Source organism: Salvia splendens, chromosome 7 (genome assembly GCF_004379255.2).
Source record: "Salvia splendens isolate huo1 chromosome 7, SspV2, whole genome shotgun sequence".
NCBI classification, from domain to species: Eukaryota; Viridiplantae; Streptophyta; class Magnoliopsida; order Lamiales; family Lamiaceae; genus Salvia; species Salvia splendens.
In genome coordinates this window covers 211231-486993 of record NC_056038.1, presented here as the reverse complement: position 1 = coordinate 486993, position 275763 = coordinate 211231, and the positions used below count along the sequence as shown (strand labels likewise).

The 275763-nt window shown below is 38.0% G+C and overlaps 38 protein-coding genes, 3 long non-coding RNA genes, 1 other non-coding gene and 1 pseudogene across 63 annotated transcripts; 19 read left to right on the top strand and 24 right to left on the bottom strand.

The window, feature by feature from the left end:
- Positions 1-1480: 1480 nt before the first annotated feature.
- Positions 1481-7113, bottom strand: LOC121741859 (nuclear pore complex protein NUP85-like). Its single transcript, XM_042134787.1, has 18 exons — positions 6685-7113; positions 5548-5650; positions 5349-5459; positions 5174-5257; positions 4795-4866; positions 4649-4705; positions 4386-4505; positions 4114-4314; positions 3865-3975; positions 3744-3781; positions 3346-3502; positions 3094-3186; positions 2921-2977; positions 2618-2764; positions 2391-2461; positions 2205-2292; positions 1981-2037; positions 1481-1886 (listed from the first exon to the last, which is right to left on the bottom strand). Exons 1-18 carry the CDS (start codon positions 7032-7034, stop codon positions 1692-1694), a joined length of 2112 nt encoding a protein of 703 aa, XP_041990721.1. The 5' UTR covers positions 7035-7113; the 3' UTR covers positions 1481-1691.
- A 13778-nt stretch (positions 7114-20891) lies between these two features.
- On the top strand, positions 20892-22981 carry LOC121742260 (small nuclear ribonucleoprotein-associated protein B-like). Of its 2 annotated transcripts, none has more exons than XM_042135352.1 (2): positions 20892-21819; positions 22746-22981. In XM_042135352.1, the coding sequence occupies exon 1, from the start codon at positions 20978-20980 to the stop codon at positions 21809-21811; it is 834 nt and encodes a 277-aa protein (XP_041991286.1). In that variant the 5' UTR covers positions 20892-20977; the 3' UTR covers positions 21812-21819; positions 22746-22981. The 2 variants fall into 2 exon arrangements, with proteins under 2 accessions (XP_041991286.1, XP_041991287.1); XM_042135353.1 differs by having other exon boundaries at positions 22718-22981.
- Positions 22982-23871: 890 nt separating this feature from the next.
- LOC121811373 (protein NONRESPONDING TO OXYLIPINS 2, mitochondrial-like) lies at positions 23872-25922 on the top strand. Its single transcript, XM_042212218.1, has 3 exons — positions 23872-24111; positions 24400-24518; positions 25671-25922. Exons 1-3 carry the CDS (start codon positions 23984-23986, stop codon positions 25694-25696), a joined length of 273 nt encoding a protein of 90 aa, XP_042068152.1. The 5' UTR covers positions 23872-23983; the 3' UTR covers positions 25697-25922.
- A 1577-nt stretch (positions 25923-27499) lies between these two features.
- Positions 27500-29206, bottom strand: LOC121741199 (GATA transcription factor 9-like). Its single transcript, XM_042133897.1, has 2 exons — positions 28916-29206; positions 27500-28228 (listed from the first exon to the last, which is right to left on the bottom strand). The coding sequence occupies exons 1-2, from the start codon at positions 29204-29206 to the stop codon at positions 27500-27502; spliced, it is 1020 nt and encodes a 339-aa protein (XP_041989831.1).
- A 5705-nt stretch (positions 29207-34911) lies between these two features.
- LOC121741765 (casein kinase 1-like protein HD16) lies at positions 34912-40882 on the bottom strand. Its single transcript, XM_042134650.1, has 16 exons — positions 40196-40882; positions 39490-39621; positions 39335-39408; positions 39189-39258; positions 39041-39096; positions 38884-38955; positions 38019-38113; positions 37854-37920; positions 37645-37774; positions 37350-37568; positions 37111-37253; positions 36854-37028; positions 36602-36692; positions 35788-35945; positions 35497-35685; positions 34912-35412 (listed from the first exon to the last, which is right to left on the bottom strand). The coding sequence occupies exons 1-16, from the start codon at positions 40598-40600 to the stop codon at positions 35353-35355; spliced, it is 2136 nt and encodes a 711-aa protein (XP_041990584.1). The 5' UTR covers positions 40601-40882; the 3' UTR covers positions 34912-35352.
- Positions 40883-41609: 727 nt separating this feature from the next.
- LOC121811172 (mediator of RNA polymerase II transcription subunit 17-like) lies at positions 41610-45610 on the top strand. Its single transcript, XM_042211972.1, has 8 exons — positions 41610-41838; positions 41918-42137; positions 42763-42876; positions 43078-43163; positions 43287-43680; positions 43789-44253; positions 44433-44750; positions 45111-45610. Exons 1-8 carry the CDS (start codon positions 41750-41752, stop codon positions 45423-45425), a joined length of 2001 nt encoding a protein of 666 aa, XP_042067906.1. The 5' UTR covers positions 41610-41749; the 3' UTR covers positions 45426-45610.
- Positions 45611-46230: 620 nt separating this feature from the next.
- On the top strand, positions 46231-49465 carry LOC121742245. Of its 3 annotated transcripts, XM_042135334.1 has the most exons (5): positions 46231-46456; positions 47150-47218; positions 47576-47806; positions 47882-47986; positions 48440-49465. In XM_042135334.1, the coding sequence occupies exons 3-5, from the start codon at positions 47587-47589 to the stop codon at positions 49171-49173; spliced, it is 1059 nt and encodes a 352-aa protein (XP_041991268.1). In that variant the 5' UTR covers positions 46231-46456; positions 47150-47218; positions 47576-47586; the 3' UTR covers positions 49174-49465. The 3 variants fall into 3 exon arrangements, with proteins under 3 accessions (XP_041991268.1, XP_041991267.1, XP_041991266.1); XM_042135333.1 differs by lacking the exon at positions 47150-47218 and having other exon boundaries at positions 47573-47806; XM_042135332.1 differs by lacking the exon at positions 47150-47218 and having other exon boundaries at positions 46235-46456.
- A 552-nt stretch (positions 49466-50017) lies between these two features.
- Positions 50018-52502, bottom strand: LOC121742444 (pentatricopeptide repeat-containing protein At4g17616-like). Its single transcript, XM_042135579.1, has one exon. It carries the CDS (start codon positions 52115-52117, stop codon positions 50144-50146), a length of 1974 nt encoding a protein of 657 aa, XP_041991513.1. The 5' UTR covers positions 52118-52502; the 3' UTR covers positions 50018-50143.
- A 2027-nt stretch (positions 52503-54529) lies between these two features.
- On the top strand, positions 54530-58181 carry LOC121742743 (cell division control protein 2 homolog A). Of its 2 annotated transcripts, none has more exons than XM_042135986.1 (9): positions 54530-54599; positions 55228-55267; positions 55349-55533; positions 56007-56127; positions 56535-56708; positions 56978-57141; positions 57360-57447; positions 57545-57598; positions 57721-58181. In XM_042135986.1, exons 2-9 carry the CDS (start codon positions 55259-55261, stop codon positions 57808-57810), a joined length of 885 nt encoding a protein of 294 aa, XP_041991920.1. In that variant the 5' UTR covers positions 54530-54599; positions 55228-55258; the 3' UTR covers positions 57811-58181. The 2 variants fall into 2 exon arrangements, with proteins under 2 accessions (XP_041991920.1, XP_041991919.1); XM_042135985.1 differs by having other exon boundaries at positions 57536-57598.
- A 435-nt stretch (positions 58182-58616) lies between these two features.
- LOC121810989 (tryptophan--tRNA ligase, chloroplastic/mitochondrial-like) lies at positions 58617-63980 on the bottom strand. 2 transcript variants are annotated; one of them, XM_042211739.1, is made up of 15 exons: positions 63910-63980; positions 63665-63814; positions 63112-63199; positions 62467-62508; positions 62117-62206; positions 61888-62010; positions 61322-61393; positions 60975-61087; positions 60795-60816; positions 60631-60696; positions 60443-60499; positions 59921-59967; positions 59671-59752; positions 59498-59587; positions 58617-59003 (listed from the first exon to the last, which is right to left on the bottom strand). In XM_042211739.1, the coding sequence occupies exons 1-15, from the start codon at positions 63975-63977 to the stop codon at positions 58869-58871; spliced, it is 1245 nt and encodes a 414-aa protein (XP_042067673.1). In that variant the 5' UTR covers positions 63978-63980; the 3' UTR covers positions 58617-58868. The 2 variants fall into 2 exon arrangements, with proteins under 2 accessions (XP_042067673.1, XP_042067674.1); XM_042211740.1 differs by lacking the exons at positions 63665-63814; positions 63910-63980 and adding an exon at positions 63396-63655.
- Positions 63981-64876: 896 nt separating this feature from the next.
- LOC121741773 lies at positions 64877-69788 on the top strand. Its single transcript, XM_042134662.1, has 10 exons — positions 64877-65087; positions 65697-65779; positions 65889-65966; positions 66313-66425; positions 66516-66581; positions 67566-67667; positions 67751-68282; positions 68525-68730; positions 68822-68985; positions 69381-69788. Exons 1-10 carry the CDS (start codon positions 64936-64938, stop codon positions 69514-69516), a joined length of 1632 nt encoding a protein of 543 aa, XP_041990596.1. The 5' UTR covers positions 64877-64935; the 3' UTR covers positions 69517-69788.
- A 1642-nt stretch (positions 69789-71430) lies between these two features.
- Positions 71431-76443, top strand: LOC121742266 (ATP-dependent 6-phosphofructokinase 6-like). Its single transcript, XM_042135358.1, has 14 exons — positions 71431-71896; positions 72672-72718; positions 72819-72858; positions 73258-73320; positions 73414-73551; positions 73938-74096; positions 74199-74252; positions 74355-74423; positions 74807-74936; positions 75211-75464; positions 75604-75652; positions 75723-75877; positions 76028-76145; positions 76281-76443. The coding sequence occupies exons 1-14, from the start codon at positions 71795-71797 to the stop codon at positions 76340-76342; spliced, it is 1440 nt and encodes a 479-aa protein (XP_041991292.1). The 5' UTR covers positions 71431-71794; the 3' UTR covers positions 76343-76443.
- A 440-nt stretch (positions 76444-76883) lies between these two features.
- LOC121811383 (serine/threonine-protein kinase Aurora-1) lies at positions 76884-79496 on the bottom strand. Its single transcript, XM_042212233.1, has 9 exons — positions 79346-79496; positions 78685-78801; positions 78307-78453; positions 78129-78224; positions 77897-77992; positions 77719-77815; positions 77447-77564; positions 77287-77359; positions 76884-77188 (listed from the first exon to the last, which is right to left on the bottom strand). Exons 1-9 carry the CDS (start codon positions 79379-79381, stop codon positions 77087-77089), a joined length of 882 nt encoding a protein of 293 aa, XP_042068167.1. The 5' UTR covers positions 79382-79496; the 3' UTR covers positions 76884-77086.
- A 974-nt stretch (positions 79497-80470) lies between these two features.
- Positions 80471-84061, top strand: LOC121741063 (glutamyl-tRNA(Gln) amidotransferase subunit C, chloroplastic/mitochondrial-like). 2 transcript variants are annotated; one of them, XR_006037764.1, is made up of 7 exons: positions 80471-80695; positions 80810-80850; positions 82116-82171; positions 82331-82382; positions 82457-82571; positions 83863-83914; positions 83989-84061. XR_006037764.1 is itself a non-coding variant. In XM_042133758.1 (6 exons), the coding sequence occupies exons 1-5, from the start codon at positions 80516-80518 to the stop codon at positions 82533-82535; spliced, it is 408 nt and encodes a 135-aa protein (XP_041989692.1). In that variant the 5' UTR covers positions 80471-80515; the 3' UTR covers positions 82536-82571; positions 83863-84061. The 2 variants fall into 2 exon arrangements, 1 of the variants encoding a protein (XP_041989692.1); XM_042133758.1 differs by having other exon boundaries at positions 83863-84061.
- A 526-nt stretch (positions 84062-84587) lies between these two features.
- LOC121741062 lies at positions 84588-96553 on the bottom strand. The gene is made up of 22 exons (XM_042133757.1): positions 95449-96553; positions 94132-94247; positions 93634-93839; positions 93321-93437; positions 92930-93058; positions 92728-92853; positions 92357-92412; positions 92138-92237; positions 91874-91991; positions 91440-91649; positions 90930-91263; positions 90537-90630; positions 89996-90104; positions 89489-89760; positions 89238-89365; positions 88826-89060; positions 86978-87166; positions 86556-86842; positions 85807-85999; positions 85451-85693; positions 85078-85157; positions 84588-84979 (listed from the first exon to the last, which is right to left on the bottom strand). Exons 1-22 carry the CDS (start codon positions 96273-96275, stop codon positions 84832-84834), a joined length of 4317 nt encoding a protein of 1438 aa, XP_041989691.1. The 5' UTR covers positions 96276-96553; the 3' UTR covers positions 84588-84831.
- An 11998-nt stretch (positions 96554-108551) lies between these two features.
- Positions 108552-110008, top strand: LOC121742089 (zinc finger CCCH domain-containing protein 23-like). The gene has a single exon (XM_042135123.1). The coding sequence runs from the start codon at positions 108633-108635 to the stop codon at positions 109647-109649; it is 1017 nt and encodes a 338-aa protein (XP_041991057.1). The 5' UTR covers positions 108552-108632; the 3' UTR covers positions 109650-110008.
- A 2610-nt stretch (positions 110009-112618) lies between these two features.
- LOC121741081 (vacuolar protein sorting-associated protein 32 homolog 2-like) lies at positions 112619-116438 on the bottom strand. Of its 3 annotated transcripts, none has more exons than XM_042133775.1 (8): positions 116278-116438; positions 116003-116100; positions 114803-114902; positions 114209-114294; positions 114016-114107; positions 113278-113392; positions 113021-113204; positions 112619-112798 (listed from the first exon to the last, which is right to left on the bottom strand). In XM_042133775.1, exons 2-7 carry the CDS (start codon positions 116072-116074, stop codon positions 113025-113027), a joined length of 645 nt encoding a protein of 214 aa, XP_041989709.1. In that variant the 5' UTR covers positions 116075-116100; positions 116278-116438; the 3' UTR covers positions 112619-112798; positions 113021-113024. The 3 variants fall into 3 exon arrangements, with proteins under 3 accessions (XP_041989709.1, XP_041989710.1, XP_041989711.1); XM_042133776.1 differs by having other exon boundaries at positions 116003-116143; positions 116278-116432; XM_042133777.1 differs by having other exon boundaries at positions 116297-116427.
- Positions 116439-116909: 471 nt separating this feature from the next.
- Positions 116910-121031, bottom strand: LOC121741080 (protein EARLY FLOWERING 3-like). 2 transcript variants are annotated; one of them, XM_042133774.1, is made up of 5 exons: positions 120677-121031; positions 120309-120555; positions 118438-119210; positions 118200-118251; positions 116910-118100 (listed from the first exon to the last, which is right to left on the bottom strand). In XM_042133774.1, the coding sequence occupies exons 2-5, from the start codon at positions 120483-120485 to the stop codon at positions 117057-117059; spliced, it is 2046 nt and encodes a 681-aa protein (XP_041989708.1). In that variant the 5' UTR covers positions 120486-120555; positions 120677-121031; the 3' UTR covers positions 116910-117056. The 2 variants fall into 2 exon arrangements, with proteins under 2 accessions (XP_041989708.1, XP_041989706.1); XM_042133772.1 differs by having other exon boundaries at positions 120309-121031.
- A 1060-nt stretch (positions 121032-122091) lies between these two features.
- On the bottom strand, positions 122092-124848 carry LOC121740788. Of its 2 annotated transcripts, XM_042133417.1 has the most exons (7): positions 124601-124848; positions 124382-124468; positions 124071-124301; positions 123848-124009; positions 123706-123759; positions 123123-123269; positions 122092-122527 (listed from the first exon to the last, which is right to left on the bottom strand). In XM_042133417.1, exons 1-7 carry the CDS (start codon positions 124721-124723, stop codon positions 122150-122152), a joined length of 1182 nt encoding a protein of 393 aa, XP_041989351.1. In that variant the 5' UTR covers positions 124724-124848; the 3' UTR covers positions 122092-122149. The 2 variants fall into 2 exon arrangements, with proteins under 2 accessions (XP_041989351.1, XP_041989352.1); XM_042133418.1 differs by lacking the exon at positions 124601-124848 and having other exon boundaries at positions 124372-124441.
- A 4754-nt stretch (positions 124849-129602) lies between these two features.
- LOC121741573 (glycosyltransferase-like protein gnt13) lies at positions 129603-134651 on the bottom strand. Of its 4 annotated transcripts, none has more exons than XM_042134404.1 (8): positions 134514-134651; positions 134264-134390; positions 133977-134192; positions 133815-133900; positions 132957-133313; positions 131612-131999; positions 129867-129944; positions 129603-129761 (listed from the first exon to the last, which is right to left on the bottom strand). In XM_042134404.1, the coding sequence occupies exons 5-8, from the start codon at positions 133301-133303 to the stop codon at positions 129708-129710; spliced, it is 867 nt and encodes a 288-aa protein (XP_041990338.1). In that variant the 5' UTR covers positions 133304-133313; positions 133815-133900; positions 133977-134192; positions 134264-134390; positions 134514-134651; the 3' UTR covers positions 129603-129707. The 4 variants fall into 4 exon arrangements, with proteins under 4 accessions (XP_041990338.1, XP_041990339.1, XP_041990340.1 ...); XM_042134405.1 differs by having other exon boundaries at positions 132957-133307; XM_042134406.1 differs by having other exon boundaries at positions 134274-134390.
- A 2215-nt stretch (positions 134652-136866) lies between these two features.
- Positions 136867-136958, bottom strand: LOC121742821. Its single transcript, XR_006038157.1, has one exon. It is a non-coding gene; the product is annotated as a small nucleolar RNA R24 (small nucleolar RNA).
- Positions 136959-138535: 1577 nt separating this feature from the next.
- On the top strand, positions 138536-142114 carry LOC121811063 (ferrochelatase-2, chloroplastic-like). Its single transcript, XM_042211837.1, has 9 exons — positions 138536-138767; positions 139300-139591; positions 139675-139818; positions 139911-140012; positions 140280-140383; positions 140475-140601; positions 140710-140862; positions 140971-141071; positions 141536-142114. The coding sequence occupies exons 1-9, from the start codon at positions 138706-138708 to the stop codon at positions 141837-141839; spliced, it is 1389 nt and encodes a 462-aa protein (XP_042067771.1). The 5' UTR covers positions 138536-138705; the 3' UTR covers positions 141840-142114.
- Positions 142115-142309: 195 nt separating this feature from the next.
- LOC121741452 (far upstream element-binding protein 2-like) lies at positions 142310-146917 on the bottom strand. Its single transcript, XM_042134213.1, has 6 exons — positions 146570-146917; positions 145921-146207; positions 145637-145729; positions 145489-145560; positions 145239-145355; positions 142310-143638 (listed from the first exon to the last, which is right to left on the bottom strand). The coding sequence occupies exons 1-6, from the start codon at positions 146832-146834 to the stop codon at positions 142508-142510; spliced, it is 1965 nt and encodes a 654-aa protein (XP_041990147.1). The 5' UTR covers positions 146835-146917; the 3' UTR covers positions 142310-142507.
- A 3337-nt stretch (positions 146918-150254) lies between these two features.
- Positions 150255-152872, top strand: LOC121811284 (NADH dehydrogenase [ubiquinone] iron-sulfur protein 7, mitochondrial-like). Its single transcript, XM_042212111.1, has 2 exons — positions 150255-150721; positions 152289-152872. The coding sequence occupies exons 1-2, from the start codon at positions 150306-150308 to the stop codon at positions 152521-152523; spliced, it is 651 nt and encodes a 216-aa protein (XP_042068045.1). The 5' UTR covers positions 150255-150305; the 3' UTR covers positions 152524-152872.
- A 2103-nt stretch (positions 152873-154975) lies between these two features.
- On the top strand, positions 154976-158716 carry LOC121741541 (protein NDL2-like). The gene is made up of 11 exons (XM_042134356.1): positions 154976-155191; positions 156136-156235; positions 156568-156665; positions 156794-156882; positions 157104-157164; positions 157242-157328; positions 157492-157569; positions 157655-157711; positions 157808-157863; positions 157971-158106; positions 158182-158716. Exons 1-11 carry the CDS (start codon positions 155120-155122, stop codon positions 158401-158403), a joined length of 1056 nt encoding a protein of 351 aa, XP_041990290.1. The 5' UTR covers positions 154976-155119; the 3' UTR covers positions 158404-158716.
- A 232-nt stretch (positions 158717-158948) lies between these two features.
- Positions 158949-162604, bottom strand: LOC121741540 (homeobox protein ATH1-like). Of its 3 annotated transcripts, none has more exons than XM_042134354.1 (5): positions 162328-162604; positions 160034-161003; positions 159595-159947; positions 159453-159513; positions 158949-159284 (listed from the first exon to the last, which is right to left on the bottom strand). In XM_042134354.1, the coding sequence occupies exons 1-5, from the start codon at positions 162342-162344 to the stop codon at positions 159120-159122; spliced, it is 1566 nt and encodes a 521-aa protein (XP_041990288.1). In that variant the 5' UTR covers positions 162345-162604; the 3' UTR covers positions 158949-159119. The 3 variants fall into 3 exon arrangements, with proteins under 3 accessions (XP_041990288.1, XP_041990289.1, XP_041990287.1); XM_042134355.1 differs by having other exon boundaries at positions 161523-162603; XM_042134353.1 differs by having other exon boundaries at positions 160034-162603.
- A 10713-nt stretch (positions 162605-173317) lies between these two features.
- Positions 173318-174879, top strand: LOC121741116 (transcription factor KUA1-like). Of its 2 annotated transcripts, none has more exons than XM_042133812.1 (3): positions 173318-173612; positions 173979-174175; positions 174377-174879. In XM_042133812.1, the coding sequence occupies exons 1-3, from the start codon at positions 173357-173359 to the stop codon at positions 174554-174556; spliced, it is 633 nt and encodes a 210-aa protein (XP_041989746.1). In that variant the 5' UTR covers positions 173318-173356; the 3' UTR covers positions 174557-174879. The 2 variants fall into 2 exon arrangements, with proteins under 2 accessions (XP_041989746.1, XP_041989744.1); XM_042133810.1 differs by having other exon boundaries at positions 174374-174879.
- A 1506-nt stretch (positions 174880-176385) lies between these two features.
- On the top strand, positions 176386-180042 carry LOC121811293. Its single transcript, XR_006052522.1, has 3 exons — positions 176386-179096; positions 179679-179846; positions 179922-180042. It is a non-coding gene; the product is annotated as an uncharacterized LOC121811293 (long non-coding RNA).
- A 177-nt stretch (positions 180043-180219) lies between these two features.
- On the bottom strand, positions 180220-182944 carry LOC121811292 (protein REVERSION-TO-ETHYLENE SENSITIVITY1-like). Of its 2 annotated transcripts, XM_042212120.1 has the most exons (3): positions 182757-182944; positions 180919-181280; positions 180220-180711 (listed from the first exon to the last, which is right to left on the bottom strand). In XM_042212120.1, exons 2-3 carry the CDS (start codon positions 181264-181266, stop codon positions 180289-180291), a joined length of 771 nt encoding a protein of 256 aa, XP_042068054.1. In that variant the 5' UTR covers positions 181267-181280; positions 182757-182944; the 3' UTR covers positions 180220-180288. The 2 variants fall into 2 exon arrangements, with proteins under 2 accessions (XP_042068054.1, XP_042068055.1); XM_042212121.1 differs by lacking the exon at positions 182757-182944 and having other exon boundaries at positions 180919-182747.
- Positions 182945-183529: 585 nt separating this feature from the next.
- Positions 183530-184814, bottom strand: LOC121741625 (uncharacterized mitochondrial protein AtMg00810-like). Its single transcript, XM_042134476.1, has 2 exons — positions 184646-184814; positions 183530-184506 (listed from the first exon to the last, which is right to left on the bottom strand). Exons 1-2 carry the CDS (start codon positions 184812-184814, stop codon positions 183530-183532), a joined length of 1146 nt encoding a protein of 381 aa, XP_041990410.1.
- A 396-nt stretch (positions 184815-185210) lies between these two features.
- LOC121742171 (probable serine/threonine-protein kinase SIS8) lies at positions 185211-190802 on the bottom strand. Its single transcript, XM_042135227.1, has 13 exons — positions 190211-190802; positions 189259-189699; positions 189011-189114; positions 187758-188332; positions 187409-187449; positions 187061-187129; positions 186861-186961; positions 186706-186784; positions 186525-186623; positions 186366-186434; positions 186198-186247; positions 185933-186109; positions 185211-185856 (listed from the first exon to the last, which is right to left on the bottom strand). The coding sequence occupies exons 1-13, from the start codon at positions 190568-190570 to the stop codon at positions 185754-185756; spliced, it is 2268 nt and encodes a 755-aa protein (XP_041991161.1). The 5' UTR covers positions 190571-190802; the 3' UTR covers positions 185211-185753.
- Positions 190803-192131: 1329 nt separating this feature from the next.
- On the bottom strand, positions 192132-197413 carry LOC121742170 (glycine dehydrogenase (decarboxylating), mitochondrial). Its single transcript, XM_042135226.1, has 15 exons — positions 195957-197413; positions 195313-195558; positions 195158-195235; positions 194970-195070; positions 194690-194885; positions 194491-194616; positions 194124-194309; positions 193937-194050; positions 193705-193857; positions 193411-193599; positions 193219-193296; positions 193008-193133; positions 192817-192915; positions 192614-192731; positions 192132-192400 (listed from the first exon to the last, which is right to left on the bottom strand). The coding sequence occupies exons 1-15, from the start codon at positions 197166-197168 to the stop codon at positions 192306-192308; spliced, it is 3117 nt and encodes a 1038-aa protein (XP_041991160.1). The 5' UTR covers positions 197169-197413; the 3' UTR covers positions 192132-192305.
- A 1016-nt stretch (positions 197414-198429) lies between these two features.
- Positions 198430-201249, top strand: LOC121741624 (annotated as a pseudogene).
- A 2622-nt stretch (positions 201250-203871) lies between these two features.
- LOC121811341 (probable ADP,ATP carrier protein At5g56450) lies at positions 203872-206642 on the top strand. The gene is made up of 2 exons (XM_042212179.1): positions 203872-204395; positions 205810-206642. The coding sequence occupies exons 1-2, from the start codon at positions 204084-204086 to the stop codon at positions 206437-206439; spliced, it is 942 nt and encodes a 313-aa protein (XP_042068113.1). The 5' UTR covers positions 203872-204083; the 3' UTR covers positions 206440-206642.
- Positions 206643-211114: 4472 nt separating this feature from the next.
- Positions 211115-211849, bottom strand: LOC121740859 (glutaredoxin-C6-like). Its single transcript, XM_042133492.1, has one exon. The coding sequence runs from the start codon at positions 211784-211786 to the stop codon at positions 211424-211426; it is 363 nt and encodes a 120-aa protein (XP_041989426.1). The 5' UTR covers positions 211787-211849; the 3' UTR covers positions 211115-211423.
- A 1644-nt stretch (positions 211850-213493) lies between these two features.
- Positions 213494-215345, top strand: LOC121741554 (heat shock factor protein HSF30-like). The gene is made up of 2 exons (XM_042134384.1): positions 213494-213790; positions 214277-215345. The coding sequence occupies exons 1-2, from the start codon at positions 213494-213496 to the stop codon at positions 215084-215086; spliced, it is 1107 nt and encodes a 368-aa protein (XP_041990318.1). The 3' UTR covers positions 215087-215345.
- Positions 215346-215476: 131 nt separating this feature from the next.
- LOC121741555 (mitochondrial carrier protein CoAc1-like) lies at positions 215477-218958 on the bottom strand. Its single transcript, XM_042134385.1, has 7 exons — positions 218209-218958; positions 217471-217556; positions 217157-217364; positions 216858-216990; positions 216545-216729; positions 216136-216264; positions 215477-215754 (listed from the first exon to the last, which is right to left on the bottom strand). Exons 1-7 carry the CDS (start codon positions 218401-218403, stop codon positions 215653-215655), a joined length of 1038 nt encoding a protein of 345 aa, XP_041990319.1. The 5' UTR covers positions 218404-218958; the 3' UTR covers positions 215477-215652.
- A 5873-nt stretch (positions 218959-224831) lies between these two features.
- Positions 224832-227084, bottom strand: LOC121742574 (cytokinin riboside 5'-monophosphate phosphoribohydrolase LOG8-like). 2 transcript variants are annotated; one of them, XM_042135756.1, is made up of 7 exons: positions 226646-227084; positions 226284-226381; positions 226155-226185; positions 225706-225805; positions 225552-225622; positions 225334-225477; positions 224832-225138 (listed from the first exon to the last, which is right to left on the bottom strand). In XM_042135756.1, the coding sequence occupies exons 1-7, from the start codon at positions 226760-226762 to the stop codon at positions 225052-225054; spliced, it is 648 nt and encodes a 215-aa protein (XP_041991690.1). In that variant the 5' UTR covers positions 226763-227084; the 3' UTR covers positions 224832-225051. The 2 variants fall into 2 exon arrangements, with proteins under 2 accessions (XP_041991690.1, XP_041991689.1); XM_042135755.1 differs by having other exon boundaries at positions 224832-225141; positions 226646-227077.
- A 6820-nt stretch (positions 227085-233904) lies between these two features.
- On the bottom strand, positions 233905-235101 carry LOC121742375. The gene is made up of 2 exons (XR_006038037.1): positions 234960-235101; positions 233905-234877 (listed from the first exon to the last, which is right to left on the bottom strand). It is a non-coding gene; the product is annotated as an uncharacterized LOC121742375 (long non-coding RNA).
- Positions 235102-238524: 3423 nt separating this feature from the next.
- Positions 238525-241182, bottom strand: LOC121742539 (eukaryotic initiation factor 4A-2-like). The gene is made up of 5 exons (XM_042135701.1): positions 241017-241182; positions 240408-240477; positions 240187-240296; positions 239579-240009; positions 238525-239378 (listed from the first exon to the last, which is right to left on the bottom strand). Exons 2-5 carry the CDS (start codon positions 240473-240475, stop codon positions 238743-238745), a joined length of 1245 nt encoding a protein of 414 aa, XP_041991635.1. The 5' UTR covers positions 240476-240477; positions 241017-241182; the 3' UTR covers positions 238525-238742.
- An 8201-nt stretch (positions 241183-249383) lies between these two features.
- Positions 249384-252437, top strand: LOC121811645. Its single transcript, XR_006052739.1, has 2 exons — positions 249384-252337; positions 252407-252437. It is a non-coding gene; the product is annotated as an uncharacterized LOC121811645 (long non-coding RNA).
- Positions 252438-267438: 15001 nt separating this feature from the next.
- Positions 267439-269440, top strand: LOC121811124 (protein ALP1-like). Its single transcript, XM_042211920.1, has one exon. It carries the CDS (start codon positions 267670-267672, stop codon positions 269182-269184), a length of 1515 nt encoding a protein of 504 aa, XP_042067854.1. The 5' UTR covers positions 267439-267669; the 3' UTR covers positions 269185-269440.
- A 217-nt stretch (positions 269441-269657) lies between these two features.
- LOC121811125 (RNA-binding protein 2-like) lies at positions 269658-273501 on the bottom strand. Of its 4 annotated transcripts, none has more exons than XM_042211923.1 (7): positions 273391-273493; positions 272576-272602; positions 272409-272503; positions 272029-272323; positions 271611-271672; positions 270225-270306; positions 269658-270078 (listed from the first exon to the last, which is right to left on the bottom strand). In XM_042211923.1, the coding sequence occupies exons 1-7, from the start codon at positions 273458-273460 to the stop codon at positions 269924-269926; spliced, it is 786 nt and encodes a 261-aa protein (XP_042067857.1). In that variant the 5' UTR covers positions 273461-273493; the 3' UTR covers positions 269658-269923. The 4 variants fall into 4 exon arrangements, with proteins under 4 accessions (XP_042067857.1, XP_042067856.1, XP_042067855.1 ...); XM_042211922.1 differs by having other exon boundaries at positions 272576-272615; positions 273395-273491; XM_042211921.1 differs by lacking the exon at positions 272576-272602 and having other exon boundaries at positions 272409-272539; positions 273391-273501.
- Between the last annotated feature and the right edge of the window lie 2262 nt (positions 273502-275763).

Below are 275763 nucleotides of genomic sequence, written 5' to 3'. Positions count from 1 at the left end.
GGTTTACTAATCATAAATAAAAAATAGTTGTAGTTATTAAATTTTAATTGGGATTACTAAATGCTGTTGACAATTAGTAAATCCTAATTGTCCTTAAAGTAGAGATAAATGTGTTTCATTTTTTAGCAATTGGTCATCTTGGTTAGGACAAACCAAAAATGAAAGTGAGTCATCTTTAGTGGGATGGAGGGAGCACTATTTTATATTTATTTTTTTATTTTTTATGTTTGCAAATATGTAAATCCTAATTGGCCATAATTGGGATAAAAAAAATTCCCCTATATAAAATTATGAATTCGCCATTAGAATTTATCAATTTCTAGAGTTCTTATAAATCACAATTGCTTATTAATTCCAAACAAATTATACTCCAACATCATTTTTAATTTTGCATATTAAGAGACAGATTTATATTGACAAAATTATGTTTTCAAAACAAATTATACTGCCAAAATCATTTTTACAAATGTGCATATTGATGATAAGACATGATTATATATATTGCCAAAAAAATTTATTAAATTATTTTATCAATAATATTTACGAAATCGAGGTCGACACACTTGGTTGGTATATAGTGAATTATTGCAGAATTACAATTGGAGATTACATATGTACTACTATGTATTCGTAAAATTTTAAAATCGTGATATTGTTACATAAATAATTCGACATACAATGATGTACTCCATGATATTTAGCCTTTCAAAAAATTAATGGAATTCCTGAAGTTTCCCAAGTTTGTAAGCCATCATTGTCAATAGAGAGACAATGTAGTGACATGATTAGTTTTTGCATTGAATAAAACTGCAGCATTGTTCCCAAAACTCTATGATTGGGATTGAAACTAGCCTATTGGAATGGGTGTCACTATACAATGATATTTGAACTAATATCTGAGTTTTATGTTATGTTATATGCACTAATGATTTAATACTAATATTTAGTAGTATGAGATTATATAAGCACTTATGATTACTGAGATGTTGAGTTTTTGTAGTGATCATTGTTAGTTGTAACTTTCAAAATCATTGAACCCGAAAATATTGTGTACACTACCAACTGAGAATAAAATTTATTTTATTTACAGGTTGTTACTTAGATTGTGTACAAAAATCATCTTCCCATATTTTTAAAAATATGTGACCTTTTCATACTAGTCCTATTATTTGGGTATTAAATCCTATTTGACTAATATATCAATGATTCAACAATTATTAAACATTCATTGGGCCTAATAACAATTCAAGGCCCATAATAGTACAGTAGATCGAATTAATGGACCTATAAAGTGAGCTAAGTAAGCCCAAAATCAGTGACTTGACTTCTTATATGGAGTAGTAGAAATTATGGGAAGTCAAGAAAATAAAGCTTAAATCTAACATGGGACAATATATGGAGTACATACGATAAAGACAGAAATAATCAAACAAATGTCAAGATAAAGACAGCAATAAATAAATAATTCAGGATAAAAGAATGAAGCAATGAGATGGTTAAAGATTGAATACATGTGTAATACACTACAATAACATATAAATATTGATAATTAGTAATTACAATAAATTGAAAATCCATATAATCAAACAACACATTCAGTCGATACACAAACCTATGATCAAAGTTGGAAAAGTTCCCACGCAGGTGTGTAACACAAACTAATAACGAGGTCACGCATTGAGGAAGGGCTCTTACTCTTCAAGGATGGCGCGGCCGAGATTGGAGGCAAGGGCCAGTCGGACGGACCTGAAGGCATCTGGTGGCAAGTCAGCATCAACGTAGCCTGGCAGAAGTCGCGCAAGCGACAGCTCTTGCAATTTATTCAACAAAAGGTTGGTTTGAGAAACATTGAACAAGGGACGATCCTTCCAGTTCAGCAATTCCAACTGCACGGGATTAAGGTGTTGAAGAATCATGTAACAAATATTGAATTTCTAGTCAAAGCTCATCTTTGGTTCAGCTAGGGGAAGAGTTCCTTACTGAGTCGTTTAGCAGATGAAGCCAGAATTGTTGAGGTGTAGAAGGGTTTCTCATTAGCTGTACAAATGGATTCAGGGATCATTAATTAGATTGTAGTACGTTGGAGATAACTGTGCATTTTAGCAATAGACGGGTGGAACGAGCCAAGCGTGCAGGTAAACATTCCTGTGGAACTTCAATAAATGTGACTAGTGAAGATATATAACAGTGATACATCAACTTACAGATATGAGGGCTTCTGAAGCTTTTCTAGCATCGTCAGTTGTGATTCCATCCTCAACTTGCTGGAGGGATCGCCGGAAATCCCGGTACCTGAGGATCGTCAACCGAAGGATCAGAGATTCAGAAATCAGTAAAGAGCACGGAGAACTCTGCAACTATCGAAAATCGAAAGCATGAAAATTGCAAACTTTTTCAAAAACTCAAGACCGCCAGCAGTTTTGGACTCAGTTCCCAGCAAATCAATCATTCCTTCCCATTGCTGCACGAAAGAAGGGAGACAATACACTAAGAAAGTTGGTATGTTTATAAACGATGTTTTATCTTTTGATCCTGGTAAACCTAGTCAAGTAGTCACAGTACGAACTAATCATTGTTAAATTTCGTGAGGTAAAATACAATTTCTGTGTAACATTACCTTGAAACTTTCATCAGAAACTGATTTTCCAACAAAATCAAATAAATGCTTCGCAATTCGGTTTAAACGAACTTCATCCTGAGCTTGCTGCAGCCAGTACACAGCGGAACCTTTCTCTCCATGCTTCCAGTAATGAACTCCAGCTATCTGTTTTCATAGACGACATATTGGTACAAGTAAACTTCACAGGCATGTATTCAAAATGAAAAGCACATTAAAAATAGTTTCATCAGTAAGGGATGAGATCCTTGTGGTACATGCAGCACAATCCCAGGAGATAGGTAATCATTGCTTGAAACATACCTTCATCATATGGTGACTAACATAATCTATTCCATTGAGACGGCAGATCTCTATGCTCTGCATAAAGAGAAAAGGTACACTGTCTAAGAACTCCAGGTATTGATGCTGAAGGTTAATGTGAATTCAGGGATTTTGACAGAAACATGCAATAGAATGTTGCAGTCCTTAAGCACCTCCGATAACACTTGTACTGGCTGCTTGTACAGTAAATTCTCCAATAAACCCAAACCTTGCTTCATGCAAGAAGTCAAATATATAGGAGCGATCTAAAGGACCAGAATAAAAATATATCAGAAATAGGGAGTAGTGGAAGAATTTTACAAGTAAAAAACTGAACCTATATCAAATATGTGTGGTCCTCAATGTCAAAAGGCTAGGAGGCATCAAGAGCAATGCCAAAAAACAACTGCTGGTTCACTACTTACATTCCATGTCAAGACATGAGATGATAAAACTTGAGCATAAATCAGTCGATGAAGCTCTTCTATGCAGATTCCTCCAATCTTAGACTGCTCCTCATGCAAAAGAATTTCTGCTTGAGCACTTCCAGCTGTCAGCAGCTCTGCAGCATGGGTTATCATCCTGTTCAAAGATAAAGATAAACCACCACGTGATTTCATTGATTCACTCACCAAATATCAGGGAATGGCATAAGTTACATACACCCACAATGGAAAAAACACTACTGCTTTGCCAATTGTGAACAGTTATCAAAGAGCACCAACAATTATTTGCACAATTTTACAACTGTATCACATAAAAATAGCTGAACTACAGCTTTGTGCACAAACCAAGAAAGGAAGAAGAGAACAGCATCTCTTACCAGGGGCCAAATGATCTTGAGCATTCGGCGAGAACAACCTGAAACATCAATGATCACTCAAAGGCTGGCTGAATGAGGCAAAAAAATATAGGCAATTCTAGGACCAAAAATTAAGACATACCTCTGTATTTTCTTCAAGAATCCCAATTAAGAGTCCCATCAACTTATGTCGATTGGTAATTGGTTTTAAATGCATGCATTTCTGGGCTAGGGTATACATACTTTCTAAACCCTGCAACAGAACAATTATTTATAATACGGATGTTAAATGGATTAATGGAGATCAAAATTACTCTTCAACATCATTTTCCACAATCTGGATAAGCAACTACACCGAGCAAATATGAAACATCAAGCTCATCGAACTTACCACTGTGAAAGGCCTAATGTACAAAAGGTGAGAAATGTAAAGCTCTATCCAGTGATATGTTGCGTTGGAGACAACATTAGCATTTCCCAGCATTATCTGAATCATGTTTTTAAGTCCAACTCTGGTCTGTTTATGATCACACTGAAGCCAGTAAGGATGGCAGTCCAGTTTAGTGATTTGAGTTCTCCACTTCTCCCATGCCTGACAAATGAGATGTATAAAGAATAGAAAAATTTGATGTTCAGGTACTAATTCTCAAGTATATATGTTACTTTCATAAACTCAGGTTTGGTGTTGTAGCATTCTCCTAATTTTTCGTCTGATATATGAGGACGCAATCGTGGCATCTGTGATATAAGAACAGCAACTGCTTCAACGAGTCCACTTTCAATCTGTTTCAGCAACGCGCAAAAGATCCAGATGTTATTCGTATATAAGGTTGGTGAATAAATCAACACATCTGAGCAAAACTTATTATTTTGAATAATTTCCAGATTAGTTTCTTATACAGAATAGAGATTTTAGTCAGACTTACCTCTCGAGTTCCAAGCTGGTCCAACTGGTAAGATCCATGCAACCGCAACATTTTTACCTGCAAATGTTTAGCATGAGAAGCAGCACGCACCTATAAAGTATTCAACTTTTACATGGAAGGGACTTGTTCGATTCATATAGACTCACAACAATGTCTAGCCAGCCAATGCCTAAAGCAGACGACATAATTTCCCAATACTCCGGATCATTCTCAACTTCCTGCAAGAGAAAGTAAATGAAAAGAGTCAAAAGACAAACACTGGACAAATCTAAAATGATCCCATACTGAAGTTAATAGATAGGAATATGTTGTATCTCTATGTGCATATTAACAAATCAAATTCTACCTAACATTCTTCTATGTTATAATAACGGCCAATAAATGATTTACATGTTTTATTCCAAAGCAATGTGAATTCAGATGTTAAACCTAAATTTTTGACACTAGATGGGGTGAGCAGATGCAGTTCAAGAAGAACAAAAAAAGTGAGTGATATATGGTTCTATGAATGTCAAAGATAATGACCTGTATGGTTACAAGTGCTTTCTGGAAAGCCACAAGTTTTGCATGGACAGTTGGCAGAGTTGCAGATAACAAACAATCAAAATCCTGCGAAAAAAGAGGCATTATTATTTGCCATGGACAAAAGATGAGAAGAAGACTGCAAGGTGAAAGAAGATAACAATAGGAAGTCCCATACAGCTAACCAATCAAGGAGGCGTTCAGGGATCCAGGTCTGAGATTGCTTATCAGCATAAAACATTTCCATCAGCTCCCAGGCAGCTTTCAATGAGGTTGGCTCCTCAACATCCTGATTTATATGCAACAGTCAGATAAAGGAATCCTAAAAATCTGATAAGCTGCAAAAAATGCTAACACCTTAGGAAATGAAGAGTTACCTCCAATAATGCCTTCGGGTTTTCAATGGTTGGTGTAATATATGACTTTGAAGTACCAAGGAGAGATTTAATTTCATTGCTGTACTCCATTACATGTACCCACCTGCATATTTGAGAGAAAGTTCATGGGCTTCCAAAGGTCCAAGAATTTGAAAATACCGGGGATTGCTGATAAATAAATGACAGCAAAAGGTGAAAGATACAGAGAAAACAAATTTTCAATTTCCATAAAACTTAAGTGAATGATACATGAAAAGATGATAACTGAATATTAGGGACAGTTGAACTGCCATTTAGGCTTTAGCTCATCCTCGTGAATAAGTAATACAGAGAAGCTCTGTACACAGGCGGAGCCAGGAATATAAATGAAAGGGGGCAAAATTATATGTGAAGGAAATTTAAAAATTTGAGAAGGGGCAAATATAAAGAAATTTAAGTGTTTTTGCAAAATTAGATAATTAAATAGTACTAGCATAGGTTAATATATTTGAGGAGGGGCATTTTCTTTGCCCCACCTTAACATATGCTGGCTTCACCCATGGCTCTGTATAAGCACCCCTACAAGCAATCTATTGGTTGAATTTGCCCATTCATGCCATGCATGATGCATAACTGATTATTCTAAAATCACGGAAACATATCCACAAAGGAGCCTTATCCTGGAAATCGACTCCTAAACCAGTAAGTAATGGGAGAGCAGTTCAGCTTCCATACAAAAAGTAGTATAGGTGTTATAACACATTCTTGTTAAGAAATTCCATGAATACTCTTAGATGGATTTTTAGTGAGTTCCTATCTAAGAGAGTCACCTACAGAATCTTTTTTGATATACGGCTACCACAAGTACTTTTCCCTGATCTTGAACAAGAATTAAGCCCTAAAATAAGACTACTAGACACTAATACCCAATTCACTAAGCATCTATGCTGCCTAACATCTAAACCAATGGTCTTCTAACCAAAACACATAGTTCACAAATTCGATTTTAACTAACAACACAAACAGAAACAATCAGCTATTTCAGTCTCACATATCTAACCCGAACAAATACCTATCTTCCCAACCTCAGCGGATTCAAAATCAGCTCAACTCATTAACAATAACAATCAAACAATTGACTGCACACCAATCAATTACCAGGTTTTGTCATACTGCAACTCGTCCATCTGATTCTTCCGGCTCTGGAGAAGCGCGAAGGGCGTGACCGAGCCGTGCGCGATTCTCTGCCGCTCAGCTTCGGAAATTTCTCCTCCTTCCGCATTGGTGAGATTCACTTCCACGACTTCCCCGTCGGATTCAGCTCCTCCAGGTTGCAGGAGTGAGACGCGGAGCGTGCTTCCACGACCCCAGGAGATCGAGACGCGCCCGAACGGCGGCGCTGTGCGGCTCGTCCGCAGAGGATAGACTCTCGGCGTCTGCGTCTCCAGAGAGTGTGGAACGATGGAGAGCGAGTTGAAATCGCCGGAATCTGAGGCCACTGCCGGCATCCCGCCGGAATATTCTGCTCAGGGTTTTGCAAGGGCTTAGAGAAGATAGAGTGAATGAGTTGAAATTTGGAGCAGTGTCACAGAAAATAGCCCTTTTTATTTTTTGTTATTTTCTGTGTAAATACACATTTAATTACTGTATTATTAAAACGCATTAATCTTAATCTAATTCACAAATTATGTTAATCAATCAATTCAATAATATAATTGTCCCAAAGAATAAATAATACTGGTATAACTCATAAATATTGTTACTTTATGTTGTTAACTTTTTTCAACATAATCACATTGCAGTATTTTAAATGCTTATTAATGCTTATTATTACACAATTTATTAAATATTACTAGTGGTTTATTCATAAACTTTTTGTATATAATAGTATCATGAACTTTGATCACAATGTTAATTTTTCAACGAGTATCACGAACTTAGATCACGGTGGTTCATAAAACAAAAAAACATCATTTTAATTTTTATTCTTTTTAGTTTATTATTGTATTTATAGGGAAATAGTGAGAAATTGCTAAAAATTGTTGTAGACTATCACCAATTGACTGGATGCAATTTTGTTCCTCAATCACCCACTCTTCTCTACACAACCATGATTGTCGAGCAGAATCCTCCCCTTCGAGAAGCCATTTGATTAGTCTGGAATTGAATCGTTGAATGACGATGCAACATGCCGAGTCGAGAATGCTATGGCAGTAATCGCCGGAAGCAGGCAGAACAATAGGAAGCGGAAGCGGAAGCGGAAGTCCGCGGGGGAATTAGTTGCCAACATTTATTGAAAGTATTGTCAAGAATTTTCGACTCGAGGCATACTATCTTGAATTTAGGGTGTAGTGTGATGGGGTACGAACTAAACAACTAAACCCTAATGGCGAGCCCAATAGCAGTGACGGCCCATTAGCCCAAAACCCAAGAAAGAGTATCAGTTCGGCACAACCAAAGAGTTCAGTTCGGTTCGGCACAACCAAAGAGTTCGGTCGCAGCCTACAGCTCGGTAAAAGCCAACCAATCAAGCTCTACTCTCAGATCGGCCAAAGCTGATCGGCAAAGTTCAGCAGTTCGGTCTCAGTATTCGACCGAACAAGGAGATAGTGGACCCATGTAGGACCTCCACGACCTCCACTACACCCACGATCTATTTAGTGGTATGAAGCAGTTGTCAACCTGCAAGCCACGATCTTGGATAGTGGACCCATGCAGGACCTCCACGACCTCCACCACACCCACGATCTATTTAGTGGTATGAAGCAGCTGTCAACCTGGAAGCCACTATCTTGGTTCACATGTATAAATAGAACTTAGATCAGATAGACAAGAAAGCTCTCTAGATATCGAATCTCATATAGCAAGTCAGTGTTGTAAGCTGTAATCCAGATCAAGCAATACAAATTTGCCCTCCTTTCTTCCCGTGGACGTAGATTTACTTCAGTAAATCGAACCACGTAACTTTCTGTGTCGTGATCTATATTTATTACCTGCATTTATTACCATCAAAAATTCGCCCAATCATCACTGGCGCCGTCTGTGGGAACCAGAGAACCAAATCTGTGATAAAAGCGAGTTTTTGATCCTCTTCCACCAAAAAAATGCATACCAGATCACATAATACCCGTGCTTCCGTCCGTGATAACCATGAGGAAGCTAGTCCAGCCCGTAGGTCTGGAAAACAGCCTCGTGAGAAATCTGTCTCCAGTTCTCACGGTGAAGGAACAAGCCACTCCAGAAGTCGTCGCACCGAGTCTTCCCAGCAGCCCGATTTGAACGAGGCTGTCAAGTTGTTTTTGGCCGAGAAGTAGGATGAATTCTTAACATTCCTGCAAACATGCCAAAAGCCGGAGACGAAAACGGCGGATTCTCCCTCTCCATCCAGACATGAAAGTCACTACCGCAGTAGTGTCGCATCTCCCCGGAGAAAGAATCCTCACCACCGACATGTTCCTCTTCCTCCTCGTTACCGGAACCACAGGAGAACTCCATCTCCACCATACCGAAGAGATGTCGGGTTCGCCATGTATGGAGCGCTGAAGACTCCATTCTCGGATGATATCACCCGAACTCCGTTGCCGCAGAATTACCGAACTCCGTCAATGACTTATGACGGGTTAGTGGATCCTCATGATTTCTTGGGACGCTATCAGTATAATATGGCGAACCAAGGTCTCAATGAGGTTCACATGTGTAAGCTGTTTCCCGAGCTGCTCATCGGGAACGCAAGGAGGTGGTTTGATAGCCTTCCTCAAGGCAGCATTAGATCTTACAGAGATCTAATGGATGCTTTTCATAGGAGATTCTTCCAGAAAGCGGAAGCCCGAATCACTTCGGCTCAGCTGCTTTCTATTCGTCAAGGTCGCGATGAAAAAATTAGCGACTTCATGACGAGGTTCCACAAGGAATGCCTACAAGTAGATGATCTCAATGATCTACTTGTCATTTCGGCATTCCAAAATGGAATACTGCCAGGAGCTCTCTACAGGAAGCTCGTTGAATGCAGTCCGCAAACAGCTCAAGAGATGTGGGACATTGCGGACCAGTTTTCTCGTGCCGATGAGGCAGACCGTCGAAAACGGTCTTTAGACAGCTCATCTAGAGGTGACCAAAAGAAGCCCAATCATAGCGATCAGAGGCTTCCTCGCCGAACTCCTTTAGACAGCTCATCTAGAGGTGACCAAAAGAAGCCCAATCATAGCGATCAGAGGCTTCCTCGCCGAACTCCTTTTGAAAGAATTCAAAGGGCACCGGTACAAGGCAGATTGGGACCACGTCTCGATCTTGAGAAACCGCCCGCTCAGTTCGTACCATTGAACAAGTCGAGAGCGGAAATTTTCGAACTGCAATCCGATATGTTCGAAAAGCCAAAGCGGATGACGAAATCGGCCGCGCGCCGAAGTCAGGATAATTATTGCTCCTTCCATCAAGACCACGGTCACGATACCGAGGAGTGCCGACATTTGGCTGCAGGTATTGATGTTCTTGTGAAAGCAGGGACGTTAAAAAAATACCAAAGCAAGCAGCCGAAAAAGAACAAGAAGCAGAGAGGTGCGAACTGCGCTCCTCAGGATCCGAAAAGGCAACAGGATCCCGAAGACGATGACGAGCCGCAATATGATGGAGTAATCCAGACTATTGACGCTCTCCCAGCCGGGAAGACTAAATCGTCCCTGAAGTCAGAGCGCAGAGGCTTCAATCGAGAGGAGCCAACGCATAAAAGGCTGAAGCAGGACGAAGTGATTACATTTTCAGATGCCGATCCCGTCCCGGCCATCTCTCCTCATCAAGACGCCATTGTCATTCAAGCCGGAGTGGCAAACAAACTGATCCACAGAGTGTTCGTGGATACAGGAGCGTCAGTTAGCATTCTTTTTAAAGAATGTTTCGATAAACTGGAAGTGGATCCAGCTCGGCTCAGTCCGGCTCCGCTTCCTCTGAAAAGTTTCGCCCAGGAGGACACCCGCCCTGAAGGTATTATCAGCCTTCCGATTACGGTGGGAAGAGCGCCTACAAGCTCCAGTACGATGATCGAGTTCTTTGTGGTAAAAGCTCGGTCCCCGTACAACATTATACTGGGAAGAGACTGGCTCAACACAGTTCGGGCCATTTGCTCTACTTATCACCTCACCATCAAGATCCCCACTAAAGGAGGGATAGCGGTCATCCGAGGTGATCAAAAGAGAGCAAAAGAGTGTTTGCAGATTGCGCTTAAAAGTGCCGAGCAATCAGATCGGCATCATCAAGCATAGCAATCACAGCAGCCGGAGTCAGAGGCAGGCGAAATGACCGAAGTCACACCGGAGCCGAACTCGATGGAAGTTCGGTTATATGAAGATGATCCATCCAGAACGGTGAAGATCGGTTTCGCGGGAACACCTCTACTCCGGGAAAAGACCATCCAGCTCCTCAAAGAGTACAAAGACGTCTTTGCGTGGTCGCCGTTGGACATGACCGGAGTGCCCCCCGAGGTAATTACACATCTGTTAATTATTGATCCTTCAGTCCGGCCTATAAAACAGAAGCAAAGACTCTTTGCGGCAGAAAGAAGTCAAGTCATCCATGACGAAGTCCGCCAATTACTGAAAGCGGATGTGTTATTTGAAGTGAAATATCCTTCTTGGGTGGCCAACCCTGTGATGATCAAGAAAAAAGAGGGAGGATGGCGGATGTGCATAGATTTTACCGATCTAAACAAGCACTGTCCTAAAGATTGCTATCCCCTTCCGAACATAGATAAAAAAGTAGAAGCTTTGATAGGCTTCGAAATTTTTTGTTTTCTTGATTTATACAAAGGATATCACCAAGTTTTAATGGATGAGAGTGATGCTTCAAAAACGGCTTTCATTACTGACTTCGGCATTTTTGCTTACAAAAAGATGTCATTCGGTTTAAAGAATGCCGGAGCCACATATCAAAGGATGATTGACAAGCTATTTCGGCACCTAATCGGAAAAGAGGTTGAAGTGTATGTTGACGACATAGTCGTTAAAAGCAGAAGCACTTCGGAGTACGAAGACAATCTCAAGTCCACTCTCGACGTGCTCCGAAAAGCCAACCTCAAACTCAATCCCCAAAAATGTACCTTTTTGGTAGATTCGGGAAAGTTTCTAGGTTGTTGGGTTTCAAAGGAAGGACTCGAGGCAAATCCGCTAAAAGTTCGAGTTGTTCAGAACATGGCAACGCCGAAGTCCATACATGATGTGCAAAGGCTAACTGGATGTCTAGCCGCACTGAATAGATTCCTTTCCCAAGCAGCCGAAAAGCAAATGCCGTTCTTCAATGTGTTGAAGAAGGCACCAAAGTTTGAGTGGGGAGTCGAGCAGAAAAAGGCTTTTGACGAGCTCAAAAGTTATTTAGCCGAGCTTCCTATTCTCTCTGCTCCAACAGATGCCGAAGTGATATTCTTATACTTAGCGGCATCAGATCAAACCATTAGCGCGGTGCTTGTACGAGAAGAAGGCCTAAAGCAGCTTCCCATCTACTTTACAAGCCGAGCATTAAGAGGTCCAGAAACAAGGTATCAACCTCTGGAAAAAATTGCTCTGGCATTAGTAAATGCAGCAAGGAGACTGCGGCCATATTTCTATGCTCACAAGGTATGCGTCTTAACCGATCTTCCACTTCGGCAAGTTTTGACTAAGCCTGAATCATCAGGCAGAATTGCCAAGTGGGCCATAGAGCTGGGAGAACACTCAATAGAATATCTACCTCGGAAAGCCATCAAGGGACAAGCCTTGGCAGATTTTCTTGCAGAGGCAAAGTTCGATCAAGCAATCCCTGTTATTGCCGAACAGAAAAATCCTGCCAATGACGAACTAACACAGCCCCAGGAATCCGAAGTAGAACCGCCGGACTGCTGGAGTGGATTCGTAGATGGAGCTTCGAATAAGACGGGAAGTGGAGCTGGTATTCTACTTATCGCCCCCGACGGACACGAGGTAACTTATTCACTTCGGTTCTTATTCCCAACTACTAATAACGAAGCCGAATACGAAGCCCTCCTTGCCGGACTTCAATTAGCGCAAAGTCTATTTGTCAAATCTCTCAAAATCCATTGTGATTCATAAGTCATAGTGAATCACATGCTGGGTACAAGTGAAGCCCGAGATGAGAGGATGAAAAAATACTTGGACAAAGCGCAAAGCATTAGCCGAAGTTTCTCTTATTTTCGGATAATCCGCATTCCCAGAGCGGAAAACAGCCGAGCAGATACTTTAAGTAAGTTGGCCTCATATCCGAGCTCAAAGGTGGAGGAATTACTACACCGAAGCATTGATGAAGCTGAGGTACATTCAGTAACCAGCTCGCCGAACTGGATGACTCCGATCTTACAGTATCTAGATCAAGGACAACTGCCCGAGGATAAGAGAGAAGCTCAGAAAATCACATGCCGAGCACTTCGGTATGAACTTCATGAAGGAGTCCTATACAGAAAGTCCTACCTTCAACCGTTATTGCGATGTGTAGGACCAGAAGAGACGGACTACATCCTTAGAGAAGTTCATGAAGGATCTTGCGGTAGCCACATCGGAGCTAGAGCTTTAGCTAAAAAAGTTCTGAGATGGGGATATTATTGGCCAACTTTGGTACAAGAAGCAGTGCAGCTCGTCAAGACATGTACGAAGTGCCAAATCCATGCAAATATCCCAAGGATGCCGCAGACCGATCTATGTGCTATGCAAAGCCCTTGGCCTTTTATGCAATGGGGCATAGACATAGTAGGACCACTACCACAAGCTCCTCGGCAAATGAAATTCCTTATCGTTGCCGTGGATTACTTCACGAAGTGGGTGGAGGCTGAACCATTAGCTACGATAACGAGCTCGAAGGCATTGGATTTTGTCTGGAAGAACATAGTTTGCCGATTTGGCATACCCCATATCCTCATTTCGGATAATGGGACTCAGTTCACCGACAAGACATTCAAGAATTGGTGCCAAGAGCTGAATATTCAACAGCGGTTCACTTCGGTCTCTCACCCACAAGCAAACGGACAAACGGAAGTAACAAACCGTATTCTGGTGAAAGGGTTAAAAGCTCGGTTAGAACAAGCCAAAGGACAATGGGTAGAAAATCTTCCTCAAGTCCTATGGTCTTACCGAACTACACCAAAAACCTCAAACGGTGAAACTCCGTACAGTCTGGTGTACGGCACTGAAGCCGTGATTCCGGTTGAGATCGGCATACCCAGTCCCCGAACTCTTAATTTCTCAGCAGAACTGAATGAGGACGGACTGAGAGCCGAACTAGATCTTGCCGAAGAAAGAAGAGAATTGGCCTGCATAAAAGCAGCCAAGTACAAGGAGCAAGTAGCCCGATATTATAACCAAAGGGTGAAAAAGCTGCAATTTCAAGTGGGAGATCTCGTCTTGAGAAACAATGAAGTAAGCCGAGCAGAAAAGCTGGGCAAACTCGAACCCACATGGGAAGGTCCATATCGGGTGTCAGAAGTCCTCGCCAAAGGGTCTTATAAATTGACTCACATGTCAGGAGAACAAGTACCCCGAACATGGCACATTTCCAACCTCAAGAAGTTCCATTTGTAAGAGACAGTCCGGTCAGTCAGTCTTGTGTCTAGTTCGGTCCTAGGGGTATGTGCTTTCTTTGTTTTTTACTTGTTTTTCATGCTTGTCGTTTTATAAAAGTTTAAAACCTTTTTCGTCTTTTTTATTTGTCTTTATGTGCGTTGTCTCTCTATGTGCGTGTCGTCTCTTACAAATGTTACTGAGGTATCTTGTTCTTTAAAGGCTGATCCCCTTTTTAGAACATGTATTAAAGACAATTGTGAGTCCAAGCTTCTCAGGAAGATACAAGACTCCACAATTCAGCTTAAGAAACAAGCAGTTCGTCTGAAACGAACTGCAAAAAGGGAAAGTCCGATCCGAGCGATAAAACTCGCCAAATTAGGACAAAGGGAAAGTCCGATCCGAGCGATAAAACTCGCCAAATTAGGACAAAGGGAAAGTCCGATCCGAGCGATAAAACTCGCCAAATTAGGACAAAGGGAAAGTCCGATCCGAGCGATAAAACTCGCCAAATTAGGACAAAGGGAAAGTCCGATCCGAGTGATAAAACTCGCCAAATTAGGACACAAACCAAGTCCGGTCAAAGAAGTTTACTTCATAAGACCAAAGACGAGTCCGGTCAAAGAAGTTTACTTCATAAGACCAAAGACGAGTCCGGTCAAAGAAGTTCACTTCATAAGACCAAAGACGAGTCCGGTCAAAGAAGTTTACTTCATAAGACCGAGGACGAGTCCGGTCAAAGAAGTTTACTTCATAAGACCGAGGACGAGTACAATAAATGAAATAAAAAATCGCTGAACTGTAAGTACGCAGTGATAGAAGCGAAATGAAAAAAATTTTCATTTATTAAGTCTTGTTCGTCATACAACTCCGCTGCCCTACGAGAGGGCGTTACGCTATTACAAAGGACTATTCTACTGTCCACGGTTGCTAAAGTTGAGCCACCTATCCGAAAAATCCTCATGATGCTGAGTTCGGGCGTTCCGAGCAGTTGAAGAATAAGTAGGTGGACGAGCTGCTCTGATCGATCTACCGCCTCTTCCCTGAGTCCGGGAAGTTCTGGCACCTCGGCGGCGAAGAGTCTCTTCACGAAGCATTTGTTGATCTTGCTCACTCATAATCACAGCTCCTCTACGAACTTCAGTCCGTCCTTGTCTTGACGTTTCCGGTTGCTCCTGAGTCCGTTCTCGTCTTGACGTTTCCGGTTGCTCCTGAGTTCGTTGCTGATTTGGAGTAGGATTTTGAGCAAGTGGATCAGAGGTTTGAGCTGGAGTGTGAGCATCTGTTGGTGGGAAATGCCTAAGGAATCTCTCGATTGAAGGACGCCGGGAAAGAATGATGTCGTACCGAGAAGCCCAGCGCCGCAATGATTTCACAACTTGTTGGCAAGCCGAGCTCTCCAGCGCATTGTTCCTCCGGAGTACATGAAGCTCCTCCCACAGTTCATCAACTTGATTATGAACTTCAGATATGCTCATTCCCCCGCGTCCGCAGATGAAATCCTCATATGCAGTCCTCTCAGCGACGACAATATCCAGCTCGGCCTCCAGATCCTTCCTTATGGACTCTAAGTCCTTATTGTCGGACTCCAGCTCCACTGAACGAGCCAAGAGTTCGTCATACTTCATCTGGTCCTCTATGGCTTTTTTCTCAGCTTCGTTTAAAGCCGAAGAGTATAGCCGCTTCCAGTGAAGTACCTCCAGCTCCTTAGAGTTAAAGAATACAAAGCAGCTAGGTCAGTTCGGCATTTCAGCTTACCGAGCAGGCAGTAAACCACAACAGGAGTAAAAGAGATCAAGAAAAGCTATACGAAGACACGAGTGTAGAAAGAAAATTTTTTCATTCATAAGAAAAAAAATTTTTACACAAGGAGGGCTTCAAGGCCATTTTACAAGAAGGAAGAAAGAAACTAAACTAAGAGAAGGGAGACGAAATCATACTCCGCCAGTTTCATCTCCGGCTCCCCTCCGGGTTTCAGCTTCTCCCTCCTTGTCCACCTCGGCTTCAGCCTCAGCCTCCCTACTCCCCCCAGCCTGCTCGGCGCCCCCATAGCCGATCTGCTGCACCTCCTGCTCGGCCTGCCCGTCGCCGGTCTGCCGATCCGGCTGCTCGGTCTCCTTGCCGGCCTCGTTTTCCTGCTCACCCTCTCCTTGGAAAATTGAAGCGGGTGAAACAGGTCCCAAGGAGGCAAAGATGGCCTCCATGTTCTCGTCCCGGTCAGCTCGGCAATTACGGACTCGGTCAGCAGAAAGCAGGACCGAGGAAGACGCGAGCTCGTCAAGGAGCGGCAGACTCTGGAGACGAGCTGCAATTTCTCGGCCATACAGCGGCAGGACGACTTCGGGTCCCTGCTCAGCATTATCGGTCATCAGTTTCAGCAGATCACCGACAAAGGCCGAAAATTGATTGCTCAAAAAGAGTTTCTCCGCGAAAGCACGGAGAGCCTCCCCTTGGGCAACCACGGCAGCAGCCTCCCTCTGTTTCGACTGCTCTCTCTGGATAATGAGCTCGTTTTTTGCCCGCTGTGCCTCATCCTGAGCCGAGATCCTAGCAGCCCTTGCCTTCTCAAAGTCTGCCCTAGCCTGTTCGGCCTGGTGACGAGCAGCAGTCAACTTCCTCTGCATCTCAGCATAGTCGCTGGACGCTTTAGAGAGTTCAACTGCGACGAGCTTGCTGAGCATATCGTTCCTCTGAAAATGGAAAAAGGAAAAAGTCAACCGAGGGGCCACAAAAAATACAGGAAAAAAGCAAGGCCAGAAAATCAAGAAGAGAATTCACCTCGGCGAAGTCCGTGGGCCATAAAAAGGGCTCACAGATATGTTCCGAAGGAGGCGCCAAGACCACGTCTTTCTCTGGCGCTCTTGGGGGCTTCTGAAGCTTCGCCTTCCTATTTGCCGAAGTCGACTCCGGCTTCTTTGGATCCGAAGAGGTCTTTTGCCTCTTCGGATTCTTCTCGGCATCAGACGCCGAGCTGGTGGTTTTCGGCCTCTCCGGTTCCTTAGATTCGGAGGATTTGCGACCGAGCTTGTTTAGCAAGTTCACTGCCAAAAAGCAAGAAAACAAGGTTAGTTTTCGTCGTCAAGGTAGTAATGCATAAAAAAGAAATCCTCACCCTCAGTCTCGTCGTCCGAAGACGAGGAGTCGAACACGAAGTCGCCCTTGACGAGCTCAGACTCCAAGTACTGCGTCCTAATCATAGGAATCTTATTGAGCTCGCCCTCGAGCTCGTTCAACGGTTCTAACCGAGGATGAGGAATTACGGACTTCGGCCCTCTCCAGGGAAAGCCCGGAGCCGCTGTCCTATTGTAAAAAAAGAAGCGATTTTGCCATTTCGGCCATTTGGTTTTACAAAAGGCTCTAAAGGGCTGTAAAGGGATCAAGTAAAACCAAGATCACTTCCTCTTAAACTGGAAGAAATTAAGGATTGCCCTCAGAGACAGATCCTTATCTAGCCTACGCAGTTCGGCAGCAAAGGCCGATAAGTGCCTCCAAGAATTCGGAGTCACCTGACCTAAAGGGAGTTGGAAAAAATCAAGAAGCTCTACAAAAGGTGGGGGAAGAGGGAAACGAAGCCCGCATTCTAAGCAGGCTTCGTAAACGGTGGCATAACCCTCCGGCGGCGAGTTAGCCCTATGATCGTCGTCGGGAATCACCACCTTCCCCCCGGGAAGAAGATATTTTCCGTGTAGGGATATCACAGTGTCCTTACTCAAGATGCTGTGAAAGTATTCTACGGTCTTCTCCCCGGACTCTTTCCGGCTAGAAGATCCCTTACCCCCTTTCCTACCGCTACCTGACTCAGAAGAAGAAGAAGAAGAAGACATGATTCTTACTCTTTGAAAGTCTGAAGAAGTTCTGAAGAAATTCTTGAAGGAGCGGAAGGAAATTTTGCGCAAAAGAGAGAGAATGCAGAAGAAACAATAGCAAAAGTGTTCCAATGATGGAAAATGGTAATATTTATCAGATTCACAGAGGCATTTCAAATCCGTAGCGCCGTTTCAAATTCCCCTTTTTCTGGATTCAACGGCCGGATTCGCTATCGCAATTAATGCAGACACGCGCATGGCACGTCCCCTGACGTCAGCCTCCCCCTTACACTCATCCAAAATGCCGAAGTGATTCACTTCGCTTTTCGGGGGGGGTAGTGATGGGGTACGAACTAAACAACTAAACCCTAATGGCGAGCCCAATAGCAGTGACGGCCCATTAGCCCAAAACCCAAGAAAGAGTATCAGTTCGGCACAACCAAAGAGTTCAGTTCGGTTCGGCACAACCAAAGAGTTCGGTCGCAGCCTACAGCTCGGTAAAAGCCAACCAATCAAGCTCTACTCTCAGATCGGCCAAAGCTGATCGGCAAAGTTCAGCAGTTCGGTCTCAGTATTCGACCGAACAAGGAGATAGTGGACCCATGCAGGACCTCTACGACCTCCACTACACCCACGATCTATTTAGTGGTATGAAGCAGTTGTCAACCTGCAAGCCACGATCTTGGATAGTGGACCCATGCAGGACCTCCACGACCTCCACCACACCCACGATCTATTTAGTGGTATGAAGCAGCTGTCAACCTGGAAGCCACTATCTTGGTTCACATGTATAAATAGAACTTAGATCAGATAGACAAGAAAGCTCTCTAGATATCGAATCTCATATAGCAAGTCAGTGTTGTAAGCTGTAATCCAGATCAAGCAATACAAATTTGCCCTCCTTTCTTCCCGTGGACGTAGATTTACTTCAGTAAATCGAACCACGTAACTTTCTGTGTCGTGATCTATATTTATTACCTGCATTTATTACCATCAAAAATTCGCCCAATCATCATAGTGTTAATTCTTACCAACGAATTAGGCACTCTAAATATAAAAAACGAATTCCGGGACGTCCGCGGGGAATTCCGTCCTGACATCCGCCGTTGCGTGGACTGTCACAGAATTCTGCACGGACGTCTCGTATTGTGCATTAAATGTTTTTTTTTTATTTTCTATAAATACATCCCGTTGAACTTCATTTCATTCGCACCACTTGTTTTAACGAGTATCTCTCTCTAAATACCTTTCTTTTGAATCATCAATGGAGCACCACGATAGCGATTCTTCACCCGCCTCGAGCGATTCACCGACGCCGCATTTTCCCATCGGCAGGAGTACGCAATTGTCCAAGTCGATGTCCCAATTTCCGGGGATGCTGCCACAATCCCAAATGCCATCGGGCATGATTCCGGGGTACTACAACATGTACCCACAGTGGTATGAGATGATGCCCCATATGCCGGGGATGATGATGCCCGGGATGATGCAGGGATCGCCTGGCGCTTCGGGGGTAGTAGGTCGGGTGTCCCCCAATCGCCGGTGGACAACGTCTATCGGCCCTTTATGGATTTACTGTCGACGGACAACCCGGTAGGTACTCCTCTCGAGACTCAGTTCACGGGCGTTGACACGTTCTCGTTGGAGGAGTTGGGGCTTTCACCGATCCGGGAGGATCCGCCGGCGACAGAGAGGAGGGGGAGGCCAAGGCGATGGAGGGGCAGTGGACGGGGCATCCCGGTGTACGTTGCTGACGGGGGAGAGGGATCCAGCGGGACTAAGAGGACCATCTGGAGCTCGGACGAGTGCATCGCGCTGGCGAAGGCGTGGATCAGTGTGGTTGAGGATCCATACGTCGGGGCGAACCAACACATCGACCGGATGTGGTGGCGCATTAGCCAAAGCTACCTCCAGTTCAAACCGGCAACGGGGAAGCCCCACAACTCGGAGCAATGCCGGAAACAGTGGGATCGGTTGAAGAAGCCGCTCAGCCGATTTGTCGGCATTTACACAAACAACCTCCGCTCGGCAACCAGCGGCATGTCGGCCGAGGATGTGAAGCTGCTGTCTCACCAGCAGTTCTCCGACCCCGAAAAGCGCATTGGGGAATTCAAGTATTGGGATGTGTATCTCGCTGTTCATGATTCGCCCAAGTTCACTGCGGGTGTGGAATCCGGCTGGCCGAAGCGGACCAGGATCAGCGCATCCGGAGAGTACAACAGCAGTGCTGGTTCCGCTGAACTCCCCCCGCCGAGGCAGAGTTCCCCACTCCCACATCGTCGGCCCGCCGCCGTCGCCCGATTGGGCAAAGGTCCCGGCTCGTTTGTCGAGGGGAAGTACCAGTCCCAGCGGATCCGCCGAGGCCCAATCGGCAACACCCACCCAAAACGATCCGGATCCCGAGAACCCCTCATATGCAAGTTAAGTGGGATGCAGGAATGGCGCCAAGCGACCGACCCCCACTACAAGCGGAAGCTTACACCGCTCCTCAACAGTATGCGCCGCGACTTGGGGTTCGACGCGATGTCGGATAGCGACGACGAGGGGGGCGGCAAGGGCGGCGAGGGAACCGGCGGCGGAATCTGAGGAGTGAGGAGCCGGTTTTTATTTTAAAAATAATGTACTTGTTTTAGTAATTATGTAATTTTTTTAATAAAGTATGTTTTTTTTAAATAAAGTGGTTGCATTTTCTCCATATTCACGTCAAAATTTTAATACCGTAAATTATTTACTTCCGGAAATTGTTTAATTTGTGAATTTGTGATTTTTTTTAAATGTGGGAATTCCGTCGGGGAAGTCCGCCACTGTACTGTGTGAATTTCGTATGACGTGACAGAGTAGTGGGAAGTCCTTATGACGTGACATGAGGTGTTTTTGAGAAGTTCGCGGGGAATTCCGCCGAGACATCCGCACCCCTGCGGATGCACTAATAGCATTTAGTGTACATTACTAATATTTTTGGGTTAATTAATTTACCTCAAATATTAATTTCTCATATAAAACCCTACGCTCTCCCTCATTTCCGAATTCCATTTCACCACTTCCTCTCTCACACAACACACACTCAAAACCCTAGGTAGGGAGAGAGGCTGCAATTCGCCCCCACCGGCGAAAATGTCGATGTCGAAGAGCTCCAAGATGCTGCAGTACATCAACTACCGGATGCGTGTGACCATCCAGGACGGCCGCCAGCTCATTGGAAAATTCATGGCGTTCGACCGCCACATGAATCTCGTCCTCGGCGATTGCGAGGAGTTCCGCAAGCTGCCTCCGACTAAAGGATCCAAGGAGGAGCGCGAGGACCGCCGCACCCTCGGCCTCGTCCTCCTCCGCGGCGAGGAGGTCATCTCCCTCACCGTCGAGGGCCCCCCTCCCCCCGACGACTCCCGCCTCAAAACCGCATCCGCCACCGCGGTCTCCGGTCCCGGAATAGGCCGCGCAGCCGGCCGCGGCGTCGTCACCGGCCCGCTCTCCCAGGCCCAGCCCGGTCTAGCTGGCCCCGTCCGCGGCGTTGGCGGTCCGGCTCCTGGCATGATGCAACCTCAGATTTCCCGGCCGCCTCAGATTTCAGTTCCACCGATGCCGTATCCTCAGCAGCCGCCGGTGGTTAGGCCTCCGTCTGTCGCGCCTCCGCAGGGAGGGTTCCCGCCGAGGCCAGGGATGCCTATGCCGCCTCCGCCGCAGTTCAGGCCCGGTGGTCCGCCTCCAGCTGGATTTGGTCCTCCTCCGCAGTATGGACAGAGACCGCAGATGATGCCCCCGCCTCAGATGATGAGGGGCCCGCCTCCGCCTGGTGGGCCTCCGAGGCCTGGAATGCCCGGTGGTCCCCCGCCCGGGCAGCAGCCGCCGAGGCCTGGTATGGCCCCTCCGCCACCTCCCGGTGGGCAAGGGCATATGTTTAGGCCGGGAATGCCGCCACCGAATGCCCCTCATAATCAGCAACAGTAATCAACTAGGTTATTTCCTAACTTAGATTATTCAATATTGAGGTGCCATTCATAAAACCTAAGGATGAATAAGCTCTAATTGGAGATTGGTTTGCTTTCTACTAGTTTCTATAAAAATGAAATTATAATTTGCATTATGATTCTCCATTATTATTGTTTATCATTGTGTGGTTCTGGATGTGTGCTGCAGTTGTGTAATGGATTAGAACAACTTGTTCATGAATTTAAACAACACAATCTTAGTTACAAGGAGGAATATACTGCACTTGTTCATGAATTTATCTAATGGCTATAATTTGTATCACTTGTAGGATATGTGTTATGTTTGTGTTGTACTAATGTCAAATTTCAAAACAGGATCGGTCTATTTGTGTGTAATTTAATTTGGATTCAATGTGTTTATGTCGATCTAATACCTAGAAATGCAATATGGAGCAAAATTCATTTTCTATGTTGGATCGTAAATAGAGTTATTGAACATGATCTAGCAAATAGGGTTCTTATTTCAATTATCAAGATGTTTATCAGTTACCAGTTACCACTAAACTAGATTTAGCTGATTCAGTTTGAGATTTTCATTTAGGACCTGTTTTGCTATCCCAGCATCAAGTTTTGCCCTATAATTTTCATTTTGCCTGCTTCACCATGTTCTACAGTCTACACACTTGCCCGTCAGCATATAAGAGAAAAGTATTCAAGTGTGGTTATAATAACAGTACTAGACATTCTAAAGAAGTATTTACACTTATGAGTTCTATCTGCATGCACCTTGTTACTTATTCCAAATTGTTTCTTTGGAGCATGTGTACTATTTTCTTGCATACTAATTTAATTTGATTAGGAAATTTCTGTTAGAAACTGGTGTTTCTATTTCGCTCTCTCAAAATCTTTCTCCATATTGCTGCAGAAGTTCCTCAAAATTGGCTGTTCAACAGGTGTGCAGGTTATATAACAACAAAGCTACCGGTGGATTTGGAGTTCGATCTTTGCAGCTTTTGTAGCCTGTAGTAAAGAGATGTTACTGTAGTAACCCGGCATCCTTATCTTCTGGTAACTAGGATTTGTTTTCTGAGTTTGTTACAAAAGTATGTGATGGTGGTGAATATATATACTGTCTGAATTCTTTAGCCTCTTCGGTTTCTTTAAATATGTAGAGACAATTCTTGCCTTCCCTCCTCGCTCATTACTGTTAACATATTTGATTTGGTTCTTGCTGACTGATTTCCAAATCGTGCTTTATGCATTTTCTCTTCTTTCTCTTTCAGTTGATGTAGTTAATTATTGTTTACTTAGATCAACATATTTAATGGTTTTTATATGAAATGAGTTTCTTGAATTGATTATCTTCATAGAAGGTGGTGATAGTTTATTTTCTTCAATTTTAGTGGAAATTGCATTGCAGTAATAGATGGTTGTCACCATTATTCATGTGCTAGTAGTATGTATCATTACTGTATTTTAATGTCATGTCTTTCTTGTTCTATTGATGCACTTTTGTAAGTATGTATACTTCTTGTGTTATCAATTCATTTCGACCAACGGAAATTAGAGAAAATTTGGTTTTGATCGTGGAAACAAAGGACTATGGTTTCCAATAATTTTATGCAATTTTAAAATTTTCGGTTTGGATGGAATTTCGTACTATGTTTGATTTAGGAATTAGGATTTCTATACAATTTGATTTGATATAGATTCAATTTTCATTAAAATTCGGATTTTTGAATTGGATCATAGTATTAGCAAATATCTGTAGAGAAATTCGAATTCTCAATTATGAGTACACAAATAACTTGGTCGATTCATGTCCAACTCGATTATAAAATGTAAATAATGTGGTTGATCCATGACCAACTCGATAAATGTAAATTACAGATAATGAGGGCGTATCATTTCAAACAGATCATAAACTACAATCAACATGGTTGATAATGATTCATATCCAACTCAAGATGAAAGTAAAAAATAGAAGAAATATTTATGATATGATGTTAAAATTATAAAATTGTGTGTAAGCCAAAAAAAAAAGATTAGGTGAAATATACAAGAACCCGACCCAAATCTTCAAGTACAACATTCGAAGCGCGGAGTACCAACGCACTTGTGCTTCTTCTAAATCTAATACCCTCTCCAAAACCCTCAATTCACCTTTTCTTCCAGCCACCGCTCTTCAACAATGGCGTCTCGATGCAGAACGATCTCAAGGCCAGCAATGAGCTTTCTCAAATCCTCCTTCTCGAAGCCCTCAAGCACACCCATGTTTTCAGCTCAATCGCCGCGCCTCTCTCCATCCCCATTTTATAGGTACATTCCGTTCCGCCCCTTTTCTCTCGAAACGATATGTTCTTAGCGTTGTTGTGCGAATTTTAGGCTGCACTGATCAAATTATGCCTTAATTATGAGAAATGTATGAATTTTAGCTCGAGATTTGGGTTTTTGTTCTACTATTATGTTATTTAAGATGGGCTTCTGTTAATAATCATTGATAGATAGATTTCATTGTTAATGTTTTCAAGATTGATTTTTAGGGCTTAATTTTCAAATTTGTGTTATTTGAGATAGTGTGTATTTGAATTTGGGATTTTTTTTCAGTCCATTGCCTCAAATGGCTATGCTTCAATCTCTGTTACCTCTCCACTCGGCATTGTCGTCCGCTCGGCTAACCTCTTGTCTAGGCATAGACACCAATGGCTGCAGATCTTTGTCTCAGGGTATGCTCTCCAGTGCCAACCCTGGAGTTTGATAGATTTTATAATGTTTCTGTAAGAATACTTCTTTTTATGTTCTTTTTCATGTCATAAAAGAGGATCCTGTAGTTTTTTTTTGTACTATCCTTTCTTCATTCATTGAAAATCCTTTGCCTATTTTGTTCATTGTTTATGTTTTGAATGTGGCATAATTAAGTTAATCGATAGTTTTTAGTGTTTCTATTACAGTTATTTTCATTGATTGAGATGCTTGATCTCACATGTTTTGAGTTAGAACAGTTTGTTGTGGTAAGATTATTTACTAGTAGAAGTATCCCGCTTTTCTTAGAAGCCGGTAAAGGGAAAACTCAGTTTCAAGATGTGGAAAAGAATATCCCAAAGACATTTGTGGACATCGTTTCAAATTCTAAATTCACACGATTTGTTAGGTGCCAGTTTTATATTCTATGCAGGAGAAACAAGATATACTTTCTATCACCTTTTTGTGTGCCATGCCCGTGTCGTCTGGGATAGCCTTGTATGCTTTCAAATGATATATTTATCTGGTATTTTGTTTGTTTTGGGATTGTTGTAACAAAAGTGATGTCCAAATTTTCATATACCTTTCCTTTTTTGTTTGTATTTTTCTCATTCTTTTGTTACAATTGGAGAAGGAATGTGCTGCAACCTGCCTACCACCTGATTAGTTAGGCTTCATGTGTCTACGTTTGCGGCGCTCAAATTTTGAGTAAGAGTTTTCATGTTTTCCTATGTATGGAATATGGGCCACTTACCTTGTGGCATTACTGATGTTTTCCTCTTGGTTCTTTCCATAAGCTTCCTATTGCTTTGAATTGAAATCTTGTCCTTGTTGAATCGTTGATGCATAATTAATGTAGGCTTCGGTGATCACATTTGATTGAAGCTTGTTTGTACAATTTTTATGCAATGTGTCCTTACTGTATAATGTGGAATACTACCAATCCACTCGAAGCTAAAGATTTATCAATTCATTGTTATTAGTTACTCTTTGTGCTTATAGCAATCCGGCCCATATGATTTCGTTCCATTTCTTTGCTTTTTCCTTTGCGTGTTAGTATTTGTCTTTGCATCCCATGATGTACAATGTGTGGCATGCAGCATTACTCCTAATGTACCGTTGCCTTCTTATTTCAGAACTAGGTCTCTCTGTCCCGCGATGAGAGAGGAAATGCAATAAAGGTTGAAGAAAGATACTTCAGTTTGATGGATCATGTCTCCCTTTTAGACAATGTATACTTTCACAATTTACTTACAGAGAGAATCTTTGGCTCATTTTTGTATAAGCAAAAATATCTTCTCTTGCTGAAAATCCTGTGTTTTTAGTGTATTGAATCATTGTACTTGTCTTTCAACATGGTCTCATTGATCAAGTTAGTCATTAGTTTACTTTTGCTGTATACTCCTATATCTTATTATATGTCTTGTGCACATCGAGCCTGAGCCCAGACTTGGGCTCGGGTGTGATGTGTTGAGGGTGGGAAGAAGGGCATACTAGAAGACTTCTTACATTTGGATGTTTTAAGCAATTTTTCACCCAATTCTTGAACTTTGAACTCCTTACATGTCATTTTTCTTCACTACTCACTCGAGATGATTATGATGTGGCGATGATGTGGAAAATGTTGATGGTGTGGCGATACTGAAACTATGCCGGCTGCGCGCCCTATGGTTGTGCAAATCAGGCTGGCTCGATCAAGATTAAACGGTCTAATGATATAGGGTTGATTTGGTTTAAATTGAAGAAGAGTAAAGATAATTGAATTTGGTCTATTAGTCTATTATTCTAATTCTACTGAACAAATCCAAATGAAGCTATTGAACCATACTAACTTCAATAGAAGCTGATCTCCTGATTGAGATAGTTATCTAATTTTTTTATTAAAAAAAAGAAGCATTCATTCAAAGGAGGCAAATGCTCTTTATAGTATAACATGGAAATATCCCTACATGCATGGAAGCCCACTATTTTTTTTCTTGTAGTATGTCAAACGAGCCATTTATTACTTATATTTGTTTAAATAAATATTGAAATAATTTTACGATGCATGAATGAGCACATGAGAAACATAAACCAACACACTAAGTTACGGTGTTAAGTGGTAATGCATTTATGAATTAATGAACTTAATTCATATTTTCATTTTCTTTTCTTCTTTTGACAAAATCTAGAAAAACAAGAAACAATTGAAACACTTTGACAAAGTTTTTTTTTTTTGGGGGGGGGGGGCATGTGACAACGATCAAATGCAGAAATTGGAAATTAGTATATAATCTTTGATTAATGTTAATTAAGCCATTTGCTTCAATAATTATACTGCACCATGCCACATTGCTAGCTACACATTGGGTAATCCTTGCTGCATAATTCTGTACATTGCCTCGGTGTTACTATTATATTTGGTATATAATTAAATCACTACTAAATGTGCAGTGATATTATTTTAATAAATATAAAGATTCCTTCATCTAAGGAAAAAAAATAAATAAATAAAATTTGAAGTAGGCTAAGTCTATGGATTAGGGGATGCCTAGGATCACTCGTTGAGTACTACTAACACCTAATATTCCTCCCTTTATAGTACTACTCCTACTATTTAATTATTTTAATGCAAAGTTTGTATTCCTAGATTATTTGCAAAGCATCAAAGTGTACAAATTAAAGAAAATAGGACAACACAGTCTCCAATAAATATGAGATATATAAAAGTCAATTAAATAACAAAAATTGTTCAATAATTTGCCAATTTTTGGCAAAACAAAAGAGATTAAAAGAGTACTAATAAGGACATTAGAGCCTATTTTCTAATTTTTCGCTCCTTTCAAATCAAAATTCAAGAAACAGAAAAAACGCAAAGTTAGGAATTAATGTCATAATTGAAATAACTATGTGACAAAAAAATAAATTATTTTTTTGCCCAAATCTCACCATATATAAAAACTTTATCATCATTATCAAACTAATCCTAAATCAATTGCCTAAAATCCGGCCCCATGTGTTGATGAATCAAGTAATCATCGCCGTTGGACACATCAAACACCACATTTTGATGCTGGTGGTGGTGCATATACGGCGGCGCCGCTGCTGGCGGCTGCGCCTTCTGCCTCCTCAGCTCCATCACCTTCCTGTGCGAATTCGAGTGCTTCGTCAGCACGAAAGTCGGGCTGGCTGCAGGCCTGTACTCAGGCACCAGCCGGCCCGACTTGTACCTCACTCCGCATGCATTGCATAGTGTCTTGGGGCCCATGGGCCCCGTCCTCCACTGCGGCGTCTTGTCAGTGGCGCAGTGGAGGCACTTCCGCCACTCGCCCCCGTCTTGCCCGTCCCTCTTCTTCGGGCCGGCCGCCTTCCCCACCTTCCGGGCAGCGCCGGCGCCGGAGACGTTAGACTCCGACGAGGAAGACAAGGCGGGGATGGCTGCGGCGGAGGCGGGCACTACGACGAGGCGGGAAGACCAGCTGCCCGGGGCGGAGCGTGAGCGCTTGCTGCGGGCCTTGGCGGGGACCGAGAGTTCGGGCCGCAGCATGGGGCCCGACTTGGGGGTTTCGGGCTGGAACGGGTATTCGAGCGCGGATGAAACGTCGTCGTTTCGGGCTTTCATTCCTTGTATCAGCTGCAGCTTTTGCAAATCCTCGTTTGAAAATGATTCCTCCACAAAATTGGACAGCCATTCTAGCTCAGCCAGTTCATCGTACTGTTCAATAAATTAATCGAAAAACTATTACATTTATATATGAAAGTAAAATTTTATTGTGGTAAGTGGAGAAAGAAATTGAATGTGATGGTAACATATTGCACAGGGTGATTTCAGCTCGTTTTAACTATTATCTTAGTACTATTATCATAAACTATTGAAATTAATTAGTGTAACATACACTACACTCTTTCTTGTATCTTTATCTTTCTTCCTTCAATTTGCAGCCTTCACTTTTTATAATATTATGTACTCCCTCTATAGTAGAGGCGTTACATTTTCAGCCCTTGTTTTAAAAAAATGATAATAAAAAATTAAAATTGAGAAAATGTAAAATAAGAGAAAGAATAATATAGTGAAGACTTTTAACTATATTATTCTCTTTTTTACTTTACTTTCTCTCCACTTTAACTATTCATTATAATTTTTTCAAAATCAGTGCTCAAAATGAAACGACTCTACTACATGGGGCGTAGGGAGTACTTATTTAGTATTTTCTCCCAAGAAAGGAACATGCAAAATTTAATGTCTAATTCGAGTTCAAGTATATTAGTGGAGCATTTCATTTCAATGTCTAGTAACTACCCATACTAAAGTAGTTAGAGAGAGAGAGCTAATTGCATGCAATTCTAGACTCTAATTAAATTGCATGAATAATTAATTACTATAATTAAAAATATTACGCACCGGGACGCAGAGTTCGCCGGAGTAGTGGCCGGCTGTTGCGGAGGGTGCGCGGCCCCCACCAAGGTCGGTGGCCGAGACATGAGGCTCGAGGGTGGCCACGACGGGGGAGGAGTCGGCGGCGTCGTGGCCTGCCTCGGCCTCTCCTGCGACGAGTGTGTCGTCGTTGGGGAGGTCGAGGAGGTCATCGACAATGAAATTGTCGCCGTTCTTGGCGTCGGAGAGGTGCCTCTCCGACGTCAAGACGGCGTCGTAGTAGCCGGCTTCGAAGAATTCGGGGGCGGCTTGTTCCATTTGGGATTCAATTTCTCCACTCAACACCAAATGAAAGTTTGGTGGGCTGAGAGAAAGAGAGAGAGAGGGGGGGAAAGTGTAGAGAAAAATAGCGGAAAAGAGTATGTGTGTGTGTTTTTGGGGAGTGAGAGAGTGAAGTTTTGGTGGAGAGAAGTGAGGAGAGGGGTTTATTTGCGTTAGAAGGGGACAGGTTTGACGACGGAAATTATGGATTACATTATTTTCATTTTTTTTGTTTTAATTCCCCTTTTTTTAATTATGGAAAGGAGGTGGAGTTAAGGAATTGGGTAATTTGTAGTACATGATTTTTAAATCTGGTAATTGTAAAGATCTTAAATTTTATTGGCTAAGTTTGTTGAATTACTATAATGAGGTCGTTATAATTTGATAAGATTTAGACAAGCATACTTATATAGTACTATTGTTAGAAAATGAAATGTGATTTTGTAGTTGCCACGATTTAAGAACTATGTCAAATGGCAAACCCTCATTGCCTCCAATAATATTTCCTCGGTTCCACATTTATTCTTTTGATAAAAATTACTTTTAATCTCCCTTACTATACTCTATTTTTTTTACTTATCGATTTTATTCACTCTTCACTTAACTCATCACTAAACAATATTTTGTAAATTATGTGTCGAAAAGAAATGTCTTGATTAACTTGGGATGGAGAGACAAAGTGTTTGTATTCGGTTGGGGAGAGGGACAAGTGTTTTGTTCCATGAATAATATATGTGCATAACATTCTAGTTATATTCTTTTCCTTTGCATAAATATAAACGTGTATTTTGTCAAAATTCACAAACACATCACCTAAATTTGCAAAGGTAGGTTTGAAAGTTTTGGTGGTGATTGCTATGATTGGTGGACCACTATTGAGGTGTGATGTTGGGGTAAAATGAGAATTAAGTGATGATTACATAACAACAAGCTTATATTTCACTTTTCTATTATATACAATTATTATTATTGTTTTATGGTGCATATGCTTTATTTTTAGTTGAGATTATATGAAAACAGATAAAAAGATGTCACTCGTATTGAATAGTATTAATTTGGGTAGCTTGGGGTGACAATACTTATGTGGTTAGGTTTGTATTAATTAATATTACATCTTTAGATGGTAAAAACTTAATATTATCAGGTGGCACTTAACCAAAATGAATCGATCAATTAAACATGTAAAAAGCATACTAAATCCATGTAATATTCCTTTAAAATTCCTACAAAATATATTAAATTAATGTTGGTTACTAATCTTATCTCCCAAGTGAATTGATCAAACATGTTGTAATATAAAAGACGGTTCAATTTTTTTTTCTTCAGCGGTTACTGTTTACTAAATTTTATCCATCCACTCATGTGTATGTCTTTTTATTTTTAGTTTTTTAGTGCTTTTAAGCCTTTCTAATAAAAAACTTATTTATTTTATTATTATAAACATTGTAGGAGTAGTATTCTTGAAAACCCATGAAAAAAGTAAAAAAAATGTTTAAGCTTAGATAGTTGTAAAATAAACTAATATATCATGATTAACAAGTGGTACAACAATTATAACTTCAAGTACCACTATCAATGCAATAATGCACGGTTTGCTACCACCATTGTTTTTCTTCCTATATTTCTCTTTAATGGATTTTTTTAACTATAACTTAATTAATTACGAAGTAAATGTGTTTTTCATTAACTTATTTTTTAGTTGGTTTTTTATTAGCTCTTGAAATCCTATTTATTATGACTGCATTAGGTTAATGTATCCGATTATTGTTTAATTATAAACTACAAAACGAGTACTTATTTTGTTATACGATATTAGACAAAGCTATACATACCAATACATCATTGAATTTTGGGGACACGTGGCCATACATGATAAGCTATTGGGTGCCACCAATCCCTATGAGTGGATAGTGGTGCTTCATTTCTCATTAATTCATTTGCACCATTTACCTACGGCTACATACAGATGGATATAAATAAATTAAAAGATAAAAACAAATAAGTTAAAAAATTACAAAATAATACTACACCCTTTATCCCATATTTTATTCACCTAATTAAAATTACAATTAATCTATTCAAAAAGGTTAAATTGGGCACGAGTTCCCCACTATGTCTTCATTATGTCATACACTCCATATCCAACTTTAGAAAAAAAAATTATTGTAATATTTTATAAGTCGAGACTCATATTTTAGATAATTGCTACAATTTTCTCAATAAGAAAAATTAATAGTAATAAAAAAAACTCTCAACAATCTCTTATCGACAAAATAACGCAAACCTTGGCGTGGCAATTATCTAAAATACAAAATACAGTATATTTTAGATAAATGCTAGTACAATTTATGTAAATAATGATGAGCTAAGTACGCTTTCTTTGTAAACAAGTGTACGAAATAGGTAAAATAAAAAAAATGCCCAATGAAGAAATAACAAAATATGCATTATTTATGAGAAAATATAATTTTACAACGTACGAAATCTTTTTTACAATTCATTATGTTCTTTATTTTATTTTTTAGAAAGTATACTCTTAGTCATAATTCACTAACTGGGTAGAAAAAAAAACTTATTCATTGCAGTGTAGTAATGATTAAGGCTTCGTTAATTAGTTTAAGATATCCACTTGATTCTTAGCAAGAATGCTCACAAGTATCCAACCACTCTCCTTTTGTTTAATTTACCATACTTAATTAGTATTGTTATCCTGCAAGATCTAATTTAGGCTTTTATTAATATTTAATATCTATTTTTGTATTGCTAGTGAAATAATTTCTATATTTAAGAAAGTTAAATGTCCAAATTGCACGTGACAGAAGGTAAGGGAATTTGTCAGCAACTCATGTGAGTGCCTAAGCTTATGTTCGAAATACCAAAATTGACGGTGATGGTCGCCACGTGTCGAGCATCCAACGACTATTTTTTTCTTACCAATTTAATATTTTTATTTTGCTATTGAGTATCTGTAACGTGCAAACACGTGCCGTCAAGGTCACGTGCGTTTGTGGTGACCCCCACGTGATAACGGGCACTCAATTCTCCTAATTTTTTTTCTTTTTCCTTTCGGCTTTTCGGCATAGCTTTGAACTTAGTTTTGGTTGCAAATTTCCAACCACAAGTAATTTAAGTTGAGGGTAGATGTTGATATAATTAAATTTGTGGTAAATAAGCCAATATATTCAATTTTATTTGAGTGAAGTAAACAGTTAGGAATTTCGACTTCTTGAATAAATCCATAGTATTTACAATAAATTACTACTATACAAAAATGGGCTTCAATTTACTTGGATATAACTTCTTGACAATAATATTGAACTTTATCATTGTAATAATATAAATAGGTGCTATAGTCAAAATTAACATTCGAATCCAATTTTTTTAGGGTGAGAATCTTCATTAGTTCAACAAAAATAAAATAAATACACTAGCTCTACGCACTTGTAGTCAATAAGTTAGAACTCGATATAAGTATCTCTTCAATAAGAGGAATCCTCGTTCAGTTTGCTTGTTTAGGAATGAGTAGAATTATTTCTTGTGAGATTAAATTGGGTAGGGCCCACGTCCTTTTTAATTAATTCTAGTGTTCATGTTCTAAGGTTTGGACTTAGTTTTGACAAAAAATTTCCTTCTGTGGTAATAAATGAAATTGCCATTTTGTAGACTTTGACTAAATTGTCATTTAAATTTTTTAAATGCCCCAAAATCTGCGCCCAATAGAAATAGATGAAGGGGTATATTAGTAAGTTTAGCTTCATTTTTGGGTGTGTCTTTCAAGAACAGAATTAAAAACCACCTTCCATCCAAGAATTCAAAAACACATTTTATAAGAGGAATAGTGCGGGCCGGTTGACAATACTCGGGCCTTCCAGAAATGAGTCTAGTAAACCAAACAGCTGTATTGCCCATAATTAATGCCATTTCTTGGCATATCATGCAAACTGAACGAATATTCATTGATAGAAAAACAAACAGCAAAAATTTAAATTAATGGAGTAGAATTGTAAGAAACTCACCATTGACACCATCACATCCAACATTCAAAGCTCATATTCTACCCATTTCAAGATTTTCCATTTTTGGAATAATCTTTTCAAGTATATTTATAAAATATATACTGATTAAAGGCATTAGATTCTTAAAGCGAAACTGCAAGGCAATCAGATTTATGTCTGATTTCCATTAGTAGTACCGCTTTAGTAGTTTTCTTTCTAATGGATACTATATCATACTTTAGATTTTATTATTCATTGTAAGAGCCTCTCCAAGGGGAGAGGTATTTGAGAAGGTATTATATTTTTTCCCATTTTAAAGATGTATCTTTACCTTTCCATTGATGGAAAGGTAAAATCTTATAACTTCCATATTTACCTTCTTTTCATGAAAAACTATTCTCCAAGGAGAAAGGTATTTGAAAATGTATTACACTTTATATTTTTTAATGCATTTTGTATACTTATTTTATTTTAAAAAAATAATTTACCTTTCTATATAGTATATACCTTTTTCCTTTGGAATATGTTATTTTCTAGAAAGGTATATTTTACTTTTTGTGATGAACAAGAATTGAAAGCAAGAAATCTGAAGAACACAAGATCAAGGAAAGGAAATCTTATTCAATTTTGGGAGAGAGAAAACAGGATTACAGATTGTGTAGAATACAATGAGTCTTCTGTTAGCTAACTCATATCTCAGCTGCTCAACTAAAATCTAACGGCTAAGATTACATCATCTCACTAATCTACATCTAACGGCTCAGATCAGTCCACAGTCCATGCATCGATCCTTCACACCAGCAAACCAATGAGCTCGATTAAGCTCAACAATAGATGCTACAATCAATCACTTAACACTTTTTAAGGAGGTAAATATATGATATACCTTTTCTATATACCTTCCCTCCTTGAAGATGCTCTAAGGGGATAAAAGCACAAGCAAAGTGAAAATATTCAGATAAAAAGGCTATTATGCTAATTGACTGAAAAATTTCCTCTCATACATATACTATTACACATACTTGACAACTCTAAACAAAATTAAGGTGTAATCCCAAAAACCATAACAAAAACATAAATTTCCGTTCATGTCTTCTACCATGAGCATGTCAATGCAGTTGAGCCAATTAAAATAAATAAGGAAACGCAGACTCACAGGCAACGGTAGTTCCTTTCACCATCTGTCTGATCATTCGAAACTTGAAATAGCAGCAGAATGGTGCATCAAAGAGAAAACCGAGAGACAAACTGCAATCCTACTTCAAAGTTTTGATACAATTCTTGCCCTGCTATAAACAGATATGCATCAATATGAACCTGACAATGTATGAATATGGTACAGTGGAGAGTATAATACCTCCAACCATGCATGTTCATGAATCCCGATCCAGCCCTCGAACATAAATGGAGATATCTGCAGGACAAAAAGCACAAAAACAGCAATTCCTATGACCGTTCTCTGCCTAACATCCAACTAAAATGACCAGAAGATAGCAGCACAGATTTATACACCAGAAGAGAGAAAGGAATACCAAACCACCTATACTTAGGAGGACGACATAATCCAGCACGAACAAAAAAACAGCCTAGCAGAGTGACATGTACAAATAGAGAAAGATCAAGATGTATCTTAAACCCAGTTGATATAATAACTAAGTCAAAATAACTTCCTGAGAAAATATTCACAAGTTTGAGTAGAGAAGTATGTTAAAGAAACATGTCAAATGATATGAAATATAGTTACAAATAATGAGGAGACAAGTACATTTAATAGAACATATCCATGGGTTGCAAAACCTGATTTTACATATACAAGCACTGCTAATACAGACACACCTGCTGAATACTGTCATCAAACATTCAATTTCCATCACTATACAAACATTAAGGAATGATCGAATTACACTTGCCGGAGTTCTAACACTTTCCTAAAGCATTTAGACATAATCACAGTCCGGTGCAGAGGTTTTACACAGGCTCCTATATGTCAATGGCAATAGTAAGCACAAATCAGGTCCTTAGAGCGACACGAGTCAGCTTGACCACAGACCAAAGATCTCCCCTTCCTCTGATTACGAAAATAACAATTGAGTTTGATCAGAGAGGACTTCATCTTCCAGTAGCCTCCTCCAACAAAATTACGAGACATCAAGATACAGTTCTCCCATAGCACACCGATGCTATGTAAAGATTTTTTGCCCATTTCTCCTGAAAGTGACAATCAGAAACTGTAAGAATGAAGTATGGAAAACAAGGTAAAATAACATGAAAGGTGATTTAAACAAAATCTACCTTAACATGTGTGCTTGGGAAAGCAGAAGTCCGAAGTGTCTCTTGTGTTTCATCTGAAGGTTTCCGTCGTGGATTGCTAAGAACAAGGGCAGTTTGATCCCATGTTGCTGCAGTGGATGTGATGCGATAGCCAGAATCCCACCTCCTATGAATACCTTCACTTGGATATAGAAAGTCCAACTCGACAACCTGAAAAAGAAACATAAATTGAAGCAAATAGTGCAAATCCTCTATTCCTGTACTTTGGATCAGTACATAACAACAGCCATCACTGAAACTATAAAATTATACCTGATCAGAAAAACCTGCCCCACGAGACATAACAATTGCCCATCTAGTTCCAGCTGTAGCCATGGCAGTAACGTAAAAACCTTCTCTCCATTTCTTGTTGATCCACTTGAATGGAAATGACTCACTAACTTTATATGACTGCTGCAGATATGGGGTACCTGCATCTCGGAAAGCAATCCCATTTCAAAACATTATCTGAAACATGTACTCCCTCCGTTCCACGGTAGTGGAGGCATTTCTTTTCAGCACGAAGAATAAAAAAGGGATGTTTAGTGTGTTAAGTGGGTTTGGTAATAAAGTAGATAAAGTGATAGGATGGTTTTATTTTCAATTTGTTTTTTTAAATGAATGTCTTTTGTTGTATGTAACTATCCAAATTTACATAATATATTAATTTTTTCAGTTTATTAAATTAAATTATCATATTTATTCAATTTTCAAATTTATGTTTGAAAATCGGGTTGGGGATGGAGACACGAGATGGAGGAAGAGAGAAGGGGTGCGATTTCTGGAGGGCAGTCAGAAATTATGGTTTCAGTGGCGACGGTGGAAAGAAAGAGGGGGGTGAGAAATCGTCCTCTAAACTTAATTAAAAGGGTAATAAGAGGGTGCTTAATAAACTTAATCGCCCTTTTTAATTAATAAACTTATGATTAAACTAATAAGGGGGTGCTTAATTAAAATCCCTAATTATTTCTAAAATTAGAAATGACTCCACTACCATGGAAAGTACCAAAATGGCAAAATGAGTCAACTACTGCGGAACAAAGGGAGTACAAAATTAGAACTCCAGCCCTTGAATTGCAACACTAACCCTTAGACATGACTATTAATGAGCTCCCATTATTAGCCCCTGCTATGGCACTTATGTAGTAATTTTTCTCCCATTGTTCCATGATCCATTCCTGCAGTTGATAAAGCAAAAAGTAATAAGATACACTGCCTACACACATCATGCTCTACAAGAGATTAAGCCTCGTTAGAATTTAATCAACTGATATGACACTCAAGTTTCTGGAATGCCATATCAAGACTCACTAAGTATGGCATGCTAGAGATTTGATACCTTATGAAGGAAATGAGGTGAAAGTTCATAGACTTGATCACTAAAACCGGTTCCTGCATCCATAATTAAGGCCCATAGATTTGAACAAGAGGCAACACTGCTAATGTAAAGTTCATCTTCATTTCCTTTCTCAATATGCTGGTCCAATCTTAAATCTGCCACATTGTAATGATATCTACGAGAGAAATGCAGGGTTAACTTGCACCCTTCCTCCAAAAAATCCTAGAAGAAACTCAATAGAGTTACCATGATGATACCTTTGCTTCATTGGTCTTCGAGCATTGTACACACTAATCCACTGTGTAGCAGGCATTCCCATGCGGACTTTCTTCTTTGGCTGCTCATCATCATCGTCGTCCATCATAAGCCTTCCTCTCTTCTGTCCGACTTGATATACAAGCTTCACATTGTAAAAAATATGTTTAATTAAGGAAATTTTCTATGAATGCAGCCAATTTACAGACACAACTTGTAAAATAGTAAAATAATAATATACCTTTCGAGCACCTTCAGTGTTGATTGGCCTGATGTCCGGATTTGGACCAATAATCCCATCAAAAAGGGATATGTATTTTGCATAATTGGGCTCTTCATCAAACTTCAAGTTAACAACGAACTCAACAAACTGTTTAAAAGGCGCAGGACAGAAACAACAAAGGGCTTCTGGAGAAGTTCCCATCTTCTTTTTGCACACCAGAAATCCTTTATTCTCACCCTATATAGGAGATAAAGTAAGCATCAAGAGTGAAATGCTCCTAATGAACACACATGTCACATCCACAATTACTAACCTGATAACCTTGCCAAGGAAGGCGACCTCGAAGAAGAAAAATGAGGGTATAAGCAAGGGATTCCAGGTCATCCCTACGGCTACCGGTCCTTCCCAGATGAGCATGCACACTAGCATACCGCACAGTTCCTCTGCATCAACCAGAAACTCAGGTTACAAGAGAACTAAACCAAAAAGATAATGAAGAACTACAAATGGTCATAACTTTACCTGAATACATCAGGTCGTTGATCATAATCAACATGAAGACCAGTTGAGTTATCACGCCACCGAACAGCTGCAATTTTTAACAGGAAAATGTTGTTAAGAGTAGCTATTGTTATAATCATAAGTATTACTATAAAAGAAATAGAAGAAGCAGAGCATGTATATTACCCAATCCAAGATCAACCAAAAAAAGTTTTTTCTCATCAGCAGTTCCAGGTGTACCAAGCAAAAAGTTTTCTGGCTTTACATCCCCATGCACATATCTGCAGGTATTGAGGCAATTAAAGAAAAGAAAAGGTTTGATAGAGATAGAAAGGAAAAAAAGAAAAACAACAACAACCAGGGACTACAACCAAAATAATTGAACTGAAGGCAAGACGAAAAAAGAAACAATGGCCCAAAACACAGATCTCTTGTATAGATTTCAAAAGGTCAGATCTGACTGAAGTGGAGACACTTAATGTCACATATTCAATTCAATTGACTTCCCACACTAAGGTTCTTGCTAGGGGCATAGTTGAACTGCACCAAACTGAATATCAGAAAGTTTGAGCTACAGTCAATTTTTACAGAGCCAAGTTAGAGTTTAAAATATCTAGCTTGCTGAAAAACATAACCCAAATACAGTCATCTTTGAGTCCCAACAAGATTGACGTCCTTATAGCTCATGAACAGTTTAGCTCATTTACAGCTCTAGCTCTTGTAAGTTATCCAAGAGCCTCAACTTAGGTAATGTGATTCAGTAACAGTTGGTAGGATGCTCAAATGCCAGCAACATAGCATACATACAGCTATAGTTCAACTCAGATTCAGGACTAATCACAAAAACAAACACATGCAAGTAACTTAGTAAGTGTAAGTGATTGAACTGAAGTGTGAATGTGTAGTAGCATCGTTTATACTCCCGATAGAATATAATAGCAGATTCACTAGTCTCCAATCAACTATGCCCATATTAACATTACTGGTAAATCAAATATCTAAGATTGTGCATCAAAGAATTCCACAATTGCAAATATTGTTGAATATTTACCCTCTAGAATGTAACTTTTCCAAAATGGATATGGCTTCAATGGCAATACATGCCACCATTTCAATTGACATTCTGCAAAGTGTCATTTAAATGTTAGGTGAAAGACTGTAAAGTAAACCAGAAAGCAAAAATAACTCTGTTGAAATTGTTGACTCACGTATTTGAATTGTTGTTCCAGACATCCCATAAACTAGGACCTAGCATATCCATTACCTACAAAGTACAAAGAAAATCTTCATACCAGCAAAGAAAAGATATATATGTGTGTGAACAAGTGGAAAAAATTCTGAGTTTCAGGCACATACCATAATATAGTAATCACTCTGACGTCCTTTGTAATGCACACGGGGTATGCCGTGACTACCACCAAGAGCACTATGGAAGAATGCAGAAAACTAAGTTCATATTTTGCAAAATTTAACAGAGACATAGGAACTTATACAAAACTCACCTGTAAACTTGCCATTCATAAGGTGGTCCATAGTTACAGCCTTTGCTGCTACGGTGCTCAAATTTCAGAGCAACCTGAACAGAGATAAAACTGAGAGAGATATTCTTTGCAGAGACTGAGGCCAAAGCTGCCAATAACAGGGAACAAGTATGTACCTCTACAGCTCCTGGGCCATTTCTTTCATTTGGGTTTGGGGGGTTGATTCTCCGGCCTACATAAACTTGGCCGAATCCACCTTTCCCTAGTTTCTTATCAATTCGATAAGCTGGAGAACCACCAACCTGGACCTGTTGCCAAGAGAGAAAATTGAAACCGTAAGCTGAATATGACATGTATAAGCTATATGCCTCTATCAGCTTTCTGTCAGATTCTTAGAGGAAACAAAATTAAATGAGCAAACTTCTTCAGACAGAAGTAACTTCCTTATAGTATATGAGAAAATTTTCATATGTCTATCATTAATTCACTTGAGGTAAACTCCCTAAGAAGCTAAAGAGTAGAAACTTCCTATAATATTTGAAATTTATACTTTTATAGTAGTAGTATTTTTTTTATCTAAAAAATACTTAAAAACAGAAATACAATGTATACGCATTCATGGGTACAACTCAATCAGTTCACACCTTTCAGCTGCTAACCATGTAAGAAGTAAACTAAAACTCAAATCTTTGGTTCACTAATCCACCATACACCAAATCTCTAGCATGCAACCCGAAAATAAACTCCTAATAACATAAAACACAACCACTTAAGACAGCGATTATAAGCATAAAAAACCAACATGCTGTTTTATCTTAATGGAGTACATATTATAGAATCATCAAACATTTGAAAATAAAATTAAGAATGAAATTAACGAACCCTTTCAGGAATAGGAGTAGTGCTTCCTTCATCCTCGGCACCCAACCCCTTACTTCCGTTACCGCCACTATCACCCTCATCCATCTTCTTCTCTCCCACGTCTTCTCCCACCTCCTCTAATTTGTTATTATTATCCTCCCCAACCTTCAACGACGTCGTTTCCTTCACAGCAGCATCAACATGTGCCTCTCCACCACCACCACCACAATCCCTCACCAAAACCTCCTTCTCCTTATCAGCACCACCTGCGGCGGCGGCGTCGACTCTATTCCCTGCAGCTCGTTTCCCAGCAGCTGGCACGGTTTCCTTGTCAGCTCGAGCGGCTTTCCCCTTGTTCCGTTCGGGAGCGGGAGCTGCGACAGCGGGTCGGCGGCCTCTGCGCGCTCCGCTACGCAGTTGAGGCATATCTGTGGCCGTCCATCAACTCCGTCGTGAAATCGGCGACTTCTTCGTCATCAACTCCGAGATCGAACCAGTGAGCTGTGAGCTACGGCGGAAATCGGAGGGATAAGATGAGGAAGGATCGCCTATAGGAAGATCGGCGATCGAGGTGAGCTCGAGTGAGGGTTTGTGGAGTAGTGATATGAAAAAATTAGGGTTGAGCTTGAGCTCGAGCAATTGGATTTGGGGATATGAAAGAGACAGTGGCTGTGGCCTCAAATTGTTGTGTTTATTTCACCGATTATTTCTTCCTACATAGAAATAGTATAACTCATCTAAATTATGCCATACTTTTCTTGCTTTTGCCTATTGGTCATTCGAAAGAAAATAACACAACAAAGTTTGGTAGTAATATAGTACTAATATTCACTTTTTCGCACAATTACCATACTCTATTTCCAATCAATATTTATTTTCTACTTTATTTTGAATATTTTCCTTTATACTTTTTAATTAATTTAATCAATTTATAATTTGTATATTCAAGAGATAATAGAACTTGTATAGCCTTGGTTCGGGACGGCAGTGTAGCCCGAATAGCCCGCCAAATTTATAAGGTTATGGCTGGAAATTTCTAGCTCGATAAAATTAAAACCCGATTAGCCCGCACCAGATTAACCCGCAACCCGTTATGGCCAAACTCTTGGTTATCAATTTTATATTTATAAACTTTAGTATAAAGATACACTAGGACCTAGAATATTTATCTTCTAATATAAGTATCACATTACCACATTGATAGAGTAATTAAAAATATGGAGTAATATTAACTATAAGCAATTACAAATCAATAATCCACTTCACACAATGTTTTAATGACATTCCCACTCTGAAAAACACAACTGTGCATTATTTTAACTCAATTTCAGCCCAATCACCAAAATCCGGCCCAACTAATCATTATAAACCGGCCCAATTTTAAAATTTTAAAAATAATTAATTAAATTAAAATTTAAAATGTGAAGGAAAAAAAAGCCCTATTCGGCATTCCATTCCATCTCCAAGACTCCGGCTAAATCAACGCCCCCTCGTCACCGGCGCCGCCACCTTCTGGCTTCTATTATATGATTCAATTGCGCGGGGGATTATTGATTGGAAATCTAGACAAGAATAATGGACGGGGATCTTGAAATTTCACTAGACAAGCTTCCAATCAAACGGCTGGATGCCATCGAGGAAAATGGCTTCGAACACTTCCCAACGTCAGTTCACTTTTCACACTATGTAAAAAATCTCAATTCAGATGGATTGACGTGATATTGGTGTGTGTGTGTGTGGCAGGGATGTGGGGTATGATGAAAAGAGAGTGAACTTGGTGAGGAGGATAGACTTCGCCTGGGCAGTGGAAAGAGAGGATCCCAGCAAGAAGCGGAAGAGTGAAGGTGCGAGTGCCAAGGATGGTGCAACATCCAGTCAGCAGCAATGGCAATGGCAGAGCTTAGTGGAGAATCTGCAGCTAGCTCACCAAGAGCTCTCCGTCATAATTGATCTCATTAATACGGTAAAGAGTTTTAATCCCTTCCTTTTTATTGCTCGTTTCTATATCTAATGTGTATATGACATGTAATTCTGTGGAGTAGCCTTGTTAGTTATACAGAGGCTCAATTGAAGTTGTTCTTTTATAGAGCATCTCTGCATCTATGTCTTACTTATCTTGAATTTAACTGTGGGAATACATATGCCAAGACTAATGTCTTGCTAATAAAGGTCACTCCTAGAGTTCCAAATCATGATGCTGTCTAGATTTATGGTTGTATGATATGCTGGTGATGATTTATCTTCGTTTTAGCCTGTTCCAGCTGACCTATTAGTTTGATTTTGGCCGGCAGCTTGAGCAGAGGCCTAGGATTTTTGTGTGCTTGCTCAACTAGTTACAGTCTTAGAGATTTATGGTTATATGATGGTGATGAACTACCTGTTTAAACCATCCAAGCCTTCTGGGGGAACCCGAAGTAATAAGTTTCCACCCTATTGCCTTTTCATTCTGCTTAATTTTCGGATGCTTCCTTTTCCTTCACAAACTTCTTTCTTTTCTTGTATTTGAAACAACGCCATTCATACAAGGCATTGGCACAAAGGGCTTAGAACCTATAAAGATTGTAAGAACTCTAATGTGATTTACACAGGTAGAAGCCAATGATGCTGTAACAGTTGCAGGAATGACACGGCCAAAGCCTTTGCCGAATGAACATCTATCTGACCTTGCTGTGTCTACAGCAACCAAGCTACAGTGTTTCCGGGTACTTATGTCTACCTAAGTTGTTGTCTTTGTCATACGACTCATACATGAATTACTTTGCAGGACTTTACTAATGACCTCTAACTTTCATAAATCTTTTTTCTTTCTTGTAAGCTATGTGCATGTTTGTGCTTTGATGCAAATAGTTTTTGCACATTAATGCTATGGTGCAGTATGGTTAAGGTCTTATGTTACACTGCAGGGTCTTGGAAAATATTTAAAGCAATCTGCCAAAGCACTGGAGGAACAAGTAGCAAGAGAGGCTAGATTTTATGGGGCCCTCATTAGGTAATTACTAAATGCTTGAAGAAGCCTATGTTTCTGTTCTCCCAGTGTGTGATTTACATAAAGCTAGTGGAAATCTCTTTTTTCCTCCTCCCTAAAAAAATTGCATTTTCTAATGGATGACAGATTGCAGCAAAATTGGAAAATTAAACGACATCGATTGGTTGCAGCTGCCTCTGGCAATGAAGGCTTCTATATTGATTTATTTGACAGTTCATTATATGATTTGGCTTCTGTATTTCGTCCATCTTCCATGTCTACAATTCCCGTTGAGCATGATGCAGCTGGAATGCTCACCGTGAATGTACCCCGTGAGTCATGCCACTCTCTTCAGTTTCAGTTTCAGTTTCTTGGACTCAATCCTTCTTATAAGTTGACAAGACCTGGTGAGACAAAGACGCAAGAAGAATCAAATGGTTCTTCCCCTATGCCTGTGAAGGAACATGCAACGGATGAAGAACGTGTGAGGGAAATGCATTTAACCTTACGTGAAGTTCATCGAGCAATACATGATGAGCAGGTATATATCCTTTTATGTATATCTCATTATATCGTACTATTAGGCTGTGCTAAAATATAATTCCATCAGTTTTTATATTAATTTTTTTATTAAAATAATGTATTTCAGGTGTTTGATTTGGTAAACCGCGAAGCATGTAATCCTTCATTGCATGTGAACCTGACTGGCATAAAAGAAAATTATTTGCGCCTAAGCATTGGTGAAGGAGCATCTGTTTCCCTTTCACTCGTCTCATCCAGTCAAGATGATCAGCAAATAAGTAGTGCATCGGAAGTAAACACTGTAGAAACTTCAAATGTGGATGTGGAATCATTTGGCGAACAAGATTATGGAAAAGCTATTGATAAAGCAGAGAGATCAAGGGTCCCAAGACAACTTGGTTTTGAGATTTATTTGCGACAATTATTTCATGAGTATGTGTTTGTCAGAGCAAAATCCAAAGCCATGCCTTTACGAAAGAGTCAAGTTCCTGGCCAGCCAGCTAAGGACAATTCTAGCATACTAGGGCATTTCTGCATGTCTCTTGCTCACAGAATATTCTCAAATAAGGTCTTGTGTATGCTGGAAAATCTGGTATGTTCTGCATCTCGTTCTTGACAACTTGACATTATAAATCCCAAATAACATAAATTCTACTCTTAAATTTACTAAAACCGATCATCCATCGACCATCAATAATTATAATTTTTTTTATTTAATCTGGATTAAGTTCTTATGCACAGACTGACTAAGTGTATTTTATGCACTCGAAGGTTCAACGGACACCGTACGTCCAATTATTTTCTCATCCAACCTGGCACTCTCGGACATCTTCATGGACACTTTCAATGAAGATTCCTGAATCCATCATTCATGCTGCTAGCCAAATTCAGAGACCCGGCACTGGCAGCGGGAAGGTCGTAAGATCCCAGTTCTGGACTAAGGTTGTGGTGATTGATGATTCCTTTAGCGTACATGGTGAAGGTGCTCCTAATATTCTAGGTCTTTTCAAAGGAAAATCTGAAGCTGTCAGCTCTATTAATGGATACGACTGTGACTTGGCAGATCTTCCTATAATACTTATTCAGCAGGTATGTGAATGGCATCTGAAAATATTTAGTGCCTACTTTCTGTTATCGTAATATTTTTGCAATGTGTCTCACACAAAGCTAAGGGAAACCTAGAACCGTTTCAACTTGTTTGTTCTTGCACATTGCACAATCTGCTCTGTAGTATAGACTCAAATCATATATGACAATGGTCACTATCCTCTTTTTAACGTGAACTATAGAACATGTTTTTGAGTTGCAAATGGTGCTTTTACGAATTCATACACAAAACTTTCTTCATACGTGACACTGTTCTAGAAGTTATGGCGTGGCAAGTAGATGTACAATAACTCTTATATGGCTATCTATGTATGTTGTAATGTTGGCAAAATCCTTTTATAGGTTGCTAGCCAAATCATCCAGTGGCTGCATGAGGAAGCTCTCGCAGTCGGCATAAAAGCAAACAGAGACTTCTTATCACTGGCGTTCGAGCTGGAGCAGGGCGAAATAGCTCGACTGGTGGCACATGTAGACCCTGATGATACCCAAGGTTGCATCTCTTGGTGGCTCACGATAGACGATGGCCTCACCGAGGAACACAAGCTTCGTTCAGACATGTCCTATTTCGAGTCACAGAGCAGGAAGTTCTTAGGCTATTTGCCTCTTGATCTCTTGCATTCCACATTGTTGGATTTTCTGAACTTATGCAGCTATTGAGAATTTGGTCGTTTACAAACGAATTTTCGATTTATTTAAAATTTGTGTGTTATAGTAAAATGTAAGTAGGAATAGGCATCAGACATGTATCTGTAAAGTACTAAACGTGACAAATGGGTTTAATATTTCCTCATATATTTTTAGCTTTTAGTGAGTGACATGCACTAAACGTGAGAGCATATGGACGTGACAGGCAAACAAAACGGTATAATATGCTTCATTACAGCTTTATTCTTCACTTTTTTATTCAAGTATTACAGTTTGGTGATAATTTATGTATAGTTTGGTCTTCGTCTTTGGTGATACTATGATATTTCTTCGCTTTTTTTCTAAAAATTGTGCATTGGATGAACCCATGCTTCTATTTACTAGAACAAGAACATGGCAATGAAAAATCACAAATAGAATAATTCTAGAAAATGTGTGCTTTGTCTTATCTAAAATAGGCTGTAGTATTATTTATTTCATTTTAACATCACTTTCCCTAGTACAAAAAAATTAATATTATTAAAAAACATTATGAAAATACCGGTAGAAAAGTCCTAGTACTGCCGTAAATAGCATACCCATATACGCATATTAACAAAGCTTTACTTTATTTAATTCTTTGCTTGGTACTCCATTTGAGAATGAGTGGTTTAGCACTTTTTCATGGCTTATTGTTTTTTTTTATGTTTTATATTTTTAAAAGAATCATAATATCAAATTATAATTATTTTATTACAAAAAAAATTACACCACTTTATATTTACTATTTTTAGCTCCGTAATCTGTCCTAAACAGTTACTCTTTACTAGGAGTAGTAAAATAATTAGCACGAGAATTAGGATTTAGAACAATTTACAGTATTTAGAAAAAGCCGCCCTAACTTGTCTCACTTTCCCCATTTCCTCCGACAATCGCTGTGGCACCGCCGTGATTCTACCCACACTCAACCCGGCCACCGACTCCAGCTTGGTCAGAATTTCCACAATTGAGCTGATTGAAATGGCAGCCGTGTGAGACTGGTTGCGAGCTTGGTGAAATCTGTGGTACTTTTTCTCTCTAGCTGCTATGGTTTCGTATTTTCTTATGGTTATATTTTCTGAATTTTTTTCCTATTTTAGCGAATTCTTTTACTTGTCAATTATTTTATTTATTTCGCGGGCTTGCTTCTGTCGGGGGTTATTGATTGCGTTAGTGTATGTATCTCCGTGTATACTAAATTACTAGCTGGATGAGCTCTGAATAGAAGGATGTGATTGAGATTTTTTGAACAATGAAGCAATTATGAGGGCTTTAGAATTATCTGTGGCTAGTTATTTGGTTAATCGGTTTTTCATAAGTATGGACGAATTTCTATACGATAGTCAATACATGATAGTTTCGTAGTTATTCTGTTCTACTCACTACTCGACAGTTAATGCCATCTCGTTGTTTATTCATGGGTTTTTTTTAGCAAAATGTGTCCATGAGTTTGTGATAAGAGCATACAGTGTACAGACCTGAACACAAAAAATAAAATACAGTAGTGGAGTGCGATCTATTGTCTCCCGTGTTTTGAGATTATCTTTAATAGGTTGTTCTGCTGGGAAGCTTCGTGTTTTGTTGTTTTTATAGCTTAGCTAGTCAGTTTTTAGTTATGCAAAATGCAATCAACTAGGTGATTCTGGAATGGAACACTTTTAGTTTGTGTTTTATGGCTAAAGGTCCAACTACTCACAGTTAGTGTTTGTGTGATGTAGCCTAAATGAATTGGGATCTCTTCGATTAGTACAAAGATTTGGAAGAAAAGTCAGAATAGCATATACAAGGTAGGGATTCTACAACAGTTCTTGAGATGAACTGTGCAAACATATTTTTCTGAAAGAAAACAACATTTTAGTAACTAGAGTAAGGATTTGTCCATCAGGATTCTCGGATAGTCAAGTCAGTATATGTGGACTAAAACAAGAGATGCACACACAGAACTTGTTCAATACGAGCTTAATTGACTGCCAATAATTCTATGGACATTCACTTCAGCTTTTTTTGTTGGAGAGCTACATTACATATTTTTATGGATATATTGGAGTGTGCATGGACATTGAAAAAGAACATTCTGATTAACAAATGATAAATTATTTTTTGTCTGTAAAGTAATTGTTTGTATTTTCATGATTCAAAAGCAGAGTTTGTGTGCATGCCAGTGAAGCTTTTGGTCTGCACTTCTATAGCTTTACCAATGAAGCCAAGAGCCACTGAGGCACCCCGGAGGTCGAGAAATGTTCCAGGGGAGGGGCCAAATTGGATTTTTATTGCAGGGAGTGCTCTGATTAGTACTTTGTCAATGCGCCTTGGGTATAAGCTCAAACAGGTCCTTGATGCTAAACAACTGGACAGCAGTAGTCCAAGTTTAAAAGGTGTTGAATGCATGTTCATGCAACTTATTCCAGAAAATTCTATTTATATTATCTGAGTGTTTACTGTAATTGCAGTTAATGGAAAATCTACCGATGGAAAGAAATCGGGAAGCTGCCCAATGCATTCAAATGCCTTTTGCTATCCTCAAGATGAAGATGTTTGCTACAGCCATTATTCAGGTAATCACATCTTAGTCCCAGTCAAAAGCCTTAATAAGATCGTTTCCTCTGATTTGGAGTGTGCTAAGATTTACCTCGAATACGTAAAACATGTACCTGCATATGCATATATGTGCAACCGAACTTGATTTTCCTCAATTTTCTGGTGCCGGAGAAAACTTGTACTGGTGGGTTGAAAATGTGTCTTTTGGGGGCATTGATTCTAGTATTTGGCCTGATGGAAGTAATGATCTAGATCACCATTCACAGTTACTTGCATTATTGATATATGGTCAAGAAAATTGGCATTATTGATAGTTCCTTCCTGATCATGTAATCGAATACTAACATTCATGCTTGCCCCTTCATATATAACTAATAGGTTCCTCTTTAAATTTTCCATAAAATTTAACAGGTGGTCGCTTGAGCTTTCTAACTATCTCTACTTCACTGATCTATGTATTCGTAAAACAGGATCCGGGAATGTGATGGAAATCAAACCACACGCCAATGGTCAGATGATGTCAGAACCTGAAATGGCTCTTCCACTAGTGACTGTTCCCGTTTCAGAGTTCAATAAAAAAAATGGCATGATGTGGTTGTCTTCTCCTGACCGCCTGGAGCTGCCCCAGAAACCTTTCCACCAATCTAACAGCTCCGACTCCCCTTGCGTCTCAGAATCTGGTTCCGACATTTTCAGCAAGCAGGAGGTCATACAAAAGCTGAGACAGCAGCTAAAGAGAAGAGATGACATGATACTAGAAATGCAAGATCAAATTGCAGAAGTGCAAGCCTCTCTTGCCGCACAGGTTTCACATTCTTCGCACTTGCAATCTCTTCTGGATGCTGCAAACAGGGATTTGTTTGAATCAGATCAGGAGGTACAGAGACTACGCAAGGCAATAGCAGATCGCTGTGTCGGACATGTCCACTCAGGTGAGAAACTCCCCACAGTCCCCATTTGGCCAGCTGAGAACAACGGGCATGTGAATGATTACCCAGAAGTCGAAAGCAACATGGATCCTCCAGAGAAAAGGAGAAATGGGGAAAGGATTGAAATGTTGAGGAGGGAAGTGAGTGAGATGAAAGAATTGAATAAAGGAAAAGACTACTTGCTGCAAAGCTACAAGGAGCAGAACACGGAGCTTTCGATCAAGATCAAGGAGTTGCAGCACAGATTGGACTCTCAACTTCCAAATATTTTGTAGGTGAATTTAGCTTTCTTGTGCATTCTGAATGTGGCTTCCTGTTCTCTTTTCATCTATCCAATTTGAAGCTCTCAATTTTGCAAACATTGTTTTCGCATTTTCTTGTTACCCTCTCATTCTTCTTCCTTGTGCATATCTGGAAGGGAGAGTGAGATGTTCATAAGTTTAGAGTTCAATGATGAGTGCCACGATTTTGAGTTTATTTTGGAACACAATGAACTTGCAAATGCTCTTTGCTCTTTGCTATTTGCTCTTTGCAGCACCTTCAATGTGAGTGCTGTTACTGTCTTAACACTTCTTTTGGTTAGAATTGTTTATTCTCTTCTATTTTTATTTCTATTTATATACCTTTGCAATTTTGAAAACTGTATAGTTTGCCTGGCTTATGGAGTATGAGATACATAGAATTATGAAATAAAGTGGGAATCTGTAATATATCAGCATTCTGCAATGTTCCTATAATTCCACTTTGTCTGGGTTACATTGGATATAACGTGGTTACATCTTCGAGACGAGGTGCAAAAGAGAGCCATGTGTAACTCGTCGAAATTCGATGGAAAATGCTTTTAAATTGTAGGACTAGTCATTATATTTGGCTTATAGTATTATTTTTATAGTCATACATATATAAAATTATCTTTATATAGACTATATTCAAAATACCAAATTAACTTGAATAGTGTCCGAAGCTTGGAAATCATGACCAAACACATTTAGTAATACCCACTAATTACCAAGTGTAATAATTACTCAAAAACGTTTCTAATTATACACTCCTAATCTTGATCAATTGGTGATTTTACTACGTGTTCTCATGAGACTCGTATAGTAAAACATGTTAAAATAAGTTAAGAGCACATATAAACCTTAATATACTATGAATAGTCCACTTATAAGTTACTCTATATTGGTAAGTCCACAAAAATTTGTTCCTAGTTACAGATCGCAAACTTACAAACTTCTACTATGTTTAACTTATGCCAGCCCATCTCCGGAACGCTTTCACATGCTCGAGCCTCATGCATTGCGCCTCGTCCTTAGCCTCGGCCAAAGTCAAGGTCCGGTAAAGGTTCCTATGAAACTTCAAGAACTCAGTTTTATAGCCCCACTTATCCAAGAACATATCATTCTCCATCATAAGATGAATAACCTCCATCACCCTCTCAAAATAGCCTCCCTGAATAAAATTCAGCAGCACCAACTCATACAATTCTCTCTTGTATACTGTATTTCGATTCACCGTGCTCCTCTTGATGTCTCCCCACAAGATTGTAATCTCACGAAACATCCCCAAAGAACTGTACCCACATATAAGATAGAAATATGTGGAAGCATTAGGGTGGATCTTCAGCTTCTGCATTTTCCGGTATGTCTCTCTTGCATCTTCGATCATCTTGGCCTTTGCGAAGAAGAAGATGGAGGAATTGAACTGATGCAGTGAGACTCCTCCATCTTCTTCTTCCCTCATTGCTTGGCTGATTGAGCTGGCCAAATTTGATGTGTGTTCATCTTCTGAATCCGAAATCTTTGTGGATGTTTTGATGTCAAAACCGAGTCTTTGGATTTGTCTCACTAGCCCTTCTGCTTCCCTCACCATATCTCTACTGTAATAAGCAGACAAGAGCAATGCATATGAACTTAAACAAACAGAGTGATTTTCATTTTCCATTACCAAATCCTCAAGTATGTCATGAGCTGTTTCGAGCCACCCCAAGTAAACACAAGCATCGATCACCTGAGAACAAGGGCTGCTTTTATCTGGTGAATTGAGCATTTCTTGAATGCTGATCAGAAGCCTTGAGAGCTCATTGATTCGCCCTGCTCTCTTGTACCCTGTGATGAGCTTGGCCAACCCTTTGTTGGTCAGAACAAACTTTCCATTCTTATGCAATAGAAGCTCCTGCCTTTGGCTGAGTTTATACACAAAATCCTTGTGCAGCTGCTGAGGTAGAAACTGCAGCTTCAACCCCTTCTTTATATTGTCCGATCCAATCGAAACAGTCCAGGATCTCTGTTCATTCCGACCCCTAAAATACAACTCAGACAGATCTAACAAAAGTCTGGATGCACTATCAATATCATTGAACATAAAATTCAAGCTCAACAAAGAGTCATAAAAGGGCAGGTAGTAATGAACCAAATTAACAGGAACCATATCCACACAATCTTCCAACTTCTTCAACTCGTCCCTCGCGGCATTCATTTCGTGTACACGTGCAATAATCACAGCGGTATGGGCATCTGCCGCGACTCCCACTACCGGCATCAGCTCCATAATCAGTTGCCCCTTTAAAGAAGCTCCATATCTAACACAAGCAGAAAGAACAAGGTTGAAAACCATAACATCAGGCCTTGTCATTGTTCTGTTTACTCTCCCTTCCTTTAAACTACAGCAAATTTCCCCCAAAACATTTGATGCTAAATAAGTCCCAATTTCTGTCTTCACCAAATGTAGAAAAACCATCTGCAAGATTTCCAAAGGCGGCAAGATCTTCTTCTCCAGCATCACTCTAAAAACCCTTGCAGCTGGAACAAGAATCTGAGCCCGGGCCAAAGAAAGGAGCAGCTTCGTCGTCACCCCAGATTTAAGCAAAACCGGTCTCTCCTTTGAAAGCCTAACAACTAAATGAGAAGCCATACGAAGAGATTTGGAATCAGATGAATACGAAGACTCAGTAATCAGATTAGCCACAAGAGATTGATCGACAAAGCCATAAACACGCACAAAGTTGTTATAAGTTTCCCAAGCCTCATCGATTTTGTGCTCCTTCAACTCTCTCTCTAGCTTTCCTAACAAGCTCCATCGAGAGGGGCATTTTGAACACAGCGTTGAAATTCCTTTTGGAAAGTGACTCACATTGTGACCTAAGGCAAATCCTCCACCCGATAATGATCTTAATAAACCTAAACCTCTTTGCTTCTCTCTTATCAACGATCGAATCATGAATTACGGAATAAATCATCATCGACCACATTCAATGAGAAAGCATCCTGATATAATGCGAAACCATAGCAGCTAGAGTGAGAAAGTGCGACTGATTCCACCAAGCTCGCAAACTGACGAGACGACTCCCATTTCAATCAGCTCAACTGCGGATTTAACCGATTCACTGTGAAATTGACACCAATCTGGAGACGGTGGCCGGATTGAGAGTCGTTAGAAATCACGGCGGCGATGGGAAGGTCGATTGGCGGTCGAAGCTAATGATTAGTAAACTTTTTGAAGAATTAGGCCCATTTTTAAAATATGATGGGCTCTACCACGTACTACTCCTACTACTTTGGGCTTAATGTGGAAGCCCATTAATTGTAGCCATAGCCCTATGTTTTTACATTACGGAGTATAGTTTCTTATTTAAAAATAATGATAAAAATATTAGTGAAGTGTATATTGTTTTGTTTTGAGTAAATTGCCGGAAAATGTCAAAAACATTATCGATTTCTTCTCAATCCCGCAACATACTATTAAAGTAGTCTCTTAATATATCAAAACTTTGATATATTTTTCTCATTATCTCAAAATCGGATAAATTATGCATGATATGACATATGTGGACACAATGTTTGGCTATTTCAACAATGTTATTTAAGAGTATGCCTTACCAATCATGTTTTTAAAATTTATATGTACATGTCACGTCAATAAATTTAAAATGTTCAAATTATAATATCATCAACTATTTTTGTAATTTAAAAGAATGATTAAAAATTGACCAGGGTTTGTGATTTTGCCGGCAATTTATCCTACTTTAATTTGTAACTTCAAAATATATTTGTAATTAATATATTCCTAATTGCCTACTTTGTAACTTCAAAATAGATTTCTAATTAATATATCCCCTAAAACTAAACAATCACTTGTTTCAGCTATAAGGATAAAATAATAAATCTCTTAATATTATTAATAGATTTCTAATTAATATATCCCCTGAAACTAAACAATCACTTGTTTCAGCTATTAGGATAAAATAATATATCTCTGAATATTATTATTTGATTTAAAGGGTTATAATTAGTAAAAAAAAATGAGCTATGCAGTATATTTATATATACTGCATTAATATTGATTGCATCATTGCGTGTCTTTCCACTGTGATAAAAAGAGCGCATTTTAAGACTTCAAAATTGTTATATTTTGCCTTCACAAAAAAAGGCTTAACTAAATGTAACATACGTACATTAATTTTTTTTTGTGTATTTATGTTTTAAATTATTTAAGATAAGTGCACAATAATTAAGTTATGAGTGCGTAAATAATAAGTTCAAACAGTATTGCACGTATGAACAATAAATTAATCTTGAAAACTCCTCGTCAAAGCATATTAAATTATGTATTAATTGTTCACATTATGTGTGGGTCATGAGAATGTGATAATTATGTGCTAATAATAATTTCAAACCTTTTCCGTTGGCAATAAATATTTAGCATATAATGGTACAGTAAATGTTATGTACTGTCAGTCTGTTACTTAAGAATGACATGAAAATCTTGTGTAGACATATCTGTATCACGTAAATATTCATTGAAAAATTAAAAAAAATACTCCTAGTAAATAGTTATGTCATTGTGAGGTAAAATGAGAAAAAGAACATTGCAATAAATAAAAAATCACAGCCAAAGAAAAAGATGAAGCTATCTGTGTATTTAATTTTGGTACTTGATTGGTTAGCGAAGAATGATAAATTTGGTCGCTAACGAAAATAAATTCATTAGTTCATTAGACATTACAAATGATGATATTAAAATTCATGGTAATTATGAGCTTGAAAAATCATCACTATTATTAGCCGTTTTCCAATCAATACGACGAATAATATTGGACTTCTTTTGTCACATCAAATATTAAAGTGCAACCATAATAATTCAATTGATTAACTCGAAATTGTAATATTTTAAATCGCAATGAACCCATTGGAGACATAAACCGTGAATTTATTTATAATTTGCAAGATTAAATAACACAAGAACAGTTTTATCACTATTAAACACCATATATATATACTCATTCATATAGACAAAAGCCACGATTTTAAAATATAATAATAAATCAAAACAAGTACTATTATATAGATTAAAACTAAATACTACTCCGTATAATAGTGTACTACTACATCTTTTGATGATGGTAAACCAATGCATTAATTTTCTATGTCATATTGTGTACTTATGGATGTTAATAATAATTCATTAATACAAAAATAGTGATTAATGTGTTAATATAAAATTAACATTAGTAAAAAAGAAATAAAAAGACAGTAGAAAACTGTGGTCAAAATGTTGAAAAAATAACTGACCAATTTTGAAATAAATTAAAATAAAAAAGAAGCAACCCTATGTGTGAGGAGCTCATATAAATAGAGCCCACACTCTTTTACTCTCTCGCTCTCTTCATTCTCTCTCTCCCTCCACATTTTATCGATCTCTGGTACGTCGTACGCATACCATCTCCACTCATCTGTACTTGTTTTGAGCTTTTTCCCCCTTTTCTGCATAATTTATGTGGATGCGCAGTTACTATGACTGTCTTTGTTTATCCTGGCCACATCTTTTGATTTTTATTTTATTTCTGTATATTTGCGATTATTGTTCAATCGGCGTTAATTTGATTAGTTTATAAGTGCGTTGTGTTAATGCCAGCTGAATCGGTCGATGCTGCAGTTGTTTGTTGGACGGATTAATTAATTCGTGCGATTTTAATTATAGAGTTGTTACTGTTGTTAGTGTGCTCTGTGTGTGTGTTTTGCACTTTGATTTACATTTTAAAAATTGATGTTGGAGAAAGGCGAGCTGATTTTCTGGTGTTTTTGAGCTGACTTTCGTAGTTTTTTATCAAATTTGTTTTGCGAAGTGAATACTAAATATTGGCGAAACCGATTTGCCTATTTTTCCGGCATTGGAAGTGTAATCTGATTTCATCTGAACTGTAGAAGTCTGTTCTGATTATAGCTATATTATCCTTCGAGAAATGTTTACATCCATGCAGCAATAGATAGTCAATGTACATGTTGCTTCGACACTGCCGCCTCACATTTTTTTGGTTCTTCATTGTGTAGCTGATCGTAGATATCGATTATTGTGGACTAGATGGACCAGGTAAAGATAGTTATCCAGCTCTTTCTGTTTGTATTGGTTTGTGGCTGTAATGGTAGGTACATAATCCAATTTTGAGTGCAGTATGAAAAGGTTGAGAAGATCGGTGAGGGGACGTATGGCGTGGTGTACAAGGCCCGGGATCGTGTAACAAATGAGACTATTGCTTTAAAGAAAATCCGGCTAGAGCAGGAAGATGAGGGAGTGCCGAGTACAGCTATCAGAGAGATTTCTCTCTTGAAAGAGATGCAACATGGGAATATTGTAAGGTAGTACTTAATAGTAATAAATTAGTCTAGATACTTACTAATAGTAAGTGAAAAGTATGAGTGTGAATATGTTCTTTATGATGCTTTAGAATGTGCTAGTTCCCATTACTGTTTCATTTGATGTCACTGATAAAAAGTACTCCCCCGTCCCCGAATAGGAGTCGCTAATTTCCATTTTGGGCCGTCCCCCATTAAGAGTCATTCTTCATTTTTACCATAAATGGTAGTAGGCCCCACATTCCACTAACTCACTCCACTCACATTTTATTATAAAACCAATATAAAAATGTGCGTCCCACATTCCACTAACTTTTTCAACCAACTTTTCTCTATATTTCTTAAAACTCGTGCCCGGTCAAAGAATGACTCCTATTAGGGGACGGAGGGAGTAATTGTTTTCTGAGTTTGGGAAGGCTTTTCTAAGGTATAATCTGCAAACCTAGTGAAACCTGAATTCTGATGTTTGGTCACAGGTTACAGGATGTGGTGCACAGCGATAAGAGACTGTACCTGGTATTTGAATATCTGGATTTGGACTTGAAAAAACACATGGATTCTTGCCCAGAATTCTCTAAGGATCCCCGCCTGGTTAAAGTGTGTCTCATTTCTCTGCCAAATGACCTCGATTCTTTGTCATAATTAAAGTTTGTTGTCTGATGAGCACAGTAGAGTACAGGGATTTCATGGCTTCTGCATAGATCAGATACAAATAAACAATTCAGTAACATTATGTGGTTTTCTACACCTTTTCTTTTGAAATGCATCAGTGTAGTTGCTTGATATAATTAGCTGCAGGATACATAGTAGGTCGGGTCAGGATGTTGGGTGGTATTATAGTTTTTAAACTACAAAAAACAAATTGATTGTAAGTTTTGTGGGACCATGCATCTGTATTTCAGCATCCCAAGGATAAGTGAGGCAATAATACTTCATAGATGTGTAGCACCTAAAGCTCTTGCTTGCATATCAATGTTGTAATTGTGCAAGCTCCAATTTCACAGATGTTTCTGTATCAAATACTCCGTGGTATTGCCTATTGTCACTCTCATCGAGTCCTTCATAGAGACCTGAAGCCTCAAAACTTGCTGATTGATCGACGTACCAATGCATTAAAGCTTGCAGATTTTGGATTGGCTAGAGCATTTGGCATTCCTGTCAGGACATTTACACATGAAGTATGTTCTATCACTCGGCAATACATCAGTTTGCAGGCTATTGTATTCTCCTATATGCTTTTGTTCCTCAATTTCCCTTTTGGGATTGTTTGTTTATAATCTTACTGTGCATGGAACCTAACGATTTTTCAAAATGAGTTCACCATGTCTAGAAAATACTCCACTTCAATAGCAGTATATTCTTCACCCCGAATGATCACTATAGAGGAGTTTTCTACTTGATCAGTTACATCGCCTGTTTCCCTTAACCACCAGTGCCTTATTTGCAGGTTGTGACTCTATGGTACAGGGCTCCGGAAATACTACTTGGATCACGCCACTATTCCACTCCTGTGGACATATGGTCGGTTGGTTGTATATTTGCTGAGATGGTAAACCAACGACCATTATTTCCTGGGGACTCTGAGATAGACGAACTCTTCAAAATCTTTAGGTGATGCCTCTGACCTAGTGATGTTTCATTTCGGTTAATTAGAGTCGCAACAAAGCAAAATTCTTGACTAAATTTTTTTCTTGTGCACTATTTAAACAAACTGACCATGCCTTTATCGGTCATTTGTAGACTGAAGATATTCGTAAAATATATTTGAACAACATATCAGCATTTCGAAAACGTAATATCTGCTTCCTGTTTATTCTTTTGTATTGAAGAATCATGGGCACCCCAAATGAAGATACATGGCCCGGAGTGACATCTTTACCTGATTTTAAATCAGCATTTCCGAAATGGCCACCCAAGGTGATTAAAATTGGGATCTATTTTAAAACTCACATTCCCAAATTATTGTTCTAGCCCATTCAGATGTATGATTTTGACTAAAAATCAGTTTCCACAGGATCTCTCGTCTGTGGTTCCAAATCTTGACGCAGGTGGCCTTGACCTCCTCAGTGTAAGTTCATTTGTCTCCATTGACTGAGAGTAGTCTTTTTACACATTTTCCGCTCTCTGTTTACTACATAAATGTGTGAGGAACATCTCTGATGTCCTGTCAACTTATCTGCCGTTTCACAGAAAATGCTCTGCTTAGATCCAAGCAAAAGAATTACTGCCAGAAACGCGCTGGAGCATGAATACTTCAAGGATATCGGGTTTGTCCCCTGATCGATGCCCTTGCTCTTTGTTATATTGTATATTTTTATGCGTGGCATCTGCATTTTATTCCTATCGACAAAAGTGTGATACACGGGTGACGTTATCTTCCCATATCTTCCTTCTCTCCTTCGGTACGATTTGGTTGATACCAAAGTGATTCTGCACACAAGGAAATATGAAGGAAATCTCAGTCGCCCCTGCTTTCACTTGCTCTTATCTTCTCCCCCTTTTGTGTGGTTGTGTCAATTTTTTTCTTTTTTTATATGTTTATTTTTGCCAGTTATGATGTAACATCATGCTATTAGCCAAATGTTACTTTTTGACATTGTTTCGGAGCAAACAGTTGCTTATTATATATCTTATGTACTTTGTTGATTGTATATCTTATTTGATACATATGTTAGAAATCAGTACCTTGATAGTTCTTGATAAAAAAATATGATATTTGCCTATTTGGTATGTTGAGACAGTTCAAATTATTGTATTTTTTCAACCAAAGACCAAATAAATAGTACGATTATCAAAATATAGTTTCTAAGTTCGTGGAAGTTGAAAGAGAGACAATTTTAAAACTACTGAGTAAGACTTCACTTTATTTTTGCAACTTATTTTTCAATCACAGATTCACAGATATTTTTCCTCACTTAGAAAGTTTAGATGAAACTGTAAAATAGTGTTCTGCAGCAATTTAGTTATGCTTTATAATAACAAGCAAGGCGCAAATAATATTACTGTACTATTTTAGTACAAAGGCCTATAAAATCTCATATTCCGCTGAAAAATTAATAGCGTTTTTCCCTTGAAAAGCCAGAAGATTATTGCAACTGCAAATATATGTGATTGAATCAATAAGTTAGATTAGAAATACATGTATATGAAACTTCAAAAAATCAGATATAATAATTGACCAAACAATCCAGCTGCTAGAAACAAATGCACCCACCTCGAACGAGTACTAATAATAAGTAAAAAAATAAATAGCAAAACCTAATCGAGTTTATTCAGTTGTTTGAAGTAGCCACCTGAATGACATTTCCGCACGCATTATCCCAGAGAGTTGATTTTCATCATCTCCGTAAAAATCCCATTGCCTGGTAAACGTTACTGACGGTAGCATCTGCTATGGATGCAGCTTTACTAGCACCGTCAGCCAAAACTCCGTCCAAGTAAGAGGGATCCGATGTTATTTCTGCGTAACGTTCCTGTATAGCAGCTAAACTGTAAGAGACTAATCTTTCTCAATTACCAGCAAGAGTATAAAGGTTGCTGAAAAATGGGGGGAAAAACAAATTGAAACTTCTTCCGTCCCCAAATAAGTGTCCTATTTAGGATGCAGGGACTACAAAGTTAGTGTTCAGTTTTCGTGCAATGATCAAGGATAAAAAGAGTTAGTAAACCACTTTCTAGGTACGCGATCTTTTAAGAGAGGGGTCACGTATTTGAGGACAGAGGGACTAAGTAGTAAGAGATGATTATAGGATTAGAAACAGACTGAACCCCAAACTATCATCTTCGAAGTCCCTAACTTTACACTCATAAATCATGACGACAAGCCTAAAATGTTTTGTTTCGTATTCTTCATCTATGATACTTTTCAGACATGCGTATTTCCAGAAGAAATTAAGGATAATCCAGTCATATTTCCTTTTATTGTATGCATCTGTGAATAATAAAGATACCAAATAGGAAGCGAAACCTGGATTGGATGAAGATGATCAATTAAAGCATCAGTGAGAAGGGGTTTGAATGATCCCCAATTCATATCTTTGCACTCTTCCAGAACCTCCTGCATAATGGAAACAAGTAAAGCTTTATCAGCTCAAAAGGACATTCAAATTGAAACAAGTAACCTCTGTTTCGATCAGGTACCTGTTTGCTCTTGCCGGTAATAAGCTGATATACTGAAAGAAGGTTGTTACATTCAGGCCTCTCGGGATTATCAAATTCCAACCTGAAAAGTTTTCCAACAAGCAGAGACAAGAAGATTTGAGCTTTTGTAACTATCTCATACAAGCACTCTCTCACACACACAAAGAGGAAAAAAGAGAGAAAAGAGTAAAAAAGTGATGCAAACAAGCTTAAATACATGAGCATCAAGATTAAGCAAAATGGATCTAACCAAGTAAATGAGTCCGTCTTGCAACGTTTTATTTTGTTTGCAATTGCCTGCAAATTCATTGAAGAAATTATTTTAGGATAGGGACGATAAAAAAGGCTGTAGCAACTTGCTAGATACCAACATACTTCAACCAGAAACAAATGATCAGAGTCTGAGATATTTTTATTGATATCTATGGTACACTCTATAAAAATGTGAAGCTGATGATCCTGAGAGCAAGTGTCGATTTAGCTTTCCAAATTCTAGCATAATGCTCCCTCCCCTTTTGTTTAAAATAAAGAAAACAAAAAGGAGACATGGATATTTACAGATTGCCACCATATTTCCATATGAGTAATTCCTGCTCTATTTTAGTCTTTTAGCCAATTAAAATCTTTATGAAGTGTTACATGTTTACATTACAAATTACAACTGACTTTACTTGTTTCAACGTAATTCTTTTTTCAAAAAAGAATTAAAAAAGAAAAGAAAAGAAAACTGAAGATACAGAAGGACCAGATAGATAGAAATGTTTATACTCACATCTTTTGAATCAAGCAGATTGATTCGTGATTGATCAGACGGAGCAGATTTTGACATCTACGTACAAAGAACAATGGGTATAAGTAAGTACTACTACAAAAGGAGCAGATTTCTTGTAAGCAACAGTTGTTGTAAACTTGCAATGACTTTATCTAAATAAAGATCCCTAAGTTATGTGAAATCATAACCTTAGAAAGACCATCAGTGAGGGACATTACGCGAGCTCCAGTAGGTGGAATAAGGGCTTCAGGAACCTATATCAATTACATAGTAAAGCATGAGTTAATCCAATCTCCAAATTAACGTGTTTTCCAGAAGTTTATTGCATAACAGGACAATGAACGAAACAAACCTTAAAAATAGCGCCACCTCTCCTGTGGCCAGAGAAAAGTTGATCAGACAAATCATTCAGATTTCCTAGTGCCGCAATACAAAGACACAGTATAACAAGAAAATCTTGGACAGAAGCTCATGACATAAATGAAGCTGAGAGTTTATTGCTAAATTATATTTGAACTATACTAAGTCTTACCCTCCTAGCTTTTTCCACTTCCTCCCTCCATATAGATAATTAACTCGTTCAGCTATTTCTCGTGTCAGCTCAAGGTGTTGTTTCTGATCCTCACCAACTGGAACAAGATCAGACTGCACAAGAATACAATAGTCATAAAAGTGACTCATTAGGCCAATACAATACAGCCACCCATAACAATATGCAAGAATCTTGTTGCAACTATAATCTTCACCATGTAATGTGAAAGACTTGCTACTCTCCCAAGGTCACACAAGTATAGTGCACAAACAAAACTAGGACCCCAAACTAAGAATAGATCTCCAAAATAAAGAAAAAGGACATAATGAAAGAAAAGAAAAGATTACTTGATACAACAGTATATCTGAGGCCATCAGCACTGGATACGTTAGAAGGGCGACCCCAACATTTTCATTCCCCTGTAAGTAATGATTCGATTTAATTATAACAAGAATAAAACTATACTATTCAGAAATAACTTCAAGTACCTTAAACAAAGTATTGCGGAGTAGAGATTTTTTTGTCAAGATAAGCGAGATTCCACTAATAATGATTAAGAACCGTATTTTACCTCTTCTTGTTGCATCTAAGGTGTTTTCCACACGCAGGCAATTACATCTTGTACGAGCAGGAGGTAAGTAATTGTATCAAATTCAAAGTACTAAATCAACATGTATATAGCGGTGATATAGGCTAAAAACCAGCAATCCAGGTTCATAAACAGCTAAGATAATCAGCATCATAACCAATAAATTCCTTTTATTAGATTACTATGGTGTAGTTATTCTGCAAGGAATATATTTAGCCTATGAGATGCACATAAAATCACTATGGTGCATGAGTTGACATGATATGTTAACAAGATAAACATGAGATAAATAATCAGCTAAACAACGAACATCACAAAACTTACCTCCTTCTGTGATTTTTCTTTGAATTGAATCATTCTATTCAGCCAACCAATTGGGGTGGCCGAACTCAGTAACCACATCAGTTCCACATGAGCACGCACATGAGACTGCACAAAGACTGATGCCTGGAATGGGAAGTAAGCCGCAAAGTCATGCAAACAATCTTCAAGTGATAAGCTCATAAGCGGCTATAAAGTTCAATCATAAAGGGGCATAAGTTAACTGTGAGACCTTGGAAGGATCCACACCACATGCTAAATAAAGAGCTGCAGTATCTTTGGTAGCTTTAGATAATTTGTGTGCTTCATATGGCAAAGTTATCTGCAAGAGAAAAGTAAGTTAGTCTAACTTAAGAACTACGAGAAATAATTTAATCAAGATGAGGTTTATTTTGTGAGCGTTAACTCAGTGATATACCTAGTTTAAAGTTAATCCACAAAATTTGAACCTATTTTAAATAACTATATATCATAAGTTTCAAAGCACTGTTTTCTAGTGAGATTATTCAAACAGGGAGCTACAATTCAGATGTAGTGATATGGAACGTGTGATACTCAAATCAAGAAGAAAACTGAGGGTACCGCATGGAGATCCACGATGAAAAAGAGTGTCTCGTACGTATTCTGCAAAAAGCAAATTGGAGGTGAAACAACAGGGAAACAAGAGCAGAGCTCTGACAAAAAAACAAAAGTGACATAAGTGGAATACAATAGTACTCCTATAATAAGAACGTGTCCGTGATGACAATAGTGGAGTATGTAAGAACAGGACTGTGGTAGGCATGTAGCTGAAGAATACTTAAATCAGTTTTACAAAGCATGAGACTCTGACTGAGCTAAGGAAGTCATGCCTGTATTATGCATGTGTACCCCCATTATAGAGCAGCGGGCTCACATTTGTTCATCTGATGAGACTGCTAAGCTACAGAAGTCTACGAGATTATAACATGTCCAACCATATTCTGTTTATACTGATCAATTATTCATGCCCATTTACTACTTGAAAGAACTATGGCAAGCCTGCACATAGGGTGATAAGAACATCATGATAAATGTCCTTATATGTTCACCCTCCCATCTTCCTATCTATGATTGCTATAACATCTAATACTAAGCCTGACTGTTTCTCCATCCAATAGAGTTGTCTTAAACACGGAGCAGGGGCACATAGATATCTAATTCAAATCAAACATTAATAAAGTGCTGCACAAATATCTGAAAGCTAACCTGCAAGTCAATCCAATTTTTTATGGCTCCGAGATAGTTACCAAGATGTATGGATCCTGTGGGCTGAACGCCGGAGACTATTCTCTTCCTATAAATGAGAAATTAATACATAGTCATGGCACATAAATAATTTCACAGCAAGTAAAAGGTAATGCTATATTAACAAAAAATACAAACAATGCCTCACATTTTAGTTGGCCTAACACGCTTCATAAAAATTTAACATCAAACGAGTCTAAACTTAGGCCACATAGACAATAAGCAGCCTCAGCAGAGTTCCTTACAATTCGAAAAACTTCAATATCACCATTCGAACCTCACAGAAGTTACAACCACACACGCCTTAATCAACGTGAGAGAAATGCACCAATGCTCTAGCTCCAAAATACGGGGAACATAAGATCACAATTTAAACACGAACAACTGCAATTTCCATATACAAGGCATCCATTGCTTGGAAAACACATTTACACCAAATCACTCATCAAACAAATCCTCAGAGCTAGAAATACACTCAAATTAGCAGTAAAAAAAAAGTCGTAAGAGCTAATACTTCACTGAGCTAGACGAAGTCTGCGAAGTCGAAGGCTCCGACACTGCGAGGCTGCAGAGGCAGCGCAGACTCTCGCCGATCCTCAGCCGCCGCGGCTCGTAGATTCCACCAGCTCTGCTCAAGCATTTTCCGAGACGAGCACCGCGCGGCCTGCTCGGATTCCAAATAAAAAAGAAATCGAACCATAGTTTTCATGGAGAAATTGAAGCAACAAAATGAGCGGTGAGGGTGAAGGAAAACTTTACAGTGAGCCGATGGAGCGCGGAGGAGTGTTGGAGAGGATTAGGAAGTGAGAGAAAATGGAGCGCCCCATTTCTGCTGCTGCTATTTCCGGTTTCGGATTTGAATAATGATATTTATATATATCCGGATTTTGACCCGGAACCATTCTTCCGACCCATCGGTACTTAACATGGGCCTGGATATATTTGAAGGTCGGCCCATAAATACAACTGTAAAGTAAAAGACCAATGTAATACTCCCTCAGTTCCTTCTTAGTAAAGTGTAAATGCATGAAATAAGAAATAGTAGAAGAGAGTAGAAAGAAAAAAATAAAGAAAAAGATATAAAAATATGACTCACTTATCTTATAACGTCGCAAATAAGAATACGAATCAATTAGCAAAGGATAGAGAAAGTGGTATAGTACTCGTACTAATTAAAGACCATGTAGTAAAGCAAAGTAAAAGAATGATAAATTGCTTGAAATTTTGCTAAGTTTGATTAATTTATGGCCAATTCCATAATTTTAAAAATGACAAACTACATAGTAGTAAAATATTTGAACATGCTGAATTTATTGAGGTGGCATGTATTAAATTCGTTTAAGTTGTGAACATTTTGTCCAATTTTCTGTTTGCAATATCATAGTTACATAATTCTACTCAAATTCAAAAATTATGGGGCTATTGAAAAAATATTTAAATTATAATATAATGGATTATTTTATAAAATTCTGAAATTAATCAATAATTGACTAGAAATTGATTAACTTAGTAAGTTCACGCCAATTTACAATAAACAAAATCAATATTAATGTTGATTACACTAAAGTAGAGTTAATTAGCTTAGTTTATTCTATTTATCCATAGAATTTGTAAAACTAATAAGATATAGTAGGATTTTTTTTATCTTTTATATACCAGAATTAAAGTCAAGATAAGACAAAAAAAATGTTAAGACTTAAGATAAGAGTGATAGACTATGCTGACCAAACGCAAAATTCCCATTTTATTTTATTTTTCCCGCACTATCGCTCCTCAAAAACTAGCATGAACAATCGGAGCTGGATAGAGGCTAATCCGATGGCAAATGACTCGATTTCGGAGAGCGAGAGGCTACAGATCGAGCAGATTATGGAACTCGAATTCGAGGAATTGGAAGTCGAAGAAGTGGAGGATGACGATTCGTCCGACGATGAGTAGTCAGTATTCGATCTATTTCTGTTACGCGAGATTTTTTTTTCTTCATTTTTACTGTTTTTTTTACCGTCGATTTCGTTTCTGGTTGCTTTGCCGTTCGGTTTGGGTGAAATTTGGATGAGAGCTGATTTTTTTGCTCTCTTATTTTGCGCGTTTCTGACGAAGGTTGGAATTGGCGGTGCTGGACTTAGGGTTTTTTAAGCCGATAAACTTTTAATTGTCTGTATGTGTTGTTAATGCATTTACATGCAGCTATGTGAGTGGTCGGAAATAGATGTAATTATGGAGAAGTCGTGTTGCTTGTTGTTGCATGTGTGTATAATCTGTGTGTTTAATGCTTTGGATCTGGAAATTAGCAAGTTGAAAGTTGAAACTTTGAATAATTAGGATTGATATGGCAGTTCTTTAAGTCTAAGCTAATTGGAGAGAATTTTTCAGTTCACGTCGTAGCTGCAGTTTAATAAGCACTTGAGTAATGCTTCGATTTTCTGTTGTTGTAGATGTTGGTATTCTGCAATTGGTAAACAAACGAATTGCAGAACTAATGGTTTATAGTGTGACAATTGATGCTCAACTAACCAATCATCTTTCTTCCCATTGGCCTTTTGTAGTCGTCGTGTTTCTGCAGGAGCTTCTGCATCTACTGAATATACATATGATACCTCCTTAGTTACTTTGCATTCCTATCTTGGTGGTAGGCCACTTTTTGCTCTATTCCTTTTCAATTTTTTCATACAGTGTTATTGAGAAACAAAAAGTGAGATGCTCTATCTCTGACTCACTAACTAATCATTTCATATCAGTCGTTGAAGACACTCACAGTAGGATGGCATTTTTGGATGGTGGTGCTGTGCTGACCCTTCCCCTGTATTATCTTGAAGGTACTTTATCCAATGTAAAGTGAAGTATTGTTACTAGTCACCTGTTTTTTAGTTATCTGCTTTATGAAATATTCAGATGTCAATTTTCTGGTTAAATTGTTCACTTGGATATTATGTACATAACCTTCACTGGCAGATGCTAGCTCACTCTCAATGCTAAAGTTTTCATTTTTTTTTATCAGAAACTGTGTAGTGTGTCTATTTTGTGCATATTAAGGACTTGCTTACATCTCAAAGGGGAGCACATACTTTTTTTGGGTGTATCAACTGTCAAGCCAATATAACTACTTATACACACCTTTATATATTTGACTTCTGAGTTATATTGTTTTACCTCTCTTTACAGGTGTTGTTTTATTTCCTGAGGCAATACTACCCCTTAGAGTAGTCATTCCTAATTTTATAGCTGGTGTTGAGAGAGTAATGGGACAAGCTGATGCTCGTTATACAATTGGTGTGGTACGTGCAATTTATTTCCTCCTGTTGCGTACACAAGTGTTTCATGGACAAAATTTAGTCTTATTATCCTTATGTCGGGTTTGCCTTTAGGTTCGTGTGTACAAGGATCCCAACAGTGGCAGGGTAAAGCTTTCAGCAATTGGCACTACTGCAGAGGTACGGAGTGCAACCCTTTGTTTATTCTTCTATTTGATTGTGATTTCTGAATGATTGATACATATATTCCTATGTGGTCATTTATATCTCATGATGAATACTGCTCCATGTTTGTAATATATTAGTTGGTATTTTTATTAGAAGATACCATATGCAATAAACTAAATAAGATCGAGACTTTAAATTAATAACTAGTTATAATGTACAATGTACATATACTAGTATACATATCACATATGTGGGAAACTCTAGTGAGATTAATAGCTGTTACCTGTTAGTCCATCCATCTACGAGATCTGTAGAACCAAATGTGGGTGATCTCTGGAAGGCCGCCACTAACTAGGCTGATCACAACCTTTTATCTGTCCCTTAAATGTTCAATTAAATTTGTATGATACTAAGGTATTGTTGATATTTTGCTCACATGTTTTACTGTTTAAATTATCATCTCAAAAATAAATGTTTCTTATTGGTCCTATAACATACTTGTAATGTCAAGCGTAGGATGAAAAAACTTATGTTTTAAGGATATTTTGGTGGGCTCAGTGGACCCGTATAGCAACTTGGTGGATTCCATTGTTCCTTTGTACTGCTACAGGCTCTCACCCCCATGGGTCTGGGGCATTGCAATAGTTTACACTAGCTCAATGCTGGCCACTGTGGTAGTGGAGTCCATTGTGCCTTCGTATTGCTACAGGCTTTCACCCCCGTGGGTCTAAGGCATTGCACTATTTAACTCATGTCCAATGTGGGCAAGCTGTGGTGTGAGTAAAAGTTGAGGTCAAGCCCACACCTATAGCTGGCCATAGTTTACATTTCTCAAGTTGATTGTGATCTAGTCTATGCATTGTGCTGAGCAGCTGACACAACACAGAATATCAATTTCTTTTATCTGTTTATAAACGTAGACACGTAGTAGAGACCTTCAGCTATAGTTTTTTCTTGATTGTATTTTGTGAATAATTCTCAGTGTCTTAATAATAGATTCGGCAATATAAGAAACTGGAAGATGGCTCTATAAATATTGTTGCCCGAGGACAGCAGCGCTTTCGCCTGAAGCGTCGTTGGGTTGATGTAGAAGGATCGGTAGGTACTATAAGAAATTAAATCATGCTTGTATGTTTGTCTTCTTGCTGTTAGCTTCCTATTATGCTTCTGTTTCTGAACAGCTTTGTGGAGAGGTTCATATCATCCAGGAAGATGTGCCATTAAGAACACCTCGGGAAGCTGTTGGTAAACTGGCTCCATTAAGAAATTCTCAGGCAAATAGTGTGCCATCTACTCGTCACAGCTGTGAGGAAGGAAATGATTCTGATGTAATGTTAGAGGGAAGTTTTGAAAGTGAACTTTCAGCAACAGAAAGAAGGCTGCATCATTATGCTCTTGTATCTTCTAATAGCTCTGAGGTATATGACGAATCCATAAGCAGCGACGATGAAAGATCTGAGCGATTTTATGAATGCCAATCAGAAAGGTCTCCCTTAGATAACCATACAAGACCAGTGCGGTTAGGACTCAACAAGGAGAATGATGATGGCAATCCTGGAGTTAGGAAGATGCCATTTTCATACATGCAACATTCTAAAAAGGCAGGATGGGGAAAGAACTCCGTAGCTTCATTTCGTGATGTTTCAAGAGCCTTCTGGCCCAGTTGGGTCTATAGCATGTATGACTCCTATGTACTTGCTAGGAAGGCAGCAGGTAAAGTGGTATCTTTTTCTACTCAGTGAATCTTAATACATTTACTATGCATAGGCAATAGTAGCAGGAGGCGGGAGTAATATTTTGTTTTAATATCAAAATCTATAGTGGTGACCTATGCTTGGGGCATGTTTGTTTGCTTTTTCTCTCGGGTAGAATACAAGATTGTATCTTTACCAATTTGATTTGGATGATATTGACACTAAATTTGGTTTGATGTTTTTGGACTTAAATATTTGCAGACCGCTGGAAACAGGTTGTTAAATCCCCAAACTTGGACAGCCTTGTGATGAAACCAGATCTTCTTTCATTTCATATTGCTAGTAGAATTCCAATATCTGATATAGCAAGGCAAGAACTCCTGGAGATTGATGGAACAACTTATAGATTGCGGAAAGAGATTGAGTTGCTGGAAAGTTTCGATAAAATGCGTTGTAAAACTTGTCAGGTAATTTTGGAAAGTATCTCTTGATAGATGTTTTCATATATGTGAATTAGAGATCCTTGTACAGACAAAATGACTTTTTTTGTATGTGTAGACCCTTATTGCAAAGAGAAGTAACATGTTAGTGATGTCTAGTGATGGCCCACTTGGTGCTTTTGCTAATCCGAATGGCTACGTGCACGAAGTGATAACTCTCACCAGGACAGATGGAATAGCAGTCACAGGGCCTCCAGTAAAAGAATATAGCTGGTTTCCAGGGTAAAATTCCATTTACTTTTAGCAGTTCAGATACTACATGATTTGAGGATGGTGTACTAAGTATTTCTTTTTGTTGCAAAAACCATTTGTTTTCATCACTTATTTAAGTTACTCAATGCAGGCTGAAAACATATTGCCACCTGAACAATACCCAATTTTTTCACTTTGGATCTCAGTATTTGTTGAGACTTTTGCTGAAGTGCTGATATTTCTCAATTTTCATCTAGAACACAATAGTATTTTAACTTTACATCAAAACATTCAATTATATATCAAGTTCTTACCCGTTTTAGTCTCTTAAGACCTCTTTAAGTGTAAACCATGAAAATTTTGTGCATTTGTTGAGACATGATCTGTTTTTGGTGCTTGAGATCTTATCTGTCCTGTGGCTGCAGTTACGCGTGGTCAGTTGCTGAATGTATAATGTGTGGATCGCAAATGGGTTGGTACTTCTCCGCTACAAAGAAGAAAATGAGGCCTCAGGCATTCTGGGGGCTGAGGAGCTCACAAGTGGTGGACGAGAAGCTCTAGAACAAGCCGTGTCAAATGCACAAATTAGGTATTTCCTGGTGAGGTATAGATCCTATGGAACTCTTGCTTTTCTCGGCAAATCTTTCCTGCAGATAACTTTGTGTCGTATAATGGTTCACAGAAAAAAAGTGTTTGGACAACTTTGGATGATGGTGTAGATGGAACGTATAGATTGTGATATAGGAGTAGTATACTTTTACATATGTATAATGAATAATATAGTATTTATAAAACCGTAATAATATTTTTAGTTATATAATTTCATTTAATTATATTATGTCTTGATTTGGTGCTTACATATATTTTTGAGGCTCAAACGTTCAAATATACTCCCATAAATATTGAGCTTTCTTCCTAGTACAAATATTTGGATTATATTTTTAATGTACCATTGGAAAAATGATGCTTTTTTTGCATGATTTTTTTAACTAAACCCGAAGTTAGATCATGCTATTAAGACGGAGTGCTTTTAAAATACATCGATGAAGAAATGAAGTGTTTGTAAAAATAAAAACAATTCACTTTAATTTACTTAACACAACTTTTTTTAAATCGTTTGTCCGAAAGAAATGCATCTACTGCCGTGTAACGGATAGATGAAGTAGTTGAGTAGAATAGAGGAAGTAGACGAGTAGAAGTAATTCATCTCGTCACACACAATAAAATAATTTCACTAATTAATACAGTGTGCGTGCGCGACAGCTCATGCAAGTTCATTGATTGGTTAATCACTAGCTTTAATATACTACATGATACTATATATATAGTCCATTATTGATTTGACACTTGACTTATAGTAATACTGTAATAGTATAGTATTTTATTTTAGTGATAAGCCGTTAACATGTGCATAAAACGACATAGTTAAATGGTTAACAGAACATTATTAATTATGTGCATCAGCATCTTCGCATATTCTGTTTTATCTCATCAATATATTGACGACAAAAACGATATAAATTATATTCTACGTATTAGTGAATAAACAAGATAATTATTACAGTTGAATTATATTTTCGACATATGTTCTAGTACTTTTTTTTAAAAAAATTATTATAGTTGAACAAAGCACTAGGAAGCTAGAATAAAGTTTTCCTATTACAGCCAAGACTACGGTTATTTTGTTATAGGCGTTATAATGCTTTTTTAATAATTAAATACAACAAAAAATGAATTTTCTTAAAAGTTGAAAAAAACGATTATTTTGATCTCGGCATACGCAAATAAAGAATATATGATTATACGCAAAACATATTTAGAAATGTAAGAAAATCGTAACATTGCAATCATTTTTATTTTGCTTTGTTCTGTGTTACAATCATATTCCATAAAGTGGAATGTCACCGTTTTGAGTTATAACTAAAAATACATCTTCGCAATTTGCAAACAATCATTTCTCTTTTTCACCTCAATTTAAATATATGATGTGCATAATAATCAATATATTACTTGAATACTTTAATTGTCCAATTAAGTTCAAACACGAAACCAATTTCATACGAATCATAATAAGATTCGATAAGTACTTTAATACCTTTAAATTAAATAATGTTGATTTAATCATCTATTAAAATTCAAATCAAACTCAACTCTTCATTTTTTTAACAAATCTAGAATAATTATATTTTCATGTACACTATTTAATTTGATCCATTTTCTTAAGACGTCTCACTATATTTTATTCTCTCAGTTTTTTATATTTTTATATTAAATTCACAAAATAAGGGTACATAAAACTTTATTTTGAAAAAAAAATATTTAGTAGAATATGACAGAAAACAACTACCTTCACAAAAATAGAAAAAACAAAAAACAACCTGAAATCTACCTAAATATTTATTTCCCTGTATCGCAAATATAAAAAATACGTCACCGTTATTATAAACCAATGATAAAATGTTTGTAAGTTCCAAATTTCAACGGAATCAGAGCTGACGAGAATCTTCCATGCTCCACGCCACACCACACAATTCAACTTCGCATAACAAGTGGTACCTCACGCTTCGCTCATCGTACACGAGCTCAAACCATCAACTGTGCGGAAAGCGCAGCTCAATCAAGCGTGCGAAGTGGCTCCACCTGTTTATTAATCAGTTTTTCTGGAAGAATTTGACAATTAAGCTCCTGATGTCAAGGGAATAATATTCAATTTTTGAAATTCCACTTTCGATCACCTTTAATCGGATAATTCCGCTTGTGAAAATTCTGATGTAATGTTATTTATACACCGTTTTTCGTCGATTCGTTTTTTGGTGATCGGGTGAATTCTCGCTAGATTATGGGCTCGCAGAGTAATTTTCAGATGAAGGAGGTTCCAGGAGAGTTCGGATACGTTCTCCAAGATGTGCCTCATTTCTCCGATTACATTTCCGATCTTCAGGTGATTTGCTTTTATGATTTGAGAGTTTTACTGTGTGTTGTGCGCGCATCAGCGAGTTGATTCGCGACGTTCGCTTTTTTTGTGTGATCGTGATTTGTTTGATCAATTGTAGTGTGGGAGGGAGATTGTATGAATCTGGATACATGAGGTGTTTTGCTTGAATGATGTTTAGATGCACAAAGTATACATTTTTTAAATATGTGTGCATCTAAGATTAAGAAACATAGAGTTATGTGGTTTAGCTTCAGTTTGCATGTGTATTTTGCATTACAATGTGAAAGATGATACAAGATATTGATTGCTGGGATAATAAAGAAATGTGAATCCTAACTGATTCTTTTCCTTGGTACAAGTCTATCTTATTTATCAGGTAAATATGAAATAATTGTTCTAGTACATGTGCCGCTCAAATGCGCTGGTTTTTTTTTTATCAAACTATTCTTTTATAGCTGCTGAACTTGATTAGTATTTAATTCCACAGTCAAGGCTTTATCTGGATTTTTTATGTTCGTTTAATAATTCTCATGAACATAGCATACTTGAGGTGAGAAGTTTCCCCTGATTGGGAAGAGAAAAGAGAAAAAAATGTATATAGAAGTTGTACTACTATTTTACTGCCATGGTTTTGTTTATGCAGTCTCTTTTAGGAAATGTCGAAGATGGTAGGAGTCCTAAGTGTCGATAATTCCAATATTGTTTTGTACCTTTTGCTTTAAATTAGTTTTAGTTCCTTTTCTTTTAATTATTTACTTTTGTGCACAAACATGTGTTGCAGACTTATCCAAATCCCCTGCGCTCCAATCCCGCATACTCAGTGGTTAAGTGAGTTGAATTTTCTTCTTTGGACCTGGTTACTTTCTCGCAGCATTGTATTAAATGCTGATAGTTATTTTATAATTTGTGCTCTTACTTCTGATTCCAGGCAATACTTTGTTGACATGGATGACAGTGTCCCTGAAAAGGTATGATCTAGCCTGCAGCTTGGTTTTATGCAGCCAGGATCATAAATCAGGGAGTTGTATTTATTCTTTATGGTTTTCTTAAACTCTGGTTCTGTTTAATGAATATAAGGCTGAAATACAGCTGAAATGATAAGGCACCCACAGGCAACAATATTATACACAAGATTCGAAATTATTGTATCTTTTGTTACATGTTATCCAAGACTGGAGTATAAAAGCCTTAAAAGGCATCATAATTGAATTTTAGTTTCCCCTAACAATGCAAGATTCGAAATTATTGTATCTTTTGTAATATATAGATGTTCATCCTTTTTGACTTAAAGTACAATATCCTTCCACAAAAACTCAGAGAAATTCAATCTTATAATGCATTCATGTATGCTTGGTGTACGTTAACAGATTGTTGTTCACAAGGATACTCCAAGAGGGGTACATTTTCGGAGAGCTGGACCTCGTCAACAGGTAAATCAAACCTTTTGTTGTTCCTTTTTTTTCATTCCTTGAGGAATTTTGAATTTTAAGCTAAATATGGCATATTTTCACTGATGTCCACAGGTCTATTTTGAATCAGATGACGTACTTGCGTGTATTGTGACATGTGGTGGTCTATGTCCTGGACTAAACACGGTGATCAGAGAAATTGTGCACAGCCTTGATTATATGTATGGGGTCAGCAAAGTCCTAGGAATAGATGTAAGTTGGTCAATCATGAATTTAATAGCATCTTTACAATTATTTTTAGGTTTCACCACTTACATTTTAAATCATGAAACCTGGTCAAGACCTGTCGGCCTTCTTCTTTGTATCCCAGAAGAGTTTGTTTTAAATTGCCTGATCTATATCTTTATGTCTGGTTTCTGTTTTGAGATTCTGCACCTTTAACCTGTCAGACATACATGTTAATCGCTTTGGATCTTTAATCATCCAATTTATGCAATGCATCTTTCTTTCTTCATCAGACATGCTGGTTAAGAAAAGTACCAAAGTCGCATATTTTCGTCTTGGCAGTTTCTTTGTTGAGGTCAATTAATCGTTTTTACGAATCTGTAATCTGACAATGGTTGCATCTCTTTTCTTAGGGAGGCTACAGGGGTTTTTATTCGAAGAATACAATTAATTTGACACCAAAGCTTTGTAATGACATACATAAGCGTGGTGGGACAATCATTGGATCTTCTCGAGGTGGCCATGATACCACAAAGATTGTTGACAGCATTCAGGACCGTGGAATTAATCAGGCATGTGTTACCTTTTACTAAACAGTTGACACAGCAAGAGTCTAAGATTTCTTTTTATAAACTGCATTTTTTTAGCTTTGATGAACAGTATTACTGGCTCAGGTTTATATAATCGGAGGAGATGGCACTCTAAGAGGAGCAAATGTGATCTATGAGGTATTGTTACTAAGGAAAAAAACTTTTAACTTTTTTAGCCACTCTTCCATTCTCCCAGTGCATATGTTCTTGAGCTTAGCATATGTCTAATTTGTTCTGCAGGAAATCAGAAAGCGTGGTCTAAAAGTCGCTGTTGCTGGCATTCCCAAGACAATTGACAATGACATTCCGGTATCAGAATTCAGTCATCATACTTCCTATTAGATGAACTGTTTTTACTTTGTTCTTCTTATTGATTTTCTTAGTATCAAATTACATGGTTAACTGTGAGGAATTAAATCTGTTAGTATTTCACATGCACCTCCTAAAAGCAACTTAACCTTCGGGTCTGCATGGAGGACCAGTTGTCTTCCATGTTCAAAATGTGTTTCAACCAACTAGAAATTTCACTAGCAAAAAGAGATAACCTATTTCGTGTTGAATGGATCACCCATTCACTCCTCACTTTTTTATCACAGGGACACTGTTTCTACTTGGAATTTCCTATATTTTGTATGCAAACGATCATTATTTCTTTTCATTTCTAACTAAATCCCTTTGGCTTCTATTACCAGGTTATTGACAGGTCATTTGGTTTTGATACTGCTGTAGAAGAAGCTCAGCGTGCCATTAATGCTGCGCATGTTGAAGCAGATAGTGCGGAGAATGGAATTGGCATGGTTAAACTAATGGGTCGCTATAGTGGTAAGATGAGTCTATACAACTGAAAAATCAGAAACCTTATGATGTAAAGGGTTGCACTTACTAATAATAATCTAGAGAAGGCCTTTCACAATAATTCCAGATGCCATTTACTATGTAAAGCAACAAAGATGTTTATCGTATAAACATACAAAAGGCTAAGGTCCATTACAAACAGAAACAGGAGCCCCTAGCTAAGTTATTATTCTGTGAAATACTTTCTTTTATGGTGGCCCAATTTATACTTCCTTCTAAAATTTTCAGATTTATTCTGCAGGTTTTATAGCAATGCATGCTACTCTGGCGAGCCGAGATGTGGACTGCTGTTTGATTCCAGAGTCGCCTTTCTATCTTGAAGGAAAAGGGGGGCTTTTTGAATATATAGAGAAAAAGCTCAAAGAAAATGGGCATATGGTCATTGTTGTTGCTGAAGGAGCAGGACAGGAGCTTCTTCCTACCAAAAATGAAGAAGATGCTTCAGGAAACAAGCTACTTCAGGATGTCGGGTTGTGGATTGCTCAAAGAATAAAGGTACAGGTTACATTGATGCTAACTTTCAGTGACATCCTTAATTTCCGCGTCTCTTTCATTCTCTTTGAGAATTCACAGTACGAGAATCATGTTTTTCTTTGTCAAAAAAATCTGTTAAGCTATTTTTCTCTTTTGACAGGATCATTTTGCGAAGCAAACCAAAATGCCAATTACTCTAAAATATATAGGTCAGAATACGTGTATTGAATTCGTATTATCCTTTATTAGGATAGTGGCACTAAACTTGATAACATGCAGATCCAACTTACATGATCCGTGCCATTCCTAGCAATGCATCCGACAACGTTTACTGCACACTCCTTGCTCAAAGCGCGGTTCATGGGGCAATGGCAGGATATACAGGCTTCACAAGCGGGCTTGTTAATGGCCGTCATACATACATTCCCTTCAATGTAAGTGATTTTCAGTAAATAAATATGATGATTGATTATATTTCAAAACAGAGTTCAGATTTGTATGCCAGCTCTAACAAAACAATCTGGACTTGTATGTCCTGATCCATCATCTATACGAATGTGATGGAAAATGCCTGTTTTGTGCAGCGTATCATCGAAAAGCAAAACAAGGTCGTCATAACAGACAGGATGTGGGCAAGGCTTCTATCTTCCACTAATCAACCAAGCTTTCTGGGACCGAAATGCCCCAGTCTTATGAATGCAGGTAATACAGACTCCGGTATAAACGGAACAGAAAACACTTGATTCTCGACTACTTCCTGTTGACAGCCAACAAAAAAAATGATTTTGTTCCACATCTCAACGTATGAGTTATGTACTATAATATCGGATTGATCAGGTCAACTAGGAACATATGACAAGGTCACCGGTCTATTAGGATGCCTCAGCCTGAAGCCGTGAATAACAATGTGTTGAAGTTGTTTATTTATTGAACATTTGGGACTCAAAATACTTTGTACATTTATTGCTTCAGTAGTAATAAGTTGAGGTCCTTGAAGCTATATAGTTAAGGTCTTTTGTGTGTTACTTATCTTGTTTTATGCTGAATTAGCATTCGCATTAAGTGTATAGTTGTGGAATTAGCAGCTAATGATGGTTTATAATTGTTAGTGTGTGTGTGTGTGTGTGTGTGTCTGAGAGAGAGAGAGAGAGAGAGAGAGAGAGCAATGCAGCAGGCATCATGATGGAGGAAGCATATTATTTATTTTATCTGCACATTCACAAATCTGTAATGAGTAATCATTACAGATTCAAATATGTCTGTAGTAATCATTCTTCCATTTTTATTGTGGAAAATGTCTGTTTCAAATATAGCATATAACCCATAACATTGTTTTTCACAAATTCAACTATTTGAGAAGTTGTTATTGTGCATTGTAATGTATTCACATCAATGGAAGAAAGGTAACAAAAAATTGAACTCCCACAAAAGAATTGTAAATTATTGCCAATAATAAGAAGCATTGCATTCAATCAGATAATTGTTTAATGGCAGCTAATGCTGATTACTGCACCAACATATTCATATTGGAGAGAGAATGCATATTATATCACTCTCATCTACATTTAACACAATAGATATTGATATAATCTACAGTGAAATGATGTAATCAAGGCATAACATGTGTATAGCAGCAGCATCAATCAACCCCTGTAAACACCAGATGGATCAGCATTCTGCACAATCCATGGATGCTCTAGCAGTTTGTGCAAAGGCAGACGCTTCGAAGAATCCTTGACGAGCATCTGCAGATTTTATAAAGATCGATAGATATGAATTCGGTGAACTCAGACCCATTGCAGAAAGCTTGATATAGGGTAGGCATGTGTGGGCTAAGTTTTACCTGACTAATTAGATCTTTAGCAGCTGAAGAAACTATTGGCTTTGGAGGGAATTTTAAATCCACTTGGATAATCCTTCACAGAACAAAAAAACACAAGCTTTGCGGATTAAAATGTGAAATTCATTGATGAAATGGACTGTGCTAAGATCGTGGATTTTACCTTCTGTACGTGTCTGCGTGTTCTTTTGCTTCAAATGGGGGCAATCCATAGAGAAACTCGTAACACAGAATACCAAGACTCCATATATCTACACTCGCATCATGCTCCACACTCTCCACTGCGTTAAACGTTTGCCATTATTATTCAATAACCGATCTGGAAATACTTGGGAGGAAAAAGACTTGTTTTGCAGAGTGGCTTGATATTAGGTGTGCTCGAATTCATCTATTCGCCTACTTATCCAAATCTTGCATAAATATCAGATAGCTTACCCATCTCAGGTGGAAGATAGTCAAGAGTGCCGCACATGGTCCTCCTACGATTAAATGTGTGGACAGACCAGCCAAAATCTGCGATTTTGAGCTCACCCTGAAATTGGAAACACAAGTGTCAAAAGCGAAAGACTACAGCCTGGTTCTTTCAATCAACCAAACAGAGAGCGATAGTTACCTGAGCTCCGACCAAAAGGTTCTCAGGTTTGATGTCTCGGTGTATAACATGCTTCCCATGGCAATATATGAGTGCTCGGGCTAATGATGCAATATACTGTAACATGTAGGAAAAGTAAAATCAGAAACTATATTTATTCGAGACAAGTCATAAAAACATAAAGCTAAATGGTGCATTTATCTGATCTCAGTTCATAAAAGAGGGTAAGAAAACGAGAGGATCGATCACTCACTGTTGCAGCGCGTCTTTCACTAAAATATTTGCACTTCTGCAGCTCCTTGTAGAGCTCTCCCTTGGCAGCATATTCCAGAATCAAGTAAACTCGTTTCTGCAGTTAATGATCTCACACTTCAAGCCCAGCCAAGGGTTTAATTTTCCAAGGCATAGCAAACTATGGAAATGCTCTATACCTGATCGTAGAAGTAACCATATAGCCGTAGAATGTTGGGGTGTCGAAGATGACTCTGTATCTCCACTTCACGACGAAGCTGGTGCTCGACCTGAGACTCTTTAAGCTGGCTCTTAAACAAGACCTTCAGTGCGATAACATGGTTGCTCTGCTTCAAACAACATTGAAACATAATTGAGTTCTAAGCCCAAGTACGTAGTGAGTACATCAGAAGCAGCCAATTTATCTTTCCAATTTAGTTTATACTCTAAAAGCTATTGATCACAACACATCAAGGGCTGCATATCAAAGTGAAATAACTTGAATCTAGGTACTGATCAGAGTAAGCAAGATCTAAGCTCTACAAGTACAAAAGATTATTGATTTAAACAGCACTGACCCTCTTTTCTCTAGCAAGATATACATGCCCAAACTTCCCTCGGCCGAGAGGCTTTCCGATGTCAAAGTCGTTTAGGGTCCATTTCTTTCTCTCTGCTGCCGTGCTCTCTGAAGAATTCTGTAGAAAAGGGGAAATTTCTTTAACATATTCAAGCATATCGACAAAGCACCTCAAAGAAACTCGAACAATAAAAATCTACAGTGAGCTACGAAAACACAATGCAGACATGGTGAGCCACATGATCCCCCTTCCCCGATCATAGCAGCAAAGACAGAAAAAAAAAGATTCTACATCCCTAATTACAGAGGTTTTTCATCGGATTTTTCTATTATACATCTGAATTTCTTAGTAGTTGTTGACATTTACGAATTCAGAATTGCAATTTCCTTTCTTTCTATTAGAAAATATTGAAAAATCAAAACATGGATAATTTCATGTGCAATTGCATTTTAAAAAACAAATTCAATGAAAAAACACAAAAAAAACGTAAAGATGAATGACCAAAGCCTGTAGTGAGAAATTGATACAACACAATCACAACAGAAAGAGGAAAATGAATGATGGAATGATCCTGAGAGAATGTTCAATTACTGGACCAAAAATCATCCAACAACCCTAAATTAATTTCAAACTTTTACGAACAGAGGTTTTAATCGCCTACCTTGTGATCTTGTTGAGACTCTGCCGCGATCGCCATCTCCGGAAAACACACACACAGCTCACACAGTTGGCGTGAGAGAGAGAGAGAGACACGAATGCTGCAAAAATGATTTTCAAATTTGTAGAGAAATGAGAGAACCGTTTTTGGTTTTTATTGGGGTAATATAGCAACGGTCATATGTATACATGTGGCCTTGCCGCTGGAAACGCTTTTCAAATAATGCATTAAATAAATAACTTAATATTCAAAGAAGATCGTCCTACACCGGGCCCGGGCTCGGGCTCGGGCCTTTATTTATAGTTTTTCCAGTATTTTTCTCCTTTTCTTTATTAGACATGACACATAAATAATTAGTTGGAAATACTTTGAATTTATTATTTTGTTTGTTTGATTAAGGTTGTCAATAATACTTGCATTGTGTAATGATTTCATTTTAGATGCAGTTGAGTTTACTATCAAAAGATCCACTTTCGATTCAATATTTTGGATTTGCTTATGAGCTATGAATAACGATTTATTGAGAAATAGTATGAAGTTGGATTTGTTAGTAAGCGGAGTACTAAACAAACACAAATAATCACAATAAATAAAACTTATTAACATATAAATTATTTATCTTACTGTGTGTATCTAAGTCTAGAAGTGATGAATTTACGAATTCTATGATATCAAGTGATAGATTTCACTGCACTATTTTCAAATACAAACTAGAAAGAATAGCCATATACAAGTAATTAAGGAAAAAAATTTCAACATATTTATTTGGATATAATAATTGTATAGGTGCTACTCACACTTAGTTCGTATTCAATACTACTACTATTATTGTTTTTATAATCATAAGTTCATAACAGATACATTTATATATGTTGTATCGAAAATTAACACAATATATCAAGATAATTGTAACTCTCAAAAACCTCTTATTATATTTTTCAGATTAAAGAAGTAGAATAAAACCCAATCACTCATTTCAAAATTTCATTATGTAAAAGTTTTTCATATACAGTTTAATCAAAAAAAATTCTGCCAAAACATTTTAATTAGAAAGTGGTCAAAATGGGCCTATTTCATGGGTATAAAATGCACACATTTTTATTGGTCTCAAATTAAAGCCCACTACGTTTAGAGAGATAGAGAGAGAGAGAGTCATCATTTCTTATCGTCAAAATGGGTAGCAGAGCGATTATGCTCCTCCGAGCTAATCCGCAGTTGTTCAGCTTCAGGAGCAGCGCTTTTCCGAAAGCATTTCAATCGAAAAAGCGGTTTTATGCGGCGAAGTATAGCCTCGAGCCGCCGGATGTTCCGAGTTTGGCTGAGAAAGCTCGGATTTCTCTCACACCGAAACAAGTACTACTATTAGAATTTGCATTTCGGATTCTGTCTGTTTGCAATATGAATTCAGCTGCTGATTGTTTTATTTATCTGTTTACTTATTTTGATTTTGTATTTTGTATTTTGTAGGTCGAGGAATTTGCTCCCAAAATTCAGCAAGTGGTAGACTGGTACTCTCTTTCTCTCTCTCTGGAAAGGCAGTTTATATGTATTTTGCTCTGTATTTGTGCGTTTATGGCGAGTGGGAATGTGTGCTGAGCTAGTACGGAGGATGATGTATAGTTTTGTGTAGATAATGTGTATTGATGCATGCTTGTGTGTGTGTCGTTACAAATCTATTATAATGTGTAAATGTGATTGAGTGGAACTCATTATGCTTTTGTAGTCTTCTGAGTTTGCTAGCAATTTCGTTTCTCGCGATTTTCATGTTTTTCATCCTGGTATACTATTATTTGATGAGCGTATAATACCACTTATGTTGTACACTGGTATTACGTGTAACTACAATAGAATTATAGAAGATCCAAAGTTGTGGTGCTGCAACTTGACATATATGATGGTGTTTCTATAACTTTGCGATTGTGTTTGGTTTGGAAATGTTGTCGAGAAGGATGATTAATGGAGCCTCTTGTTTCAGGATAATGGAATCAAAATTAGAAAATTAGCTAAATATTCCTATTATGATTTTCGTTACCAACACGAATAGTCATAGGAGATCCAATAAGCTGTTGAAAGTCATCAAAAGAACAATAATCAGTTTCAGGACCTTGTAAATGTGTTCCAGGACCTTTCAAGCTTAGTGATTTCCTTTGTTTTGTTAGAATAAAAAGTGATGTAGTCGAGCGACTATTAATCTATTTCTTCCCTCTTTTTTTGTCTGATGTTTTCGTAATGCTAAAGCTATGGACTTTTATTGTAATACTATCATTTAGATTGTGTTTAGTTGGGAAGATTTGGCCAAATGAAGAATTCATGCGCATTCTTGTTTCAGGACTATTGACTTCCTCTCTAAGTTAAATAGCAATATTTGAAGCATTAGCATAATCACATCCTATTAGGTCTTATTTTACAACACAAGTAGTCGTAGGAGATCCAGTCAACTGCTTAACATCCTCTAGAAGCAAGTCTTTGTTCCATTTTCCTCCTTCCATATTACAGAGGATAAATCTCGTAACTATATGTTATAGTAACTCTTACAAGGTAGGTTTCCTATGTTCGTGCTTCCGGTATACAAGAAGATTTGTTGGAACAAACAGTGATAGTAATATAATAATAACAGTTACTACAATATATGATCTTCCCATGTTTTGTGATAAGATTTTTGCCATTGCTAATGCTGTGGATTCTTTGTTCACTTAGCTTCGTATGATTTGTACAAGCATTTCATTGTCTACTAAACAAGTATTGCAACGTGACATTGTAAAAATTGAAACAGGTTTGGGCAGCTTCAGGCTGTAGACCTTCAGAGCATCGAACCAGCCCTGAGAGCAGGTTACCGAAAACTTGCTTAACATTTTAACTATCTTTCTGCTCCTACATGATGTTTTATGAATACAGTAAATTGTTGTTACACTGCTCCTCTTCATGCTTTGCTAGCCTCGAAATTTTGTTTTCCTATTTCCAATTCATTTGCTTCTGTGGTATGTACAGATACCGAAGGTGACAATTTGCGCGATGATGTTCCTCAAGTATTTGATAATAGGTAACAAAATCCGTTCAGAAAATGGTAGAAATGTAATGTATATGAATAAAAAACTGAGTGTGGATGTGATGCAGGGATGCTATAATAGGTGCAGTGCCCAACTATGAAGATTCTTATATCAAAGTTCCAAAGGTCTTAAATAAGGAGGAATAATATAGTTGTGTTCCAACGTACTGACATTTTGATGGGGTATATTAATCTCTCTCTCTCTCTCTCTCTCTCTCTCCAAGTAATTTGCTTTTATGATTTGAGTGTTTTACTGTGTGTTGTGCGTTTATTTTTGTGTGATCGTGATTTGCTTGATCAAATGTAGTGTTGGAGGTAGATTGTATGAATTTGGATGCATGAGGTGTTTTGCTTTTATACGCACATCTTATCTCTTTTCATGTGCACCAATATAAATGGTAGTAGTACTATAAAAAAAATCGAAGCCCTTTACTTTATAAACTGACAATTTAATTATACTAAGCTATACAATTCCTTATGGCAGAATTGAAAAATACTAACATACATACAGTATATATTTATAAAAACGGAAGAGGCGAACAAGGCATTTTCCAGCTCAGGCCTAATGATAGTTAAGTTCTTCAAAGGTCCCTAGATCTGCCTCCTGGAAACATTGGAAGAAAAGTAATACCAAAAATATTACGAAAAGTTCGAAGAGAAAAAAGCCTACGCATAACATAAACGTAACAGAAACGATAACCATAATTTTTTTTAATGCTAGAATTTGGTCTGCATGTGTCCATATATACTAGTGTTGAATGGAAAAATCAATTAATTGGAAAATAAGAAATTAAGAGATGAAAATATGGCAAGAATAGTGAAGGAAATTAATTAAAGATTATGGAAAATCAAATCAAGGAAATACTTGTATAATTAGAATATATTTTCCATATATAGCTAGAAGTAGAGTGTATAAAAAAATGAGACATAAACTAGTATTTTCACTTTATTAATTAATTATAAAGTTTTAGGTTGAGGAATTGGATATTATCACCTTGAATTTGATCTCTAAACTCAGATAGTAGAACGTTTGACTAGTTCACAATTCGATAACAAATTGGCTTAACACTAGAAATAGACAAATAGTTATGGTCTTCAATCAGCAGAACATAATACGTAGTATAAGAAATTTCAATAAATGCTAGAACTATGTTAAGAAGTTCAAATATACGATCCTTGCAACTTGACCCTCTGTCACTTCTCAATTGTATCCAAACCTTGATAGCAGTTTAGTTGATTTGAAAAATAAAGTACTCTCCTGGCCCGGCCCGGCCCGGCCCAAGTCGACTCGTTTACAGCCCGGCATATATGGAAAAATTCAACATTGCTATATGAAGTTGAATCTTTCAGTAGTTTAGAACAAACTAAAAAGGATTGGTTATTATTTTCTTCAATCATTACGTGAAAACTGATATTGATAGCCTTGAAATTTTGTTTCCTATTTGTAATTCATCTGCTTCCGTGGTATGTACAGATACTGATGGTGACAATTTGCGCGATGATGTTCCTCAAGTATTCGATAATAGGTAACGAAATATGTTAGGAAAATGGTATAAATTTGATCTATATAGATCAAAAACTGACTCAGGATGTGATGCAGGGATGCTATAATAAGTGCAGTGCCCAACTATGAAGCTTCTTATATCAAAATTCCAAAGGTCATATATTTTACATAACTTAATCTAATTTAAATATAATCAAAATCAAAATCAAAATTTGAATAAAAGTGGATCCTAACTGATTCCTTTCCTTTCCTTGCCACAACACACACACACACACACACACACACAAGCGGTTTCAATATAATTCACATAAATTGGAAGAAAACTTGGAACTTCCAATCTACCCAAATTAGCTCGCTCTGAATAGGCATGATTCGTTTGCACTTCGAATTCACATTCATGCTCTTCAAATTAATTTGGTCAAAACATGCAAAGCCAATGAATTTACAGCTCCTTTTGTTCATTATCAGTAGTTCTATTTTTTTTAAAGTAGCATATGTCAACAAAAACTAGTGTATTTTCATTTTTAATAAGGTAGTCATTTTTCTCTATCTTTTCTATTTACTCAACTTCAATTAACAATACTCTAACCATCTTTTCTCTCATTTGAATATGTATATATAAAAGAGAGTTTCTACTGCAAATAATACTCCCATCTCCCTTTCTAACATCAAGGTGTATTAAGAAGCCATAATCCTTCACAAACGCGACAAGTGGCTAGAATTAGAGATCAAAACACTATTTACAGTAGAGGAACACAACTGTAGAAGATATAGCTAGCTAATCCTACCAAACTTTTCCCAATTTCATTTTCAACTTATTTATACCACTCTGCAAAAATCAATCTATTTTCTCTAGGGGACTATCATTAACATCCACTACAAACAAAACCCACACCAAAAAACGATGGGAATTGGTGAGTTTTTGCTTAGTGACTAATATTATGATCGCCAAAACATAGTGAAGTCCTTACTGTACAGCGAACGGTCTTGAATCTCCAGATTCGCGACGTGCCAGTTTATGAGTTGCGACTGGATGCACTTACACAAGACAAGTGCAGCGGGGAAGATCCACCACTCGTTTCCGTCCCTGCAGATTACATCACATGATAATAACAACTCTAGTGAACGTCCAAAATTTATAAATAAAAAAAAAGATAAAGATAAAAAGTAGGATGCAGGGCTCACATATTCAGTGGCTCGAAGTTTGGAAGTCGGCTACTTGATTGATTGGAATAGTGTATGTAGCCACAGACAAATGCAACACCCTGTGCCATCAAAACCAGGCAATACTGATATTAATAGGAGAAACTATAGGAAGAGATTTTTCCCACTAACTCACATAGTTACAAAATCCTAATAACAAACAAAAAACATATCCTAGTAAGGGAACTTTTTCAGTTGGAGATTGTTCATGAACCTCTTCTGTAACTGTTGGTATTTTTCACTCCATGAATTAAGTGGGATGATAACAAGACTAACTTTTATGAAAAAAAATGTTTTGTGAATTTGAAGTACGTGTAAGTAGCCAGACACTGATGTAGAAAGAAGTGCAACTTACCGTGTTTATCAAGGATGAGACATTCCACATAGCATACATACGAGCAACTCCTTCTGATCGCCTTGGTCCGTGACTGAATAAAGCATTGATACCAGCAGGGAAGGGGATCAAAATCCCCAGGGGTAAAACTAACAACACGAGAAAGACGTCTGCTATGGAAAGTGAGTACAGATGAAGCAATGTGAGCAATACTAAGCTAAAATCTCCTAGAAGCAGGGTAGAGATGGCCAAACCGACAAGATCCTGCAGCACAATTCACACGACTTTTAGCAGTAATAAGATAATAAACACAATGACGTACAAATATATAGCAAGTGGGTGGATTAACTATGTGGAGAGCGAAGACATGGAGGTACCTGATGATTGGCAGGTCTACTGTTGTGAACCAGGATAGATAAGAGAATAGATGCATCTCTTTTCTCTTTGAGCGCCTTCAAACTTTTAATATCTAATATCCCTTGATAAATCTTCTGTCTTGAGTTATAGTTGGAGCTTCTCCGACTTTGGCCAGAGTCAATCTCATCTTTCAGAGAGAATAAACTCACAGAACTGACATGCAAAAGGAGATATATGATGCAACAACAGAAGGTAGGAGTAATTAACAGGCGTGAAAGCACAATATGGCAATGACATTGCAGGTTACCACAATTTCCACCAAATTAGTTACTAAGTCATTTTCCATCTAAAGGGGTTACAAGAAGGAAGGACTGGCCAAATTATACTAGATTTTTCGTACAAGATCTTTGGGATATCTCATATATATTTGAGCCCATTGTAAAACAAATTCGCAATTTAAGCATATCCCTTTAAATGGAAAAAAAATTAACCAAAATTAGACTTAATAATCTGATATGTAGTACTATAGTTGGGATCCATTATTATCAAAAGAAAAAAGGGGCAGAGCAGAACTTGATTTTATTTTGCTGAAACTAGGGGTCTGTGCGTCAAATTGCTAAAAACTGAAAGTTATCAACACAACTGAAACAAAAGGCATGGTTATATCGCAAAAAGTCTTTTGCAATAAACCATATATGTTTTTAAAATACAAAAAATAGCATGTATCCATAACTAAAAAAAGAATTATCTGTAAGCATACTGTGCATACCTTGAGTGTTGTTCATTCTGAGTTGATTCATCAAGATGTCCAAATGATATATGGTCCAGTTCTTCAGCAGAATATATCATAAGTCTGTACTGGCAATAGCCACTAACAGTAACTTGAAATATAGCAAGATCCACACGCACCCCGTAGATACTTAATTTGGGATTTGCACAAGTTTCAAGCCATTCGATGACTGGGCGAAATTTCCTTTTCAGACAACCCTTGTGAGCCAAACGTAATCGCGCATTCAAGCCAGCCACAAACCGGTACCAAGTAGTGGGAGGCACAGCCTGAAGAAAAGATGTGTTTCAGAAGAATTCTGTATTCTATTAAAAAATACCAACGAAATGCCTATTTCAGAGTTTTTCAGAGTTTTCTTGATTAAAAAAAAGTGGTTGACAGTTCCCTGTACTTAGACGACAAACCTGACTCATGATACTGGTGATAGTGTTGTCATTATGAAGTGAGAAAGGAGCCATGTAGCTCCCATTTCCTCCAAATATTAGAGAGATTGGAAATCTTTGTCTGAGACAAGGAGGAAAGTCACTTCTCTTTTCATCACCTCCAAGAAAAAAATCAAGATATGCTAGCATAAGATCTGGTGTGGCAGCAACCTGAAGTAACACGTCAGTAATTATATTAAAAGGGTGTCAAGACTGCACCTAGAGAAAATACATTTCAAGGAGATGGTTGGCATATTGGGTTAATTGCAAAAAAAAAAAACTCATAAACAGTCTCTAGAGCAATTTCCAGTTTTGGCTAGAACTTCTGATTCATGTAAATGGACTATTAGTCAGGCTAACCATAAAGTTAGATGGTTAACGAATATAGAAGTTAATGCTAGTCAGGGATACTATCCTATAAAGTCAGAATTTGTGCAAAATGATATGAACTTTTCAAAGAAAAGTAAGGTAACCACCATGAAGGAGGGTCCAATAAGCTGTTGAAAGTGTTGTCGAGAAGTAGGATTAATGGAGCCTCTTGTTTCAATATAATGGTATCTTCAAGTTCGTTGCAAAATTGGAAAATTAGCTAAATATTCCTATGATGATTTCCGTTAACAACACGAGTAGTCATAGGAGATCCAATAAGCTGTTGAAGGTCATCTAAGAACAGCTATCAGTTTCTTTTGCACCCTTTAGTGCTACTGCTTTCACTTTTCAAAATCCAGTGGACTGTTAATCTGTTTCTTCCCCTTTTTCAGTCTGATGTTTTCGTAATGCTAAAGCTATGGATCTTTTATAGTATCATTTAGATTGTGTTTAGTTGGGAAGATTTGGCCAAAGGAAGGATTCATGCGCATTCTTGTTTCAGGACAATTGACTTCCTCCCTAAGTTTATTAGCAATATTTGAAGCATTAACATAATCACATCCTATTAGGTCTTATTGCAAAACACAAGTAGTCATATGAGATCCATTCAGCTGCTAAACATCCTCTAGAAGTAAGTCTTTGTTCCATTTTCTTCCTTCTTTCCATATTTCAGAATTCAGAGGACAATTCTTGTAACTATATGTTATAGTTATCTTACAAGGTAGGTTTCCTATGTTCGTGCTTCCAGTAAACAAGAAGATTCCTTGGAACAAACAGTGATACTATCAGTTACAATATATGATCTTCCCAAGTTTTGAGATGAGATTTTTGCCATTGCTAATGCTGTGGATTCTTTATTCACTTAGCCTCATATGATTTCTACAAGCGTTTCATAGGCTACTAAACAAGTATTGCAACGTGACACTGTGAAAATCGAAACAGGTTTGGGCAGCTTCAGGCTGTAGGCCTTCAGAGCATCGAACCAGCCCTGAAAGCAGGTTACCGAAAACTTGCTGAGCAGTTTAACTGTCTTTCTGCTCCTACATGATGTTGCATGAATACAGAAAATTGTTGTTATACTGTTTAAACTCCAAATTGGTCTATGAACTTAAATAAAAAAGAATTGACAAATATTTTCCTCAATCATTATGTGAAAAACTGACATTGATAGCGTCAAAATTTTGTTTTCCTATTTCTAATTCATTTCCTTCCGTGGTATGTACAGATACCGAAGGTGACAATTTGCGCGATGATGTTCCTCAAGTATTCAATAATAGGTAGCAAAATCCGTTTGGAAAATGGTAGAAATTTGATCCATATCAATCAAACACTGAGTCTGGATGTGATGCAGGGATGCTATAATAGCTGCAGTGCCCAGCTATGAAGATTCTTATTTCAAACTAAGGTAACCACCATGAAAATTGATGTTCACAATACATGCATGATTCTTGAGAAACTAACCTTTAACCCTTCATACAGAGCACGTGAACGGCAGGAGCGCAAGCAAGCATGATCATATTCAGACCGTACATATTCTCGGATTTTTTGTACTTTCATTCTCCGCCGCCATTGTTGCCACGACCATGCAAGAGGATAAGCGAGTACACAAAGAACAATATGCACTGACCCTTCCCACCACTGATAGGCAGCAAGCGCATTGATCTCATCAACAAATGTATTATATGCGTCCTCATATCTGCCATTTCGTAAGAAAATCAAAGGTTACCTCTAGGTCAGCAGTATCTCTTAATCTTCTAAATGGCACAGAGAAAATGAATTGTATTAGCAACTTCGAATAGTAAGATAAGCAATTGCAGCATATCTGCACTAATTTGCCAAACAGCCCAGAGCAATAATGACAGGAGAAACTTACACTATTTCTCTAACTTGTCTAGGGGGCGAATGAGGAAGATGCCAAGGTTCTTTAAATGTATTCGGACCCATAAAGTACAGCCTATGCATGTGACTCTGAGACTCCTCAGCTCTGTTAGTTTCCAGAACCTAGTGGCAAACATGAGCTAAAAACTTTCATACTTAACCATTAAAATAAGAGAATGGGAGATTAATCTTGGCATTCATATTATTATTTTAGAGGCTGAATGTTCAAGGTTATACAGAACTTACCTCATTCAAAGACTCCAGGAAAGGGAATGAGTGATCTGTTAGAGAACCCTGCTGTATAGGACCATGGCTGGATATTTCATCTTCCCCATTGAACTTCACCCGTGCCACACTTAGCACCATTGCAAGCAAGATAACGACACCTACAAAGAGGAGGCTGAACACCCAGGGTCCACCAAATGTATATACCAACTCTTCAAGAGTAGTATAACAGTGTGGCAAGTGATATCTCCCAGAAATGCATTTGTAAGGGCATGGTGCCTCAGTAACACCACCTGCCAGAACAATCAGGAGGCTAGTATATTAAATCTTGCAACTGCACGTATAAAATGGAAAAGGGAGCATAAGCAGAACTTTTGACTATTGAAAGGGTATTATATTTTGGGACCGGGACCAAAAAAATCAGGTATGAATGTATTGCACTTAGAAAGGAGAAGATAACATCAATAATTCCAAGGATAACAAAAAAGGACGGACAGAAACCACATAACCCTCTGGATTTCGCAGTACCTCGAACATGAACATAAACGGCACGACCGGGAAGCTCATGACTTGGACATGAAGAACACAGGGATACGTCTGACCCTGTAACATTCTTATAAGTGCCATCTGGACATTCCTGCAGTTATGAAAAACAGTAATGAGCTCAGAAAGAAATTTTGACAAAAACCGTGTTGAACAAATATTACTTAGTGTGTAACAGTTTCTGATCAGTGTGATTCTTATATTTTGGGTAGACAGCCCAACCTAGCAAACTACTAATAAACAGCAGCAATGAGAAAGGATTTTGCATATCCTATCTCAACCATAATAAAATCATATTATACGAGTGCAATGATTTTGTGATATAACAAGCCATCAATCTGTTGAACCATTTCAACGAATATCATATGAGAACTTGGTAAAGACTATACCTTAGGCACTTAGATATACAGGGTACGAACCCCAGTACCCCACCCCATGACTTGAAAAGAGAAACATTGACCAAAATATTTCACTAGAGATGAAAGAATACTTGGAGACAGGTCAGGGATTATGAATTATAAATCACCTCACAGAATATCCCGTAAAGTCCCTTGGGGCAAGCTTTTCCACTGACTGTTCCATCTTCACCCATGAGACTCTGATTACCACCAAATCCACCCCTATGGTAAAAGAACTGTTAATGTAGCATAAATGCCAAGGTGCAACAAGAAAAAACAGGCACTCCCCAGCATTCAACTTGAATCGACATACATGCTGAAATTATTAAGAGCCAATTTTTCCCATTGCTTCTTCAATTGCAACTTCGGAAAAAAAAATGCTAGTTATCTTGTCAAGAAAAGCGTGCGATTAGTACGTACAAGAACATAGTTAAATAAATCATTAATTTAGGATTTTACTTGATAAATTATTCCAGAAATTGCAAGAATTGAGGGGCAATAGAAGAAGCATTTGCACTAACCCAGCAAGAATGCTTCCATTCACTAAAGCAATTGGCGAATATACATCTCCAGTGGAAATATCCGACCAGTGAAAATGAATCCTTCCACCACCACCTCCACCACCACCATTCATGCTCCCATGACCTCCAGTGCTGGATAAAATGGCAGATTCACCAAGGGACAATGTATGCAAGAATAACAAGATGGAACCTCCAGATCCACCCCCTGGACCAATATATGGAACACTAATGAGGGAATCCTTCTTTTGGATGCTCCCACTGGAGTTGTCCCCATCTGCTCTAACGGAACCTTCAATCTGCAAATTTTGCAATGGATACTCCAAGGAGCCTATCACTGCAAGGAAGGAGCAGATGAAGAATGACTTGGCTACGCATGCTAGAAGAACTTGAGAATGGAAATCCAGCAAACAGGTTACTACTGAACTAGGAGTAAAATATATACCATGTCCAAGAATAGTAATATATAGCATTTTTTCTTTTATGTTAGTTTATTTTTGTATCTTAGCTAACCTAAAACACCTCCACCAGCAGTTGACATGGCCAAGCTTTCATTTCCACTTCCACTGCCCAGTTCACAGGGTAAATCAGCATCCCCATAGGATGCTCCTCCCTCTATACAACTGTCATTGTAACAGCCCATTCCACCTTGACCACCATGTCCACCACCACTACCAAGACCATTGCCAAGTAATTTTCCTTGACCAACACCACCATTGCAGCCTGTACAAATTCAAAATCCTAAATTGTCAAGTACTGTATGACATTAATGCAAAGTCTTCTATAATCAACTAACTTACGGATGCAATGACATAATAGAAACTTTTCCTTTACTCACACTCTTAACGATTTGAGAGAGCGAGCGCGAGAGATATTTCTTAGAATAAAATAATTTCATAAAAAATAGGCATGATGGACTGAAAAGAGGAGATGAGCCCAAGTCATACCCATTCCAGATGCACTTATAATTCCAGAAGATTGGACAGTCACCGTTCGTGCTCTATGGAAAAGAACAACAGAACCTTCAACAAGACCTTGAACTAGTATATCCTCCACTCGACAGATCTTCACAACAAATAACAAAGTACATAAGAAATCCATAACAGAAAATGAAATCGGATGCTAAGCCCGGAGAAAAAAGCCAAAAGCTTTAAGCTAAAGACTAGTGGAAATTAAAATTAATGATGTTTTATTTCGTAACAAATTTGCACCTGCATGGTAAAGGCGAGAGAAGAGTTAACATTACAATCTTCGGGTGGGTGAAGCAGCTCAATAGGACAATTTTGTGACTCACAGTGCAGTTTGGGCATCCTAACAAGTAGCAACAAACAATTACCCAAGATAAGAACTTGACCATCTGCTGGTGAATCTGATGAGCTAAATTGTACACGTCAAGCTTAAGTTATTTTAGCATGAACTATGGGACTCACACATCATCATCAGTGGCATTTCTAAGAGGACCACGCAGAACCGATCCATGTCCAATCTTCATCATGAAATGAAAACAAAGCAACAATACCCAGTTAGACATATAACATCTGTTGCATATGCTAGCCACAGGCTGTGGATAATATAATATAGTAAGAAAAGAATAAGTAGTTAAAGTCAGCTGCAAAGGTCTTCTCGAGCCCAGTTACAAGTGGAAAAAATAATGGCGAACATGGGAAACCAACAAAAACGAGAGCCCTTTGTGCAGCATATTATTGGCATCCAATATACAGAAAAAGTAAACATGTACTCCAGTCCATGCCTTGAAGGACGAATCAGGCTTAGAAGAAACATATACTCAGAGAAGGCATACCTTGATGCTTGAAAACAATGACAAAACTAAGTGTTGGGCTTCAATACAATCTCCAGGACCAGACAAATTTAATGAACCTTGACCTTGAACACCAAGGCTTGCATTCGAATGTATAAGAGAGGATTCCTGCCAAAAGAAAGTTGGCAAGGAAGTCAATTATTAATGCCATGTGAAGATACAATAGGCAACCTAGCTTACTTACCCTTAGAACTAAGAGGTTGCTAGCCCCAAGTAATGATGTCCCGACAGTTTCATCCCTGCCTCCGTATATTATCATCTTTGAGTTCCACATCAAAAACATTTTAACAGACATGCGGAGAGCACCAAAAACCTAGAATATATTGTACAACTCAGTGTCATGTTTCTCAACTATCAAACTCAAAAAAAATAGAATGTAAAAAATAAGCACAAGCTTTTCTCAAAACGATACTAGGTTATGCAACATCACACCATCAATGATATTGGTAACTGGTAAGTATGTCAAAGCATGTCCAGCAATGCAGCAGAACCTTTCTCAGTAAAGCATAGGGTATAGGAGTCATTTTGTCAGGCACTCCATATATTTTTTGTGAATCAAACAAAATATCACTTACTCTTAGAATAGAATCACTCATTAGGAGTTCTTCTGCGAACAGCTCAAACTCTGACAGTGTATAATGTGCAAGCCCAAAGGTTAACGCTCCGCGTGAAAGCTTGATCTGTCCTTGAACCTGAAGAAGGCTAGATTGGTTTTTAAATGAAAAATGAAGGAATATAAATATACTCCCGAGTGGATGTCTCTATAACAAGTTGATAGGCAGTTCATTCCATTGAGAATGATCAAGTAAACAATATGGATTATATACAAAAAAGAGCTACACTGTTACTATTATGTTAGAGGACATGCAAATATACAGTTCCACTGACCATCACATGGCTCCATAACAAGGGAACAGCAGCCTTTGCCTGATCGGAGATATAGACATTTGTCAAAAATGGTTGAGGAAAGTCCAAGAGAAGTGTGTCCGTATAAGTAGATTTGTCATTATTGCTGATGGTAAGGCTGCGAGGTACCGAATTATAAAAAGTACCAGCCGCACCAGCATTCTCAGGGCAACTGCGACTACTCCCTCCTGCACCATAGAATAATATATGCTGTTAGAACTGACGGGCTTATATACTCCATCTCATAGGAAGCTAGCCAGAGATCAGAGGCAGTTTTCAGTTTTCTAGCAATCCTTAGCTACCATATCATAACAAATATTTCAATTCTACAATAACAAGTGTTTCGATGTTAAAACATAAAAGTAGGCTATAGATGCAAACAAGTACCTTTACATCATGAGATTTTTATCACATGACCAAATGCAGCATAAAAGTCCAGAATCACAACGAAAAGAGACAAGAAAGTAGCGTAGGTCATACCATGTACATATACAGGTGGTTCATAGTGCCAGCTATATACATGAACTGAAACTCTACCACCACCACCTCCAGCAAAACCACTACCCCCACAAGCACTTATATGGCCAACTCCAGCCCTGCACTTCACATTAAACAATGGACTGATATCAACTAAAGTATTAGGTTGGGGATTTAGGATTGTTCAGAATCACAGCTAATAAATTAACCAAACATAATACTCCTAGACAAGAAGACTTGATCACTAAAAGAATTAAATGAATTGTAATATTGAATAGATCAAACCGTGGTTGCCTGCTTTTTCTGTTGGCTTTCAAAGTCGCAAAATAGACAAGAATACAGGACCGGCAGAAGAATAAAGTAGAAACAAACAAATATGATAGTCATTTGTGGCACACATTATCGGAATTATAATAACAAGAAGCATGTTCAATACGTAATACTGACGTAACAATTTAAATGCAGCAGCATAAACAAAACCATCCTGGCCCACGAGATAATCTATGTAGATCCTATAATGAATGAGATGAAACTCTGAAATGAAAAGTTCTTTACAGCTGAATATGTTACAACATAGATGGGGGATATTCCAAAATACTACACATGCGATATGTGTTAGCTAGATCTATATGCATGCTGTTGTCCAAAGCTATTTTACAAAAAAAAATAGTACTCCTACTTCATTAGCTTAGAATGTGCTGTGATACAACAAATAGCAGACATGTAAATTAATAAGGACATCCAACTAGAAACATTCCCATCTTTCAATGCTAAAATCAGTTCATTTTTTCAGGTCTTCCAATGCTAAGCAAATAGTAATAAATTGCCTATCATGCTATAGCTCAGTTTTGAAGAGCTAGTGGTTGGATTATAAAACATTTGAGAATTGAGACATGGACACCATATATTTTTCTAAAATGCAAATGATGTCGTAAGATGATTGCAATGCCAGCAAAACCCACAAGGCCACAACTAGAAGGCTATAAAATTTCTGCATGGGATACTAATGCACCCAATATAAGACCAAACTATATAAAGCTATCACGATTAGAAGCATTAACTCAAAAATTGCATGGATAAAGAGCTACCAAAAGGTACTACTAAGTTTTGAATAGCACTATCGTCCTTCAAAAATTCCTATCATAACTGCTAGCCTGGAGTCTGGATAAATAACATAGCTTCACTTCATGATAAGCATAAGTGGAATTAACATGCTATGCAAATAAAAAATTTCATCAAACAGTTTGATACAACCACAATTCTGAATCTAAACCAAAGCACAAGAAAATTATACTATGAAGTAAAGACACAAGGAATTACATCTTATTCGCCTTAATGAAGATGCTGCCTCCAGAACCACCACCCCCTCTAGCACCTCCATCTCCTCCTTCTGCCAAAATAGTACCATTCACCTCCAAAAGCCCCGAGATCGCCAACATCACCCTCCCTCCTCCTCCGCCCCCATAATCAACTTCCCTACTCGTCGTCCCCCCTCTACTTCCATAATTCGACGGTTCCTTCAAACTAGACCACGAATATGCATCCCCACCCCACACATCTTCTGGAAGCTTAGTCTTATCCGTCAAACATGCCGCTCCCCTACCCCCATGCCCCCCACCGCCTCCACCAACCCCTTGCGGGGTCCCACTAGTCTGTGGAGGTGGCGTCCCCCCTAGAGATGTCGTATTCACAGTAGAGCCATTCCCAAAACTCGCGCTATCCGCAGTTAACTGAAACGTGCCACTAATTATCGAAGAATTCTCGCCCAAAGAGAAGTTCCCTGAGATGTTGATTGAAATCTCGCAGCCGAGAAACGATGAGCAGCTCACCCTCACATTCCGCCAAATTACAAAGTTCCCCTCGCCCTCTGCATACACGTTCTCGCTCAAGTTCAAATCGGATACTATTTCACAAGTGGTGTACAACGAACCAACGCCGCCGATATCCTCGCACGAGAGCGACGGCGGGTGCGGCGGCGGAGGAGGCGGAGAAGGCGGCGAGTAGTCCTGATGGAACAGTAGAATATCAGAATCGGAATCCGAATCCGACAGCGCCGAAGCGAGAATTGCGATGTACACTAGCAGAATCGCGAATGCGGAGCCAATTAATCGAAGTGAAACAGTATAACGAAACTTAGAAACCGCCATCGAGAGAGGAGAACACTCATCACATCAACCGGTGCGCCGTTGAAGAAGCTGAAAGGATATCCATCTCCGATTAATAAACTTCCAAATCAAATAAACCGCTGCTGAAGCTCGAGGCAGCTACAATCGGAGCTTACTGCAGTGAGCTAGCAGTGTGTGTGGATTTTATGTGTGCTGATACACGAGATTGTGAGAATTATAGATATAATTCGTGTGACTCGGTTGCCGGTAAGACAGAGAGAGAGATGTGAAGATTTTAACTTGGGAGGATGAAAGGGGCGAAATCGCATCACTTTACATTTCATTTTATGAATCCAATCTTTTTATAATATTCCCTATAAAAAAATATTATTGTAATATGATTACATCTTAATTAAATTTTATTTAAAATTTTAAAAAATTTACATCTTATTTTTTGGATTATATAATGTAATTTGGGTATAATGAACTCTAGATAAAAAAAACAATTATACTGTAATTCAATTAAAATACTTAAAAATAAATTAAAGAAAAATAAAAAAAAATGTATATGCAAAATGAGATGAAGAGAAATAAGCGGTTGAACAAAATATTTATTTTCTGATAAATGTTTCATATTTTAAAATTTAAATCGACTACATGTTGAAATATAGGTGAAATATATACTTCATTTAAAATGATCGTTGGATTAATCGTGTTTGAATTTATTGTTATGGCAATGATTATTATTATAGAATAAAATTGGTCTTCTGTATATATGGATTTAGAAAACTTCAAGAATATTCACAACGTTTTCAAACCGCCAAAAAAACGATCAAGTTATTAGGATGATACACATTTATTTTTTATTTGTATTCTTTCTATCATTCACTTTTTGTATTCATTCCCGATCGATAGGACACTTGTTCGTTCATTATATTTTTTGATGACATTTGTTCAGTTGATTGATTATTGCTTTATTTGAGTAAGATTTGATAAAAATTTAAAGCTATCCATCTTAGTGGAGCATGATTGAAGAATAGATTGTCTCGTAGCTAAAGTTTTTAGTAGTATTATTATTTTACGAGCCACATCGAAATTGACTTTAATTACAGTGTGGTCATTTTCAATAATAAGATTACATTAGTTCTAATTTATAAACCATTTAAATTAAGGAAACAAAACATTAAAGGCCGGTTTTGTTGGCTGATTTTTAATTAGCCCTTAATTTTATTTATTTGAATTATTATATATCTATCGATCATTTAAACTATCAATATGTTGCTCCATAATTCATTGCTTTTTAAGCTAGTCGATAAGACATAAGGCTTTGTATTTAAATTTTCCTTTTGAACAATTAATTCTGATTATTTAACATAATATAATTTTCACCTAATCCAACTCTTATATATGTATACATAACAATTTAAAAACATAGTGACACGTCTACCAATTGGGCTTAATTTTGGACGCCAAATTCTCTTCAAATAAGCAACGAGGACAACAATAAATAAATATTAGTAGAAGGCATAAGTGATTGATACGTTCAATTATTTTAAGCTAGACATACGTCCCCAACTTATTTCCTTAGTAAGTAATAAATGGAAAATTATTATTAGATAATATAAATAAATTGTGTGTCGTTGTCTTTCCAAATATTGGACACATAACAATCAAACGTGGTGATGATTTGTCAATTTTGTAAACAGTGTCTGATTTATTTCAAACTATATTAACTTTAGGTGAAGACTAAAATCCAATACCAAAGTAAGTGTATTGTGATTGGATTTTTATGGGCCCATAATTCATAACAACACAAGCAAATAAATGCATTCAACTACTTAAGCTATTTATAAAAATAAAGTCCTATTATAGTTGCAATAAAAAAATTTATTTACAATGTAGTGACAAAAATGCACGCATATTTATGGTCCAATAACGACATAAATCAATAATTACTAAGCCCAATCTAAAGTTGGGTCTGGCCTACTACAAGCCCAAAACCGAAATCAATCATTCACGTGGATGAAAAATTACTATGTGGAACTTGTAGCACGTCGAATTAAATATAAAAACAATCAACAATATAATTTCAAAAATCAAAAACCAATCAGATATTAAAAAATTCTAAATAATAAATTGGGTGTTAAAAAATAGTCTAAATAATAAATCGGGTATTCAGGTAATACCCAATACCTGATACCCGATCGGGTTATCCAACCCGAATTATCTTAAATTTTATTACTCAATCCATTACTCGATCCCATAAAATTGGATATTGGGTCGGGTTCGGGAAACCCAAAAAAATACCCGATATCCGTATTTTCACGCCTATCAGTTACAGTGATAATAACCAATAGGTTTATATGGATTTGTTTTTGTTCAAAATTAATTAAGCCTTGATTAGTGTCAAGTTGATATATTATAGCAATGACAATAAACAATCATTTCATTTGTAATATATCCAGTTATAATTAGTCTTGGGATTAAGTCAACTTTCCTTATTAAATAGTACTACATGAATTATCTATGTTTATGGAATATATAAACTATATAGGGAGTGATCAATTGCTAACTCACCATTTAATTGCTAACTATAACTAATTTAAGACCATATGATTTTATAAAATTTGTGGTCTACAATTTGTCACGGGTAATTTTCATTTTTATTAATTAAATCAAAAAAGATAAAAAAAAAACTATCAAATTGGGATTTTGGATGAAAATGTCAATATAGTGTTTCGAAAATATCAACACAATGCTTTGAGAATGTTAACACATTGCTTATATTGAAATTTTACATGTATTATATTCGCATATTTTATATATCATGTTGACATTTGTTGTTGTGCGAAAAAATTGAAAATTTTTTATTTTTTTTTCAAATGTTGACATCGGAACATATGTGATAGATCTCGTTAGAATCCTTATGAAATTATCTTTAATTTGATATATGTTGTGCGAAAAAATAATTTAAATCGAGAAAGTTATATGCGTTTTAAAGTTATGAGATATTTTTTAAAAGTTAGTTACAATTAATTTGTTATAAATTGACCCTAAGCCCTTAATTTAAATATCTCATCACTATTATTTAATTATAATTAACAGTTAAGTATTGAGTTAGCAATATAACACTCCTCCACCAAAATATAACTAATTAAATAGCCATCAACATTATTTTTCCAAATTGCACCTCCTCAACATGCGTCCCTTGCCAAAATATAACTAATTAAATGGCCATCAACATTACTTTTCCAAATTGCACCTCCTCAACATGCGTGAGAAGTGGTAGGAATCAATCAAATCTTGTTTGCAATTATCCATACAACACTAACTTAAATACTAACAAATTTCATATTAAAACATAAGATACCAATTATTTAGGAGACAAACAACATTTAATATAAGTATATATTTCACCAAGTGTCACATTAAAACAAGGAATAATAGTATTAGAACTCTAATTACCTAAGTCATAGGAGCTACCACACTACATTTGGAATTTGGATAAGATTTGAGGATGTGGAAGATTTATTAATTACTCATAAAATACAAATATTAAATAAAAAAATAGAGGTAATAATAAAGGAAGAGTTAAAAATCACGAGGGCTTACCCCTAAACTTAAAAGGAGAGTTAATACATATCCATAAATCAAATGCCACGTAATCATGTGTCGGTTTCGCCGGCTTGTATGCCGCCAGACACGTGTACCTACCTTCACTCACCCCATTTTCGTGTCGCGTGAATGTCCGCCACGTGTACATTAAATACATTTCCTTGGATTTGGGACAATGAAAAAGCAAGATTCTTGATATTTTATTCCTTTTGTTTGATTTTTAAAAAGGTAAACGGTTTAAATTATTTATTTGGGTAAGTGTATGATAAGATTCATGAACTTAAGATTCCCCACAAAACTTATGTTAGAATATAAATTATATATTATGTGGTGAAATTCTTTGTAATTTTTATGAGTATAGAGTTGATTTTTCTTGACTTCTTATGATTAGCCATATGATTCTCTTCATATCTTCTTTGTGGTATGCTATGGTTAGTGTAATTTGCTTTCATAACTTTGTGCCATAGTAGTACTCCATATATATAACTACACAAATACATGTTATGTTGGTTATTTTAGTATAATTAGATTAACTTGATTGATCAATATTATCATAATGAGATATCATATAAGTTTGGAAGTGCGGAGTGCACGCTTGTTTGAATTCATTATGATCAGACGGGGGTTCGGGGGCAGGGCCCCCGAGTTGCCGGGTCCAAAGGGCAGAGCCCATGGTTGGGGTCGAGCTGTGTAGAAAATTCATCTGGAAATATAATTTATGATAGTCGAAGAACTGATTTGCAATTTTTGAAACTCCTTAAAGCTGTTAAAATCAGTTAAGAAATGGAAGAGACGCAATGCTTCGTGAAGAGACGCGATTTTTCGTTTCAAGCCTCTTCTTATTGATCTTTTTTTTGGTTCAAAGTGCAACCTGGAAATCAACTTACGAAACTTCTAAAACCTGAATTGTATTCGATCAAATATTAGTTGAACCACCAAATTGATTTGATCTGAAAGTGTTATTCACGCCTTTCAGTTAGGCATGCACAACGGTTCCGAACCGCCGGTTCCGGTTCATGAACCGACGGTTCACGGTTCATCATATGCATGAACCAGAACCGGCCCGCCAAGGGTCCCGGACTCCCGGCGGTTGCGGTTCAAAAAACCGCCGGTTCACGAGGCGGTTCAAAACCACCGATTTTTTGCATGAACCGGCGGTTCAACCGAAAATTTTAAAAAAATACTTTTTATTTATAAAAATTGATTTTTATACTTAAAAACAAATTTTAAAAATAAATGAATACAAGAAATTCATACTAGCCCATAGATATTTGATAGGCTTGTGAATTTATGAAACCATTCTTGGTTGTTTCTCTTTTATACATACATCTTTGAATGTTTTATGTTTCACTTTCGATGTGGGACAAAATCATTCTTGGTTATTTCTCTTTTATAGAGACATCCTTTAATGTTTTATGTTCCACTTTCGATATGGGACAAAATCATTCTTGGTTGTTTCTCTTTTATAGAGACATTCTTGAATGTTTTATGTTCCACTTTCGATGTGGGACAAAATATGTTAAAGTACTTTCTTTTATAACTACATGTTTAGAGCATTCATTCATCTTTTTCCAATGTGGGATACAAACTTTCTTTTGTCTTCTACTTTTCTTTATGTTTTGTATAATATATATAAACAAAATTATTATTCAAATATATTCTTGATTGATAAAAATAAAGAATTATTGAGAAATATGATTTGTATATAGAAAATATTTATTTGTATAATAATTATTGTTAGGTTTATACAATTTGTATAAGAATTATTCTTTCAATGTGTATAATATTATTTATTAGTAAACATATACATAAATTTATAAATCTAAGCAAATCATTAATGATAAAGAACTAATGAATAATAGTTTATGTAATAATATTTGTTGTTAAATTATAATAATAGAAGATAGAGTATTAATATAGACGAAGAATGATGGACGATCTATAATATACTTATAAATAAAGACTTTTATCCCACATTGAAATAAAGAGTAACACATCCAAAATGTGTAACTATAAAAGAGAATAATTCAATATACTATCTTCTAAATTAAATAAAATCCAATATACTCTCATCCAAGTATTGGCATTTTAAAAATCAAATCCAACTTTAAGTATGGAGTTTTTTTTTGTCTTTTAGTCCTTATTATGTATAAAATGTGCTTAAACAAATTTCAAACAATAAGGTGAAAATTACAATTTTATTGATAATAAAATTGAATAAGACTAAAAATTACAACTTATAATGAATATATTTTATTTACAAAAATTAATAAACACTACTTAAAGTTAAACCTTTTGATTTTTAAAATATCAATACTTAATATTGGACTTGAGCATTTAAATTTGAAGAGAGTGTATTGAATTATAGGGAAAACACTACTTGAATTATAGTGTATTGAATTATAGAGAGTGTATTTCAACTTATAATGAATATATTTTATTTACAAAAATTAATAAACACTACTTAATATTTTATTTATCATTAATGATTTGCTTATGTTTATAAATTTATGTATATGTTAACTAATAAATAATATTATACACATTGAAAGAATAATTCTTATACAAATTGTATAAACCTAACAATAATTATTATACAAATAAATATTTTCTATATACAAATCATATTTCTCAATAATTCTTTATTTTTATCAATCAAGAATATATTTGAATAATAATTTTGTTTATATATATCATACAAAACATGAAGAAAAGTAGAAGACAAAAGAAAGTTTTGTATCCCACATTGGAAAGAGATGAATGAATGCTCTAAACATGTAGTTATAAAAGAAAGTACTTCAACATATTTTGTCCCACATTGAAAGTGGAACATAAAACATTCAAGAATGTTTCTATAAAAGAGAAACAATCAAGAATGATTTTGTCCCACATCGAACGTAAAACATAAAACATTCAAGGATGTCTCTATAAAAGAGAAATAACCAAGAATGATTTTGTCCCACATCGAAAGTGGAACATAAAACATTCAAGGATGTCTCTATAAAAAGAAACAACTAAGAATGGTTTCATAAATTCGCAAGCCCATCAAATATATATGGACTATTACGAATTTATTGTATTCATTTGTTTGTAAAAATTGATTTTAAATATAAAAACCAGTTTTTATAAATAATTTTTAAAAAAAAATCGGTTGAACCGGCGGTTCAAACCGCCGAACCGCCGGTTCACGGTTCACGATTTCACCGACCCTAAACTGCCGTTTTGAACCGTTGAACTGCCGGTTCAAACCGGTAAACCGCGGGTTTTGAACCGCCGGTTCACGGTTCACGCATCCTTCGACCCTGAACCGGCCCGTTGGAACCGGCAACCCGCCGGACGGTTCAAACCGCCGGTTCCGGTTCATGAACCGGCGGGGCCGAACCGGCGGTTAACCGCCGGGCCGGTTCGGTTTGTGCACGCCTACTTTCAGTATATCCAATCGCTCACGTCTCAGTAAATCTCAGTAACATGTTATAATATTATAATATTTGTAGAAATTATGCAACGCTTTTGTCTACGCAACATCAATATATAAACGTTATAGAATCCAAACATCGTGTTTCAAAATCTCTCAGTCAAATTTGAGTTTAGACATTAAATTTTAACACTAAAAGTAAAAAATTAATGTTACAATTTAGAAAATAAAAACATACTCCCCCTGTGGATGAAAAAATAGGATATTCTTTAAACATTGAAAATATTTGCAGTAACTGAGAAGCTCGAGGGTTTTGGAATTTAGTTTGAAATCTATTGGAATGATGAACCATCAACTTTATTGGTAGTTTGATAGTCGTACTCATACAATGATTATAACTTAACCTATGTTACTTTTAAACTTAATACTAAATTGTATAATATCAGTTGAAAATGAATGAATAAATCAAAGCTAGACAACCTAATGAAATCATAAATCATAGTGGAAACTTACACCGATAGAGAACTTCATATTCGATTTAAAAACTTGTTAAATTGATTTATTTAGCGCACGTTTAAAACAATTATATAGTAATACATTACCAAACACACTAGATTATAGGAGTACTTATATAGGTGTAGAAATTATTGAATGCCGAAAATATATTAGTAAACGATGTGTGCTCTTTTCATTTTTAAATAGTACTATAGTATTATTTACAAACCGAGCTGTAGAATATAAGATGCATTATTTTGAGCAAAATGAATTTGCTAGAATTGGCTACTGTGCTCTAAATTATTGGAAAATTATGTACATTGAAGTTCTAGAAGCTGCTCACATTCTTTGAACGAAGATAATATTAATAATAATAATAATAATAATAATAATAATAATAATAATAAATGAGACAAACTACTATAGTAAATAGCATTTATTTTGTTTTTTATTGGTAGTTGGAGAGGTATTAGCATTTATTCCATCTGTGATTCTGCAGTGGTATAGTATTTTGGTATTGCAGTGGATCGATTTTGTTGGAGCTCATAAAAAACTCTTAAAAACTGTTTTATTTCAAAATTAAATAACTCATTTTAAAAGTCATTTTCCAAACTAAGGGTTTAATCTCGTGGATTCTATTTATTTTAACCTAATTATGCACAAAAAAAAAGTTGTACTCTATATGAAACTTAAATATTTATGGTTGATGTGGTTGACTGGTTGTATATAGGTGATAGTGATATTTATGATTTTTAAATTATGGATCGAACTCCATTCATTTCTTTTAAGTCTGACATAATTTGCACTACAAAGTTAGTGTCAATTACAGATTTAAAGTAATTATTATCGAATATATCCCTAAATAGTCCATCATTCCACGATTTAAAATTTCATTCCGACTCATTGTATATTTTAAGAATTTTGAAAAAAGTGGATGTCATAATTTAGTAAAAGATGAATTCTAAATCTATATGGATTATTATTTTTATAATTGAGTGCATGTAATAAGTGTAATAATTTTTTCTTATTTTTTTATAACGTAGTACTTATTATTTTTATAATTGAATCCTATTTTTATATGGAGTATTATTTTGAGAAGTGAATCCTATTTAGTGGACTGTAAAATTCATCCATTTACTTAAAATGAAAAATAAGTATAATTTTAAATTGTGATTATTATAAAATAGTAAGGTGACACGTATTTTATGGACATTACTTTTTCTTAGATACAAAATACTAAGAGCATCCACAACCGTGCTCTTGCCAGCGGCACGGTTGTGGGCCCGACCCCACTTTTTCTGTCTGCTCTCTGACAAGAGCACAACACCCACAGCTGTGCTCTTCCGCAAGGACGAGCACAATTAATTTAAAATTCAATTACAAAAAAATATTTCCATAATACTAAAATTCATTAAAATACCACAATAAATATTATAAATTACAAATAAAATAAAAAAAGACATAATTAAAATCCTAAAAATTAAAAATTACATAATTAAAATCATAAAAATTAAAAATTACATAATTAAACTCCTAAAAATTAAAAATTACATGATTATTGGCTAATATTACCCGAGGTCCGAGGAAGACTACGCATCCGGCGGCACCAACCCCAATTGTTTTTTGAGACCCAATATCATGTCCTCGTGCGCTTGAAGTTGCGTGGGGTCATAGTTGACCTATCGGCCATATTGAGTTGGGCCAAAAGGGCCCACAACGAGTTGTTCGGGGTGGAGGTGGAACATAGGGTGCGGGTTCGGGGGCGGGGGCAGATGGAGTCGCGGCGCGACGGCGTTCGGCCGCCGCCTTCTTCCTTCCTTGCGGTCGGCGTCGGGAACCGCTTGGTCCGGCGTCGGGGCTACCCAAGTTAGCTTCGGCGAGTTGGCTAGCCACTTCTTCACCGGCGTCGGATAGGGATGCCGACCGTGACCGTTTGGAGGAGCCGCTAGAGGAGGATGTTACGTCTCCCAGATACTTCGGGTGCGTCCTCGTTTCCTGCCAAACATTTAGGTACTTGAACGACTTACCGTTCATGGATTGGTAGGTGCTTAGCGCCGCAGTGATGATGTCGACCTCGCTCCGGCCGCTCCCGGCATTCCGCGACTCCTGGAGGAAATAGCCATTGAACTTGCCAATTTCATCGTTGGCTCAGCCGATGCAGTTGTGCACCATACTCTCGTTGCGCTCGATCGTTCCCGGCGGCTGGTTTGCATTGTACCGCCGAGAGACGCGCCACCAAAAGTGATCGCCGGATTGGTTCGTGCCAACCACCGCATCTTCAGAGATTTCCAAGTACACATTGAACAATCTATCCATCTCCGCAGGTGAGTACGGTGTGCGGACACCGGCGCGAGATGGAGGAGTCGGAGTTTGGGAAGGGACGGGAGGCCTAGGCTCCGGTGTCCACCCGTATCGCCCATCGGAGGCACCTTGCTCGTCGACCGGGTATGGCCGGTAGCCACCCGGAACGCCCGAATCTTGGGTGAGAGGAGGGGCCGAATTGTCCGTTTCCGGACTAGGAAACGGTTGTGAACCGAACCATTCGGGGTTCCAACCGTGGGAGCCCGTAGGGTTATCGTCTTGGCCGGACATAGTGATGTTGTAGGGTATGAGAGAATGAAGATGAAAATGGATATGAGAGATTGAAGATGAAAATGGATATGAGAGAATGAAGATGAAAATTGTGTAGTTTGATGTGAATTTTTGGGAGTGAGATTGAGGGTATTTATAGATGAAATTGTGTATTTTCGGGGCAAAAAAATGAAAAAAAAATTAAAAAGTGGAAAAAAGCGGTTATAAACGGATATATTTTTTTTGGGAAGTGAATTTTTTATATTTTTTATCAGTTTTTTTAATTAAAAACCGGTTTTTTTAATTAAAATTTTTTTTAAACACAACGGCTATGCCGTTGACGAATCCCAGCGCGCTACGTCAGCTGCTCGATGCATCGAGCAGCGCCGTGCCAGCGGCGCGAGCGCAACGGCGGCGGGTAGCGTCCGTGCCCGCGGCGCGGACGGCCGTGGCGACAGACGCCACCGTTGTGGATGCTCTAACTATCATTTTTAGAAAAAAAAATACTTCTCCGTATTATACAATTGGCAAGCATCACGACGTGTCAAGATCAGTGCATTATCTCAATAGTATAAAAAATATTTTTAAAAAAGAAAATTTCAAAAAAATACTAAAAGCAAACTACATTAAAAAAAAATGAATTTCCAACTTAAATTAGAAAAAGAAAACAAAAGTAGACGAAGCAGCAAAATGGATAATATATACCGTACAGCTCTTGTACGGGAAACTCACAAATTCCACAAACGGCGCAATTTAGCTGAGTTAAAAGGGGTTTTGTCTACAGTTAACGCGAGAGGGACACGTTTGCGGTGGAAACACGCCGACGGCCCCACGATTAACCGCATTGGTTTATGATCGGCTTTCCGGGAAGATGATCTAGAAACTTCCACGTGTACGGCGGCGGAATAATCCGAGGTGCATTTTTCGATTTTGGAGACAAATCAAATGTTGAATCGTGTGGCTGAGATTTCTACAATGGAACTTCAAAATATGAATCGTAGCCGTAGAGATGTCTCATAGAAAAATTATAAGGACTATAGTTAGGTACTCCATCCGTCTTAAGGTGGTTGGGGCATTTATGTAATCGGATTTAAAGTAAAAAAAATTGAGTAAGAGACAGAATAAAATAAAAGAGATATATAAAAAAAAGTACAATAAGAGAGGGAAATGGAATAGAAATAAAGAGAGTAAGATAAAAGAGAATAAAGTTTTACTAAAAAATGAAATAACTCAACTATATTCATATTATAAAAAAAAGAATACGACTCAATTATTTTATGATCGAGGGAGTATAATACAGGACGGAGAAAGTAGTATATGATTTAAAAATTTATAAAACGTTAAAAAATGTCACTAAAATCCAAATTCAAATAATTAAATTATGTGATTACAGTGACTTCACTAGCGATCATATTATGAAAACAAAAACTCACAAAACTTTAAGCACAAGTAAGTACATCATCATTATTTCAAATTGTACAAACATGATAAAACGATAGCCACGAATCCAAATTTAATCATCTTTGTTACGGATAAAATGTCAAGATTAAGTTAGGCAAAAGACGATGAAATTTAACTAAATTTCCCAATAATGACTTCGACGATACAGTCCTTGAAACTAAATGAAAGAAATGCAAATTAGGCAACACAAGATTTCGAGATAAGATGAAAACGATGTCATATTCGTATATAGTAACATAATTACACGCTAAGATGATTTCTATTATTACTGTCACACAGCAAAAAATACAGCAGTGGAATAATTATTAGAAGTTGGAAAGAATACAACAAAATGATTCGAATAAATCCAAAATCACCCCACATTTAAAGCAATTATGCATGGGAATTTTCCTAAACCAGAAAAGCCCATCTTATTGGAAAAAAAACATGAGATACAGACACCTGAACCAGAAATTTGCTAGAGAATAGTAAATGTTATGAAAATCTAGGAAATATTTACTTTACTTGTAGAAATAAACAAAGAAGCCCTTGATTTATTTTATTTATCTATATCCCAAAAAATGAAAATAAGAGTAAATGTGAACGTAAAAATTAATTTCTAGCTTTAACTCCATATGCCCACTTGTCAGTCAATTACTATTAAGTAAAAAAAACATAAAAAAATAAATAATGGTAGTAGATATTTAATCTAACTGTAGTTGAGTCAAAGAATTTAACCACGGTTAAAAAACTTCAGTATATATTGGAACCACGCTTCCAAATTCTAGGTGATCATGACAGTGCTGTTTAAGAGAAGTTGAAAGAAATAGAAATCGAAATTTATAATTAAAAAAAGGAAAGAGATGATGATGACCGGAGATCGTCCTCGGTCAAATCCGACCGTCCAAATCCCAAGCTGGGATCACAACTACATGGAGGATCCGACGGCCCACATTCAATCCCCAATTTCCGCCGCCCTAAGCAGCCAATACGACGCGGCGCTGGCGGCGCTGCAGCGCTACCTCCCCGGGAACCGCGACGACGACGGCGTCCCCGGCTTCGATGACTCCGGCGACGCCTTCTCCTGCGACGACTTCCGCATGTTCGAGTTCAAGGTGCGCCGCTGCGCGATCGCGCGGTCGCACGACTGGACGGACTGCCCCTTCGCTCATCCAGGCGAGAAGGCGCGCCGCCGCGATCCCCGCCGCCACCACTACTCCGGCGGCGCGTGCCCCGACTTCCGCCGCACCGGGGACTGCGCGCGCGGCGACGCCTGCGAGTACGCGCACGGCGTGTTCGAGTCGTGGCTCCACCCGGCGCGCTACCGCACGCAGCCGTGCAAGGACGGCACCGGCTGCCGCCGCCGCGTCTGCTTCTTCGCGCACACGGCGGAGCAGCTCAGGATCCTGCCGCTGACCACCAGCCCCGACGCTTCGCCGGTAGGGATCGGCGGCGGCGCGTTCGGAAACTCACCGGCGATGTACTCTCCGCCGTCGCCGACCGCCGGATCTCCTCCGTCGTTGAGTCTGAGCTCGGTCACCGAGTCAATGCGGTGCCTGCAGCTGAGCAAGATGAAAATGGGGATGGGGCTAAGCATGAGCCCGCCCTCATGGGGAATCGGGCTCGGGCTCGGGCAGGGCTCTCCCCGGAGTCCTCGAGCCGGGTTCATGAGTCTCCCCACCACTCCAATCAGGTCACAAACTTGGTCCGGACTCAGCGCGTTCGATGCATGGGGCGGCGGCGCCTTGCACGAGGAGGAGCCGGTGATGGAGCGGGTGGAGTCGGGGCAGCAGCTGCGCGAGAGGCTCTACGCGAAGCTCGTTCGAGAGAACTCTCTCGATCGCGGACGAGTCAACTCGGCGAGGCCGGATTTTGGGTGAACTCGGTGGGAACGGGCCGGGTTCTAGGGCCCGTCCTTTTTTGTCGTTTTGGGGAAGTGTGAATACTGTGTTTGTGACTGACTACCAATAGAAAAGGAATGAAGGAAGGAATGAATGAAGAATGATGGATTGCTTTTGTTGGTGCGGGTCGGGCCGTGAAGGTAAAATTGTTGATTAATTATCTATTTTGTTGTGGTTATTTTGATGTGTTTTAAGCTGAAAAGGGAACATTCGCGGGCCTTGTAATTTTTGTATAAATTTAGAATGTTAATGTGTTATTAGAATATCTAATTAAATATGAATGTTATGTGAAGTTTTATTGTATGAGTTCGATTTCAGAAAATAATGGTTTGAAATGAGTTGAAGTGAATATTAGGGAAATAATAATACTCCCACCGTCCCGCACTACTTGCACTTATTTCCTTTCTGGACATCCTAAGTTATTTGCACTCTTTCCATTTTTAGTAACAATTTATACCTACAGCCGTAATTGTTGACTTTGTCTATCACTCATTCCTTAATCTCCGTGCCCAAAATGAAATGTGCGAGTAGTGCTAGTGCGGGACGGAGGTAGTATTAAATTTTGTATGTAATTTCAAGAGTTGGAACGTAATGCTCTATTAAATGTAACTGATCACTCTAGGTTCAAGTTACTAGAGACTAATGATATTTATTAAGATTAGCTTATTAAGCTAATAGTACATGGTACTTGTTTTACACGATTTACGTGTATATATGGAGTATATAAATTGGACATACATTTGTGTCGTTATGGATAATTACAAATTCATCGTAGAAATGTTGTTTACACTATATTCATGTGTATGCTGCTCTATATTAACACTACTGTTAGTCAATTTTCATCACCAAAAATACCAATATTATTTGTGGGGCAATTGTGTTTTATCATAACACTTCCATTATTATATGATACCTTTGAAACTAAATTATAGTAATATCAAATTCAGATTGAGTAGTGCACCAAGCTATTAGCATTTATCGGGAAGCCGCAACAAAATGATGCTGTAAATAGTGCTTATAATTAATCGTAATAACAATAATATCTCTTGAAATTTAAAATACCATTTTTGTCAAATTCGGCAAATGCATTAATCAGTCTAATAAAAGATGTCTATAATTGTTTGTAGGGTTTTAGTGGTAGTGGGTAGTATTATTGTTTTAATATTACAAAATGGGTTAATTATGAAAGACTGAAAGTGATGATGTGATTATTTTAAAGGTTAAATTAAGTAAAGGATAATGGCGACTGGGACATGTTTATCAGTTAAAGGTCAGCATCACAAATCTAATCTTGATTGCATAACATATTTTATTACTTAAGTCCAACTTAGGTAACTTGTTAAATAATGATTTCAAATTAGTAAAAAAGGAGTATTTTCTTAAGTGATTGTGGGCCTTTTGATCTTTGATATGCACTTATGTTAGATTTTGTTGGACCACTATAAAACATGATTATCATGAATTTTGGATTTTTTAATTTATTTTCAAACTCATACTATCTTTCTTTTTTACTTTGCTGTGGATTTATACTTAATATAATAATATTAGTAATGTCCTAGTAGTTGTCAAATGTGACCCTAAAGATTCAAGTCAAGTGTGAGTGTGTGACCCCAAAGACTAAACAATGAATGTGGGGATTAGCATCAATAAAATTTAAATACGAGAATAATGAGAAACCTTAAATTGTTAAATATGATTCATACAAATGAGTCAAACATACAACAATAGAGCATAATATAATTGCAAAAATATTATTCTTTCAATAAATAAAGTGAAAATTCAAATTACCACGGCCATGAAAATGTACGAGAAACTCTCATATCCCTTATTATAGCAATGATAATAAACGAGAAACTCCAATGTGCATTATTATTATTATTATTATTATTATTATTATTATTATTATTATTATTATTATTATTATTATTATTATTATTATTATTATTATTATTATTATAATAGTAATAATGTCTCACACATACTCTATGTCACGTATTATTAGATGACATATAAGAAATCCAAATGGACCACCTAATTTAGTCAATAATTACAGATCACATTATTTATTGAGCACATTTCAATGCATAGATAGTAAAAATTTTCAGCCACACACGTTGCTACCCCTCACAATTAATTGTAAGGTTGATTATTGTTTCGCTTTGTTTAAGCTCAAAGACATTTTCTTCGAAAGTGACAAATTTGGCTGCTTGGTAAATAATGTAAATAAAAAAGCATTTAGAAAAAATAATAGAAAAAGTGGAGAGAGAAAGAGAGGCCGACAAAAAAGATGTTTAGAGTAATTGTTTAGTGCACAAAAACCAAAACCAAAACCAAAACCAAAACCAAAACCTAAAAAGTATCAATAGTTGAACTCATTCAGTTTAGTGGAGTGCTCTTTTGCCATGAAAATTTGAGCCAAATATACGCTTTTCAGGATTATCATTTTTGCAGTTTAAGCCACCAGATCAATTTTTATAATCACTATGCTTCTCAACATATAATTTTGACATAAACTTTTACACAAAATTGATAAAGCATAGAAAAGATGGAGAAAACTGACTTAAAATATTATTAGTGATGGACAATGAAAATCAACCATACTACTAAAAAAATACAAACTTAGAATAAATGAGAACGAATTAATTTGAATAGACAAATTAAAATAAAAAATAAGACCATTGATTGTGAAAGAATGAAGTACTTAGTTCACATATTTGCGTCTTCATTCACTTAATTAAAATTTTATGAAACTATTCAAAGATTATTTCACTATAATTATTTTATTCAAATATGAAGTTTGCATACCCCAAAAATTATTTTACTACTAGTCATCTTTCTTGACCGACTAACCACATTTTAGATTACTCCCAATGCTACTTTAGTTTTCTTTCTAAAAAAATAAATACTCGTGTACTAAAATACACTCTAGACGAGGAAATAATCGAGGATTGAAATGGAGAGAGAGATTATATTAACGCAAACAGTAACGATCGTAGCACACAAACCTTACAAGGGCGTGGCGTCTGTTCATAATCTTCAGATAGATAATGCACACCCATGAATAGCAGCTGAAACTAAGATAAGCTTTCATACGACATCGTACCACTGTTTCTTCCCGAACTCAACAACTGCATAAAGAAAACCCAGGAGCTGTTTTTTTAACGAACATGTAGAGGTATATACGAGCACATGAAAGATTTGCATAAACGACATGCAATTTGTTCTTTATCTATTGCTTCACGACTCATTAATAAGGTGGCTCAGTTGAAATCGTTTTGTTTAGTGAGACCGTGAGAGTAGCAAAAAACACAAATAACTAAGCAATTAATAATATAGGTGAGAGAAGAGACCTCGTTAAAGGGCCATTTCCCTTTGTAGTTCAGCAAGTTCGTCGTCTTCATCTTCAACTTTGTTTGCTGATTGCCTTCCAGCAGGCACTCGAATGGGGGCAGCAGGGGCTGTTGTTGCAGGTTGGAGAAGCTGTTCCTCCAGCTCGGCTCCTTCAAGTTCTTCGAGTTCAGCTTCCAATTCATCCTGCCGAATAAATTAATGAACATTAGATCTTCAAAAATGGGAAACTAGGAAAAAAGGGTGACAAGGGAAATACCTCATCAAAATCAGCTGCTGCACCAATTGGTGTCGACAATGCTTCTTGAATTAGTTTCATATTTTCAGTCTGCTCGTTGATCTCATCCATTGTTTTGTCCACATCATCGATATTCCTACACAAACCAAACCAGAAGTTAAGTGAAAGGATTACTCGACATCAATGTTATCAATCTCGTATGGCGGCTTATGGCAGTTCGCCAGAAAACCGCCACAGGGATATGACGTATTAGTATGACGGATATGGCGGTCAATAATTAAATAAATAAAATAATAATTATATGTTTATATATAATTCAAAAAATTAGAAAATAATAAAAATATAACATCTAAAATTCTTAAAACAATTAATAAAGCATTATATACAACTCTAACATCTATGTTTCTAGCATAATGCCCCATTCCTAAATGCAGTACACATGCAATGTTATCAAATGACGGATATGGCGGTGCTATGGCGTTTCCACCACTGAACGCCATGCCATAGCGCCATGGCGCTGCCATATCCGCTATTTGATAACATTGCTGTCGACATGCTTGAGGCCAAAATGTTTCTTCACTGTCAGTCCTAACAGATTATATGAAACTAAATAATATTCTCTTCCAAATTTATTGTCTTTCCTTTCTTCTAAAATTTGCTGTAGAGAGAGATCCCTATTTTTCAATTATGACGGTGTTGTAATGAGGAATGATTTTCCACCTAAAATAGACACAACTTAACTGGCAATCAGCAACTTACACGGCCTTCTGCATGGCTTTCATTGCAGCAGCTCCAGTTCTCAGGGCATCAACAGTTTCTGTTGTAGCTTTTGCTCCCTCTAGCATTATCATCTGCAAGAATGGTGCATTACTATTTTAAAGCGAGAAAGTATCCAGAAAAAAGCACCAAAGCAGAAGGCAAATGAAATTCATGAATATCATATTAAGAGCACCTGATCATGAATGCGTAACTGAAAATTCCCCAGCTGTTCTATTTGTTGCTCGTAAAGCCTTTTCCTTTTCAAACATTGTATAGCAGCTATAGGAAAAATTACAGAAGAATGACAAATATCAACATAAGTTCTAATTTAGGAAAAACTTCAAAATATGACAGAAGCAACCTCCATAATCAATATTTACGCCCTGATACTCTAAAATATACACCCCCCCACAGTCAGCGACAAAGTATGCTGCTGGAAGGATATGTATCCAAAATAAGGTAAGATTAGAATGTTTGAAAGCAACATGTGTAGCCGGGTTTTATACTGAATTACAGAAATGTCAAACTTTCAACTATTTCTCTCAAAGGTTAGTTAACTATTCAAACTTGGTTGTCTCTTTTAAGCGTATTATCAAAAACGAGGAGGGGCTCAAACATTTGCCAGAGGCACAAGTGAAATTTCAGATCCCTAAAAGCTTATTTCTAGGGATGTGCCAAACCAGGAGGGTTGTCATTCCAGAACCATGGCTGGAAACAAAATAACACTTAAATTTTTAAGATTTAAGGAAGCTGAAAACTGGGTAAAAACATGAGATGCAAATCATACCCCTTTTATTTTTAGCTTTAGTGAATTCTTTGGCCTTTTCAATTTCTCCAGCAGCCTTTTTCAACAGAACCTTCTCTTTTTTCTCCAGCATCTCAAGAGTCTGCATGAGCAATGAGCAAGATGCATTTAAGACATAAGAAAAGCACTATATTGAATTTAAGTTTGGAAAAAAATAGTGGAAAATAGACAATAGCTCCTGAACATTAGAATAGCACAGAAATATAAGCCTGAAATTATGGTCTCCTAGTAGAATAATCTACCAATCACTTGGAACTATAAAAACATGAGAAAAAGATTGATACAGGACCAACGTAATAATGAAACAGATCATATAATTTCTATATATGACGTCACAACAAGCAGATGGAAAGCAATATCGCATATCATTTTTGTTCAAAAAGCAAAGTGATAATACAAGGTACCCATAAATGATACATTAGGAACATAGAGAGAGAGAGAGGGAGCGAGTTATGATTCATATATTACGTGGGTGCCAAGAAAACTAGTGATTCTCTCCAAGGAAACAGGGGGTGGAGGGTCAAGCAAGTGTCCTTTGAGCTATAAGAAGTGGTTACAACGATATGCTTTAAAAACATGTACTCCTACATAGTTAGAAAAAAGTGGAAATTTTCGTTTATATGGTCAAAGGGATGGATTAACAGCCCAGCTTGTTGTTCTCTGTGCTAAACTTCTAACTATGTCTCGATGGGACTGCAATAGAATGCACCAAATGAGCCGAAAACCAGTTAAGAGTGATTTTACAGAAACTTCCCATTTCCAGCCCGAGTACAAAATCTGAGGGCGCACGACTACCAATGTAATTCTCTTGTTGTGGCAGGGATGTAAAACAACTGTTTCGAACCACAAAACTTCTTAAAAAAAACTTGTAGGCATTTCCCTTTTTAACTCTGGTTCCTAGGAATTCCATTCCCTTGATTCATTCCTCAACCCATCAAAAGAACAATATTTGTTCACATTCAACAACACTAGCCAAATTCATCAACAGAAAAAATAGTTTGGCAATGCACAGCTAACTTGAAATCAGAACTGCCGTAAAAGAGTTAGATTCAGCTAAAAGAGTTCAACACATAAGAGATCTCACACACAGAATCAGCTCAGCATTCCCAAATAATCACCGAATTTAAGCATCGAAGTGCAAAATAAAAAATATATAAAACCACAGAAGATCAATTACCATACCTCATTCAACTTATCTAATGTTGCAAGAGCATTTGTCTCTTGCTTCGGCTTTCCAAATATCCGCGTAAACATCGTGGGTGAATTATATACCAAAATTACTAGTATTTCCTCGAAATGAAGCAAAAAATTAGTCCTTAAACCCTGAATGGAAAAACAATTGAAAAACTTGCACTAATTGAAGCAGTGAACATTATCAAACAGATTACTCAAAAACCACAGAAACTCAACTACAGAACTACTTAAAATTAACGATAGCAAATGATAATCGAATAAACCTTCGTTGCAATTACGTACAGCCGAGCTTCGATCCACAATAACCGGCCTTGGTTTTTCCGGTAAATACTTACGGGATTCAATTGTTTGTTCTAGTTGAATTTTGAGAATTTGAAGTCTTTGATTGGAAGGCTTCTTCTTTTTTTATTTTATATTATTGGGTGAAGGTTCGGTGAGAAAGCGCTCATGACAGACCAATTAGATTGGGATGTGACCTTTATTTAATTATTTATTTAAAAATTAAGGTGTATTACAAAGATATCAATCTTACTACGTATCATATTATCGAAATATCTACCCATTTTATTTAATAAATAAGTTTTACATTCCACTTAATCAGTTAACTCATATTTTATAATAAAATTAATATGGTAATTTTTAAACTACTTTTTACCCACAATTTTTCACATTTTAAAAAATTTATACTTTCATTATAGACATCTATAATTATCAAATAATGTTATTTTGAAACGCATATGACCAATTAAATTTGCATAATTCCACCTATTTCCCCGTATCAAGTAGTATATATCATAAATAAATGAATAATGTATATCACTTTCACTATGTAAAAAAAACCATGAAAAGCAAAAAATGTCAAAACAACCAATTATCCCCAGAATAGTACTACAAATAAAAGAAAAAGAGGCATATATATAATTGATGAAAACACATCACTAATATCTACAAAAGTTGCAAACAACAGAACAATGTGCAATGTGAAGAGAGATTATTCCTACAAACAAAAAAGTGCACTGGAATAAATAAAACAAAGAAAAACTCACACAAAATCATACTGTTTTCTTTCTTCCTGTATGGATTGAAAAATTCTAGCAGCAGATTCAGATGCTGATCTTGCATTATGCGGCACAACCTTGATCACCTGTGTCGGGCAGCCGGGCTCAGGCCGAGCTGGGCTGCATCGACGGGCGTCGGAAGATGGAGCCGTGGGGAAAAGTGGCAGCTCGTTCGACCATTCCGCGTCATTGCTTCCTCTACTATCCTGCACTCTCTCGACCGGGCTACTCGCCCTATCTGCAAAAGCTCGTACGGGAGGGTCGGCGGCATCCCTAGGCGCGTGCAAGCTGCTCATCCCATCCGCGAATGTCCGTTTCTTGTGGCGTGGCGGCGTCGAAGACACGTTGTGATGTTGGATGCTGGCGCTGGCTTCGCCAGCCGAAGCTTGACTTGGGATAGGCCGAGGGTTCATTTGCTCGACGGACGAATTTGACATTGCGGCGGCGTTCATGATCGGCAGCATGCCGTACGTCGGGAAGTAGCCGTGCGGGCCGGACGGCCCGGATGGAGGGAACAGTGGCGGCTGATAGTGAGGATGTGGATGTTGAGCTGGAATCCCGTACTGCGGAGTCAAGAAGCTGCCCATTGCCGGGTTTGGACCAGGCGGCCCGCCTCCACCGACGAAGCCCGGCCCGGGATACGGCTTGTATACCAATCCTTCTGAAGGAGTCATCACAGGGATCAGCCACTGGTGCCCCGGAGGTTGATTGAAGCACCATGGCGCCGCATTCGGATTGCTGGTGAGAGACGGGGCGGGGGAGTTGCCCGTCGCCGGCTGGCCGCTCGGCCGGGAGGCGTCGTTCTGGATGGATGAAAACGAGGCTTTTCTGGTTGTGTTTTCTGCCGAGATTTCCTTGTTCGGGCACGGCTTCTCGGGTTCGCTTATTTGCTTGGAAACATTAGGCATTGCTTTCACAGGAGCAGGCAACGCAATTTTCGCCCCGGGCAAGACCTTCAACGTAGGTTTGTCGATGAAATCCGAGTCGTCAACCAAAAGCTGTGGCGACTCAGCAATGGATTTCTGAACCTGTTAAGGAGCTTAAGCTCAGATGCTTGAAAAGAGAATGCAACAACTCTAGCAAATATGCAATCTTGATCGTAACACGAACACGAACATCGCCCATACCTTTACCAGTCGATGCAGCTCGAATACTTGAACAGCAAAAACTCTTTGTTGACTGCAAAGAAACACAAGAGGATGACTTCAATGAAAATAACCTGTTTTACATTAAGTTGCAGCAGCAAAATGAAGACTTGCTTATTCAGAACTCTCATATAATCATCAAAATCCGAATTTATACGGAAAAAAACGAACTTATACGACAGAGCATGTATAATAGAACACATCGAGCACAACGCCTTACTTAAGGATGGCTTTCCGGGCTTTCCAAAAATGTTTCTGGCCTATCACTCCGACCACGTCATCGGGTGTCATATCCACTGTGGCGACGGACTCCATCACAGAAATCTCGGACGCACTGTCATCCCTCTCCAAGTTGCTCATCGGCACCGATCTAAATGATTTTTCTAGAGGCCTTGCCTCGTTTCCCATGTCACGAGGATTTCTCTGATCCCTTGAAAGATAAGATCCAGCAGAAATTCTTTCATCTAATGCTGCAGAACTCTCCGCCAACGCAGAGTTAACGCATCGGTTTCGAGCATGCTCCAAATCAGCACGGACCTCTGGCTCCACGTTAGCATTGGAACGAGTATCTCTTTGTTCACGGCTCACAGATGAAGCAGTTGGCTTCTTCGGACCTTCGGCCCTCGAGATGCTAGACGAATTCGATACTTGATCAGTGCCAGTGGCAGTCTCTTTCGACTTCTCTTCCGTCTGGCTGTTACCTACTTGCTTTCTGTATTTATGGAATTTCGAAGGGCGCTCAGCAGCATCAGAAGGGTTCGAAAGAGGGGCCTTCTCCTGTTCCACATTACCACCATACTTACCACATTCTCGACTTTGGAAGGAGTGGTTGAAAATGGGAACTCTGAAGTCTTCTTCGTCCAATTTCTTTCTCTGGCCCTCTTGCGCTGATGGAGTAACGAAGTCAGAAAATTGGCTGTATAGCTTCTCTGATGGTGGATGTCGAGCAGGCAGATGATACGGGACAAACGTACTCCTTTCGTTTGCAACCCCCTGCAAATCCAAGATCATACAAGACTTAGCAAAGTGAAGCAAAGCCCCTCCGACAGAAATCAGAAGCTCGAACATTCCATACAAGCAAAGGTATCTCAAAGAAAAGACACACTTCAATCAACCACAGCACATAGTAGCCTCAGGCCTCTCTACCAACGAGCTCCTGCCACAACTGTCTTAACACAAAATTGAAATATTTCACACGTTTCACCGACCAAGTCTCAATTCCAAGATCCTGACATCTCCTTATAATTGAAATAAATCACAATCAACAACAAACCAGTCAATCTGATTGCAGAACTGCATCTGTCCTAACACATAAATGAAGTATTTTTCGTGTTTCTTGACCCCAAGATCCTCTCATCACCCTAGAACTCAAATAAATCACATAGACAACCAATCAATCAGCACATAAGTGCAACTTTCCTAACACATAATTCATATACTTCGCGCATTTCCTCATATAAATCTCTATTACTCCCTAGAAATCAAAACAATCACATATACAACCAACCAATCAATCTAATTACATAACTGCAACTGTCCTAACGCATAATTGACATATTTCACACATTTCCTCATATAAATCTCAATTCCAAGATCCCCTCATTTCCCTAGAATCGAAACAAATCACATATACAACCAACCATTCAATCTAATCACTACATAACTGCAACTGTCCTAAGACATAGTCGACATATTTCATGCATTTCACGGTATAGGTATCAATTTCAAGAACCCCCATCTCCCTAGAATCAAAACAAATACACTTATACGGCCAAAAAATCAATCGATCCGATCACATAACTGCAACTTCCCTAAGACATAATTGATATGTTTCTCGCATTTCCTCATATAAATCTCGATTCCAAGATCCCCTCATCTCCTTAGGATCAAAACAAATCACATATACAACCAATCAATCAATCTGATAACATAAGTACAACCAGCAACATCTACATTCTTTCAACAGCAATCATAACTTGCACATCAAATAATTTATTGAACTTATGCATAACAACCACACTCAATGAATCTAAAAAATTTCAAGAATCATAAATAAACCATATCAAAAGCTAAAAAATCCACAAAACTCACGTGCTCCGAATTCGAAGGAAGAGAATGGCTGGATCTCTGGGAAGGAATGCTGAGCTGTTCATAAAGAGCCATCTTATTCCTAGGAGGAGCTCTTGGCCCTCCTTTCTCAGTATCATTCACATGAAGCCTTGGAAACATAGGCCCTGTGATCTTCCCTTCATCTTTCCCTCTCTTCATCCTCTCTCTATCTCTAAATATCCTTTCTCCCACTAGATTCTAAGCAAAATCTCAAATGGCATGGAACATCCTGAAATCCAACACAAAATCACTTCAAATCCCATCTCCAAGATACCAAGATCAAATCTTTTTCTTCAACGAAATAAACCAATTTTCAAGGAAGGATCAAAATAAGCTGGATAAATATCTACCTCCACACTCCCTAAATTGCCACAAAATCCCACAAACAAAATAAAAGCCACTTCTCAAAAAGCAAAATTCTCCCCCAAAAAATGATTCTTTCCTCTTTTCCCCCCTTTCCCCAAAAAGGCACAACAAACACTCAGAGAAAAAGATCTTCTGCGCACAAATTCACCAAAATTGGGAAACCTAAGCAACTTCTTTTTTTTTTCTGCTGAATTTATTAGAAAACAGCATAAATTCAAGAAGAAGAAGATGAGGAAAAACAGCAGTCAAATCAAATTGGATTCGCAGATTGGAGAAATATGCGTTTGAAAAAGAGAAGAAAGCTCTGTGGACCCAATATTTGGATAGGACAGAACCTAGAACCTCCTAAAGAGATGGCTATCAAATAAAATAACTAAATATTGGTTTTTTTTGGGACACTTTTACTATGTTGATTTCTTTTTACGCATCTTTTTCCCTGTAATAAGGTCGATTTTAGCACAGATATTCTTGGCACGTAAGCAATATTTATTTTTCAGCAACCAATGATAATCAGTTTATTTATTTGCCTTTCCTACTTTAATGGTGGTGATAGGGAGATTTAAAGTGACAGGGACCATTTTGTTATTTTTAATGTTGATTTATTCTTGATGGATTTGGCAGAACTTGATTTGTTTAGTTGCTATTATCTGCAAATACTAGGATCTGAAGTGAATGGTTGTCTCTGCCTTGAATAACCAAAAAAATTGGATTAGTGAAAAAGTGGTGCCTATTCATTGGTTTTGTACACTATATTAGTTGGTTACACTTATACTGGTTATGCTTAAAGGATGGACATCAAATTAAATCTACTTTTCTAGATTTTAATTTATTAGTAGTAGTTTTACAAGAGAGTAGATAAACATGGAATAATATTTTATTCAACTTTAATTAATCATTCACTATTAAAAAAGTAGACATGACTTAAATCTAAAAATGGATGTTACACCTATACTATAATTTGTATATAAATACAAATAAGTTTCCCAAGAAAAAAAAGTAGGTTTCCCCAAAATAGATATAAATACTTTAATAACGTCGTGACAGTAATTTCATTGAAAAAGGATCTTTTGGTAGTGTTTAGTTGCAAAAAACTTCCTTTGTTATGAAATAGTAATTTGTACTAGTTGATTTTCTACCAATGTTGGGTTTGGGAATTTGAATCGGATGAGAAGTTGTAACACCTTAGCAAACTCAATGAAAGTATTTAATAGATTCCTACTAAAATCTGATTTTTGTTAAAATATTTACTAAATGTGTCAATTTTGTCCACAGTATTTTAGGACAGCCATAGTTTGGAGTTGTTGATTTAGAGTTTACTGGATTAATAATAACTTATATCCTCAACTGAATATTTTCAAAACATATCATGCTTTACAGAATCCAGCACTTAGCCATAATGTGAAGAGTACTAAATAAATTACTTTTATTCATTCATGTATGATGTATGTAAAAAATATTTAAGGGCATTCCCAGCTTTTACCAGGGCCTCCAAAGTAAAACTCAGGATCATAAACATAATCACTGACGTACACAACATCGTAGCATCTATACTCATCAGCATACACGTACGCCCAATCCGGGAACTTCAAGACATTTCCTAACAACACTCTCATCCTTGTCATGAGGCCCGAGTTATGGAGCGTCGGGAACGGCCACTGCCCGCTGCCCATTGCTGTGGCCGTGTGAGGATGCACCCCGACTCTCTTGCTGTGCACCTCCCCGCCCCACTGGACCGTCTCTGCTTGATTCCTTATCCTCACAAACAGCTCCGGTGGCCAGTACCCGATGTTGGTCTGCTCTCCGTATTGCATCCACCAGTTGCCCGTGTATGGATCCTAAGATGAGTTGTACGTGAATATGAGGTTTGAGGCAGAATATATGGTGTAAAAAGTTGTGATATGATATGATATGATATGATGCCTAAGCCAAATTATGATAGTGTAGTGAATCATTACAATGTAGTTAGTAACCTTTGTTTTATTTCAAGATTCTTGATTTAGTAGTATTAACTGATAGTATTCAGTTTCTTGCAGCTCATTTGAAACTTATAAAATGTCTGATTTCAAGATTCTTAGTAGCAGCTCCAATAAACAAAAGAAAAGCAGTGTAAATGAATCTTATACTCTATTATACTAATGCTGTCTGATTTCAAGATTCTTGGTTTTTGGCATAGCAAAATCCTCAACTTATGATAGGTGAAGTTGTGACATAATAATATGATTGGTGATGTTGTAACCTAATATGGTGTAGGTGAAGTTGTGACATAGTATAATGGACCATAAAACATAGCAAACTAAAATGGCGTGACATAATATGAGGCCTTAGGAAAAATATGATAGGTAAAGTTGTGACAAAATATAATGTTTTGAGGCAAAAATATGATTGGTGAAATTGTAAGAGAATATGAGGTTCTAAGGGGATGTTACTGACTCTGTAGATGAAGATGGTTATTTGGTATGGGAGGTCGTTCGGCTCTGCAATGGGATATATGACTGCACCCAGGGCTATCTCGCTGCTCGTTTGCACGAATCCGGGGCAGGTTAGATCAAAGCAGCCTGTTTTGTTGGCAGCATCAATCTGAAAAAGAAAAGATGAAAATAGTGTAGTGAATGTTATTACAATAGTTTAGTAGTAGTACCTTTTGTTTTATTTCAAGATTCTTGATTTAGCATTGACAGATACTATTATATTTCTTTTCATTTTCTTGCAGCTGATTTGGAACTTATACAAATAATAAAGAAAACAGTGCAAATGAATCTTATAAAATGCACTCCGTACTAATGTTGTCTGATTTCAAGATTCTTGGTTTAGTACATCCAATAAACAAAAAAAAGTGTGAATAAATCTTATAAAATGTACCAATGCTGTCTGATTTCAAGATTCTTGATTATTAGATCCAATAAACAAAAGGAAACAGTGTAAATGAATCTTATAAAATGTACTAATCCTGTCTGTTTTCAAGATTCTTGATTTTTAGTACTCCATAACGAAGTTTATGTTAGAGATTACTCACTGTCCAATAAACAAACAGCCTTGTCTTCCTGTCTCCATACACAGTAGGATTCACCTATGACACAATTTCAACATAAAAAAAAAGCACTATTAGTCTATTTTTAACCTCTTGATTTCTCAAGTGTGTGTTTATTGCTACTTACCTGCCAGCCCGCCTCCATGGCCTCAAAGTCGTAGTAAGGTCCGGTCTTGAGCGCCACCCTTGAAGTCGAGTACTCATCGTCTAGCTCAACTTTTGGATATTGAACAAGCATATCTGCTTTACCCCCGATGTAGGCATATCCTTCCGTGTGAAGTATTCCCAACTGCGCTTATACTAATCCGATCAAAATCACTAAAAAGGAAAAAGGTCGAGTATTCACTTACAGCGTAGTTAGGGCGCAGCCAAGTCTGCCCAATGCTGCCATTGTGGTGGGAAAACATGGCCTTTTTCCTCCCATAGTTGGGAAGATGCTTATCCTTTGCTCTCCTGATGGGGACTGTTCCCTTCGGGCAGCTCCCGTTTTTGTGCCATAATTGTGATGTCATGGATACACGAGAGCCTCTGCCCGTCTCACTCTGCACTGCCACATCCTCGTGGCTTTGGCTCGGGCTCATCTGTGTGAAAACTCACATAGTGTTAGTGACTAAAGATCCCTTGTTACTATAGGATTTGCATTATGAATACTTTTTGTTACTTGGATTTTGTGATCCTTTAAAGCAGGATGATCAAAAGCTGGCTGCTTGTAGATATCTATGCAATCAATGATATCTCCATCTTCACTCTTTAAGCATATCATAAAAATGAAAAAAATGTGAGAAAAAAAAATGAATTTGCTGTGTTTTCTGTTTTATTTTCAGAAATAAAAAAATGATGCAAGTGAACAAAGAATTGGAAGGGATGAGTTAAGGCATACATGAATGCTCAAAATTGCATGATTTTTTTGAATTTTACTTTTCCTGTCAAGTTTCAAAGGCTCCTTTCTGCTACATAAAATTGTTGGTAATAAAAGCAAAATCATCAAATATTTGAATCCCATATTTCTAAGTGGTAGTAGTGTTTTTGCTCTTGCAAAAAATGTGTCTTCAAGATTCTTACATCTTCTATCTGTTCAAGTAATGAGTAAAAACTAAGTAAATTTTCTTTTTTGGTTTGGAGACAAATATTTCCTCAGAATTGTGCTTGAATACTGCAGTGTTTGCACTTTTAAGTTAGGTGTTTGTGGAAAAAAAGGCACATTTTGTATGACTTACTTTCCAAATCATTTGTATCTCATTTGGAGTTTGAATTTTTAGGTAGAGATGTTGTATGAGGTTTGTTTGCACTCTCATAAAAAATGTGCTTCCTTGTCTTCTACACAATTTCACAACTCTTCAAGACCATATCCTGACTTCGAAATTAAACTCAAACCATGAAACATAAACTCCGATTATTACAAAACTAGGCATATACAATAAGTGATCAAATTAATTAATTTTAAATTAATAGTACTGATGCATATTACGATGAACTAAGCAAGTTCATATTTTTAGAAAAAGCATCTAAGACAATTTCCACTCCAGTAATCTACAAGAAATTATAAAGCCCACTTACAGTATAAAGAAAAAAACAACAAATATAAGTAGGCCATAATATTAGCAATATACTAGTAGTATTACTGATTGAATTTTTTTCTTGAGCCTAATTAAAAGTGTTAATGTGGAGAAATATTGGGCCTATTTGGGCCTTCGGCCTTCTGTTGGGATACAAAATTTAGAGCCTGCCTAACGGGCCGGGCCAGAACTGTTTTTTGCCTAAATAATATCTAAAATCGCTTATATGGATGGAAAACTAATTGAACCACATGCATGTAATTTATTATTAATATTATTCATATATATATAACGTTTACTTTAGATAGTTGTAATTAACTTATGTAGATGTTGCTAAATTACCATATTGACTCTTGTCAGTTTGTTAGACTACGATAGGTAAAAGTATATTGCTTCATTGTTAAGTTTTGTTACATGTGTACGGAGATATTTGTTGAGATTAGTTATTGAAGTTGAGGAATGTGATTTATTGGTAGAGTTACATGTAACCAAAAAATCGGAATTTTGTACTACATGTAAATAATTAAACACACCTAGTATAATTAAACTATCACTAATATCCTATTCACAACTTAAATACGTGCACACTGTGACGAAAGATCAAATAATCAAGTTATTAAATGCTTCTTTACTGTAATGATTATGATTTACAGAATTTTAAATTATTCCCCACTTTCTACTTGGTCATAAAATTCGGTTTGAAAATATGAACTGCCAGAATAATATAATGTGCAGAATATAACGAAACGATGCGATCCCACAAAAAATAAAAAAATTAAAAACAAAAATAAAGAGTACGCTTATAACTACGTGTCGCATTATAGCAACAGCAGCAGTAGAAGATTCTCCAACCAGGATATTTTCTTAAAAAACCAATTTTATACTCCGTCCTACACTAAAAATCACATTTTTCCATTTGAATCTGTCCCACAGTAAATAACGTAACATTCATTTTTACTCTCTCGTTCCACTAATTTATTTCATTCAAACTTTATTATAAAACTAATATAAAAAATATATTTCATATTTCATTAACTTCCCTGCCTATTATTCTATATTTTTCTTAAAACTCATATATGGCGCCCGTCCCGGCGGACGTCAGGCTGGCTTGCCGGAGTTCCGCGTGGGACGTGCGCCATTGTGCAGCGGTAATGCGGATACGGACGCCCGCTACGGACACCGGAGGTCCGCGGCGTTCCCCGGACGTCCGCCATTGTGTTGACTCCACGAACGTCCGCGCAGACGTCCCGATTATTTCATTATTTTTTTTTCAAAAATTCTATAAATACGGCTCGTTGAACTTCATTTCTTTCGCACCACTTGTATTAACGAGTATCTCTCTCTAAATACTTTTCTTTAGAAGATAAATGGAGCATCACGATGTCAAGAATGGCGGGGATGATGCCCGAGTACTACAACATGTACCCGCCTTGGTATGGGATGATGCCCCAAATGTCCTGGGTGAGTGCCGGAATGACCCCAATGCCGGGGATGATGCACGGAATGCCAAGGATGATGCCTCCCCAGATGGTCGGGATGATGATGCCGAGGATGTATGTTTTTTTTAAATAAAGTGGTTGCAATTTCTTCGTATTTGTGTCAAAATTTTAATTCCGTAAATTGTTTAATTTGGTGAATTTGTGAATTTTTATTATTGTGGGAAGTCCGTCGGGATGTCCTTAAGACGTAGCAGTGCAGTGGGAAGTCCTTATGACGTAACAAGAGGTATTTTTGATATGTGCGCAGGGATATTCGCTGGGATATCCGCATCAATGTGGATGCTCTAAATATGACTTCTATTGTGGAATGAACGGAGTAGTTTTTACTTTTAAAAATAAATGTGACTTCCACGTGTAATGGATGGAGTAGTTTTTACTCCATATATTTTTAAATGGAGAGAAACGTTATTTTGACTAGTGTTTCGTGCGGTACCCTCGACGTGGCAGAATCCGATTCGCCCACTGCACGGAATCATAGACTTATTACTGTACCAACGGTCGGAACATCTGGAGACTTGCCTTTTTCATCTTTGAACTCTAATCAATTATTAATCCGTAAATCACTCGAAAATCAATGCTTAAGCGCCGTGGTAGTTATAATTACTACTAAGAGGTGTTTGGTTGCAGTGATACCATAAAGTTTAAAATAGCTTCTAAAATGTGCGAGTTTATAAAATTTTTTAGTTTAATTTTCTAGTAAAATAGGCTTTTAGATCATTTATGCTAAGTGGTAAAAATATGCTTTGATATTTTCTAAGATATCATAAAAAATATGCCATTAAATTCCTATTTAATATGGACGCTTTTGCATGGTTTATAAATGGTGAAAATATGCTTTGATATTTTCTAAGATTTCTTCTAAAATAAGTTCTTAAATCTCAATTTACTTTTTTTCATAATCTTATAAGCAGAAGTTTATTATGATTCTTATATGTTATATACACTGTCGATTTCATTTTTCTCTCTTTAGTCTGTCTGGTTAATAAATTTGTTTATTTAAATGCTTTTAAAACCTATAAACTCTTGAAATATCATCAATAATTATTAGTAAAATAATTTTAGGTAAACGACCTCTTCAGCCAACCAAAAGCCAATACGTCGTCGTATCTCTCCGCCACTCGGGCAGCTGCCCGTACAACCTAGCTGTTGCCCGAATCCCTCTCCCTTCCGCCTCTATATGACTGTCACACTCACATTTTCCCTCCTCAGCTCAGCCGTTTCACTTCTCTCTCTACCTACATCCTCTCTCGCTCTAGCACACCGTTAAACGTTTCAATCACATTTCAGCAGCGCAATGGCGGTGTCTAAGAGCGGAGCTTTCATGGTCGTGGCGGCGATTTTGGCTCTCGTCGGAACCGCCGTTGCGCAGGAGGCGCCGGCGCCCGCTCCTGCTTCCTCCGCCGGAGTGGCAGCGCCGTCGTTCGCTGTAGGCTGCGCTCTCGCGGTGGCGTCGCTGGTGTTCGGATCTGCGCTCAGGATCTGAGGTTTTTCTGCATACGTATTTAGGTGTTTATAGAGCGATGTTTAGGGATTTGATGAGTGATTGTGCAGATCTGATGCGATTTGTTATGGAGTTTGATTTCTAGGCGATTTGTGCTCGATATACATTATTTATTTACTCCTTGTATGTATTTGCTATTTATATTATGGTATTTGATTATTTTAATACTACTGTTTTCTGAGTGAATTGTGGTTTAATTTTAAATTGAAATCAACATTGAATTGAGTAAATATTTTTCAGAATCACTATAGACTAACTGCGACCGTAATATAAGCCATTTTTTTTGTAAATATAAACTCTTGGTTTTAATTTTAAGGTTTACATCGAATTACTATATGACAATTGACAAAAATATGTCGCGATTGTTTGTAATTACTTTTTTGTCTTGATCGTGATTTGCCAATTGCATCGGATTCTTTGAATTTGGTATGTCAACATCTTGATTATTTCATGTGCTTTTCAATTGTGAAAACTAGTTTGAGGTTAAGTTTAATCAAAGCCAATAATGATATACTCCTACATAATGTAAAATTTTAAATCGAAATCGAGGAAAATTAGTACTGTTAAAATGGTTTCATTCAGACCAAAAAAGGTAAAGAGATGAAACTATGAAAGTGTGTGCTGTTTTATTTTACTTTTGGTTGAGTAACACTGTAACTGCAAACAATACTTTATCTGACCTAAAAATAAAGCTAAAGCAACTCAAAATACTCAACTACTAAACCCTTTCAAACTACTCTCGACTTTAACGTGTTAAATTTCAGTCCTTTAAAACCCATAATTTCATCCTATATTTCTTAATCCTTCTTTAGTAATTTTGTACTCCTACTACTAATTATTTTGTTTCTTTTTACTAATAAATCAAACTTTTAATCGCTGCAAGAGTTGTGCTCCACCATACCTTTTGAATTTAGTATAATATCATCAGCCGCATTAATGACCGCTTTAATCTTGGTGGAATGTATCTATCATGTATTTAAGCAACTTAGAAGTCTTCTGTGCTTGATTAGGATAAAAGCTAATAGTAGGGAACATCAGTATTTATTGAAACTAATGAAGTTCGAACATCAAATTTGAAGAAATGAAAAATATCAGCGAAAACTATTCCACAATTTTGGGGATTGAGAAATTTTCACTGAACAAAACTCGTGCTAGCCAAGGAACAAATCAATTTGTTTTATCTTTGTTGAGATGTTTTACATAAAATTTAATTAGAACTTAGATAAAATTGAATTATAGAGCAATTTTTATAAATAATTATGGTGCAAGATTTGTTTTAGGCTTGAAGCAATTTTGAGTTGGCAACTTGAATATGACGCTTAGAAATAATTTAACAATCTCATTTCTCATCTCCCATTAATTTTTAGTTTTTTTTCTTCAATTTAAATTAATTTAAATACACTTCTCAGTTCTCAAACCCTATCATTCCTTCTACTCGGAGTCTGATTCGATCATGTTTCCCATAGCTCTCAACCCTCCTGGTCTCTGAAAAATAAAAATAAACTAATTCACACCAAATTCAAAGATAAATAATTAACAAATTAAATATTAGTGTATTTTAATATCTAAAAGTAAATTAGGACAAAATACCTTCTTGGAAACCTTCTTCTCGCGGACCTCGTAACGTTCGAGGGTCAAATCGCATAGCCAAGTACCCGGACTCACAAGCTTCAAAATGCAAGAAAATTTGGTTAAATTTATTAATATCTCATAGAATAATAAAACGGCATTGAAAGCTAAAATCTTAATTTTAATTAGCTGTAAATCAATCATAAAGACACATCGCACAAGACAAACAAAATTAGGAATGGGATTGGGATGGGGCAGGTTCCTTTCAAAACACATTTTTCTTATTATTAGAAAAAGTTACTTTTCGTTTTTCATTATCAATATGCTTCATTCATTATTTTACAGTTCACTTTAATATACTACTGTAATAATTAGCTAACAAAATATTAGAACTAATTACATTATTACAAATACATAGAGTACTAAAGTAACAAAATTCCAATTACAGTATAAATACAATGTGCATACCACTGATATCATGCAATATTTTTTACTCTCTATGCCCTAGGCATATGTCCTAAACTAGTTTCTTTTGGAGTATGAAATATAAGAAATTTATAATTAAAGGTTAAAAGAAAAATAAAATAAAAAAGTAAAAATAAGTAAAGTTTTTCGTTAAAAAATATACTACAACTCAATTATCTTAAAACAACTCGAAAAGAATTACGACTCAATCTAATGCAAGCACAAGTTAAATGGTGACAATAAAAAATAGAACATGCTTTTTTATTTTCTCAACTTTTTTGGCCTCACTTTCTCGATTGTGAAGTTTTGTCAAATTATTCAAATAAACAAAAATAATATTACTAATAATTATGGGAGAAGAGGCTGTCGTTTTATCTATATCGGTGCGACACGTGCAAGCCACGTTGATGAATATCACAGCCCCCACATGGCTATCACTACCTAGCAATTACCAACCAACCTTCCATAAAAAGGGGTACGTCTAAATACCAATATAATGTTTGTTTTATACACCAATATTACTCTCAAACCTGAATACCATTATAATACTAAATTGTTTTTATACATTGATATTATTCTTAAATACCAATATCATTTATAATATCAGCTACAACTAGCTGTGTTCGTTTACTCAAGTTCAAATTTGCATGATATCATTCGAAATTTAATGATACTGTGATACATCAATTGTTGCTTAGAAATAATTTAGACTCCAAGACTAATCCTATATTTTTCCTAATATTAATTATCGAGGCAATATTTATAAGATTAATAAGTAGGCATGACAGATAATTGAAACTGTATTATTTTTCATTTTCATTCCATTATTGAAACCAGAGCGTTGAATCTTAAATATAAAGTCATAAATTTTGTGGCCACACATGAGTTTTGTACAAATTATTTCTTCTGCCCCTCCTTTTATCAGTCATTACACAAAAATGACCAAACTTTAATAGTTTAGCAAAATATTCCTATCCGAAATCCAATCCTTCCCCCATTAATTTTCTTTTAATTTCACTCGCTCTATTAGCATCTTCATTCCAAATATAAAATTCTGTTCAAACCATTTGTCGAATTTAATTCAATTTGCTAAGAATCATTCCTCTTACTTTGACTCAAATCAAAACAAAAATCCAACTGCAGAAAGCAAAATCAAGACAAAAGCAATCATTCACTCATTGCAATATCTAATTAATCACCTGCTAATCTACCAATGTCGAAATTAAACTATCAATAATAATGTAATAAATAAATAAAAAGTGAAGCATAATTGAGGGAGAAAAAAGGAAGGAAAAACTCACATTGAGTGTGCGTTGAATCAACTTAGCTCGCTTCTTGGGGCGTTGAGGGAGCTTGGACCCTTTAATTGCCATGAAATCCTCCTCCTTCTCCTTGTTGGTCAAGGCGATCACAAACTTGGGCCACACCACGGGCGGTTGTGCCGCTGCGTCGCCGTCGCCCTTTTTGGCATCATGGGCGTTCTCCGATGACCCAGAACCACCTCCACCGCCGCCCTGGTGATGGTGGTTTTCATGATTGTGATTGCTATTATTGGTCTTGTTATTATGGTGGTGGCTATGATGAGCATTATTGCTAGTAGATGTGGCTTTTCTTTCACCTGTATCTGGAGAGGCCAACCCCCTCACTCCATTGTTATTCCCTCTCATACCAATTTCTCTCTCTGAATTTCTAGCAAACGATAGCATATATGAATCAAACTCCATTTTCAAATATTTTATAAAAATTAAAAACAGATCATCACATAACATCAAGAAAATTTGACAGCGAAAATATAAAGTTACTCGGGTAAAAAATAAGAACAGGGTGGGGATTAAATTACTTGAATACCCTTGAGCGATTGGTGATGCGTAGAAAAAGGAGAGTTGTTGAGAGAGGATGTGTGTGGTTATGGTTTTGGGACAGCTTTTATATTTTAGAAAAAAGTGGTCAAGATATTAAGAGATGACTCCCTGTGTGTTGGCCAAACATGTGCTGCTATATTAGATGATAGATTTGGACCAAAAAATGAAAAAAGGTACTAGTAACAGAAATAAAGAAAGTGAGTAAAGTGTTGTTTTGAGGGGGAATATGGGCCATTGATTGGAATTTATATGATTCATAATCGCAATAACGCTGCTCAAACAAAGCAGGATTACGTGTCTTAATCTTAAAATATGGATTTTAACAATGAAAAGCAAATACTCATCATTGGAAAACGCAAGGTGATGGGAATTGTGGAGCTCCTTTAAGCAGAATTAAATTAATTTATGTTAATTATTTAGCAAATCATCTATGATGATGCCACCACCAAGAAATGGTAGACCAAAGGAAGAGGCCAATTTTGTGTTATATCAATTCCTAATACTTTTCTAACCATGAAACATGTCCCATTTTTTTTTTACTCCAGTTGAAGATTATCATCTTCATCTAAAGAAACATATACAGTTTTGTATACTACTAACTCTAATCTTCATCGCTGCATAAAAGAGCAAAAATCATGAACTCCACGAGAAAAAGCTTGAGCTACTCCCTTAATTCAAAATTCATATCAAAGCAACAATCCCACGTGAGTAGGCACGTGACACCCAAATCGCAATTGAAGAACAATTTATTTATTCTTTAAAAAAAAGAAGTAAAAAACGTTACCTGAGAATTCGATCAGAAGGCGAGGCGAAGCGGTGGCGGAGGTTCAGATAGCCATTGGTGATAGTAGGCGGATTCGGGATCGGAATTTTGCTAGTGTTGTTATTGTTATTGGTGAGAAGATCAGATCTAACGACCCGCCGGTCCACGCGGGCCGCTGCTCGCTGAGACGGATCCGAACCGCCCGGGTCGTTAGTTGTAGCGCCCTTAGCGTGGAACTTCATACAGCGTAACCTTTTCCGATTCCCCCACTGCAGCACGAAGTCTGACGACGTCGTAGCGGCTGACTTGGATAGTGATCTGTACAGCAAACCATCTCTATTGGTCGCTTGCGAATTCTTCCTCTCCATCTCGCTGCACCTTCACAGAAACAAAGCGATGTGATTAAGGTGTAGATACGGATGAGCGGAAGTTAGAGAGAGATTGCAGAAATAAGAAAAACGACAGACATAGAAGGAATGGCTCGTGATCTAAATTCTGCTATAGTTTTGAGAGAGAGAAACCACCAAACAATTGACATAATTGAACGAAAGGAGTGGGCACGATTTCATCATTATTCGTGATGAGATTTTTTTCAGGATAGAAAAAATTTGTGAATGTGGTAACTCGAGGCTCTGGCTTTGCATCCTGAGCTAATTAGCTGAGAGAATATGAAAGTATTCTGAAAGGATCTACAGATGCGGACAAATGGATTCCAGAAAGGATTTGGTGAATTGTTCTCTTATTCAGGCAGGGGAAGGAGGAGGAATAACGTAGAGAAACGGCGGTATTTGACCAGAAAGTTTTATGGAGAAACTGTGGTGAAGGGTCGAAACTGAAATTATGAGAACATAAAATTTTTTGAAACAGTATTTGCGTTACCGGCGAACTTCAATTCTGTTCACTGCACTCTGTTCTTCAGCAGATAATCCAGATTTTTATACATCAACTAACAGAATCATCCGAATCTGCAATTGAGAGAACAGAAGCTGATGAAAATGGAAATTCAATGCTTATCTTTTCAAAAACGAATAATCAAATTACCTTTCGAAATCTGGATTTCTAAGCCAAGCATTCGTATCATCGTCTCAAAAGCGGCGAACACAGAACCATATCTGCTGCGAAAAAACGTCAATTCACAGTAATCACGCCAAAAGAGTCTCCAAACGTGCGCATGACTATTGACGGTGAAACAAGGACACACCGCAGCTTCCAATTCAGATCTTAGGAAGCAGGAAACTAATCATATATCTCCAGCACCTGTTGAGCAAAAAATCCAGATTAATTCCGAAACAAACCGATGAAAAAACAACAGAAATGGAGAATACAACCTATTAGAACCTCTGGAGTCAAAAGAATTCGTATCAGAAATCCAATCGGAGTATACAAACAATTCCACAATCCTCTGAACAAAATCGAGCTTCGACGCCTTCTCCTTCAATAGCTGCAAAAATGCACCTGTAATTCAACAATCACGATTCAAATTTGAACTCGAAAAACTGAGAATGTTTTGTTCATACAACTACGAAACGAGAAGTTTAGATCCTTTCGTTTTATCCAATCCACCACATTTTCACTCACCAGATGCTCACGACATATAATTTAGAGAGAGAGAGAGAGGCACTTCCAGCTTGTTCGTCTACGCCTCTTTAATTGATGAATGAAAAAGATATTACGAAATTACTCTGTTTATTTCTTCATCAAACTGAAACGACCATTTTATACCTCCCTGTTTCTCAGTTTCAATCTGTGGGCCGTTGAAAATAAATCGACGGTTTAGATGGCTTATTATTTTGGACGTGTGACGCCGTTTCTCTGTCGCATATAACATAATTAACGGCGTTAAGGGTTTCACGGAATCAAAATTTCGTTAATTTTGCCGTTTGTATTTTGTTTACATCATTTACCTTTCCTCGTGTCTTTTGCATGGTTAATTATACTTGTTAATTTTGGTTCTAAACATATAATAAAAATATGAATTTGATACAAAACAATCACTTTTTGTAAAACAGGTCCATTACAAATGAAATTCTTATCGGAGTGGTCCTTTTTTTACGGTTCCGTCAAAAAACTTACGGTTAGCATTGACCGTTAGTTTTTTTACGAAACCGTAAAAAATATGACTACTTTGTCGACATTTTCATTTGTTATAGATCTATTCTTCAAAAAGTGAATGTTTTGAACCAAATTCATATTTTGGTCATCATATGTAATGGATCAAAATTGACCTTTACTCTTATACTATATATACGAAATGTTTAATCAATGTTTCAAATTATTATAAAAAATTTTAAGTTTGTATACATTATTATAAAAAAAGTTTGATTGGTGTTTTATATTAGTACATTATGTCAAAAATTAAGAACAACATTACCTGTTCTTATTTTTCATTATATTCATCCGAAAATTATTTTTTATTTTTCATCCTATTCACATGATATTAGTAGTATTAAACATAAAAATGACTCAATTATCTTAAACTTTCCAAAATAGAAAAATGACTCAACTTAATTAATAAGGAATAAGGAACAAAGAGGGTATATATAATAACATGATCATAAATAACACCCCCTTCATCCATAAAAAATAGTCCAATTTGTAGACAACTCGAATTTTTCTGAGATATTGGTAAAGTAAAGAGAGAAAAGAGAAAAAAGTATATAAAGTAGGAGAGAGTGAGTGAAAAAGTAAAAAAGAGAGAAAAGTAAGAACGTTAAGGAGAATGGTTTAAAACTCCCTTTTAAAACACTCCCTTTTTTGGTTTAAAACTCTCGTGCGGACCGAGTCACTTTTGGGCTTGGCTGATGTATGTTCCTTTGCCGTGTTTTGATATAGACAAGTTGGGGGTCTGCCTTAACCCCCCGCCGTGATGGTGTTTGAAAAAAAAAGGAGAAAAAAAGAGCGGCCACAAAGGCTAACGCCCAACGCTTATCCTTGAAGCAGTCACTGACTACCGTCTATGGATTTGACATGCATATTTCGGTGTTGACGGATCCAACAACGACTTCCACTTTTCAATGATGTTTTGAATGGTGTAGCACCAGCGATAAACTTCACCGTCAACGGAAATGCTTACTACATAGGTTACTATCTCGCCGATAGTATCTATGCAAGGTGGTCTACTCTCGTGAAGACGTTCAGCAATTCACAAGACCCGAGACGGGTTCTTTTTGCACAGCGTCAAGAGTCTGCTTGGAAAGACTTCGAAAGAGCTTTTAGATCCTTTAAGCTCGATTCAACATTGTGAATGCCCTGTCTCGGCTGTGGTACGTTAAGAATATCGTCAACATCATGTACATGTATATTATCTTGTACAACATAATTATAGCTGACGAAGGACCAAGAGCGGCTAACTTTTATGACGAGGATAAAGCCAAAAGCTCAACCGCAAGGTCTCCCCCACGCCGAAGTGTCCATACGATAGTGGACAAGAGAATCGAAACAAGAAACACATTAATCAATACCAAAACTCACACTAAGCTACAAGAAGACCTAATCAAACACATTTGGGCAAAATTTAGCCACTGATGAGTGAGTTTTTTTAATTTTATGAATTTAATTATATAATTTTAAATTTTAAGAATTTTAATTATGTAATTTTTTATTTTTTAATAATTTATAATGATATTGGATATTTTTAATGCATTTTAATACTGTGTAAATATTTATATTAATTGAAGTATTTAAATTAAATAATAAAATGTTGAGCGCATATCCTTGCTAAAGAATATAGATGTATGTTGTACTTTTGGGGTGAAAAGGGAGTAAAATATTAATAAAAGTAGATCCGAATCAATGCTCTTGCCAATATCTAATGCTCTAAGATTCAGTCTGTTTACGTGAATGTCAAAATAATAGTAGTATGTAATTTTCTGTGATTTTCTCAAAAGCTCACTTTATATTACTCCTAGTAGCAAGTATAGATAGATATAAATATGCTCAGAAGCCAAGCGTAACAAATGGATTTCATCGAAGTTACAACACAAAGTTGCATCTTCTTACTTGTTAGCATCTCATCACAGCTAAATAAAATAAAAACTAGATATGATTAAATTTAGCTACCGCAAATTTGAAGAGAAAATGTGAATAAAAAACTCCTCTCCAATCGTGATAGGTAGCTGAATTTCGGCACTTTGCAAAAGGTGGTTTGTCGTTGAAATTGAATACAAACAACCCGTGTCTGACTGGAATGCCTTTCATCAATCCACTTTCGATAAAAAAAATTATAAAAATGAAATCATGAAAGAAGAGAGGTAGAGATTAGATGATTCAGAAAATGGCGACGGTTTATTGTATCACGAAACAACTGAAAAATTAGGATTTCGTGGATCTTCAAACCGGGTGAATTGATTTAGGCTCCAAGCGGCAGACGGATTGTCATAGGAGATAGACACCTGCTGCTGACTCGAAATGGAGCCAATCGCCATAATCTCAGAGAGAAACAAACATAAAACATAAATCCGATTTCCGACGATTGAAAATGAATTTAATCGATAAATTTTATTGAAATCAGAGATTTCGAAACCGACGAGCTTTAGTAACTCAACGTTAAATGTTGAAACATCAAGGAAGATAGATTGGGGATTCAGCCGCCATTGGAGTAGGGTGAGCTGAGCTTGAATTGATCTGCGATTGGCTGGGGATATATAGTCGAACCCTAGGGTGTAATTATTTGATGTGAAGGACATTAGTTATGATTATTTGCGTTTGGCACCCACCACGCTTTCTAGAAGCTTCCGTGATTATTCCTTGCTAATTTGCATTGTTTTAACTTTTACACGAGTAATAATAACACAACTATTAGTTTTCAAAAATATTTTTCATTCTGTTCAATAACATACTAATCTCTTTTAAATAATTCTTGTGAGTTTGGTATATTGGATCTTGCTATTTAATTTTAATTAGACAAAAATACCCAAAAGAACATCACATTACTTGAATATTCTTTTAAATAATAAATGCCAAAGGATTTAGTTATAACAAAATTCATGAACATGTTTCAATATTTTTCTGTGCTAGGAGACTTTCAAGTTATATTTTGTTCAGTCATAGTATATCTTACTCATCACATATACGGTGAAGATAAATTGATTGGATTATAAGTTATAATCGATAATCGATTGTATCATATTTATAATCGAGATCGAACTGAAACTGACTATTGATTAACCAATATTTAGTCGATTTTGATTATTGATTAACCGAGAAGCGAGGAATCAGTTAATCACACTTATGATAAACTATGAAACCGTCCACAAGCTTTTTCTATGGCAAGTCTCATTTTTTGAGACTTTAAGCTCTTTCTTATATTTCAAATCAATCTCCAATTTAAAATTTAAAGCATCCTACTTAACTACAAAGGGCCATATAATTGAGTAGGTTGATATAAAATTATGAAAAGGACCATTATTTATGTAGCTGTATAAAATATTTATGATAAATAACTTAATTATTCGACTTAGGTGAGTGTTTGGTGTATCAAATAAACAGGAGTTGAAAAATAGACGCGCCTCCATTGCTGAAGTCTGCAGCTGAAGTGTTGAACACGTCTGCCTTTTTTGACCAAACTTTTCCTATTATTTCAATTCTATTTATTCTTCCAATCCCATTACAATATTCACAAAAATCTCATTTCTCTCTCTTTTTGGCTTTGCTACTTCAAGAAATAGTAGTTTCGATTGCTGCATCGTCATCGACAGCTCCCTATTTTCTGTTATATTCATATTTTATAGTAATTTTTTAAATCAGAAAAGAATATTTGAAACGCAACAAGATGGAGGCGGCAACTACCGCGCTGATTATGCCTCAGATGAATATCAACAACAATTCTACGCCGTAAGCATTATATTAATCGTTTGTTTGTATTTGAGTGGTTGATTTCGTTATTATTTACTGATTTCGATTGACTCTGTTATATTGTTCGAATCTGTTTTTTCGTGTGTCTGTGCGAGTGAGAGTGAGAGAAGAATAGTATTTATCTATCAAGCGTAATAAATTAATCGTTTGTTTGTGTTCGTACGTCCGATCACGTTATTGTTTGTTGATTTTGATTGACTCTGTTATTTCGGTAGGTTTTTATTTTTGATTTCCAAACTAGATCAGGTGTTGAATTTGATCGAATTTGTTATATTGTGTGTGCGAGCGAGAGAGAGAGAGTTAGATAAAGAGAAGAACCTTGCAGTGTCAATGTATTGAGAGAGGAATGATTTAGAGAGGGAGAGAAAAATGCTCAATAGTCAATATACATCTAACATAATCAAATTTGGAAAGAGTGCAGAAATGCTCCCCTCTGTGTATACAATACAACGTACAATGGAAATGATGTTTGTACTGTCAAATTAGTTTGATCACTCTATGCAAATTGTAGGTTGCGTTCGGAGGCTAAATTAACAGCAGCTCGCCCTAACACATACGCAATTTCTAGTCCAAACGGTAAGAGAAATCACGTTGCTAGAGGGTTATCCATGAGCCCTCAGGTGCAGGATGGCGTAGTTGGAAGAACACTCTGCTCTGCGAGAGTGTCCACGTACCCGACTGAAATAATTGAGTCACATTCCATGACAGCAGAGGAAAGGATAGGAGTGATTCTTCTTAATCTTGGAGGGCCAGATACTCTACATGATGTTCAGCCTTTCTTGTTCAATTTGTTTGCTGATCCAGTATGTTATGCGACAATTAAACTTTTTTGATTATTTGGTTTTATTATTTGATGGTTGATATATTTTTTTGTGCAATCTTGCAGGACATTATTCGTCTTCCAAGGTTGTTCGGGTTCCTTCAACGTCCCTTGGCACAGCTGATTTCAACGTTGAGAGCTCCCAAGAGCAAGGAAGGGTATGCTGCCATTGGAGGTGGTTCGCCTCTGCGTAGAATTACTGATGAGCAGGTATTGTGGTTAAGAGCTCCCTTGCATTTCCATGATTCAATCGTGGCATGGTTGATTCGGGTTCACAACGATGTTACCTTCATTTTTTGCAGGCTAATGCGATCAAGTTGGCTCTGCAAGGTAAGGATGTTCCTGCTAACGTGTACGTGGCAATGCGTTATTGGCACCCTTTTACAGAGGAAGCAGTTCATCAGGTAATTCATTAAAATGCGATGATTGTGGTTTTCTTTTTTACTAATTCTCAAATTATGTTGTTGATTTCGCTAGCTATCATTTCTTTTCAGCCATAAAAGTTGTATGTTTAGTCAGTGTAATCAAATTTGCTAGCTATGAAACCTCTAGCTGTTATTAGCTTTCTGAAGAACTTTGGCACATGCTCTTTGGTAAAAGCTGAAAATTTCACAAAAAACTTATTTTCTGGCATCGGTTATTATCTGATCACTTGTTCATTGTTCCAACAGATTAAGAGAGACAGGATCACAAGGCTTGTGGTATTGCCATTATACCCTCAATATTCCATTTCAACAACAGGGTCAAGCATCCGTGTCCTACGCGACATGTTTAGGTGAATTCCCAATTGATTCATTTCTCTATCAACTCATCACATGATACTCCATGATGGCTTCAATTTCCTAACTGAATTGGGTTCATATCAGGAATGATGAATATCTATCTGGAGTACCTGTTGCTATCATACAGTCGTGGTATCAACGAGAAGGCTACATCAAGTCTATGGCTGACTTGATTGAAAAGGAATTACAGACGTTTCCAAAACCAGATGAGGTAGCTTTTATTTTAGGTCTTTTTCTTAAGGCTAATTTGAAGTGTGCAGTTTTAGTCCATTTGTCGTTATTATGAACTTAGTGTTTTATGCCTTTCTTGATTGTGTAGGCTATGATATTTTTTAGTGCCCACGGAGTTCCTGTCAGTTACGTTGAGAATGCTGGTGATCCTTATAGAGACCAGATGGAAGACTGTATTTTCTTGATAATGCAAGAACTCAAAGCTAGAGGAGTTCCCAATGATCATACACTGGCTTACCAGGTTGGTTGCATTGCTATGCTTTTAATATTCAGTGACTATGGCTTGTGAGTTGTGCATGCTTCCTTCAAGCACTGCACTAGTTTTAAAGTACTTTGTCGTATGTAACAGAGCCGTGTTGGACCTGTGCAATGGTTGAAGCCCTATACCGATGAAGTTCTTGTTGAGCTTGGCAAACAGGGCATCAAATCCTTACTGGCTGTTCCTGTGAGGTACTATGTTTTAAGGACCCAAATCTCTCTCTCTCTCTACAACATTATGACCTTTGTTGCCTCTTCCAAGTTCTTCAAGATTCATTATAAATGAAAACATTTGTTAATACTCAATAATTCATTTTAGTTGGATTTCAACTGTGAATTAGCATATCTGTAGAAACTTAAGACTAAATTATGGGGAATGGACAACAAGAAAAATATTTTAGTTCACTTTAGGATGTCTTTGCTTTGGATGGCGACTTCAATAGATAGGTTTTAGAGAGTGATAGAGCTTCAATAGATAGAACTAATATAGCTGTTTGATCATGTAATATGATGGACTGAACAATTTCGAGCTTGTGTGATCATATAGTTCTTCAAACACACTCTACACGGTCGATCTAATCTGTAACCCAAAATTGAACGGGTTCATTGTGGGGTTAAAGTCTTGTGTTTTAAATGCTGAGTTTCTCATCTTGCAGTTTCGTAAGTGAGCATATAGAAACTCTTGAAGAGATCGACATGGAGTACAAAGAACTGGCTCTGGAATCAGGAATCATCCATTGGGGCCGTGTCCCAGCTTTAAACTGTACTTCATCGTTCATCAATGACATGGCGGATGCAGTGATTGAAGCCCTGCCTTCAGCTATGGAAATATCACCCTCTGCTGCTGCCGAGGAAGCAGATGATGGGCTGTTGTCATATGTTGTCAAGCTACTGTTTGGCTCTATATTGGCATTCTTTTTGCTTCTGTCACCAAAAGTTAAATCTGCATTTAAGAACTAGATTTCGAAATGTGAAGGTTTTGAGATGAGAATAGAAATTAAACTATACTACTAGTTATACTTGGGAAGGAAATTGTAGGCTTCATGTGGTCGGTGTCATTTTTTAGGAAAAATTCTTTTCATCTTTTGAGATTTGGGGGATCATATTATGATACAGATAAATGAGTGAAATTTCGAGACTAGTGTTCAAATTTTGTTACATCTTTAGATTTGGGTAAATGGATAAAAAGTATATTTGCCTAAATTATACACGTATGGGATTCGGATTTTATCTTATTTTGTTGGTGTTTTGCTGAATATAATCTTATTGTATATCGGTAAGTATAACAGTAGGAATAAATTTAAAATAGTAGATAATTGATCGTCAATATTCGAGCTCTTACTCTTAGGCGTGCGCATCCAATGTAGAATCAGTATATACTCGCAGTACCCACAAAATCAATAATCAGCTCTAAAACAAAAACCACAAAATATAAATAAAACACACCCCTTTATCAAATAATTATCAGTTTGTTATGAAAACAGAATTGTAAAACAAATACCATGGTCAAGATTGATAAAATTCAGAATCTCCGGTTATCAAAAACCAAACTTTTAACGAATCTAGAATAGACAAGAGTCACTAAAAGAGGCAACAGCAATATACCAAAATACTAGTCACTCGACCCATCAAGCTGGCGGTGATGCTTTGGCAGACCCGGTGGGCGGGGCAGATTGAGGTGGGGGAGTAGTAGAATCGTACGCTCCACGTGCATCACCACCGGCTGAGCCATCAGCAGATGGATAAGCTGGAGGCTGGGAATATCCAGCAGCGCCACCGTAAGCGCTGTTGTATGCTGCAGCCTGCTGTTGCCCATAGCCAGGTTGGGTAGCCGCCGCTGCTGCTGCGTAGGGTGGAGCCCCATACCCTGCCTGGGATATAGGATAAGCTGCCGTTTGAGCATAGCCAGCATGTGCTGCAGCAGGCTGCGACTGAGAATACCCAGACTGTGCATAGCCAGCACCTTGAGAGCTAGGTGACTGTTCTGGTTGCGCATAGGCTGCCTGGCCACCCGGTGGTTTTTGCGCCTGGGGAGGTGCATAGCTCGGGGGGGTTGTCTGGGATCCGTAACCACCTCCATAACCCGGCTGGTTGGAAGCTTGAGGTGGATAGTTGGGATTAGCAGCAGGTTGACCTCCGGCATTGCATGACTGCCCAGATGCAGGCGCTTGATTGGCTTCATCCTGTGCTCCATAAGATGCATCAGGTGTCGGGTTAGAGGTATTGCTACTTTTAGAGTTATATCCTTGCTGCTGGTTCTCGTATCCTGCAGCGGGATTCTGCTGAGGTTGGCCGTAACCAGCTGCAGCTGCAGCTGCACCTGTTGGATAACTACCATAGCCATACTGGCCGTAGCCCTGTCCTTGACTGTAGGCTTGAGCCTGGCCATAGGCCCCGTAGCCATATCCTGAAGCATCAGTGGGAGCAGCAGGATCCCCTTGGGCAGGCTGTTGCTGTGGAGGTTGCTGCTGGTTGTAGTACTCATACCCGGCACCCTGGGGGGCTTGCTGAGTTTGGGAAGCAGTTGACGGGTCCCAGCTGGTCGGGTATCCACTAGAGGTGGATTGTTGAGGATAACCGGAATAGGGAGGCTGATTCATGCTGTATTGTGGTGGTTGACCAGGGTATGCACCAGCTTGAGGGTAGCTATAACCAGGTTGTTGCATTGGTGCGCCGGGCAGCCCCCAGTTAGAAGGAGGTCGAGCTTGGTATCCTTGTTGAGAATATCCTCCGGACATTGATGAATTTCTATTACGATTCTGCACAATTATTTTAAGCACAAATGAACCAAGAACACTTGTCACATACTTTTCAGGCGTCACATTAATTCAGTGATGAACTCACATACAAGTTCAAACCAAATATAAGCAGAGAAAAGAATAAAAGATATACCAACATAATATTTGCATGAAGCCACATATTCTAAGCACAATATACATAGTACAGTTGCATGAAGACAAAAGATTTTGCCTACATACCGTTCTGGTTGGGTCGTATTATTGGACTACTCCTGCAGAAGCCCATCCTCTCCTTATTCAAGGCAAAAAAGGTACAAAAGAAAATTGCAAATACTACACAAACTAAACCAACAAAACAAGCCAATAGGTCTCCAAGAGGCAACACATGCAAAGACTCTAAATTCCAAGAATAATCATCTGTCTACTCCAAGACACCAAACTTTGGTATCACATTCAATAATGAATTACGTGATCTAGAGTCCTGAGGATGGATAAGACAGCTGGAATGGAATAGTAACGTAACAATCAATTTCACTAGGATAGCAGTTCTTATATTGCTTCTTTTAACAGACATTAACAAAAGATCAATTGATGGATTTAACATGACTAGAACAATTGAGCGATGGAGATATATTCGAGGTATATAATTATTAATTAAGAGTATACTTGATGCTATAAAAATAAGCATACTACTGGGTTACCTTTAATAATGGGCTCACTAAAGACCTGCACCGTCCAAAACAGTTTGCTAAAATATATATAGCCAATACATGCAGGTTAATATAATCATGGGGTGAAGTGACTAAAAAGTATGTGTGCAAGCCAGAGATCAATATTTTGTTGTCTCATGGTATGGATTAAGAGTAGCCATTGGTAAGATCCTCCATCCAGGGTTCATTTTGATAAATCTGCTACTTTTTTATTCACAATGCACAAAAGGGTAGGCAGAAAGAAGGATTTGCAATCTAGAAAATAGAGCAGGGAAATGACCAGTGTTGACAATATTCCAGCAGTCCAGTACTATTGAAGGCAAAGTGACAAGATTTTCCAGAGAAATAAATAGAGACTGTGCCATGCTCTGTTGCTCTAGGAATATTAACGAGATAGATGAAAGCATGATTGACTTTATTTTATTTTAGTTATAGAAACTTAGAAAGTAAAATTGAACAAATACAACAGCTGATACAATGAGCTAAAACAAAGTCCCACTGAAATGAGCTAAAACAGAGCATAGCAAAAGAGACAAGATAAAGCACAGAGATACAATTAACAACTTATCAAGTCAACAGACATATAAAGTCAGACTATATAAGTAAAAAGAAAAAAAGTCACTTTCAGAAATCACTAACCATAACAATGATAAAAAAAAGTACCTTATTCAAAATAAGACAAATACTTTAATTTTATAAACAAAAAATGTTGGATGTTATTACTAGTTAACATGCTGCACAATCTACATTGCTCAGACAGGGCCATTTGCAACAGCACTATTAGTAAAAAAGGCAATATTTTAGTGTTGTGAAGAAATAGATTCAAGTACTTGTACTTCCTTTGCAGGCAATCCTAGCAATGAACACAAGCGTAAAAATAAGAAACAGGACAGTGCAATCATTGGACAAACCTCACTGATGACTTCATCTACTATTAGTTTAGCAGCCTCGATCTGCTCACTAGTTCCATCAATTTGGACAGTCCTCTCCTGTGATGTATCACCAGGTGGCAAATGCAAAGGTATAACCTGCAATGTTTAGGAAATAATCTTTTATGATGACACTGCTACATCTTTTTACATCAACATGCAACCTTGCCCAATCTAGGAAACAGGATATTGGTGACTGGTGAGCAATGGAACTGGGAATGGGCAGACCAACCTGAATGCGAGCCCCGGTCCTTGTTTGCATGCTTTTAATGGTTTCACCTCCTTTACCGATAACAAGTCCCACCTGAAATTTGGGATCAACTACATGCAAACTAGTACATAGATAGCTAGATATCCCATAAATACAATACACCTATTACCTTGTTGTTGGGGATCTTCATTACAAACTGCTCAGCTCCAAATGATTGACCACCCACACGCCGAGAAGTTGAGCCAGCTCCACCAGCCTCAGCCTGCATGTAGCATTTACTTAGTCGAAAATATGTTAAACTGATAAAAATGGGATGTATTTCTGCCAACTTCTAAAGAAACTTTTACTAATACTCTAATAGAAGGGCGACTAGAAACTGTGGAAGTACACTCAAAAGAGCATTCTTAAGTATCCAGGATTCTGCAAGTAATGAAGTAACTCAACCAACATTACCTCGGAAAGTACATCTTGGATAAGCTGCTCCGCTCTGGCTATCTGATCAGGAGTACCCATGAGATCAACCCCTCTTGTAGGGGAATTAGGGTCTGCATCCATGTCCCTAGTGACCTGAATCTTAGCTCCCGACTGTTGCTGGAGGTATTTAATAGTCTCCCCACCTTTGCCAATTATCACACCCACCCTCCCATTTGGAATATCAATCCTCTTGCTTGGACCAGGATAACATGAGGAGGAGCCTTGTGGTGGACCACTAAGACCATAACCTGAAGGCTTCTGACTACCTGAATCCAAATAGAAGTTAAAACAGGTTATGCTTCGTCTCTTACACACGCATCCTAACCAATAAATCTTAATATGACCTTCCAAGACTTGAGACAAGTAGGATGCTAATAACAAACCCTAAACTAATAAGAACTGATCAAGGCAATCCAAACTAAACAAAACTGCACGAATTCTTTAACCTTGTTGCCAATACAGCAGTCAATATTTGGAATTTAAGGACATAATCACAGCCATAAGCAGAGCAATTACAACACAAAACATGAGACAAGAGATGCATATATAATTAAGAAGTTTCAGCTCAACGACGAATTAAACAGAATAATTAGGTTCGCTCCTAAAAGCTAAGAAAAAAGAGGCATACTGTAATCGCTCGAATCGAATCCTCTGCCACCGTTCCCCACATTCTCAACTCGAGCTCTCTTCGTCGGATCAGCGTTGTTCAGGAATCTCGCGGCGATCTCCTGCGCCTTCTGCGTCGCCAGCTCGATTTCGCTCAGCTGGGGAGGCGCCGCCGCGTCCGGCGTCGATGAGAATCCGGTCGCCCTGCGCGCAACCGGTGACGGTGAATCCTCGTACTTGCGCTTGTTGGAATCGGCGGCGGCGGCGTAGAGAAAATCGTCCGCCATTCGAAGCCGAAAAGAGGAGAGCAGCAAAAACCCTTGAGTGAGAGAGGAGACAGACAGGAGAGGAATAAAATAAATAATACTGCGTGTGGGAAAGAAAGAAGCTTTTATATTATGTGTGATTTGTATTGAAACAAAATAATCCTAATGTGATTTGCAAATTCTATATTTGCAGTTTCGCATCTATTGGCACTATAATTTTTTGAAATTGGCATATTGTATTATCTATAGAAAAAATATAGTAAGGAATATCGATATAGAAGTATTATTGAAAATTTTCGGATGATAAATTTAAATATCGAATCTTCAATATTGTTTCATACCAGTACTTGATGTGGTATAAAAAAAATGTTATATTCAGTATATATTAGTATTGTTGTATAACAAAAATCAATAAATGTCATATTTTTAGGGTGATATATCAAACACTACAATATAAACCGAATTCAATATGTTTTAGTATACAAAAATGCATACATACATTTATCATATCAACATCTATATGCAACCACCAATAAAATATTTACCTTTTGCAATTACATACTACTATGGTTTTTTTAAATCAAAATAACCGGTTATATAAACACTTGAACATGTTATTTATTGAACACTTGAACATGTTTTTCAGTAAATAAGGCCGGCCAACATGGCCTATTTAGCATTCAAACAGCCCAATTTATAAACACACTTGACATATTATCTGGTTGAAAATGTTGGTACAATAAAATTTGTTAAACCCGAACTTTATTTGCTGAATAATTTAATCTACCGACTTAACTATGTTGCCGTTGTCTACCCACATTTCCATGACGGCATCCCCACAAATCGTAAAGCCCACACTTGAACACACCAATATATATTTAGACACATTTAATTTCAACGGTAAGATGTACAATAATTCAAGTAATAAACGCCTTTTAATAAAACCAGACTTTGACTTAGTTTATTTTACATCATTTTTATTTGAGTGATCTATAAAAATAGTTCATGGACTATGCGTTTATCTCGCCAATGAACCCTGGACTATGCGTTTATCTCGCCAATGAACCCTTGACTTTTAAAATATCCCCAAACAACCCTGGACTAAGCGTTTATCTCGTAAATTGTCATTTTTCACTGTTTCGTGAGGAAAATACCCATTGGGGGAGGTTTAGGCAATTTGGTCTTTTTACATTTTAAATCTGATATTATTTCAGTGATGTACTAAATCTGATATTATTTCAAAATTATCATTCTTCTTCCTTTTTGTCATCCTTCACTTTGTTTCTTTATTCCAATATTAGATTTAATTTTATAAAATTAAATTTTAAATTTCAATTTTTAAATATTTAAAAATCAAAATTTTAAATTTTATAAAGAAACAAAGTGAAGGATGACAAAAGGGAAGAATAATGATAATTTTTGAAATAATATCAGATTTAGTACATCACTAAAATAATATCAGATTAAAAATGTAAAAAGACTAAATTGCCAAAACCTCCCAACCCCCCCCCCCCCCCCCAAAGGATATTTTCATCAAGAAACAGTGAAAAATGACAATTTTCGAGATAAACGCTTAGTTCAGGGTTGTTTGGGGATATTTTGAAAGTCTAGAGTTCATTGGCGAGATAAACGCATAGTCCACGAACTATTTTTGTAGTTCACTCTTTTTATTTATACTTTTAAATACTAAGAGTTAACTACATAAATGGTACATGATCTTTATTTTATATCGTTTTTGCTACCTATAAATCACATTTTTGGTACCTGATGTAATTTTCACCCCAAAACACCCTCTAAACAAATTCATTTTTCCATTTGTGTCATAAAGGGTATTTTGGGCATTGACAAAATTAGTACAAAAAGTGATAATTATAATATTTTCTCTCATTCTCCTCACTCTTTATACTATTATTATTAATCAATATTAATATTATTTTGATGTTATAAATTAATAATTCATTTATTTTTTAATATCATTTAAATTACTTAATCATAATTATAATTATATTTAATTATTATAATAATATTATTGTTATAATAGTAAAAATTAGTAGTAATTAATAAATAATAATTATTAATTTATATTAAATTAATAACTAATCAATATAGTCTCAATCAAAATTTAAAATTGTGAATTGTATTCATAATGACAAAGAGTTGAATATTTTTAGTTAGGTGTTTAATGAGTATAAATAATTTAATTAAAAATATTCAATTGATTTAATTACTTAAAATATTAATTTTAATTAAGTGTTTTTTTATTGATTTATATTATGAATGCAAATAGATGTATGTAAAAAGAAGAGAAAAGAAAAAAGTGGAAACATAAACTAAGGAGACAAAAGAAAGAAGAAAGGAAGATAAAATACTAAAAAGAAAGAAGAAAATGAAGAAAAAAGAAAGATGAATAAACTAAAGAAGAAAAAAAGAAATAAGAAAGGAAGAAAAAAAAATCACGTGTTTGGTTCTATTTAATTGAAATTTCCAAAAATATCATTCATAACAAAAAATCACATATTTGGTACCTAATGTTATTTTTGTCATGAGGTAACAAAAACGATATAAAATAAAGATAATGTATCATTTATGTGCGAAAATGAAAGATCATGTACCATTTATGTAGTTCACTCAAATACTAAAAGTCGATATTACCAATTAAGTAAATATTTTTGGTAGTCTAAATTATTCGGATTGAGTTGAGTCAAATTCAATTAAAGCTATTTATAGTTAATTGAATCACACTGATACGATCATACCCCTTCCATCCTACTCTAAGTGAAATATTTATATTTTGGCACAAAAATTTATGTAGTATTGTTTTATGAGTAAAGTAAAAAAGAACAAAGTAAGAGTGATATAAAAAAAATTTAAAAAGTGATATTTATATATTTAGCAATGTATTAAAATAGAACATCCTATAAAGAAAAACATATCTTTAAGAGACAGAGCAATATTATATTAGTGAAGTAAGACAGAGTGAATATTATATTAGCGAACTTCTCATCAAGTTTCAATGAATTAAAAGATGCTCCAGTGACAAATTGTGATATCAATGTTAATTATCTTTTCAATTATAAGGTAATTTAGGTGATACGAAAGTTATTTCTACATTCGCAGCTCTCAATTCACATGAAAAGAATTATTCCTCCGTCTATGATTACAAGTAAAATTAGTGGAAAAATGTTAGCAAAATATTATGTATTAATTTTATAATAAAATATTAGTAAAATAAAATTAATAAAATGTGAAATCTATTACTAAAAAGATAAAAAAATAAAATAAATTTTTATTGATGAATGAATAAAAATGGTAAAATAAAATATTTATTAATAGACTGAAAGGATACTTATAGTCGGTTTCAAATGAAAATAGGGGAAACTAAAGAGCAAATGGACGAAATTAGCCTCAACACATCACATATCAAGCATTCAAGCCCAATCCGTTTACCTCGGTTACATTCTTCGCAAATTCGAACACACAGCAAAGGGGAAAATGGCTCAGCTAGCCAGAAATGCAGCTCGTCTACTCCCTCAAACGGCGCCGTTTAACCACCGCGCAGCCCTAGCTTCGATCCACACCACCACCCCCTCCCTCGCCGCTGCTCCCTCCTCCACGCCGACGCCGTTCTCGCCCTCCCTCCCACCGGCGGGATCCTCCCCGCCGGGGATGTCCAAGGCGGCTGAATTCGTGATCTCGAAGGTCGACGATCTCATGAACTATGTCCGCCGCGGCTCCATCTGGCCGATGACGTTCGGGCTGGCCTGCTGCGCCGTGGAGATGATGCACACCGGCGCCGCGCGCTACGATTTGGATCGCTTCGGGATTATCTTCAGGCCTAGCCCTAGGCAGTCCGATTGCATGATTGTCGCCGGCACTCTCACGAATAAGATGGCCCCTGCGCTCCGCAAGTAAGCTGTCTATAGTTATGTGGCTTTTTCCCCAATTTAATCGGCGAAGCATTTGATATATTCATGTATGTGTGTGGATGATATGCTGTTACTTTGTCTTTTTATTTTATTGTTAATTTTGATTCGTTATTTTCTATACTGATTTAGCTGGTTTTAATTCGGCTACACCATTTGCCTTATCTGAGATTGTTGAATTACCTTAAATCGCATCTTTTGTATGCTACCCGCATTGCATAAAATGATAAAATTGATTTCGAGGAGTCGTGGATTATCACTATTTCTTTTCCTCATAGCTTGTTTCGAGAAAGTAGGTATGTTTGTATTGGGCCCGGGGAAGTTGGAATGGCATGTTACTAGTTTGATATTGGGAGATTAGGTTGTGAGTAGCACTCGATCAAAAACTCTGCATTAGCTTCAGCTGCCATGTTTCCAGTTACGTGCAGCCACAGTTATGCGGTAGCTATTTGGTAAATAACATTTTGTGACATAATGACATTCTCTTAATTGGTCAGTAGAAGTGAAATGTATTATGAACTTTTTCATAGTTTCTAAAATAATGGATTGCAAGTAGCATGGAGTATGTAGCTGTGCTTTTGCGAGAAAATGGTGGCTATCATATATTGCATGGAGGGGATAGTTAGTAATAATTGATTTAATTTCACTTTTAGATCAATCCCATATACTATTATGTAACATCCATTGGTTTATACTAATACATGGGTGACAATGACATAATATGTAGGTTTTTTTGCTTAGAACTAAGGATTGATCTAAGCTTTAGGGGGATGGGATCATGGGGATAGCATAATTCGCATTAGGCTTGTTAGTGCTCTTTCCAGTCTCGACTCTCGTCCCTCTTCCTCATATACTGAACTATTACAGTTCATGGTGTGCTGCTCTTGCAAGTTGCAATTCTATTGTCATTATTTTCCTTCCCTTTGTATATTTACATGATATTGGGTTGACCCTTTTGTGTGGTAATTGGGTTAGAAGCTGCATGTAATTTTTAATTTGTGCGGTTCCTCCAACATATGCTTCTGTTACACTTTTAAGGCCCATTCAACACCTCTTAATATTTCGCATCCTCAACAGTCAACCCTAATAGTTATGATTAAGATTTAGGATCACCCATTACTTCATACTGTATATTGAATCCTGCATGTGATTCTTTTAATACAAGCCTGTGCCATGTGTCAACCTTGATTGAGGCAGCTTGAGCTGGCTTGATTCATGTGACTTGAGCCATTTTGAGTCTAATGCAGCTGGTTCAGAGAAAGGCTCACTTTTGAGATAGTCCCAAGACTCAAAAGTAGTACTTAATAAAAAATAATTATGCTAGTGAGGGTCTTAAAAACCAAAATAATCATTGTAATGCTTCTAACAATTAGACTCTCTTGTCTTCACTCTTCAGTGATTTGAATATGTGCAGATATGTAAAATTTTTGGTTTATGAACCATTTTCTGTGTATCTTGGTATAATTTTCATTTAGTGATGATATATACTATATGGTGTCTTATGATTATAAGCTTAAAATATACTGGCTACGTGTACCAATGGTCTGTGCAGAGTCTATGACCAGATGCCTGAGCCACGGTGGGTGATCTCTATGGGAAGCTGTGCAAACGGTGGTGGTTACTACCACTACTCGTACTCAGTTGTCCGAGGTTGTGATAGGATTGTCCCCGTTGACATCTACGTACCTGGGTGCCCACCAACTGCCGAGGCCCTTCTCTACGGACTACTCCAGCTGCAGAAGAAGATCAACAGGCGTAGGGATTTCTATCACTGGTGGACCAAATAAACTCACAGCTTCGCTTTGCATCTTCAAATGCGAGCTCATGCAAAGGTTTAATGGAACCATCAACTGTAGCTTTCTCAAAAAAATAAATGCCATCGCAAGGGAGAGACGTAATCGGGTGTCACCGGTATCTATTCCTTGCTAAACTCACTCTTTCCTTTTTAAGTTGCTTGGGATCTATGTACTGTTTTTGTGATATGTCATCGAGTGGGATTGTTAATTGATCATATCTGTATTAATTTCAAGTAAAATGCTTCATTTGTGAGACTGATGTATTGAAAAGTGAGCATTGGTTTTAAAAAAGGGACTACTATGAAAGTATAGTGTAGTTCCCATTTCAAGTTTCGCTTCATCTTCTGATTTCTAGTAATTTCTTAAATGATTTTTTTTTCGAATTATAGTTTTTCAAGATCAAACTATTATTCGGGCCATGCTTGAGCAAGTTGTGGGCCTAGTTATTTCTGAACAAGACTTAGTAATTGTTAGCAAAGAAAAAAAAATAATGATCATCAAAAGTGACGCTTTTTAGATCTCTTTGTTTTCATAAAAAAGGACGGATCAACAAAATAACTTTTCGATTAATTACAAAAATATACAACTTCGATTTTGATTTATTCTCTCTCATGATATCTGCAATTTCTTTAAATTTACCGTCTATTGGTCCGTTGACTAAAATAAAGTCACGAATAAAACCATTACATCATAAAAATATAGTACAGTAGTAATTTAATATTTGTGACGCGTAAGTCTAGATGTGTAGTTCTTGCAAATAATGCAGTTTATGTGTTACTTTTTTTGCAACACACAATTATTAATACCAAATGGTAATCCTTTCGTCCCATGGTAAGTGGGACATTTTTTTTCACGTGTTAAAAAAAAACTAGTTAAAATAGATAGTGAATAAAGTAAGACACTGAATAGAGGAGACAATTGGAGTATATATCTAGGAGCATAATTTGTATAATTCTTATATTTTTTATATCATCCAACAAGTTTGCACTATAGTTTCTAGAGTGATGTGTATTGATGACTTTACATATATCACAAATAAATGTCACATAGTGGAATTACTTCTTTTGATCACTTTCCATGTTGATATATTTTCTCACGCATTCGAAAAAGTGTAATGTGAAAATTATTGAATTATTAAAAAGTGTCCTAAAAGTTAATGAAATAGGATGAGACACCACACTTGTACAATAAAGAAAAAGGGAAGGTCGTTATTGCAAAGGACCATAACTTTTAAATTCAACCACTTAAAAAAAAAATTCAACTACATATTCTACGGTATGCAGTAAATTGACCAATATTAAAATAGGAGTTGAAATTCCATTGATCACCAATTGATGTCTCTTATTTAATTTGTCACATTCTGTGTTTCATTTTTTGTTTAAAATTGGAAAGAAATGTCATACATATCGGTTTATATTCCAAAGTTTCCAACACGAGTTAAATAATGATTTGAGGCACCATTAATGTGCCGAATAATCAAATGATGTGAATCTCATTTGTAAGTTATAACTATAATACGTGTAATGTGTAGTGATGGTCTATTGTTAATACTCTATTATTCTCTATCTAGCTACTATTGTGATACCAATAATAACAAATTACAATAGATAACTAATGACGCAGAGTAGCCTTTGGATACACATAAAATTGATTACAATCATTATGAGTTTACCAACAAAATCAAAGTGTGTTTTTCATGATTAATTAGTGTATACTCAAGTTTAAATGTGACTTGTTAACGATTGTGAAGCAATATTTTCAATACATATCAAAAATTTCGACGAACGAATAATCAAATAAATAATCTCAAAACCAACTCCTAAATCTCAATGCAATTATCTTCGAACAATCAATTTTAGCTAATTCTAATAATTTTTTTTATGTAAATCTATATCAGTTCATGAATTGTAGTAGTATTTAAATATTCACACCGAATAAATAACTTTTTCTTTTTTCCGTTTTCAATAATTAAATACATGTGAAAAGATATAGAGATGACCAATTTGGTAAAACATCTCACTCTTCCACACTCATATCATGTCTGGATTGCTCAAACACAGTAAAATATGTCTACGATGATTGGCTTTAATTGGTCAAATTTTATTAAATTCTACTATTATTTCATTACTTATTTCGTTCGAATTGAAATATCGATAATTATTTGTCAATTGCCACGCCTCAATGTATACCTGAACAATAAACATTAAATTTTATTAAATTCTATTTATTACAGAGATATGACTACTTGATTTAAAAAGGAAAAAAAGAAGTAAATACATTGATTATGGAGTATTTAAGAATTAGTATATCATACGTACTAATATATGATCCATTGGGCCCTCTGCATTTGCGATAGAAGGCCCAACGCGTTGGTGACTCAGTGACTCGTTTCGCAGAATCGGTTACTCAACTCACCTTCTATTTATATCAGCTGAAACGAGAGGGAAAAACACTGAAAATCCAAAACTAACGATTATAAAATTGATTTTGCGAATTTTGGAGAGAGTGAGATATAGTTTAAGCTATGGATGCCAACTCCAATGCGTCTCGAATTTCGGTGATATTTAGAGAGTGGAGATTTTAGATTATGCAGAAATTAATGGCAGAGCACAGTGGTTTCGTCTGCGTTGATATTGAGCCGGTTCTTCTCGCCGGGAAGGTGAAAATCGAACTGAATTCATATTGTTCATATAAACGCTTTTACATTGTACGTAATGTCATTTATATCCAGTGGAAGCTACATTTTTGTTGATCAGATTTGGATTTCAATAATTTGCAGAAGGTGAAAATGTGATTTTGTTTATTAAGTGCGGATTGTATTTCACCGTACAGTCGTTTTTTTGTTCTGCTTGGTCTCTTATTTTGGGATTGGAACTGTTAGTTGATCATGATCATAATTTTTCGAAATCAAGTCCACTTATAGTATTTGTTCAATTTAAAATTGCTTTGAATGAGGTAAAATTATTTGCTCTGCCATTTTTTTGGGTTGGAACTTCATCTAGCAAATTCTCGTAATTACAATTATTATTTGGATTGAAAGGCAAAGTTGCATGCTCTTTATTAACTGGACTTCGAATTTGGCTGCATTGTTGTAGTTTGCATCATTGCATGATCTCTTGGCACTATCATTTTGACCAAACAAGGGAAACTCATAAATTGCTAGCTGGATTTCTGTGTTCTCCTTAACACTTATGAGAAAATTTGATTTCGGAGAGAGTTATGTATCTTGCTAGCTGGTATTGGGCATATGGATAGGTATGCAAGTAAATTCTCATTGGATGTAACGAAGCAAAAGAAGCATCTTGGGCAAGTAGATACTTCTGTGATATAACCAAGAAAAGCAGCTTTGACTTTGTGATCCATTAATTAAAGTTTTGCTTATATGCTAGCTGGAAATTCTTGAAAGGAACAAAGCACATGATGGGAAATTATGTAGGGAAGCAAATAGTAATCTTCACTAAAAGATTGTTCCACATTGTAAAGCAATTCTTATGGTATTGAGTTGTAAGGAAATATCTGACCTTCCTTGGCATTAGGATCTCTCCTCTCCATCTCTTTGAATAATGATGATTTGATAATCTCTGGTTTTGATATCTCCTACAGGAACATATTGTGAAAACTAGCTACGGTTCTTTGTCGGTTGCTGTTTTTGGAGACTGGAACAACCCTGCCCTAATTACTTACCCCGATTTAGCTTTGAACTGTAAGACGATGTCCTCTAAATTGACTAAAGTGAAATATGAATTCGCTGTGGCTTCGGTTAAACATAAAAACTACTATATATCTTGAAGCGTGTTGTAATCCTGCTGACACTCACTCATGAATGGTAACATTGTGCCATTTTTCACAGAAAACATTTTTTGAAATTCATTTTATGAAAAATGTTACTTTGTGAGAATTGCTTTGTATGAAGTCCAAGAAGATGCATGATCTCATTGAAGTATTAATTCGTTTAAGGGGGTCAAAATATTACCACTACTTTTAAGGTGGTAATGGCTTCTAATGCTTATTCTGTTTGCATGTGAAACCAACCAGATGTGTCTTGTTTCCAAGGTCTCTTTTCTTGTCCAGAAGCATTTTCTCTTCTTCTCCAGAACTTCTGTATCTATCACATAAGCCCTCCTGGGCATGAGGTTCGTGCTCTGATGACTCGACTATTGGTATTTGTTAATGACTAGTGGCACTGCTCAGTTGCCACTAAATGTCTTTTGTCTTAAGTTTACTGTTTCTTATGTGGTACTTGTATTAAGAGATATTACAGCTAGGAGCTGCAGTAGCTGGGAAGGATGAACCTTCATTATCTGTTGATGACTTAGCTAATCAGATTGCTGAAATCCTTGACTACTTTAGGTACTTATGATGTTCTCTAACTTTGAATTGTCTCTGAAATTCACTTTGGGATAGTATATAACTATGTAGAAAAACAAAATGAGGAAAGCTCAGGAAAACGACCTAATTCATATCAAATTTCCTCTGCAGAGCCTCAACATACTTCAATCAAATGTACTAGTAATATAGTAGTAGTATATGTTTATTAACATATAGTAAGTGAAGCTAATTGCCTCTTGCAGAGTTGATACGGTCATGTGCCTGGGCGTGACAGCTGGGGCTTATATACTTACCTTGTTTGCTGTAAGTTATTCTCATCTCTTGCATTTTCATTTGATTTTTGGGTTTTTATCACCATTGTTGTGCCTTTCTGTATGCAGATAAAGTATCCAAAACGAGTAATAGGTTTGATTCTTGTTTCTCCTCTATGCAAAGCATCATCGTGGAAAGAGTGGTTATCCAATAAGGTTTATATTCTGAATTTCCCCTTGTTATATAACTGACCCCCCACCCCTCCTGATCCCCTAAGAAAAGATCAACTCGACAATGAGTTCGTGTAGCAAGTTGCAACACATATTTCTCTCTGGGTGCGAAACATTTTTTCTTGACGCAGGTCAGCTATATATGCAGGTGATATCAAACTTGCTATATATGTGTGGCATGTGTGGTTTGGTTAAGGAGGTGTTGATTATGCGTTACTTCAGCAAGGTGCATCCACACACATCTATTTCAGTTTGCAAGACGATAAATTTAGACCAATTACTGATACAATTGGGAGTCTATGATTTGACAGGAAGTTCGCACCAGCACAGATGTACTAGAATCAGACATCATTCGATCATGTAGAAGAGTTAGTTTTCTTGTCATCCTTGGTTTATAGCCCCATCAGAAACCAAATTTGTTGGACATGCCTCTAAATCCCAAATTCGTGTTACATTAATTGCAGTTGTTAGGAGAGAGACACGGCTCAAATGTTCATCGGTTTCTTGGAGCTATCAATAGGTACCACACATTATTTCACAAAGATCTTGTTAACTTCGTTACACGGTGCAAACTGTAGTTTCTTGCTCCAAAAATAAAAGCTGAACTTAGTGTCCAACGTCTTGCAGGAGATGGGATATTACACAAGGCTTGAGGAAACTACAGTGTCGATCCTTGATTTTCGTTGGACAACACTCCCCTTTCCACCACGAGGCTCTCCACATGATATCGAAGCTAGACAGGAGATTTAGCGCATTGGTTGAGGTACACTCAAATTACTTTCTCCTCTATCTGAAAAGATGCACATATACCATTTCTTAGTACCACACCCATGCATAGGTTCAAGCATGTGGATCAGTAGTTACAGAAGAAAAACCGGATGCAATGCTGGTTCCTTTGGAATACTTTCTCCTCGGCTACGGCTTCTGCAGACCATCTCGATTCAGTGTAAGCCCGAGAGGCCCGTTGAGCCCAACTACCATTTCACCCGAGCTTTTGTCACCCGAAAGCATGGGGTTGAAGTTGAAGCCAATAAAAACCAGAATCCAGAAAGAAGTATGAGGGTGAGCAAGATCAAAAGCAAGTTTCTAATGGTTTTAAGTATTCATTTGGTTGGAAGATAATTGATGAAATATATAGGCTGAAAGAATTACTCCAAAATGCTTGGATAAAATATACAAGTAGGAAATCCAAATTTTTTTGGATTTATTATGTGAAGCTGGGACCTTTATTGCAAGATGGTGTTTGATTATGTAAATGCACCATTTTGCAATAGAGGACCCAAAATATATTAGGAATTACTCTTTGTATTGTTTGTGATGCCTATTGTAAAGCAGGGAGTAAATAATAAATGGTGGGGTAATTTTCCATTTAACTTTATTGTTATCAACTACTATTAAATGTTTCTCTTTAAAACAGTAAATTCCAACATTGTAATGCATGTAGATTTATAAAAAGTTTAGAAGAAAAGCACAAGATCAACAAAAAATAAAAAATAACAAAAATTGACGAGTTATATCAACACGAATACAAACAAAATAAATCAAGAATAGTTCATGGAATTATATAGCCTGCATAGGAATCAATTTATATTCTGGAGAGAAATATACTCAAATTTCCAATTTTCTTGATTTATACTTGGATCCCATTTCGGAGTTTAGGTAACACTTGTAATGATATCTCTCCATACTATACTATAATACACTGAATATAAATCAAGAAATGCTCAAAGCATTGTAACAAGAAATATATAAATACATATATATATACCTTATTTATCAATCTCTTGTAAATCTCCTAGTTTCAAAGCGCATTTGGTTTCTGTGGTTTCCTTCCATTTCTTCATCGTCCTTCCGAGCTTTTCTTCTGTTAATTTCTGCACACATTTCCTCGATCATTGGTTTCCATAGTCGAACACGAGCATTTATAAACCAGTTCGACACCTTGCAGAGAGATAGGATAGGATGTAAACGAGTCAAGCTTGAACGTTGAACGTTGAACACGGGAATTTTATGTGCTAATGAAGTCGAGAGTTGTCCAAGTACAAATAAAAATTTATGTGTTCGAGCCTTAAAAAGGCGTAAATCACAATGTAGGACTTTTTTGCATACCTGATTCCTAGTTAGGCCACTTTTCAGAGCTAGCAAGTGCTTCTCCGAGTCCTTTGGATACCTGCAAGATCGAGACATAGATTTCAGACGAAATTCGCATATATCAGTATTATAGGATCCTAGGCAAGGAATGGGGCGTTACGGGTGTAGGAAATTCTGAAACATCCATGCCCTCAATACGGACACAGATGTTTCGGGAAGGCCTCTTTGAGGCCTCAATAGTTGATGATTTCTCTTGCTTAGCTGCTGCAGAGCCCACTCCTTCTGGATGAAGCATGCCTGAAATGACTTGTTTTCGCGCGTTTCTCCCTCCTCGAGATGAGCTCCAATAGCAAGAATGTGGCTGCTGATCCTCTCCCGGAGGTTCTTGTACATGAACGAGATCGTGGGGAGAGCAAAACAAGCGTGCAAATTAGGTTCTAGCTCCGTCACAGCATGGAATGCAGAGGTGACCGTGTGGATTTCATCGAGGCATTGGCTGTATTGATCATCAACCTAAGACGAAACAAGAGAACTTATTCGTTTTTAGAGACTATATACGTTATCAAAACAAGCAAAATGTGAGCAAGGTATATATATACCATTTGAAGTAGAGATAGCAGATGCTTTTTCTTTGGTTCTAGGCTTGTTTCTTGCTTTTGAAACACAAATGTGTGATCCACTTCAATCCCGTTGGAGGACCCAATTGAGGAAAATGAGACGTTCACTCCAACATCTTCGACATTCTCTAGCGCGTAGCAAGCTATTGCAGAAAGTATTTCTTGCATGGCCTCGAGAAACCTTGATCCCGACAGCAATGGAGGGAGTTGGGGCGTTTTGAAGCTCAACGAGTGGTTCTTGCGGCTGCAAGAAGTATGCTCGGGCAACGAGTAGCTACTCACACCATTGGAGCAGCATTGCTCGTGTGGTGTTGTAAAGTGCCCGTGTAGTACAGATGGCCGTGATGTCACGAGACTCAGAGATAGCTCGTTGCTATACTGAGACGAGTCATGACTGTGGGAACCGAACCCTACTTGCTCCATCACCGGCCATTCCCTCGAGTGACAGCTACGAGCTGGTTGGGCCGGTAGAGGAAGGCTAGTCCTTCCAACCACTCTCCTCACGACCTCAGGTGGGAATGGCAAGCCTCCATAGCCATGGAGCATTGTCTCAAGAGAGGGACCACCGGCATTTAGGCCGTTCATGGAAGCGCTATATCTCATGTTTTCAAGTGGAAATCCGAGGGGAGCTGGAACTGCCACCTTTTCTTGATGATTCTCAATTAAGGTATAAGGGAAGGAGCCAATGGATGCATTAGGGAGAGGAATGGCCTCCAAAAACCGATCATCCCCGTGAAACGGGCTGGTTTGGGGGAACGAGGAGAAACTCACGGCCCCTCCATTTGCTGACGGGATATTGCCACAGAAAGCATCGCTTGCTGTGGCAACTCGACTCGTTAGCTGGCCAGCAAACTTGTTTATGGCATCTCCGACTGTGTGAGTCGAGGGCAGCACGAATCCATTAACTATATGATCTCCAACAGTTTCACTTGTTTGCATATTGATGAGGCCACTTTTCCAACATAACACACGAGAAAGAAAAATGAAAAAAAAGTTAGATATTTCAAACATTACTTTTGAAGAAGCAATTTCAAGAATTTCCAAACCAAAACTGAAAATGTAAATTATTAGCATATCTGCAGAAGCATAGTACAAAATGTTGATATTATCTAGTTTCCTAATGAAAATCCATCATTTTTCACATTTCTATTTTGATATATATACTACAATACTATATACACAGACAAAATGTTGATAGCTTATAATTCTATAAAAAAAAAAGACCAACATTTTACATTTCTATGTTGATTTATGTCAACTAAAATACTACTATGCCAATTCTAATATCTGCCAAATTTTCCTCTGTGTTGCAAAACAGGCATTAAAATGGAAAATCTGGTAAGTATAACATGATAATTATGCCTTTTTTGATCAAGCACAAAGTTTGTTGCTCTTAACAACAAAAATAATACTATCAACAAATCTAAATATGAATAATAAGAGAACAAGATAAGGCAATATTATGACAAACCTTGTTATCTTCGAAGAAGGTATTTTGCAATAACAGATGAAAACTGTGTGTGTTTGCTAAAACAATCTAAGGATTCAAGGAAAAATATGTTTTTTTTCAGTGGCTGTAAGAAACAGACGTAAAAATGGAAACTTTGAAGTTTGATTTCTATACTGATCAGTTCCTTCCCTAAAACAGTGTAAAAGTCCAGAAAAATTATAAAAAAAACACCTGAAATCTTCAACGTCTGAACTTTTTTACCCTTTCAAAAATGAAAATTTTAAAAGTCTGAACTTGTTTTACCCTTTTACCTTTTTACGAGAAAGATTAAGGTAGTAAACTAAGCTAAAATGACAATGAGATTGAAAACACAGAATATCTTATATCTCAGCAGTAAAAAAAGTACTTCAAACTTCAAATTTCAGTCTTCACAAAACCCCACAATGTAGCAAAGAATAAAACTAAAAAAGTGAGTTGTTTTTTGCTTGCATGAAGAAGAAAAGGGGAAAAAAGTGAGATTTCAAGAATGCAAATTTCAAGAAACTGGTGAATTTCAGAGATTCAGAGAAAACCCATCAAGAATCATTATCTATAGTGAATGAGAAGAGAAAAGAGAGGTGTTTTTTGTTACAAGAGAGTGGTCAAACCGGTAGATATTATGATTATCATGTTTTCAAGGGTTAAAACACAAATGGCCATAGAATTTCTAAGTACACAAAATGCATTTCTCAAAGGCAAGAAAAAATGGGCATCTGTGCAGAGATGAGGTAGGAGAGGATTAAATGAATCAAGAGAGAGAGAGAGCATTTATTTGTATGAATAGTACTCTTCAGTTCCACTCATTTCTCCCTGCAGCCTTTTGAGGGCCCATCTCTCTCTCTCCAGCAAAGATCACCAAAAACAAAATATCTTGATTCTCTTTCTCTGTGGTGAAGCAGCTTCTGTGCATGGCAGGAAGGCCATGGGATGGGAGTAAAGAAAAGGGGTTTGCTTTTTCTAACCAATTCAATATATAGAGAGAGAGGAGAAAGGAGAGAATGAATACTGTTGCACCAGTAGTCTACTTTTAGTCTTTGCATTGTTGCCACTCTATGCATCTATGTATGAAATGTAAATATGTAATGATGATGCAAGCTAAATTGGAAGAGTGTGAAAAGGTAGATCTGATGGGGAAATCTTTGACAAAATTTTATCTTTGTGCAGGGCAATTGGCAATTGCAATGGCCTCCTCCTTTTTTTGATGGATTTTATTTAATTTTAATAGAGGAGTATGTATATTAATGATATTATTGATCTTATCTTATGGATTTGCATGGCTGCAAAAAGAAGAAATAATGTGTTCTGGCTTTGTCCTGGTCGGATTCTTGGATTTTGGGGAAGATGAATTTCAATGCTAGTTTTCTTGGAAGAAATTGATTTTTATCGACGACTACTACTACTATTAAACACTTTCTTACATTGGTTATGGGCATGAAATTGATTGATACGTACTACTTTAATTTTCTAACTAATAAAGGAAATTATAAATATCTAAAAGTTTACTTGTTTAATCAAAATTAGAAAAGAAGCAAATTGCTTGTGGAAAACTAGTTTTACGTGATCTACATTATCCCATTATTAATATTAACCCCTATTCACTCACATGATCCCACACGACACACCTACATATTCACGATATTAGGTGATTATAGAGAAAACGTTTTACTACTATTTTTGCAATGATATTTAATTTATAAAACGGTACCTAAGCCCTCTCTAGACATTGATGTTGTATGTACTTTAATTTTTTTAATTATCAAAGGAAATTAGAATTGCTAGAATGTACTTCTTTCACCAAAATAGAAAAGAAAAGCGATTGCGTGTGGAAAATTACTCGATTATCACATCCTTCATATTTGCGAAATTGATATACAGATTAAAACCCAAATATATCTGATGAATCCGCGAATTTCCGATGGTGATAAATGCTGGTAGAGAATAAAGATCACGACACAGAGATTTTACGTGGTTCGATTTACTGAAGTAAATCTACGTCCACGGGAAGAAAAGAGGGCAGAGTTGTATTGCTTGATCTGTTTTCTACAGCTTACAAATACAAACTTGCTATTTGATATTTTTATCTCTAGAGAGCGAGAGAGAGAGTCCCCCTATCTATCTGATCTAGGTTCTATTTATACATTAAACCAAGATCGTGGCATGCAGCCATTTACTAGGTAGTGGATGTCGTGGAGATCGTGGCGATCTTGCATGGGTCCACTATCCTGCATGAGTTAATGACTGCTTGCCACCACTAAATAGATCGTGGGTGTAGTGGAGGTGGAAATCCTGCATGAGTCCACTATCTCCTAGTTCGGTCGAATACTGAGACCGAACTGCTGAATTATTGCCGAGCAGCTTTTGCCGATCTGAGAGTAGAGCTTGATGCCGACCTGAGAGCAGAGTTTGATTGGTTGGCTTTTACCGAGCTGTAGGCTGGGGCCGAACTCTTTAGTCATGCCGGACTGATACTCTTTAGTCATGCCGAACTGATACTCTTTATTGGGCTTTAGGCTGATGGGCTTTACTGCTGTTGGGCTTGTTTAGTACGTACTCCATCACTACCCCCCCGGAAAGCGAAGTGAATTACTTCGGCATTCTGGAAAAAGGTACGGGGTAAGTTGATGTTTGTCCTCGGTCTTATGAAGTGAACTCTTCTTTGACCGGACTCGTCTTTGGTCTGATGAAATAAACATCTTTGACCGGACTCGTCTTTGGGCTGATGAAATAAACATCTTTGACCGGACTCGTCTTTGGGCTGATGAAATAAACATCTTTGACCGGACTCGTCTTTTTGGTCCTAATTTGGCGAGTTTTATCGCTCGGATCGGACTTTCCGTTGTCCTAATTTGGGGATCGGACTTTCCCTTGTCCTAATTCGGCGAGTTTTATCGCGTGGATCGGACTTTCCCTTGTCCTAATTCAGGCAAGTTTTATCGCGAGAATCGGACTTTCGTTGCAGTTCGTTTCAGACGAAGTGCTTGATTTTTAAGCCGAATTGTGGTCTTGTATCCTCTTTAGAAGCTTGGACTTCACAATCGTTGGCTTATTGCAGCTCGTTTCAGACGAAGTGCTTGTTTAAGCTGAATTGTGGTCTTGTATCCTCTTCAGAAGCTTTGACTCACAATCGTTGGCTTATTGCAGTTCGTTTCAGACGAACTGCTTGTTTAAGCTGAATTGTGGTCTTGTATCTTCTGTAGAAGCTTTGACTCACAATCGTTGGCTTGTTGCAGCTCGTTTCAGACGAACTGCTTGTTTAAGCTGAATTGTGGTCTTGTATCTTCTGTAGAAGCTTTGACTCACAATCGTTGGCTTGTTGCAGCTCGTTTCAGACGAACTGCTTGTTTAAGCTGAATTGTGGTCTTGTATCTTCTGTAGAAGCTTTGACTTCACAATCGTTGGCTTGTATATGTTCTAAGAAGGGGATCAGCCTTCGAAGAACAAGATACCTCAGTAACATTTGTAAGAGACGACACGCACAGAGACAGACAAAACACACAGACAAAACGCACAGAGACAAATAAAGACCAAGTAAACCAAATAAAGCACATTGACTGAACAGGACTCTAGACTGACTGACCGGACTGTCTCTTACAAATGGAACTTTTTGAGGTTGGAAATGTGCCATGTTCGGGATACCTGTTCTCCTGACATGTGAGCCAATTTGTAAGACCCTTTGCCGAGGACTTCTGACACCCGATACGGACCTTCCCATGTGGGTTCGAGCTTGCCCAGCTTTTCTGCTCGGCTTACTTCGTTGTTTCTCAAGACGAGATCTCCCACTTGAAATTGCAGCTTCTTCACCCTTTGGTTGTAATACCGGGCTACTTGCTCCTTGTACTTGGCTGCTTTTATGCATGCCAATTCTCTTCTTTCTTCGGCAAGATCTAGCTCGGCTCTCAGTCCGTCGTCATTCATTTCTGAGGAGAAATTTAGAGTTCGGGGACTGGGTACGCCGATCTCCACCGGAATTACGGCTTCAGTGCCGTACACCAGACTGTACGGAGTTTCACCGTTGGAGGTTGTAGGTGTAGTTCGGTAGGACCATAGGACTTGAGGGAGATTTTCTACCCATTGTCCTTTGGCTTGTTCTAACCGAGCTTTTAACCCTTTCACCAGGATACGATTTGTTACCTCCGTTTGTCCGTTTGCTTGTGGATGAGAGACCGAAGTGAACCGCTGTTGAATATTCAGCTCTTGGCACCAATTCTTGAACGTCTTGTCGGTGAACTGAGTCCCGTTATCCGAGATGAGGATGTGGGGTATGCCAAATCGGCACACTATGTTCTTCCAGACGAAATCCAATGCCTTCGAGCTCGTTATCGTAGCTAATGGTTCAGCTTCCACCCACTTCGTAAAGTAGTCCACGGCAACGATTAGGAATTTCATTTGCCGAGGAGCTGGAGGAAGTGGTCCCACTATGTCTATGCCCCATTGCATGAAAGGCCAAGGGCTCTGTATAGTGGATAGATCGGTCTGCGGCATCCTTGGGATATTTGCATGGACTTGGCACTTCGGGCAGGTCTTGACGAGCTGCACTGCTTCTTGTACCAAGGTTGGCCAATAATATCCCCATCTTAGAACTTTTTTAGCTAAAGCTCTAGCTCCAATGTGGCTGCCGCACGATCCTTCATGAACTTCTCTGAGGATGTAGTCCGTCTCTTCTGGTCCTACGCACCGCAATAACGGCTGGAGGTAAGACTTTCTAAAGAGGACTCCTTCATGAAGTTCGTACCGAAGTGCTCGGCACGTGATCTTCCGAGCTTCTCTCTTATCCTCGGGCAATTGTCCTTGATCCAGATGCTGCAAGATTGGCGTCATCCAGTTCGGCGAACTGGATACTGAACGTACCTCGGCTTCATCAATGCTTCGATGCATTAATTCTTCCGCCTTTGAGCTCGGATCTGAGGCCAACTTACTTAAGGTATCTGCTCGGCTATTTTCCGCTCTGGGAACGCGGATTATCCGAAAATAGGAGAAACTTCGGCTGATGCTTTGCGCTTTGTCCAAATACTTCTTCATTCTCTCGTCACGAGCTTCACTTGTACCCAACATGTGATTTACTATGACTTGTGAATCACAATGGACTTTGAGAGATTTGACGAGCAGACTTTGCGCTAACTGGAGTCCGGCCAGGAGGGCTTCGTACTCGGCTTCATTATTAGTAGTGGGGAATAGGAACCGAAGTGAGTAGGTTACCTCGTGTCCGTCGGGAGCGACGAGTAAAATACCAGCTCCACTTCCCATCTTGTTTGAAGCTCCATCTACGAATCCGCTCCAGCAGTCTGGCGGCTCTACTTCGGATTCCAAGGGCTGTGCTAGTTCGGCATTGGTAGAATTTTTCTGTTCGGCAATGACAGGGATTGCTTGATCGAACTTGGCCTCTGCAAGAAAATCTGCCAAGGCTTGTCCCTTGATGGCTTTCCGAGGTAGGTACTCGATTGAGTGTTCTCCCAGCTCTATGGCCCATTTGGCGATTCTGCCTGATGCTTCTGGCTTGGTCAAAACTTGCCGAAGAGGCAGATCGGTTAAGACGCATACCTTGTGAGCATAGAAGTATGGCCGCAGTCTCCTTGCTGCATTTACTAACGCCAGAGCAATTTTTTCCAGAGGTTGATACCTTGTTTCTGGACCTCTTAATGCTCGGCTTGTAAAGTAGATGGGAAACTGCTTTAGGCCTTCTTCTCGTACAAGCACCGCGCTGATGGTTTGATCTGATGCCGCTAAGTATAAGAATATTACTTCGGCTTCGGTTGGAGCAGAGAGAATAGGAAGCTCGGCTAGATAACTTTTGAGCTCGTCAAAGGCCTTTTTCTGCTCGGCTCCCCACTCGAACTTTGGTGCCTTTTTCAACACCTTGAAGAACGGCAGTTGCTTTTCGGCTGCTTGGGAAAGGAATCGATTCAGTGCGGCTAGACATCCGGTTAGCCTTTGCACGTCATGTATGGACTTCGGCATTGCCATGTTCTGAACGACTTGAACTTTTGAGGGGTTTGCCTTGAGTCCGTCCTTTGAAACCCAACAACCCAGAAACTTTCCCGAATCTACCAAAAAGGTACACTTTTGGGGATTAAGTTTGAGGTTGGCTTTCTTGAGCACGTTGAGAGTGGACTTAAGGTTGTGCTCGTACTCCGAAGTGCTTTTGCTTTTGACGACTATATCGTCAACATACACTTCGACCTCCTTTCCAATCAGGTGCCGAAAAAGCTTGTCTACCATCCTTTGATAAGTGGCTCCGGCATTCTTTAAACCGAATGGCATCTTTTTATAAGCGAAAATGCCGAAATCGGTAATGAAAGCTGTTTTCGGAGCGTCACTCTCATCCATCAACACTTGGTGATATCCTTTGTATAAATCAAGAAAACAGAAAATTTCGAAGCCGATCAAAGCTTCTACTTTTTTATCTATATTCGGAAGGGGATAGCAATCTTTAGGACAGTGCTTGTTTAGATCGGTAAAATCTATGCACATCCGCCATCCTCCTTCTTTTTTCTTGATCATCACAGGATTAGCCACCCAAGAAGGATATTTCACCTCGAATAGTACATCCGCTTTTAGTAATTGGCGGACTTCGTCATGGATGACTTGGCTTCTTTCTGCCGCAAAGAGTCTTTGCTTCTGTTTTACTGGCCGGATTGAAGGATCAATATTTAACCGATGAGTGATTACCTCGGGGGGCACTCCGGTCATGTCCAATGGAGACCATGCAAAGACATCTTTGTACTCCTTGAGGAGCTGAATGGTCTTTTCCCGGAGTAGAGGCGTTCCTGCGAAGCCGATCTTGACCGTTCTGGATGGATTATCTTCGTATAACTGAACGGTCATTGAGTTCGGCTCTGAAGTGACTTCGGTCATCTCGCTTGCCTCTGACTCCGGTTGCTGTGATTGCTATGCTTGATGGTGCCGAACTGATTGCTCGGCACTTTTAAGCGCAATCTGCAGACATTCTTTTGCTCTCTTTTGATCACCTCGGATGACCGCTATCCCACCTTTAGTGGGGATCTTAATGGTGAGGTGATAAGTAGAGCAAACGGCCCGAACTGTGTTGAGCCAGTCTCTCCCCAGGATGATGTTGTACGGGGACCGAGCTTTCACCACAAAGAACTCGATCATCGTATTGGAGCTTGTAGGTGCTTTTCCCACCGTGATCGGAAGGCTGATAATACCTTCAGGGCGGGTGTCCTCCTGGGCGAAACTTTTCAGAGGAAGTGGAGCCGGACTGAGCCGAGCTGGATCCACTTCCATTTTATCGAAACATTCTTTAAAAAGAATGCTGACTGACGCTCCTGTATCCACAAATACTCTGTGGACCAGTTTGTTTGCCACTCCGGCTTGAATGACAATAGCGTCTTGGTGAGGAGAGATGGCTGGGACGGGATCGGCATCTGAAAATGTAATCACTTCGTCTTTCTTCAGCCTTTTATGTGTTGGCTCCTCTTGATTGGAACCTCTGCGTTCTGCTTTTAGGGACGACTTAGTCTTCCCGGCAGGGAGAGCATCAATAGTCTGGATTACTCCATCATATTGCGGCTCGTCGTCGTCTTCGGGATCCTCATGCCTTTTCGGATCCTGAGGATTGCAGTTCGCACCTCTCTGCCTTTTGTTCTTTTTCGGCTGCTTGCTTTGGTATTTTTTTAACGTTCCTGTTTTCACAAGAACATCAATACCTGCAGCCAAATCTCGGCACTCCTCGGTATCGTGACCGTGGGTTTGATGGAAGGAGCAATATTGATCCTGAGGTCACCGCGCGGCTGATTTCGTCATCCGCTTTGGTCTTTCGAACATATCGGAATGTAGTTCGAAAATTTCCGCTCTTGACTTGTTCAGCGGTACGAACTGAGCGGGCGGCTTCTCGGGATTGAGACGGGGTCCCAATCTGTCTTGCACCGGAGCCCTTTGAATTCTTTCAAATGGAGTCCGGCGAGGATGTCCCTGATCGCTATGATCGGGCTTCCTTCTGTCTCCTCGGGACGATGAGCTGTCTAACGACCGTTTGCGACGGTCTGCCTCATCGGCCCGGGAGTACTGGTCCACAATGTCCCACATTTCCTGAGCTGTCTGCGGACCGCACTCAACGAGCTTCCTGTAGAGAGCTCCGGGCAGGATTCCATTTTGGAATGCCGAGATGACAAGCAGATCGTTGAGATCGTCTACTTGCAGGCATTCCTTGTGGAATCTTGTCATAAAGTCGCTGATTTTTTCGTCGCGACCTTGACGAATGGAAAGCAGCTGAGCCGAAGTGATCCGGGCTTCCGCTTTCTGAAAGAACCTCCTGTGGAAAGCATCCATTAGATCTCGGTAGGATCTAATGCTGCCTTGAGGAAGGCTGTCGAACCACCTTCTGGCGTTCCCGATGAGCAGCTCGGGGAACAGCTTGCACATGTGGACCTCGTTGAGACCCTGGTTCGCCATGTTATATTGATAGCGTCCCAAGAAATCATGAGGATCCACGAGTCCGTCATAGGTTATTGACGGTGTCCGGTAGTTCCGCGGCAAAGGAGTTCGGGTGATATCGTCCGAGAACGGAGTCTTTAATGCTCCGTACATGGCTAACCCGGCATCTCTTCGGTACGGAGGAGATGGAGTTCTCCTGTGGTTCCGGTACCGAGGAGGAACAGGAACATGTCGAGGTTGAGGATTCTTTCTCCTGGAAGACACGTCACTACTGCGGTAGTGACTTTCATGCCTAGATGAGGAGGGAGAATCCGTCGTTGTCTTCTCCGGCTGTTGGCTCTTCTGCAGGAAGGTTAAGAACTCCTCCTGCTTCTCGGCCAAGAACAGCTTGACAGCTTCATTTAAATCGGGCTGCTGGGAAGACTCGGTGCGATGACTCCTGGAATGGCTTGTTCCTTCTTCGTGAGAACCGGAGGTAGATGTCTCCCGAGGCCGTTTTTCAGACCTGCGAGCTGGACTAGCTTCTTCACGGTTATCACGAACGGTATTATGGGTGTTACGTGATCTGGTATGCATTTTTTTTTTGGGGTGGAAAAAGGGTCAAAAATTCGCTTTATCACAAATTTGGTTCTCTGTTTCCCACAGACGGCGCCAGTGATGAATCCGCGAATTTCCGATGGTGATAAATGCTGGTAGAGAATAAAGATCACGACACAGAGATTTTACGTGGTTCGATTTACTGAAGTAAATCTACGTCCACGGGAAGAAAAGAGGGCAGAGTTGTATTGCTTGATCTGTTTTCTACAGCTTACAAATACAAACTTGCTATTTGATATTTTTATCTCTAGAGAGCGAGAGAGAGAGTCCCCCTATCTATCTGATCTAGGTTCTATTTATACATTAAACCAAGATCGTGGCATGCAGCCATTTACTAGGTAGTGGATGTCGTGGAGATCGTGGCGATCTTGCATGGGTCCACTATCCTGCATGAGTTAATGACTGCTTGCCACCACTAAATAGATCGTGGGTGTAGTGGAGGTGGAAATCCTGCATGAGTCCACTATCTCCTAGTTCGGTCGAATACTGAGACCGAACTGCTGAATTATTGCCGAGCAGCTTTTGCCGATCTGAGAGTAGAGCTTGATGCCGACCTGAGAGCAGAGTTTGATTGGTTGGCTTTTACCGAGCTGTAGGCTGGGGCCGAACTCTTTAGTCATGCCGGACTGATACTCTTTAGTCATGCCGAACTGATACTCTTTCTTGGGCTTTAGGCTGATGGGCTTTACTGCTGTTGGGCTTGTTTAGTACGTACTCCATCAATATCCATTATCATATAGTAACAAAAATAAAAATTACTAGTAATTCAGTAAAAATAATTATGTAACTATCTCTTTATGGGCTATTGGCATTGTCTTTTACGGGCCTTAGTTGTAGTATGTCCTCCACAATATAATATGGGCCCGGCCTAGGAGTGACTGCACCTCTAAATTATTAAGCCAGTCAAATTTTACGGGCCGAGGCATTTGTCCCATTTTTCCTAGGCTAATAGGACTATTAATTTATTCCGATAATTAATCCAATATTTTTCTAGCATAACTAAAATTGGCAACTCTAAAAAATCATCTTCATCTTCTTTATTGTGTATTTACTCTCTTAAATGATATTTGGTACGTTAAACAAGATAATACTGAGCTATAAGGTAAAACAAGTGAAAATATAATTTATTTACAATTAAATTATTCATATAAGTGACACAATATAATAAGCATGGCATCTAGTCATGGGCAATAATAGGAACCGAAAGGATCCATATTATATTAATAATATACATATATAAAAGTACTAATGTTATTTAATGTAAAACTATATACAGTATGATACTAACAAAATAAGGTGATATAATTGCATAAGTTAAAGTTGTCTTTTTCAAATCATGGCCCAAAAACCAAGCAATAATAAGACAATAAATTAATTTGCTTTGATGTTTAACTAAAAAAATTCTCCATATTCAGCAAAATTGGCATCTATTAGGTGAGATAGGATTATATATATCCATCAAACATTGAAAAAAACAAAAAATCAACTGGTTACTGTAGAAGTTAAAGGTGTGAATTAGCAAGCAATCCACAAATTTAGAAATGCTTCAATTAGAAAGTCAAAATGTGGTGTTGTCTAATCACCATCATTGATCCAACACTTAACTTCCCCTCGTTTTAAAGTTATCTCACCCCTTTAATAACTTACTTATTCTCATGATTATTCTATCTTAATTTATCCTTGACATATTTAAAGCTTTTAGAAATGATTAATACAAATTGTCTTTTGAAAATTCTTTACCTATACAAATTATCCCGAATCAAAATTCTAACATCAAGCTTTTAGAAATGATTAATTTATCCTTTACCTATACAAATTATCCCGAATCAAAATTCAATGTTTTTCAAAGGTCTCAATCAACTCCAATACTTGATGTTATAATTTTGCTATTGTTCTAACGTTATTTACAAAATTAACATGATACACTATATTATTGAGAGGCACAAATTTCAATAAATGAAGGTGATATTGTAAATTTAGTTTCCATAATTAATCTATTATTTTCGTAATAAGTTTAATGTAGGAAAATAAATACAGATAATAAAAAAATCTAAATAAAATAAATACATGAAGCGAAGGGGCTTGCTAAGCCAGTAGTATTTTAATACTATACTATACTACTATATAATTTTTGAATTGAAAAAAAGAACCCTAATTCTTTCTCTCCACAATATGAATTGGGTTATAAATTGTACGAACACCTAAAAAGTATTGTTTTGATCGTAGAGTGATTAACTTCATTTTAGCCTAAAGAATTGTTGTGATAGTAGAGTGATTAACTTCATTTTATGCTCCATATTCAACGTTAATCGCAATGGAAAAGACCAAAGTGAAATGCATAATTGGGCTAGGCTAGAACGAATGTCAAAACACTTAATATAAAACTTGCAATCAACTTTGGGGAGTGTTTGTATTGTTAATTTGGCTGCATAAATACTTGACTATATATATATATATATATATCATGCACCTCTCTGTCCCACACACTCTTTAAATTAGGTGGCAAAACATACTCACTCCATAATCAATCATGCATGCATGGAGTATTTTTAAATTGGTTACTACTAAACGTACGTAAACCTAAACTAGAAGATGCATTAATTAACAAAGCCACCTATTTGGAAAACCTCAGAAATACTCAAAATACACCATGTATAGGTAAAGAATGAATGAACTAGTAGTTATTTGCATGGTATCGTACGTACTTTCTTCCTTTCTTTCTCCAACATCCTTTACCTCTCTCTCTATATATATATTTAACACACACATACACATAACCCTCTGCCTCTATCTCTCTCTCACACAGACACACAGTTGGTGAGTTGATAATGGGCGTGAGGAAATGCTCCAAGTGTGGGAAAACAGGTCACAATTCAAGAACTTGCAGGAACAATTCATCCAAGACAGAAGAGAATTGTGGTCAAATTATGAAGCTTTTTGGTGTGGAGTTAGCAAAAGTGCCATCTACTAACCATGGATTTGGGCTTTTCAATTATAATAACACTGAACTGATTTCATCTTCCGACCAAGATTCTGACAAACTTAAGCACGTTAGAGCACTTAATCAAGGGCAGAGGAAAAAGGGTATGTCTCTCTATTTTCATTCATTTACATTTTTATGTTACAACTCATGTGACGACACTCTGATCACAATCTTGAGAAGCAAATGAAAACAAATTAAAGGAGGGCTTATTTGATCCATGATTTATGTTTCATCTCAAGTTGTTTCACGAAACCGTTTATTTCTTTTTTCTTTTTATTCTTGTTCGATCGAGATTATTTTATCATACTGTACAATGTTTAATGCAAAGCTATGGTTTGTGAAATACTTAGGTATTCATTATTCTAACACTTTATTTTGAACTTTGGTTAAGGCAGGCTTATATTGGATATATATATGTATATGCATATGTAACATCTACACTGTGTTTAAGGAGTATTATTGAATAGGTATACCATGGAGTGAAGAGGAGCATAGGTTATTTCTGGTTGGGCTTGAAAAGCTAGGAAAAGGGAATTGGAGAGGAATTTCAAGAAATTTTGTAACCACAAGAACTTCTACACAAGTAGCTAGTCATGCTCAAAAATATTTTCTTCGACGAAATAACGCCAACAAAAATAAATTCACTCCTACAGTCCTCTCCATGGTACGATCTCACATCATCTTAGCATATATATATATATATAGTACTAGTAGATAGAGTTTTTTGTTGTTGGATGATGAGAAATACGGTTGCATCATTCATAGTAGGAGTATAATTTTTGTTATTTTGTTTTTGGTATTATGAAAAATAGTGTTGAATATATATAATATTTGATGAAGAAGAAGTTGTTTATAAACACAGCAGGTGCGGCAAAATGAAGGGCAGTTTAGCATTTACCCAACGAAAAAAGCATTGCCACAATTTTGGAGATTATTCAATAATTGTGCCACTCAAAATTCACCCTGCAGCTTGGAGCTTAGTCTCGGTGCTCCGCCGCCGCTTTGGGAACCACGCCCCATTGTGTATGTGCTCAAAAAAATATAGCCCTCATCATATACATACATACATACATACGAATAATATCATATGCAATCAATTTTATTTTAAAAGTTTATGCACATTATAGATCAAACATATTAGTATTATATATTCATAGGGTTCCGCCAATCGTTTGTTTCAGAATTTATATGTCAATTTTAATTAAAGTATATCATATTATTTAATTAGTTCCTATATTTATAATTAATTAAAGTTGATGTATCATTTTTCACTTTTCATAAATATCCCATGATCCATCACATATTTGTTGGGATGTTTTTTTTTTGTTACCTCTTTGTCGTGAAAATGGATGAAACTTTAAATATCAACGTTCATAGCTTCAATTTCCGGATATGGTATTTAACTAACTAATGAGGTCAAATTATTTTTTTCTAAATTTTGTTGAATGTGTTGGATTTAACGCTATGATACAAATTAAATCGTTAGAATGGTCGAGCAAAATAAATTTAGATATTTAACTATGATGATTTGTACGTAATACGTATCGTGCTATTACAATTAATTATTTGACTACTAGTATACACCACAATATTAAACACTTTTATTTATTGCTTTTCTTAAATATATTTACGACTTTGAATAGTTGAATCGTGTTAAAAACCACTATTTCACTAGTAGTGGAGTATTATGTTAGTCTATTTTAGTGTACTTATAGTTTGAGGTATAGTAAATTTTTTTAATCATGACATCACCAGTTAATTACCTAATACTTCCAGCTTTCAAATTGAAGTAATTTTAAATCATACACTTCGAGTTACTGTAATTATAAAAAATGCAATTATTGAGAATAAAAAAACTGCCAAGGATGATTAAGATAAGAGTGTAGTGCGTTTCCCTTTCGATATAAAATACAATGAACCATATGTTGATAGTTATATTTAATACTCCATCACTCCCCATAATTTGTCACCATTTGACCCAGCACGAGTTTTAAGAAATGAAATAGAAAGTGAGTTGAAAAAATTAGTGGAATGTGAGTCATACTTTTATATATTAGTTTTATAATAAAATGTGAGTGAAAATGAATTAATGGAATATGATGTCCATTACCAAAAATAGTAAAAGTAAAAGGTAATAAATTTTTAAGGATGGACAGAAATAGAAATAAGTGATAAATTTTTAAGGAAGGAGGAGTAATGTTTTATGTATTAATCAATGGGTTGTTATACTAGGTTTTAAACCACCAAATTGTAAGAGTGTCCACAATGGTGGCCTTCAAAGGCCACCAAATGTGGCTCGGCCACCATTCGTGACTCTCTTGTGGCCTTCACAATGGTAAAGGCCACGAAATGTGTAAAAACAATAGGGCCACGAAATGTGGCCCTCTCCAAAAAATAAAATTAATTTGTTTGCTTTTGTAATAATATTTTTTAATTTATGTCTAATAAATTTTATTAGTCTTTAAATTTAAGATATTTATAAATTTAATTAAAATAAAATAATTTGGATTGTAAACAAAAAAAATTCACAACCTAAAAAAAATGTAACAATAATTTCGTTGTATTATATTGAAATAGGAAAATTATACAACGAAAGTGATCTAGTTTAAAATCACTCTGCGGCGCTACTTCTACGGTTCCAGACCTCTTCAATCATATCAGCTTGCAGTGTTGAATGCGATATTTGGCTCCGCATGTCGGTGTACCGCTGGATCAAGTATTCATTACTACGTGGTACACCCATCTGCAGGGGCTCCATGGCAGTACCCGAGCTCGAACTAGCACCATCTTCCGGTGTCCACCGCTGTGCAGCAAATCCTTCATCATCTATTATCATATTGTGCAATATGATACATGCAGTCATGATGTCTGCGACATCATTTTCGTGCCATTGTCGAGCCGGGCACCGTATAATTACCCATCGCGCTTGGAGTACACCAAAAGCTCGCTCCACATCCTTCCTAGCACCCTCTTGTTTTTTCGCGAAGTATGTTTGCTTCGGTCCATGGTACACTTCTGGTATGTCGATAAGCCGGGTCGGCCGGAGGCATCATATCGCAAGTTGAAGCACCTGAACCGCTGCGCCAAACACGTCGCTATATGGACGAAGAGACGTTGCGACATTCTGAATCGCCGACGGAAAATTTCTGCCGGATAACGGGCGTTCTCGTTGAAGTAGTCCTCCATCAACCGGCGGTCAGCCCCGGTATGATCACGATCGAAAAATCGCCGATGATAGAATGGCCGAGGGACCGCCGCCGCCGCCTCAGCCGCGGCCTCCGCCGCATCTTCCGCCTCGTCGGCTTCACGTTGCACCGCTGCAACAAGGTTTTGGAACTCCAGATCTACCGCTTGTTGGAATTGTTCATCGTCGGAATCCATAGTTCCAAGGTTGTATTGAAATTGGAAGGAAAGATTGGAGTAAAATGGAAGTAAAATGGTGTTGGAAAAATGGAAATGGGAATCATACTTTTTGTCAGTTGGTTGAGTAAGCCTCAAAATTAGGTGTGGCTTATGCTATTCAACTATTTTTGTCATTTTGTAAAGCCTCCAAACCTGAGTAGGGGTGGCTTCTAAAATCCTAATCCCTCAGAAAGCTTTCATCATAGGGCAGCCTCTAAACCTGTATAGGGGTGGCTTCTAAGGGTGCCTATCACACATAACAGCCTCCTAACCATGTACAGGGGTGACTTGTAATGTGAAAGTGTTTCTATAATGAATTTGTATGGTTTTTTAAGCTTAATCCATCAGACAACATGTTTAAATCATGGACACATAAGCCTCCTAACCTAAGCACATGGGTGGCTTATTAATCAGAACAACTCAGCAACAAGCAACACAAACAAAATCATCACAGGGAACACACCCGCATCAGCAAACCATACAAAATCATCACAGAGAACACACCAACATCAGCAAACCATACAAAATCATCACAGGGAACACATCAGACACAACAAACCATACAAATGCCTCAATATGAGCAACACAAACATCATAAGCATTTATCACAACCACAACAGCAACATAAAACAACAACCAAAGCCTTCAATCCCACATCATCCAAACCAATTCACACCCACATACTACAGATCAGACAACAACCATGGCATCCAACCCAACAGCCTCCAAACCAATCCACACCCACAACCTCCAGTGTAAACACCCAGAAACCGTAAATCAATCCAAACCCCCAACCTCCAAATCCATCAACACCTACAGCCTCCAGATTGATCAACCACCAGAAACCCTAAATCAACTCAAACCCCCAGCCTCCAAACCCATCTACACCCGCCAGATACCCTAAATCAATGCAAACCCCCAGCCTCCAGACCCATCCACACCCTCGGGCTCCAAACCATCGAACAACCACACCATCCAAACACAAATCATCACCCGAAAGATTGGAATTTGAGGGACAACATACTTAGATTAGATCCAAAAACCTAGGCAGCAATATCGCAAGCATTTCCCTCTCAACAGCCGAATACACGATGGGAGGAGCTTGAGGTAAGTTGACAGAGTTGGATGGTGGTGTTGGACCGTAGCAAGGGGTGGCTGGGGGTGGTGGACCGTAGTATGGGGTGGCTGGGGGTGGTGGGCCGTAATACGGGATATGTGATGGTGGTGGTGGACCGTAGTATGGGCTTTCAGAGCCAAAGTACTCAAACATCTCAGATGGGGGAGGTTTTCAGGTTCCGTTTCAGGGACGACGGTGTCGGTAAAGGTTCCGACATGATAGGGGGCGACAATGGGTGGGTATGATGGCCAAAGATGCTCTGGCGTGTCTGGGACGACGAGGTCATCCAGATCGTCGGACGACAAACAAGGCCATGAGTCGGGATCCCCGGCCATCTCACCAAAATTAGGGTTTCTTTGAGAAATTTGGACGGAGGCGAAGGGGCGACAAAATTAGGGTTTTCGGTCGGTGAAATATGCGGTGGATGGTGGCTGAAATCTAATTGTGGAGGAAGGAGGTGCTCCACGACCTAGGGTTTCAGTGGAGTGAAGGAGGCGGTGGGTGGATGGGGGGATGGATTTCGAGCATTTAAATGAGAGAGGCGATGGAGGAAGGTGATGCGTTTAATGGGGAAGGTGGGTGGGTGGTTGAATGGCATTGATGGAGGCGGTGGGGTGGTTGAATTGCATTGAAGGCGGCGGTGGATGGTTGCACAACATTGAAGGAGAGAGTGTTTAGGGAGGCGAGGCGGTGGGAGTGTTGAGGGAGGCGAAAGGGTGGAGAGAAAATGATCACCCGATTGCAAAATGAGATGGGGTCAAAGTGTAAATACCATGAATGTGGAGGAGTATAAAGATATGTCCATTTTTAGTAAGTTTGAAGTGAGACAAATTTTTCAGGGACGGATCGAATGGTAAACTGGGACGAATTCGGTTAGTTATAGTTATATATCACAATATTTTACAATGTTTTAACAAATACGGAGTATATTTCAAATTTTCTGTAAAGTACTATCAATTTTATATTTATTTTTAAACACTTTTATTAAATTTATCATCAAATTCAATTCCTGGTATCATATTGGTCTTATGTGAAAAGAGATATGGGAGAAGATTGAGATGCACAGGTAATTTCGTGAGACACATTTATTATCTCTCAAACTCAGCAGGAGAGATGAGAGAGTAGGATTTTGGTAGGGTCTTCGATTCCGTAAATATCGTCGAAGAACATCTCGAATATATCTTTCATTAATTTATTTGATAAAGAGCGTCTTTTATTTTAGTTAGTTATCTTTAGTTATTTTTCATATTTTTTGTAGGGTTTAGGATAGAATTCTATCGTATTTTCATTCATTGAAAAATAAAGTTAATTACTTGTTCCCATTCCTAGTTCTGGCGGAAATCGCCCTCTAGCACCTCAACTAGGATTTATCTTTTCCTCTATTTGTTCGTTCAAATCGTGGTGCTCAGGCTCGATAGGTCAAGGACCTTGTCAGATTCTACCGTCTTTGAAGCTCTAAAAGCAAGATATTTAAATCCACAGGAGGGCTAAATACTTTGTAAAGATATTTGAACTTACATTGTAAAAGGATACTGTGAATGCCAGAACTCGAAGATTTGGAATCATATTTACTTTTAAGAAATTGATTTTATTTGTGTATGATATATCTACTTTTATTGTGGACATTATAAATATTTGTTTGTTGAAGGGATTTCATGGGCTTATTGATGTATACATAAACTGAAGGGATTTTAGAAGTCGTTTGTTGAAGGGATTATCAGGTTTATATCGTGACCTACAGACAACTCAAGTGTGAAGTCTTTTGGAGGTATGGGGTTGGCTTCAAAGTGTTTTCCTGGAAACAACGGTTGTAGTGGTGAGTGAGTCAGGTATAAGTTGGTATTTTTGTGAAAATATGTTACATGCTGATGCTGAACCAAATCCTTTGCAGGCAGCCCAGGCCCCAAAATATGGTGCTTAAGCGGCATATCATCAAAACTAACAAGTTCGAAGGCGACTGCAACCAACAAGATTTTACGTTGTTTATCATTCTATAGATAGATGAACTAATGCCAACATTTTATACAGTAGGATTTTGCAGAAGAGAAGAATTAGTATCAGATACATCTTATTCTTCTCTTTTAAAACATTACAAAAGTTTACAAAATCTCCTTTTGAAAGGTTACTTGTACTATAATTTCAACATTGAAGTATAATTTGATCGAAATTGCATGAGTGCGAACATCATCTAACAAAACATGTAGTAATGTATGTATAAAACTCTAATATTCAGTCTACCAAAAGAGTATGAACATCATCTAACAATCTGACATGTTCTTAAAAACATAATTACTCAACAAAAACCATACCAGAAGTAGGAAAGAGAAGGACAGGAGAGCTATTACAAATGGCCATCCAACCGCATATAGACCCATGCAGAGCACCGCCAGAAACGGCATGAAAGATCTCAGCACCGAGAGGCCGTTGACCCACCTCCCCTGGGCCAGAACGAGAGCCGCCACGTTGACCATGTTCCAGCTCATTGAGCCCTCGTAGCTGACCCGATTCAGGCAGTCCGCGACAAACGAGTGGCAGTTGCAGGTGAAGATGTTATAGGACCTGTTCTCAATGTGGCGCCCGCTGGTCTGGATAGCATCGTCCCATGTCATTGCCGTCCCAAATTCCGCGTGCACATACCGTTGCTTGCATCTGTGTTCCGCGAGGTTGGGAGGGAAGCAGCACTGTTGCAAGAAAATTCACATGAAAGCAGAGCTCATCAACCACTAGCACGGAATGTGTTTGAAGATGGTACCGTTTTTGAATTTTTTTTTAAGAATCGACTAATGCCTTTGTCTACGACAACTGCACCTTGTTGCAGAAGTTTCTATTTAAACTGAGACAAGAACTCTTTGAGTTAGCTTACAGAGAATTTGGTAGAAATATTATACCTGCTCTCGATCCAGTTGAAGGTATCTGGCAACAGGACCAAATGCAAAGTCGTTGACATTGATGAGGTTGGAGCCGGAGAAATCTATGATGGTGCCATCCTCCTTGCAGATCCCGACATGTCCTATAAAAGGCGCTAACCATGAGACGATGGGCAGAGGTGTCCAGACGACACAACATGGAAATCTTGCCTTCTTCGGATCTACTTCCTCCAGTGGCCAAAAATCGTGCTCAATAGTCCTGGGACGACTAACCCTGCTTTCAACGTCTTTGGCAAGATTAATTTCCATCGGAAGAAGTTCTCTGGCAGATGATAATGCGGTCCCAGTTAGTTCCACGTCAGATAGCATTCTCCAGGGATGTGCTAGGATTTAAGAACAGAACATTACGTCAAATCAAGAGTCAGCTCTATCACATAAGGCTGCAAAGTTTTAGTATACAAGGAGAAAAGTGATATTTCAATAAAGAATGTAAAAGGAAAAAAGCACGAAAACAAAGATCTTGGCAATGCAATAATTCCTTTTTAAGTTAAGGCGGCTGAAAAACATGGATAAAGTGGGTATATACAATTTCAGGATTAAATGGAATTCAAGAATCAGTTATATCAATGAAATCCCGTTTCAGCTGGTTCATCCAAACATACATTGCCATGAACTAGCACACGTGTCAATTTCAACAATCGACAAACTAACAACATGCAATGGAATGGTGATATATAAATGTAGGGTTAAATGAAATGCAAGAACTCGAGTTAATGGACAATTACACGTGTCAGGTGCCACGTGATATATAAATGCATGGTTCAACGAAATGCAAGAGCTTGAGTCAATGGGCAATTACACGTCTCACTTTTTATCTAGTCGTTAAGGAATCATGAAATATGATATCTGTTCGGCCTAACAACCATACAAAAACACAATGGCATATGTAAAGTGAAACTTTTACGATGTTATGGGAGTATGACAGTCTCCGTATCTGAAATACCTAATTATTCTAATGCTAAAAATAGCCTTTATAGTTGGAGATCGCAACATTCAGGAAAAATTCTTGCAAATAATCTGTACTTATGACCTGAATGACTCTTAACCACTATCATTAAACAGCATTAGCAATGAGGCTGCTCGGTTCAGATGGATGTCTATCATTTGAAGGCGTGCTAATGCTAATGTTTATAAAACAACGAGATGCTAATTGAACACTGGATAACATCACCAAACCTTTAGATGCTCCCAATCCAACAAAGCTCATCGATCCCCCCTTTCAACATAAAACAGCATTTTCCTATAACACTCTTATATCTTTAACACTCTTTAGCATTTTAAGGAAAGGGCAATATGCAGATGAGCAAATTTAACTCCAATTATACAATGCTGGCACCTCTCAAATAATAACAAAATGCATCATTTAATATTATAGTCGAATTACCTCTAACCAAATCACACACATTCCACATTGAGAGCTAGAAACACAAAGATCGATACAATCAAGTAACACAGCAAAAGAAAGAGTTTATGAAAATGATAATTATGATTGCAATTGCCTTTGTTATTAAAGCAGAAACCATCGAACTGCATTGTTACATGTATCACCTAGAAAATCAGTTCCAATTTAAGCAATCAGGCAAATTATTGAAAAAACAACAATCTCGGCAACTCTGAGCTGGAATATTCCAAATAAAAGTCCAAAACACAAACAAAAAGAAAGAAAAACAGCAGAAATTCCTCATACTAACTGCATTGAAGATTAAACCTAGCAGATGAAATAGAAATGAATAATTTAAGAAACAGAATTTAGGGCGGAAAAAATATTTAAAAAAAGCTACCGCAGTCGGCAAAAGTACCTGCTGAAGGAATCTTCAAAGCATAAACTATTAAAATCGAAAGAATTTTAGGAAATGAGAAGGTCGAAATGATCAATTGAAAGAAATGGAGTTTGATCTTATGAGCTTGTTGGAGAAATTATGAGAGATTTAGAGAGATAGAGATGAAGGGAAAGAGAGTTGAAAAGAGAGAGCGAAGGTGCATGAACCTCAAAACTGAATCTCATTATATACTACTCTCTCCTTCAACGGTGGACCCCACAGTGTTATTTCGTTTGACCATTCTATCCCCAGCCGTTTACCTCTATTTTATATTTTTACTTTAGTTTTATACCCCTCTGTCCCGATAAATATGAAACATTTGGGTTTCAGCATTAGATTTTATGTAATATTGTTTTGTGAATTAATAAATAGAGAGTAAAAAAAGAGAGATGAAAAAGTAGAGAGAGTACTTGTAGAAACTAATAAACCAGAGATAGAACATGAAATTTAGAGGAATTGGATCTTTATTGATCACACAAAAAATGTGTTTACAAAGTGAAGAAGCCGAGCTATTTATAGACTAAGCTAACTAACTTCTTAACCAACTATCAACTAACATTTAACCAACATATTGCTAACTCACTGCTGACTAAGCGATGAGTGGACGCTAGCTGTATTCTAGCTGGATGCGGATGTTATTCCATGCATGCGCGAACTCTGCTTCACTTCCATGCACACGAGCTTTCCTTCATTCTCCTACATATGCGAGCCTTTCTTCATCACAAGTGTCTTGCTATCTTCAACACGCCCCGTCAAGATGGACTATACAAGCTATTGAAGTTCATCTTGTCTAGTATAGATTGAAAGGCCGTTTCTCCCAATGGTTTAGTGAAAATGTCTGCAATTTGAAGATTGTTCCTGACATGTAAAGGCTTAACAATGCCTTGCATGAACTTTTCTCTAACCGCGTGACAATCAATCTCTATATGCTTTGTTCTTTCATGAAAAACTGGATTAGAGCATATATAGATAGCCGATTGATTATCACAGTAAAGAGGCACTGTTTTCTTAGTCTTTACTCCAAATTCTTCAAGCAAAGTTCTAGCCCACACAACTTCACAAGTTGCTTGTGCCATGGCTTGATATTCTGCTTCAGCCGATGATCTAAAGATTGTATTTTGCTTCTTGGCTTTCCATGTAACCAGAGAATTACCAAGGAATAAACAATATCCAGTCATAGACTTCCTTGTATCTGGGCATGCTGCCCAATCCGCATCTGAAAATATACTCAACATGGGCTTGCTGCTGCTGGAAAAGAACAGTCCATGGCCTGGTGTTCTTTTCAGATATTTCAGAATTTTCTCAGTTGCATGCCAGTGATCTATGCATGGTTTTGACACATATTGACTCAATTTGTGCACAGAATAAGTAATGTCCGGCCTAGTGATGCACAGATATAAAAGTCTTCCAATCAATCTTCTATACTTGGATGGATCTTCCAGTAGAGGGCCAGACTCTAACTGCAACTTCTTCATTGGATCCATAGGTATTGTTAAGTGTTTGCAGCCTAGAAGTCCTGCATCATTGATCAAATCCATAGCATATTTCCTATGTGATATCTGAATTCCCTTTTTATTCCTTGCAATCTCAATGCCAAGAAAGTATTTTGGCACTCCCAAATCCTTGAATTTGAAGTGATTTGACATAAATTCCTTGAAATTCTCAGTCATTTGTGGATCTGAGGTTGCCAGCAAAATGTCATCCACATAGACTACTATACCAAAGAAACCTGATGCATCATTTTTGTAGAAGAATGAATGATCAGAGGTTGATTGTTGTAATCCAAACTCTTTTAGAACCTCTGAGAGCTTGAGATACCACTGCCTAGAGGCTTGCTTGAGTCCATATAAAGACGTTCTTTAATCTACAGACTAATGTTGAGTTAGGAGTGGCCCCCTCAACAGCAAGTCTGTCAAACTCAAGGCCCGGTGGTATAGTCATGTAAATCTCTTCTTCTAGATCACCATATAGGAAAGCATTGTTGACATCTAAGTGGCTAAGAGACCAGCCATAAATAGCAGCTAAAGCCAACATCATTTTCACAGTGCTGAATTTAGCAACTGGTGAAAAGGTGTATAGAAAATCAATGCCTTCAAGAGTAGAAAAGAGGGATAATTTAGTTAGTTAGGAAAATGTTGTGGTGTACAAGAGTAGAAAAGAGGGATTGAGCATGAATATGACACAGTGCTACTTGTATATTTTAGAAGTCTTGTCATGAGTTCTTGTAAAAGAAATCGAAGTATACTTTTATATGTATATAAAACAATAAATTTAGTTATTTAGGCCATAGAGGATAAATAAAAAATATACCAATTTCTTATCATTGAAATTGAAATTGAAATTGAAATTGAAATAAAAATAAAAAGCTTGGAAAGTGATGTCGAATATCTTACAAGTTTGTTTGTAATGATAAACTTCATATTGGTGAAACAGTAACAAAATAACACCATTTCTTATTCTTTTACTTTCCATTATACTCTAGTAACAAACTCCTGTCAAAGTACAAACTGCAGATACCCTTTTTTTACATTTGCTATTTCGAGAATCTCAAAAACTCCCTTTTTTGGCTTTTTCTATCTTCTAGTACGTGTTTATTTAAAACGCTCTTACCAATAGATGACGATAACTACATTGTTTTTCAACTTAAAAACATGAAGAGAGAGAAAGCCCTTATCATTTTCTCTCTCATGTTTTTAGGAATAGACAAATATGAAGGACTAAGCTTTGCTCAGCAGAAACTTACTAAAGTTCTTTCCCCAACTGCACACTTTTGTGCCAACATTGAAGTTGAGGATTTACTCTATGAATCAGCTGCGTTCAGTTCCCACTTTGAATGAACCAACACTTCCCAATTCAGCAACTTTCCTCCGCAGCAATGGCCTAGGTCCGGAAGAATTCTTTAATTTTATAGACTTCTGCTCAAACTGGCTCTTCGAGTACAGAGATGAGCGAACACTCAGCTACGCTACAACGGTATTATTCCTGATACTTGCAGCTCTCAGTTTTACGCACACTGAGGCGCTGCAGACACTTCAGGCGGGTGATAATCTGTGCAAAAGAAGGGCGTGCCTGTGGATTTCTGCATGAGATGGAGCCTCCGAGTCAATTTCATATGAATGATCAAGGGGCTGTAATTGGCTAAGTCAGTGACTTACCTATTCCAACAGTCACTTATTATCTCGGCCACCAAGGGATCAACTGTGGGGGGGATATCGAGGTGCCTACCCTGGAATCCAACAGCTCCAACCACCTGCATTGAGTTCATCTCCGTCCATGGCACGCGCAGAGTTGCCAGCTCCCACAGTATGACTCCGAAACTATACACATCAGATCTGTCGATTGAAGGAAATTGACCTTTAACAGTGAGATTCAGAACAAGACATCAGTTACTCAAAGTGAAAGGGAAACCATTAAACTCACTTCTCATTGGATGGTTCATTTCTCAGAACCTCTGGGGCCATCCATTCTGCCTGCATATCCCGAAAATTAACAAATAAATATTCAGTATCAAATCAAATATTTTTAAGCATCTCATAAGCAGCAAACTTCAACTTTTGTCTTTTTCGTTTTAATCTTATAATGCATTACCGTTCCAGCTGCAGACTTCGAAGATAGGAACGTATGGTGCTGCAGACGAGACATACCAAAATCGCAGACCTGACAGGTTGTGGTGGATGGAAATGTTAAGAGAAAAAAGTGAAAATTCAACATCAAACTATGTGGAGTTGTATTAAGCACAAATCGAACCTTGACAGCCCAATTTTTATCAACCAGGAGATTTGGGGTCTTCAAATCTCGATGCACAATTATAGGATGGCTGGTATGCAAGTAATTCATTCCCTTGGCCTGCAAAGGATGTGCATGTTAGCACATGTGACGAAACCTAATAGAAAGTAGTAAATGCAAATATAACTTATTGACCCCGTACCACATCAAGGGCCATTTTTAATCTCCTTTTTTCGTCTATTTGGATATTTGGTCGGTGCAGCAGCTTATACAAACTACCCCTGCAATTAAAATAGGATTCATAAGAACAAAGTGAACTGAGCCCAAGAAATTAACGGATAGCTGAGAAAAAAAAACCTTGGAAGGAATTCAGTCAATATGGACATATGAGGGGGGCGTGTCACAGCTCCCATGAAAAGGACCACATTTGGATGTCTCAACCTTAACATGATCTCAATCTGAAAGGGGCAATTAAAGGGATTTAAAAATCAAAGAAGAAGAGCAGAAAATCTCCAACACGCATACACACACAACACGATCTTCCAAAGAACCCCTACCTCGCATTTGAATTGTGCAAGTGCATCTCCTGAGATGTCTTGTTTCATAAACCTCTTCACTGCAACTTCCTGTCATGAAACCACAGTGACAATGTAAAAACTACTGCCAATAAATATAAACTGGTACCGCTATCTAGTACAGTGACAGTAGACAAGAAAGTAGAAACACAGACTTCAAAATCAGAAACAGCAAATCTCAAAAGTGTTATACACCCCACCTAAAAAAACAACACATACACACACCATGACCAGGAAGGAAAAGAAAAGGAAAAGAGCCCCCCCCTTAGTAATTTTCTTATTAGCACCTACATTAACCCTATATCAGATCACTAGAATTATTAACCTTACCGTGCCATTCCATTCTGCTCGATATACCTCACCATATGAACCTGCAGAAAGAACAAGAAAACTTAGAACAGGCAGTTTGAGAATACTGAAATCAAGCATATATAATAACCTCTCAACAAAAGACATTTAGCATCATGTATAACTAAACTAATTAATTACAAATGTGTAAAGAAACAAAAGTGGTTTATTACTCAATGGTACACTTGAATAAAGCATATTTTGTACTCAAATGCAGGGAGAAGGCCAACTGAAGGTGATCTTTGCGCAAGAAAATACGCACTACAGGTACAACGGCTCTATTTGCATAAATTTCAACAAGGAAAAACGAAATGTACAGCTAAATTCTTACCTATACCAATACGTTCACCAATCTGAAGATCCTCCCATAAAATTTCGGCAACTCCATTCAGTACAGGTTCAATTTGCAAATTATTTCCAGAAGCGTCAACAACTCTGCTGCTGTCATAAGATATGTTCAACAACTGTTGTCCAGTGAGGGGTATAAGTGAGTGTTCATTTTCACAACATTGTACAGCATGATCCTGGTCATCCACCCTATCCCATATTGGCAGTTCATTACGTTCCACTACCTGATCTTCTCTGGAACTATTCCAGGTTGAAGGAACCTGATCTTCTCTAGAATTGTCCTTCAGTGGAAGATATAGATCTTCAACATTATGCTCCAACTGATCTGTCAAAATTATTCCTGCAGATCTGCTGCCTCTTACATTTGAGTGGAGGGAAACCGCAGATGGTGCACTTGAAGTCTTAGGTTTAGGTCTTTCATCTATACAAAAGGTTTTCAGACTCCCTGGAGACGTACCAATACCCCTTGCATCTAACTCAAAATTTTGAGGATGGGCACTAGGTACCTCAGTAGGAATGAGTGTGCCTGGAGCACCCATTAGATCAATGATATATTCGCTGCACCAAAAGAGAAACAGAAAGCCTAGTTATCAACTAATATTATTTGCAGTCATCAAAGACCTAGAGTATTCGCAATAATCACGGACTTAGTTGAGTTCTCATGCATTATTATAAGCCATCCAAGTTTAACAGGAATTTATATAACGGCAAGATGATTTTGCAGGTGTAATCAGATGAAGAAAGGAGAGGCCAGTTCTACATATTCAGCATATTTATGTGAACCGAATTTGAAGTCCTAATTCAGACTCAGCAAGGAATTCAGTGCAAAATAAAAGACTATCTGCAAATTTATATACTACGCAAACATTTCTAAGCAGACATAGGCTCACAGAGCATACAGTTTCAGTGTTCACTGCAACCAATTCAATCTCATTCCAGACCCAACCCATGTACGACCTCAAGGAACTATATACTATCAGATCAGACAACTACTGCCAATATCTGTTAGCAAAAGGAAGCTTGATTTATAGGCATCAATAGCTGATTGGATTCAATTTTGTGTGTGTGTGGGGGGGGGGGGTTCAAATTTAAGCCATGGAGTGAGGGTACAGGTGAGAAGCAAACCAAGAATCATAGTAAGAATGCTTCCCCTCGTATTCCCTAGTCTGTTTACTCCTTAAATAACAATGGAAACAAGTGGACAATGCAGAACTAGCATATAAGCAAGTCAATTACCTTCCATCGGCTAATTTTATCAAGTTCACAGCTCCTTCGTCAGTACCAGTATAGTAACTGCCTTTGACTAGCTTGCATGGAAGATTGACCTTATCAGCAAGGACCTAGAAGAAACTAATTACAGTTATGGTTCTTCCTTATGCAGTGTGGTGCAAACATTCATTGAAATTATGTTATCACATGCTAAAAAAGTGCTTAATTGACATGACAGTACCAAGCAAGCATAAATGATCAGGAGATCTTGCTACCTTAAAGAGTAAGGCCCTTTGGCGTGAATGGCCAACATCAAGGGAGCCAAGGGGAAGGATGACCGAATTCAAATAGGCCCGTAACTCATGGTTCCTTGCCCTCCACCTTCTGAACATTTCTTCAACATCACTAACAGGACCTCCCATTCTTTCAACAATAAGGTCGGCAATTTTTTGAACTAGAAAACTTGTACTCAAGGTCTTGTCAAGAGCCTGGGATTCAACAAACATATAAAACACTCTTTCTTCAAGTTTACGGAGTTCCACATCATCTGCACGGTTGACTAGAACCACCTCACACCCCACATCTTCCAAAGGAGAAATTGCTTTAAGTTCCACCAGTGATGGCATTTTCTTTGGGACCACCAGAGATGAATTGATTCCACAAACATCATAGAATCCATCTATAACCTTTTCACCATAATTTATAACATTGCAACTCTGTATCACAAGAAACAAAGACCTAATGAATCATCAATTTACTAAACGATAAAGAGGGAGCTACATAGAACACACAAAATAAAAGAAAATTTAAACAAGCAAGTTCATCATGGTGCGATGTCTACCAAAAGTCTAACTTAGGACGACTTAGTTCTTGATGGAGCAATAACACACATCTATTTCGTGACGTGCCTTTAATTTATTTATTTGTTCACATCACGTGTAACCGAAATGACATTATAACCAGGAGTCAGGACCTCGTTACGCATGAAAAATTTGCAGACAATCCAACAATCCCAACAACATACAAGGCCAAACAAATATTACTTGCAAATCCACAATCCATACAGAAAGAATTCCCCCGTAACTAAGTCACAACCTAAAACTCCAGCAGCTCTCCCCCACAAAAATCTAAATTTCACAACCGAACCCCATAATTCCTGCCCACCGACGCAGGCAATACTATCCAAAATAGGGCAAAACACAAGAAAACATCTAGTAAACGATGTACCCAAAATCGGAGCGACATGGATTCCGAGAGGTTCTGAGAAGGCGCATAACCGAGGCTAATCTGCTTAGCGACGTTGATTTGAGCTGTTTCCGGGTCAACGCAATTCTGACCCGGATCGGAAACGCTTATCGCCAGCGCCAATTGCATCTGAAACTCCTCCTCGAAGAAACTGATATTGCTATTGCTCGAATTGCCACCCGAAGACGACGACCCCGTCGGAGGCACCTCGGACGATGGAGATGTGGAGGTCAATTGCTGAGACGGCGCCGTTTGTGATGAGGGAACCAGCGCAGGCGGCCGCACGTGGTTGTGGTGATCGCCGATGTGAAGCTTCCGGAAAAAGTGTTTCACTTTGGACATTTTCGTCGCCTCTCATCGATCGGAGAAAAAATCTGATAATTTACAATAATACACAGTAGAATCCGACAGATTACGATGTCGAATTCACTCTAATTGATCGACTTTATGATTAGGGTTTGAGATTGAGAATGGGGAATTTGATTTCATGGGTGCTAAAATGCGCGGCGGTGGGTAGAGAATAAGGAGAGAAGAGGTTTAAACTGCGCACTTGGTGTTAGTAGTCACCGTCAGCTAACAAATAGCCAGTTGGTAATAAAATTAACTGAAGACTGTTTCCTTCCCTCCAACTAACTACGAATATATTTAGTACTAGTATTATTTTTAATGTGTTAATAGTTTTTTTAATTCTTTATCTGTCAAAAGAAAATTAGATTATGAGATTTTGTCTAGTACTCCACCATGTAAAAAATATACAAACTTGTAAATGATACGAAAAGTAACAGAGAGATGAAAAAAAGTGAGAGATAAAAAATAGTGAAAGTAATGTTAGTGGATTGTGAGATCCACATTATTAGTGTCGTGTAATTGATTAAAAACTTTTTATATCTAAACTTGTTCCAATTTTGGGGGAATAACTCAAAATAGTAAAATTAATTTATATTTTAAGGACATAGGGAATATTATTTATTTTTACTCTAAATAAATATTGGTTCAAACAAAATCGTTTCAAATATACTGTATTTATATGAAATTGCATTTAGAAAAAAATCACGATTTTGTCAAGTTAAAAAAACTAACAATGTTGTGATTCATTATTTAATGGATGTTACAAACTTAGAATAATATCGTACAATAAAAAAATAGTAAATTGATACGGAGTATTAGTTAATAAAATAAGGTATTTTAGAATATACGGAGTATGAAATTATTGTATTTTAAATGATTTTTCGTCTTTATAATGCCACAAGTCTTAAAACATCAAATAACCACATAAAATATGGGCTTATCATGTTTTTATTTATTACATTTAATTTCAAGCATGAAAACAGTATTTGATTCATAATAATCCTTTTTATTACTTTTAAATACGTCATCCGTCCATGAAAAATAGACCAAGTTTGAAAAAGAACCTCATATTTACTACTTAACACAATTAAACACTACTACTAATAATATGGACCTCATATTCCACTAACACTATTTCTCTTTTATTTTACCAATTTCACATTAAAACTAGTTTCATTCACAATGTGCTCTATTTTTCGTGGACGAATGAAGTACTTTATATCTTGTATTATCAATAGGCAATATTTCATGACATTTTTGTTAAATAATGATAATTTAGACATTAAATATATAAAACTCTTAAAATGAAATAGTTCAACCACAATAATAGAATACGAATCCAATTGCAAAATAAAATCATCCAAACAACCACTACATATTTGACATTATAAATTTCATATCTACCCTTACCTACCATTTCATTGTATCACATACTTGAGTCACACAAACAAATTTCTTGAAGTTTTAATAGAAAAATCTAAAATTATTTACATCCTAAAAATATTTGTTTATTTTCCTACAGGAAGGAAGTTATTTTAAGTATGTAACTGCAGAATTAAAAAAAGAAGTTGTAATTACATCTAGAGACAGAGTTGCAATGATAAGCAACAATGGAAATAGAAGAATGTATGAAAACAGTGACAACTTGAACATAAATATTGTTTATGTACAAGAACATAAAGAAGTGTTTGTAGTGAAATTGCGTTCTTTTAAAAGGAACCTTGCAGCCTTAAGCAGAAGCGGCAGCCGCCTCCTCCGCCATCTGTGACACTGGGAGGAGGGTGCAGATGAGGTTCCGGTCCCCATAGACGTTGTCGACGCGCCCTGAGATACGAAGAGTCTCCCAAGTTTAGTAAGGCAAGGCAAAGTAGAGAAATGGGGTACAACTATGTTAGGGAAGTTTCGTTTTGACTTGGGGGTGAGCATCTGGATTTTGTTCGACTGAACCGGTTAAACCGTGCACCGGGTTTTTTGGGTCGAACCGACCAAAAGAGTGTGTTTTGATGGAAGTTGTGTACAAGATTATAAACATCTCACCTGTGGTTGGCCAGAACTTGGCATTCTTGAGCCATGGAGCGGGGAAGGCTGCGTATTCTCGTGAGTAAGGCTTAGTCCAGGCGTCAGCCATGAGCAACGAGGGCGGGTGAGGTGCGCTCTGAAATCGCATCATTGTGATCGGTCATGTTTGAAAGCAAGTAAACAAAAAACACATCAAAGCTGTGAAGGCTAAGAAGGCGTACCTTGAGCACATTGTTGTTGATGTCGGCTTTTCCTTTTTCGATCAATGAGATCTCTTCCCTGATAGAGATGAGAGCGTCGCAGAACCTGTCTAGCTCAGCCTGCAAACAACAAGGGGGAGGTTAGAACAGATTCTTGTTTGTTGGAAGGAACTGTAGGTCTACGTTGTTGTAGTCAGCTTGCTTTGTGTTACCTTGCTCTCACTCTCAGTTGGTTCAATCATGAGCGTGCCCGGAACTGGCCAAGACATTGTGGGAGCATGGAATCCGTAGTCCATCAGACGTTTGGCAACATCCTCTGGCTCGATCCCAGCAGTGTGCTGCAGCAACCACCACTTGCAGTATAAGGAAGTGATAAATGGCGCACAGCGCGTGAATGGCATTATTAGTGTTCAAGACACGAACCTTGAAGCCTCTTAAATCGATGATGAACTCGTGGGCGCACGTTCCATTGACTCCACGGAAGAGAACGGGGAAATCCTTCTGTTGATCAAGAAGCAAAACATCAGAGCAATGGCATAAATTTCTTTGGGGACGATCGTGTGATTGAGATAACAAGCATGAAACCGGAAAGAAAGTAGAGTGAAGAAACGGGACCTCCAAACGCTTGGCCATGTAGTTTGCGTTCAAGATAGCAATCTTTGATGCGTCAGTTAGTCCCTTCGATCCCATCATGGCAATGTAGGTGTAGGATATAGGTAAAATGAGAGCCGAGCCCCATGGCGCAGCAGCGATAGCCCCAAGTGGTTGAGATTGCTCGGGTGCTGGTAGGCCTCCGGTGGCTATCTGCAGCACAAAAAGGAAAACCGATACAGAATCAGCCACAACTACATTCACACACACACATACACATATCAATGCATATTTCACTGCAATAGTATTTCTACATACCACTGGATGTGAAGGTAGGAACGGTGCAAGGTGTTTCTTCACCCCAATAGGCCCCATACCAGGTCCGCCTCCACCATGGGGAATACAGAACGTTTTGTGGAGATTGAGATGGCAAACATCGGCACCAATGAAGCCCGGACTAGTCAAACCAACCTGTAGGCACAAAAGACCGATCATCAGAAGCAAAGAACGAGTAATGTGCAAACCTTCTGTGTTATCAATATAAATATACCTGAGCGTTCATGTTGGCTCCATCCATGTAAACTTGTCCACCATTGTCGTGGATTATTTTGCAGATCTCGTCAATGCCTTCCTCGTAGACTCCATGAGTCGAAGGATACGTGACCTGGCATTCAGCAGGGTTTATTAACACTTGAATCAATTGCAAATTTAAAGAAGAGCAACAAGACAATCCTTACCATAAGAGCAGCTAAGTTGTTCTTGTTCGCCTCAGCAGCCTTCCTTAACTCTGCAATGTTGATGTTTCCCTTGGAATCAGTTCCAACAGCCACGATTTTCATCCCACACATAGCTGCACTTGCAGGGTTCGTTCCATGTGCGGAAACTGGAATGATGCATACATCACGGTGGTGGTCTCCTCTCGACTAAATTATAAGTTAACCAGAAACCGGCATTACTAATGGTGGGTTGTGACGTGATAACTCAAAGCAAAGGAAATTTTCAACTCTCATTTTCCAAGTATAGCAGATTTAACTAAGAGCAATTTTAATTAATTTTCTACATTATAATTACAAATAAAAAGTAGTACTATCACTATATTATTACCCTGTGATAAGCTCTAATAACCATCAGCCCAGCATATTCTCCAGCTGCACCGGCATTGGGTTGTAGAGAGAATGAATCAAAACCAGTGATCGTGCACAACAGGTCACCCAAATTCTTGAACATTTCCTGTGAGAAGAAACAATAGTTTAGAGGAATCCTTAGAACTTTCTAACAACGAGCTTATGTATTTTACGAATACCTGGTAACCAGCAGCCTGTTCCGTGGGGGCAAAAGGATGAATCTCCGTGAAGGCAGGCCATGTTACCGGCATCATTTCTGTCGTTGCATTCAATTTCATCGTGCAAGATCCCAATGGAATCATGCTGTGGCACAACGAGAGATCCTTTGACTGAAGTTTGTAGATGTATCTAAGAAGCTCATGCTCCGTGTGGTACCTACACCAACCGGTATAGAAATAGTTACATCTAACCTTATAAAGACAAGCTCAAACCGCAGATATTTCAGTAAAATGTCCATACGAGTTGAAAATTTGGTTCGTTAGAAACGGGCTCTGCCTCACAAGTCCTGAAGGGATCAAGTTCTCAACCTCTGATGCAATAGATGCAGCAGTGAATGACACCTGATGAAACACAAACCCTCAAGTTATAATTAAAAAAAAAACGAGAGGCTACAAAACACGTCTCGAAAGATATACACTTGTACTTACAGGCTTGCCAGATGCAAAGACGGCAAACAACTTGTCCACATCTTCCAATGTAGTTGTTTCATCAAAAGCAACAGTTATCTGAGAGACAAAAGGTATATGGTTACTCACCATCTGTCACAATATACGACAAAAAAACTTAGACAGGCCGCGCTTACAGTGTTATTGTCGACAACCCTCAAATTAATTTCATGCTTGTAAGCAGCATCAGCAATCGCCTTTGCATCTCCGCATTTGACCTTCACTGTGTCAAAGAACGGAAGGCTCTGAACTTCTACTGTCCCGAGTTTTTTCAACCCAGCAGCAAATGTTCCAGCCAGACCATGCACCCGTTGGGCGATAATCTTAAGGCCTTCCGGTCCATGGTAGACAGCATACATAGCAGCCATGTTGGCCAGCAAAGCCTACAATCATAACATATCCATATTTTCATCATCAAAAAATCCGAGCATAGTTTTTCATATTTGATTCAAAAACATACTCAGAATACTAAGATTGGACCATGTTAGCCAGCAAAGCCTACAACATAACAGAACCATATTTCTTCATAACAAAACCCAAACAAAGTGTTTTTATACACATACACTGCCATATTTCCTATCAGATTCAAGACAAATTACATACTAAGATTGAATTCAATACCAAAATAAAGCCAAAGTGTATTAGCTTAGTTCCTCACATTCCTATTAATACCACCACCTCACTACCACTCAACTAACTGCTGCAAGCCTGCATCATGATTTCACAAAACAGATTCCAAACACAAACAAATGAGATTCAATTCACCAAAAAGCACACTCACTTGAGCAGTGCAGATGTTGCTAGTAGCCTTGTCACGGCGGATATGCTGCTCCCTCGTCTGCATAGCCATCCGAAGAGCAGGCTTCCCCGAGGAATCAACACTGACACCAATAATCCTCCCTGGCATCATCCTCTTATACTCCTGCGAGGTAGCCAAGAACGCAGCATGGGGCCCTCCATACCCCATCGGAACCCCAAACCTCTGAGCCGACCCCACCACAATATCAGCCCCCAACTCACCGGGCGGCTTCAGCATTGTCAGGGCCAGCAAATCAGAAGCCATGACAACCTTCACACCACTCGCGTGAGCGTTCTTGATGAACTCCCCGTAGTCCAGAACCTCCCCCTCCGTCCCGGGATACTGCACCAGCACGCCACAGACATCACCGGAGCTGTAATCAATGTCCTTAACATCGGAAACAACGACCTTGAGATCGAATCCATCAGCCCTAGTCTGGCAAATATCGATTGTCTGAGGGTGACAATTGCTAGCGATGACAAAGGTCTTCTTCTTCCCCTTGGAGATGTTGTTGCACATGGCCATTGCCTCAGCAGCGGCAGTCCCTTCATCGAGGAGGGAGGCATTGGACATGGGCAAGGCGGTGAGGTCAGTGATCATGGTTTGGTAATTCAGCAATGACTCAAGCCTCCCCTGTGAGATCTCAGCTTGGTAAGGGGTGTATTGAGTGTACCAAGCTGGATTCTCCATGATGTTTCTCAAAATCACAGGAGGCACAAACGTGTTGTAATAACCCATTCCAATGAAGGATTTGAAGATTTTGTTTTTGGAAGCTAAATCCTTCATGTGCTCGATCATCTGAGCCTCTGTCAAGCCCTCGTCGAAGATCGACAACTTCATGACTTCGGCGCGGATGGATTTGGGGACGGTGGCGTCAATCAGGGAATCTAGGGTTTCGAATCCGACGAATTCCGCCATTTTGGACTGGTCCTCCGGCGTGGCGGAGTTGTGGCGGCGGGGGAAGGTGTCGCTGGGCTTGAGAGCCTCGACGGAGATGGAGCGGGTGCCGATGAATTGGGAGAGGTTCCGAGAATAGAAGCGGTGGTTGACGGCGGAGGCATTGGCGCCACCGGGGACGACGCTGGGGGAGAGGGAGGAGATGTAGCGCGAGGATTTGTGCAATGGCTGCTGCTTCGATTCGGAGACGAGGCGGCGGAGGATGGCTCTGTTAGCTAGCTTCCTCGCGCGCTCCATTTCTAGAGAGAGAGGGGGAGAAGAAAGAGGGAGATTCAATCCAAGCTGAAAAAGGAGAGTTTTAGCCTGTGTAATAAGGTAAGGATGTGAGCTTCTGCTTCTCTCACTAAAAAGATATCATTTTTTTTACTGTTACTGGAAATGGAAATGGTAGTTGAGATCTACTACTCTGACACACACTCTCTCTCAATCTGGTGGTGGGTGGATGATGACGTGGCACCACCTTGAGGAAAACGACGTAGTCTGTGTTGTGCAGAGCCCAATGGATTCTGGTAAAATAATCTAATCTTTTGTGTTTAAAAAAAAGTGCAGCTTGAGTGCTTGATTGATAAATTGTATGGAAGGGAATGAGTGGGAGAGGATTGAGATTCAGTGGATCAAAATAATGTGGTTATTATGGGAATTTTTATTTTTGCATGGCAGAACCTCTTTCACATTTGGCTTATCTTCAATTTTGTCCTCATAAATGTATGGGGAGTGAAACGATTTTTTAGCCTCCTACAATTACAAGGATACTGTGCATGATAATTAGGTTAATTCGATTAGATTGAGCTAAAAAACTCATATACTATGATTTTTTTTAACTCATATACCATGATTATATAACATATATGTGCACTTAAATTCGAAGAAGTAGTGTATATGTAATATGTTTTTCTTTTCCTAGCTATATATGCGTTAATTTAATCTGCAATACTCCAATTAATTTATGTATAAATAAAAAATTATAAAATGTGACTTGGTGATATAGTGGATCTTTTTTCAAATATACTATCAAACTCTTTCTAAATTTATACAATTATAAGTTTATGTGTAAATAACCGTTGATAAATTCCAATTTGTAGCCAACCAATAAAGATGAGGTTGCCAAGTCATTTTATTTTATAGGTATTATAGGAGTGTATAATACTGAGTTATGGGCATCTAGTACTCAATTTTATAAAGTATTCAAATCCTTTTGTCCCAAATTTGGTATTATCTCCTCGATATCGACACATATGTTAGAAACAAATTACTACTATGAGGCTGAAATTCAGTGAAGACGTTATGATTCTCTCATAAATGCATTCAATAAAACTAAACAACACGCGGCAGTCAAGTATATTTAATTTCTGAAAGTTGGACTATTCATACACACACAAAAATGCTACAAATCATCATACATCAGTATCTGTTTCCACTGAATTAATCCCAAATAATCTACATATATCGATCCCTTTTCTGTGAAAAGAAAAAAAACATGAAGAAGTAAGTGATAAAGATGCTGTTTTTACAGCTCAGTTTGATTGGTTATGGAGTTGGAGTTAGAAGCATTGACCAAGATGAACAGCCATACAGAACAGCATTCCATTTCCAACCACCTAAAAATTGGATGAATGGTGAAAAATCAATATCATAGTTTTACTAATGTACTCACTTTTTATTGCCATTGTAATCCTAATATTGTTTTTTTGTGGTGGGGTGATTCTTTGACTTCGAGCTGTAAAGATCCAAATGATAAAGTTTTTATTGAATTTTATGTTTTCAATCTTTACTTCATATTGTTTATGTTGATGCAATATTTCTGTTGATAGCCCATGTTCCTATAACACTATTGGTACAGCCTTTATGAATTTCGAATTTTTTTCAAAAGATTTAGTTTTTAGGTCATATTGATCCAAAGAATAGTTTCTACAAAGTTATATATATTTTGCAGTTTTTCTTAGTTACAAATTGAAATATATTTTGTATGAAAGTGTAATTCCCAAATGAACTAAGAGGCCTGATTCAGACAACTAGTTGAGTCTTTTTTAAAGTTATAAAGGCCATCTTGAACAACTCTTTGGCTAATGTTCATGTTGCATCTCGTATTTCTGTTGCTACTGTCGTCTTCGTTCTTAGGTTTCATCTAATGTCTATCTTGACTTCTTGTGTATAAATTCATCAAACTCTCTTAGCATAGAGACCTAATTTGAAGACACGGTAACTCTATTTTTTGGTGTTAGCTCGTTATGGCTATGGTTCGTTTTACATCCCGCGTTTCACTACACAACAGGACCTATGCTCTACAATGGAGTCTACCACTTGTTCTATCAATACAATCCATATGCAGCTATATGGGGAAACATTTCATGGGGGCATTCGGTTTCTTACAACCATCTCGAGCCTGCCCTCAATCCGACAGAGAAGTATGACATCAATGGCTGCTGGTCCGGTTCAGCCACTCTTCTTGCAGGGGAAAGCAAGCCCGTGATTCTTTACACAGGCAGTGACTTTTTAGGGCAACAAGTTCAAAATCTTGCAATGCCTAAAGATTTGTCTGACCCCCTTTTGAGAGAATGGCTGAAGTCTTCACATAACCCTTTGATGCTTCCGGTTGAAAGCATCGATCCGGACTTTTTTAGGGATCCCACCACGGCATGGCAGGGTCCGGATGGCTCTTGGCATGTACTCGTGGGGAGCCAGGTTGGAGGCCATGGGTGCGCGAAGTCGTGATTTTGTGAAGTGGGAGAGGGCTAGTAGGCCTCTCCAAGAGTCGAATAAAACAGCAATGTGGGAGTGTCCTGATTTCTATCCTGTTGGTGATGATGGTAGATACGTGTTGAAGGCGAGCTTCAATGATCATGACTACTATGTGCTAGGGAGTTATGATGCTGAAACGGACGAGTTTGGCGTTGTTGGGGGACGATGTAGTACAGCTGAGGTACGATTATGGTGTGTTCTATGCTTCAAAGACGTTCTACGATGATGCCAGGAAACGAAGGGTGTTGTGGGGGTGGGTGACTGAGGCTGATAGTGAGGCTGGTGATGTTGAGAGAGGGTGGTCTGGTTTAATGGTAAATAGTGTTTTTTACACATGTAATGAAGCTTGAAATCTTGAAAAGGGCATCTCTCAAGAGTGTTTCTCTGTCTCTTTGCAGTAATTTCCAAGAAGTGTTTTGCTTGATGAAGATCAGAAACAGTTGATACAATGGCCTATAGAAGAAGTTGAAGAGCTTGGTGGCGAAAAAGTAGCATTAGAGAACAAGGAGATTGAGAGTGGGAGTGGGAGTGTGTTGGAGATTGGAGGCATCACAGCTTCACAGGTACAACTACATGCGTGTTTAATTTCATCGCATAACACAAGAAGATACGGGTGTAAGAGGCACAATTTGTTGTCTGTGATCCATGGCATAGGCTGATGTAGAAGTCTTGTTCCGTGTTCGCATAACACCATCGGAGTGGAAGTCTTGCTCGATCCACAGATGCTCTGCAGACAAAAGAATGCATCAGTGGAGGGAGTGTTTGGGCCCTTTGGGTTGCTAGTCTTGGCCTCGGACAACTTGACTGAGCAAACTGCTGTGTTTTTTCAGGTTTTTAGGCAAAACGAGAAGCACGCTGTTCTCATGTGCAGTGATCAGAGCAGGTACATGAGTAGTTTCCTGTTTCATGAACCGCAATAAAAATATTGATGTTTTTTTTACAATATTTCCTTCACTGCAGACTCGGGTGAAAGAGGCGATTTTCGGGTCGTTTCTTGATGTAGATCTTGATCAAGAAATCTCCCTAAGGACTCTGGTATGTTGTCTGATAATCACTCTCTATAGTATTGGATTTGAAACAATTGATAGTTTTGCTGTTTTTTAGTTTACATGTTGGGGTTCTTCTCTATTCCCTCCTAGAGCCCTTTGTGCCAATGTTATATATTCGGGCTGGTTTGGGTTCGTTCGGGTTTTTTTGGGCTACTAGAAAGCACGGTCTAAACTTGCCTAAATACAAGCTAGTTTAGGCTAGGCCACAAGTCCATCGAGCCAATTCACTTTCTCGAGCTTATGAATACATAGCTCGTATTTTATAACATCATCGTTATACACGTGACATAAATATGGTTATGTAGGTAGACCATTCCATAGTGGAGAGTTTTGGCGGGAAAGGGAAGAGCTGCATCACTTCAAGAGTTTATCCAAAACTGGCAATTGACAACAACTCCCACGTCCACGCATTTAACAACGGCTCGAAGAGTGTCATGATTTCAAGGCTCGAGGCTTGGAGCATGTCGAGAGCTCGACTCGTGCAAGTTCACACGCGGAGAAAGCCCTCGTTAGCTGAGAGGAGAACATGAACGTAATCTCGTATTTTCATCTGACTTTGGCATCATTCAAGCGATTGTTTTTTCATTACATCCATTGATAATGCTCTTAGTGCTGTGTCAATTATACGGATTATGTAACAGAGCTATGTTAATAATCTGACAAAAGTTAATTATTCTTTGAAGAATAAAGATAAATTAACAAAATTTGTATATACCAAATGCCCTTCAAATTTTAATAGGATAAGATCAAATTATTTTTGATTGATAGCATCATTAATTACCTACTTCTATGACTAATTTGACCCTATTAACAATTATAAGAGGAAAATTATACTATTATAATTTTCCTTACTTGTTTATATTATTTAAAATATGTAATTGATTTTCTTCTTGAAAATATTCACAATCAAATTTTAGATAGAACAATACTTCATAGTATATTAACGGAATAAATTTTTTTTTTCGTTTTATTTAAACTATCACAATAATATGATGATAAATAAATCGTTTCCTTTTTCTACAAAGTAAAAATTGGCAAAATAATCTTTTATTTGAAATTTCTCTCGAATTATGCCATATATATTTTTAAAACTGCTGATTTTTTTTTTATTTCTAACTTTTAATTTCACAAGTAATATATACATATTGGTAGATATTTCAAAAGAGAAAAATAGTTCGTTTGCAAAAAAAAAACTTTTTTATTTCTTTAATATATTTCTTTGTAATAATATTTTATAAATATTATTTTGCTAGTATACCATATTTATTACTATATATAGTGTAATATACATTATTAAGATTTTAAAATAAAAATTTTGTATAATTAAAAAATTATTGTCATTGAATGATATTATGTGGATATATAGCATTGCTATAATATTTAATATTATAAATAATATAATAGGGGTGAGATGATGAGAGATTGTTCGACTCAATACATATAATATAATCTGTGACATATAGCTCGTGCTGCACAAATTGATAAGATCATGAAAAGTTGAAATTATATGATAAATCACTATAATTTTAATATTTCACTGAAATATTTTAATATTAGTTTTATAATTATTTTCGTATTGCATTACACTATAAATTTTTTAAAAATGGTTCTCGTACTAATTAATATTTTAATATTAATTTCATTTTCATAATAGGGATGGTCCGATGAGTGACACCCAAGATGTGGCATATCCTTTAATTGTATGACTACTAGATAAATTGATATAGTGAATAGTACTCCATATAATAAACCCCTATATTTTTTTAAACTCATATTACAAAATTATTTTTATTAATATTTTGTATATTTCATGGTGCATCAAATGATAACATAATAGAGATAATTCAATTATGGAAGGTCGTCGCACTCGGCGGTCACCTATGCTCGTGACACATTCTTCAATTGTAGTATTATTAATAATTATGTAATCAAAAAATATAAATATAGTAGATAATTGAATTTCATTCATGTAATTTTGACAATAGTATCAAATAACCATATATTAACTATACAAAAACATTTGAAATCATAAGCTTCAAATTATATTAAACACAAATATTAAAATAGTTGAAGAAATTGAAATAAAATACAATATAATTAGTACGGGAACCAAATTTAAAAAAATATACAAATTAGTTTTCGAATAAAATGATAATTTAAATGAGTTTACGAAAAAATAAGTTTGTAAGAAATTTTTTTATAAATAAAAGCGTTAATTATTGAAGGAAAGTGTGGAAAAATATGAATATACTAGCAAAAATAATCTTCAAATGATTTTATAATATAATATATTATTATATCCATTTTTTCAATTCACTTTTATTTAATTATTATTAATTTAATTATAAATTTTTACTATATTTATTTAATTCTTTTTTCTTTTAACTCATTTATCATACTCTATTTTTTTTTGTTAAAACTGTAAAACCATGATGTAAAATATTTGTGTAAATTTCTGAAAATAAAATATTTTTACTAGTAAAAAAATTCAGTACAATATTTTTTATTATATTTTGTTGAAAGTATTATAATACATCCCTTAATTAACATGAGGGGTTCTAATGTAAAATTAAAGCACAATTAAAATAGGTAAGTTCCTTATTTATTGCATATGATTAAAATGACAAATATACCCCAACTTTGTATATACTATAATAGTGCATTATTACATTATAATAGTGCATTATTAGTCGGTGTGCATTACTCAACTGAAAATCTGCATTATTTATTACACTATAATGATGCATTATTAGTCGATGTGCATTATTCAACTGAAAATCTGTATTATTAAATGACACGTGACATCAATCTAACCGTCGGATGACAAAATCGTGGGACTAAGATTAAAAAGAACAATAAAACAAAAGATACAAAAAGAAAATGAATACATCCCTATATCAATATTTCTATTAAAAAAAAAGAAAACTTCGTTAGATTTCACAATGTCAACGATATATTATTATATTCCAACTATTTTTTTAATTTTATGATGTACTACTACCATTTTTTTATAATTGCTAAATTTTAATTAAATTTCAATATAAATCGAAAAGAGGGAAAACAAAAAACAAGAAAAAAGGTTGTTTTCTTCTTCCATAAATGGATATATGTAAAAAAGGAAACCCAATAGAATAGAGGAGAATTAGAAAGCCATCACTTTTCTTGAATTTGTTTTCAAGAAAAGAAGAAAAAAAACGAATATTGCAACAGAATCACGAAAGCCCATTTGGCGAGCTAGCTTGATTTCCCCAAAATCGAGAACGCAGCTCAGAATTTGATTCCCGGAAGCAATAAAAGTTGCAATCAGTCCCCTTTCGATAAACGCGGTGGGAAAAATTGAATCTTTCCTTGCTTCGAGGGAATAATGGTGGAGAAGGGCGGCGGTTATGAGCCACCGACGTGTCTGAGCAGTTTCCACAGGGATCTGACTGCGGGGGCGCTGATGGGGGGCGTGGTGCACACGATTGTGGCACCAATAGAGAGGGCGAAGCTGCTGCTGCAGACGCAGGAGAGTAATGCGGCGATCTTAGCCGGTGGCCGCCACCGGAGATTTAGAGGGATGGTTGATTGCATTGCCCGCACCGTTAATGAGGAAGGGGTTTTGTCTCTCTGGAGAGGGAATGGCAGCAGTGTGATCAGATACTATCCCTCTGTTGCCCTCAATTTCTCTCTCAAGGTAACACAGACGGGAGGGAAAGTTTTCATATTTTTACGCATTTCTAATCTGGTTTTGATTGGTTTTTCAATAATTGATGAATGGCTGTTGTGAATTGTGAAATGTTTTGTGTTAGGATTTTTGTGATGTGTGGAATCAAATTTTTTTATTAGGGATTGATGAAGGAACTTTGTGGGGTTGTGATGTTGAGATCATGGTGATGGAATGTTCATTGTTTGATATGTGTTGAATACTTGAACATGTCTTTTGTAGGAAATGTATGAGCTTGATGGATAGAATGTATGCTTACAGTTTGGATTGCCAGGCCGTAGATATGTACTAGAACCCGTTTTCTTAGAATATGGGGTTACCCGTGTGAGGTATTTTTTGAGGTGCTTGTGAAGGCTAAGAAAACTAATGAACCGGGTTAGAACCACATAGCTCATTAGGTAATTGGTGACTCCAATAAGCCAATTTCATAATGTTAATATTGTACAGCCGATAGGCTAGACGTTGTACTTTCTGCATGGTTGGCATTGCAGCGATTTTAGGTGTTTTTTAGTACTAGCTATTCAATACATTTATAGCAGTGAAAATGAAATGCTCTCTATACTTCATTCGAAATACGTTGATTTCCTTTTCTTTATTTTCCCGTTCCCCGTCTGAGCATTGTGTGCAAGGGAGCTATTCATAGAAGGCTTTTTCAGATAGAGAGAGAGAAAGGGAGAGCATTTTTCTGTCCTAATCTGGCAACTGTCTGTGGAAAGGTGAACGGTTGGTTGGTCGTTTTAGCTTTTGATCGTAAACTGGTGGATTTTGAGAAACTTAACTGTTCGGTGCTTCTTGTAGTATGATTATTAGGGTGATCAAGGCTGCTCATTTGCTATAAGATTTATCGTCATATGATGGCATGTGATTTCATGTCCAAAACTTTTCGTAAGTTTAAGGCAGGACTGATTGTATCAACTCACTAATCAATACTCCTATGTTTTGCATGCCTACTGCTCAGCTACAAGTATATGCTTCTCGTGTTTAGGCTCAAAACCCGTAAAAACCAACTATAATGTGCTGAGCAACTTGAATCAGCTTCTCTCGGAGTTAGAGAATCGACATATGGGTTATAATTGAACCACTTAAAGTATGCCATCATAGACTTCCTTCTGTTGTTTGGTGGATTGTGGTAAAGGGATCTGAAAAACATTGTGAACGAACATTATGATCGAGTCTTGATTACCAAGTCTACATAATTTCAGGTCTCATTGCATTAATTTCTGTTGAGTAATTTCCAGATTTCTCATTCTATTGTCTGGTCTCGTTATGTTACACTGAACATGGTTGAAACTAACGAGTCTGGCCAACGAAAGCATTATTCGTGTATCGTTTCTAAGGATAAACGTCTCATTGCTGACTTTATTTTTCTGTTATCTTATGATAGGATCTGTATAGGAACATTCTGCGTGGTAACTCACGAGAAGGCAGTCTTCTTTCCGGGCCGTCTGCCAACTTCCTTGCTGGATCTGCAGCAGGCTGCACGACGCTGATCATCATCTATCCGCTCGACATAGCCCACACGTGCCTCGCTGCTGATCTCGGGAGAACAGAGACCCGCCAGTTCAGAGGTATCCGCCATTTCCTAAGCACTGTATATAGAAAAGACGGAGTCCGGGGCGTCTACAGGGGCCTCCCGGCCTCTCTACATGGCATGATCGTCCACCGGGGCCTCTACTTTGGCGGGTTCGACACCGTGAAAGAGATGATGGCCGAGGAGTCCGGCTCGGATGCCGTGCTGTGGAAGCGCTGGGCTGCCGCCCAGGCCGTGACGACGACGGCCGGGATGCTTTCGTACCCGCTCGACACAGTGCGGAGACGGATGATGATGCAGTCCGGCACGGAGAGGCAGATGTACGCGACGACATTCGATTGCTGGAGGACGATATACAGGGTCGAAGGCTTCGCCTCGTTCTATCGCGGCGCCATGTCAAATATTTTCAGGAGCACAGGCGCTGCAGCTGTTTTGGTATTGTATGATGAGATCAAGAAATTTATGAATTTGGCAGGATTATAGGAAGGTTTATTGTTGAATTCTTGCTCATCTTCATTTACAAGAATGAGTATAATGTGTAGAAAAGCCTTGTTGTAATTCTTGGCCATTTGTGGCAATACAAAAGTAGAAAAAAGGTGGAAGTTAGAAATGTGTAGAAGCCTTGGTGTAATTCTTGGCCATTTGTGGGCTTGTGGCAATACAAAGTAAATTTTGGATTCTTGATACTTATGGGTACTCTTTTGGTAAATTGTTTCATGAAATAGTTCTTTTGATATTTCTTCGGCTGGTTATTATTTTGTATGTGATGTAATGTTTTAAAGCATTTTATGTGATCAAACATTGAAAAGTAGGGAGCAATATTAAAGTAAAAACCCCCAAAAAGTGGCCAAACCAAACATGACTTAAGCTATGACATGGGGTTACAGGCTATATATTGTGGGGTGGGGTGGGGTGGGGTAGAGTGGGATGTTAAAACTTACTGTAAAATACACTTCCAATTGATTGATACTTTTTGAATGATTAGGTGTCTGAATCATCAATCACCATACCTTGTTTGAGATTCTAAGGAGTTTAAGAAGTGAGATTCTCTTGCTTTGGCCTCACTTATTTTGGTGTATTTTGGCTCACCTATATATGGTGGCCATGTGAGATTCCATTTCATATATTGATGGTGGGACATATTTTGTTTTCCTATACCATATGTGTAGACTTTTAAGAATAAAAAAATAATAATTATATGTCTTTAAAATACTTATTATTCTATAGACTATCAACAGAGCTTCCAACTTGTACCTCTATTACTATTTTCGTTTATTAATTTTCATATTATAGTGTTCATGCTTATTTTAGCTTATAATAAGTGATTGCTTAATTTGTAAATACATGTATATATGCATCTATATTTTTTTATTTACTAAGTATGAGATAAGAATCTTTTATATAAATTTATCTAATGTTAGATATACGTAGTAACGTTTGGAGATGATGCATCAAGTTGTTATAGTGAGAAGGCACACCTTTTCTTTACATATATGGCATATACAAATCAATCAACCTTTGATAAATATTGTTATTCCACAATAATGACATGTGAACATTCCCAATATTTATTTACACCATATTCACACACAGTATTGGATTGTTGGAGAGATGGGGTAAGTGGTTTATTGTTGTGTGAACCATTGACATGAAGTGGGAGTTGATATCTTCCTCTTATAATGGAACTTTATTTCCCATCTTCTTTTTTCAAGTGGGGTTAGGCATTCTTGGAGAATTATCAACTTTAACTTCTTCTCTTTTTCTATTAATAATTATTTTTAAAAAATGATGTTTTATGGAAGGTCCATATTTGGCACCAATTTTGTATACTCTTATGCGGCCTGAGTCTACCGTGCGGACGGATTACGCAAAGTTGGCATTTTTGTTAGTCTTTCCTTTCCTGATTAGTTGTTTGAATGCTTTGTTTTGGTTCCATCTTTTTTGTTTGAGAAGTGTTTCTCTTGGACTTGGACTTTGACTTGGACTTATTTAGTACTGAATCTTGTTTTCTTTATTCATATTTTTGGAGTGATTTTGATTTTCTTTTTATTAATTTTTTTTATATTACTCTGACCCCATATACGTATAATTTATAAAAATGACTACTAATACTATGTTGGAAATTTATATAGTTAGGTGGTAAAATAATAATTTATCACTTTAATATATATTATTATCAGTTTATTCACTTCCCGTGAAAAGATTATTGTCTTTTTTCTTTATAATAATTATTCGTTGTTCAATTACTAATCACTCATTCCACCAACTTAAACTAAAACAATCTAATATGTCGTTGCATGTGCTCTTTGTATAATGTAGTTTCAATATACTTGTATTAAATATAGTTAAGTCAGTCTTGGAATGTGACGATCGTGCATGGTATATATCGCACCCCCTACTAAATTCTTTTTTGTCACTTTCAATAAGAACACTCGATAAAGAATCATAAAAGAATTGCTTGTTATATATAGACTTGGCTTTTCTCTTTTTGAAACAAATTTAGTTAAAGTAATCGCTAATGGAATCTTTATTTCCAATTATTATTGTAAAGTGGCACATTTCAACTCTATATTTCCCTTTCAGTCATTGCCGTGGTCCAGGTTTTATGGGGATTTAGTAAATTTGATGAATGTCTATTTTAAGGGTTAAATGTAATTTTAAAAAAAATGAATCATGAATTGCCCTCCAATTTCTAATCACAGCATTTCTGTACTTTATTGTATGTATACAACTTGGTTTTTGCTGACTAAAAAGTGGTTGCAGATATTTAATTGAAAACAATTGCCGACATTAGATCTCTTTGGAATTCCACATAGGCAAAATTCTAATGATAGTTATTGAATACGTATCAAAATGAAGTAAAATATTGATTCCTATTAATTTACACATATATGTGAACAATATTCGTATGTTCACATATGTTCCTAGTTGAATTTACATCAAAACAATGTTTAAAAAGTACGATAATCGAGCAATGATACGAAGACAGATATATTTCACTATTTCCAAGTCAAAAGTTTGTTTACAATGGAGCGAGAGTGATTAAAATTAGGGTTGGAACGGTATGGTATACCGCGCCGAAATGGTCATATCGTATACCGTATCGTACCGTGCAATATGATAAAAAACCATACCTTTACCGTACCGCTTTTGTCGGTATACCAAAATTTAGATATCGTTACCGTACCGCTTTTATCGGTATACCGTACCTTGATTTCGGTATACCGCGGTATATACCGCAATTGCGGTATATATCGTATTTGCGGTATACCGTAAATTTGCGGTATGTACCGCAATTACGGTATGATGCGGTATAACGCGGTATACCGCGGTATATACAAAATGCATACCTTTACCGTACCTAAAACTGTCGGTACGGTATGATACCGTACCGAAAATTCGGTATTTTCGGTATTTTTTCTGTACGGTAAGTGTGGTATTTCGATATTTCAGTATATTTTCCCGGCCCTAATTAAAATTCATTTAAGAATCAACTCTGATCTGACCCCAATTTGTCTCAGATATTTATATTTACTAATACATGCAGAGAGATGTATGTATTACTCCATATATATATATATATATATTCCTGGGATTTTCATTGGTCTAATTAACATTGCTCACTCATAATCTTTTAAGGCATAATTGATTATTTTACCATATAAAACAAGTAAAACTTCTTCGAAAATGGTTTTCCAAGCATATTTTACTTGGAGTTAATCAATTAGAGAATTTCAAAACTTAAAAGAAAGTTGTTATTGATCTTTTCAAAGTTGATAAGAAGGCTTAGTGTTATCTTATGGCTTCTACCATTTTTTCCAATTTTTACTACTCTATAAATTGCCTGCAATCATTATTGATGGATATCTATTGAATAATTCATTTTCAAAAATATTGACCAAAATGATTAAACTGTAGTTTTTTAATTACAATACCATATATACATTAAGTTCCAAATTACTACTACTCGAGGACAAAAATAGACAGCATGCAATAAATATAACAAGAAAACGTTAGTTTTGTTTGTGTTTGTTTTAAAAATATAGACAAACTTCTTTATTACTACCATATTTGCACTTTCAAATTCACACCAAACAACACGGGTCATATTTAGTGAAATAATGTACTATTACTGTACTACTTTACTCATGCTATATCTAAAACCTAAATACACACCTAGGCATGCACACGGTTCAAAAATCATCGGTTTCGGGCCGGTTCGACGGTTCGTTTTTTTTTTGCATTTTCTTCTTTATTTATCTATGGAATATGCGTAAATAAAATTAAAAAAATCACGAAGAAAATTGCAATTTTATTGACATAAATTTAAATGAGGCTACAACAATTACAAATCACAAAAGACTTGAAGTCTTAAACAATAAATTTAAATATTTATTCTTTTTTAATCGTCTATTTTTATCATTATTATACAAATTATATTAATTGTTGCTTTTTTGCACATTTTAATCAATACATTGAGAAAAATGAGTAACATACCTACATTTAAATCCAATTATTTGAACATGTTCACATTCTATAAATATACAAATTATGAGCAACATGCCACATTCAAATTTAATTAAACTATTCTAGTTGATGCTATTATTAACTATAAATTTGTCTTATAAAAGGAATCATGACAAAAATAAATATAAAAATAGTAAACAATAAAATGTAAAAATAAAGAAAGTTTGTCTTCTACATTGGAAAAAGATTAATGAATGATCTAAACATATAGTTATAAAAGAAAATACATCAACATATTTTGTCATACATCGAAAGTGAAAAATAAAATATTCAAGGATGTCTTTATAAAAGAGAAACAACCAAGAATGGTTTCTTAGAATTCAGAGGCCCAACAAATAAATATGAGATATTATGAAATTTTTTATTTTTATTTGAACCAGCGGTTCCTGTTTCTGAAAATCGTGAACCTGAACCGAACCGATGAACTGCCGCCGCCGGTTCTGGTTCTGGGTTACGAACCGGCGGTTAACCGCCGGTTCGGTTTGTGCATGCCTATACACACCTAATCCGTAAAACGAAAATATACAAATAACATTTGCAATATTTTCGTACTCATTAAATAGTCACCAAATGGCAAATGAAACTGAATGAACTCTATAATTACAAAAAAAATAGAGTGAGCAAGGAGAAATTGAAAATTGAAATGCCAAATATGTTTATTTCTACATCATAATCAAGCACAATGGTTTCCTTAATCACAACATCACCTTAATTAGGAAACACCACATTTCACAAGCATATAATGGTAAGGAGGGCTTCAGAGACATCCGATGATACGATAACAAAGATCGATGTCTAGAATTAAACTCATCATATGAATACTAGAAAGCTAATTATAGTATTTCTTCACCTAATAGTTTTATTACATTAAAATAGCACTAGAATTACAATACTCCTATATAGATAGATAGATAGATAGATATATATAGTTTGTAAGTAATTAGGTAGTAATAAAAATTCCGTGACTCACAACACCGACTTCAACAAGCTTTGGCACGAGGCTATTATTCAAGTGGAGCGCCACCACGCTCTCGACCCCGCCGACGCACGCGCCGCCGATGTAGAGCGCCGGAGCCGCGATCTCGTGTTCGTCGAGCTCGATGACGGTGGGGTGGACGCCGACGGCGGAGAGGAGGCGCTTCATGACGTGGCACATGCAGCAGGCGGAGCGCGCGAAGATGATGACCGGATTCTCGGCGGCGAGGCGACGGATGCGCGTCTCGGCGGGCTCGGCCACGTCGATGGCGGCGGTCGGGGCCAGCTCGAGGCGGACGCCGACGTCATCCGCTTGGAGGCTCTGCATAGGAGGGATCGAGTTTGGTTTGGAGAAGTGAGTGAGGTGAGGAGAAATGGTGTGTGGGGTTAATTTATTCATTCATTACGTATTTATTTATGAGGTGGGGGAGGGAGGTGTTATTCATCGTCATACAATTATCAATAATTTATGCTATAATTAAGTAGTAATTCATTAAGATTTGAGATCAATATTCATTCTCTTTTTTATTAATACATTTACCAATTGAGAGGTTTGGGAAAAAAAGAGAGATTAAATTTGTTGATCTTTAGGAATTTGGGATTAAATTAATTTGCTGACCTTTCAGAGATTGAGGCATGCGAATTTTTCAGATTAAGTCGAGTTTTTCTCTTCCTTTTCCTCATAAAAGTTACGAATTGGCCAAACTCCTATCCTTATAATATTTTCACTCCAATTCTAATTTTTTCCCTCAAAATTTAAATGAAAATATTAGGGATAATTTAGTCCATTCATAAATTTTATAAGGAAAATAATATGTGAGCACACGATTTTTTGTCATGGCTAGATCAATTTCGGAATTTTAGGTTTAACTTAATCAAATACTTTAAATTGCGGAATCAATTGCTTTTAAATCGAACTTGACTTTAGTTTGTGAAAATTGTGTAGGATTAAATTATGAATTAGACAGTAATAACACAATTTAACGACATTGATATGTGGGCCCCAAATGAGACACGGGTTACATCAGCGAAAGCAACATTGTTCGTAATTAAATTGCAACTTACTTATTGCAACGGTATATAGTACTCCTTTTAATGATGCTGTGTGACAGTCAGTTATTATTGGTTGGTTCATACCATGTTTTAGAATTGGGTAGTTCACAAAATTTGTTATACGAATATAGTACTATTAAATTTATCAGAATTTTACAAGGAATTGAAATTCTTCCAAATTACTAGTAAAATTTATGTGTATGCCGAAATGTGCTACATCCTGGACATGATTTATGAATTACACCCGTATTACTAAATTACTAAAATTTGTGTAACGTTGTGTTGTAAATTGTAATCTACGAATAGTACCCGTATTATATAAAAGAATCACATAATTCCTGAGGCCCAATTAAATATAGTATTTAGACAAAATTCAGTCTTGGCCCAATAGCCATTAATTGAATGAATGGGCCATAGATACTACTACCTATATGATACTCAAAATATAATTATATATAAAAACACACACACACACACACACATTTAATGGAATTACATTATCTCTAACTTTTCCTATTAACCAAATAATCTTTTATCATTAAAAATTTGAGTGTATTTCAGTACTTAATAGCAAGTACTATAAATTGTACTCATCTCCATACTTATTCCATGTGTTTTATTAGAAAGGAAAATGTAAAACAAACATCTGCGTAAATTAAAGTATATTTAGAAGTATAATAAACTTGTTTCATCAAATTAATTACTCCTATATTCTAATTTGTAAAGTCACCATTCATTTTAAACAATCCATCCATTAATCTGAAGAATTTTCTTAATATTTCTATAAATCTCGAGAAGTCTGCAGATAATTACTGTTGCGCCAGATATTTTGCTACAATTACAACTATTTGAATAAAATATTAAAAAGGTTCATTAAAAAATTACAAAAAATAAATATTTCCAGTTGGCAATCTCTAGAACCTTCTGATTTCAACCGTATATAAAGACTGATCTACTTTTTGAAGAGATCAATTTTTGGTGAATGGAAGGTGTGAAGGTGAAGGTGGAGGATGAGAGCACCGCCGCCACCGGGATTTCATCGTCTTCTTCATCCTCTTCTCCGCAGCCGATGGAGGGGCTGCACGAGGTGGGGCCTCCTCCTTTCCTGACCAAGACTTATGAAATGGTGGAGGATCCTTCTACTGATGCCGTCATTTCGTGGAGTAAGGCCAAAAACAGCTTCATTGTGTGGGATTATCACAAATTCTCCACTCATCTGCTTCCTAAATACTTCAAGCACAGCAATTTCTCCAGCTTCGTCCGCCAGCTTAACACATATGTAAGTCTCTCTAATCATCCCAATTTTTAATTCTATGTGAGTTTAAGTTTTAGGGCTTGTTGATTTCGCATTTTGGGGAAATTGATTGGTTTTGATTTTAATTGAAATTTGCAGAAATGTGTTGGCTGGTATGTATTGAATAGTTAATGAATACTAATCTGTTTACAATTAGATGTCAAATTCTGTGAAATGAATACTCTATGATGACAGATACAAAAATAGGCAATGGAAGAGTTATGTTGTGTGTGTAATTGTTACTTTTGTATTGCATAGTAACATCTAAATTGGCTTGTTTATCAATGCGTGAACTTGCGATTTTGATGCATAGCACAAATCCTGATGAGCTCCTCTGATTGCAGTAATGGTGGTTCTGGCATGTTGGCTGTTTCTGGAAGAGACGGCTGTTGGTTGTTTGCACTGTTCCTAGGCAATCACCTTTAGTTGACATGAGTTCTAAGTGTTGAACTAAAATGTGGGTATATGCAGGGTTTTAGAAAAGTCGATCCCGATAGATGGGAATTTGCTAATGAGGGGTTTCTGGGAGGGCAGAAGCATCTCTTGAAGACCATCAGAAGGAGGAGGAATGTGATGCAAGGCGTTGTGGCTCAACAAGCCGGGGGAACTTGTGTGGAGTTAGGGCAGTATGGAACTGATGAAGAGCTCGATAGGTTGAGGCGAGACAGGAATATTTTAATGTCGGAGATTGTGAAGCTCAAGCAACAGCAGCTGAGCTCAAGGCAGCTAGTCATGGCAATGGAAGAAAGGCTTCAAAATACAGAGAAGAAACAGCAGCAAATGCTGACCTTTCTTGCTAAAGCTTTCAAGAGCCCGGCTTTCGTGGACAAATATGGGAATAGCAAGAAGAACATTGAGATAGGCCAGAAGAGGAGAATAAGTATGAGTCCTAGTGTCGAGAATCTGCTGGAAGTTGCGACTGTTTCCACGGGAAGTAGTCTGAATTATGCAAGGGACGAGCAGGAAGAGCTTGCAGGCATTCAACTGAAGGTGGAGAGTCTTATCTCTTCTGCGATGGAGGATGGATCAAGCACGGATGTGAAGGGCTTCTCGACTGAGACAGACCCAGACCCAGACCCCTTGACTGGTTACACCAACGTGAATGACATGACCAATATGTGGGAGGAGTTCCTGAGTGATGACCTTATTGTTGGGGACGAGGCAGAAGAAGTTCTTCCAGTTGATCGCTTGTCGGATATAGAGGTTGAAGAGTTGGTAGCTAACACATCGGATTGGGGTGAGGATTTACAAGACATTGTAGACCAGTTAGGATTCCTTTAGGTGTAAGCATATAACAGTTCTGATTGGATTTCTTGTTGCCTTGGCCTACTAGTACACACGCCTTCGTGCATCATCATGTTTGATTTGATTCGTATATGTTCTTGTTCTTACATTAGTTTAGTCGGAGGCCAAATGTTTGATTTGATTCTTAATGTTCTTGTTCTTACATTAGTTTAGTCGGAGGCCAAGGGTTAATCGTACTGCTGTGTATTCTTGATGGAATTTCAATCAATTGTATCTTCTTTATTTGGCTATTGAATCTCTGTTGTCTTTGCTTCATCTATGCATTTTTCACGATTGTTGTCTCTGCTTTTTCTCTTCTGCAGATGGAATCACGGAATGGTACGCTTGGCTTCACTAGTTGATCAATTATAATATACTCCAAGTATATAAGATGAGATTAAAAATAAAATAAAATAAAATAAAATAAAATAAAATAAAAAGATTTCCAGATGGATACATTTGGAACCAAAGATTTAATTAATAATCGAATATGATGAGTTCAAACTTCAACGGAGCTGCACATCATCTGTTTTACGCTAGCTAGTAAATGAGGTAGAGCAAGCTTATGCAGATGCAGCCGCGCTCGATTTCTGACGAGGAGGAATCTGCAACTGAATCTTCATCGCATCGTAAACTGTGAAACCAATAGCAACAGACGGTACAACCTGCAGGAAAGGATCAACCAGCAAGATCTTAGCAGAGGAAACTAGCTCGTTTCTTCGTGTCTGATAAAGTTGGGTGGGGGGTATGGGGCATAGAAACGCGACAAATACTACTAAGCAATGGGACATATGGCTCGTGTTCGATAGGTTAGCAACCTCTCAAGATTTATGACTATCAGGACTAGTCTAAGAACTCGTGATCATTTACCTTGATGTAATTATTGTTTAGGCAATAGAAACGTGGCAAACACTACTAAGCTACAAGACTTATGGCTCGTGTTCGATAAGTTAGAAACCAGTACTGATCAAAATTGTGAATATCAAGATTTGTGTCTACTGGGGCTGGTCTGTCTTGTTGTGAAAGAACTCAAGATCACAAGTTACCTTGATGTAATTGATGCTTAGGCCAGCGAACAACTGTCTCCAACCGTGATTACGGACAATGGAAGCGAGCCCCTCCCACGTGCTCTTATACACGTGACCACCTCGCGATGAAGGCTGCAGATGCTCGACCTGGAATGACTCGGGATTAGCAGTCTAAGGACATCGGGCAGATAATCTCCATCAATATTTTGTAAGTAACAAGTATAAGTGATCAAAGATAATGCCACTTTGGGTCGTGGGTTGGATTCATAATAAATGTGATCGAGTATTTGAAGGGTTAGTCGATTAAACAAGTTTTAAAATGCTCAATCCATCAAAGTATGTGGCTGTTCAGCCGATGCTATTTTTATTTATCTAAAATATCGATCAAAGTAAACGCCCTCAAGAGAAATAATGGATGGTGCAATACCTGCATCTGCCTCCTTACAACATCTAACGGGTACGTCAAAGTTTGTCCAAGGACACCAGCTATGGCTCCACAAGATAGCCGCATTACAATTGTCTTCTGGTGTTCTTGAGGGACGTGCCTTTTGAGCTCCTCGTAGATGTAAAATTTCAGGCCAGCATATGGAAGAATACCTATAAGTGTGGGACCTGCACGAAGTAATGCTTTGGACTTCAGGAAGAACTATAACACATGGATTACATACACGACTCTAAACAATTCACAATGACAATGAAATATTATAAGATCAAGTAGAGCAATCAAATTCAACGTTTACCTATGCCTCGGTAGAGACCATGGACTCCCCCTTCTGTGTAGACTCTCTTGAATACATCTCCAATTCCAGTGTAAGAAGGACTTGCATTAAAGTGCCTCGTTCCGTGCTGCAAATTTCCTCTTGTGTCTACAACCTAAAAAATAGGGATAGCAAACGATGATTCAACCACAAATAATATAAGAGGCAGAAAATTTATGTATTTATGTGTGCATCTGCTTAAAGTTGAACTACTACACATTTCAATGATTTATTGTTGAATCTTGAACATAAATTCTAAAAAGTGAAATTCAAATGCATACCTGGTACGCAAGTTTGGTGCGAGCCAAATCTAGGGGATAAGTGCATAAAACTGCAGTACCACCAGCAGCCGAGCCTGCTAAAAGATCCACAACGGGCCCCGTTCCCAAGGCCGAGTAGTTATCCAATATTCGTGAACGATACTGCTCGTAGGCCATGAAATGTAATGCTGCATAGGGTACAATCCTAAGTACACTTGCTCCATTCCCTCTGGATCACGAGAAAACGGAAAAAGAACGAAGAATAATAAGCCAAACGGATAATCCAGTGATGATAAACAGACAACGACTCAAAATTAATGGTTTGAAAAGCTTACTTGTAAAATCCTGCTACACCTTCGTGCTTCAGTAGCCTCTTCAGTGTTGGGTAAACCCCTAGCGAATGAAAACCTTGTGTTCTAGTCTAGAAGAGCAATGAGGAACAGAATTAGAAATGAGTAAAAGTTCGAGCAACATATCTGTTTTCTAATGTGAATATGAAATTAGATATGGTAGCTTCCTATCATAATGCAATGAACTCTATCTTGAAAACAATCATACTTTGAGATTATTAGACCTAGTGACCAGAAAAAAAAAAGACTAGAATGCAAGAGACGCAGAGATGGTGGTGGCATCGAGCAACTGCAACAAGCAAGAAACGAACAGCCAAAGAGGGATCAACTCATGACACCCAAACACTTTTAAGTACATTTAGAAACCTTGAATGAGTAGCAATAATTTGATAAACTGCCCCAAATGCTCGATGTTGAATTACTAACAATTAGATAATGCAGTCATATGAAACTTGCTATCAACCATACAAAAATTCCAGTTCACCATGCAATTTTCAAGGCATTGCATCAACTGTTCATTGCAATGATCATTCAATCCTTATGAATGGCAAAAAACCATCCCAACAATAGAAACAGACATTAACCAAAACCAACTACACGATTATAAGATTATAACATCAAAATCCACATAAAAACACCTCTTACTAAATCATGCCTTCACAATTCAATATGCACAACCAAACATTCAACCAATTAAATCAGCAGCAACAAACATTTCACCACCTGCAAAATGATTTTAGTTCGTTCCAACGGGGCAACGGCAGTCTTAGCAAATCCACCAGCTGCCCCACCAGCAATCAGTTCCTTTACATACACAGGAACTGTATCCATATACTTGGCCTCTCTGTGAGCAGAAGCTGCTCCTGCAAATCCAGTCACATTGGATGACAGAGTAGAACCCCTTGAAGAATTCATCATCTTCAAAACCTAATCTCAACAATTCAATCCCAAAGATCCCAATTTCCAACCAAAATCAAAAAAGAGATTATTATCCAGCCTTCAATTTATAAAACTCCTTATCCCATCTATCTCTTGGAATAGAGAAGCAAAACGACTTGTTACCAACAGGCAGAATCAAAGGCCTGGGAACAAAATCTATGTTCACAAGCCAGTTTTCTACGCTGAAATCAAGATTCATCAATATTTACAGCAAGAATCGGAGAAACGATCGATGCCCTTCACAATTCAAACACTCGCCATGAAATCAAACTTGGGTTTCAATCAAAATCGAATCTTTTTCTCAAAAGAGAGATTTTGCATACAAATTCGAATTTCTAGAGCAAGAAAAGCCTCCAATTTGGGATGAAATTGAGGAGGCTTTTCTTGAAAGTATAAACCACTCAATTTGAATTGGTTTTGCAGAAATGTAGTAGTAATTGTTTATATTTGATTGGAATTCTATTTTTGCTCTTATTTGCTTGGCTGGTGAGATTCGAGGCCAAATTGTGGTAGAAATTGGTGGCGCATACTTACTTCCCCCTTTCCCACAATTGGAGGGTCAAATTTGGAGAGGATTTTATAAAATATAAAGAAATATGGATTAATAAATTAATGAAACGTAAGTCTAGAAAGTGGATTATACAAAAGAGATTGTAAACTTTGATTATGTGATTTATTAATGAAACATAAGTCTAGAAAGTGGATTATACAAAAGAGATTGTAAACATGATTATGTGAAGATCTGTCATTAATTGAATAGTGAGAAAAATTAAAATCTGTAATTTGAATTAAGGATACTAAATAATTGCCAAATTTGTGACTTCCCGCCATGTGGCAGGCGAAATTATTTAAAAAATATTTGTTTTCAGCTTGAAAAGTCTGGGTATATCTTTTTGCCACGAGGCGGGCTTTGTATCTGTCGATGGTGCCATCCGGTTTCCTCTTTATCGTGAATACCCATCTGCATCCAATTGTTTTTGCTCCATCGGGTAGCTTGCTCCGTACCCATGTACTGTTCTTCATCAACGCCTTCATTTCCACCATCATTGCGTCCTTCCACCGTTTATGTTTCATTGCCTCTTCGACCGTCTGTGGGATTTCTTCTTCTTCATACAGCGCAACCTCAAATGCCCGAGCCATTTTGGTTAGATTCCCTTGCACGAAGTTCACCACGGCATAGCGGCTCTTTTTTTCAATCTTCTCTGGGGAATATCGTTTCGGTGGAACTCCCCTTGTACCCCGACAAGGGAGAACAAATCTTCCTGTGTCTCCATCAATTGTATTGTCTTGAGCCTCTGTTTCAGGAAGGTCAGTTGAAACTTGAATCTCAATTGTACTCGGGTCAGATATTACCTCGGGTATCGTCGGAGAAGGATCGCTGGGGCGTGGTTGAGGAGGCTCTTGTGGTAAGATCGGCTCGGCGGAAGTGACAACTGGATCTGTTGGTTCCTCAATCGAGGAGCTTGGAACTGGCACAACCCAACTTAGATAGTGTATGGTACTATCTGGATCACTCCCCCTGACTACTAAGGTGGGTGTGGTAGAAAAACTCGGTTTCCAAGAAGTTGCAGTTCATGGTGGTAATGATTTTTTTGGTGTTGGGATCGTAGCATCTGTACCCCTTTTGGTTCACCTCATACCCTACAAAGACACGTTTTATTGTGCATGGGGAGAGTTTCGTTCTTTCATGTTTAGGGATGTGGGCGTAGACGGTACATCCAAAGACTTTAGGGGAGAGGCTGAGGTAGTCTGGGATTTTGGCTTGTTTAGATAGGATATCGAGTGGGGTTTTCATTTTCAGGATTTTGGTCGGGAGACGATTGATAAGGTAGATGGATGTAGCGACGGCTTCGGGCCAAAAAGGTTTTGGGACTTTGAATTCAATCATAAGGGCTCGGGTCATTTCGAGAATTATTCTGTTTTTCCTTTCCGCTACCTCATTCTGTTCGGATGTATAGGCCCAAGAAGTTTGGTGAACGACCCCATTATCTTTACAAAACTGGGTCATTGAACTGTTAACAAATTCCCTTCCATTGTCTAATCTAAGGGTTTTTATGGTGGTGTGGAATTGTGTCTGAATTAGTTTGAAAAATGATGCAAACCTATCAAAGACTTCTGATTTGTGTTTCAAAAAATAAATCCATGTCATCCTAGTACACTCATCCACAAAAATCACAAAATATCGAAAACTGTTCCCACCAACAAAAGGCGCTGGGCCCCAAACATCAGAGTGTACTAGAGAAAATATAGATTGCATACGAGTGTTTGTAGGTTTAAAGTTCTGTGTGTGGCTCTTGGCCAAAACACAAGTCTCACAAGAAAAATCAGAAGAAATAGAAATGTTCGGGTAAAGTAATTTAAAGTAACCAGGAGATGGGTGTCCTAGTCTTCGGCGTCAGAGCCAAGTTTCATGTTTCATGGATCCGTGAGCCAGCATCGCACTCCCATGTTGAGCTATCTCGTCCACTTAATAGAGCCCCTGCTTCTCAGTGCCACGCCCAAGAATCCTCCTCGTCTGAATATCCTGCAGAATGCAAAAATAAGGATGCATTAGTAGAGTGCAATTCAACTCCTTCGTCACTTGACTTATAGACATCAATCTTTGAGACAGTGTGGGAAAATAAAGACAATTCTTAAGCCGGAGTGTGGGTGATATTTCAATCGTGCCAGAACCCACAAAAGTGATTAATTCTAATTCCCCATTCGCAGTTCGAATATACGATTTATCTGTATCTTCACTATAATCAATAAAATCATTTTTATCTGGAGTCATTGTGTCGGTTGTCCCACAATCAAATATCCAACCTGCCGATTTCTTTTCGGTGATGTCATAAACATGAAATGCAGCGAAAATATCTCGTAAGGGTGAAAAAGTATTTTTCAACACAAAATTGGGGTAATTTTCGGATTTTTCAGCAAATGGGGGTCCTTTCTTATATTTCCAGAAATCTGGGGGTCTATGTAAATATGGAGGGGGTTTTGTTTTATAATTTTCAAGCTTGAGGGGGGGGACTTGTATTTAGCATAGTTGAATTTAGGGTTTGGATATAATCCAAACCCTTTACCTCATTTGACGGCGCCTCCACCAATTTCCGTCCATTCCGCGAGATTTCCGGCACCCTCACGTTGCCGCCGGCCGATGGAGACTCTTGTCGCATCCCGGTTCCGGCTCCAGTCGATTCCCCATGATTCCCGGCCTCCATTCGCCGTGGGACTCCTTCTCCGTTCACCCTTTACCTTCTGTCGTTCCTCCCACCACTCCGGATATCCGATCCGTTTGAAGCAATTCTCCCAAGTATGCTTCTATCTTCCGCAATGGGAGCACCAGAGTTTTGAGGTGTCGACCCTGTTTCCCGGCCGGCTGGTGGCCGAGGGTCGTGACGGTGCCGGGTTACTCCGATGCGACGGTCGTTGGTTCTGTGTGATAAGCCATTGTCCGATTCCGCCAAATGACGATTCGGCCCCGCCGTTGGCTTCGTCGGTGGGTGAGGGCGACGTCGGTGGCATGATTCTCCATCGAGCCACCTCCGTCTTCACCCACCCATACGTCGCCTCCACTGATGGCGTCGGTTCCTCCTTCAAAATTTCCCTACGGATTGAGTCGTATTCTTGGTTCAGTCCGATCAGGAACTTGATGAGTCTCTTGGAGTTTGAGTAGTTTCTGAATTGCTCGATTCCCTTGTCACAGCAGCTGATTGGTTGTTTCTGAATTCGGTCTATATTAATCCACAATACGTGGATCTTTCTGTAGTATGTTTCAAGATCCATACTACCTTGTTTGATGTTAATTGCCTTCTCTTCCAGGTCACAGATGACATATCGGTCGGCTTTGGTTTCGAACGTCACGGCGAGGTTTTTTTTTTTTTTTTAAATTAACTTCATATATTTATATCATATATATGAAGGAGGAAATTACAAATTAACTCCTATAACAAGGAGGAAAGACAAATTACGCCACCCAGGGTTCGAACTCGTGACCTCCAGGATGGAGGCGGTATCCAGCACCCTTTACCGCTAGGCCAAGGGGCTTGGATGAACGTCACGGCGAGGTTGTCCCACAAGGCTTTCGCCGTCTGATGGTGTGCGAAGTCCGCAATTATGTCATTTTCAATGTTATCGACAATCCACGAGAACACCACGAGGTCGTTCTCTTCCCATTCGTCATATCCTTTGCTCCCCAATTCTGGGGGATCGTTCTTGATGTATGAGTATGCACCCCTGCCTCCAATCTTCACTTTGATTAGCCGTGCCCATAGCGGGTAGTTCCTACCATTCAACTTGAATGGTACCGTGATACTCTTACTGTTTCTGAGATTCACGGTCTGATCTGTATCTTTCGTATCCACATTCTTTGTATCTTCTGTGTCTGACATGTTTGGTGTAGGTTGGGATTTCGGATGGCTCGATTCTGGTAGGAAAAAAGGTCGGGAAAGGTATTTCGGGTGGCTTGATTTCGGCCAAAGAGGGGAAAGGTATTATCGGCTATGATGAGACTTCTCCGAGCCAAGTTCGACAACTTGCTCTGATGCCATGTTGAAACTCAATAGGGGAAAAGGTATTCTTATTTATCGTGTAATGAACACATATCATACAAGGTTATATAGGCTATGATATTTACAAATAAGGTAAACCTAAAGTAACATTATTGCTATGTTCTATTTATGGTCCAATATTCTTCCAAATAATCTCCCTTGATTTGTGGTGATCCCGTGTGATCTTCTAATGATCCCGGGTGATCTTCTAACAGTATAAATAATAATACAATTATTTATGACTAAGGGTGTCTCCAGTAGTTAAGCCTGTGGCCTTGCCAAAGCCACAAAATTTGACCAAGGCTAAGAAACTTGGTCCGGCCACAAAAATACTTGTTCACCCTATAGTGGACAAGCCTAAGCCACCAAATTAATTATTTTTTTTTCATTTTTTGTATATTTTAATTTAATTAAAAATTATCAGACTATAATAATTATAAAAAAATTTGAAAAATTATTAAAAATTGTAGAGAATTGTGTAAAATGTTTGTGAGGTAAAAAGTGTGGAATGAGGTATTTATAAAAAAAATTCAAAAAATATTAAAAAAATAATTTGAAAATGGGTGAGCCGCGGCCGAGCCGCCGTCGTGGCTCTCCCATGCCCCCCCTCCCCCGCCCACCGCGGCCCTGCGTGGCTCTCGTAATAGGGAGCCACGGCCGAGCCACGCGCTGCACGGGAGCCGCGGCTCCCCTATAAATACCCTTTACATATGTAGGCCACTAATGTAATGCATTAAGTAATATAGTTTAGTTAAATATGAAATGTAATTTTATTACCGGTGAAAATCGTGTTATTGTTGTTGTGGAAAGTAATTATACTGCTATCTCTTCTTTGGAAACTGAATTTATCATCTTTCCAAAGCTGTTATTGCTTCAGCTTGATATTCTGATTTATACTAGAAATTACCTGAAGTTTTTTTTATCTATATTAATCTCTGAACTTCAATACATAAATGTCAGTGCTAATTGAATCAACAGAATTTGCATTATGAAAACATGTTCTATTAAATGTTAGTAGTAACATTAGTGCAGTGTATTAAAACCATATGATAGAACATTTTAGACCTTTAAATCATAATCCTTTAGTTTTCAATATTCAATTTCCAACTTTTTCAAGGATTCTGTTATTATTTATTATTATTAAAACATCTTATAGAGAATTTAAACTGTATTGACTAATACACAAGAATAATACCTTTTTGGTCTTGGGCATACAATAATATTTTTCATAAATCTTTTTTAATTATGTATGTTACCTATTTTTAGTTCTTCCTTCTTTTAATTTTTTCACATTGTAGAAAGCATATTTGAAAAGGTTTTCAGGTGTGCATCATCTTGTTGTCTTCTTTTGTAATGATTGCAACTATTTTTCTCTTTCCTTCCTATTCATTAACTCGAATAGAATAATGCTATGCGGCCACATTATGGCCAGCCATAAATTAATTAAATAACAAAAAAATTGATTTTTTTTCAATTTTTTGGTTTAATACTACTTGATTTTACTTTTATATCATCTTCATTATATGTTGCTCAACATGTTAGTGTTGCTCTTTCGTAGTTTTTGCTCAACTTATTACTACTGCCATTTCTTGATTGTTGCTCAACGTATACAGTAATTCGTGATATTAATGTGTTTTACGTAATGGAATTCAAAGATAAGGCTTAGGCTTGTCCACTATAGGGTGAAAAAATAATTAATTTGGTGTTCTGTTCTATTGCTTTGAATAATTTTTTTTCTTCCCTTATTCCCATCCATTGAAGCTTCTCTGGCATTTACCTGGACAAAATATTAAAGTTGTTGCCATATTAATCTAGCTTGCAGTCTTAGGTTGACTATATTGGTATATATAGTCAGTTAAGAATAAAATGAAGGAGTAGTTTCGAAGCATCCAAGTTTGAATCGACATTGTGCATTTCAGCACTGTAAAGAAAACAACAGTAAAAATGAAGCCTAAACAGAAGCAATAAGTGTGATGGGAAGTTGAACTTTATGGTGGCCCCTTCCCACACAAACTCTAAACACACTATGCAACAAGAATTAATCACATCAGGTTTCTATCGAGTCGATAGGCCTACCACAAAAAGGAACTCCCCCTCACGTCTCACTCTCCGTTGGGTAGTTCCCCAGTTGCTCCATCTGCCAGCTTTCATGAGGCGCAACGTGGTCATCAAAAGGGGCGTGCTGCTGCAAATTCAAAATCGTACCAACTTGTTCAACAAAACATTATACTACTAAGTACTACTATTCAAGAACAATCTGTCTGTGGTGATGATATTAGTCTATCCTGTTACTTGCTACAATTTGAACACAAATACGAGATCCATTTACTGCCTTACACGGGTTATTCACAAGCTACAGTCGCTCGTGAGACATTACCTCCATTTTTGTTAGCAGCTCTTCAGCAGTAGGAGCTGAAAGAACTATGTGCCTTGCAGCTTGTTTTATGAAGCCTTCTTCAACACCTTTATCGAATAACGCAAGCAAAGGGTCGTAGTAGCCATCAACGTTGAGCAAGCCAACCTGTAGTCCGTATCAAAAGTAAATAACTGGAAACATGTATATAGTCCCACAAGACGAGGAAAAAGATGCATCACCGGCTTTTTATGGATCCCAAGCTGTGCCCAAGTTATCATCTCGAGTAACTCCTCCATCGTTCCATATCCTCCTAAGAAGTTCAAGCAAACAGAATACGCTGCTCAGCAAGTACAAAACTAAGAATCAAAACGAAACAAAGCTTCAGTTTTATACCAGGAAGAGCGATAAACGCTTCAGCCTCACGAGCCATATCAGCCTTCCTTTCGTGCATGTCAGAAACGATCCTCACTTCCCCAACAGTCTCTCCTGATATCTGTCGAGTGCCAGACTTATTTGAGATTATAACTACTTCACCAGCATTATCAAAGATGGCACCAAAATCCAACTAAATTTGAGCTAACCACAGATACGAAACCAAGATAGAGATTCAAACATCGTCCCAATTCAAGAGGACACCAACTTCCTCAAGGCACTTAGTAATACAACTAACTACAAATGCAGACAAAACTCAACCAAGACTTGAGGCCCAACTCGAGAAGACATCAACTTCATCAAGGCGATTAAGGGACAAATGTGTCGATTCATTTAGTAATACGAGTAGCTACGAATGCAGATGAAACTCAAAGATGGTGAATAGAAGCTGCAAAATCTTGAACACATACCTCAACAGGAACAAGCGCTTTAGGGATAACTCTGCACATTCAAGCAACAAATGCAGTCAAATTAGGCTAAGTAATAAGCCTGTAAACCCGGATTTCGGGCCAAGAAAATCATTCATCTAAAACCCTTACCCAAGAACATGGCAACCACCATCATAAACTCTCTGTGACAATAGTCCCATTAGCCCTACACTCCCACCTCCATAAACCAAGTTTATTTTCCTCTTCACCTGCATTCACAATCACATTTTTACACACAATAATCCATATTTTGCATAATCAAAATCCCATATATAAACAACAACAAAATAACATAATCAAGAACTGTTCACATGTAACATCATGATTCATGAACCCACACACAGCTCAATCCTTAAAAAAACACTCAAAGTCAATACTTTTTGTCAACCATGATTAAGGTTTCAATCCAAGATTGACTTTATAATTGCAATAAAAACAGGTAAGAACAAACAGAAACACACACACAGACATACCAGTTCATTTCCCAAGTCAATAGCTGCATCACTGAAGACTTGTCTGTGGCCTGGATTACTCCCACAGAAGACACATATTTTCTTCAACTTGTTGACGTTTCTTGAATTGAGTTCCATTCCAATTCAAGTGCTTTCACAATACCACAAAATCCAATCTTTAATAATGTGAGAGCTAAAAGATAACAAAAGAAAATGACCCTTCTCTTATGGAGTATCTCTCTCACTCACTCCTATAAATATACACAAGATACTAAGCCCATATCTCAATACAAATGAAATAGACAAAACAAGCCTAAAAGTAATAAAGAATCGGAGAAAATGGAGAAGGAAAAGAAAAAAGACAATCTGGGTATTTCTTGATTTTACTGAATAAAGAAGCCCAACAAATCAAAAAAAGGTTCATCAGACGTGTGTGTGTGTGTGTGTGTGTTTATTAATTTTTTTCCCATATTTTTTTTTGCAAAAACTGGTTTATTAATGATTAAAGAAAACAGTGGGTAGCCCACATACTCTATATATGTCGGCATCTGAAATTTAAACCAGTCCAAATTGCGTGTGAGATTTATACTCATCATATTTATTAATCGTGTATAAAATTTTAAATAAGATTTGAATGCATCAAGAATCCAATCTTCGACCAACATCGATACATTATAGTTGAACCTTCTTCCTATATTATCTTATAATATATGTTTTTAAAAATTGCTGCGATCATATATTTGAATTGGTCTGCCTAGAATCGGATAAATTTTATGAAAGATTATTAATAAAAATAACAGTAGCACATGAAAGTTCTAACACAGCTACAATAGTTTTATGTTGTAGTATTTAGACAAACAACCTTTAATGTTTAATTTTACACAAGTAGTGCATGTTATAAATTTAAATTACATGAATGAGGTATTTTTCATCTAAAAAATGCCTTTTTAAAAAATTATAGATGACTAATCGAATTGATTTCTCGCTTCTTGGGAGGCAAAAAACAATTTTAACTCTTTAAAAATTAGTGGTTAATGTGACCTTTTATGTGACTAAAGAGAATTTTATCGTATATGTTTTTTTCACTAGATTGTGTTTTTAATGGATCTCATATTTAGGCCACGTCAGCCATTCTCTGTTTTTCTGGACAAGATAGGGTTGCACAATAGATTCATGGATTTGGGAAGTGAAGTTAAGATTGTTGTCTCCAATATTGGAAAATTTGGAATCAATAAAATATTATAAAAATATATTGATGGGTCCTAATTAAGGTCCCATTAATTCTTCCCTACGACTCTACCCATATCAACTCATTGTCTCTCTCAAAAGTAATCATAATATTTTGCGTTACAAAATAAATTGATAACATGGATCAAAATAATTTCATAATATTTATAAATATTAAATATGAATTTAAATATCAATATTGATGATAAAAATTTAAATTATTCAATAAAAAACCTAACAGATTGTGATTTTAGGGGAGCAATAAATCAACAAGTTCAACAAATAAAATATGTTACCATACTTGTTTAGAGGAAACTCACCAGATTCTTTGTGAGGTGGAAGCATAAAATTAAATTAAAGTGCTTAGAAGCAAGAATTGCATTGAGAGAATCTGGGGAAGCAACGGTTAGATTTGTAAGAAAAATGAAGATAGTTTAGTGATTAATAAGTTAAATTAATGAAGATACTTTTGACAATCTTAATTTAATTTAATTCAATTCAATTCAATTCAATTCAATTCAATTCCTTATTTGTAACTTGTTATACCAAACATCAATCAATATGAAAGAGAGGTTCATTTAGGAGCACTCAAATCCTTTAAGAGGTTCCAAAATTTCAGCTGAGATTTCATTGAACACAAAATTGAAAAATGCACCAAAATTGCAACTAATAAAGACCGAAGATAATGATAAATCTAAAAGAAAATACTCCATCAATTATGTTTAGAAAGCAGAATAAAGATATTGTAAAATATATAACACATCTTCCATGGATTTGAAACTTAGTTTTCCTTGAATATCATTTCCTTATATTATTCAGTTCCGTTCCGTTCCGTTCGGCCATGTCCACTACGGAGCGATTTGATCAGCTATTGTCTCTATATCACTCCTTTCCCGGAGAATAACTCTCATATCCATCCACGGGGTGGGTTCCTTCCCTCGCAATCCACCTGTTGGAATAAGGAAATCAATTCATTGGAGAACAACAAGGCAAATGATGAAGTTATGGCAAGAATAAAGAAGAAAATCAATTAAAGATTATGGAAAATCAAATACAAAGATATTAGTATAATTAGAATATATTTTCCATGTATAGCTAGAATTAAAGCCTATAAAAGGTTGTGTAACCATTGAGATAATCAATTCAAGTCATTCACAATGTAGACTTTGAAGTTCTCCCCGTCTTTTACTTTTTGCAATAGTCTTTTATTTTTCTCATTGTATTTTCTAACATGGTATCAGAGCAGCTAATGATCATTCGCTAGTTTGTTCAAAACAAAAAAAAACACAAAAAAAGAAGTTATCATTGGTATTCATCCTTGAACCCCGAAATCTCCAAAAAGGTTGCACCAATTATCATCACGCTATTCTGCTGGTGAAGAAATCAATTTTACACTACCACATACTCCCTTTTTCACATTCAAAGCCGAGAGCAAGAGAGTAAGGAGAGAATGAAAGGAGCTGCTTTGCAAAAAATCATGTTAAGAAGCCTCAATCAAACTTTCATCAAGGAGAGAGGGCGTAGCTTCGTTTCCTCAGACAGCTGCGCCGGACACCAAGCAGCAGGTACGGACGACGGTGCAGACCGCAAGCAACGGAGACCCTGACACACAGCGATATGACCACCTGTTCTATTCTAGCGGCAATGGAGCCCATAGAACCAGCAACCAAGGGTCGATTGGCCGCCGGTGGGGAGCGTCAATCAGGAGGAGGCAGCAAGCAAGAGATGATGGCTCCATAGATGGAGTTAGTCAATTGTCCAGCCGAGGGGAGAGAAGCACACAGCAAGAGATGATGGCTCCAAAGATGGAATTAGAGCTTATAAAAGGTTGTGTAACCATTGAGATAATCAATTCAAGTCATTAACAATGTAGTCTTTGAAGTTCTCCCCGTCTTTTACTTTTTGCAATAGTCTTTTATTTTCCGCATTGTATTTTCTAACACTGCCTTCATGCTCGTAAATTCGATGGCAACAACCCCGCTGACCCCGAAAAGCGAAGGCGCTTAGAGCATCTCCAGTGGGCGGACATCCCACTAGGACATCCACTACGACATCCCAAAAACACCTTCTGCCACGTCACTAGGACTTTCCATCCCACTGCCACGTCACTAGGACATCCCCTCCTATGTCCTCCCTTCCCACTAGGACATCCCGTATATATAGGGGCTAAAAAAAATAAAAAAAATCGGACGTCCGAGCGGGACGTCCGACCCTTGCCACAGTGGCGGACGTCCGAGGACACCCGACGTCCTCACGGGACGTCCGTATCCGACCCTAAACGCCACAGTGGCGGACGTCCGGGTCGCCCGTCGCGACGTCCTACCGGATGTCTGACCGGACGTCCGCCATTGGAGATGCTCTTAGTGGAGCTATGCATGGAAGGCCAAGCTTCAAAGTTGTTCCGGTTTGTCTAACAAAATTGTTGAACCATCCTCAGCCCCCTTGAATTGCCTGGAGATGTAACCTCTAATATTCTAACAAGAGGCAGTGTGTACTACATGGTTGAAGGTTTCCAAGGATCCCGTCCAATTTCTCCAACCCTAGGCAGGGGCTTTTCAATAAAGAGTACAATGCTATGTGCCGCTGCGCAGTGGATCGTAGTCAGGGACAATTGGTTGACCTCACCAACGATGCTCTCATGGACTACATCGCCAATAGGTACTATCATGGACATAGCTATTTGTAAAACTAAATTTCTTCTATTGTTTTTTACCTTTATATGTTAGAATTTTTGGGCTTTCACATAACTAATTTAATGTGTATGACTATCTTTCAGTTGCCCAATTAAAGTGATCTATTAAGGATTAAAGTTTGGGCTAAAGTGTATTTATTTACTATGGAAATAAGTGTAGATACCATATGAGATTTTCTATTTGATAAGGGCACGAATAGAAAATAAAGGGTCTTATATTTAATATAAATATAAACTAGGGTTATGGTCCCCAAACGTTCAATATCTCTGTATTCTCTCGGCAGACTATTGTGAAGGACGTCTCTGATCGTTTAGAAGATCCATAGCCGCTGCAAAGCAATTCCGCCTTTTAATTCGTTATGGATCAAGATATGCTTCCGCTCTACAGTTTATGTTCCTTCTCCGTCGTTCTTGGTTAATCATAATAGAGAGCTTTATGTAATTGTTCAGTCAATTATCCCAACATTATATGCATGGACAAATATATTCTTCCCGTTGCGAATACCTATTTAAAATAGGTACTATCACTTCATATGTTTTACAATTCATTATTTGATTCTATTTGGTTATTCGACTATGAATATTCTACTCACCTCTAGTGACGTCATACAATTTTTTCACACCATCTTACTTTTATTTATATCACTACAAATTGAAAGGTCGTGCATGCTACACTGAAATTTATTTTATAAAACATCTCCACCACATGTATCGGTGGAATGAAATAAAAAAATAAACTATGAACCGTTATAAAATGTCAACAGATAATATCAACAACAAAAAATATTAATACAATATTAATGGTTGATGTTATGTTAATATTTTTTGTTATTGTTGTTTTGTCCAGATTATAATTTGGAGTCTATACAATATTAAGAGTTTGCATTTTATCACTACCCCACTACTATATTTGTATATTTTGAACATATAGTATTTCTTTCGCATTTCATACATACATATTCATACACATTCAATTTAAATAGTTAAAATTTAAAATTTATCAGCAATATGCCAGAAATTTCCACAAGATTTTGAAAAGATACTATTTTTGATGTTGCAAACTCCTAAGTATAACTTTTCTCTACAAAAAATAATTTTGGGACCACTAGACTTTTATACAACAATAATACAGCATTGCACTGGCTGTTGGTACACAACACTTTCTATTTTAATTAGGGCTTCAGCGCAACATGATAATCTGACATGAATTCGCACGAAATTAATGAGTTTTGATCAAAATTTATTGGGTTCGCTTTCTTATCGGGTCAACCTTAAAAACACGAAAATTTCATGTCGTGTTCGTGTTACCAGTAAAGAAAGAGTATATTATTGATTTACCAGTATTTAACCAAATTTAATGATTCTTCCGACAAATTGCCATTAAGATATAGTGATGCGTTGTGTTGTTCATCTCATTTAGCTAACACATATATGATGATTGGTTATAGAATTATTACCTTTTTTTCTCTTTACATCATGTTTTTTGCCCTTTTAATCACACACATTTAGGCAGTGGCGCACACAGGATTTTGATACTTGGGGTCCAAATCTTCTTTCATCCAAAAAAAATAGTTTCATCTTTCTATTTTCACTTGTCTACCAAAATTAGTCTCATACTAAAAATGGAAAGTCATTCCTAATTTATATACTTTATCTGTTACGAATTAAAACTCGTGTCATCAATTAATGAGAATATTTTTCACCGATGGAGGAGTATTAACAATTGTTGTATACTTTTAGTGTCAACAACGTTATAAACAGTCCGACAAGAACATTATAAAGCTTTGAGGTGGAGATGGATGATGAGAGATAAATAATTTAAGAATAAGCAATATAAATTAAAGATACATTCTTTATAATCTTATAATAGCAATATTTACATAAAATTACAAGAGTGAGAAAATAAAGAAATGTATAAATAAATTAATTAGTGGCTAATGAATAACTATGAGAATCATAAAGATAAATTGTTTAACCCGAATGAGACTGTTAAATCGGTCAAAATCAGGTTAAAACCGTTCAAAAATTGACGGAATTGTTAGTGTAGGACCAATTGTGATCCGAGAATGATTAAGGCTAAACGGAGCGAAAATGATTTTTGTGAGACTAGAATGCGTATATCTTTTCACTTTTGGTCGACGAGGTGTTGGCAAGCCGATCGTGGCTTTAGTGTTGAGTTCAATGAGAAATAATATGTCAAATTTTTAATGATATTTTGTTTATAAATGTTAATCTTCTAATAACCAAATATTCATATATATTAATTGATAATTAACTTTAAAAAATGCAATTATATAACATTATTATATAAAATATATAAAATAAGGCAATAATTTATGAAAATGCTAAATTAATTGTCCTAATACTAATGATAAAGCTTGGTAAAACTATCAATTTAATAGATAATTTATTATTATCTGATTTAATAATTATTTATTTTGTATTTACTTTTAAATTAATACTCTACTCATACAACAATATTTAGTGTAGATTATAGGCCTATAATTTGAAAATTTTGAGTCGTAGTAGTAGTAGTTCTTTTAAATGAGACAAAATACTTCTTTAACAGATGCACCGAAACTGGGTAGCTCGGAAACAGTAAGACAGGTAAAACTTGACAAAGAGTGTGAGTTGAGAGTCGAAGTCGGTCCCAATTTTCTTCTTCGCCTGCGGTTGCTCAGCGGCACTACCGAGATATTTGGAACGGAGATTCCGCCAGGGCACAAATTTGGTGTATGTAGTAGTAATAGTTTTGATCATTTTACTTCCATAATTGCGAAAAGTCGTTTTTTTTTATGTTCAATTTTTGTCTTTGATTTCGCAATTTTTAACCTAACTCTTGAGGAAAATTAGTCCAATTTGAAAACCATTCGCATTACGATGTGGAGCTGAAAAGGGGATTTATAGATTATTGTATGCATTTCCGTTATTGAACGAATCAGGTTTTTACATGAAATTGATGGTACTACTGAAACTGATTATACGGCTGATGAGGTAATGATAGTTTATCATGCTTAAACCGTGGAATGTTTGTACACATTAGCTACATTGTATGGTTTAACTGCTTTTCTGTGTGTACACAGACGCCCATGATCAGCTATATCGAAGAATTGTGAGTGTTCTGCTAATACTTGTATAATAGAGAAGAATTTGAACTTTTGTATGGAGGATATGAAGAGTTTTGTTGAGTTGAGATGAGTATATGATTGCATGGAAGATGAAAGGGTTTGCCACTACTTCACAATGCTCTGCTCTTTGCAGCATTTCAATTTAATTCTGTAAAGGAATGGTTTTTCATGATAAAATGAAACAAATTCTGGTTTGTCGCGTTGATGTCCAACAGTAAAGTTAGGATATTTGAAGAAGAAAACACCAGATGTTCTGCTCTTATGCCATTTGTTTAATGTGTTAATTCCCAAGGGAATAGTAATCTTGTGGTAGGACCTACAGATGCTGGAAAGAGTACATTGTCAAGAATGCTTCTGATTTGATTTAATAATTTTTCAATTATAATCTAGAGCTGCAAGCATGGTCATTTTATAACCCTTTTCTCCCCTTGGCAGTTGCTGCTGCATGCAATTGATGCATTCAACGCCACAGTTGTTCTGGTTTTGGGTCAGGTATCTGTTTTTTGCTGGTCTGAGTGTGCCTCTTGAACGTGTTCTTTTTTGGGCTGTCTGAAAATGTTCCTTGCCTTGTACATCAATGTCTTACTTGTGATATAATTTCTTCTTGCTTCTTTTCGGCACTTGAACGATTGTTCAGGAAAAGCTGTGGAGCATGCTTAGGGATGTTTTGAAAGGCAAAGGCTAATGTAGATGTAGTGAAGCTTCAGAAGTCTGGTGGTGTAGTCTCGAGAAATGCAAAAGTCAGTCAGAAGGCCAGGGGTTCTAGAATACGTATATGCGTCTTCAAACTAATAACATAAAAATTTATCAACTTCTGCCTACTCCTTCCAAGAATTTCTAATTGTATTTCAACTTTTGAAGTGATCACTTTATGACTAAAAGCTCATCATATCTTCACCTCCTCCAATACAAGTGAATCCTATAATTCACTCTACATTTTGCCAAAAAATTCAACTGCTACTATCAAACTTGGTAAGTAAGATGAAAAAACATAAAAACACAGAAATGGTAATTAACATCGCGCAACTTATTTTTATAACCAACCAATAAGTCAGCACTCAACTCAACTTTTTTTTTTTTTTTTGGTTTTTATCAAACTAATGTCTTGCAATTGTATATAACCTCAAGAATTCTTCTTGATTACAATCAAAATGCACCAAATCAACATATCTTGAAATCCCATAATCAATCTCTCAGTCAACTTCTCTGCAAGAGCACAAGAAAAAGAAAAACATGAAAAGGGAAAGAAGAAAACATAAAAAAAGGAGGTGATTGATAGATTGATTACCAGAAGCCATGAATGAGAAGAGTGCATCTATCCTTAATCCATCGAAAACTCCTCCTAAAAGAGCCTTTGACTTTGCCTTCAACCGTGTAAGCCTTATAGCTGGCAACCCTCTTCTTCCTCTGCACCTCCGGATCGCTAAAGCTCCAAGACTTGGATATCGACCCGCCGGTGCTCTTCCCCTTCTTCAGCTTCCGCGGCGCCTCCGCCGTTTGGTAGTAGGCACCGGAGGAGCTGTATGACCGGAAATCGGGTGTGGGCCCGTAATAAGCCTCTATTTGCATGTTTGAATCGCTGTACATGTTTGATCTGCTGTAATCCGCCATGGAATGGAACTATATGAAACAAAGTGGGAAAAATGTGGGTGGAGATTGTTTTGTTTTTTTGGGTTTTTAAAGAGGAAATTGTGGTTATGACCAGTCAAACACGATTTTCCATTTCATATTCATACATATGCCTGGTGTTGGATTAGTGTTTTACTAAGACAGCTGTTTAGGCAGCTTTGGATTCGGTTACTATGACTTCAAATTCGACTATGTATATATTGTGTTTTTGTTCCAAAACATAATAACTAGTATAAAAAAAATTCAAACAACTAACAAAATATCTTGATATTCAATTTGCGATGAAACTATGAGATTAAAACATGTGGCTTGAGTTGGTTTCTAGAAGCCTCCACTAAAAATTTCTACGTGTAGATTCATAGATAATTATAACCAAGAAAAAAGCTTTCACATTAGTCTATATTTCGTTTTGAATTCAAAAAATGGCTTACTACATCTATATATAGATAGCGTTCGGTTGCCATGACTAATATCATGAGACTATCCATCTAAGATTAAGTTGTGGGATTATTTTAGTTGAAGGGGGAAGCTATGACTAATTATCATGAGACTATCCATCTAGGATTAAGTTGAAGAGTTCAATCTTATGAACCAAACATGATACATATTTAATCATGAGATTTAATCTTGCCAATCGAACACCCCAATAGTGTAATAATTTAGTAGCATCATTTTCTAAAAACAATTAATAATTTGGTAGCATAATGACTTACTCCTCGTGAAAGCAGCTAAGGCTATCCGCAAAGCTGTCTCTTATCCGTCTCTTGATCGTCCCATCTCTTAACTAAGAGACAGCACATGCATCCCTCCATCTTTTAATCGTCTCTTAACCATCTCATCCCTTAACTATTCATTCAATTTCATTTTTAATTTTTATTTCCAACAAATTCAATTAATAAAAACACACTTCATTAAATAAAATAAAATTACAACTTAAAATTCTAAAAAAATTAAAAAAAAAAAAAACATAATTAAAATCCTAAAAAAATTAAAAATACATAATTTAATTTCTTCCGCTCACTCTCTCTAAATTCAAAATCCCATAACTCAAAGAAGCTGAAGAAAGAGTTGTCTAATGACGATCATGTGCGTCTACTGGTTGCCAAATTTTGCCCAATTGTGCTCCATTAGATCCTCCTGGAGTTGGGTGTGGGCGGTAGAATCAAGTGTCCTTGCCCGAACAGACAGTCGCTCTTGCAAAGACGGATGCACTCCACTGCGAGGCGGACTACTTGCGGTAGAGCTTCCCGGGGTTTCAGGGTCGAACCAATTTCCCGCCTCAGGTCCTTCGTCGGCGACAATCATGTTGTGCAAGATTATGCACGTATACATGATGTTGACCATATTCTCCATAAACCACGTACGAGCCGGTGCTTTGATAATGTTGAATCGAGCTTGGAGAACCTCGAACGGTCTTTCCACATCCTTGCGAGCAGCCTCTTGCTTCTGCGCAAAAAGAGCCTGTTTTTCGTTAATCGGCTTGTTGAACGTCTTCACGAATGTTGGCCACTTCGGATAGATGCCGTCGGCAAGATAGTACTACATTTTATACCGGCGGTTGTTAGCGATGAAGTTGATGGTCGGCGCTTTACCATTCAAAACTTCGCTGAAGAGGTCGGAATGGTTGAGCACGTTGGCGTCGTTGTTCGATCCGGGGACCCCAAAATATGCATGCCAAATCCATAGCCGGTAGTCGGCAACGGCCTCGAGTATAACGATGGGGTGGGTACCTTTTGTGGCCGCTCGTGTATGACCCCCTCCACGCCACATGGCAATTCTTCCATTGCCAATGCATGCAATCGACGCTGTCAAGCATCCCGGGGAATCCGTGCACTTGTTCGTGAAGTCGGAGCAGAAACTGACAATCTGCGGTGCTTGGCTTCCGGATAAATTCATCGGTGAAGGTTGCCCGGACACCTTTGCAAAAGTTCATCAAACACAGTCTCCCAGTGCTTTCCCCAATGTGCAGGTATTCTTCGAACAAATCCGTCGTTTGTCCAGTAGCAAGCTGACGGATTGCTGCAGTACATTTCTGGAGCGTCGTGTGACTGGGACGGCCAACGGCGTCGAACCCTTATTGGAAGTACTCTACCCGAGCTGCCAATGTATTTGCGATATGCATAAATAGCGGTTTTCGCATGCGGAAACGGCGACGGAAGTAGGTCTCTCCCCATACCGGGTTCTCACATAAGTAATCGCGTACCAACCTTGCGGCGACTTCCTCCCGGTTACGATGGATGTAAATCCGGGATCGCCTTTGAGGCGCGGCGGCTTTCTCCTCCTCCCTACGTAGATCTTCTTCTAGTGATTCTTCCATTATTCGACGCATTTGCTCAAATGGATCCATGAATGGATTAAATTTGGGAGAACAATAATATTTTGAGAAATAATATTTTGAGATGAAGAATGTAGAGTGTTTGAGTGAGAATAAAGAGTTTTTTTTATGGTGGATTAATTTGTAGTAATGATTTGATATTTATAGAAGTGATTAGGGACTTAAAAAATACAAAAAAAATTAAAAATTTGTAAAAATGGCTATAAACGGCTAGTATAATTTTGAGATTCTTTTATTTTTCGAATTTTTAAGAAAAAAACAAAAAAAAATACATTTTCAACGGAAATAAACGACGCCCACTCGCGGGCCGGCGAGTGGGCGTCACGGACGAGCTCGCCACATGGCCAACGCGCGTGGCAAGCTATCTCGCGGGGCGCCTCTCCACGGCGAGATAGGGGACGGGCTGGGGATGAGACGGAGCCCGCATCGCTGTCTCAATGCGGTCTCGTCTCTTCGAGACGAGATAGAGACAGCATCAAAAAATGGCAAAGGCAGAAAGAGAATTGGTTGTCTTAAAAATAAAGGAATTGATGTCTCTAGGAAACAGCGTAGGTGTAAGTATCAATATATGATGATAAGCGAATAATTAATTCTATGATTTTCTCTCTCTCCTAGTTCACGTAGACAATACGTAGTCTCTTTTTCTTCATCTCTACTAATTTTATAAATGATAAAACTTCAATTGCTTTCAAGGGATAATAAGTCCATAAATGATAATACTCATTGACTATTATTATTTGGGTGTTAAAAGAAGACATAATGGACCCATTCAAAATTTAAATAAATTCACTGTCACACCACTGAGAGTGAAATATCAACAGCAATCAAATACTAAAAATTTCTAAATTATTGGAAGAGAATATCACACAAACAAAAAAAACAAAGCGAATAAGATTTAACTTAAAATATCCAAATATGAAATCCAAATATGATCCAAATTCTTTTGACAATTACAACACAGACAAAAACCAAAAATTTTGTAGTTGTTTTGGGAGAAGTCCCCTCCAAATAATGGCACTTAAAATCTCCCTTCCACACGTTAAAACTAACCTAGGGAAATAAGGGGGCAAAGGAAAATTAACCTCAGCGTCTCAATCCTCTCTCTCTCTAGAGGAGGTCAGCAACGTTGGCTGGGAGCTCCTCCACCGTCACATTGTAGAACTTTTGAATGTCGAAGAGCATGCGCTCGTCATCCTTGGTCACGAAGTTTATGGCAACACCCTTCCTCCCGAACCGCCCACTTCGTCCGATACGGTGGAGGTAGTTCTCTGGCTGTGTCGGCAGGTCATAGTTGATGACGAGGGAGACCTGCTGCACATCGATACCACGGGCCAGTAGATCAGTGGTGATGAGGACACGGGAGGAGCCGGATCTGAACTCCCGCATGATGATGTCTCTTGTGTTCTGGTCCATGTCACCGTGGGTGGCAGAGACGGTGTGGTCACGGCTGCGCATCTTGTCGGTCAGCCAGTCGACCTTGCGCCTGGTGTTGACGAAGATGACACTTTGGGTGATGGCCAGGGTCTCATAGAGATCGCAGAGGGTCTCAAGCTTCCAGTCTTCCTTGTCCACATTAACGTAGAACTGCTTGATACCCTCTAGAGTTAGCTCATCACGCTTCACGAGGATACGAACCGGCTTGTTCATGAATTTCCTTGTGATCTCAAGAGCCTCTGGAGGCATGGTAGCAGAGAACACACCAACTTGAATCTTGGGAGGCAGCAACTGGAAGATGTCATAGATCTAATATAACAAATCAGAGGTGTTAGATATAAACTAGTAGCATAAAAAGCAAAACTCCAAAATAAGTGGAAGCTGTGAGTATCTGATGTAATGTCATCTGACAACTAGTGACGAACAACAACTAATTTTGTGAGAGCAGCGACTAGATTAGAGCAAAAAAAGCAAATGAGAATGTGGGTTAGAAAGGGCTAAATGAAAACCTGATCCTTGAACCCTCTGGAAAGCATTTCATCAGCCTCGTCCAACACAAACATTTTGATGTAATCCGGGCGCAGAGATTGCCTTCTCAACATGTCAAACACACGCCCGGGAGTACCAACCACAACATGAACTCCACTGGACAGAATGCGCTGATCTTCACGCACACTGGTACCTCCCACGCAAGCATGAACTTTGACACCAAGATAGTCACCCAAAGCTCTCATCACCTTTTCAATTTGCTGGGCAAGTTCACGGGTAGGTGCCAGAACAAGAGCCTGGCATTCAACAATGGTATAGTCTAGCTGCTGAAGGATACCAGAGCAGAAGGTGGCAGTTTTCCCAGTTCCAGATTGGGCTTGTTGAATCACATCAAGCCCCTTGCAGAAGGGAACAATACCTCTCTGCTGAATTGCAGACGGCTTCTCAAAACCTTCAGAGAATGTTATAGTAAGAACACTATAGAGAGTGGATGCCGTATTGCATTTCTTATAGCCAAGAAACAGAAAATGAGATTGATCTGAACACTTTAGTTTCATCATGCATAAACATTATATCCACATCGATAAGCAATCTACTAAGTTTATTTGAAGGTTTTTGTTCTGAGTACCGTAGGCATAGATGCCTCTCAGAAGATTTTCCTGTAAGCCCATGGCATCAAAACTGTCATAGACCTCATCATAGCTCGTAAAGAATTCCTCGCCACCCTCAGCTCCAAGTCTGTAATCATTTATTCGAATGGTTAGCTAATACAAGGAGCAAACACATGTACTAAATACTTCTCTATGGAACATAAGAGACAAGATGGAAGCATATGAATAAAAAACTAACAACTCATTCATCTTCGTATCAAACTGGCGAGCATCAAATTGAGAGCCTTCGGGTGCTAATCCAGCCATGACTGAAAGAGAAGAAAAACATAGATAAACAAAAGAGTTATCGCTATCAGTATGAGAAAATAATATCAGTAATGCAAACTAAAGTGCATAGTTCAATTAGAAAAAAACACAACTTAATACAAATCAAAACTCCTCCTATCCATAGCAGCAGCTACTAAAGTGAATATAGCGAAACCTAATCCTAGATAACGAAAACTGTTAAAACACTATTTCTGGTTCTAACACTAAAAAAAGAAAGTAGGTCAGTTCTCACTCCACGGTCAAGAAGATAGTAACTACTAGCTCAGAAAAATGAAATGAAAATCTTCAATCACGCAACAAAATAAGCAGAAAGAACAAGTAGATCTTCCAAATAAATACACATGATTCAGATCAAGGCTGCAAAAGAGGAAAACGAAACGTAAACAGTAAAAAAAAACCAATCCATTCCGATCGAAACAATCGAGGCAGACACAAATCAACCTAATCCGACGAATACAGAAATACGAAAAACGCACGAACATTTAAGGCGAGAAAACAAATTCAGTGATGATGAGGTTACCTGAATCAAAAGAGAGATCTGAAGATAGAGACGGTGTTGATTTTTGCGGCGACGAAGAGCCAAAACTCCTCGGATCTACGCCGCGGAGTAGAGGAGAGAGAGATAGAGTGTGGTGTGAGTAAGAGAGAGAGAAAGAGTTTTGACGCTGCAAACTCGCTGAATTTTTTAGGGGTTTGGATTGAGCCTATTATTCTCCTTCGCCTATTGACGGTTATGCCCCTCACAAAACCGACGAGTTTTCTGACAAATGAATATCCCTAGGGAGTGATTTATTGGGCCTTCATGTTGGGCCTATAGAAGTGATCCGAAAATTGAATTTGCTTGTGCATATTGCAAGGTTGGTCTTTAAATTTTGAATAAAGAATATGAAAATTTTACATTAATTTTCATATTTTTTAGAATCATACACATATTCTCTTTTGCTGCATATTGTGAGGTTGGTCATTAAATTTTGAATAAAGAAAATGATAGTTGTTTTACATTAATATCAGTATAAGATTGCTTATTTTAATTGAGCGATCATTCGAAAAGAACTACAGTGATTTATAAAGGAAAAATATACTATCATTGACTCGTTTCATTTATTTACCTCTACTTTTTCATTTTAATTAAGTATAGATGCCTAGTAGAATGATATTCTGATTATAGTCGCAAAAGGAATAAAAATAATATGGCGAACTGGGAAATATTAATCTGAGATACAAAGCTAGCTATATTGGGCTAAATAGAAGGATGTTTGCTGTAAGCTATTATTGGTTTTGGGCCTTATGGTCCAATAAAAATATGTGTTCAGGTATATTAAAATTATTTAAATTGGAGTACTTTATTAGATTGTTTCCCTTATTTGAGTTCAGATTCTTAAATTTATTAAAGATCTAATTTAAGTTTAAGATGGACAGTAATATTATTTAATTTAAAATTTTAAAATAAAGGATTGTATCTTTATAACGACTCAACAATTCAACATTATGAGATGGTGAATAATTTGGGTGTTGGGAAAACAATCATATCGCCCAAAGAAACTAAAGATTTAGATGTGGAGAAAATATACGATAAAATGTGGAGTAGTATTTAATTTTTGCTAATATCTTCATTTATCATGGAAATAATATTGATCCATATCTTTGTTTTTATGGATCTATATCTTCAAAATTAGATTTCTGATTAATCATGAAAGCAAGTGGTTGAGCAATCGTTCGCAGCCGCCCAAATTTGCTTCTCTCACATATTTTCAAGATTTTTGTCTCTCGATAGTGTTTGGATAATCATCTAGTATCAGTTTTTAAGTGGAATGTATATCTCTATATAAATATATTTATATTTTTTTAGTATAATTCGAGAATTATGAGATTATAACAAATAACTGTAGATTGGATATATTTTTATGTCAAATCTCAAAATTAATTCACATGATTAAGCAATATTCCCTCATTTTTAAAATTTATTCCAGCTTCAATATTCATATAACTTAGTTTCGTGAATGACAGGTGAGCGAGTACACTTTCGAGTATCTGTACAATTTATTATTATTGCAATAATTTATAAACGTATCAAAAATTAAAAAAAAACTACTAAGATTTAATCATTTTTGTATATACAAAAATACTTTTGCAAAATTGACCAAATTAAAATCAATAATAAGAGGGAGTAGTAGTCATCGTACAGGCTAGAGGCTACTACTAGAAGAGGAAAGTGGCGGGACCCACCTTGCCACGTGGAACAAGTGGCGACTTCCATTAAGGGAAAGTTTACTTTTGTTGTACCCACACACATCCATGACATCATTGGATGAAATCAACCAACTAACCCGTGGAAATAAAAGTACACTTAGACGCACTAACCAGTTTTAATTAGTTTAATTAATTATGTTTGATTATACGCTAATTACAACAAGACCACATGTGTTTACAACTTTAGTCTTTACAGTATCCTCATCCGTGCTCTTGCCAAAGATGTGAGCCCGTATCCACTTTTAATATTTTTTTACTCTCTGCTTTTAGGTAAGAGCATAACACCCACATCCATGCTCTTCCGCAAGGACATGCTCAAAGGGTCCCACCATTCTATTATTCAATTTAAATAAAAATATTTCCACAATATTAAAATGCATTAAAAATACCCGGTATACTATTACAAATTACAAAAAAATTAAAAATTACATAATTAAAATCCTAAAAATCAAAAATTACAAAATTAAACTCCTAAAAAATAAAAATTACATAATTAAAATCCTGTAAATTAAAAATTACATAATTAGAGGCTAAAAAAATACCCCGGTGGAAGACTATTCCTCTGGCACTATCCCCAATGTTCTTCGGAGACCCCGTATCATTGCCAAATGTGAATCAAGTTGCTCGGGGGTCATATTTGACCTATCGGCCAAATTGAGTTGGGACAAAAGGGTCCACAACGAGTTAGTGGGGGTTGAGGTGGCACAAAGAGAGCGAGGGCGGGGGCGGATGGAGTCGCGGCGCGACGACGGTTCCTTCTTCCTTCCTTGCGGCCGACGTTGGGAACTGCTCGGGCCGGCGTCGGGGCTACCCAAGTTAGCTCCGGCGAGCTGGCTAGCCACCTCATCATCGCCGGTGTCGGATAGGGATACCGACCTCTTCCGTTTGCTGGAGGAGCTGGAGGAGGATGATACGTCTCCCATATACTTCGGATGCACACGCACCTCCTGCCAAGCGCTGAGGTACTTGAACGGTTTGTAATGTTGGGATTGGTAGGTCGCCAACGCGGCACTGATGATGTCGAGCTCGCTCCTGCCGCTCCCTGCCGACCGCTCTTCCTGGAGGTAATACCCCTGGAACATTTTGGATTTCTTCGTTGGCTCTTAATATGGCATTGCGCACCATTCTCTCATTGCGCTCGATGGTTCCAGTCGGGCGATTTTCATTGTATCGGCGAGAGACGCGCCACCAAAACCTATCCACGCTTTGGTTCGTGCCAATCTCCGGATCTCCGGAGATAATCAAATAGGCTTTGAATAATTGATCCATCTCCGCCGGAGTGTACGGGGTGCGGACACCACGAGGAGTAGGAGTAGGAAGATAAGGAGTTTGAGAGCCGCCGCTCTCTCCCGATCTGGGTTCGGGTGCCCACCCGTATCGCCCATCGGGGGCATCTTGGTCGTCCACCGGGTAAGGCCGGTAGCTACCCGGAACTTGAGAACCTTGGGTTTGAGGAAGGGCCGAAAATTGCATTTCCAAACTAGGAAATGGTTGTTAAATGTTGAAGTTGAGATAGTAAAGCAAGAGAGAGGAAGAAAGAGTAAAGTACGAAGAAATGATAAATTTTTTGCCAAAGAATAAAATTACTCAACTACCTTAGAACAATATAAAAATGAATACAAATCCAAGCCCCTTGGCCTAGCGGTAAAGGGTGCTGGATACCGCGTCCATCCTGGAGGTCTCGAGTTCGAACCCTGGGTGGCGTAATTTGTCTTTCCTCCTTGTTATAGGAGTTGATTTGTAATTTCTTCCTTCATATATATGATATAAATATATGAAGTTAATTTAAAAATAAAAAATAAAAATAAAAATGAATACAACTCAATTAACTTAGGACGTAGTGAGAATTAATTAATGATAGTTGAATAATTAATTTATTGTAAATCGTGTTAATATATATATATGTCCATCTTTAATGTGAAGATAATGGTTTCATTCGGTTTATGCTCATTAGATTTATCATAAAATGATATTTTAGTAAATACTAAATAAAATTTTATTTAGTTAAATCAACATAAACAAAATACAATTTTAATTGAATATAGACGATGGTTAGTCATAATATGACCGAATAACATCACTATGCTAAAATACTCCTAGTAAATTAAGGTTCAATTGTCAATTGAAGTGAGCTCCCAAAATGAAAACCACGATTCACAAATTAATGAAATAAAGAACTAATTAAGTCTTATTGAGAATAGTGGTTCTATCAAATATCAATGTCCACCTACTTATACAACAGTGATGCACTTCAAAGTTCAAATGAATACTCGATATTGCAACCCTACCAGTAGTTTATTACCAAGTATTAACAAATGAAAATTTAATTATGTTTCGCTTCTACTTTAAAATAAAATATATTGAATAATCTACCACATGGTTGAAAGTGGAACATGGCATTTCCGCATTTGAGTTATAGCATTAGTTTAGATAACTAGATGAGAATGAGAATATTGAGAAATTTGTATGTGCATGTGGAAAAGAATTTCTACACTCACGCAAACTACGCTTTTGCATAAATTTGTATGTGCATGTGAAAAAGAATTTCTCCACTTACGCAAATTACGCTTTTGCACCAATTGTTTCGAACATTTATTATATTTATTATATTTATGTTCTTAGTGATTCTCACCTTTATTATATTTATTTATTTATATAAATATGGAGTAGATTATTATGGTTAGCTTCTTATGTTGAGTTCGTGAAACTTATTTTTATTATTGCAACATATATAGTTATAAAAACCTATTGCATAATTTATTGAACTCGCAAATTATGGTCTTCTATTGTCTGAAATTCAGTAAATTATTACTAATAAATTTAATATTAAACGTTCGTTGAATAATAAGGAATAAAATTCACGGGCTCGTCATATTCTATTTGTTCACTACCCATAATTTTGAATCTTATGATAGTTGATAAAAAACAACATTAAATACTAAACGTTAACAATATCAAAGAATTAATTTAATAGAATAATATAACTACTCTATTAATTATGAACGAATTAAAAATAAAGTATATTACCTTATAAAAACACTATTTCACTATTTTAAAGTGGTTTAGGGGCCGTATAATATGATCAAGGCGTCGTCACGCGTGGGTTTGTGCCACTCACTCTTCTATGCAAATCTATTGGTTGCCTCATTCTAAAATTTATCTTTTTTCTAAAGAAATGGCCCTTTGTAATTATCAACTAGATATTTATTTATGAATACGACTTTTTATTTAATTCTTTGGATCAATATCCTTCTCCAACATAAAATAAAAATTGGGGGAAACATCGAATAACTTTCGGGTAATCTTTTGAATTCGGAATTGACGGTTAAATTTTAGGTGTAGATTTTTTTTCAGTAGGATAAACAATAATTAATTAAATAGTTACGACTTACGAATCTAAATCATATGGAGTATTGTTTTATTTTAATTTTCGTTGCTATTATTAATTGATATGTCAAGAATCATGACTAACAAGAAAGTGGTGAAATTTTAAGAAATAATATTTGAATAATTATGCACTCCATAAAGGAGGCTGCCTTTATTTCGACAAGTGTAACATATATTTTGAATTATACAAATATTATTAATTAATTAATAATGATTAGCAGCATAATAAAAATAGGCACGACATTACTCAGAGCAAAAACAAATGCTGAAGTCAGCAAATTAGGAGTATATAGTATGATATCTCTTCTTTTTCCTTTTGTTGTTGCAAGAACTGTCGTCCCATTAATTATTAATGTGATAGTGTATAGAAAGAAGAGCTCAGTCGGCCACGAAATGAAATTGCGAATCACTTTTGTATTTATTTATATTTTACTTAAAAAAGTGAAATGCCATTTTCTGGAAAGGTTCGATGTACGTCCAAAGTCAAGCGGAATATAAAAAGAATCTGTATTATATTTATTATCCCATTCATGATTGATATTATTGTAGTATTTCACTTTGCCTTTTTTTTTGGGGTGGGGTGGGGTGGGGTGGGGGGTGAGTGACCATATCCTTTCCCAATCACAAATATTGCTCAAGCAAAATGATGTTGGATTATTCGTGGTAATATGCATACCTTTAAGTTTAATGGAGTATATTTGATTTGCTTAGATTCGAAGTAGTAGTATTTCAATAATATAATATGGGTTGTATTGTATTAATTAAATGCTCATAAATTTTGATCTCATCCAACATAATAAAAAATGTATAAACATGGATGCTTTTTTTTAACAAAACTCTACTGTGTTATTTGTGTGAAAAACTTAAAAGTCCAATTTTCGATTCTCGATTACATTACTAACAGTAATTGTGTTCCATTTGACAATATTAGAAATCAATTTTCACAATAATTGTACAAAAAATATTAGTACTCCGCAGTGGAGAGTGCAGTTTTGCATAAATACTTCTAGCACCAACTTTTTCAAATATGATTTGACTTCTCTAATACATGCATCTTAAGATAACCATATATCAAATCATAATTAAGTTTCGTCCAAATTCAGTACCCGATTTCATTCCAATTTGATTTTTAAAGTTCTCAATTAAACAATTGATTGCAACATGCAGTCATGCTCATATATATATATATAGGTGGCGTTCAGTTGCCATGACTAATATCATGAGACTATCCATCTAGGATTAAGTTGTGGGATTATTTTAGTTGAAGGGAGAGGCTATGACTAATTATCATGAGACTATCCATTTAGTATTAAGTTGAAGGGTTCAATCTTATGAACCAAACATGATACATATTTAATAATGAGATTTAATCTTGTCAACCGAACACCCCATATAGTATAATGAATTGACACATTTGAGAGATGTTTACAACGGTATATAGATTTGGTAAGTTGGACTAAAATAATAAGTACGTTTATCTTTTTTTTCTTTTTTTTTGTTTCCCTAATTCAAACACGTCTAGCGCAATCCATCTTAATAGAACAATATATATCTTTATTACAAGTGGGTGTATGTGTTTATATTGCACTATCTTTGAATCGTCATTTTCATTATTCTTGCTATAACTAGTGGCTAGGTGTTTGATTGGAACACCAAATCTCATTAGAAATACCACACACATCGCACATGTATAAAAGTTGGATAACCGATAATGTTAGCCCGCAATAATGAGTGGCTGTAAATTAAATAAATCACGAGCTTTCGAATATTTTAAAGCCCATATCATATGTATGTCTTAAAAGAAAATGTAATACTCGTTTGGATTTTATTAGATAACTAATTTTGTCAACAAATTAATTATAATTATATTTTCTGCATTTTATAGGGTCTGATATTGGACTTAAATTATTATGACAAATAATAAAACATAGTAGTAGAAAATTGAACTATTCGAATTTGACTTGTTTTACACTTGATACAATTCAGTTAAAATAAATATTGATAGTATAGAATAGAATGGTAATATTATAAACTTGTGTTTGAAAACTGTTAGTAATTTCGAAATTGCAAACTTGATTTCATTTGTTGAATTTATAGTTAATAATAATACTTGCTAGGGCTAGACAAATTTTTAAAAAATTATCACGCCCACGTAAATACATATAAGTTGACCAGAGTGTCAGAACAGGTGATTCCAGAAAAAGAAATAAATAAAAAAAAATACTAGAAAATAACTACTGGCTAGTAAAAGATTTATAATTACTATGCATTGGTAGGTGTACTTCAATTTATGACGCTCAAGACAAACCCTACCTTCTTCTAATTCCCCAATGTTCTGTGTTTTAAAACCTTCAAACAATATCACTGTGATATTGCTTAAAGCAAATACAAGTGACTTAATAATGTGGACTGATGAGATAATATTAATAACCCTTAAAACCAGTGTATATATATATATATATATAGATTACAGTTAAAAAATCTGTTGTATACATGTCACTTTTAGTATAATTAGGAATATGAATTTAGAATCGACATTAGTGATAAATAAATAATATCATCCAATATTCAAGATTTGAGACTTTACCATTTTCAAAACTATATAAAAATAATAAATGCTCCATTATTAAGTTTTCCTGAATTCAACTGTAACAAATTTTAATCTGTTTCATGCTTTCTATGCTGGATCATAAATATTGACATTATCAAGAATCAAGAAGATAAGAAACACAGATACAGTGGGCGTATATAAGGAAAAATAATTTATCTTTCGGCGTGACATTATCAATCAAGAATCAAGAAGATAACACACAGAGTGTGTGTATATTTTTAAAATGTGTATTATTGTGTTGGGAGCTGCAAAATAAAATAAAATAAAAATACCCCATATAAGTGTGAGCAAGCGGCCCATAAAAAGATAAATCCACACATTTATTCCTACCGTTAAAAAGCATCAATTTGGGCAATTTTCTCATCCCTATATAAAGGGACAATCCCACCCCATTTCTCCACACCAAATCTAAAGCACTCTTCCTTTCTAATGGAACAGTTCCCACCACTGCCTCTCTCTCTCTCTCTTTTTAAGGGTTTCCAGATTTAGGGTTTTTTTTATGTTTATTTTTCTTCCCCTCTTCCTAAAACTCCCTTTCTCTTCTTCTTCACACACAAATAACATACACGATTGAGATTTGTTGATGAATGAATCGATTGGATTATGATTATAATGGTAAGGGAGGTGACAGAAGAGAGTGAGCACACATGGTGTTTTCTTGCATGAAGTAACATGCTTGAAGCTATGTGTGCTCACCCTCTGTCTGTCACCCCACCACTCCTCTCTTTCTCTCTCTCTCTCTTTCACACACACACAATATAATTGCAATTTGTTTTGTGCAGTTTTGTTTTTAGCATTATCCCTATAAGTATTTCTGTGAACTACCCTTGCCTTTTGGGTTTGTTTGTTTCCAAAAAATGAACTTTTATTCACAACTATAGACAATTGAATCTGTATCACTAAATTGAGGCAGATTAAAACAATTTTTTGCAATTTGAAACAATGCATTGTTTGTAGTTGTAAATTCAATTTTTAATTCTCTTAATTATGCTCAATTTCTTGATAATTGTTACATATAGATGTGTGTGTTTGTAGTGATGAGTGCTCCACTTAACCATATACTACTACTTGTATGTTAGTCACCATCTCACAACAATTTCCAATAGTGTTTGTGCAATTTTCTTGCAGCAGACTTGTAAGGTTGACTTAGTTTTTTCTATAACAAGTGGACTAGTGGGTAGTTATCATTGTGTTTCTGAAATGTGGAATCCCTTTTGTTTTGTTTTATTTTATTTTGATGAATTATGCAGTTCTCTATTCAATGTGTATTCATGCAATTCATTTAAGTATATGTTGCTGCATTATTGTTTGCCTTTCTAGTCCACTATCTCCCTTTGCTCTACTGTCAGTGTAGTCGATGTTGATGTATTTGTTATAGTCATTTGGTTTATTGCTTTGTCCCCCTTTCATTTTCTTTCTAATTTTGTGGTGTCTGTTGAATGCAGGTGTAGGTGTCACAGATTACACAGATAGATAAATGTAGTCTGTTACTTTAATCTGCCTCTCTCTTTATATATACTCCCTTCGTCTCACTCAAGATGGCCATATTCTTGAGTGGCACTGGATTTAAAGAAGTGTTGTTAGGTGGAATAAAGTAGAGAGGAAAAAGGTAATTGAATATTTTTTAAAATTGGAAAGTGGACATCTTGAATGAGATTATTTCTAAAATTGGAAAGTGGACATCTTGAATGGGACAAATGGAGTATGAATTTGGCTTTGTTGACCACTAAGACTGTATGTGTAGAAGATGTTGGTATGTAGTATATGTAATAGATACTATATGATGTGTTGTTTAGCTTTGCCCTCCTCCCTCTCTCTCTTCCTAATTTGTGTTGTGAATGCTGGTGTAGTGCATACATATTCAAGTATGGTAGCTTGAAAATTGCAAATTGATTGTTGGAGTATTATATACTCGTATACAAATGAGCTCATTTAGGTCTACTCACATGTGCTTGTGTGTTTCCTATCTTCATACACTCTAGCTACCCGTTAAACAAAAACAAGCCCTTAGTATTGTGTTGCATTAACTAGTTAACTATTTTCATATATCCTTCCTACACTCACATGTTATATGGTTACAGAATATCTATCACACAATATGAAGGGATGTATAGGCAGCACCTTTTGGTGTGTGTGTGTTTTAATAAAGAAGGATTTTAATAAATAATAGTGCCATGTTCCTCAGTAGTTTTCTTTACTATGACTAATTGCGTCTGTAGAAATAGCTGCCAACTAGTTTCTAGTTTTAGCAGGTGTATCCCTCCAAAGTCTGCCAACCATCAGAGTTTTGTTCTAGTGTTTGTGTTTCTTCAAGTTTTTTATATGGAGTTAATTGAGTGTGTGTGTGTGTGTGTGTGTTTGAGTTGAGAAACTGGAGGAAAGCAGGTAAAGGCTAACAATGAAGATAAGATTCTTGTGCATTAGAGCTCAAGATAAGTAGGTAGCTAGTTGAATCATAGAGATTGAGGAGAACCAACATTAGTCTCTCATTTGGCATCTATTGGCTTCTCCTTTGTGTTTAGATAGGAGCAGCAAGCATAACGAACATCATAGCTGCTACCCAACCAGCACGGGTGAACAGTTATCTCTTTCTTCTGCATTGCTTGGCACTCTCTATGCAAACTTGCACCTTTTCACTCTCTTTTGCTACTCTGCACTTGTTATTATTTTCGTATAAATTATAAGCACATAATCTTTCCATTCCTAACCCCACAATAAAGGTGTTTCTGAAATAGCTGGGATTATACACATTTGCACAGCGTATAAAACTGTCATACTATCACGCCCGCATTTTCTAAGGATAGAAAACACGGTTTATCGCGACTAGGGGATGATTAAAGAAGAAAGGAAGAAAGAGAAAAACAACACAACCCGACCATAGCTCGAAACAAATGGGAATAACTCGAATAAAATCAGAGTATCTCAACAATCAACAACTCAAAAATGAACCGTGTTTCGAGCTATGGAGATCGTGCGCCCAACTCCTCAATCATTTTCTTGTTCCAACCGCAAACAATGTGCCCAAGTTCACCCTTTTGAAATATCAAGATATGCAAAATTAGACTTTGCAAAATAATTTAATTTTAAAACGATGCATGCATGTGGTCAAATTATATTTGGTTCCTTGGTAGAGAAAACATAAATCTAGAATTGTTGTGTCCGAAACTTACTAACCGGCGCTCAAAATAATTAGTCAGCCCAACATCTAAACCCAACGCACATCCACATAACTAAAGACCCACAACAAATAAAGAGTTGGCCCAACTGAAAACAAAAGAAAACATGTACGTATACTTCTATTTTAAAACACGTACACCCCTTCTACTTTTAGTCAAACATTAAAAATTAAACAAATAAACTGTTACTCCCATTTCATACCTTTCCTATACGTACACAGCCATTCCACTAAATAAAACAAACACAATTTAATAAAGGGGATGGAAAGTATAGACTCTCTTCTCCAAACTTCGGCTATTTCCCCTCTCTCTATTGTAATTCGCGCTCTCTCTCTCTGGCTCAACTTTCCAATCCCTCTCTTCTTACTCATACTCTGCTGTCTCCGTTCACCAGCTGCCGCCGCCAAGCACAAACAGGTACGTCTCTCTCCCATTCTAAACCCTTTATTAAGTTTTCTTATTGTTTGATCAGTTATTAATGGGCAGGCAGAAGTATTTCCAAGAATTGGATTGAAGAGCAAACAAAAGGCAGTTTCTGACGCATTAAAGATCGAAACTTTGGGAGAAGAGTGTCATTCAATAAATTGCAGAAATTCAATTGGTGGACTACTGAATGTATATGCCATGGAAGATTTCATAAATAACAGAGGATATACCTTCAATTGGATAGGATAATTTGCAATTACAGGAAGTTTCTGGAAGCACTCACGATTTTCGCTGTGCTTCTCTTCTCAAATTCGGAATTAATGGAGAAGATCGTGGGAAGAAATATATAATAAATTTTGTGGAGATTTGGTTAGGCAGTAGAGATATGGGGAAATTGTTTGGTGACGGGTTTGATAAGGAGATTTGTTCCTATTTTTCAGCGATGCAGATCCTGACCGATTTCTTTGTATCAGATTTGAGTAGAAGAAAATCTCATGTTTTTAAAATCTTGATTGGGCTTCTCCAAAATTGGGCTCAAAAGAAAGAAATAAAATGTATTTTGGGCTCATAACAATTGGGTTTCAAATTGGGCTAGGAAAGAATAATTGTTTAGCTCAAAAAGTAAAATTCTTCCATCGACAAAAGAAACAAGGTCGAAAAATTTTCAGTTGCACAAACGAGGGTCCTTTTAAGACCACGATAAAAAGGGTAGAAAAGGTTACACGTACACAAAATGTTGATCTTTTATAGCTAGTGTACCCTGGGAAACTCACTCTATGCCCAAAAATGTCCAATATGTCTGTCTCTACGTACACATCATATTATATTTAGTAATAATATGTAATCATTTATTAACAAAAGTAAAACTTTGTTAAATGGTATCGATATTGCAACAAGAAGCCATATAACTATTGCGCACAGAAGGCTTCAATTTGGGTATACATCCTCTGTTCCAGATAGTCAATTACGCTATGTCATCTTCACCATAAAACTCTGGGAACATATATATGTATATATATCATCAATCAAATACGACATGTCTAGTTTAATTTGTGGACTGTTACTTGACTTGAATCATCATAAGGCAGGCACTGGTCAAGAAAACTCGACAACGACTTCGCTTATCTTAAGGATTACTTTTCTTCAAACATTTCCAGTTGAGGTCACAAAAGCCTTCAATTCAAATGTACACAAATTATAAGATTCAGAGCAGTAAAAATGGTCACTTTTCCCTTTTCCTTTTACACAAATTGATTACTACTACGAATTTAGGAGACGTGACTTTTATATTTTCCATCTCAGCTTAGGATAACTTACCCAATTCTCTAATACAGTATTTTTATAAAATAATGCAAACTAATTACATACTACACCTAAAATTCATATTGAAAACAAATACAAACATAGTAATAAAGACAAAGGTCCCATGAAAATATGTAAAAGCAATTCCGGTAGCAGCATTAGTAGAATAGAAATAATAGTAAGGGTAAGGGTAGTTGCGCGGTGGCGCCGTGTTTCCACCGGGACTATACACATAAACTTGCGCCGGCGCCGGCGGAGTGGCTCCGCTCCATGTAACGTACGAAGGTGGCGGCGGCGCCGAGTATTGGTGGTGCGGTGGAAGTTTTGGAGTTGTTGTTGGTGGAAGGCTTGGGGGTGGCGGAGGTAGTAATATATACTTAACTACTACGTATGGAATTGAAAACTTGCAACTAGTGTAAACACAGATCCAGTTATTATTGTGCTTGTTAGTAGTGTGTGTGTTTTAATGAGTGGCTTCGACCCATTAATTAATATTGGGAATATTAAAAAATTCAATGAATAAATAATAAGGCAAGGCTAGTGCTTAATAACTCCGTATTTGTTCCACTATTTGATGTTCCTTTGAGAAATTAAAAATGTTTTTTAGGAAATAAGTATATGAACCATGTAGAGAGATTTTACATAATTTAAAGAAAAATCAATACATTCGTCAAAATTCAAATAATTATTTCTCGTGGTCTGCTCTGCAAAAGGATGCATATTAAAGTCCACTCAAGAAACAAAATCATCAATCACATTTCTTGCTTTTTTGACTTGAATCCCTGCTATAAATGGTCTAATTTGAATGATGAAATTTTGGGGGTTTTTTTCCATTTTATGCCTATTTGAAAAAAATTAAGCCTTAATTCCATTGGGATTTCCCTCTCCTTTCAATGTATTGAATATGTTAAACTTATTATTGGATAGATATTAAACTTACTCCACATAAATATATCTTATATATAGGTGTTTTAAGTAATTTTTTGCATGAAAATAAATTTAATATTCCATTTGCAGCCTTTGAAATATTGTACCATTCTTCCTAAAGAGGACTTTGTATATTTTGTTTAGAATCGCAAGTAAGGAATTTCGTCACCATCCTATTTTTCTTCTACTTATGACATATAATCCGAAATAAAGTCCTAAATAATGGATTATACAGTCGTGGGAATTATATACTATACTTACTCTATATCTTTACATAAGAACAATATTTTTAATTTGATGATTTTTGAAAGTTATGGTGACTATTGCAATCAAAAGGTTTCCTATATATCTGTGGCTTGAGCTTATTGGGCCACTTTATTTCCGGTCTGGTTATATTGATTTTTCTTGGGCCTATAGACACACGTATAAATATGGAGTAATTAAAACTGAATAAAATAAAATAAATGATTGCCTAAATTCAACTGGAAAATCAAGCAAATTATCAAAAACTGAAGCTACAGAAAATGCATTATATTCAAATTAAGTTTGGCTACAACTTATTCAGGTGCATCTGCAGCTTGAGTTGGCTATATTTCCTAAAAATATAATAATAAATATAATTCTTAGGAATATTATGATTAACGAAACAATGCTCGAAAACTAGAGGATTCAAATAGAAATAGAACATGACTATTTTAAATGAGAAATACAAGTGCATTTAATTTAATTTAATTTAATTTGCTCTCAACTGTTGAAATTTGAGTTGGTCATTATCCAGCTTTGAATTTTTGCCAGAATTTTGTGATCCGTAGCGTGATTCGCGTTAAAACCGAAAAAAATCAATGTTTTCGACTATGTATTAAATACAGCCTAATCTTTTATTCAACCGAGTATTAAGAAGAAAATGACAATTTTATTTAATATTCGTTTGAAAGGCATTTGATTTTGTTGTATACCTTTTCTTATTCGTTGATGGGGTGCGTACTAAACAAGCCCAACAGCAATGACGGCCCATCAGCCCAAAGCCCAAGGAAGAGTATGAGTTCGGCATTACCAAAGAGTTCGGCCTCAGCCTACAGCTCGGTAAAAGCCAACCTATCAAGCTCTGCTCTCAGGTCGGCATCAAGCTCTACTCTCAGATCGGCAACCAAAGCAGGAGTATGAGTTCGGCATTACCAAAGAGTTCGGCCTCAGCCTACAGCTCGGTAAAAGCCAACCAATCAAGCTCTGCTCTCAGGTCGGCATCAAGCTCTACTCTCAGATCGGCAACCAAAGCAGTTCGGTCTCAGTATTCGACCGAACAAGGAGTTAGTGGACCCATACAGGATGTCCAACACACCCACTACCACGTGGTGTCAACTCAGGCCACGATCGTAGGCCATGACCTACGCTACATCCACGATCTTAGGCCATGACCTACACGACATCCACGACTTAGGGTGGTGATGCAAGCCACGATCTTAGTCCAAGATATAAATGGAACTTAGATCTGATATGAGGGGGTTAAGCTCTCTAGAGATAAAACACCATATAGCAAATAGCAAGTTTGTATTTGTAAGCTGTAGAAAACAGATCAAGCAATACAATCTTGCCCTCCCTTTTTCCCGTGGACGTAGATTTACTTCAGTAAATCGAACCACGTAAATTCTTTGTGTCTGTATTTTCATTCTCTACCAGCATTTGCTAACATCAAAAATTCGCGGATCCATCACTGGCGCCGTCTGTGGGAAGCAGAGAACAAAATTTGTGATAAAGCGAATTTTTGATCCATTTTTTTCCACCCAAAAAATGCATACCAGATCGCAGAGTACCCGTATTCCTGCCCGTGAGAACCAGGAGGAAGCCAATCCATCCCATAGGTCTGGAAAACAGCCTAGGGATAAATCCACCACCAGTTCTCATGGCGAAGGAACAGGCCGCTCCAAAAATCGTCCCACTGAGTCTTCCCAGCAGCCTGATTTGAATGAGGCTGTCAAGCTGTTCTTGGCTGAGAAGCAGGATGAGTTCTTAGCCTTCCTGCAAAAGAGCCAAGAGCCGAAGACGAAAGCGGAGGATTCTCCTTCCTCATCCAGACATGAAAGTCACTACCGCAGTAGTGCCGTGTCTTCCAGGAAGAAGAATCCTCAACCCCGACATATTCCTGCTCTTCCTCGGTACCGGAATCACAGGAGAACTCAATCTCCTCCATACCGACGAGATATCGGATTCGCCGTGTACGGAGCACTGAAGACTCCGTTCTCGGACGACATCACCCGAACTCCCCTACCGCAGAACTACCGAACTCCGTCGATGACTTACGACGGGCTCGTGGACCCTCACGATTTCTTGGGGCGCTATCAGTATAACATGGCGAACCAGGGTCTCAACGAGGTCCACATGTGCAAGCTGTTTCCCGAGCTGCTCATCGGGAACGCGAGAAGGTGGTTCGATAGCCTCCCCCAGGGCAGCATCAGATCTTACCGAGATCTAATGGATGCCTTCCACAGGAGGTTCTTTCAGAAAGCGGAAGCCCGAATCACTTCGGCTCAGCTGCTTTCCATTCGTCAAGGTCGCGACGAAAAAATCAGCGACTTTATGACAAGATTCCACAAGGAATGCCTGCAAGTAGACGATCTCAACGATCTGCTTGTCATCTCGGCATTCCAAAATGGAATCCTGCCCGGAGCTCTCTACAGGAAGCTCGTTGAGTGCGGTCCGCAGACAGCTCAGGAAATGTGGGACATTGCGGACCAGTACTCCCGGGCCGATGAGGCAGACCGTCGCAAACGGTCGTTAGACAGCTCATCGTCCCGAGGAGACAGGAGGAAGCCCGATCATAGCGATCAGGGACATCCTCGCCGAACTCCTTTTGGCGATCAGGGACATCCTCGCCGAACTCCTTTTGAAAGGATTCAAAGGACTCCGGTGCAAGACAGATTGGGACCCCGTCTCAATCCCGAGAAGCCGCCCGCTCAGTTCGTGCCGCTGAACAAGCCGAGAGCGGAAATTTTCGAACTACACTCCGACCTGTTCGAAAAGCCAAAGCGGATGACGAAATCTGCCGCGCGCCGACCCCAGGATAACTACTGCTCCTACCATCAAGACCACGGTCACGATACCGAGGAGTGCAGAAACTTGGCTGCAGGTATCGATGTTCTTGTGAGGGCAGGGACATTGAAAAAATACCAAAGCAAGCAGTCAAAGAAGAATAAGAAGCAGAGAGGTGCGAACTGCGCTCCTCAGGATCCGAAAAGGCAGCCGGATCCCGAAGACGATGACGAGCCGCAATATGATGGAGTAATCCTGACTATTGACGCTCTCCCTGCCGGGAAGACCAAGTCGTCCCTGAAGTCAGAGCGCAGGGGCTCCAATCGAGAGGAGCCAACGCATAAAAGGCTGAAGCAGGACGAAGTGATTACGTTCTCGGATGCTGATCCCGTCCCGGCCATCTCTCCTCACCAAGACGCCATTGTCATCCAAGCCGGAGTGGCAAACAAACTGATCCACAGGGTGTTTGTGGATACAGGAGCGTCAGTCAGCATTCTTTTTAAAGAGTGCTTCGACAAACTAGAAGTGGACCCAGCTCGGCTCAGCCCGGCTCCGCTTCCCCTGAAGAGCTTCGCCCAGGAGGACACCCGCCCTGAAGGTATTATCAGCCTTCCGATCACGGTGGGGAAAGCGCCTACTAGCTCCAGTACGATGATTGAGTTTTTCGTGGTAAAAGCTCGGTCCCCGTACAACGTCATCCTGGGAAGAGACTGGCTCAACACAGTTCGGGCCGTTTGCTCCACCTATCACCTCACCATCAAGATCCCTACTAAAGGAGGGATAGCGGTCATCCGAGGTGACCAAAAAAGAGCAAAGGAATGCCTGCAAATTGCGCTTAGAAGTGCCGAGCAGTCAGATCGGCACCACCAAGCATAGCAATCACAGCAGCCGGAGTCAGAGGCGATGACCGAAGTCATACCGGAGCCGAACTCGATGACAGTTCAGCTGTACGAAGACGATCCATCCAGAACGGTTAAGATCGGCTTCGCGGGAACGCCTCTACTTCGGGAAAAAAACCATCCAGCTCCTCAAGGAGTACAAAGACGTCTTTGCATGGTCTCCGTTGGACATGACCGGAGTGCCCCCCGAGGTAATCACTCATCGTTTAAATATTGATCCTTCGGTCCGGCCGATAAAACAGAAGCAAAGACTCTTTGCGGCAGAACGAAGTCAAGTCATCCATGACGAAGTCCGTCAATTATTGAAGGCGGATGTGTTATTCGAAGTGAAGTATCCTTCGTGGGTGGCCAATCCTGTCATGATCAAGAAAAAGGAAGGAGGATGGCGGATGTGCATAGATTTCACCGATCTAAATAAGCACTGTCCCAAAGATTGCTATCCCCTTCCGAACATAGATAAAAAAGTAGAAGCTCTGATAGGCTTTGAAATTTTTTGTTTTCTTGATCTATACAAAGGATACCATCAGGTTTTAATGGATGAGATTGACGCTTCAAAAACGGCCTTCATTACTGATTTCGGCATTTTCGCTTATAAAAAGATGCCATTCGGTTTAAAGAATGCCGGAGCCACTTATCAAAGGATGGTAGACAAGCTTTTTCGGCACCTGATTGGAAAGGAAGTCGAAGTATATGTTGACGATATAGTCGTCAAGAGCAAAAGCACCTCGGAGTACGAGCACAACCTCAAGTCCACTCTCAACGTGCTCAAGAAAGCCAACCTCAAACTTAATCCCCAAAAGTGTACCTTTTTGGTAGATTCGGGAAAGTTTCTGGGTTGTTGGGTTTCAAAAGACGGACTCAAGGCAAACCCCTCAAAAGTTCAAGTCGTTCAGAACATGGCAATGCCGAAGTCCATACATGACGTGCAAAGGCTAACCGGATGTCTAGCCGCACTGAGTCGATTCCTTTCCCAAGCAGCCGAAAAGCAACTGCCGTTCTTCAAGGTGTTGAAAAAGGCACCAAAGTTCGAGTGGGGAGCCGAGCAGAAAAAGGCCTTTGACGAGCTCAAAAGTTATCTAGCCGAGCTTCCTATTCTCTCTGCTCCAGCCGAAGCCGAAGTACTATTCTTATACTTAGCGGCATCGGATCAAACCATCAGCGCGGTGCTTGTACGAGAAGAAGGCCTAAAGCAGTTTCCCATCTACTTTACAAGCCGAGCATTAAGAGGTCCAGAAACAAGGTATCAACCTCTGGAAAAAATTGCTCTGGCGTTAGTAAATGCAGCAAGGAGACTGCGGCCATACTTCTATGCTCACAAGGTATGCGTCTTAACCGATCTACCTCTTCGGCAAGTTTTGACCAAGCCAGAAGCATCGGGCAGAATCGCCAAGTGGGCTATAGAGTTGGGAGAGCACACAATTGAATATCTACCTCGGAAAGCCATCAAGGGACAAGCCTTGGCAGATTTTCTTGCAGAAGCGAAGTTCGATCAAGCAATTCCTATTATTGCCGAACAGAAGAATTCTGCCAATGCCGAACTAGCACAGCCCTTGGAATCCGAAGTAGAGCCGCCGGACTGCTGGAGCGGATTCGTAGATGGAGCTTCAAACAAGATGGGAAGTGGAGCTGGTATTTTACTTGTCGCTCCCGACGGACACGAGGTAACCTACTCACTTCGTTTCCTATTCCCCACTACTAATAATGAAGCCGAGTACGAAGCCCTCCTGGCCGGACTCCAGTTAGCGCAAAGTCTACTCGTCAAATCTCTCAAAGTCCATTGTGATTCACAAGTCATAGTAAATCACATGTTGGGTACAAGTGAAGCCCGTGACGAGAGAATGAAGAAGTATTTGGACAAAGCGCAAAGCATCAGCCGAAGTTTCTCCTATTTTCGGATAATCCGCATTCCCAGAGCGGAAAATAGCCGAGCAGATACCTTAAGTAAGTTGGCCTCAGATCCGAGCTCAAAGGCGGAAGAATTAATGCATCGAAGCATTGATGAAGCCGAGGTACATTCTGTATCCAGCTCGCCGAACTGGATGACGCCGATCTTGCAGTATCTGGATCAAGGACAATTGCCCGAGGATAAGAGAGAAGCTCGGAAGATCACGTGCCGAGCTCTTCGGTACGAACTTCATGAAGGAGTCCTCTTTAGAAAGTCTTACCTCCAGCCGTTATTGCGGTGCGTAGGACCAGAAGAGACGGACTACATCCTCAGAGAAGTTCATGAAGGATCGTGCGGTAGCCACATCGGAGCCAGAGCTTTAGCTAAAAAAGTTCTGAGATGGGGATATTATTGGCCAACCATGGTACAAGAGGCAGTGCAGCTCGTCAAGAAGTGTACGAAGTGCCAAATTCATGCAAATGTCCCAAGGATGCCGCAGACCGATCTATACACTATGCAAAGCCCTTGGCCTTTCATGCAATGGGGCATAGACATAGTGGGACCACTTCCTCAAGCTCCTCGGCAAATGAAATTCCTTATCGTTGCCGTGGACTACTTCACGAAGTGGGTGGAGGCTGAACCATTAGCTACGATAACGAGCTCAAAGGCATTGGACTTCGTCTGGAAGAACATAGTGTGCCGATTTGGCATACCCCACATCCTCATCTCGGATAATGGGACTCAGTTCACCGACAAGACGTTCAAGAATTGGTGCCAAGAGCTGAACATTCAACAGCGGTTCACTTCGGTCTCCCATCCCCAAGCAAACGGACAAACGGAAGTAACGAACCGGATTCTGGTGAAAGGGTTAAAAGCTCGGTTAGAACAAGCCAAAGGACAATGGGTAGAAAATCTCCCTCAAGTCCTATGGTCCTACCGAACTACACCCAAAACCTCCAACGGTGAAACTCCGTATAGCCTGGTGTACGGCACTGAAGCCGTAATTCCGGTGGAGATCGGCGTACCCAGTCCCCGAACCCTAAATTTCTCCTCAGAAATGAATGACGACGGACTGAGAGCAGAACTAGATCTCGCCGAAGAAAGAAGAGAATTGGCGTGCATAAAAGCCTCCAAGTATAAGGAGCAAGTAGCCCGGTATTATAACCAAAGGGTGAAAAAGCTTCAATTTCAAGTGGGAGATCTCGTCTTGAGAAACAACGAAGTAAGCCGAGCAGAAAAGCTGGGCAAACTCGAACCCACATGGGAGGGTCCATATCGGGTGTCCGAAGTCCTCGGCAAAGGGTCTTATAAATTGACTCACATGTCAGGAGAACAAGTACCCCGAACATGGCACGTCTCCAACCTCAAGAAGTTCCACTTGTAAGAGACAAAGTCCGGTCAGTCCGTCTCGTGTCTAGTTCGGTCATAGGGGTATGTGTTTTTATTTGTTTGTTTTTTACTTGTACCTTTTACTTGTCGTTTTAAAAAAAAAGGTTTAAAGTTTTTTTCCTTCGTCTTTTTCATTTTTTCCCTATGTGTTTTGTCTCTATGTGCTTGTCGTCTCTTACAAATGGTACCAAGGTATATCGTTCTTTAAAGACTGATCCCCTTTTTAGATCGATTATTAAAGACTATTGTGAGTCCAAGCTTCTAAGGAGGATATAAGACCACAATTCAGCTTAACAAGCAGTCCGTCTGAAACGAACTGCAATAAGCCAACGATTGTGAGTCCAAGCTTCCAAGGAGGATACAAGACCGCAATTCAGCTTAATAAGCACTTCGTCTGAAACGAACTGCAATTAGGGAAAGTCCGATCCACGCGATAAACCTCGCCGAATTAGGACGACCAAGTTCGGTCAAAGAAGTTTACCTCATAAGACCGGGGACGACCATGTCTAGTCAAAGAGGTTTACTGCATAAGACCACTTCGGTTAACTGGGAAAGTCCGATCCACGCGATAAAACTCGCCGAATTAGGACAAGGGAAAGTTCGATCCCGGCGACAAAAATCGCCAAATTAGAACACAAACCAAGTCCGGTCAAAGATGTTTATTTCATCAGACCAAAGACGAGTCCGGTCGAAGATGTTTATTTCATCAGACCAAAGACGAGTCCGGTCAAAGATGTTTATTTCATCAGACCAAGGACCAAGTCCGGTCAAAGAAATTTACTTCATAAGACCGAGGACAAGTACGATGAAATTTTTTCGCTAAGCTGTAAATACAGTGTTAGAAGCGAAAACAAAATTTCATTTATCAAATCTTGTTCAGCATACAACTCCGCTACCCTACAAAATGGCGTTACGCTATTACAAAGGACTATTCTACTGTCCAGGGTTGCTGAAGTTAAGCCACCTATCTGCAAAATCCTCTGGAAGCCGAGTTCGGTTGTTCCGAGCAGATGAAGAATAAGCAGGTCGACGAGATGCTATCCTCGACCCAACGCCTCTTCCCCGAGCCCGAGAAGTCCTAACACCTCGGCGATGAAGAGTCTCTGCAATAAGCATCTGCTGATCTTGCTCGCTCATAGTCACAACTCCTCGGCGAATTTCAGTCCGTCCCCGTCTTGACGATTCCGGTTGCTCCTGAGCCCGTTCTCGTCTTGACGTTTCCGGCTGTTCCGGAGTTCGTTGTTGGCTGGGAGTAGGATTTTGAACAAGGGAACCAGAGGTTTGATCTGGAGTGCGAGCATCTGTTGGCGCGATATGCCGGAGGAATCTCTCAATTGAGGGACGCCGGGCAAGAACAATGTCGTACCGAGAAGCCCAGCGCCGCAATGATTTCACGACTTGTTGGCAAGCCGAGCTCTCCAGCGCATTGTTCCTCCGGAGTACATTATACTCCTCCCACAGTTCGTCAACTCGTTCCTGAACTTCTGATATGGTCATTCCCCCGCGCACACGGATGTAATCCTCATACGCAGTCCTCTCAGCAATGGCCGTATTCAGCTCGGCCTCCAGATCTTTCTTATCGGACTCTAAGTCCTTGATATCGGCCTCCAGCTTCACTAAACGAGCCAGAAGCTCGTCATTCTTCGTCTGATCGGCTATAGCTCTTCTCTCAGCTTCGTCCAAAGCCGAAGAGTACAGCCGTTTCCAGTGAAGTATCTCCATCTCCTTGGGTACAAAGCAGCTATATTAGTTCGGCAGCTATACCGAGCAGATAGTAAAATACAACAGGAATAAAGGCGAGTACGAAAAGCTATACGAAGACAAATGTAGAGAATTTTTCATTCACAAGGAAAATTTTTTACACTAGGGCTTCAAGGCCATTTTACAAGGAAGAAACTAGACTAAGAGAAGGGAGACGAAATCATACTCCGCCTGCTTCGTCTCCGGCTCCTCGGTCTGGTACAGCTTCCTTCTCCTGGGCTACCTCAGCCTCGGCCTCGCCTCCTGCCGGCCTCGCCTCCGCCTCCTGATCGGCCTCCTTCTCCGGATGCCCGGCCTGATCGACTTCGGCCTCCCGCTCCAGCGGCTCGGCCTCACCCTCTCCGTTGTAAGTCGAAGCGGGTGAAACGGGTCCCACGGAGGCAAAGATAGCCTCCAGGTTCTCGTCCCGATCAGCTCGACAACTCCGGACTCGGTCTGCAGAAAGCAGGACCGAAGATGAAGCGAGCTCCTCAAGGAGCGGCAGATTCTGAAGCCGAGCTGCTATCTCTCGGCTGTACAGAGGCAGCACGACGTCGGCCCCCTGCTCGCCCTTATCGGCAATTAGCCTTATCAGGCTACCGACAAAGGCCGAGAACTGGCTGCTCAAAAAGAGTTTCTCCGTGTAAACACGGAGAGCCTCCCCTTGGGCAACCACGGCAGCAGCATCGCTCCGCTTCGCCTGCTCTCGCTGGATGACGAGCTGGTTTTTGGCAAACTGAGCTTCATCCTGGGCCGAAATCCTAGCAGCTCTGGCCTTCTCAAAGTTAGCCTCAGCCTGTTCGGCCCGATGACAAGCAGCTGCCAACTTCCTCTGCATCTCGGCATAGTCATTGGACGCTTTGGAGAGTTCGACGGCGACGAGCTTGGAGAGCATATCGTTCCTCTGAAAATGAATAAAGAAAAAAGTCAACAAAGGGACCACAAAAAATACAGAAAAAAAAAAGCAAGGCCAGAAAATCAAGAAGAGAATTCACCTCGGCGAAGTCCGTGGGCCATAAAAACGGCTCACAGATATGTTCCGAAGGAGGCGCCAAGACCACGTCTTTCTCTGGCGCTCTCGGGGGCTTCTGGGCCTTCCCCCTCCCCTTTGCCGAAGTTGACTCCGGCTTCTTCGGATCCGAAGAGGTTTTTTGCCTTTTCGGAGTCCTCTCGGCATCAGACGCCGAGCTGGCGGTTTTCGGCCTCTCCGGCTCCTTGGACTCCGAAGATTTTCGGGTAGCCTTGTTCAGCATGTACACTGCCAAAAAGCAAGAAAGCAAGGTTAGTTTTCTTCGTTAAAGCAGTAGAACATAAAGGTAAAGAGAAATCCTCACCCTCGGCCTCTTCGTCCGAAGACGAGATGTCGAACACGACGTCGCCCTTGACGAGCTCAGACTCCGTGTATTGTTTCCTAACTATGGGAATCTTGTTGAGCTCGTCATCGAGCTCGGCCAATGGTTCTAACCGAGGGTGAGGAATCACGGACTTCGGCCCTCTCCAGGGGAAGCCCGGAGCCGCTGTCCTATTATAAAAAAAGAAGCGGTTTTGCCATTTCGGCCACTTGGTTTTGCAGAATGCCCTAAAAGGCTGTAAGGGGATCAAGTAAAACCAAGATCCCTTCCTTTTAAATTGGAAAAAATTAAGGATTGCCCGCAGAGACAGATCCTTATCTAACCTACGGAGTTCGGCAGCAAAAGCCGACAAGTGCCTCCAAGAATTCGGAGTCACCTGACCTAAAGGGAGTTGAAAAAAATCAAGAAACTCTACAAAAGGTGGGGGAAGAGGGAAACGAAGCCCGCATTCTAAGCAGGCTTCGTAAACGGTGGCATAACCCTCCGGCGGATCGTTAGCCCTATGATCATCGTCGGGAACCACCGCCTTCCCCCCAGGAAAAGAGTATTTTTCGTAAAGGGATATCACAGTATCCTTACTCAAGATACTGTGAAAATACTCTACGGTCTTCTCCCCGGATTCTTTCCGGCTAGAAGACCCCTTACCCCCTTTTCTACCGCTACCAGACTCAGACGAAGAAGAAGCAGACATGGTTCTTACTCTTTGAAAGTTTGAAGAAATCCTGAGGAAATTTTTGAAAGCGGAAGGAAATTTTTCACGCAAAAGATAGAGAGTGCAGAAGAAGCCAATAGCAAAGGTGTTCAAATGATGAAGAAAGGCGGTATTTATCAGATTTGGAAAAGATTTCAAATCATCGCACCGTTTCATATCCCACCTTTTCAGGATTCGACGGCCAGATTTTACTGTCGCATTTAATGCCGCATTTAATGCAGTCACGCGCAGGGCACGTCCCCCGACTTCAGCCTCCCCCCGTATTCCAGAATGCCGAAGTGACTCGCTTCGCCGAAGTGATTCACTTCGCTTTTCGGGGGGGGTAGTGATGGGGTGCGTACTAAACAAGCCCAACAGCAATGACGGCCCATCAGCCCAAAGCCCAAGGAAGAGTATGAGTTCGGCATTACCAAAGAGTTCGGCCTCAGCCTACAGCTCGGTAAAAGCCAACCTATCAAGCTCTGCTCTCAGGTCGGCATCAAGCTCTACTCTCAGATCGGCAACCAAAGCAGTTCGGTCTCAGTATTCGACCGAACAAGGAGTTAGTGGACCCATACAGGATGTCCAACACACCCACTACCACGTGGTGTCAACTCAGGCCACGATCGTAGGCCATGACCTACGCTACATCCACGATCTTAGGCCATGACCTACACGACATCCACGACTTAGGGTGGTGATGCAAGCCACGATCTTAGTCCAAGATATAAATGGAACTTAGATCTGATATGAGGGGGTTAAGCTCTCTAGAGATAAAACACCATATAGCAAATAGCAAGTTTGTATTTGTAAGCTGTAGAAAACAGATCAAGCAATACAATCTTGCCCTCCCTTTTTCCCGTGGACGTAGATTTACTTCAGTAAATCGAACCACGTAAATTCTTTGTGTCTGTATTTTCATTCTCTACCAGCATTTGCTAACATCAAAAATTCGCGGATCCATCATTCGTATTCTTCGATTTAATGCTGATTTTTGTAAAAAGATGAGTACTACTAGTTTGTTAGGATTATATACAATACACGTGTCTTTACTCTTTTTAAAAATAAAAACATTGCACCTAATAAGACTTAATCCAGAAGTAAATTATATTAAAGGTAAAAGAAAGAAGAGAAACAAAGTTGGAATATCTGTTTGGTCTTTTTCTTCTTCTTTAATTTTTTCCTGCAAAATAATCATTAAAAAATGAAAAGCGAACCATAAATAGTAGCACATTCTATGATTCTAATCATAATTCAACCGCATTTTACATATGCAACCAAGCAATTTTAAAATATCAAAGTCATGTTACAAAACAGTTAGAACCCAAATTCAGAAGCCACATTCTAATCATATTTCCACCACATTTTCCATATGTAACCAGCAATTTTAAAATATATACCAAAAACAATTACTCCTAGAACCCAACTCAAAAACCACCAAATCAAAACACAAGTACTAATATAATACTCCTACTACCACTGCTTCATTCTCCACAAAATAGGGTCCCATTTACTCTATGAAAGTTTTAATAAATGTAAATGAATGTGAATCGAAAAAATTAGCACAATATCGATCAACCAACTCTACTTTATGTTTTTATTTTATAATAAAATATGAATAAAATGATATCTCTCGTGGAAGTGAAATGTAACATACACCTCATAATTTTTGCAAAGCAACATATTTCATAAATAAAGTGAAATAGATGTAAATTCGGACTTGTAAAAATGATAAAATAAGGCATCAGAAATTAATTGTACGTATCAAAAAAGGAGTAGTTTAAGACTTTGAAGTACTGTGTATTTCACAAATAAAAACCAAAATTGTATAAAATAAATCATATCCAGAAAAGAAAGGAGGAAATAAAAGAGAGAGATAAATGATGAATGGGGACGACGCGTAGGCACATTTCTCAACTCTCTGCACCGTCTTTGACCAAACCACTCTTGCTCTTTCGCATCTCAGCCTCGAAACTTCCTCGAAATCTGGAAACTGCGTTCACACCCCAATCCCTCCTCTTTTCTGACCCAGAATCCGCAATTTTTTTTAATTGGTGTTGACATTTTCCGCTGCGTTCACACACGCATTTCGTCGGGCGAATGGACTGCATATGTATATGAAGCTTCTTTCCGCTAACCAAGATCCCGATTGCTCCACTTCTCTCCACCGCATCTTGGACCTCTTCCCGCACACTCGTATCCAGATGGACGAAACCCAGCAGCAGAATCAGCAGCGTAAGAGGAGGAGGAGGGAGATTTCGGATGCCGGAAATAGCGATGAGAAGCAAGTCAAAGTCAAGGGGCTCAACGAGATCATTACTTCGTTGCAGGATCAGGAGAAGGATGATTTGGAGGAATCCAATAGAGGTGAGATGGTTAGCTATGAGGAGAATCATAGAGAGAGAAAGCGTGAGATTTTGGATTACTCCGCTAAATCCGAGGGTTTGCACCGCGACGCCGAGCGAGCCGATGGCGCGCGGCGCCGGAAATCGATGGCGAATTCAGTCGCCGCCGCCGGTGAGGATAAAACCGCTGTGACGAGCGATAAATCAGCGGGGCCGCAACGGCGGCTGTGGGTGAGGAATCGGTCCAAGGATTGGTGGGAGCAATGCAACAGTCCGGAATTTCCCGATGAGGAATTTAAGAAGGCGTTTAGAATGGGGAAGGGAACGTTTGATTTCATTTGCAATGAGCTGAGCTCCGTTGTAGCTAAGGAGAACACTATGTTGCGCGACGCCGTTCCCGTCCGGCAGCGTGTCGCCGTCTGCGTGTGGAGGCTCGCCACTGGAGAGCCGCTGCGGCTTGTCTCGAAGAAATTCGGATTAGGGATTTCGACCTGCCATAAGCTAGTGCTAGAGGTCTGCTCTGCAATTAGGAATGTGCTGATGCCGAAATTCCTCCGGTGGCCGGACGACGAAGGGTTGAGCCGGTTCAAGGCCGAATTTGAGGCAATCTCCGGGATACCAAACGTCGTCGGCTCAATGTACACCACCCACATTCCGATCATCGCGCCCAAAAACAGCGTGGCCGCGTATTTCAACAGGAGGCACACGGAGAGGAACCAGAAGACCTCCTACTCTATCACGGTGCAGGGTGTGGTAGACCCGAGAGGCGTCTTCACGGATGTCTGCATCGGCTACCCGGGCTCAATGCCCGACGATCAGGTGCTGGAGAAGTCGACCCTCTTCCAGAGGGCGAACGCGGGGTTTTACAATGGGGTGTGGATCGTGGGCGGATCCGGCTACCCGTTGATGGATTGGGTGTTGGTGCCCTACACGCACCAGCATTTGACTTGGACACAGCACGCCTTCAACGAGAAGATCGCGGAGGTGCAGCGTGCTGCCAAGGACTCTTTCGCGAGGCTGAAGACGAGGTGGGGGTGCCTGCAGAAGCGGACTGAGGTGAAGCTGCAGGACTTGCCCATCGTGCTTGGGGCATGCTGCGTGCTGCACAACATCTGCGAGATGAGGGAGGAGGGATTGAAGCCGCTGGACAAGTTTGAGATCTTCGATGATGAGATGGTGCCGGAGATAGGGCTGAGGTCGGCCAACGCGATGAAGGCAAGGGACACAATTGCGCATAACCTGCTGCATCACAACCACGCTGGCACCTCCTTCCTCTCGTGAAGGTGGTGGTGTTAAGTTTATTACATTTGTGTTGTTTATACATATGTAGTCTTGATTTGAGTCAAGGGTGCTTTTGGTTTTGCCCTTGTGCAGGATTGGTGATTTGTTTGGCTTGTAGAAATGAGTCATATACACAGAAAAAAGACTAATGTAGTTCAGGAATGATTCTTTGATTGCATTGCTATACACTGCAGACATTTGAAATGTTGTGTGTAAATCATAGTTACATATGGAGTAGTAAGTTTTTTAGTGTCAATTGCTATATTGTGTCGTTTGATGGTACAACATTATTTGTGTTCACATAAAGTGGCATATCAAGATTTGTTATAAAATGTCACTTCGATGCTGATAGCATGTCAAATACTCAAATTGGCTACCTGCTTTTCAGGTTAAAATATAGGGCAGATTTGATGTAATTTTCACCCAATTTGGTGCTTTCGGCAATCCCAATTCTCTGGTCCCTACAGAATAGGTCGAAACAAAGTTGGCTCTGTCCCATATGTCCCATTGATGTCATTAAATATTTAATGACAAAGGTAACAAGGGAAAAATTTCCTTGGCAAAAATGACCAAGTGTTACAAATATTTATCCAAATACTGTTGGGAATCTTAGGCAGAGAACTTTCTTGATACAGCAATGCATAGAAAGGAATAGTTGGTTATATACTCCACTATCTCATTTTCTAGAGCAAGCTAAGCCAATTATAGCCATTGGCATTTGAACAGACAAGTGGTGGATTCACAATGGCTTTTTGGTACTTGACCTGTTTGTCATTGGATGGGGCTCCGTCTCGATTGTCCCTGCAGAACTCTGGTTCGGTAGACGGAAAGGAAAATGAGCAAAATTAATCCTCAGTAGAGGGGCCTCTGGTTTCTTGTCATCGAACTTGTAACCTGCATGTTGGAGGCTTGATTGGAATAGGCATTACATACAAACATGAGACTGAAAATCGATTTTGGGTTGGCTGGCTGCAACAGGTAATTTATCTGAAAATGGGGATACGTTTGTAGCGAAAAAAGAGAGAGAAATGGTGATCAACCTTGTAGGGCATCCATAGCAGTAACAGCACACTTCGCATCAGTGAACTCTACAAAACATAGAACCATTGCCTTGTCACCACGCTGCACATAGAAGGTTTTTGGTTCAGGCATGAAAGACCAAAACAATAAAACAAGGAAACTAATATTGTTGCATCTCAGGAAAAGACAATGAATTCAACAATAGCTTTGCTTATGATAGCCACTAACTCGTAGTACAAAGTTCTGCTAAACCTTGCCACAAGCACAACATTTCTACTACAAGATTTTTCGATCAGGATGGCACAAGAATGTATGCAAATATCATACGTAACATAATATTAGCATCTCATTTTACATATTTTATTCAAAATTCCATATTGCATTCTAGCATTCACATATTGTAAACTATTCTTGGTGCATTCTGTGAATCTAACATGAATCATGATGTTGCCAGTTTTAATACAGGCACAATAATGACTAAAAATTCAAATTTAGGGTGAGTTTGGAAAAAATATTCCATGAAAGGAAACCTTTTTTTCACATTCTATAAAGGGGAAAAAATGGCAATGTCATTGGCCTGTTTAAACACGTCAATGACATTGGCATTTTTTGGATTCATATATACTCCCACCGTTCCACGGTAGTTGAGTCATTTCATTTTCTGCACTCATTTTAGAAAAATGATACTAATAAATAGTTAAAGTGGAAAGAAAGTAAAGTAAAAGAAAGAATAATGTAGAGAAGATGAAATGACTCAACTACTGTAGAACGGAGGGAGTAGCTCACTGGTCTAAATACCAAAAGAACTTGTAGCTCACTGGGGGCGGAGCATATAGATCAGAGGAGAGTCCAAGGTTCGAAAGTTGTAGCCACATATTCATTAGTATTTATTAGCTTAGTTATATTAAACAATTAGGTTATTTTCAATTGTTCACACATTATATTAGTATTTATTTATAAACTCATAGTATTATATAAACTGCTTTTACTTGATCAATAGTATACAATATTAATTATTTATTAGTTTACAGTAGTAGGAGTACTAGTTATACTCCCATTAAATAGAGATTCGAGCATGGATATCCGCGAGATTTGAACCCGGGTCTCCACTGAGAATTAGTAACGCCCTGCCACTGAGTTGCAACCTAATTGTTTTATTACTGGCACAAGGAAATATATATCCAAAAGACGGCAATACCATTGGCGTGTTTAAACACGCCAATGACATTGGCGTTTTTCCAATTTACAGAATGCATAAAAAGTTGCCCTCTAAGAAACCTTATTTCCAAATTGACCCCAAATTTGAAATTTTCCAACAATAATTGATGCTTATTATCAGGTGTAGCATAAGAATGACTGATACAGAAAAAGAGTATTAATTTAATTCAAGAAAAGAATATACTTACACGTCTAGGCTCCTTATGAACCAGTCTGATTTCCCTGAATCCAATAAATGGCCGAAATAGATCTAATTGGAAGTCAAGGAATGAAATTCAGAATGTAACAGTTTATAAAGCCAAGAAGATAACATGATCACCTATATAGCATTAATGCATACAGGTTTCTTAATCCTTATCTCTTTCTTGTTATATCTACATGTAAAATTGAATTAATTACCAACTTTATACACATGACACTGGAAATTATTTGTTGGTCATACTTCACGAGGGTGGAAATTTGTGACATACAGACATGATAACAGTCCTTTTAGCCCCACAAGAATAAATAAACAAAAAAAAAGAGTGAGAGCCATAAGGAAGCCAATATTTGGCAGTGACAGATAGCAACTGAAACTAGAAAAAGGAGCAACTCCAAAAAGGATACGTCCTATTTCTCTTCTTGTACAGTCAGTTGGAAGCCCATCAACAAAAAGAATGTTTGACTCTGCTGTTGGAACAGGATTGCCATCCGTCCTGGGCTGGTCATAGCCAACAACATCAGGGATTACAGTGCTGATCCCTGACGCAACATCTCTGTGGTGCACCGACAGATTAGGATCCTCAAAAGATGATGGATAGCCTTTATATCTAGCTCCAGCAATCAATCCACTGATACTGGGATCAGCACGGATACTAGGAATGTCATCTACGGCATACGTTCCGGGGCGGGATGGTAAGATCTAAATCCAAATTAAAAATAATTAAGACACCACTTGTTTAACATGTGGATCAATGCTACACAAATGTATAAGAGATAAAACTCACATCTTTACGTAAAAAATCTGCGGAAGCAGTCCGTGGATTAACAGAGCTATATGCATTTATATTGGCTAGAGTTGATGTTTCAGGTGACAAGTAGCCTGGAAAAGTCGCCTTAGGTTCAGACGACAAGTATCCTGGAAAAGTTAGAGTGGGTTCAGATGACAAATAACCTGGAAAAGTTGCCTGAGATATGTGTCCTGTTGCAGCAAACTATATAACTATGAGACCTCTGGATATAACTAAAACACATAAGGAAAGTAAAACTGAGAGCAGAAAACTTTATAAGGTAGCACTCTAAACATTTTCCATACATTTTACTAAGTGACTTTGAGAGCCTGGAGCGAGATGATTGCAGAAAAAAGAGAGCCTTGACTGAGTACTAGTTTTGTAATCGAAAAATTGTCAAGAGTGAAAATGATCTCAAGAATATACTTGTGGACGTTAAACAACGAAAACCGTGAGAACCAAGCAGATTGTCCTCAACTCCACCACTTTCTGAATAAAAGATATTCATATAGATATTGGAATTTGGAAATCACAACAAATCATGAGAAGCAATGGGAAAAATATTTGAACGGAGAACCTGTAATTGACATTCATACTGAAACCTACTCTTTTATGTCACTCTATAATCAATCTACTGAGCAGAACCACACACACCTCACTATCATCAAATATTTAGCTGAAACAAAACACAAATTCGTAATCCATATTCATTCCCCCCAAATCCATTAAAAAAACACCATAGCAATCTGAACTCTAGTGGCAGGTACCAGTACCAGTAATGGAACAAACAATCTTCAACCCTAAATAAGGACTCACAAGAGCTCGAACAATCCTACACTCAATTTAGCTACCGTGTAACAGCATAGGGCTACAGAATTGTGCAAATGTTCGTACATATATATACTAGCTGCATTTAAGCCAATTACTGAATTCAAAGTTAGATATTTCAGATATCTGCAAGAAAGGCAGGCATACATACCTACCTCCGAGGACGACGGACGACCGCCAGCGCCGTCGCCGGTAGCGTATCGCCAATAAGGATCCCCCATTTGAAGGATAGATTTTTGATGAATTAAAGTATGGAGTATACTTTTTTATGTTTTATGGGTAGGGTTTTATTACGTATTTAGATATATAAATACATGAATTTCAATTTTTTTTTTTAATATTTTGTCACTGCGAAAAAATAATACTACTACCTCTTATTTGTACTATTAATATACTACGTTTTCACTTTTACCCTTCAATTTTTTGTACTAGTATTTTTTTTGTTAGTTACTAAGAGCACACGCGTCGCGCGGGTGTCTCGTATCTCGTCCCTCCGAGACGAGACGACAGCGAGACACGTTGCAGCGTCCCGTCTCTCCTCGGTCTCGCCGAGACGCTCGTCCCACCGAGACGGCTGGCGCGCCAGCTCGCCACGCGCTGGCGCTAGGAGTGACGCCCACTCGCCAGCCCGCGAGTGGGCATCGTCACGCTGACGCAATAAATTATTTTTTTTTAAATATTTGAATTTAATAAAAAAATTAAAAATTCAAACGGTAATGTTACCGTTTTCGACCGTTTTTTTACTTTATAAATACTCATATTTCATCCCCATTATACACACAAACACACATCTATTCTTCCCAAATCACCTCCATTTCCTCTCCAATTTTCATCTAACATTTCCAATTTTCATCACAAAATGTCCGGCGACGGAAACTCTGGCGGCTCCGGCGGGTTTGACATCAACGCGTTTGGCGACTAGGGGCATGTACAATGCCTTGGGTGGTTCCGGTTTCGGTTCGTCGACGCCTGGCATCCAAGGCTCGTTGACGTCGGCGGGGTACCAACCACCTTATTTTGATGTGGATGCATACGCTCTTCCCTCTGCCCCGAGGTATTCTCAGGGATTATCCCAAATTATGGAGGATTATCTGGATGAACCCAATCCGGAAGGAGGACGAGGCGGTGGAAGCTCCAGGGCATTCGACGCCGTGGAGGAAGAGGAGGAGGAGGCCTAGGAGGAGGAGGATGTAGGCCGTCATCCGTACAGCCGCAAGGACACGATGGCTCTGTACAACGCCTGGATCAGCGTCTCGTACGATCCCTTCGTCGGGAATTAACAATCCCGGAAGTGCTTTTGGGAAAAGGTCACCTATGCCTACAACGAGATTAAGCCGAAGGGGTCCCGTCGCCGCACATTGAAGATGCTTCGAAGTCGTTTTGACCGAGTCGACAAAGAGGTCAAAAAATTATGCGGCATCTACAAGAATGAAGCGGCTCATTACCAAAGCGAGCCACTAGAGCCGACAATCTGAGATCGGCTTTGCGAGTCTATTTCGACGACAACGGCAAAGAATTCAAACATGTCGATGTTTGGGAGGCCGTCAAAGACGTCGAAAGGTGGACTGGCGGTGTCCAGTACAGCACGGGCTCGATCTCGAAACGCACGAAGCACACGCGCGGGTGGCCAATACTCGTCTAGTGGGGCGGTTCAGGCAGCGCCGCACAAGAGGTTGCCTCGCAGGAGGTTGAGGGCATGACAGACGATGCAGGGGTCCTCCCGTGTGCGACGTCGGCCGGAAGGGACCAAGGCGGTGACGGCGGCTAGAGGGAGGAGGGGCCGAGATGAATCAAGCCAGGCGGGTTCCCAAGGGCAGCCCTCCTCCCTAATGTCCATGTACTTCACCGCCACGATGACAGACACTTCCCGGATGACGTACCCCCAATATCAAGCTCATCATGCCGACATTGTGTATCAGGCGGGACAACTTGGTATTCCGCCTCCATTCGGTGCACCGCCACCGCCTTCGGGGGATGATTCGCCGGCGGAGTAGTTTTTATAATTTCTATAAATTTGTATTTTAAATTATGTCTTTTTTTATTTATTTTGCCACGAATTTAACTATGTATTTTTTTTAGGATTTTAAGTTGTAATTTTATTTTATTTAATGAAGTGTGTTTTTATTAATTGAAATTGTTGGAAATAAAAATAAAAAATGAAATTGAATGAATAGTTAAGGGATTAGATGGTTAAGAGACGGATAGGAGATGGTGGGTTGCATGTGCTATCTCTTAGTTAAGAGATGGAGTGAAAAGTCCAGTGGAGCCCATAAATAGTTAAGAGATGAGACAGACGGATAAGAGACAGCGTTGCGGATGACCTAATACTCCACCTTATGCACAAAGTGAAAGCAAAATATAATCAATTATGAAGGGATGATGGATCACTAGATAGCAAACGATTGACTTGTGATTAAATATGAAAGTAATTTTCCACCAATAATGTTATTATAAAATTTGGAGTGCAAAAAACTCATCTAATTATCAAATGAGCAAAGTGTCAGAATATTAGATTACTAAAATG

Bases quoted from the DNA above. Each gene is read 5' to 3' on its own strand.
- LOC121742266 (XM_042135358.1), top strand. From the start codon at position 71,795: ATGGGCTCGCAGAGTAATTTTCAGATGAAGGAGGTTCCAGGAGAGTTC. The intron at 72,859-73,257 runs GTATGATCTAGC...GTACGTTAACAG, and splicing joins ATGACAGTGTCCCTGAAAAG to ATTGTTGTTCACAAGGATAC. The intron at 74,097-74,198 runs GCATGTGTTACC...TTACTGGCTCAG, and splicing joins AGGACCGTGGAATTAATCAG to GTTTATATAATCGGAGGAGA.
- LOC121740859 (XM_042133492.1), bottom strand. From the start codon at position 211,786: ATGCAGAGCCTCCAAGCGGATGACGTCGGCGTCCGCCTCGAGCTGGCC.
- LOC121742170 (XM_042135226.1), bottom strand. From the start codon at position 197,168: ATGGAGCGCGCGAGGAAGCTAGCTAACAGAGCCATCCTCCGCCGCCTC. The intron at 194,310-194,490 runs GTAATAATATAG...CTTATAATTTAG, and splicing joins TTATTAGAGCTTATCACAGG to TCGAGAGGAGACCACCACCG. The intron at 194,051-194,123 runs GTAAGGATTGTC...GCTGAATGCCAG, and splicing joins ACAACTTAGCTGCTCTTATG to GTCACGTATCCTTCGACTCA.
- LOC121741081 (XM_042133775.1), bottom strand. From the start codon at position 116,074: ATGTTTACGCGGATATTTGGAAAGCCGAAGCAAGAGACAAATGCTCTT. The intron at 114,295-114,802 runs GTATGATTTGCA...TTTTTCCTATAG, and splicing joins TAAAGCTAAAAATAAAAGGG to CTGCTATACAATGTTTGAAA. The intron at 113,205-113,277 runs GTATTTCCCTTG...TTTATTCGGCAG, and splicing joins CAGCAGCTGATTTTGATGAG to GATGAATTGGAAGCTGAACT.
- LOC121810989 (XM_042211739.1), bottom strand. From the start codon at position 63,977: ATGGGGCGCTCCATTTTCTCTCACTTCCTAATCCTCTCCAACACTCCT. The intron at 60,697-60,794 runs GTTTGTTTCGTT...TAATTGATATAG, and splicing joins GAGGTGGCGCTATTTTTAAG to GTTCCTGAAGCCCTTATTCC. The intron at 60,500-60,630 runs GTTATGATTTCA...CTTTGTACGTAG, and splicing joins TCACTGATGGTCTTTCTAAG to ATGTCAAAATCTGCTCCGTC.
- LOC121742539 (XM_042135701.1), bottom strand. From the start codon at position 240,475: ATGGCTGGATTAGCACCCGAAGGCTCTCAATTTGATGCTCGCCAGTTT. The intron at 240,297-240,407 runs GTTAGTTTTTTA...AAATGATTACAG, and splicing joins GATACGAAGATGAATGAGTT to ACTTGGAGCTGAGGGTGGCG. The intron at 240,010-240,186 runs GTACTCAGAACA...CATTCTCTGAAG, and splicing joins GAGAGGCATCTATGCCTACG to GTTTTGAGAAGCCGTCTGCA.
- LOC121811124 (XM_042211920.1), top strand. From the start codon at position 267,670: ATGTATATGAAGCTTCTTTCCGCTAACCAAGATCCCGATTGCTCCACT.
- LOC121742743 (XM_042135985.1), top strand. The intron at 56,128-56,534 runs GTGTGTCTCATT...CCAATTTCACAG, and splicing joins AGGATCCCCGCCTGGTTAAA to ATGTTTCTGTATCAAATACT. The intron at 57,448-57,535 runs GTGATTAAAATT...ACTAAAAATCAG, and splicing joins TTCCGAAATGGCCACCCAAG to TTTCCACAGGATCTCTCGTC.
- LOC121742171 (XM_042135227.1), bottom strand. From the start codon at position 190,570: ATGTCCAAAGTGAAACACTTTTTCCGGAAGCTTCACATCGGCGATCAC. The intron at 188,333-189,010 runs GTAATTGACTTG...CTTTTGGTGCAG, and splicing joins ATAAAATTAGCCGATGGAAG to CGAATATATCATTGATCTAA. The intron at 187,450-187,757 runs GTAAGAATTTAG...TTCTTTCTGCAG, and splicing joins TGGTGAACGTATTGGTATAG to GTTCATATGGTGAGGTATAT.
- LOC121811172 (XM_042211972.1), top strand. From the start codon at position 41,750: ATGGACGGGGATCTTGAAATTTCACTAGACAAGCTTCCAATCAAACGG. The intron at 42,877-43,077 runs GTACTTATGTCT...GTTACACTGCAG, and splicing joins CCAAGCTACAGTGTTTCCGG to GGTCTTGGAAAATATTTAAA. The intron at 44,254-44,432 runs GTATGTTCTGCA...ATGCACTCGAAG, and splicing joins TGTGTATGCTGGAAAATCTG to GTTCAACGGACACCGTACGT.
- LOC121811284 (XM_042212111.1), top strand. From the start codon at position 150,306: ATGGCTCAGCTAGCCAGAAATGCAGCTCGTCTACTCCCTCAAACGGCG. The intron at 150,722-152,288 runs GTAAGCTGTCTA...TGGTCTGTGCAG, and splicing joins ATGGCCCCTGCGCTCCGCAA to AGTCTATGACCAGATGCCTG.
- LOC121811292 (XM_042212120.1), bottom strand. From the start codon at position 181,266: ATGCTATCTGACGTGGAACTAACTGGGACCGCATTATCATCTGCCAGA. The intron at 180,712-180,918 runs GTATAATATTTC...TTCTTGCAACAG, and splicing joins TTCAACTGGATCGAGAGCAG to TGCTGCTTCCCTCCCAACCT.
- LOC121741452 (XM_042134213.1), bottom strand. From the start codon at position 146,834: ATGGCGGACGATTTTCTCTACGCCGCCGCCGCCGATTCCAACAAGCGC. The intron at 146,208-146,569 runs GTATGCCTCTTT...ATTTGGATTCAG, and splicing joins ATTCGATTCGAGCGATTACA to GTAGTCAGAAGCCTTCAGGT. The intron at 145,730-145,920 runs GTAATGTTGGTT...TGCTACATGCAG, and splicing joins TCCAAGATGTACTTTCCGAG to GCTGAGGCTGGTGGAGCTGG.
- LOC121811373 (XM_042212218.1), top strand. From the start codon at position 23,984: ATGGCGTCTCGATGCAGAACGATCTCAAGGCCAGCAATGAGCTTTCTC. The intron at 24,112-24,399 runs GTACATTCCGTT...ATTTTTTTTCAG, and splicing joins TCTCCATCCCCATTTTATAG to TCCATTGCCTCAAATGGCTA. The intron at 24,519-25,670 runs GTATGCTCTCCA...TTCTTATTTCAG, and splicing joins CTGCAGATCTTTGTCTCAGG to AACTAGGTCTCTCTGTCCCG.
- LOC121741765 (XM_042134650.1), bottom strand. From the start codon at position 40,600: ATGCCTCAACTGCGTAGCGGAGCGCGCAGAGGCCGCCGACCCGCTGTC. The intron at 37,254-37,349 runs GTATATTATTAT...TACAATGTGAAG, and splicing joins ACACTGAAGGTGCTCGAAAG to CTTGTATATCAAGTCGGACA. The intron at 36,693-36,853 runs GTATCAAATCTC...TATCAACTGCAG, and splicing joins CACCTCATTTCCTTCATAAG to GAATGGATCATGGAACAATG.
- LOC121741573 (XM_042134404.1), bottom strand. From the start codon at position 133,303: ATGGAGAGGAAGAATTCGCAAGCGACCAATAGAGATGGTTTGCTGTAC. The intron at 132,000-132,956 runs GTAACGTTTTTT...ATCGTTTGCTAG, and splicing joins CCTTCTGATCGAATTCTCAG to AAATTCAGAGAGAGAAATTG. The intron at 129,762-129,866 runs GTATTTTGTCCT...TTTATTTTTCAG, and splicing joins AGAAGAAGGTTTCCAAGAAG to AGACCAGGAGGGTTGAGAGC.
- LOC121741555 (XM_042134385.1), bottom strand. From the start codon at position 218,403: ATGATGAATTCTTCAAGGGGTTCTACTCTGTCATCCAATGTGACTGGA. The intron at 216,730-216,857 runs GTAAACGTTGAA...TACTTCGTGCAG, and splicing joins TGGTCTCTACCGAGGCATAG to GTCCCACACTTATAGGTATT. The intron at 215,755-216,135 runs GTAACTTGTGAT...CCTTTCCTGCAG, and splicing joins TAAGCATCAATTACATCAAG to GTTGTACCGTCTGTTGCTAT.
- LOC121741773 (XM_042134662.1), top strand. From the start codon at position 64,936: ATGAACAATCGGAGCTGGATAGAGGCTAATCCGATGGCAAATGACTCG. The intron at 65,967-66,312 runs GTACTTTATCCA...CTCTCTTTACAG, and splicing joins TCCCCTGTATTATCTTGAAG to GTGTTGTTTTATTTCCTGAG. The intron at 68,283-68,524 runs GTAAAGTGGTAT...AAATATTTGCAG, and splicing joins ACTTGCTAGGAAGGCAGCAG to ACCGCTGGAAACAGGTTGTT.
- LOC121811125 (XM_042211921.1), bottom strand. From the start codon at position 273,460: ATGGGGGATCCTTATTGGCGATACGCTACCGGCGACGGCGCTGGCGGT. The intron at 270,307-271,610 runs GTAAGTATATTC...TTCTATGTGCAG, and splicing joins TTCATAAGGAGCCTAGACGT to CGTGGTGACAAGGCAATGGT. The intron at 270,079-270,224 runs GTTGATCACCAT...TCCAACATGCAG, and splicing joins TGCTATGGATGCCCTACAAG to GTTACAAGTTCGATGACAAG.
- LOC121741080 (XM_042133772.1), bottom strand. From the start codon at position 120,485: ATGAAGAGAGGGAAAGATGAAGGGAAGATCACAGGGCCTATGTTTCCA. The intron at 119,211-120,308 runs GTGAGTTTTGTG...TTGGATTTGCAG, and splicing joins TTCCTTCGAATTCGGAGCAC to GGGGTTGCAAACGAAAGGAG. The intron at 118,252-118,437 runs GTAAGGCGTTGT...GTTTCTTTGCAG, and splicing joins GCCCGGAAAGCCATCCTTAA to TCAACAAAGAGTTTTTGCTG.
- LOC121742089 (XM_042135123.1), top strand. From the start codon at position 108,633: ATGATGATGACCGGAGATCGTCCTCGGTCAAATCCGACCGTCCAAATC.
- LOC121742260 (XM_042135352.1), top strand. From the start codon at position 20,978: ATGTCGATGTCGAAGAGCTCCAAGATGCTGCAGTACATCAACTACCGG.
- LOC121741540 (XM_042134353.1), bottom strand. From the start codon at position 161,125: ATGCTAATAATTTACATTTTCAGTTTTGGTTTGGAAATTCTTGAAATT. The intron at 159,514-159,594 runs GTAACGCCCCAT...TCGATCTTGCAG, and splicing joins TTTCAGAATTTCCTACACCC to GTATCCAAAGGACTCGGAGA. The intron at 159,285-159,452 runs GTATGCAAAAAA...TCTCTCTGCAAG, and splicing joins GTGGCCTAACTAGGAATCAG to GTGTCGAACTGGTTTATAAA.
- LOC121742574 (XM_042135755.1), bottom strand. From the start codon at position 226,762: ATGGAACTCAATTCAAGAAACGTCAACAAGTTGAAGAAAATATGTGTC. The intron at 225,623-225,705 runs GTATAAAACTGA...TGAACTTCTTAG, and splicing joins AGCGTTTATCGCTCTTCCTG to GAGGATATGGAACGATGGAG. The intron at 225,478-225,551 runs GTGATGCATCTT...TACGGACTACAG, and splicing joins TTGGGATCCATAAAAAGCCG to GTTGGCTTGCTCAACGTTGA.
- LOC121741859 (XM_042134787.1), bottom strand. From the start codon at position 7,034: ATGCCGGCAGTGGCCTCAGATTCCGGCGATTTCAACTCGCTCTCCATC. The intron at 2,978-3,093 runs GTGCTTAAGGAC...CTCTTTATGCAG, and splicing joins CAGTACAAGTGTTATCGGAG to AGCATAGAGATCTGCCGTCT. The intron at 2,293-2,390 runs GTTTGCAATTTT...GACGATCCTCAG, and splicing joins GGTCTTGAGTTTTTGAAAAA to GTACCGGGATTTCCGGCGAT.
- LOC121741541 (XM_042134356.1), top strand. From the start codon at position 155,120: ATGCAGAAATTAATGGCAGAGCACAGTGGTTTCGTCTGCGTTGATATT. The intron at 155,192-156,135 runs GTGAAAATCGAA...TATCTCCTACAG, and splicing joins CGGTTCTTCTCGCCGGGAAG to GAACATATTGTGAAAACTAG. The intron at 156,666-156,793 runs GTTCGTGCTCTG...GAGATATTACAG, and splicing joins TAAGCCCTCCTGGGCATGAG to CTAGGAGCTGCAGTAGCTGG.
- LOC121811383 (XM_042212233.1), bottom strand. From the start codon at position 79,381: ATGGCGATCGCGGCAGAGTCTCAACAAGATCACAAG. The intron at 78,454-78,684 runs GTCAGTGCTGTT...TGTTTGAAGCAG, and splicing joins ATCTTGCTAGAGAAAAGAGG to AGCAACCATGTTATCGCACT. The intron at 77,360-77,446 runs GTAAAATCCACG...TGTTCTGTGAAG, and splicing joins CACGCAGACACGTACAGAAG to GATTATCCAAGTGGATTTAA.
- LOC121741199 (XM_042133897.1), bottom strand. From the start codon at position 29,206: ATGGAACAAGCCGCCCCCGAATTCTTCGAAGCCGGCTACTACGACGCC. The intron at 28,229-28,915 runs GTGCGTAATATT...TTTATTGAACAG, and splicing joins CCGGCGAACTCTGCGTCCCG to TACGATGAACTGGCTGAGCT.
- LOC121741625 (XM_042134476.1), bottom strand. From the start codon at position 184,814: ATGATGTTGGCTTTAGCTGCTATTTATGGCTGGTCTCTTAGCCACTTA. The intron at 184,507-184,645 runs GTAGATTAAAGA...ATGATGCATCAG, and splicing joins TCCTAACTCAACATTAGTCT to GTTTCTTTGGTATAGTAGTC.
- LOC121740788 (XM_042133417.1), bottom strand. From the start codon at position 124,723: ATGGGATTCAAATATTTGATGATTTTGCTTTTATTACCAACAATTTTA. The intron at 123,270-123,705 runs GTGAGTAATCTC...TTTCTTTTTCAG, and splicing joins GGCTGTTTGTTTATTGGACA to ATTGATGCTGCCAACAAAAC. The intron at 122,528-123,122 runs GTCAGTAACATC...AACTCATCTTAG, and splicing joins TAACCATCTTCATCTACAGA to GATCCATACACGGGCAACTG.
- LOC121741554 (XM_042134384.1), top strand. From the start codon at position 213,494: ATGGAAGGTGTGAAGGTGAAGGTGGAGGATGAGAGCACCGCCGCCACC. The intron at 213,791-214,276 runs GTAAGTCTCTCT...GGGTATATGCAG, and splicing joins TCCGCCAGCTTAACACATAT to GGTTTTAGAAAAGTCGATCC.
- LOC121811341 (XM_042212179.1), top strand. From the start codon at position 204,084: ATGGTGGAGAAGGGCGGCGGTTATGAGCCACCGACGTGTCTGAGCAGT. The intron at 204,396-205,809 runs GTAACACAGACG...ATCTTATGATAG, and splicing joins CCCTCAATTTCTCTCTCAAG to GATCTGTATAGGAACATTCT.
- LOC121811063 (XM_042211837.1), top strand. From the start codon at position 138,706: ATGGAGGCGGCAACTACCGCGCTGATTATGCCTCAGATGAATATCAAC. The intron at 139,592-139,674 runs GTATGTTATGCG...GCAATCTTGCAG, and splicing joins TCAATTTGTTTGCTGATCCA to GACATTATTCGTCTTCCAAG. The intron at 140,384-140,474 runs GTGAATTCCCAA...GGTTCATATCAG, and splicing joins GTCCTACGCGACATGTTTAG to GAATGATGAATATCTATCTG.
- LOC121741116 (XM_042133810.1), top strand. From the start codon at position 173,357: ATGGGCGTGAGGAAATGCTCCAAGTGTGGGAAAACAGGTCACAATTCA. The intron at 173,613-173,978 runs GTATGTCTCTCT...ATTATTGAATAG, and splicing joins TCAAGGGCAGAGGAAAAAGG to GTATACCATGGAGTGAAGAG. The intron at 174,176-174,373 runs GTACGATCTCAC...TTATAAACACAG, and splicing joins CTCCTACAGTCCTCTCCATG to CAGGTGCGGCAAAATGAAGG.
- LOC121742444 (XM_042135579.1), bottom strand. From the start codon at position 52,117: ATGATTCGATCGTTGATAAGAGAGAAGCAAAGAGGTTTAGGTTTATTA.
- LOC121741062 (XM_042133757.1), bottom strand. From the start codon at position 96,275: ATGGCGGTTTCTAAGTTTCGTTATACTGTTTCACTTCGATTAATTGGC. The intron at 93,438-93,633 runs GTCAGTGGAACT...AGCCTTCTTCAG, and splicing joins TGTTATGGAGCCATGTGATG to GTTCAAGGACAGATCAAGCT. The intron at 92,238-92,356 runs GTGAGTCCCATA...GCTACTTGTTAG, and splicing joins AATGCCACTGATGATGATGT to GATGCCCAAACTGCACTGTG.
- LOC121741063 (XM_042133758.1), top strand. From the start codon at position 80,516: ATGGGTAGCAGAGCGATTATGCTCCTCCGAGCTAATCCGCAGTTGTTC. The intron at 80,696-80,809 runs GTACTACTATTA...TGTATTTTGTAG, and splicing joins TTTCTCTCACACCGAAACAA to GTCGAGGAATTTGCTCCCAA. The intron at 82,383-82,456 runs GTAACAAAATCC...GATGTGATGCAG, and splicing joins CCTCAAGTATTTGATAATAG to GGATGCTATAATAGGTGCAG.
- LOC121742245 (XM_042135333.1), top strand. From the start codon at position 47,587: ATGCCAGTGAAGCTTTTGGTCTGCACTTCTATAGCTTTACCAATGAAG. The intron at 47,807-47,881 runs GTGTTGAATGCA...CTGTAATTGCAG, and splicing joins CAGTAGTCCAAGTTTAAAAG to TTAATGGAAAATCTACCGAT. The intron at 47,987-48,439 runs GTAATCACATCT...TTCGTAAAACAG, and splicing joins TTGCTACAGCCATTATTCAG to GATCCGGGAATGTGATGGAA.